This window comes from Acomys russatus, chromosome 12 (genome assembly GCF_903995435.1).
Source record: "Acomys russatus chromosome 12, mAcoRus1.1, whole genome shotgun sequence".
Lineage (NCBI taxonomy): Eukaryota > Metazoa > Chordata > Mammalia > Rodentia > Muridae > Acomys > Acomys russatus.
Window position 1 is genome coordinate 44,211,540 of NC_067148.1, and position 288,358 is coordinate 44,499,897.

Here is a 288,358-nt window from a genome sequence, read left to right on the forward strand (position 1 = left end):
GCCTTCCCCTTCCTGCCCACTTGAACAATAACCCTGCTCCCACCTACCTCCTTCCTGGAGCACAGGTCACAAGCTGACATGGAGACCCCATAGAACTCCCTAAGTGACTGTGCTTTTCCTTGCTGGGAGAGCCTGGGGTCCTGGAAGTAGGTCTTCCAGCAAAGACAGATAGCCCTAAAGGGCACTGTCTGTCCTCTATGGCCCAAATAGCCTTCCTTTATAGGTGAAGGAAGGAAGAAGCAGGTCTGTGTGGCAACCTCATAGTGTGGCGTTGCTTTACACAGAGTGAAAGTACTCAGGGCTTGGCACTTGCTGGATGAATGAATGGGTGGGTGGGTAAGTGGATGGATGGATGCTACACTAGGCTCCTAGATACTCCATTCAGTGGCTGACTCTTTCCTGGAGCTAGTGTCCCATGATATGGAGATCCTCACAGGCCCACACTAGGACAATGCTGTCTGGCCCTAGCAGAACCCTTGCCCACTCCAATGAGCCAGTAAAACAGGCTTGCTGCAGGCTCTGTCACAGGGTCAGGGCTGGCTCTAACTGGTGTCCTCTCTAACCACCCCATGCTCTGGCTACCCTGGCCTCGGTGTGGCTCAGGAGTGAGATGCTGCGGAGGCGAGCCCAGGAAGAAGACAGTGTGGTGCTGATCGACATGGCCTCCCCCGAAGCAGGGAATGGGTGCTCTTATGGAAGCACAGCCCAAGCCTCAGAGGTACCCTCAACCCTAGGGATGGTTGGTGGTCAGCATGGTAAAATTCCCATCTTCCTCCCCACTGGACTGTGGCTCATGAGGCTCCTATGTGCTGTGTGATTTGGGAAGTCTCCCATCCGAGTCAGGGCCTGTATCCTCGCTCTTGACTTAGAGCCCTTGAAAAAGGGGGTACAGCATCTAGATGCAAGCCCCCCAAGCCCTGGATGGCAGGGGAACAGATGCCTCCTTGACACACTATCAGGTCACCACTCACCTCCCTCAAACTTGGAGGGACAAGCTGAGATCCTATTAGACAGGAGGCTCAGGGGAAGAGAGAGAAGACAAAGTTAGGACCAAGGTCCAGGCTTTGGTCCCTCTCTGTCAGAACCCCTGTGAAAGGAGGAAACCAGGGATGTGAGAAATGGAGAGTATGAGAGAGTCACCCATGAGTTCTGTTGCACACAAGAGCCGCAAATACCAGAAGGCAGGTAGCAGATGCACAGGGTGGCCACACCCAGGATGTTTCGCTGTTTCTACACTTTCTCTGGAAGTGGAAAGGTGCTTGTGACCAGTCTCTGCTCTGCATCTAACCATTCGTCAGAAAGGGGCTTCTTTATCACTAAGGCATAGGCGCTGGTCTCCTGAACAAAACGGAAAAGACAGCCCTTAGCACCTAGGGAGGACAGAGCCCCTCTAGGTGCCATTTTCTGCCCTTGTTACCCTAGCTTATTTTACGACTTCTCCTGTTGGAAAGGCCACTGACACCCCAAATATGCTTGGAATACTGTGGGTCCCAGTCTTTGATGTCACACAGGAGCCCCTGGTCCTTCCCTGCAGCTGCCCCAGTATCTAAGGGTAACCATCAGTACCCCTTTCTACTGTCCCTCTGTACCATGAAACGATGCCCCTGGGAAGAGAACACAGAGCCTTGCTCTCCAGAAGGAGAAAGAATGTAAGGAAAACAAAAAGGATTCTACCCTCCGGTTGCTCTGACTTGTCCTCAAGGCCACACTGGGAGGAGGGTGGCTTCCCTTCCGGTTGTGAAGCCAGAGAAGTGCTTTCAGCGCAGGCCTGACCATAGTTTTTTGCCGATTTGATCCTTGCCACAGCACTCAAAGCCCAGTGGAGGCTGGTGGCGAAGATAAGGACGGTGCAGGCTGGACACTAGCCTCCCATCCCTGCTGTGCCTGTCAGCAGCCCTTCAGCCCAGCAGCTCCCAACTTTTCTCTCCATGCTTCTCCATTTGCAGAGTGGTCTGGGGCAGGGCCAGAGCAGGACTAGGAGGCAGGGATGAAGGGAAAGGCTGAGGAGGAAATGGCGAAGGGGAAGGAAGCAATGAGAAACAGGGTAGGGAGAACTAGGGGAGGGGAGAGAGGACCATGGAAGGAGGGACAAGGGGCAGCCAGGGAGGGGCGGGGTGGGAGTGAGTCATCCAGGATGCTGAAGGTCTTCTTCTCTCCAGGCAGGTAAACAGCAGCTGGCCCCCAGCAGAGTTGGGAGCTCTGCCAAACCCCCAATTGGTAAGCCATCTGTACTCTGTTAGTCCTGGGGTGGGGTCACAAATGGGGTGCCTCGGCTGGCGTCAGGAAGCCAACCGGCTTGGATCAGCTCAATAACCAGCTCTTCCCTGATAACCTCTGTGTGCTGGGGACAACTGTCGTGCTGCCTGCTGAGCAAGCCAGTAGACAGGGAGACACCAGGAAAGGAAGGTCCCCCTGACAAGGGGCCTTAAAGGGGAAAACCCATTGTACCCACTCCAGCCTTAGGACAAACTGTCCCTTCCTCCTAGTTTTTAGCCACAATTTCTGGTCATCTCAGACTCTTTTTCTTTTGCACTCCCATCTTTCTGCCTTTCAATGTTCTCAGGTCCACTTCTAACACCATCTCTGTAGCCCATGGCTCCCACCTGCCCAAAGCCACCTTCATTTCCTGGTGGGACCTGCACCAGTTCCTCCCTGGGGTCCGGGGCCCACACTCCCCGTCAGCTCTCCAAAGGGACCATAGACAACTCTAACCTCACGTTCCTTAGCATGACTATTATGAAAATGCAATACAGAAAGTAGCACGTTCAGCCAAAGGTCTGTGGGAATTAAAACACACGCATTGCTAGAGGGATGTAGAAGACACAGACAACACTGAAAGTTCCGCAGACAAGGAGCACTCTCCTGGGACTCAGCACTTCTCTCTGCACGTGGTCAAGGGAGGCAAATGTTGATGCTGTTGAGATTTTTTGTTGTTGTTGTTTGTTTTGTTTTGTTATTTTAGGCAGTTTTTGTGGTGGTGGTGGTAGTGGTGGTGTGCTGTTTTGTTTTTCCAGACAGGGTTTCTCTGTGTAGCCCTAGCTGCCCTGGACTTGCTTTATAGGCCAGTCTGGCCTTGAATCACAGAGCTCTGCCTGCCTCTGCCTCCCTGAGTGTTAGTGTTAGGATCTTTGCCCATTTTAAAATTGTTTGTTCTCTCTCTCTCTCTCTCTCTCTCTCTCTCTCTCTCTCTCTCACTCTGTGTGTGTGTGTGTATATGTGTATGTGTGTGTCTTATGTTGTAAGAACTCTTTTAATTCTGGATACAAGTCCCTTATTAGAAACATGTTATGCAAATATTTTTTCCTTTTCTCTGGGATGCCTTCACCCTTTGGATTGCATCCTCTGATGAAATTTGCTTACTGCTTTTTGTTTTATTGTTGTGTTTTGTTGTTGTTGTTTGTTTGTTTGTTTGTTTTTAATCCAAGAAATCACATCTAACCAGGTTTCTTTAGGAGTTTGGGTCTGTGGGAACCAAGCTGCAGAAAAGATCCCAGGAGGACACGCCCAGTCCCTCCCAGCCTCAATTCCTAATCTGCATTTCACTCAGGCACCTGTTCTCCAGTCCTAACTACAAGCAAGGAGAGAGCTGGGCAGGAGCCAGGGAGAAGCCCATGGCTCTCACTTCCTATCTCACCCCCTGTGCCCCAGTTGAGACCCCAGCAACCGTGCCCTGGGCCTGCATCCCATTAGCCTGAGCTCTCTGTCTCTGTCCCCATTGATCCTTACAGATTTTGTTCTTGTTTGGGAAGAAGACAGGAGGAACCAAGAGAGCCCCACCCAGGACAAGTCAGACACACATGAGGTCTGGCGGGAGACCTTTCTGGAAAACCTTCGCATGGCTGGCCTGAATATAGATCAGGTACGTGGTGGTCAGAAGAGGAGATTCTGTATTTTCTCATGACCTGACTTGATTCTGCAAGCCTGAGGGCTTACCACCCAAAGATATGAAGCAAGGCAGGCCCCAGGGGTCCCATTGGATACTCACCCTTTAGGGAGCTCCGTGTAGCTAGGGAACCACTGACCCCAGGCCAGCCAGAATGTGGATCTACCGTGCTCACTCACAAAGGCTAAAGCCTTCAGGGGAGTGGATAAAACTGTCTCCATGTTAGCCACCCATTACTTATCTCCAGCTTTTGTCAGCATGTCTCATTTCCTTTTCTTACTTTCTTTCTTTTTGTTTTTGGGGTTTTTGTTGTTGTCATTGTGTTGGGTTTTGTTGTTGTTGTTGTTGTTTTGTTTTTCAAGATAGGGTTTCTCTGTGTAACCTTGGCTGTCTCAGACTCCTTTGTAGACCAGGCTGGCCTCGAACTCACAGAGATCTACCTGCCTCTGCCTCCCAAATGCTGAATTTAAAGGTGTGCACCACCACTGCCCATGTGTCATTTTTAAAAAAGATTTACTTATTTATTATGTATACAGTACTCAAGAAAGCATTAGGTCTCATATAGATGGTTGTGAGCCACCATGAGGTTTCTGGGAATTGAACTCAGGACTTCTGGAAGGGTAGACAGTGTTCTTAACCCCTGAGCCATCTCTCCAGCCCCCATGTGTCATTTCTAATCGCTGTTGGTGTTACAGGATTTAGAAGATACAAAGGTCCCTGTAGGGGGGTGTTTTTTGAGTTTGGTTTTTTTGTTTGTTTTCTTGGTTTTTGTTTTTGTTTTTTATTTTTTTGAGACAGGGTTTCTCTGTGTAGCCTTGGCTGCTTTGTGGACCAGACTGGCTTGGAACTCACAGAGATTCACTTGGCTCTGCCTCCTGAGTGCTGGGATTATAAGTGTACGCAATCCCACCTGGCTTCATTGCCAGGCCCTCCTTTTTTTTTTTTTTAAGATTTTTTTATTTAATGTATATAAGTGGTCTACCGTATATGCCAGAAGAGGGCATCAGATCCCATTATAGATGGTTGTGAACCACCATGTGGGTGCTGGGAATTGAACTCAGAACCTCTTCCAGAGTTCTTAACTGCTATTAACAGTGCTCTTAGCTGCTGAGCCATCTCTCCAGCCCATTTTGGCCGGTCTTTATATCCGTATTCTTCATCCTCTGCCTCCTCAGCCACCTTCTTCTGTCTCCAGAAGGACTGCTACCATCATGGTCTCCCACCATAAGATTCAGTTAATCATTTCCTTCAGCATGTCAGCTCGGCCTCTGTGGTCTATGACTGGGGCCACACCCTTTTCTCAAAGGGTGGCCCAATTTACACTGCCATCTTGGGGGTGAGCCAGCACCTCTTTGCTCTCAATATTCTCAACACAAGTCAGTGTTAGGGTTTTCCATTTTCTTTTATATATATATTGTATATAATATATGTGTATATAATGTATATAATATATAATATGTATATTATCTATTTATATATAATAATGTAATATATAAAATATATAATATATATATTGTGTTTTGCCTATGTGCATACATGCATGTCTGTGTGCCACATGTCCAGGGCTCACTGAAATTGGAAGAAGGTGTCAAATTTTCTGGAACTGGAGTTACAGATGGCTGTGAGCTGCCATGTGGGTGCTGGGAACTGAACCCAGTCCTCTGCAAGAGCAGCCAGTACTCTAAATGCTGCGCCATCTCTCTAGCACTGACTTTCCATGTCCAGCAGTCAGTTGAAACACACCAGTATCTCTCACCCTAGTTTTCTTTTTCTCTCTCTAGTTTCTAAAGAGGTTGTGCATTTTTATACATCTATGAACCATGTGTATGCCCATTAACCTTCTCTTGACCTAAGATGAGGGGACCTGCTCCCAGACATAACCCAGTTGAAGCCAGTAGCTAGACCTGGGTAGAATTTAAAATGCACCAAATACATGTATCTTACCAAACACCCCATCTTAGCCTCCCAGTACACTGTACAGGGCAACAGCTCCCTTGGGAGCACAGGATAGACCAGAAGCTTTGCTCACAGTTGCTTCCCAGCATCATCAGAGAGGGTAGGAGCACACACTGCTGGGCAGGAAAAGACCAGCACCCTGTCCTAAAATAGGAAGAAATCCAGAATAGAGCCATCTTAAGTCTGGGAGCAACTATAAAGCCAACCGCCTGTTCGTGACATCTGTTCTTTTCTGTTGGGTCATTTGCCTGTTTCTGCTCAGTTGTGTAGGAAGTCCTTGTTTGTTCTGGACATGTAGATTGCTGGCCACATGTGTCATTGCTGATACAAGTTTTGTTTGTTTAACTGTGGACAGAGCTACTTTTGCCTCTGTCTTAGTCACTGTTCTATTGCTGTGAAAAGACACCATGACCAAGGCCACTCAAACAAAGCATTTAATTGGGGGTGGAGGGGGGATGCTGGCTTACAGTTTCAGATAGTAAGTTCATTGTCATCACGGCAGAGGAGCATGGTGGCATGCATGGTGCTAGAGCAGTAGCTGGGAGCTACATCCTGATCTGAAGGCAGAGACAGACAGACAGACAGACAGACAGACAGACAGACAGACACTGGGCTTGGAATTGACTTTTGGTACCTAAAAGCTCACACTCCCAGTGCCGCATCCAACAATGCCACACCTGCTAATTCTTCTAATCCTTTCAAAAACCTCCACTCCCAGGTGACTAAGCATTCAAATAATGAGCCTTTGAGGGCCATTTTTATTCAAACCACCTGTGTTCTCCATAGCTTTCACACATACACGCACCATCCATCTATTCCTCACCCATTATCTGTCTCCCCAACCACCACCTCCCCCAAAACATTCCCCAAATACCCTCAGCCTTGAGATTTAGCTCTCAGCATGTCACAAGCATGCAGGAGTGCCCCAAATGATCAGGTTCGGGGCTGCCCCCGTGCGCAGGATGTAGTTTTCTACGTGGGCAGCATAGAAACTCAGTGTTGCAGGATTTAGGGGGAAGATGTAAAATTAACATGTGTCTCTAAACTAGGACAGCAGCGACAGCCCAAAACTGGCTCAGACTAGTTCATCTTGATAAGTAAACGAGTGTGTTGGATTATATAGGCAGTGAGGATGAACTATAGAGCACTGGCCATAACCAAATCACCACCTACCTACCAAGCTGCTATTCTTTTTTTTTTCTTTTTGGTTTTTCGAGACAGGGTTTCTCTGTGTAGCCTTGGCCATCCTGGACTCACTTTGTAGACCAGGCTGGCCTCGAACTCACAGCGATCCACCTGCCTCTGCCTCCCGAGTGCTGGGATTAAAGGCGTGCGCTACCACGCCCGGCTATTCTTTTTTTTTTTTCTTTTTTCTTTTTTCTGTTTTGGTTTTTCAAGACAGGGTTTCTCTGTGTATCCTTGGCTGTCCTGGACTCACTTTGTAGACCAGGCTGGCCTCGAACTCACAGAGATCTGCCTGCCTCTGCCTCCCCAGTGCTGGGATTAGAAGCATGTGTCACCGCGCCCAGCCCCAAGCTCTTATTCTAAATCACATTCAGTCTAGAGCAGGATTAACATAACTCTGGGTTTACAGCACTCCCTAGTGCTAATGCAGCAGTGACTACAAGCTCCAACAGCATAAGGCCCAAACAAAGCCAGGCTCTGATGTGCAAGTTGTCCTCACCTTTGTCTGGGATTCTGCTGGTAAACAGTATCTGGCCGTGAGGATGGCTTGTTTTGTTGTAGCATAGTAGAGAATTGTAGTGCCCACTGTCTGTGCCCACAGGGTGTACACGTTTCTTAGGCATGTGAGGAACGGTGTGAATTCCCAAAGATTTGTAAAATGCTGAAGCAGCCACTAAGCATTGCTAGGCAAAGCTGAGTTTTCTTCTCCACTCTGGCCCCCCTTAACCAGAAGATGGTTTAGGTCAGTACGGTCTCTGAGAAGCCACAAATGGGTCCCCAGATTTTGGGAGAAGGGTTGCTTTGGTTGTCATTGTCACAGAAGAGAACGCAGGTGGCCCAGGCCCCAGGCATAAGCTCTCTGAGGAGGGGGTGCTGCCACCACAAGCTTTCTGACAGTGTGCAGGCATTGGCTGTCCTCAGCACCAGTGTGCAGGCATTGGCTGTCCATCAGCACCAGGGTACTACATTGTTATCCCTCTCCTGAGCATGCATCGACACAGGGCACATAGCAACAGCCTCAGGCCCTCACAGAAGTCCCTGGTGCTGCAGCACGATGTCCAGGACGAGGCCACTGCAGTCCACTACATCCTCCTCAGTGCACCCTGGGCTGTACTCTGCTACTATGCCGAAGACCTGCGCCTGAAGCTGCCTCTGCAGGTATTGGGGGAACATAAGGGCAGAGGGAGAGGATGGGGATCCCCACTCAGGTGTAGATTGTTTCCTACGGACTGGGCTTAGCTGCCAAAACCATCGCTCCTTGGAGGTGGTCCCAGCTGGGGACCTTTATCCTATCCACTGTCACAGGGAGCCTCAAATCACCCATTAGATGAACAGGAAATAACACCCACCCCACATGACAGGCTCAGGGATCAGAGAGATGCTGGCAGTACCTAGGGTCGCCGAGGCTGTAAGCTGGCTGAGTTCCTTCCCTACAGGCTCAGACCCCATGGGGCCATCTGCTGAGGTAGTCCAGCCTTGTGTGCTCAGGATGAAGGTGTCTTGGGGGGTACCCTCAGGGTGACTTGCCTGGACTGTTCACAGTGGGTTTTACCAACATCGTGTGAGGGTGGACAGAAACATACTGTTTACTCTCTTTATTCCCTAGTGGCATGAGCTGCATCTCTGGTCCTCAATTTAACAGGCCAAGTTGCTCTCAGAGCCTGAGGCCCCACAGAGGGGAAAGGTCTACAGCAGAGATGCCAAGGGGGGGAGGGAAGGATCTGTGGCACAGTCAATCAGTAAGAGATGCTATTTCTGGAGGCTGCACCCTTTGCTGGAATCCTGTTTGCAGATTTGGGCAGTCTCCTCCCCAGCTGTGAAGATCTCCCTCTGAACAATTTTCTTTCCAGGAGTTACCCAACCAGGCCTCTAACTGGTCAGCCACTCTTCTGGAATGGCTGGGCATCCCCAATATCCTGCTGGAGGAAGTGCCTGATACCCCCCCAGAGTACTACTCCTGCCAGTTCAAAGCAAGCAAGCTGCAATGGTATGGTACTGCAGTCCTGTTGAGTCCAGCAGGGCAGCCTCCTGTGGGACCAGCCCTGGATAAGAGCTGGAATGTGTGTGTGTGAACAAGGCCACGAATGGATTAACTAAACATCACACTTTCTCCCAAATGCTCTCCTCACCTGGGATTTTCAGAGAATACCATCTAAATCCCAGGTGAACAAGCCTACTCAACAGTTGTGTGTTTGTTGGTAAGTCACGTGCATTAATCAGGACAGGGTGACAAACATGCTCCAAATCCTAGGAATGGACATAGAAGGCCCATGTCACAAATCATTTCTGTTACTATAACAAAATACCCAAAGATTGGATTGATAACGCTGTTGAGAAAGGAAGTTTGGGGGCAGGGGAAATGGTTCAACAGGTCAAAAACACTTGTCATGCAAGCCTGAATTCAATCCCCGGAACCTGACAGAAAAAAGCCAGATGTGATAGTCATATCTGTAATCCCAAAACTCCTATGTGAGGTGGAGGAAAAGACAGAATTGCCCTGAGGCTCATGGGCCAGCTAGCCTGGAGTACAATGTACAGCAGAAACCAGAGACGCCCTGACTCAACAAGGTCTCTTGGTGCAGGGACGTATACACATGCGCTGTGGAATGCGCACACATGTCATATAAACACAACATATATGCACACACAAAGAAAAAAAACAGGAAATGGGTCTGATATGCAGTAATTACTGCCAGCCCATTCTTCCCTCCTACCGTACAAAATGAACTATTCATTTGGGCTCATTCAGCATGTAAGTTAGGAGGCTGACAGGCCAGGATTGGTGGCCTCCCCTGGCTGGCTAGCCTCTGCCTAGAGACAGCAGCTGTAGCTCCACGAGGCAGAGATAGCTAGTTCCAGAAGGGCAAATGGAGTTGTCTCCCTTCCTTCCAATAACTGAATCTCTCCTGAGACCAGAATTAATTCCCTCTAAGAGTAGAAGCCACATGACTTCATGCCTTTGTACTGTCCCCAACCCCGCTTAGAATCTGAGTCTCACTGTGTACTCACTGTCCTGGAACTCACTACGTAGACCAGGCTGGCCTTGAACTCACAAAGATCCTGCCTACCTCTGCTGCCCAAGTGCCGGGATTAAAGATGCATAGCACCATGCCAGGCTTGGCCCCACTCTTAAAGGTTCTGCCACATTGATACTTCACAGCATATAAACTTTCATGAGACACACTTAGACCATGCCAGTCCATTTCTTGCTCTGCTCCTGTGTTCTGGACCAGTGAACTTTGTCATTATACCTTTCCTGACTGGTGAGGGAGACAGCATGTTTGTGGACAGCCCTCCCTCGGCTGAGTCCAGGAGCTTCCTCACATCCATTACCAAAGAGAGCAAGTGTGTGACATGCACAGCCTGCAGACCTAGCCTCGATCATTGTTGCTTCCACTAATGAAACACTGAGGACTTTTGTGCCGCTCTTCCCCTCTCCTCCTGTGCCTTTAGTCCTTGTGCAAACTTCAGGGCAGGCACTCTAGGGTTTCTTAGTGGGTCTAATGATCTGCTCAGGGCCTTGGCCTCTATAGGAACTGTCTGCTTTTCCCTTGCCTTACGTGGATGGTGGGTGGTGTCTGTTGTGGCCTTCTGTCTAAGGAAAAGAAAAAGCACAATGGCTGTCTTCCCGAGCCCCCGGGTTCTGGTTCTCTGTGCAGGCTCTGTGTGGACACACTCTTCTCCATTATGTCTGCTCCTGTGTCTTCACTTCTTTTTTTTTTTTTTTTTTTTTTTTTTTTTTTTTGTGTGTGTGTGTGTGTGTGTGTGTGTGTGTGTCTTCACTTCTATGCAGCCAAAACCCCAATACTCTCAAATCTCTAAGCTTCTCTCACCTCTGCAGGTTCCTTGGGAGTGACAACCAGGACACATTCTTCACCAGCACCAAAAGGCACCAGATTGTGAGTGGAGTGTTGTCTACTGCAGACCCTAATCTGACCAGGCTCAGAAAAGCTGGCGTATCCTAATCAGCAACCATAAGGCTCCCTGTAACCAGAGGGTCAAAGCCTTAGAGAGTAGAGTGTCCCTGATCTTGCAGGATAGAGTGAGGATATGGCCAGGCTGCAGGACAGTGGGGGCAGGGCATGTCCAGGCTGCACTGGACCAAGTGAAAGTCAGATCCGTATCCAGCACCCCTCTGTAATCCTGGAGCCCAGAACAATATATATTTATGGACCTCTGGGACAAACTACCAAGGAGCCAGGCCTAGGTGAGGTAATCCTGTTAGCTGGCCAGAACAGACAAGGAAGAGGTCCTGGTATACCGTAAGCTAATATGTCAAAACCAGGCTACATGGGCAGGTCTGAGGCATACGGCAGTGGTTCTCAGCCTGTAGGTTGCAACCTCTTTGTGGGCTGAACAACCCTTTCGTGGGGGTTGCATAAGACCATCAGAAACCGTAGATATTTGCACTATGCCTCATAACAGTAGTAGCAAAACCGCAGTTACAAAGTAGCAACAAAAATAATTTTATGGGTTGGGGGTCACCACAACATGAGGAACTGTGTGAAAATTTGCAGCAGCTGGGCATGGTAGCCCATGCTTTTGTTTTGTTTTGTTTGTTTTTTGAGACAGGGTTTCTCTGTGTAGCCTTGGATGTCCTAGGCTCACTTTGTAGATCAGGCTGGCCTCGAACTCACAGTGATCCACCTGCCTCTGCCTCCCGAATGCTGGGATTAAAGGCATGCACCCGGCAGCCCGTGCCTTTAATCCTAGCACTTGAGAAGCTGAGACAGGTGGATCGCTGTGAGTTCGAAGCCAGCCTCATCTACAAAATGAGTCCAGGACAGCCAGGAGTACACAGAGGAACCCTGTCTCTGAAAAACAAAACAAACAAAAACAAACAAACAAACAAAAAACCCAAAAAGATTGTAGCATTAGAAAGACGAGAACCACTGCACTAGGAGGCCTGCTCCAACAGCATGTGGCCAGGAAGGGTCTAGACAGGCCTACCCCATACACTTAATGATCACCAAAAGGCACTGCTACAGTAGCCTCCAAGCCAGAGGTTTCCCCATCCCAGACAAGTATCCTAGCAGAGCTGACCCTGCTAGAACAGGGGTCCATGAAAGTCATGTATCACTGGGCCCAGGTTCCAACCCAGGCTGGACTCTAAAAAAGCTGTTTGACTGAGGTTAAAGCTTCTGAGTTGGTAAGACAGGAGAATAACAGACTATTATCTCTACCAATGTGGTCATGAATGTGTGGTTAGGATATAGGACCTGGGTTTTAAGACCTTGGGGACACTCCATCAATATCATTATCTGTCACTGGGGACCGTAAGATGTCATACAAGGTTTCAGCATCAAGTTGGGTCTCCCTGCTATGCCATCACATGACCAGTGATGGGTGCCATCCTTCACCCACAGCTGTTTGAAATCCTGGCCAAGACTCGATATGGCCACAAGAAGAAAGGCTTGTTTGGGATTGACCAGCTGCTGACAGAAGGTGTCTTCAGTGCAGCTTTCCCCCTGCATGATGTGAGTCTCTGGGCTGGGGCGTTGAGCCAGGGTAGACCGTGAGTTGACCCAGTGTTATTGCACCCCTTAATCATAGGAAGCAAAGTAAGCGTACCCTCTATGACAGGCCACCCCGGGGTCAGGAATATCAAATGCATAGCCTTGTAAATTGAAGAGGCAATGTTGGAGGCTGAAGGGTCATCTTGGTCTCCTGCCCTTTCTAGGGGTCCCCAGCAAACATACCAGGCCCCCACCCCGGGTACTAAGGCTGGGTTCCTCAAGCAGGGTATCTCACTAAGGAAGACTGTGAGATAGGGAGGACAGAGAAAACACCCTTCTTCCTACCCAGAAGCTGGGCAATCTCGGACAGTGGCAGAGAGGCATTCACTACCACAGCTGCCTGTTGCTGCCCTGATAGCCATACTATCATCCTTGATGTAGCCCACATGTAGGTCAGGATGATATTCATGCTCCAGCTTTTCTGCAGCCTTCTGCCACACAGGAGAGGCCTGGAGAGCAATCTCAAAAGGTCTTGAGGCATACAGGCATGTGAGGGCATGGGGGACAGTCCAGTCCTGCTTGATATCATGTGGATAAATGAAGTGGGTGTAGAAATGTGAGGCACCCCCCTGTCCCCTCCCCCCACGGCATCACTCTTGCTGTCAGCTGAGCTGAGGTGCATGGGGAGTGGCTCATAGCTTTGCGTACCAAACAGCATATGTGCCAGGCCTTCAAGACCCCACAGAGCTGTTGGTTAACCTGCACCCCAGCCACTGTCCTGGCCAGCTCTTTCAAGATTTATCCCCTTCTCTGGACAGTTCAACCTACATTTCCCTTAAGACCCTTCTTGGCCCGTCCCTCAAGTGTGATTGTGGTTTTCCTCCTTACAACATCATCCCTTGGGGTCTTCACCATTTGCCTGCACTGGAGGATGGAATTGTGTGTCTGGGTCAGCACTGAACTTCCCATACCTACAAGTGTGTCCTGTGCAATGACCTGTGGGCAGAGCTAAGATTATCAAGGGGAAACACAGCCCAGTGGTTTCTTATTCCCAGGGCCCATTCTCTGCAGTCCCAGAGAGCTCACAGGCCCTGGGTCTCACCCAGCGCCAAGTCTTATTCCAGCACTGGGCTCGCTGGGGCAAATGGAGCAAGTACCAGCCACTGGACCATGTGCGTAGGTACTTCGGGGAGAAGGTGGCTCTCTACTTCGCCTGGCTTGGTGAGTCCTGTCTTGATACTTGGTCCTTGGTTTATAACAATCTGCCCTTCAGGATAGTTCTCCTATCAGGCCTTACCCACACGCCCCACTCCCAGCCCTGGATAATATAATGGGCACTAGGCACTGGACTGGCAGCAGCTTAGTTTGTGGGGTTCCTCTTGACTGCAGCTAGTTTCCATAGACCCAAACTCTGCTCTTTTCAGTCAAGCTGTTACCTTCAGAGACTAGCTGCCTTCCCTGGGCTCTGCCTTTTGACCTTCCATCTCCATCCTGGGACTGCCTTTCCTCATGTCCAGTGTGGCCATGCTGGAGGACTTCAGGGAGGGTGGGGGAGGAAGGTCTCTTCATCTAGGCTCCAGACTGAGAACATTTTATAGGTGTTTTCCTGGCCTCACAGGGTCCGTAGGGATCAGGACACCAGCTGGGGTCTGGGATGGCCCCACAGGACGCAGGCAGATGCCTCAGGGTACCTGGGTGTGGTCCATCGAGATGGTGGCCTAGTGGGGTGTGGAGGTGAGGGTGGGTCCACACCTTCATTGAGCCTTGAACTGCAATGAATTTTATACCTCTCAGAAAGACACCAGTGAGCAGTAGGTTGGTAGTGGGCAAATGCTAGGGGATAATATCATGAGATAAATGGCCCAGTGTGATGGAGTCAGGGGCACGGGCACTTAGGTGACATGGTGAGAGTCCAGAGTGGAGGGCAGATGCTCAGAGTCAAGGGCAAGTGGCCAGGGAGATGCCTGAGTCTCTCTGTATCCTTCCGGAGGCTCTTGTTCCCACTGGGCTAAGCCTGGGTCTCAGAAAGCAAATACATCCCCAGCGCATATCCAATTTCCAACAGCTGCACTCTCGGCATCCCCCCTCTGCAGGGTTTTACACGGGTTGGCTCCTGCCTGCAGCACTGGTGGGCACAGTGGTGTTCCTGGTGGGCTGTTTTCTGGTATTCTCAGACATACCAACGTAAGTGCTCCCTTACCTCAGCTTCCAAGCTGTCCTGTGCCTCATGAGGGTCGGGGTGCCTATGGGATTCCCAAGCACTGGGCCCTGTGTTAGAGCTGGGGTGGAGATGTGTGGTAAGCACAACCTGCTCTCCTGAGGACACGCTAGAAGGTGGATTGGACAGAGATGCCCAGGTAAACAAGATGCCCCAGTCCGGTACTGACACTCACCTTTTGTCCTTAGAATAATATATATAGACTTTTCCTATAATGACTGACTGACTTTTGTGTTTTAATTAATTGTGTATCTGAAAGTCCAAATAGTTACCTTTCATCATTATTGCTGCCTATATTTAAAACAACAACAACAACTGCTTTTTAAAGAAGTGCTGGTGGGGTTGGAGATGTAGCTCAGTTGAGAGAGTGCTTCCCTAGCGTGTAGGAGGCCTTAGCTTTGGTCCCCAGCACCTCGTAAGCCAGATGTGGTGTCGCACACCTATAATCCCAGCACTTAGGAGGTGGAGACAGGAGAATCAGAAACTCAAAGAATTCTCAGCTACATAGCAAGTTCAAGGCCAGCCTGAGATATGTGAGACCCTGTCTCAAAACAGAACAGTAACCAGAAGAAGTTCTAGGGCCAGAAGAACGGTGGCGGTGCAAAGGTGAGGGGGCAGGACTGACTTGGAAGGGGGTGCAGCCCTTCAGCTCCTGGAACTGCATCCATGTCCCACAGGCAGGAGCTATGCCACAGCTCGGATGGCTTCGACATGTGCCCACTCTGTCCTGACTGTTCTTTCTGGCTGCTCTCCAGCGCCTGCACCCTGGCCCAGGTATGGTATGAGAGCTGGGGTCAGAGCACTGAGGGATGGCAGTCCCTGTAGGACTGGCCTTGTGAAGACAGAAGCGTTCTTTTTTTTTTTTTTTTTTTTTTTTTTTTGGTTTTTCGAGACAGGGTCTCTCTGTGTAGCCTTGGCCATCCTGGACTCACTTTGTAGACCAGGGCTGGCCTCGAACTCACAGCGATCCGCCTGCCTCTGCCTCCCGAGTGCTGGGATTAAAGGCGTGCGCCACCACGCCCGGCTGACAGAAGCATTCAGTGAGCTCTGTCAGCTCTGTCACCCCCTCACTTGGCCTTCAGGTTGTACGTCTCACAAATGACAGTCAAAAGAGCACCACAAAGTAGCTCTCACTGCTGTTAGCATTGGATATGACTGTCTTGGTTTGCTTCCTGTTGTTGTCATAAAACAGTGACCAAAAACAGCTTGGGGAGGAAAGGGTTTATTTGGTTTACATGTCATGGTCGCAGCCCATAATAAAGGGAAGTCAGGACCAGAACTGAAGAAGTGCTGCTGGTTCACAGGCTCATCCTCAGCCTGCTCCCCCTCCCTCCTCTCCCCCTCCCCCTTCTCTCTCCCCCACTGTTTTTCAAGACAGGGTTTCTCTGTGTAGCTCTGGCTGCTCTAGCACTTACTCTGTAGACCAGGCTGGCCTTGAACTGAGAGATCTGCCCGCCTCTGCCTCCCCAGTGCTGAGATTAAAAGGTGTGTGCCATCATTTCCTGGTTAAATCTGCTTTCTAAAACCTCCCAGGACCACCTGTCCAGGGTTGGCACTGCCCACAGGACCTTCTCATATCAATCATTAATCAAGAAAACTCCTCACAGACTTCCCTGTAGGCCACTCTGATGGAGATACTTTTTTCAATTGAAGTTTTTCTTCCCAGATAACCTTGTGTCAAGTTGACAACAACAAATAGACAAGCAAAAACTAACCAGCATAAATGACTGAGCAAGTGGTAAACTGGAAACCTGCCCCCAGGTCTTTTAGCTATGGCATCCCCTGAAGCTCTTAGACACTCGCAGGACTAAGAATGTGGACTTCTGAGCAGGAGACCTGGCCACAGGCTCTGTGCAGCTGGCTAGTGGCTCCGCCAGCATGGTCCTGGGCATGCTTCTTTCTTGACGCAGAGCTCATGTCCTTGGTGCCCAGAATGAAGTCACAATCCCTTTGCCTCTGTCCCAGAACTCCTCCTGGGTCTGTCTTAAGTGGACACTTAAGAGGTAGAGCACTGAGGCTGGAGAAATGTCTCAGAGGTTAAGAGCCCTGACTGAGCCAGGTGTGGTGGTGCAAGCCTTTAATTCCCGCACTCAGCAGGCAGAGGCAGGTGGATCTCTGTGAGTTTGAGGCCAGCCTGATCTACAAAGTGAGTTCTAGGACAGCCAAGGTTACACAGAGAAACCCTGTCTCCAACTCTGCGCCCCCAAAAGATTAAATCAAAGAGTTCTAGGGACATAACTTCTGAGAGTCACAACCCAGTTCACTACAGCCTTCCCACAAGCCTCCAAACTTCCTGTCCACCTTGTGCCCCACATTCCTCAGTTTTACTAACTCTAAAAAAAAACTAAATTAAAAAACAAACTCTCCTCCCACTGTGCTCAGCTCAGACGAATGCAAGCTGGGAACAAGTGAAGCCAGGTGAGTGAGAAGGCACAAGGGGCTGACATGTGGCTTAATTGGTAAACTTCTTACCTAGTATCCAAGAGACCCTGGGTTTGACTCTCTGCACCACATAAACAAAGGCGGTAGTTTACACTTGAGATCCCAGAGTTTATTTTTTATTTTATTATTTTGGTTTTTCGAGACGGGGTTTCTCTGTGTAGCCTTGGCTGTCCTGGATTGCCTTTGTAGACCAAGCTGGCCTTGAATTCATAGAGATCCAACTGCCTCTGCTCTGCCAAGTGCTGGGATTAGAGGCATGTGCCACCACACCTGGCTTGACAGTCTTCTTCTTCTTCTTCTTCTTCTTCTTCTTCTTCTTCTTCTTCTTCTTCTTCTTCTTCTTCATAAAAAGATAAATAAATAAATAAATCCCAGAGACTGGGTGAAATCCCCCTCCCTGTAGACCTGGCTCGCGAAGGGACCATCAGTCCCTGGGAAGACCCAGAGTCCCCTTCTCCCCTCCAGGCTGGGCGGCTCTTTGACCATGGTGGCACCGTCTTCTTCAGCTTGTTCATGGCCCTGTGGGCAGTGTTGCTTCTGGAGTACTGGAAGCGGAAAAATGCCACATTGGCCTACCGCTGGGACTGCTCTGACTATGAAGACATTGAGGTGAGTGGGCAGGGCTGGGTGGCTTCTGGCAAGGGTCACACCCTACTGACCATAGCTCCATTTCAGGAGAGGCCTCGGCCCCAGTTCGCTGCAACGGCCCCAATGACAGCCCTGAACCCCATCACTGGGGAAGATGAGCCCTACTTTCCTGAGAAGTGCCGTGTTCGCCGCATGCTGGCTGGTTCTGTGGTGCTCCTGATGATGGTGCGGGGCTCCTGCCACCTTGCCTTTGTCCTTTGCCTATCTTCCTGAGCCACAGGGGTCATTCCAATCTCCTCCAAAGACCCTCACTGCCTTCCAGAAAGGCCCTGACCCTGGGGCCAAGCTATGGATTCTCAGAAGGGGTGTGTATGAGTGTGTACCATGAGGGGTTCCGGATGTGTGTGGCCTGGGCCACCCATTTACAAGGGAATGCCAAAATGAACTCGGGGCCCACTAATCTCTTAGGTACCTTCTAGCCAAAGACTGCTTAAAAAGACCTCAGTAACCATCTGGTATCCTGACCTCCCTCCCAGACCTAACCTGTCCCACCTCTGGAGAACCTGTGGAGCTGCTGTGGGCCCAGCGGCCTGTGTAGGCCTATGGCCTGAGGCTGTGGGTGCTGAAGCTACAGCCAGAGGCTCAGGACCTCCTTGTTTCTGCAGGTGGCTGTGGTGATTATGTGCCTTGTGTCAATCATCCTATACAGGGCTGTCATGGCTATAATTGTGTCCAAGTCAGACAACACCTTCCTCTCAGCCTGGGTGAGTCTTTGCTGGCCTCCTCACCCCCACCACCCATTGTCCTGTACCTGCTCTGATCACCCGTTTCCCCATCAGGCTCCACGAATTGCCAGCCTCACAGGATCAGTGGTGAACCTTGTCTTCATCCTCATCCTCTCCAAGGTCTATGTGATCCTGGCTCAGGTCCTGACAAGATGGGGTGAGCACTGACCACACCAGATGCAAATATGCATGGACCAACATGAATCCCTATTCCCAAATGAGGTGTCTGGGTTTTCCACCAGAGAGCTCCTTAAAATGTTGTGGGCAGAGCCTTAGGGAGAGGAAGGCCACGGACACTCAGTCAGGGGGTCCCTGTTTCTCCAACCTTCCTCCCCAGGTCCCTTAAGCTTGTGAAGTCCTCAGGGTGAGACCAGACCCTCTAGAAAAGACTCAGACCTCCATCAGGTAGACTAGGGGATGGGTGCTTAGCTGTGATGACCACCCCAAATGTTTACCAAGTGTCTGCATGGCTTCTCTGCCTGTCCCCAGGAGCAAGATGCTTCTCCTCTCTCACCGTTTCTCCACTTCCATTTCTGTTTCTGTCTTTGGCGTCCCTCAAGAGCAAATGCCAAGAGGCCTAACCACTTATTCCCCCAGGCCTTGGCTGAGGCCTACCGCAGGGTCCAAGGGTCATGGATGGAAAAGGAATAAAGTACTAAGGGAGCTCTCCAGGTAGGTGCCAGGGGAGTTCTCCCTGGGAAGGGAGCACAGGCAGCAGTGTTCAGGGAGAATATATAGGGGAGCTAGAGGTGTCCCCATAACTGTAGGGCTTTTGGTCCCCTTCCTTCTAACTGATCTGTTTGTTTGTTGTTGTTGTTGTTTTGTTTTTCTTTTTTTGTTTTTTGTTTTTCTGAGACAGGGTCTCTTTGTGTAGTTTTGGCCATCCTGGACTCGCTTTGCAGACCAGGCTGGCCTCAAACTCACAGCAATCTGCCTGCCTCTGCCTCCGGAGTGCTAGGATTAAAGACACGTGCCACCACTACCCAGCTTTGTTGTTTTGTTTTTCAAGACAAGGTTTCTCTGTTACACAGAGCCCTGGCTGTCCTGGACCCTCTTTGTAGACCAGGCTGGCCTTGAATTTACAGAGATCCACTTGCTTCTGCCTCCCAAGCACTGGGATTACAGGCATACACCACCACGCCAGGCTCCCAACTGATCTTTTATGTTCCCACATTGGCCTTGGCAATTTTTTTTTTTTCACTGTAGTTAAGCCCTTTCTCAGCCTTGACCAGGAAACTGCTTTGTCCCTGGAACATCTCCCAATATCCCAACTTATTTGCACACACTCTAAAAGTTGTTTATTTAATGTGTGTACATGTGTGCTCATGTGCATGGTTCGTGTGTGCTATGGCATGTGTGGAAGTCAGAGGACACTTTGTGAGGGTCACTTCTCTCCTTCCTGTGAGCTCTGGGGATGGAACTCGGGCATCAGGCTTGGCGGCAAGCTCCTTTACTCACTGAGTCATCTTATTTGCTCTGCATAGAGTGTTTTAATGAGGGTGCAAATGTTTGTTTGTTTTTTTGTCAACTATTCCAGGTATTCCTAATTGTATTAGTTAACTTTATTTTATTTATTTATTTGCCACACCTGTGCCCCAAATACCAGACAAAATGACTTAAGGGAGGAATTATTTATTCCTGATCACAGTTTCAGAGGTGCCAGTCCTTCATGGCAGGTAGGGTGTGGCGTCCAGGAGGCGAGGAGGAGACTATAGGAAAGGGCCAGGTGAGACACAGTCCCAAGGACACCTGTGTTTCCATGTAGGCCCCAATTTCCACCAACTCCCAATAATATCATCAGCATGTCATCAGTCTGTCAAGAGACTGACCCATCGATAAGGTCAGAGTCCTCATGAGCTAATAACTCTGTGGAAGCACCATCATGGGCAGACAAAAAGATATGCTAGGATGCTATCCTAGACATCTTCCAGGCTAGTCAAGTAGACAGTCAAGACTTGTCCCCACCCTAACCAACACGTTTTAGGATAATTTTGAATGTAGAAATTTAGGACTGCTCTCTGTTGACCCCTCCTTTAATGAATTTCTTTAAAATATCTGGACAACATGGCTTCTTCCTCACCCTGAGTGGCGGGGTGGTCTCATGGGAAGGGGCAGTGCACTGGACACTGGCCAACATCCCCGGGGACTGAGTGGAAGCCCCATACGTACAGAGATGCATCGGACGCAGACCTCATTCGAGGATGCCTTCACCCTCAAGGTGTTTATCTTCCAGTTTGTCAACTTCTATGCCTCACCTGTATATATCGCCTTCTTCAAGGGCAGGTAGGTGGTCACCTTCCTGACATGTCATCTCTCCCTGGCAGCTACTGATTGGTCTGGGGTTCTCAGCAGCAGGTGGAGATAGGTGGGCGGGGCAAAGAATGATTTCCACTGTGCTCAGAGGGGAAAAGGGGCAAGTGTGTGCTCCTCCCAGCTGGGGCTTCAGGGGTGGGAGCACGGGTAGGGGGGTCGGGGGTGGGGGGGAGGGAAGGAGAGATGGGGGAAGGGAAGTGGGGGAGCAGGGGGTGAGACAACCAGAACCTAGTCCTTCACAGCCTCACAACTTGGATCCTGTCAGGTTTGTGGGATACCCGGGCCACTACCACACCTTGTTTGGAGTCCGAAATGAGGAGGTGAGTGTGCTGAGGGTACAGCCAGCCAGGGAACAGGGGCTAGGCTCCATCTGTACCCACTGAGGCCTTAATTTGCTACCGTTCTTCCCGCCCCACCTTCCACCATTTTCTAAGCCAGAGACAAAGCTCATAGCTGCTTCCCAGGACTCCAGGTCTCTTGACCACATTGGGCCCAGGTCCTGATTCAGAACTGATATCTTGAGAATACACACACCATGGAACTTTAGTTCTTTTTTCTTTTCTTTTCTTTCTTTCTTTTTTCTTTGTTGTTGTTGTTGTTGTTGTTGTTTGTTTTTAGAGACAGGGTTTCTCTGTGTAGCCCTGGCTGTCCTGGACTCATTTTGTAGATCGGACTGGCCTTGAACTCACAGCAATTCAGCCTGCCTCTGCCTCCCAAGTGCTGGGATTAAAGGCGTGTGCCACCATGCCCAGCCAGGGCTTAGTTCTTTACCTTAACTTGATTCTCACTCAAGAGGCGGCTGAGCCCTTAGGATGCCCCCTGTGAGCCATGTCACTGTTAAGGTCTGTGCTGGCTATGAGGACACTGAAGCCAGGGCCTTACAGCCTCACTGTCTGGGGTTCTCCCATGGCTGCTCTCTTCCACTAGTCCCATTGTGCTCTGCTTGTCTTTGGGACCTGGGGATTGGAAGAACCTGACTTCTCAGATGTGCAATGGCCTTTGCCGAGGATGGCATGTGGGTTCCCATGGGGGCAACAGACCTTCAAGACACCAAAGCATAAATACCAAGAAGGAGTAAGGAGTAGACCCTATGTTGCCCAGACCCCCAAGAATTGTCTCTTCACTTCTGGCCTTGCCAGGTGAGGGCCAAGCAGGATTAATCAGGAGTGCGGGCAGTATGGCAGCCATAACTGGAGCTGTTCACTGGGCTGGACTTGGGGAACACAGGGTCCAGCAGCCCTCGCTGAACACCAAGTCTCTCTCTCTCTCTCTCTCTCTCTCTCTCTCTCTCTCTCTCTGTTTCTCTGTGTAGCTTTGAATGTCCTAGACTTGCTTTGTAGACCAGCCTGGCCTCGAACTCATAGAGATCCGTCTGCCTCTGCCTCCCAACTGCTTGGATTAAAGGTGTGCGCCACCACACTTGGCTAGACCCTTCTCTTTTAAGAGGAAGAGGACAGAAATCTTCCCAGGGCCTGGGCCATTACCTCATCTTCCTGCAAGATGGCTTACCTCCTTAAGGGAAGCTGTCCACTTTTCCACCAAGGGAAAGAAATCGTGTGGGGAGAGGCAGCACCAGGGAATAGTACAACTGGGCTTCTACCTCAGGAACACGGCTGTGGCTATTGTGCCATAGTAGGTGGCTCTCAGCTCTTAGTGAGATATCCAACTGAGACCAGCTTAGGTGAGAAAAGGGCTGCCACTTATTCATGTATTGAAATCACTTAGGACTCTGTGGAGTCAAAAATGGCTGGATTCCTCTATGCTGGCTGGATTCTCAAGGTTTTCCCCCACCTAGTGAGGATGATGGCCCACAGTATGGTTGAGGTTCCCTTGCATGCCCGGAAACTCCCTGGGTCTGCCTCTCTACTGACTTCGGTCTTCTCTGGAGTCCGTGCCTATAGTCAGCTGAGGGCCTATAGGGCACAAACTACAGCTGCCCAGTGAAGGGGTGCAGAGAGGGCAGATCACAGTAATTCTCAAGGGATTCCAGGCAGGCATGTCCAATGGGGCGGTGGCAACAGAGACGCCACCTTTGAGGCAAAGAGAAAGCTAGGAGTGTGTGCCTGGTCCCTTCCCCCAACTAACCTAGGCTTGTGCTGCTGCAGTGTCCCGCTGGAGGCTGCCTCATTGAATTGGCGCAGGAGCTCCTGGTCATCATGGTGGGCAAACAGGTCATCAACAACGTGCAGGAGGTCCTTGTCCCGTGAGTCACCCCAACCACGCCCTGGAAGCTTCTAGAGACCAGGGTTTCCTTAGAGTGGTGGGAAAATAAAGGGGAGGCAGGATCTGCCAACCCCCTGGACTTGGATCTCCACCATACGCTCCTCTCCTGGCTGTTGTTGTGCCTGGAGTGTTGGGAAACCTGTCGCCAGCCACACATAGGCAAGCACATACTCCCTACCAACATAAGAAAGAGAAGCAAGGGGCACCCTTGACCCCTAGATTCATGTGTACTTCAGGTTTCCTTGTTAGGGACCAGCTCTCCATCCCTGTCCCACTAGCTGGACCTGTGCCCCACCCCTCACAGGCTGGAGTGAGTCCTCCAAAGAGTCTGCCCCAGGAATAGTATCCTACCTGAGGCCACACAAACCCAGAGTGCCCACTATCATCCCTGAAAGACAGCATTGGCTCTGATGCCGCGACCATAGCAGTCCTTTTCTGGAGGTATGCTGACTTCTCCAGCATTCAGAGGGACCAGCTCAGTGTCTAGCAGGTAGTGTAAGGAAGCCAAAAGACACCTGTGCCCACATGCAATCTGATACATGACACATGTGCTTTGTCCATGAGACCTCACAACCTCTGTCAAAGCTACATACACACAGGACTGATACATGCCTCCTAGGTGTGGTGTGGCCATGATATGGTTCCATTCTCCAAAGGCTCCAGGGAGCAGGGTTGACTTTCTTGAAGACACAGCAGGGAACCATAGAAGAGGCCCAGGGCCTCGGATGAGTCTGACCTGCAAGAACTACCTTGCCTGGCCCAACCTGGCCCCAGAGAACAACAGCCCATCCAGGATGCATGTCCTCTCAGACAAACTCAGCCATCAGCTGGATGTGGGAGCATCTATGTCGTTTTCCACTCTTTTTTATTTATTTATTTATTTTTTTTTCTTTTCTTTCTTTCTTTCTTTTTTTTTTTTTTTTCTGAGACAGGGTTTCTCTGTGTAGCCCTGGCTGTCCTGGACTTGCTTTGTATACCGGTCTGGCCTCGAACTCACAGCAATCCATCTGCCTCTGCCTCCCAAGTGCTGGGATTAAAGGCATGCACCACCACCAGCCAGCTGCTTCTCCTCCTCCTCCTCCTCCTCCTTCTTCTTCTTCTTCTTCTTCTTCTTCTTCTAATGCACAACAAGCGCACACTTTAAAAAAAAAAAAAAGATTTTTTTGTTTATTATGTACACCTGCATGCCAGAAGAGGGCACCAGATCTCATAGATGGTTGTGAGCCACTACGTAGTTGCTGGGAATTAAACTCCAGACCTTTGGAAGAGCAGCAACAGGTGCTTTTAGCCTCTGAGCCATCTCTCTCCAACCCCTGTTTTCCACCTTCTACCTGCAGAAAGCTGAAAGGCTGCTGGCAGAAGTTGTGCTCCAGGAGAAAGAGGGCTGGCATGGGGACCCACCCAGCACCCTGGGAGGCTGACTATGAGTTGCTGCCTTGTGAGGGGCTGTTTCATGAATACCTTGAAATGGGTAAGATCCATATTGCAGCCATTCTGCCTCTGGCCTACCCTGAAACACAATGTGCCTTTGGGGTGTGTGTGTGGGGTGGGGGTGGGGATGGGAGTTAGGCCTGCAAATATCCAGAGAAGAAATGGGGTAGCAGCTGAATCAGAGTGGGTAAGAATTTGAGAGGAGGCCTGGCAGCTGAGGCTGTCTGTTAGGGAAAGCAGGTCCAGGGGTAGAGCATGTGAGGGAAGGCCCACCTGGGCCATGTCAGCCTGGAGAACGGATTTTCTCTAGCACTTTCCTCAGTGGTGAGAAACTGCCTAGTGGTAGGCGATTCTCATGGCTTGAAGGGTGTGATAGTTTTGTGTTTTGTTGTTTTGTTTTTAAGATTTTATTTTTTTATTATTTACACAGTATTCTGCCCACCCCCCATGTGTGCCTGCAGGCCAGAAGAGGGCACCAGATCTCATATAGATGGTTGTGAGCCACTATGTGGTTTCTGGGAAGTGAACTCAGGACTTTGGGAAGAACAGACCGTGCTCTTAAACTCTGAGCCATCTCTCCAGCCCCAGGGTGTGATAGTTTTGAGGGCAGGGTTTTGTCTCACACAAGGGAGATCTGGCACAGTAATAACTTAGCGCAGAACATTTGACTGAGCTGCCTGCCAAGCAAAGCATAACCAGTGATCGTTACAGGATGGTTCCATGGATTTAAAAAAACAAAAACAAAAAAACAAAAACAGTGCAGGTTACAAGGAGCAGATTGATATTATGTATCCGCACGGCTGCACAACGGCAACGGAAAACCTCCTAGCAATTTTACTGGAGACCCATGCTACCCCTGGAGAAAAATGATAGTTCTAAAGCCAGAAGCAGGCTTTGCTCTCCTTCCTGCCATTAGGAGTCCCTGACTTCAGGTGTACTGGGTGGCCAAGGCCATACAGGAACACCAAGATCAGAGAAGTGCACATCAGGGTTCCCGAGCCCAGGGGCCAATCAAGGAGATGGGCAGCAGCCTTTGGACTGAGTACAATACCAGGGGCAAATGGAGTGAAATCAGCTAACTGCCCGGTGCCCTGGTGGGCAAGCTGGTCATCTCTTCCCCATCCCCGCCACGGGTCTGTCTGAGAAGCTTACCAGGTTTCACCCTACAGTGCTGCAGTTTGGATTCGTCACCATCTTCGTGGCAGCTTGCCCGCTGGCGCCGCTTTTTGCTCTGCTCAACAACTGGGTAGAGATCCGCCTGGATGCCCGCAAGTTTGTGTGTGAGTACCGGCGCCCGGTGGCCGAGCGAGCCCAGGACATTGGCATCTGGTTCCACATCCTAGCAGGCCTCACACATCTTGCAGTCATCAGCAACGTGAGCGCCCAGTCTGCCTGCTGGATGGTGGGGTGGCGGGGTGGTTTGTTATTGTGGTGCTGACGCCGTGGTGACTTGGCGCCCGCAGGCCTTCCTGCTGGCCTTCTCCTCCGACTTCCTGCCGCGTGCTTACTACCGCTGGACACGCGCCCCTGACCTGCACGGCTTCCTCAATTTCACGCTGGCACACGCGCCGCCTGCCTTCGCTGCTGCGCACAACCGCACTTGCAGGTGGGCCCGCGCTCGCTCTCTCGCTCTCTCTCTCCCTCCCTTCCCTCCTCCCCCCTCTGTGTGTGTGTGTGTGTACGTGCGCGCGCGCACACGCGCGCGCGCTATTGACTCTTTCCTCCCCTGACCCAGGCCAGAGATCTAGGTTTTTGTTGTTTGGTTTTTCAAAGAGCATATTTGGTCTCTCAAATATGTAGAGCAGAAAAGAGATGGAGAAGAGGAAATGGATAGGTTGATTCTAGGTGGACTACTTGCCAGCTAGAGCACAACCCAAGGGAGCTAGCCCGAGTCTTGTGTCTCCTGTAGGTACCGGGCTTTCCGGGATGATGAGGGACACTATTCTCCGACTTATTGGACTCTCCTGGCCATCCGCCTGGCCTTTGTCATCGTGTTTGAGGTATCCATGGCATCTGAAAGCTCTTCCAATGACTCCTATCCCCTTGACGGCCCCTGTGCTTAATTAAGATGCTCTTGACTTGCATTGCCTAACCTAAGCTGGTGGCATGGGAGAAGTTAGTACGACCAAAACTCCCATTCTTTTTGACAGAGACATCAAAATTCTATGCCTCTTACTTTCCCTTGCTGGCTTCTGTCCCTGACTCATGGCCTAGCCACTGAATGCTTTGCGGATTGCAAGGTGCTATGGGGAACTGTGAAAGGCTGGTTTCTTTCTGGTCTAGGCCTCTGCTCCTCCCACAGTTTCCTCTCCTGTAACTCTAGTTCCACTCACATAGGCGGCCTACTCTCCCTTCCCGTCCCCGCTCCACCCCCAAAGCTAGTCTGGCCTTTTGTTTTACCAAGAGTTGGGGGTGGGGCTTCTATCCCCAGCATGTGGTCTTCTCCATTGGCCGTTTTCTGGATCTCCTGGTTCCTGACATCCCAGAGTCTGTGGAGATGAAGGTGAAGCGGGAATACTACTTAGCTAAACAGGCACTGGCTGAGAACGAGGTGAGCACCCAAACCCAACCTGTTGGCCTCACAGCCATGTCCCTCACACTCAGGTCACAGGACTAAGCGTGGGCCTTAATTTCTACCTAGTCAGTCCTAGCAGCACATCTACCAAATGGGTGAAGGGTTTTGTAGTCACTTCTGTAGTCAATGTGATGACTCACTTTCTTCAAAACAGGCTCTCCTTGGAACAACAGAAGTGAAGGATGCCCCATCTCTAAGCTCAGAGCAGTCTGGGCCTTCCAGCCTAAGGTCTTAGGGCTGGTGACCTCTTCTCCTTCTCTGATGTCACACTAAGGGTTACTGGAGGCTGTCCCACTTGCCTGGAAGACTGTTGAAGATGCACTAGGTGACAGTTCATTGTGTGTCCTTGGAGACTATGGCTGTGCTCCTGGCCCCAGCTAAACTCATCCTCCACCCTTTGTTTAGAATAACCATGGCCGTTGGCTGCCACAGTCCTCTGCTCACACATTCTGCTTGGTCACTATCCTTGCTAGATCATTAAGACCAACACCTGGAGCAGCAGTGCTTAGAGAGGCATCTGGTGGCCTTAGGGGACTATCCCCAACTGTCATTCCCAAGTCCCATGAGCCAACTACTTGTCTCCCTGTATTTCAAGGCAAAGGGGCTGTCTGAAATGCTGGCTTCTGTGGCTCTCATTTTTGTTGACCATTGTACTTAGAGAGCATCTGTCCTTCCCTTGTCTCAGCCATGACTTTTCTGTCCCTAAACCAAAGGCTGAGTGTCCTCTGTATGTTGTATTCTTCAATCTTAGTGATGAGGAAGTGTCTTCACTGTCTACATATGCCGCCCTGACTCCATCCCAAAACATAACTTCTCTGCCAATTGAGGTTAGACTCTGGGGTCCCTGCCTTCTCTGGGGTCTGCTCAGTTCCTTTGCATCATTCTTTGTGGTAGTGTAGGGTCAGGTCACCCCTCCAGAGCCACCCTCTACTTAGCTTTCCTCACTTGGTCATCGCCAGGCACACCTGGCTCTCAGACCACAGCAGGAAGCCTGCTTACCTCTTCCTTTCATACCTAATTACCCAGGGCCTGCGTTCTCTCCTATCTTGGCCTCTTTATGATGACAGATGAAGGGCCGCTGCAGTATTCCCTTTGTTTCCTGTGTGCCTTCCAGTGTTGAGCCAGAGACTCAGCACACAGCAAGCACTGAAGGGGGAAGGCTGTGGAAGCAGCCTCATAGTGGAGGCAAAAAAGAGGGATTTCTGTGAAACCAGCTGGGCCTTTTTTTTTTTTTTCCCCTGTGTTTACACACTATTGCTTCTCAAACTGGGTACAATTTGGGCCTTTTCTTGGCACTTTGTCTTCTGTTTAGCTGGGTTAACTGGTGGCTAATTTGCCAGCTATTTCCTTCCTAACTTAGCTGCCCACACATGATGGGATAGGGGCCTTTCCTCCATTTCCGCCATCCAACCACACTGGAATAAAGGTCTGAAAGTGGCTGCTTATCTCTGTAGGGTAGTTAGGACCGGCGACAAGAGGGACACACAGTTTTTGGAAGAGCTGTGAAGCATGCACACTCCCTTTGAAAACCATTTTCCAAGCCCTGCCCTCACCCACCCACCTGCTGCATAACTCTGCCAACTCCTGGCCTCTGATAAGGATGTGTGCACTCTGGCATCTGACATGGACTGAGGCTCCACACTGAAGTTGTTGCGTGGCCACTGGGCAACCTAGCCAGTTCAGTGACTGCATTTGCCAGGTAAAGACTTTATTATAGGACCATGTACATGTATGCTAAGCTGTTCTTGTTATTGTAATCTTTAAATTACTTTGTATGGACAAATATGGGGATGTGTGCCTCAGCTTATGTGGAACTCAAGGAACAACTTTGCAGAGCCAGTTCTTCCAACTGTGGGCTCCAAGGGACTCAGTTCAGGTCAGTTTGTGCAGTGGTTCAAATGAGAGGTGTCCCCCATAGGCTTTGGCATTTGAATACTTCATCTCCATTTGCTGATGCCACTTGGGGAAGTTTAGGTGGCATAGCCTGCAGTAAGTTTTAACTGACCTTTGAGGGGAAAAAAGCCTGTGAAGCATTCCAGTTGGTGCTCTCTGCTTCATCTTTACGGTAGACATGTGAGCTTTCATCCTCCGGCTGTTAGCCCGCCTCCACTATTACAGACTCTAACTCTCTGGAACCACAAGCTAAAATAAACTTTCTTCTGTTAAGTTGCACCTTGTTTTATCACAGCAACAGGAAGTTAAGGACCACACACGGCAAGCACTTTTGCCTGCTAATCCCAACACAGAAAAAATACTTGCTTTTACCCCAAAGAATTTCATGTAAACACACTGCTGAAACCAACACAGGGTGGCCCATACTTATATATGCCTTAACCACGTAGGACAACTAAGCCAGGAGTGAGCTACAGACTCCCAGTGACTTTCACCACATGGCAGGGTCTTATGCACAATATAGGATTGTATTGGCTGCTGGGACATGAAGGTAGACCTCTTGTGGAGAACTGCTTTTGTTTGGAACCACTGTGTAGGTATGTGCCTTGCTGCAGGCTGCATATCCTGGGATAGAGATGTTGGGTACCAGCCTTCTCATGTTAACCCCCTGCTTCTTCTTTTCTTTCTTTCTTTCTTTCTTTTTTTTTTAAGATTTATTTATTAAGTATACAGTGTTTTGCCTGCATGTACGCCTTCAGAAGAGGGCACCAGATCTCATCATAGATGGCTGTGAGCCATGATGTGGTTGCTGGGAATTGAACTCAGGACCTTTGGGAGAGCAGTCAGTGCTCTTAACCTCTGAGCCATCTCTCCAGCCCAATCCCTTGCTTCTTTAGCCCCTCTAACAGGATCTTCTACCACACAAGGACTGCAGTAGCTTTTCCTACTTAATTACCCTTGCTCTGCCTCCACCTCCTTCCTTCTCAGCTCACCATAGGCCACAATCAGGCCCCAGACCCAACCTCAGCTTGGGTGCTGGGAACCTGTCATAGGAATGTCAATAGATATCTCACAAAACTGCAAATTTTGTAAAGATCATGCTGCTCCCCAGAGCTGTCTCAGTAACAGCTGAGAATTACTAGTGAATCACAACACGCATCAGGGAACTATCCAGAAACACTGTTACCACTCAGTCACGAGGAGGAAGTATACACTTGATAAAATGAGTCCCATCACACTGCATCTGGTTTTGGGTTTTATTTTAGAATTTATAAAATTCCAGTGTCATCCATATTCATGAGCCTTTACACATGTTTGCATATAATCTCCAAATTCCAAAGTTAAGGCCAAGGGATGGATGTAGCTATGGAAACATAGAACATGGAAGACATTCAACAAGGAGGAAAAGACACTCCCCACCCCTGCCTAGGCCCCTCAACAGCTTGGAGGCTGCAGAGAGGTGACCTGGCCACAGTCAATTTCATAGTCCTTATTAACAATTAGAGAAAAGGAGTGAGACCCTGAAGAGCTTAGGGTAGGGTAGGGCTTACATCTACAGCACTTAGCAATAAATGGAGATGTGCAAAATTCTGTGGTGGTATTTAAACTTCACCTTCCGGGGAGGAAGAGACTGGATGTTGTAGGATGACAATGAAGATGAGGGGGCCGGAAGGGCAGGAGGGAAGCAAGGTGTCCCCAATCTCATGCAGATGGGAGAAGAGACAGCTCCAGGGAAAGGCAGGGAAGCCCTCTTCCTGTCTCACCCCCCAGCTGCAGCCTACTGAGGTGTTCTTTCCCATCTCAGTATCCTTCCTATAAACGGGTACACGTGGGACCGCTTCATCTACAGGGAGCTGAAGTTAGACCTGGGAAAGCAATTCTGGATCCACTTAGGAGTTATGAGTCTACAGGTAGCCAAGCCTGAGTTATTAAATGGAGAGTGAAAGACTTGGGGAAAGGTGTCGCAGTAGCAGTGACAGTTCCCAGGGAAGGCCATGAGATGGGCACAGGTTGGCTTTTCTAGGAACCCTTGTATCTGTGACAGGGCATGTATTAGTTGATCAGATGACCTGGAGATAAAAGACCTGTCCTCAGTCTCCACAACATGACAGGGACACTTCTGCTTGGGAACACTTTTCTTGGTGAGGGTTGGCCTGCAGCCAAGCTAGCTGGAGGCCAGTGGTCCAAAATTTGCATCTTGCACCAGAGGAAAAGTCCTTCCTCAGCAGTGCTCCCTGCACCTGGTCTTTTGTTTTCACTCTACCTTCCCTTTGGATCCAGGCTAAATGACAACCTCTACTGGTGATACCTGGCCCTAAAGCCTGCTCCTCAGGACTGCATAAAGCATCCGGATTACATTTGCCAGAGCTTACATGGTCAGGTTGGCTGGGAATGAGCACCCTGCTCTGGACCACCCCAATTCATGTCAGCTGAGGGAAAGCACTAGCCTCCACCTTCCTCAACTTAATGGCAAGCCCAGAATCACCAGAAATGTCTAACTCAAGAAGAAGAGCCTTGGGGGTGGCACTAACCCACACATGAGAGTACTACCACACTGGCTGAGGTAGAAAGAAGGCAACTGAACACAAGGTGTCTGGGCGAGGCAGGCAAAGAGGCCAAAGATTGTAGGAAAGTTGAACTGTCACTTAGGGTCAGCCCCCTCCCGATCACCAAAGAGAAGCCAGTCTCTACCTTCCCTTGCCCCCAAAGTCTCAAGCCACCCTAGTCCACTGAGACAGCCACAGGGAACCCAGGTGGCATACATACAGCTGTGCCTCTAGGATACATGTACCAGATCAGGAGACTGGGCTGCAATAGAAGCCTCTGCTGCTTTTCAGAACCCAAGGTGGACACTGTCAGTGCTGAGGACCCAGGCCACTTTCTTCCTCTAGGCCCACTCTATCACCAGGACATCTGACCTCTTGCTGTCCAAAACCATGCCTTCCTCCTATCCTGAAGCCTGTGCTAAGCCGAGTTTGACAGCTATAGGAAGCTGACTGCTTTCCACAAAGAGGAAGGTCTGGGCCACAGGTGGCGGGCAGGAGGGAGGTGGGAAAGGAAGAGGGCAAACGTTTTGGCTTTTATAAAGTCAAGGAAATTTATTTCCTGAGGTCATGACACAGGAAGTCAACTCCTAGCCGCTGTGGAGCTCTGGTGTGAAGGTCAGAGTGCTGACTACATGCTGGGTGGACCAGGAAGCTGGAGTCTGTGATCACGAAATGCTCGATTACCTTGCTTAGTGTTTCACACAGTGGCGTGCCTGTCCCAGAGTACAGCATCAGGAGCAGACCCTGAGCCTGCTGGGTGCTGACCAGGCCTGGAGGAGCAGCCACACAAGGCCAGCCCACCAGGCTTTGCTGCGAGACCTCGGGGAGGGGGAAGAGCATCAACAATTTACGAGGGTCCAGCTGCTGGATCAGATTGAGACAAACCATTGTGTGGTTGGGTTTGGGCAGCAGGCTGGAAAGGTTTCTTTTTGATCATTATCGTTTAGGGCCCCAAGGAAGGGTCTTGGGGGCCACCTGAGCCCCAAAGCTGGGAAATTCTTCAGAGCTGCTCATATCAGGAGCCTGTGGGGAGGAAGAACACAACTTTTGTACAGGGTGGCTCTTACTGACGGTTTCCAAAGTAACTCCAGCCCAAACCCCACTGCCCACCCACCAGCTTGGCCCATGGAGAACAGGCAGGACAGAAGTGCCATCTGACCTTCTCACTGCTACTGGAGGTCCAGGGAGCATCTCGCACCACAAAGCCTTTGGATGGTGCCTTGGACTCTTCGTGTGCTGGTGGCTTCATGTAAACCTGCAGTGCCTCACTGTCCACCACGTCAGCCAGCTGCATAGCACAGGGGAGGTGATGCTGCTCAGCCTACAGCTGCCAGTGGACAGCCACCTAGAGTCACCCACCCACCTGCTTGCCCCTGCATTTGGCCTATTTTGATGGCAATATGGTTTACTTGGTTGTCACCTCAGGAATATGGCTGGGCCTTGGGCCTCCAAAGACCCTGCCCGCTCAGGACTCACATATTCCTCCTCTAGGTTGAGGATATGGTCGATAGCTTCCTCTACATTCTCTGGGAGTCCTGTCACAGTGACACAGTTGGGGTCTGGAGCTCCACTCTGTGGGAAACGAATGTCCACCTGGAAGAAGCAGTGTGAAAGGGCATTAAAATGAGGACTCTAGACCCAAGTACCACCACTACATCTTTATTTCTAGGGAGCTATTTCCCTCCGAGATTAAGACATTTTAAAGCATGGTTTTAGAGTTCTTCACATGAGGAAGTCACCTACATTATCCAGTGGCCCTTTCTGTGGCAATGTCAAGAGTGCAGCGCTGCCCTCTAACCTGCAGGGTCCTCTTCCCCTCCTGGCTTCATGTGGTCAGAGGTGTGGGAGGAGCCGCAGGTGCCAGTGCCCAGCAAAGAGTGGCGCTCTCACCCTTGTGCTTCAGCTGCCTTTGCGGACTCACCTTGAACTCATCCATTATTTTCCGGATGGCTTTGCCTCGGGCACCAATGATTCGGGCGTGCACACGATGGTCCAGTGGGACATCCTCAGAAACCATCTGCTCAAGCTCGCCCACAATTTTCAGGATAGCATCACGGGCAGCCTCAGTGTTCTTTTCATACCCTGTGATGGTGATTTGGTCCTGGGGCTTAAAAAGGAGAATGCAGTCAAGAGGGTGGCTCCTCTGGGCTGTCCCAGGGTAAACAATGTGACGCCTCAGCAAGCTGGTTTGCGGGGATGACAAAGTACACCTGTGTGGATGATGGTGAGATGGCTGAATGCGCCAGACCTCACCCGAGAAGAGATTTTCATCCTCTGAGAAGAAGGTAGAAAACTATCAGGTGGCTGATGTAAAAACAGAGGTTAGAGGGTTGGAAGGATGGCCTAGCAGTTAAGAGTAGCTGCTACACTTGCAAAAGACCAGAGTTCCTAGGGCTCATGTCAAACAACTCACAACTGCCCATGACTCTGAACTCCGGAGGGCTGATGGCCTATTTTGGTGTCTGTGGATACCTGCACTCATGAGCTCACACCCACAGACACACAGAAATACACATAACTAAAATTAAAAATGAACTCTTGGGGCTGGAGAGATGGCTCAGTAGTTAAGAAAGCTTACTGATCTCACAGGATCTGGGTTTGGTTCCCAGCTCCCACACAGCGGCTCACCACTACCCGTTACTCCAGATCTAATGATCTCTTCAGGCTTCCTTGGGCACTACCCACACGTGTGCACACACATATATGTAGTAGCCATACACTCAAAAATTAATATTTTCTTCTTTTTTCCGAGACAGGGTTTCTCTGTGTAACCTTGGCTGTCCTGGACTTGCTTTGTAGATCAGGCTGGCCTCGAACTCACAGCGATCCACCTGCCTCTGCTGGAATTAAAGGCATGCACCACCACGCCCAGCTTTTGTTTTGTTTTGATACAGAGTTTCCCTGTGTAAATGCCCTGCCTATCCTGGAATCCAATCTACTCTGTAGACAGGCTGGTCTCAAACACAGAGATCTGCCTGTCTCTATCTGCAGAATGCTGGGATTAAAAGGTGTGTGCCACCACTCCCAGCTAAAAATAATTATCTTTTAAAACTAAAACCATAAACAAAACCACACAGAGTTAACACCCAATAAGCACTCCTCCCCAAACCTCATAAAAGATAGAAAGGAGGAGCAGGTGATATGGCATAATCAGTAAAGGCACTTGCTGCCAAATCTGACAACCTGAGTTTGATCTCCAGAACTGAGATGTTGGAAAAACAAAGCCACTAAAACCCACTCCCTCAAATGGCTCTCTCATCTTCAAAGGTCATATTCATATCCCCCCCTTCTCTCTCTTTCTCTCTCTCTCTCTCTCTCTCTCTCTCACACACACACACACACAGATTGACTGGGGGGTGGGGGTGGGGGCACAAGAGGCAGGGAGGAAGGAGGAGGAGAGAGGTTGGTTTAGAAAAATAAAGGACAAGACTAGAGAGACTAGGGAGGATACAGGATCATAAAACTGGAGGAAGAACTAGTAAGTAGGGGCTTCAAGGAAAGCAGGCACAAGGCTGGGACTACTGTGAGGTAATGGTCTCAGCCCACTAGCCTCCTGCTTCTTTAGAAGCATCCAGGACCTTCACAGAGCTCTCTGTTCACTCAGACCCATCAGCTCAGGCCTCCTGGTACCACGTGAGTACTAGCAGACTCAAGACAGTTAGCAACAGACAAGTCAGGGAATATGGAAGGGCACGTGGGAACACAAGAGCAGCAATGTTTTAATCTCCAGGATAGTAGTAGGTCCAAATTAAAGGGTCAGAACACATAGAGTACAAAGTAACAAATACCTGGAGGCAACATTAGAAAGCAGAAAGATCCAGCCTGGGAGAGAAGCAAGAGATCTAGGAACTAGGAGAGATGCAGTGGACTAAGAACGTCCTGTCCAGGCTAAGGGGAAGGCCAGGCAGCAGATGCTAGCACCCAGGGCCATGGTCAGCACACTGCATAGAATCAGTTCTGCAAGAGGAAGTGAAACTCACACGAGAAAGATTTAAAGAGACTGGGGCTGGCAAGATGGCTCAGTAGGTAAAAAAGGCATTTGTTGCCAAACCCAGTGAGTTCAATCTTTGGAACCTACATGGTTGAAGAAGTAAACAAACGGACTCCTCCAAGTTCTCTTGACTTCTACACACATGCTATGACATATGTGTGCCCCTAGACACACATACATAAAACAATGTGCCTGTTTTACCCAACCTGGCTCACAGATTAGCTAAGTAGTCAAAATAGTAAACAACTCCTTAAAAAAAAAAAAAATAGTAACTATAGGGAAACTAGGAGATAAAGCATAGTGAATATATATTTTAATATATAATAGTTTTTTGCCCTCCCCCGCCACACACACAAAAGGGAAGGAATCTCAGCCTATGGGATCTCATCCTATTGTTATTACAGCAGCCACGGTCATAGAGCTGGCCCATACCTAAAGGCCAGTGGCGTCAGTAGGAGAGCCAGAGCTCCCCTCATTAGGGCCACTTGAGAGGTAAAATCTAAGGGAAGGAAGAACCAAATACACAGATGAAGGCAGATTTTGAGATGAGATTGGATGGGACTTGTCCTGCCCACTACAGTGGGACCAAGTGAGGAGGTAGGTTACCTTTACATTGTTTTACCTGTAGTAGAGGCTGTGCGGAGCTCATAGGGACCATGGCAAATGGAATGGGGGATGCAGAGAATTCAGACCCGGCTGGCCCTTGTCTATCTGCTTCTAATAGCTTATTGGAGCCTGGTCACAAAGTCTTGGGCACTGGCAGACATAGCGTGCACATGCATAGGCATGACGGCTCAAGAAGGGACCATTTGGAGACACAGCTGGCAAGCCCTGGCCTATAACTTGAGCTCATGTCAGATTCTCTGATTTAGCCACTTGTTTCATACTTGAAAAATCACAGAAGGAGCCCAAGTATAGTTCCCAAGTCAAGCCAGGCACGGTGGTGGGTGACTTTAATCTGGACACTTGGGAAGCAGAGGTAGGTAGAGCTCTGTGACTTCAAGGCCAGTCTGTTTTACAAGCTTAGTTTCAGGACAGCCATGTCTCAAAAATAACATTATCAACACCATCAATCCCAAACAAACAAACAAACAAACAAACAATAAAACAACCCAGGTCAAGGCAAGGGCCAACACAGTGCGTCTGTAAGCGGGACACCCCAGGTGGTCATCTTACCTGATTCCCATCATCCTTATCAGGAAACTGGATGTTCACGTCATGTTCCAAGCGGATCTGGGTAATCACTGCCCCCTTTCTCCCAATAATTTTGGGATGGTATTTGGGGTCTACAGTGACACTCAGCTTAAAACTCCTTAAAGCCTACAATACAGTGAGAATGAAGTAGAGAGAGGAGGGGAGAAGCTCATGAGAACGAACACTTGTATTTAAAGATAAGCCACCTGTACCCAGGCCCCATTTCCAGCCTGATTTAAAACACAAGCCAGAAATACTCTAATGCTTGCTACCAGGAGGCCTTTAAGCCTGGTGGACCAGAAGAGTTAGGCATTGCTTCACTGTTGTGAGCAGCAGAGGTCTTACTCGGCCCTATCTACTGCTGTTTTTGGAACAGGCTGCTGTCAGTTCTATTCCTGCTTCCTGAACTTATGAGCCAGGGATCTGATGACCAGCCTGAATAAAACAGGACGGCCGGTCCCAGGACCCCCACAGCCTACAGCTAAGCTGCATCAAGGCAGTCACAATGTGAACAAGCTTCTGAGCAGTCCTGTCACTCAAACCAGACCAAACCAAGGAACAAACAAACAAAACCACTAAAACCAGACCCAACAACCCTCCCCTACAAATAACAACATTCTCCTTATGAAAGGTCAGCTGGCCAGTTCCCCAGAGTGACCACCCCATCCCCAGGCTGCCCTCATTCACGAGCAGCAGCACTGTCAGTGGCGTAGGACTGAGCTGCTGCTTGTCCCTTCTCTTGACTTGGCTCATGAGAGATCTTCTGTACAGACACCAGACTCTGACAGCACAGCACCACCACCTGGCGTTGCCTCCTGCACTAGTGTCTGTAATATGCTCGGAACAGACTGTTTCCAAGCCCAGGCACACAGCCTTGCTCTTGCTTACCCGATCTTCCTGCTCAGCCTGCAGCTCCTTTACTCGATCCAGGAGCCCCGCCTTAGCCCTGTCCAAATTTGCTGCAAGGCCAGTGATGGCGATGATGTCTGACTGCAGCTCGGGAGCTGGTACATGTATATTCACCTGTCATGAGAGAGGCAACGTAGATTCTAGAGGACCAAGATGGAAAGGACTGAAGCTTACTTGCCATAGGCCCAGGAGGAAGGTCAGTGGTTGACTGAAGGAAACAAAAGGAGGCAGAGCCAATATGGGTTGATAAAGGACACTGGCACTCAGAGAGCCTTGGTTTTCTCTAGATAATGGTCCCCACATAGGACAGGCTCCAGTGAACATGGTCTACCTCAAACTCATCCATCATCTTGCGGATTCCACTTCCTTTCTGTCCAATGATGTAGCGGTGAAGATCAAAGGGTACCTCTACCTCGATGGTGACCGGAACCAGTGCCTACAAGGACAATGGTAGAGATCAGGCTAAGAGTTGAAGGCAAAACAGCCCCACAAGCTCAAGGCCAACAGCCCGAGGACAGTGTACATTTGAGAACCTGCTCTCAATGTGACCAGCCAACAGACTACATGGATGTCAATAAACAACGAACAGGACAGGACAGGGAGTCCAGGGTAAGGTAAAGCAGGCAGGATTACTCCTGCACCTCACTCTACTTTTGCACTGTAGCAGGCCAAGGCTCACTGGGAAGACACAGCACACAGAGGCCCAACTCTTAGAATGTCTCTGTGGTTGTAACAACTTTGCCAAAGCCTGTGTGGGTTCCAAGGCAGCCTCTTGGACAGGTGGCACAGCTACCTGCACTCAAGTCCCACCATATATTGCCCATCACCCATTCTTCTCAGCCTTTGCTCTTGCATGGCATCTACTATCAATCGTCAATGCCGGCATTGTTTGTAACTGTGGTGCCATGGTGCTTACAACAGGACTCAGGGTTGCAGCAAACCTGAGGTAGACTATCTCTACTTCTAGTGAATGGATAGACAGTAGGTGGACCAGAGGCTAGGTCAGGGAATAAGCTGTAGAACCCTAAGCCCTGGTGAAAAGAAAGGGCCTCTTGGGGCTGTGTGACCAGCCAAGAAAGGCAGAGAGCAAAGACGCTTCTACTTTCAGGACTGAAATGATAGGATCTACTGTCTGCTGCCACCTGGGCAGGGTATGAACCCTCAAGGAAGATAAAGAGTGAGGCAAACGCACCTCCAGGGCTTCCTTGGCAGCCTCGCATTTCTCTTTCCGGCCAGAGATGATTATGATGTCACACCTCCTGGGAGAGCCAGGGTCGGTCTCCTTGGCCTCTTTGCCCTCTCCAGCCTCATCTCCATTCTCCTGGATGGAAGGCTCTATACTGTGAACTAGGAATAAAGGGGAAAGCCTAGTTGACAACTGCAGAGGTATACATCATATATACTAGTGAGCCACAGGCATACAATAGTCCTAAAGTTTGGGGAGACAGGTATGTAGAGCTCAGTCCAAGTGACCTAGCTCTGGACAGGTAATGGTATAGGGTTTCAGAAATCTGAAAAGATAAGAGGGCCAAGGTAGGCCCATGACAGTTCTTCATGCCAGAAAGCAAAGAAAACCCCCCAATAGAGGGGCATATCATTAGACTATAAGCTAGCTGGAGTGGGGCTCTATCTTGCAATCACCCAGATACTATTAACCCATAGATCAAAGTGAGTTAATAAGAGAATAAATAAATAACAGGAGAACCACAATCTGGGATTAAACTAGGCAAGGGTGGCTCTGAAAGAGCTCTTGAACTCTAGCAAGCTAAAATATACACTATAAACTGCATAATAAAACTATATAATAATACTAGCTATGATCTTGATGAACATACCACATTTAAATAAAAAGTTGTTTTGTTTTGTTTTTGAGAAGAGTTTCTCTGTGTAGCCCTGGTTGTCCTCAAACTCATTGATCTGTCTACTTACACACCCAACTATAGTATTAAAGATGTGTGCCACTATCGCCTGGCAAAGTCAAAGGCTCTTAGGAAATACCCACTACTGATCAAAATGCACACTCAAAGTCAGAGAAAAAATGTCTCAGTAGCAGGGGAACAGGCTAAGAAAACACACTGCAACTCTTCATACTGTTCCATGTGGCTTTTTCCTTTGCGTTTCAATACTAAAGTGCTGAGGAGAACAGACTACTCAGGTGTGAGATCCATACAGGAGTATGGCTAAGATTCTAACAAATGGCCTGCATCCTCAGGAAAATGGACTGGAATAACTGTGTGACAAGTACCACGGACACCAAGCCAATGACACTAAATGTTTACAGCAAGCTACAAGGTCTTTCTGGACTTAACAATAGCAAAAGCTCACACCCTGTGTTTCATACATGCAAAACAGTCAGAAAGGTTCATACATGACACTTAAGGCCATTCTGGAAGAGCTGTGAGGTACCTCAATGGATGCCCCCTGGGCAGAAGTAAGATGCTTGGAGAGGACATATCTGCAGTATGTACATGGATGTGTCCAGGGTTCTTTTTTTTTTTTTTTTGTGTCCAGGGTTCTTTATGGGGCTGAGCAGACACCCCACCATTGTGTAAAAAGTGTCCTGGGAAAAAGTGCAACTAGACTCTCAGCAATTTCCCAGGTAAGACACAGGAAGCTCCTGGCTCCCTTTATGGGACCTTATCCTAGCTTTAGAGACCAGGAGGATGGATTTGAAGTCCATGGCTAGCATCCAAGCACTATTCCAGTGCCAAAACAAGAGGCAAGAAAGAACCAAAAGGACCGACTCATTCTGCAGCACAGGGGCAGTGATGGTCACCACTGCCATGATCACCACAGAGCTAAGCTTAAGCAGACCCACCTGGGTTCTCCTCTCTGTCTGGGAACTTAATTTGAACATTGTAGTCCCGGGTGATCTGCTGGATTCTTGAACCTTTTGGGCCCATGACAGATCGATGGAACTTCTGGGGTATAGCACATTCCACTGTCACTTGAGCTTCCTGAAAGTGTATTAAAAAACAAGCAAAGGTCAAATTCTATAAGTCAATGTATACCATTCTCCCTATCATTTTTCTCACTAGTTCCACACCCCCTTTTTATGAAGTGAACCTAAAGACCCCAGCATTGAGTGCGTGGAGGGAGTATGCAGGGTAGAGGGGCAGACCTCCTGCAGTGGCTTCTAAAGATACCCACAACCTACAGCACAGTTTTCACTACATACAGTGCTGCCTCACTGCAGCAAGCTGCCCATGAGACATTGTCTACTGGTGGGCAGCCACATTAGACAGCTAAGGCCTTTGTTGTCATAGCCATTAGCACAAGTGGCAAAAGGGAGATCATGAGGGACGTGGAGCAGGGAAACACTTGTTGCCTTGGTGATTCATGCAAGGTGCTTTTATGTGGCTGCTCTGTGGATTCATTCTGACATACAATGCCGACCAGAGCCCAGTCAGACAGAGGCTCTTGGCACCTACCAGATCCTCAATGATTTCCTGAATGCGCTTCTTGGCTGCCTCCACACAGTCCTTGGCACCCTTGAGGGTGACTTTGTCGCTCTGTGTGCCGGAGCGTGGGAAGCTGACCATCACCCCACCATATTCTTCAGCAATCTCTCGCAAAACCTGTCCTCTTCGGATAACAAAATGGCGGTGGTGCTTGGGGTCCACCAGCATGTAGTCTTCAACCACATTATCCTGTGTGTGGAAAGAAGGAACTGAAGACCTGCTCTCCTAGGAGCATGAGCAGTGCTGACATCTATAACTTGCTACCTACCAGGTTTTGTATCAACGCTTCCAACTCCTTCTGGGCCTCTCGGACAGCATCCTCCTTTCCTATGATTGTAATTAGGTCCTGGTCCTTATCCTCAGCAGCTGGGAAGATGATGCGGGCTCCAGTGCTGTCACGGACCTTGCGGATTTTACCTCCCCCTTTGCCAATGAGGAATTTGTGGTACTCTGGCTTGGCTCGGATGTCCACAGTAAAACTCTTGGTTTGCTGCAGAAACAAATTTCATGTATGTTTGTCCCACAGAGGCTGCCTAAACTACAGTGTATGAATAAGAGTGGTGAGAAGTAGGTGTGCTCTTTATGTACCTGAAGTGTCCTATAAATGCCCTATGGAATCATTACACCTTATACCTCGACAAAACAGAAAACAGCGAGACAAGACTGTCATTTTTTCCCCCAAAGCCACCAGAAAGATGCAGATGTAACTCTGATCCTGATACTTATCAGCAATGACTAAACTTCTCCAAGCAATTTGTTACAGCTAGAGGCTTGCCACTGTGTGGTAGCAAACTGGCAGACTGCATGCGCTGAGGAGACCAGTGTCTACTGCATGCGCTGAGGAGACCAGTGTCTACTGCATGCCCTGAGGAGACCAGTGTCTACTGCATGCGCTGAGGAGACCAGTGTCTACTGCATGCGCTGAGGAGACCAGTGTCTACTGCATGCCCTGAGGAGACCAGTGTCTACTGCATGCCCTGAGGAGACCAGTGTCTACTGCATGCGCTGAGGAGACCAGTGTCTACTGCATGCGCTGAGGAGACCAGTGTCTACTGCATGCGCTGAGGAGACCAGTGTCTACTGCATGCCCTGAGGAGACCAGTGTCTACTGCATGCCCTGAGGAGACCAGTGTCTACTGCATGCGCTGAGGAGACCAGTGTCTACTGGGCCGTGGCTCTCTCACTTTTTCACATATTCCCAGAGCAAACATACATTAAGTATCCCACAGGCCAGCCCCGTTCCTCCCATATAGAACAACCAGTGCACAGAGAACTCACCAGCTCAAGCTTGGAGTGCCACCAGCCATATGGCCAAAGCTGAGATGGCCCTCACTCATGATAGCACAAATGCCAGTTTCACACCAAGAAAGCAAGGTACAACAAAGGCTTCCATGTGTGTGTCTAGCAGACTCATTAGAGAAAACACAAGGGCCCAAAGGACTACCTTTGGACTGGTCACCTGGCTACCAGCACAGAAGAAGAAAAGACTAAGTAGTGTGCACACTCAATTTTTATTTATTTTTCATTTTTTCGTTTTTCGAGACAGGGTTTCTTTGTGTAGCCTTGGCTGTCTTGGACTCACTTTGCAGACCAGGCTGGCCTCAAACTCACAGTGATCCACCTGCCTCTGCCTCCCAAGTGCTGGGATTAAAGGCATGCGCCACCATGCCGCCCGGCTAACAATTTAAAGAACTTATTTTTTAATTTTTTGGTAAAATTTTAAAGATTAATTTATGTATTTATATTTTATATATACAGTGCCCTGCCTGTTATGTACACACCTGCAGGCCATAGATTATATTATAGATGGTACTTAACCAAACTATTTCTACTCTGCCCTTCACCCCAATTAAAACAAACAAACAAAAAAACCAAAGAGACCAAACATGAAAGAGTCCCCATCAGCTGACGTGCAAACTTCCTGTTGGGATGACCACCCCAAACCTGTGGTGCTGTCAAGCACAAGGGTCTATATTCAGACCTGCAAGATTAGTATTTTTGAGACAGCTCTCACTATGTATCCCTTACTGGCCTGGAATTCAAAGATATGCCTGGCTCTGCCTCCAGAGCGTTGGGAGTAAAGGCATATACCACCATACCAGACCCTGGGGGTTGACAGAAGGACCAAGGAAATTCAATGGAAAGTCTCTGGAAAAAGACGGTGGTCAATCAATTTTGATGGTAGTGGAAGTCAGCGGACCGTCTTTACCAAAACCCAGAACTACACCCAAAGAATTTTGAGTTTTACAGTAAATCCTATTTTAACCCATTCTAAAACCCTTAGCTGCTTCCCTGAAGCCCCGACCTCATCAAGTCAAAGTCTCTATGTTCTAATATCGTGTATGTGGGCATTTGTACTCATAGGATATTTGGTGACAGCAAAACCAAGACACAAAAGTGTCTATATAAAGCCATCTTTGACCCACCACAAAGGAAGAGCTTCTACACCAAGAAAAGCGAGTGTTAGCAGTGACTCACCTTCTCCTCAGCCAGGTGCAGGAGCTGCTTCTTGGCCTTCTCTACATCCGAGGAAGGGCCCCTGATGACAACGGTGTCACTTCCAGAACCTTCCACAGGAAAGTGAATGTGGACACCACCACATTCTTCCATGATAGAGCGGATCAAACGGCCCTTTGTGCCAATAAGAGAGTTGTGCAGTTTGGCAGGGATTGAGACTTCTACCTCAGCTATGTTGGCCTGAAATCAAAACACCAAGAAGAAATTACAGTTGTGTGGTGAGAAAAGGCCACAAGAAAAGAATGTGGCTTTGAAGAAACTTTCTAAGGCATGCTGGGTGGAGGTCGGCAGTAAGGCATATACAGCACACTAGGACAGCCATGACTTTGGAGTATGCAATGTGAAGTCACACAACAGGATGATTTCATGGGTGTAAAAATCTCAAGAATATCGAACTACACAATGAAAACATGTAAACAGCTTATTGCATGTTAATTTTTTAAAAGTTAAAATTAAGTAGGTACAGAAGCAAGAATTTGCTTTCCTTTTACAAATCGTTTTGTGTATGGATGATGTGTCTGCGTGCAGACACACACGGAGGTCAGAGGACAATCTTGGGTGTTCATCCTCATCTTCCACCTTGTTTGTGGCAGGGCCCTCTTTTTATCCACTACGTATGCTAGGCTGGCTGGTCTGTAAGATTCTGGGCATGCTCTTGTCTGTAATTCCCATCTTGATGTATGTACACACAGTACAATTACAGATGTGTGCTACTGCACCTGGCTTCATGTGATTTCTGAGGTTCTGAAATCATGTCAAGTTTGCTCAGCAAGAGTTTTATCCACTGAGCTATCTCTCTAGTCCCAGAAATGATTTTCAAGTGTTATAAAAATTAACAAAAAGAAAATGCCTACTAAACTAGCACTGGTTCAAACAGAAAGGACAAGTCTCATCTGTGCTGTAGTGCCAAGAAAGTAAGAACCGAGGGAGACAAGTTGAGAGCTGTTGAACACTTGATTAACACTCCCCAGATTTAGCCAGGCATGGTGGTGCACGCCTTCAATTCCAGCAGTCAGGAAGGCAGAGACAGGCAGATCACTGTGAGTTTGAGGCCAGCTTGGTCTACAAAGTGAGTCCAGAACAGCCAAGACTACTCAGAGAAACCCTCTCTTGAAAACAGAAACCAACCATTTGTAACAAAAAAGCACCCTCCAGGTTTAAAGTTCAAGTCTTTAAATGAGCTCGACACAGGCCTGGAAGATTATGCTAGGAACTTTACAAGAAAAATAAGGCTCTACCAAGAAACATATCCCATTACCAGGTCCTTCTGGATAGACAGAATCCGGCTTCGGGCAGCTTCACAGTTGGCTCGCTTGCCAGTGATGACAATGGTCTCAGAGTTGCTGTTCTCTGCAGGAAGGTCAATCTTGGTGTTGCTTTCTTCTCGAATCTAAGGGAGAGGTACATAAGATCAATAACTTTCCTATGGTAGACACAACAAGGCTGGGCAGGAAGGTCAGCCCCTCCTTGTAACCCATAAAGGCTTTAGGGTTGGGCAAGATGACTTGATCACCTTTTTAATGTTTGCGCCTCCTTTCCCAATGATATTCTTGTGAAACTGTTTGAAGATCGGTACAGAAATTGAATAGCTATTTTCCACCTTAAAGACAAGAGGATGGCACAATTAACTATTCATGTCAGAGAGTGCAATCTCCCTTTTACCCAGAAAGCTAGATGACCTCAAGCACCTACCACTGGCGAACACACTCACCCTGCCTCTCTCCCCACCTGCTTGACTCCCATCAGGGAGATGAGTTGACCACCATCTCATTAATTTGGCATATCAACTTATGCAAAGTCCCTTTCTAAAAAGTGGTAGCCCAAAGAATCTGGAGCTCTTCACGATACCCCAAACAAGCCTTTCCACACAGCCTCAAACAACAATGTGCTGAGGGAGGGGCTCAGAAATCGATGTCAAGGCTTGTAGCTGCTGGTACCCTACAAAGCCCCAGCATGCAGGAGCTTCATGGCAATAATTCTGTGGTGCCTCTCAGGAGAGGCAGAAACTACAAAGAAACCCCGGCCCCCCTGCCCTGTGACCATGAACACATGGTGATCTGTGTTTTTTCCATCAATTTCTTTTTTCACTTTCCAAACCGTTCATAGCTTTTTTCTTTCTTTTTTAAAAAAACAATAGTTTTTCGTTTTTGTTTTTTATTTTTCCTCTTTCTCTCTTTGAGTCAGATTCTTCCTGTAAGCCCAGGATGGCCTTGAATTCAGGTTCCTCCTGCGTCTGCAGGCCAGGGTTACAGACACGTGCAATTACACCTCCCTTCCCACTTCAATTTTTGAGGAAAACAGTCAATTTAATAAATTACTTTCTCTTCCTGCGTTCCCCCTCTTTCCTTACCAAATGAGGCAGGTTCTCTACCTCTGTATTTGAAGATCCTCTCAATAAAGGGAGTGGAAAACCAGAAGCTCCTACTTGAATTCTACCATGTACAAGTTCACAATTAGGACAGTGTAAACAAAACATCAAGGCACTGAGAGAGGTGCTATCACCTCTTTGTTCCAAGCCCCTGAGACAGTGGGTCATAGGTCACCCTTCGGGCAGAGCATCTATAGGTACTCTGAAGTCCTGTGGGAGTTCCTGCTCCCCAACCCCAGAGGGTGGATAAAGTCACCTACCAGGTCTGCAACCATCTTCTGCATGTACTTAGTACATTTTTCCACCTCATTCTTGGGGCCTCTGAGTTGCACAATATCACTTTTTTGTGCTGGGTCTGGAAAGTTGATGATAACCTAAAACACATCACCAGAAGACAGTGCACAATTATTCTAATACTGAACACTGGGGCAGCAAGATGGATCAGTGGGTATGGGAGGCTGATGCCCTGATTTGAGGACTCACACAGCAGAAGAGAACTCCTCACAGTTGTCCTGAGGCCACAATCCATATACCTGCTATGCTATGTGTGCCTATGAGCATGTGTGTTTTTTGCTTTTTTTGTTTTTGTTCAAGACAGGAGTTTTCTGTGTAGCCTGGCTATCCTGGACTGATTTGTAGACCAATCAGGCTGGCCTTGAACTCACAGAGATCTGCCTGCCTGTCTTCCTAGGTGCTGCCATTACAGGCCTATGCCACCTTGTCTGGTTCAAGTATGTATGTTTTTAAAAGTGAAATACTGAAAACTCCTTAAGTGAAGATTTTACATCCCTCTAAATTAGAGAATGCTTTTGGGGTTGGTCGTGTAGCTCAGAGGCAGGGCACTTACTGGCAAGGCCCTCGGGGGTTTGACTTCCAGGACCAAGAAAAACAAACAAATGGAAGGAAGGAAGAATGAAAGAAAGGACAGAAGGAAGGACGGAATGGGGAATGCTGGACAGATGGGGAATGCTGTACCTCCGGGAATTTGTCACGAATTTCTCGAATCCGTTCACCTTTCTGCCCAATGATTGTGCGATGAAATCTTTGCTCAATGATTAGATCCTTGGTACGCTCATTTTCCTAAAACAGAATTGAAGTGGATGACGCCATTCATCACAAGAAAGGCTACTATACTAACTTCCCCTCACCAGGCAACATGTGAGGTGGTGCTCAGCTAGTTCTCTGCAACAGCCTCTGCAACAACATGCCATTGGGAGTGCCTATTCCAGGAAACCTGCTAAACCTTGTTATGCTGTTTTGTACTGGTAGCGAGCTATTTTCCTGAACATAGTACGATAGAAGAATGGATTGCAGGTCTCCTCAGCCACTAAGCATAGGCACAGTAGAATTAACCACTCAAACGAGCAAGAAACACTTGTTTCCACCAAAACTACCAGGACTTCAACATCCTACACAGCAGGGAAACACTCCTTGAGTACAGTGATGGGCTTGGACATTCCCTACTTGGATAATTAGGAAAGAATGGCTCCTCAGAGGGCACTGAACCCACCCCAGCATCATGTCCTCTATTGTCCCCATTGAACTGTTAGAAGAAAGAACAATAGGCAGAGATGGGATCCAGAAGAACACCATTAGCCTATAAAACATTGTCAAGAATTCTGGTGGATCAGACAGCGATAGGCGGAAGATACTCCAGGGCATGGTACACAAGGCAAGAGGCCAATGATGATAACAGGAGTCCCTGGCCTGGGGACTAACTCAGGGACAGTGAGAGGACAGCTGAAGGCTGGACCTCACCTTGGATTACAGTGAAAACAAAAACAAAAGATAAAAAATCATTTCTTATAAAGTATTTCTTCTGGGGGCTAGAGAGATGGCTCAGTGGTTAAGAGCACTAACTGCTCTTCCAGAGGATCGTGGTTCAATTCCTGGCACCCACATGGCAGCTCACAACTGCCTATAACTCCAAGATCTGACACCAACAGACATACATGCAGGCAAAACCATCAATGCACATAAAAAAATAAATTAAAAAAAAAAATATATATATTTCTTCTGATGTGAGGTTCCTAGCATGGGAACAAGGGTAAGAATATGAACCGGGACTAATACAACTATCAGGTCCTAGTCAGCTTTTCTAAACTCCTTTTTTTTTTTTTTCACTTTAGCTGTCCTGGACTCACTTTGTAGACCAGGAAGGCCTAGAACTTACAGCGATCTGCCTGCCTCTGCCTCCAAGTGCTGGAATTAAAGGCAGGTGCCACCACACCCGGTTCATCCTTTCCTGGACTCTTAAAGGTGTCAGTGACTGTCACGTGGGCCAGTCAGGATCCCTGAAGCATGATGGCTGCATTTGACTAGAAGAGGAGTAAGGTTTGGCTCAGTGAAGCGTGAATCTCATTACCAGGCATCCCAGGCTCACAGGGAGTGAGACTGCTATGATTCTCAAGTCACTGGGGCCCTTTTAAATTCTAGAAACGATAGCTCATCTGAGAGGCTGCAGCCAGGGACAGGGGACCTCTGCTCTCTAGCACTTGGGAGGCAAGCACAACAAGACTTTCTGTTGATCTGGGGAGGACAGCAGAAGAAGCATGGCTCCAGGTGGTCAATTAGATGTGCTCTGGAGAATTCCATGTCTCAGCACCACACACTCCAACAGCATTCTCCCTCAGAAGCAGCCAACAGGCCCAAGCTGGTACCTCTTGGGCAGGGCCCGAGTGCTTGGCTTACCATGCGAGAAGCGAGCTCCAGCAGCTCCCGCTTGGCCTGCTGCACACCCTGTGGGTCTCCCTCAATTCGAATCAGGTTACTCTTTTCACTGTCAGGGGGGATGCGCACGGACACTTTGTACTGGTCTTTGATTCTGTTGACTTAGGACAAAAAGAAATACATCTTGAACAAAAAAGGAATGGTGGTCAACTAATGACTAACAGTCAAGAGGTGAGGGTCAAGCTTCAATACGCTAATCAGTCATTCCCATTAATCAAAACAAAACCATGCAGTGTCAAACAGTCAACCTGGCTGTGCTCTTCACCAGACTGCCCAGTTTCTAGGGCATTGGTCTTCCAGCTATGACTGCCTTGAGAGCTTCAAATGAGTGGTGACTAGTGTCCATCAGTACAAAACATCGCTGGTCTTGCGTATACGGATGGCCCCAGAATATCTAACATATACCAGATACTACTAATATGCAAGTAAATTTGGAAACTATAATTCAGATAGTAAATTACATGCATTAAATAAGGACATGGCCACCCCATGGATGTGATTCACCCTGATAAATCCAGGGTCAATAGCCCTGGCTGGCTTTCAACTTAAAGATCTGCCTGCCTCTGCCTCCTGAGTGGTGGTGTGCACCACCACACTAGGGCCATTTAAAGTGCTTTGGGAGGCCCCATGCTCAAGGGATCATGGCTTTGGGAGTAGTAATACTAGAAGACTGCTGCTGTTCAGTAACTAAAGGGTTTAAGTGCTAACCCAGACTGAATGCTGCAACGCCTTCTGCAAAATCTCCTCCCATCACTTTCTCTGGACATAAGATGATGACCTCATTCTAGACCTGCCCACTGTACAGTCAGGAAAAGTGAAGCCCAAGCTAGGCTCCACAGGCCAGGCGGTGGTGCACACGCCTTTAATCCCAGCATTTAGGACAGGAGACAGAGGCAGGCAGATCTCTCTGAGTTCGAGGCCAGCCTGGTCTACAGGTTGATTCCAGGAGAGCTAGGGCTATACATAGGGAGTAACCAAACCAACCAACCAAACAAAACAAATAAAACTAACCTCCCTTCTCCCCCCAAAAAGATGGGCTTCATAAACAGAAGAAGTAATCTAGTAGGGACAGATGCAAAAGTAAGAGGTAGGGGTGGATTGGGGGAATAAGCAGATTTCAGATTAGGGAAGAAAAGGAGGGTTTGTAACTGGTAGAACAGTTCTTTGGCCATGCTACAGTTCTATGATTCCTAGTGAGCAGAAATTATTTTCAGAATTGTATGACAGTTCTTCTGTATCTATTAAGTAAACTCTACAGGTAACTAAAACAAAAAGCAAAACCATAACAGCAAGTTCATGGGATGTATACACAAGAGTCAAGCTGCATGTGAAGTAAGTGCCAACTGAGGTCACTCTGAGAGGACATTACCACCATCATGAAAATGGTACAGAATATAACTACTACCACAGGGAATGGATCATTCACAGCAAACTGTGGAGCCAACAGGATTACACTTACAAGCAACAAAAACAAAATAGATGGGCTCAGGTCATTAGAAAATGCAAGTGTGTCCATACGAGTATAGCCATACAGGAGAGGGGATTAAAAAAGGACCTCAGTGGTAACATACACTGTGACCCCAGCTCTCAGGACCCCGAGACAGGAAGATCACCAACTCAACTATCTGGAGGCGCCTGGCTTTAATTTCCAGCACTCTATATTGGGGTAGGGGGATGGTTGGTTCAGTTTAACATATTACTGAAGTCAGTGCATTTTTGTGCTGTTCCTACAATCTAAACTAACAAATTAAAGTTGAGCTTGAGACAGTACATGACTATTCACTTAACAGCATTCCTCTCTGAGTTGATGACCGAGCACAAGCCTGGAAGTTACTGTAAGAGTCCCACAAATACTGATGGGCTAAGCACAGCAGGAGGGATGAAAGTAAAGAGAATTTTCAGCTAGGGGTGGCTGATTGCCAAAAGGGGAAAGGAAGGTGGAGGAAGCAACATAAATTTCTGTAGCAGCAAGACCTTGCCTGGCCTATCTACCCAGCATTCTGGAGTCTGAAGCAGGACAATCATGCAGGTCCTCAGAGAGGCCTTTCTTCTCAGGCTTAGGGGACTGGGCCCTGCCACCATCCGCCAGCCTTACTCACTGTTAGCTCCACTCTTTCCAATGAGGTGTCTGTGGAACTTATGGTCGATGTTGATCTCTACATAGTCCATCCGATTAATCTACAAGGGAAGCACAAAGGCAATCGATGAATGCTTCTGGCTCCAAGATACACTCAGTCATTTAGAAATCCACAAGACAGGGTTTCTCCATGTAGCCATGGCTATCCTCGAACTTGCTCTGTAGACCAGGCTGGCCTCAAACTCCGAGATCCACCTGCCCTACCTTCCAAGTGCTGGGATTTAAGGTGTGCACCACACACCGAGTAGAACTTGCCCTTTCTATCTCAACAACCAGGAATTGCTGCAAGATTGTCCCTGTCACCCTCCAAAGTCTCAACCTCAAAATGGTTTCCTTTTCCCAGAACTCTGGGACTTCAGGCATCTGTTTCACAAACTATTGCACACTGAACAAGGCTACTCTTCTGTGTCCACGACCACCCACCTAAGTCCCAAATGACAAGCATTCTACCTCTCTCTACCCTATCGGAGCCTCCCCTTAACCAGTAAATGTACCGCTTACAGGGGCACTTACCAGGTCTTTGACCATTCCTTCAATCTGTTCTTGGGCTACATTCACATCTTCAGTGGGGCCCTCCAGGGTGATCTTGTCCTCACCTTCTGTGAACTCGATGTGAACCTACCAGACCAAAACGAGGGAAGGAATGGCGAAGGCCAAATAACACAGCTGCTATGTAACTGTACAGGTAGTGAGGGTCTCATCCACCACCAACAACACAAAGAGCTGAAAGGAAGGGTTGAAGGATGGCACTAAATATCATGGTCTGATGCCTAATACACCTTTTTGCTGAGACTAGGAGCTAGGAAGTTCTTCACACTGTGCTTCCCTTTGATGTGTACAGACATCACCACTTTTCATGTTCTCAGGCACTGATTTCCCTTTTGTAAGGTGGACTTCACTTTGATTGTATAAAGAGTAAAGACAGATGACAAAGACAATGTGTTTTCTTTCTTTTTTTCCCATTTTTTGTGTGCAAATCCATGTGTGTATCATCTGAGGTAGATGTCAAGATAATTTGTTTGCTTTATTCAAGAGGCAGGATCTCCCAATCAAACCCAGAGCTTGCTCTGAGGATCCTGTTTCTACCTTCTGAGATTAGAATTATAGCAATGCTGCCATGACCACATGGTATAGATACGAGTTCTAAGGATCCAAAGTCTAGTCTTCATACTTTCTCAGCAAATACTTTAGTGGCTAAGCTATTTACTCAGCCTAAGGACAAAAATTTAAGAACAAAGTGATAGAGGAAAACTCACTGTTCACATGAGCAGGCCAGTGTCTTGCTTATGCTGTTAGAAAGTTGCAAAGGGAGAGCAGTTTGCCTACATCTAAGTAAATCATCGGTAATTCTAAGGCTAGAAAGACTACAATGACAAGCTAGACTACACTAATATCAACAAAATAGGAGTGAGAGTGGGCTCTGCTTCCTCCTAGTAAGGACAACACAGATATGAGAAGATTGATTACAAACCCTTTAGTCCCTTTCCCAGTTGCTCTTCAAATTATTATGAAGCCATTATACTTTACTAAGTTTATTTATTTATTTATTACATATACAGTGCTCTGCCTGCAGGCCAGAGGAGGGCATCAGATCACATTATAGAAGGTTGTGAGCCACAATGTGGTTGCTGAGAACTGAATTCAGGACTTCTGGAAGAGCAGTCAGTGCTCTTAACTGCTGAGCCATTTCTCCAGCCCATTAAATTCATTGTTAAGACATATATTTAACCTGTTAATGAAAGCCTTCTCTAGTTATAAAGACCAACAAACAAACAAACAAACAAACAAACAAAAAAAAAACCAACAAAAAAACAAAAAAATAAATGGTGCATATGCTTAAAATTTATGTGCTTCTATGGTTATTAGGGTGGCTGGGACTTGATAGGGTTTCATAGTCTTCAAAGCATCCATACAACAAATAGCAAAACCAAAACCATGTCAGGCAATCTTAAAATACCAGATTGAAAACAGTTCCCTACCTTTGGCATTTGCTGAGTGATTTTGGCCAGGTTCTGCCCTTTCTTACCAATGATGAAACGGTGAAGCCAAGAAGGGGCAGAGACTGAGGAGACTGTAAAACTGTTGGCCTAAGGAAAAAACAGGGAACAGACTTGAAGGTTTGTAGAGTTCAAGTTTTTGAGAAAACAAAGGTCAAACCAGGTGTGATGGTACATTCCTTTAACCCCAGCACCAACAATGCTGAGGCATGGTGAGCTCTTAAGAGTCTGAGGACAACCTGGTCTAACATATAGAGCCAGATCTTATTTATTACATCAAAAGTCAGACTGCTCATATTTGTAAGTGTAAGCCGGGCGCAGTGGCACACGCCTTTAATCCCAGCACTCGGGAGGCAGAGGCATGAGGATCACTGTGAGTTCGAGGCCAGGCTGGTCTACAAAGTGAGTCCAGGATGGCCAAGGCTATACAGAGAAACTCTGTCTCAAAAAACAAAAAACAAAACAAAAAGTAAGTGTATAGAGGTGCGGCTGGGGACACAGCTCAGCCAATAGAGCATGTGCTGTGCAAGCTCAGGGAGTGGAGTTTGATCCGCACAGATGGATGTGCTAATGCATGTTTGTAATTTCATGACTGGAGAGACGGAAGTAATGAGACTGTGTCTCAAAAACACAGTGTGGTCAGGGTCTCCTGAATGGCGCCCAAGGTTGTCTTCTGGATTCTACATATACCAACATACATGCAATAGCACACACCACCACCCCCATGCTTGCACATAAACATACACAATTGGGTATACCAACAAGGAGCTAGTCCACAATACGCCCCCAGAAATTATCAGAGCACACTTTAATCTTAGAGAAAGCTACCTTGGCATAGACTTCAGTCAACGCCTGTCCCAACTTTTCAGGCTCGCCTCGAAGTATCACAGTCTCAGATATGCTGTCTGAGGGTGGAATCTCAACAGACACTCCAGTTCTTTCCAGGATCTCTTGCAGTGAGTTGCCCTTTGGCCCGATCACGTACTTGTGCTGAGATTTCTTCACTTCCACTGCAATGGTCGTAGTCTTCTTCTTCTAAGGAAGAGAAGCATAAGGCAGTCAGCAGGGAAGATGTGGGGCATGGGCAGTGTGGGCAGAACATCTAAAACAAGTCCCAGAAGGATCCAGATGTGGGTCTCCCACAGTGGAGTGAAAGTGGCCTCCCACCAACCTCCCCAGAAATTCTACTCCGGTCACTGCCTGCAGGTTTCAAAGTCTGAATAAGCTTTTTTTTTTTTTTTTTTAAATCACCTCTATAAAGTATGTGCCAACTCTATGGCAGTAACTTACCAGTGAGGTCACAGACCCGAAAAAGGACACACACATTAAAATACAAAAACAAAGAGGACACCACCCTACAATGCACCCAGTAAGCCAGAGGGAAATGTGGCTACCAAGCACTGAACAGATACTGTACCTTTTCCTCATAAATCTTCTTAATACGAGCTACAGCCTGAGCCAGCTGCTCCTTCTCTCCAGTGAAGACGATTTCTGTCCGGTTAACGCTGGGTGGAGGGATGTTGATTCGCGTCCCTGTCTCCTGCATGATCTCACCCACAAGTCTATTGTAGGGCCCAGCGATGAAGGGGTGGAAGGCCTTCTCCACCTCTAGCCTCTCTACAGCACGCTTGTCCTGGAAGGGACAGAACGAACTGATGAGAATCCCTCGGAAGAGACAGGCTTTGCCAGGCACAGCCAAGGCCTGATACACACGGTGCCTCTAGGTAGCTTTGAAAGTGGCAGCTCACTAGGAGCAAGCCAGTGCTGGGCAAGGGGCAGAGTGCAGGGACAGAAGCCACTCAGAGGCCTCACCTGCTCAGCAGAGATGAGGAGGACCTCATGGCGAGCTTTCTCAATGCCTTCTTTGGTGCCAGTGATTTTGATCTGATTACTGGGGTCATCTGGGCGTGGGATCTGGATTTTGGTTGCCGTTTTTAGTTCTAGGTCTTGCAGTTTCTCTCCATTTTTGCCAATAACAAAGCGGTGGTGCTCTTTAGGAATGGCAACAGTTGCTGAGGCCTGTAACCAGAGTCCAACCAAAAACCCCATTCATGGTTCTGATACAGTAACACTGTTCTATAGTATTCTCTAGCTAGAATGATCACCAGGGCTCAAACACCACACCATGGCCACAGGAGCCTCCCTGGCCCTCACTAGGGCCATTTCAAGTGTACCTGTACTACTGCTCAGACTTCTCCATTATAGGAAAAAAAAAATCTGACTGCATAGAGAAATTACTAGTTCATTAAAATCATTTATAACAAGAAGGAAAAATACTCTAGAAATCAGCAACCTTCACTTTAACAACTGCGAGTCAGAAGGTATAACGCTAGGGTGTAGATTAGTGGTGGTATAGGGCTTGACAGGTATGTATAGTCCCTGGCTTTGATCCTCACCAGGGAAGCGAGAAATGTACATTACAAGCTAACATCATTACATACAAACTACGAAAGAAGGCTTAAATCACAAATATATCAATTCTTGTAATTAATTTTTTTTTTACTGGAGTCCCCACCCCCTCCCCCTGTTCTCGAAACAGAGTTTTTCTGTGTACCCCCGGACTCACTTTGTAGACCAGGCTGGCTTCGAACTCACAGAGATACACCTGCCTCTGCCTCCCAAGTGCTGGGATTAAAGGCGTGAGAATAAAGTTGATTATAAAACTTCCATGGGCTTGGCACTGGGAGGTGAAGACAGGATCCTAGAGTTTGCTGGCAATCAGTCTAGACAATCAGTGAAATGCTAGGTGTAGTGAGATATCCCATTTCAAAAAGAGATGAAAGAATTTTGAAAAACTGAAAATAAACTCAAACAAGTGGTAGGAAAACCCAGAAAAGAAAATTATATTTTAAAATACCGCCTTTTCCCCCCCCCATTTTAAGCAAAAATAGCTTGAACTCATGATATCGCTTTCTCAAAAATGTCTTTTTGTCAGCCCTGCCCTCTGAGAAGATTCAGGAACCTGACCACTCTATGTAGCAACTGCAGCGAACCTGGCACTTCTCCACTGCATCCGCACTCTCCAAAACCCAAGGGAAACATCCCAAGTCCTTGGAAGCCTACAGCTAAGATTAACCTGAGATAGGTTTCTACATTAAAAGTTAAGAAATTCAGATTACTGGGTGGCACAGAAAGCTGCCTGCCAGGAGCATCCGTGAGGGGCTCCTCCAGCCAATGATGAGGGAGGCAGCTTCTGTATCAATGAGTCCAAGCTCACAATGTCACCACCACCAGCAACTCCTTTGTACCTGAAAAATTCTTATATTCCAGGTATACAAGTAAAATATTTAAGATAATAAATTTATTCTTTGGCATACATATAAGTTCGTATTTATTAATAACAAAATCAAATCTACATAATAAGGAGATGGATATGCATTTATTTTTTACATAGAAAATTAATTGTGGTTGGAAATTTGATACGATAGGACACACAGCATCTTTTTAAAAATTAAACTCAATTCAACCTCTCAAATATTCCTATACAATACAATCCAAAGATAAACTGAAGTTTGACAGTTATCTTGTTGGCCAGCTGTTGTGGCACATGCCTTTAATCCCAGCACTCAGGAGGCAGAGGCAGGCAGATCTTTGAGTTTGAGGCCAGCCTAGTATACAAAGAGAGTTCCAGGACAGCCAAGGCTATTACACAGAGAATACTCTGTCTTGAAAAACAACCAAAATGGGGGGGGGGGGGGGGACGGACAAACAAAACCCACCCCCAAAATAACACATACACATAAAAAACAAAAAACAAAAACAGCAAAAGACAATTACCCACTGAAGAGTGACTGCAGAAAAATAGTAAAAGGGAAAATGATTTACTTATTTATTCTAGGAAGCAATCTAAGGACTTGTACATGTTAAAAAGCACTTTATCAGCCCAGGGATGGCGGTGCACACACTATTAATCCTAGCACTTGGGAGGCAGAGGCAGTTGGATCTTTGTGAGTTTGAGGTCAGCCTGGTCCCCAGAGTGAGCTCCAGGACAGCCAGGGATACACAATAAGACTTTGTCTCAAAAACAACCCCCCAAATACAAGAAATAAAGTAACCAAGCACCAAATACCAGTCCATAAGAAACCATGAAGGAAAGCAGAGCACTGTTAAGGAGTCATGTGATGCCACAATCAAATGAACATTGATTTAAACAAACCAACTTGAAAGTCATCTGAGACAGAAGACTAAACAAAGTAAACAGATGTTTCAGAGCCAGTATAATACCAGTCACATGCTACCCCATCACAAGCAACAATTTTACCTTTGTGAAATTTAATTGTGTAATTCTACCTTAACAACTTGTGTGGTTGTCAGTGGCAGAGCAGGAGCATATGCCCCTCCCCCAGCTTGTCTAAAGGCCCAGCAGCAAGTCAGAGTAGGCCCTACCTCTGAACAAACCCACACAGCATAGTAGCTGTCATGTGACACTTTAGTAAGATTTTTCTGCCTTTTTCTTGGCCTTTAGGAGAAATGCACTGCAGATTTGCTTTTATTCTAATGGTCATCAGACTGTTACGAAAGGAGAAAAATAAATCTAATCTTTTACTTCCCAAGTATGAGGCCTGGAAACTGATGATATACTGCCTAGCAAGCTCATTGGTTTTTTTTAAGTTCTCAAACTCTGAAACTCTTAAATTTCAGGACATTTAATTCAATGGCTGATCTGATAGGTACCATGGTTCTATCACTGATTGGGGGTGGGAGGTGTTTCACTAAAAATCACAAAGGGCTCTAAACTTTCCTGTTCTAACTACAAACTCCTGAGCTAGAAAGAATACAGAAAAGCTCTGGCCTACACCAGAACCAGCCAAGTAATAGTCATTTGGGACGCCAGGCCTAGGGATACCCACCTGGGTCTGTAGTCTAGCAACAATGTCTTTCCGGGCTTTCATGACCGCATCTAGCTTCCCTGAGACCATGATGGAGAGGCCTTGGTCTTTGGCCAGAGAGAGCTCTAGGTGAGCACCAGTCCTCTGCATGATCTCAAGGCAGATTTTTGCTTGTTCACCTTCGCCAAATTGGTTCATGTCCTTATATTTTCTCTCCTCCAGGGGTACATGAAACACCTGTTCAGAAAAGACCAAAGACAAAGTTAAACTTTCAAAGAAGAGAAGAAAGAATGACTATATACAAAAAGTACTTATTAATCAGCCATTCACTAAGCAGCACCCTAGGACAAGGCAGTTAGGTAAATAAGAGAAATCACCCAAGTCAGGAGTGGCCGCCATTGTGGTGCAGAGAACTATGCCCATGACACAAACGGAAGAACATCAGAAACAAGAGCCTGTGAAGGATTTAAAGGGAAGTGAGTGACTAGATGAAAAAAAAAAACACTAAGGGTACAATGGAGAGACCTTTCTGAAGAGACAAAGCAACATCCATGATAGGAAACAGCAGAAGCAGCAGGCAGAAGAGCAGACCAGGAGGCAACATCCAGAGCTCTAAGCATAACAAATGCTGCTTATAATCAGGAACTTTGTAGGAAAGCAGGGGAGGAAGCAAGAGGGATCCCTTACCCCATTGAGGTCTGAACCATTCAAGAGATCCATTTAGCAAGAGCTATGATAGCACAAGGCCACAAACAAATCAAGATGTAGTTGCTTATGTACCCAAAGGCAAAGAGTTATGGTTACATTGGTGGGAATTCTGTCACTAGGCATCAGTTCTAATATCCAGAGCCAGTGAAATCAAAGGAAACCAGGAAGTAGCTGCTTACAGACAGACTAGCTTTTTCTTTTTTTAAAAAACAGGGTCTCACTCTGTTGCTCTGGCTGGCTTCTGACTCGGGAGATCAGCCTGTATCTGGCACTTGGTGCTGAAATTAAAGATGAGGGCCACCAAGCCCAGCAACAGACTAGTTCTTGACCATCATATGGATATGAAAGGCAGACTTGGGAAACAGGGACTACACTGAACCCATGAATCTGACAGATATGGCCTATCTCAAACTGTGTGCCATCCCAGCGTGCTTGGAAGGCAGGGTGGGATGACCAAGGCAAAAGGTGTGCTCTACAGAGAAGGAAGGAGAGCTGTTTAATCATTTAGACACCCCTGCCCCCTTAACATACACCAAGTGCTCTCATCATCGCATAGTCAAAAACATTCTATCAAGTCCTACTACTTGATAGAACAGATAACACAAAAAGAAATGGTGTTTCTACCTGAGTGATGACAGAGGCCTTGATGGGCCGGATCTTGTTACTCCAGGCTCCAGCAGGTTCTTGGGTACTTTCCAAGCAAGCTGCTTTCTCAGGAAGTGGAGGGAAGGCATCCTTGTAGGTTGGAGGGTCACTTTCCTCTTCGGAATTTAAAGTGGCAACTAGACCAGAGAACACAGAGTAGGAGGAAAATACTACAATTCAACATTATATGAGCAAAAACAGTTGGAAGGGGTTTTAGCAGGAACCCTCCACTAAAACAATGCTACTATCACACTCCTCGTTCACAGCTCTGGGAAGGCCCTCAGGTAGCCATGAGGCCCAGCACCCTGAGTGTGTCAATTGGATGGGGCTCGAGTATCCCAATCCCAGGAATGAACATTTTTTGCCCTCTACGTGGCCTACTATGAAAAGTCAAGACAGTATAAGCTTCATTTTAGCACTGAGATGTATAAAATCCTTGAAGGCAAGCTTATGACAGATTTTTCGGCCCTCATATTTTCTAACAGCACAAAAGCACATCGTGACTATAAATGTTTGGCCCTGCGTAGAAGTATGACCACTGCTTTTAAGAATGTTCAGGTGTCATTTGCAATGTACGATAGTTAAATTAACTCACACAGAACTGTCTCTGATGTCCTCTCAAGCCAAGACTTGGAGAAATCAGGGCCTGACTATTAGTCATGCTCATGGCCCATGAGGCTCACGTTGTTCATACTTTTGTCTGGTTAACCACAATCTCCGCAAAATCAAGTGTATGACTCTTTAGACAATTCCAAGTCCCTAAGGCTGAACAGTATCTACCAGTAGCAGGAGCCAATAAAAACACAATGGAACATGTAAACATAGAGGGAGGAGATGACCTTTGGAATTAGACAGGCCTGTAGCCCAGGCTCCTGCTTCTTAGCCTGATGGTGCTGGTATGAGCGTGATCTCTTGCAGTTCCACTTTCCCTCTTAAGAAAGGAGACCCTACAGATAGCTGCATTTAGGCCCCAGATATTGAGACCCAGACAACCAGTAGTCTTAGGAATGACCAACAGTGATCACTAGGAATGAGTGGGTCAAGTGTGGTTAAGAAATGAATTTTTTAAAGTGTAATTAATTAAAAAAAAAATTTTTTTTTTCAGAGACAGGGTTTCTCTGTGTAGCCTTAGCGGTCCTGGACCCGCTTTATAGACCAGGCTAACCTTGAACTCACAGAGATCCCCCTGTCTCTGCCTCCCTGAGTACTAGGAGCAAATTCATTTAAGAACTAATATTCAATTCCATTATGGGAAAACTTCTTAGAGGAGTCAGTTCTTTCATTCAACTGTGTAGATGCTGGGATCAAATCCAGGTCATCAGGCTTGGCAGTCGGCATCATTACCTACCGAGCTGTCTTGTCAGCTCAGATCAAAGACTTTTGTATATAAACAGTATTCAAATCAAAATGCCCTGTACTTATAAATATATACTAAAATTTAAAGAAAAATAACAAAAATAGCCAGACTTAAGATTTTTTAAATTGAGATACCGCAATAAAAATATTTTACATACATTGGGGTAAATATATTAATTGTACATGCCTATAATCCCAGAAGCAGAAGGATGAAGAGTTTGAGGTCAGCCTGGTCTAAGCAGCAAAACTTTTGTCTGAAAATATTTCGGGAAAAATTTTTTCACCCCATCTCTTTTATTTAACCTGGGCCAGCATTCTATTCTACCGGACAGTGCTGGTCTTGATCTGGGCCAGTGGCCTTCAAGAGCAAAGAAGTCAGACCTCACCTTCATCCTCAAAGAGCCCCAGCAATGTTTGGGATGCTTCATAGCCAGTGTTTTTGTACCTCATAACTGGAACAGCAATTGTGACAAGGATCCCATTAATAGCCACTTGCTAAGTTAACTGGATTTCCAGGAAACTGCCCACATCTACACTTACTGTTTCTGGAGTCACTCCTCAAGCCTGTCCAGTCTCACTCACAACCAACCAGTGCAGATTAGCACAGAAGCCCAGTCTCAGAAGTTAACAAGGATTTGTAAAGAGGTCTGTTACCTTTGATCTGTTGTGGAACCAGTCCACTTCGATGTTCAGCAAAACTCTCTTGGGTCAAAACTGCAACAGAGCTCATGGTTGATCTCACGTCCACACACAATCCTAGTAAGACACTGTATCAAGAGACAGGTAATCAGAGAAGAGACTAACTCACAGTGGTTTATAGGACTGTTATTTTAATTGCTTCAGTCAGGGTTTTTTGTTTTGTTTTGTTTTTCCAGACAGGGTTTCTCTATGTAAGAGCCTTGGCTGTGCCAGACTCGCTTTGTAGACCAGGCTGGCCTCAAACTCAAGAGATCCACCACCACACCCTGCTCAGTCACTATTTATTTCCTCACAAGGTTGGATGTAAACTATTCTTCAAGCTTTCAACTGAAGGGTGAACATGGAAAATGAAAATAAAGTAGAGTCCTAGCCCACTTGATTAACTGTTTTCTCAGAACTGTGTGGCATACAGTAGACAAGATTTGGCTAAGCGACCTAGTGCTAGGTCTGTGCCACCTAATCACTATAGGAGTCATAGAGAGATGGCTTCAGTAATAACTTCTTACCCTCCCCCACGACCACGGGCATCCGGGACTAACGGAGCCTGGCACCAGTCAATTCCAGAATCACTCTAATAGCTATCTCAATTTTATTTTTAGTTGTTCAAGATATGCCTCCTGATGCTTATAAAAAGTATAAAAATGACAACTACTACAACAAGGATGTACAAGGTGCTTATCCAGAGGCCAAAAGAACCATTTCGAACGTTTTTGAACACCTCACGAATGAGGGAGCTGTGGACCTCACAGCACTACATTGGGACAGTGTAACAGGTCCAAATACTGTGCTAAATGCTTCAACTTGCTGTCTTCTGACACTCTTGCCCAGGTGTGGGAGGAGATTCACTCTCCAGAGGAAACTGGGTCAAGGCACAAAATTCCTTACTCTAGGACAGCTATGGTTATTGGCTCTGAAGGTCTCTTTATTTGGAAAGGCTGGTGCAATTCAGTGTTCTTAGACACAGGGTTGGCTTCTCTGCTTTTCTGTAATTCTTAAGAGGCTTCAGAGAACCAGTGTGAGGAAGAAGCTATTTTCTTTATACTATTATGCACCAGTTGTCTTACATGTTCCACATCTTGGCAAAATGCAAGTACTTTAATATACTAAGCATCTGAGTGTGGTGGCATACACCGCTGACTCCAGCATTCAGGAGGCAGATGCAGGTGGATCTCTGTGGCTAGCCTCAGAATGAGTTCCAGAACAGCCAGGGCTTTGTAGAGAAACCTTGTATCAAAAATAAAACACAAAAAACAAAAACCAAACCAACCAAACAAAAAAACCCCCAAATCTTAGTTCATTATAGTAAAGTAAGACCTCTTCCCAAGTTTAGAAAATTTAACTCAGCATTCCTAAAGCATATTAAGACCCAAATCCTGAAAAAACATAATTGACTTGTAAGAAGAATTAGAAACAGACACAAGGCAGAGGCCACAGCTGAAGAGCAGACAAAGAAAGCCAGGGAAATGCCTCTCATGGCACAAAAGACGAAACCTAACGAAAAGAGATACAGGCTAGAACTAACTCAACACATCTTGCGTTCCAGGCACATCAAGTCTTCAGGAAGGGCATTCAAACTTACCAGCGAAATGGTCGGTAGCCAGAAAGTCCGTCCCGAGGTTGCCTCTGTCAGCCTGCCAGCTTTTACTGGTATACGGTAGGAAGAGAGCGAGAAAACAAACAAAACATAAAGGTTACTTATCCATGCTTTATAACTTAGATCCTTTATTCTCAAGAAAGAAAGGGCTGAATGCTTTTTTCTTTTAAAAAATTATTTATTTACTCACTTTACACCTTTTTTTTTAAAGGGCTGAATATTCTTTAGATTTGACTTCCTGTAATAACAACAGGCAAATTTCTTGGGAAAGAACAGCACAAAGGCTCTAGTCTTAGGCATTAACTTTGAACAAGACACATTACTGCAAAACTCAGTCATCTCAAACTTAGATGATTTTAGAAGTGATGTGTACAATGGATCCTTGTGAGTTCTGCAGGCTGGCTCTGCTGTAAAGCTAACTGTGGCATATATAGCAGGATGAAGATTTCATGTTGACGCTTACAGGATGACCAAGGTTTCCTCGACTCTTTAAAGAATTCTTGGAGCCAGGCATGGTGGTGCAGGTCTTTGAACCCAACACTTGGGAGGCAAAGGCAGGTAGATCTCAGTGAGTTCCAGGCCAGCCAGGGTTCAAAGTGGAGACCTGTCTCAAAAACAACAACAAAATTAAAAAAGAATGCTTAGTAACTCACAGTTCCTTTATTCTTGCTGCTGTCCTGTAAAAGTCCTTCAGTCCTTTCTAATGCACAGAGACTTAAAAATCAGGCCATAAAATTGCAAGAGTCAGAGGCCACCTGAGGAGGCAAAAAAAATAAAAACAAAACAAAAAAAAATACCTACTCTATAAAGGCGTCCTTTTTTTAGTTTTGAGACAAGGTCTCTATGTAGATCACGAGGCCTTGAACTCAGAAACCTACCTGCTTCTGCCTGAGTTTCGGGATTAAAGGTGTGCACCACCATGCCAAACTCTGCTATCGCTTCTTAAACCCAGAAGCTCATCCCACTTTGCCAAGCCAGGTTCAACCACATGACCTCAACTATATGTCTTTGTCTCTGTGCTGCCATGACCAGTGTCACTGCTTTTTCCAGCTCAAGGTCAAGTCTTGAGTACAGAGTAATAGCTAACAAGCCTACACAATATACTGCCTTGAAAAGACACAGGGCTCTGTAAAGGGTATCTCTTTTAGGCACTCTCCTACAACTAGACATCCCTTTCCAGGAGAAGCTACTGAAAGTATCTCATGTCTGTGTCTACTGTCATTGCCTAAGAAGAAATGAGCACAGCTTCCAAAACTCCTGATAAGTACAAATATCCTCTGGCAGCCAGGGAGAGCAGAGTGGACCTCTAGAAGACTCACTGGGGCCTAGCAAAGTTTGTCAGAGCTTGGGGCAAACAGACCACAATTAGAGACACACTGAATAGAGGGTTCAGGTATTGTCTGGTAAGGTTTGTTTGTTTGTTTTTCGAGACAGGGCTTCTCTGTGTAATAGCCCTGGCTGTCCTGGAATTTTCTTTCTAGACCAGGCAGGCCTTAAACTCAGAGATCCATCTGCCTCTGCCTTCTGAGTGCTAGGATTAAAGGCATGGGCTACCACGCCCAGCTAAGGTTTGTTTTTGTTTTTAAATGACTTAAAACTCTGTCAAATACTCAATTTAAACCACATACCTGATGCTCATATGTAAATACAGAGCTCATCTCCACTGGAGACTCTGTAGTAAGTAGCTTTATCAGAGGCTTTCTATGTCCTCTATAATGCCCTGCTCAAGCATCCACCTGCATCTGGTTTAACACAGCAGAAGCCATGCAATGTTCCTTCCACCTTTACACCCACCTGCACCCACTGCTTCCCGTTTTACCTCTACTGACAATACTCAGAGGCCTAACATGCTGCACCTGGATGCTCACCTTGCAGAGCAACCACCACAGCTGAGCATGCACCCTCTGTCCTGAATGCACACTGGCTAAACTCTCAGAATAGGCCAGAAGCCCAAGATTTGGTATCTCAGATTTTTGCTAGATTGAATCACACAGAAGTTACTGAATATTACTCTAATCTGACTTTCAAATACCACCAGAGAAAAGAGTGCACAGCATGCCTGGGAGTCCAGTTCCCCTGCTTCCCTGTAAAGGCTGTTAAGTTACAATTTTTTCCTTTATTTTTTCCTTTTCTGGTCTCTATGTGTCTCCAGTGGGTACAGCCCCTAAGCTTGGACATTACAAACTGCTTCCTAGAGCACATTAAATGAACGTGGCAGAAAAAGGTCAGCTAACACAGAACTAGAACTAAAGCAAGAGAGGTAGAAGCCAGGGAGCGAATGGGACTTGTGCAAAAAGAGACCAGTGAAGCTGTGGTACCTCGAAACCTGTTGTCAATGCAGAAAACAGAAAAAGCTGTATGTGAAGAATTCTACTTTTTTGCTTCTGAACAAGGAAGTATTTAAATTGATTGCCCTGTGCAAACTGTGCCAACTACTTATGTAAGGGGCAATAGTATGCAACTCCAGAAAGAATGTATCTACCTCAGCTAGAGGGATTTAAGTTCTTTACACTGTGGGCCAGTCTGCATGGACAGCACCGAAAACCTCCAGCTGAGATTCAGGCTTCTCTTGCAAAGTTGAAAATGTTTACTTTTATGTCCTCAGATTTCTTGCAAAGGTATCCCCCACTCGCCAATACTCAAGAGTACAGGCTTCAAAATTAAAAACAAAGCCTAGGTATACTGAGATCACAAACTAAGTCGGTGACCACCAAGGCCGGCCTAGTGCTTTACCCAGCTCTGGAAGTCAAGAGACCCAGCCTGGGAGGAACTTTCGCAGATGCCACCTCAGCACGGCCCTCCCACCGGCCAAGAGCGCCCGCGGGCGGGGACAGGCTTAAAGGGACAGTATCCTGTTCGGCTTCCCTGCCTTTCATCCAAATTCGGTATTTTTCCGTAATGTATTTTTCACCCATGGACCCTGGGGCGCATCCAAGTAGCACTTGGGCCGGGAGTCCTCCCGTGACCACGTAGCTAGACGCCGCAGGTGAAGGTGCTGCGAGGCACCGTGCAGGACCTAAGGGCCCCGGGTGAAGATCCCAGCCTGCGCGAACTACGGCACTACTGACCTAGGTCGGGTCCACGGCAGGGCCGAGCTGGGGGGAAGGGGTGCGGGGGAGGGGCCGGCTCCAGTGACCACGTCACCAACCTGGCCAGGTCGCTCCCCTCCCCCACCGCGGCGGCCCGCCCGGTGAGCTAGTAGTCCAGGCGGCCCCGGCCCGCAAGCCGACCGGCGGCGCGTGGCGGACTTGGGAAAGTTTCTGCGCTCCAGAGCGGCCATGCGTAGAGTGACACGTAGCGGCCCCCGCCCGTCGCGGTAGCGGGAGACTAGGCACTAGAACAGCCGGGGAGCTGGGAAACCGACCCCGGAGGCGCCCAGCCGTGAGCCCCCCGCCGCCCCGCCTCCGGCACCCCCGCCCACCAGCTCGCCCGATCCTCACTAGTGAGTGTGACGCCCGAGAGTCTGTCCGTCTGCCGCCGCGCGGGAGAAGCCGGGACGCTCCGAGGCGCGGCGCCCGGGCCGCCGCTGCTATATAGGGCGGCGGCTCCAATCCCGCCGAGACACGTCAGACCGGCCGCCCGCCCCGCCCGCTGCGGGGTCCCCAGAGCGCCGGCAGCCGACCAACTCCTTAAGAGTTCTGCGGCCTGACAGGGGCCAAGGAGTTGGGAAGTTAATTACCTATGGAGAACAGACAGGCCCCAGAGCCAAGGGTGCAAGAGCAGAGACCCCCAGAAACTGTCACCAAAAGAGAAAAAGAAAGCCAGGAGAACCATTTTACAATGCCCTAGAGTACTCCCTGGTGGAGCACATCTCATTCTCTGGGGGTTCTGTTCCTCCAGCTCCCACCTCCACTACAAATCCCTGCTCCATTCCTCAAGGACCAACATAACAAACTCCAAAACTGTAAAGCCCTCTTCACAGTATTATTCAGGGTTCCGCCTGTACAGATCAGCCTGCAGTGCGTTGCTCCCTCTCCCACACCGAGTTGGATAGCAGAACCTCTGCTCTCAGGGTGCTTCCTCCTTTGAGAAGCGGGTTAGTTTCTGCCTTGTTGTGTTTAGTGACAACTACTTTAATAATTTGTAGTCATGTATCATTTTGGACCTCTACTGAGGTGACATAAACACACTTCTGAACAACACAAAGTAAACTGGTCAGTGAGATCCATATCAGCACAGGATGCGACCACAAGATGGGTGTTACTAAAGGCTAGTAACCACAGGAGAGGGCACAACCAGGTCTCCTCCTGCCCCTTCCGCCCTTGACAAAGTTCCACGGTGTAGAACTAGTTTCTTTTGTCTCAGCTTCCCTCTATAGTGCTTGGATTACAGGTGTGAGCCACCAGGTCTGGATATATGCCTTCCCACGTGCACCTTTAGTGGGGCACTGATATGTGACAAAAGGTAGAAGAAGGCCTCCTGTAGTTTTCAGCCTAAGGCCCATAAGGATTTGCAGCAGTGGACAAAATAAGCAGTCAGACCTGACACATGCTTAGAAGGTAACAGCACCGTGATGGGCATTATGAAAAGCCCAGCAGTTCTTGGCTGAGGGAATGGGAAGAGCTGCCCTAGTGGAAACTGCAGGCTAACTAACTCAATAGGAAACTATATGCAAGCTGAGTGTCAAGAGTCCAGAAGCCCAGGAGCCAGTAATACAGCAAGCAGGAACATCACAGCCCTTCATAAAGCACTGAAGGCAGAGAATGTACACTGCTTGGAAGACCCAAGGGCATCTCCAAGCTGCCAGCATAGCTACTGAGTGATACAGCTTCCTAAAGCCTCTGTAGGCACCAAGGTGTATACTCCTGTGGTCTGCAGGGTGTCCTTCCCTGGAGATTAACCATCCGGCAACTAGAACAAATGTTTTTGTTGTTGTTGTTCTTTTGTTACTGAGGTCTCGGGGCTGTGGAAGAGGAGATGAGGATGGTAAGTATCCACAAGTCAGTACGTTTGCTGTAAGGGATCTCCAGCGCAGTTAGGAAGTGCACACAAGTACAAGCTGGCACAGTGCCTGCTGTACAGGAGACCTCCATGTAGTTAGCTGGGTGTGGTGGTATCCTGTAATCCCACTACACAGGAGGCTGAGGCAGAGAGTATTGGGAGTTCAAGGTCACAGTGGGCTACAAAGTAATATGATGTCTAAAAAATAAAACAAAGCATGGGTTTAGTGGAGATATTAAACAAAGGAAGGTGTGGTGACATTAGTTTGTCATCTTGGAGAGCCACAGGGATTAGGGATTAGACCAAACTGGCTAACCTGAGACCTTATCTCAAAGGATACAAAGCAAAATGTTAACCGTGTACCACCAACCATTCCAGATGATCCTGCAGTGCTGCTTCCGTGTGAGATCCAGCTGTCTCAAAAAGTGAACACTGCTCTGCAATATTTTGGTTTTCATTCCTCAAGGAACAGGGAATAAGCTTCCAGATTGCTTAAGGTGAGATGTTAGAATATAGACAAACACTTCAATTCCTCAAATCATGAGTCCCTACAGGAGCCATGCCCTAAACAGAAAGCAGGCCTTAAGGGGAAAGGGGAAGGCCAGCAACATAGCCACAACTAGATGCTTTCTGACTGGCCTGGGCTGGGAGACAGAAGCGTCTCTAGGGAGTGCTCAGAGACATGGGACTTGAACATCTTTAAATCCCTATTACCCTCTAAAAAAATTAACAAACAGAAGGCACATTTAAGAAAGAATACATTGCTGGGCGTGGTAGCACATGCCTTTAGTGGGGGCAGATGTAGGCGGATTGCTTTGAGTTCGAGGCCAGCCTGATCTACAAAGCAAGTCCAGGACAGCCAAGATAACATAGAGAAACCCTGTCTTGAACAAATAAACAAAAAACCCCCAAACAAACAAACAAAAATGAGTACATTTCATACCAGAATAAAAAGATACTGACAGGTCAATTACAGTATAGAAGCTGAAAGTCCAAAGTTCAGGGAGTAAGATGCAGGGGGGTTGAAGAGATGGTTCAGCAGTTAAGAAGAGCACTTGCTTTGCAATCATGAGGACTGGAATTTGGATCCCAGCAGCCATATAACAAACTGGGCATCCCTGTAAAACAAACAAACAAACAAACAAACAAAAAACAAAAACAAAACACACACACCCCTTAAAAAAAAAAAAAAAAAAAAAGACTTAAGTGTGTATCCCAGTTAGAGCCCATACTAGCTCCCTAATGCCACAAAAATTTGTAAAACTACCATTGAAAAAATTAAAAAATTTTAAACTAGGATTAGACACAAGAACTTGAGATGAAATAACTATTAAAAACATGAAACAATTAAAAGTAACTCATAAACATGATATTAAATAAAAGAAACGCAGAATGAACAACAGAAAGATGGTTAAGATTCATGGAATAGAACTTCAGAGCTGGAAATGTAGCTCAGTAGTAGATCACTTGCCTAACATGTGCACGCTCCTAGGTTTGATTCCTAGTCCAGCAAAATAACTTAAAAAAAAAAAAAAAATCACGGTGCAAGGTAGGAGGGTCTAACATATTCTAATAGGATTCATAAGGCAAGAGAACAAAATAGAAATGGACCTGGAAAAAGTGAGACTACTCTAGGAATTAAGGACACATGCCCCCTGTTGGGATATGATCCAAGAATGGAGTCCTGTGAGGAGAGCTCGGAGTGCCTGTGAGAATAGTCCAAGAAGACAAGTGTTTTCTGTCCTCAGTTTCTACAAAATGCAGAATGTGTTTTCATGCTCCTCCAAAGTGTAGGATGAGGGTGAGTTTACTTCAGATTACTCATCATTGCCTGCTGCTGTTATTCAATTAAGTGCTTAAACTGTCCTTTATATGCCGCTATGGAAAAACATGCTTTTGCCATGTGTGGCTTGTCTTTGAGATTGTACTCTTGGTTTTTCTTTTCTTTTTTCTTTTCAAGACGGGGCCTCTCTGTGTAGCCTTGGCTATCCTGGGCTTGCTTTGTAGACCAGGCTGGCCTCGAACTCACAGCGATCCACCACCACCACCCCCAGCCCCTGCTCTCATGGCTTTGAGATTATACTCTTTGCTCATGTGATTCTTCTTACCTTCACGACAAATTGTCTAATGCTCTGAATAAAGTTAGCTATTGCACAAGACTTTAATCTCTCTCATTTATGAGCTCCATTCTCTTCAGGTCCCCTGTCTCTAGAGCGGTAACACTCTCTACCTAAAAAAATTACAGAATAACCTAAATTGATCTATACCAGACATGCTACATTAGTCAGTGACAAGGGACAGCTATAATAGATCACTCATATTGAGACTGGTGACCAGGTCAGGACAAAAAAATGTTTTCATCTTCTTGACAGCTAAAAATCTGTAAATACATGTAGCTCAGATTATACTTCTATTAATGTAAATTTCTTCTATGTCTGTTTAAGTAAACCTGCAGGAATATTCTAATAATGAATGTATCAAAATTGACTTTTCTTTCACTGGTGTTTATTATCACACATACAGCTCAGCAGCCTAAGATAAAACAGTACAGCTTCAAGAGAGAAACTTTATATAATAAACAAGTAGCTGTCTTTAGTCATGGTTTCCTTAACATTGCCTTTTTTTTTTTTAAGTAAATGCTCAACATTTTTTTCCTTAAAAAAATATTACACTTATTTACTATGTGTGTGGTGGGATGCATGTATGTCATAGCTTGCATGGCAGTCAGAAGGCAACTTCTGGGAGTCAGTTCTCTTTCTATCATATGAGTTCCAAAGTCTAATAGAACTCAGGTCATTAGAACTGGGGCAAGCACCTTTACCCACAATGAGACATCTTGCCAGTATTTTTGCCTCATTAAAAAGCAATTATTCCTGGTGGTGGTGGCAGCAGTGCACGCTTTTAACCTCAGCACTGGGGAGGTAGAGACAGGAGGATCTCTGTGAGTTCGAGGCCAGGCTAGTTTACAGAGTGAGTTTTGGGACAGCCAGGGCTTCAGAGAAACCCTGTTGTGAAACAAAACCAGGACTTTATTTTATTGATGGTGTGTGTATATATGCTGAGTTAGGGCATGCATATGCCACACAGTAGGTGTGGAAGTCAGAGGACAACTTGAAGGATTTGGTTCTTACTTTATACCTTGTTGAGGTAGCATCTTGTTTCATCAACCTTTTTTTTTTTTTTTAAATCCACAGAGGCATCTCAGCCACAATTATCTTGCTTTTTTCTGCCCTAAGGTGACAGAAAGGGTATCAATGTTTTCTTCAATGGCCAATATTCTGCTTATTTCTTAGTAATATGAAAACACATACTTGTATTTTAGTTCAGCATTGCCAAGTACCAACCAAGTGAACAGACTGCATAAAGAACATCAAATGTGCTGTCATATTCCTGGGCTTAGAATCTTGCTCAGATATGATTCAAGTTACCTTGGCTAAGTTGTTATGAATTCAACTTTTACCTGCCATCTGTGTAGATATGGGTGGGGTAGGTGGGGTTTCTCTAAGTTGTGATGACATCTACAGCTACTTAGCCTAGGGTGGGCGCTAGCAATAAATGAGCACAATCCACTAAATGAACACATTTAAAATTTAGTGAAACTCTATACTAATTTAATAAATATTGAAATAATCAGCACATATGCATTCAGCTAATAAAATAAAGAATACATTTTTAAAAAATGAAGCAGACCATTCTTCAGACCCAGCAGAGCAAACCTCCACTGCAGTGAAGTCTGATGACGTCAGGTCCTGCTAACAGTCTGCTTTCTGACTGCCCTGAGTTATGGTTCCCACTAGGGATGTTGTACTTTGGAGAGATTCCACTTGGCCCAGTCTTACCTGGTTGTTATAATGTAACCACGTATAAAAATAGTGCAAATAATGAAGAGTGAAATGCTTCTAAAACATTAAGCTTACTATAATGAAATTCACAGGAAAGATAAATAGCTTTAAAAAGTATGTCAATAAGGGAAACCTATCTTTAAAATCCCAAACTACATTCTATTTGCTCTTAAGTTTCTTGAGTTCTTGATCTACTTAAAAAAAAAAAAAAAAAAATTCTAGAAGCTATACATAAGTCTGACTTACCTAAGAAAGCAAGTGGAACCTAAACAGCAGACCTATTTGGAGTGGGAGGGCCACGGTCTCAGCATTACCCAACACTCAGTAAGTGGCAGACATTAGAGCTTTGACTGCAGTCTGGTAAGAGGACCTCAACCTTACATCCAGTGCTACCAAACAGAAAAAGACAACTCATGTTTTAGAAAGACAGGTTTATATATATGTAATATCTTATTGGATTTACACTAAGTCATAGGATAGAAAAAAAGGATAGAAAGGGCGTAGACAAATCCTGAGTAACACGAATGCCAGTAACTGGTACAAGACAAAGAAAATGAAGTTGGGAGGGCAGCACATGAAAAGCAGTACATACACCACTCAACCAAAGGCCAGTTGTTTGTTTGTTTATTTTGGTTTTTTGAGACAAGGTTTCTCTGTGTAGCCTTGGCTGTCCTAGACTCACTTTGTAGACCAGGCTGGCCTCGAACTCACAGCAATCTGCCTGTCTCTGCCTGAGTACTGGGATTAAAGGCATGCACCACAACCTGGCCAAAGGTCATTTTTAATGGGCATACAACTGTGGTGACCTTTATTTTCTTTCAATGGAGAACCTTCCACTTGGAGGAGGAAAAATGGTAGAACTGGCTACTGTTCCAGCAAGGAGGTTCAATTCCTAGCAACACACACACACACACACACACACACACACACACACACACACACACACACACAAACCTGTGGGCATTGGGGAAAGAATATAAAGTTGCTTTGAGACGGTAAGTAAGTTCTGTCAAACTACAGCACCTTAACCTGACAAGGACATAGTTCACCTGTGCCCCCTCCGCCCAATAAATAAACCAGCAGGCGTTGAAAGTGAACACGCTTTCCTGCATCTTTACCCATGAAAATCACTTGACTTGCACAGTTCCTTAAGAGCTTCTTTTTCTTTCTTCTTTTCCTTCAAGACAGGGTCAACTATGTAGCTCCAGAGTTCTGTCTGGAACTCACTCTGTAGACCAAACTGGCCTCAAACTCCATTCAAAGTACACCCCCCCCCCCCCCCCGCCGCCAAACTGGCCTCAAACTCCATTCAAAGTACCCCCCCCCCAACCTCAGAGATCCCAAGCCCAGGAACCTAAGCCTCACCTGCCTATCTCTTTTCTGCCCTGTCACAGGCTTCAGCATCTTTATTAATCAATCAAGGATGGTTGGGGAATATCGCTTACATCTGTTGGACACAGCACAGGTCAAGGAAGTGTGCCATGAGGACAGCCTGATAGAAGCCACCAGGAGTAATCAGATTGGCAAGTGACAGGCTTTGATGTGGGTTTTAAGGGTAGTAGGATTAGAATAGCTCAAAACCTGCCCAGCATAGTACCTACAGCTTAATAATAAGTCATAGTCTCTCTGTGTTAGTCATTGGAGAACTAGCTGATTAAAAGAAAACTGCTGCTATATTATATTAATTTTCAGTATCAAATTTACAGAATAATTAATTTCTTCTATAAGTACAAGAAATGAAATAGTTAATAAAGAACAGTTTTCCTCTCACTCACTACTTTTAATATTCTCACTATAAATCCTACTGGACTACAAGAAACAAAGTACTTTGCCAACTGACCAGAGGGAGCAATTTATAATTTGAGGATTTTATTTGAATTAAAAAAAAAACAAAAAACCCCCCAAAAAAACCAACTTTCTTCTTATAAAGTTCCACAAGATAGATTAAGCTTAATTTATAAAAAGCTTTGTTATGGATACAAAGCTAGGTAAAGGAATGGATGCAAATACTTAAGAATTTGAAACATAAGGACATTCAAGGATACTTTCAGCTATATAAAGAATTCTAGGCTATCCTGGGATATGAGGGATTGTCTTAAAAAAAAAAAAGCAAGAAAAAGAGAAGAAAAGGGGGGGGGGCAAGATTACACTTCAGACCAGTTCTATCCAAATAGCAATGAATTTTCTACAAAAGAAACAAACACCAGAAAACTTAGGTGGGTTCTCTACTTTTTCAAAGAATAGAGCCCCACAGCACTCAGGGTGCCACCTGCTTGGTGACATTAGACATTTCTCCCCTTCATTTGGCTGTTTCAAATGAGCTGATGGAACTGCCTGCTTTTTCCAGTACTATCTTTCTATGTTATCAACTCTTAGGAATTAAATCTTACCTTTTGACTTAAAGACTTCCTCTTGTCTGTGCAAAGAATTAATTAAACATTAATCTGCATTCATACAAATATTATGTCTGTATAAGAGCAAAGTAATTTTCCTCTATTCTGACTTTGATAGCTAAAACACTGATGTTAAGGTTAGGATTCCACAAAAAGAGGCTCAGGAAAAAAAAAAAACCATCAAAACAAAACAAACAAAAATCACCCCACATTTCACCTCTGAAAGTTGCTAGTTCTAATAAGTTTCAACCCTGATAAAGACATCATCTAGTCTCTTTTCTTTATTGCTTTCAAGACAAGCAAAACATCACAGGAATATCTGTATAAAAATTACCACCAATAAAGCCAGAGAGATAGCTCAGTGGATAAAGGTGCCTGCTGCCAAGCCTGAGGACCTGAGTTTGATCTCTGGGCTTCACTTGGTGGAAATGAGAGAACAGAATCCTGTGGGTTTCTGATCTCCACATGTACACTATAGCATGTGCATGAATTCACACACACACTAAATAAAATGTAAGAAAATAAAATGAAATTGGAAAAGCCTTTATCCAAGCCCTAATTCCTGGAACCTATTACTCTAAAAGATGAATTAAGCATTCCGAGACAAAAGGGTCTCTTAGTTCAAGGGCAGCTTGGGCACCATAGTAAGAGCCCGTTTCAGGGTTGGATCAATAGCTTAATAATAAAGAGTTCTTGGTTCTCTAGCAAAAGACGGAAATTTAGCTCCTAGCACCTACATCTTGGTGGCTCAAAAGCACCTGTAACTCCAGTTTCGGGTCATATGAGGCTCTCCATGAGCACTTGCCCTTACATGGACATAAACCCCACCACACCACAAAACAAACACATAAATAAGTTTTATTTTAATCCCCTGGAATTACAGATGTTTATGAACCACCATGTGGGTGCTGGGAATTGAACCAACATCCCCAACAAGGGTAAGTGTTCTTAGCCACTGAGCGTTCTCTCTAGCCACAAGCTCAGGTCTGTTTCCTAGCTTCTAGGTAGAACTAGATATGGTAGCAACTCCTGTCATCTTAACACTTGGTTCAGAAGTTTACGGTCCTCCCACATTTCAGAGGCCAGCTAGGTGATATGAGACGCCATGCTTCAAAACCAACAGGCCAAACAAAAAGACCAAAGGTGTTGGGGATAGAGTGGTAGAGTGCATAGAACCCATGGGGGGTATTTTGTATCTATTTATCTATTATCTGAAGGTATACCTGTAAGAGGAAGGGGGCTACAAGCTAAATAATGGCTTTTACCAAGGAAAAAGGCAAGGGAGCCCTAGGAGCCTCCATAAAGAGCCATCCAATGACCCTGACTAGCTCAGCAAGAGCACTTCAGTTACAACCTGGTAATTTGAACAGCTGCAACAGGAAACCAATACTCCAATCAAACAATGGGTTCAAGCAACAAGCAAAATGACTGTTAAGCCTATTAGATAACTGGTTGACAAAGAACTTCAGAAATCATCCCGATGTCACTGTCTGTATCCACTGACCTATCCTATGTCAGACATCATGCCTCCTGATCAATTACAATAAACATTCAGCGATGTCTACAAATTTTTTTTTATAAAAAAGTATTTGTTTCATTCTTAATTATGTGTACTTGTATGTGCCTGTGTGTGTGCTTTGACAGAGGTCAAAAGCATCTAGTCCTCCTGGAAAAAAGTTAGAGGCAGTTGTGAGGCTCCTGATGTGGGTACAAGGAAAGAAGTCCTCTGGGGAATCAGTACTTACTCTGAACCACTGAACGATCTCTCCAGCCCCATGAAATACTCTTGATTACTGGAAGGAGGGGAGTGGGAATAACTGAAATCAAGTACATTATTTAACCTGGGTTCCAGCTTCCAATTTACAGAAAATGTAAGGATGACAAAATCATGTTGAAGAAGACAAGATGCAGTGAACCAAATACAAAATGTTTACACCCCACAGCCCAGATGCCCTACACTTTCATAAATGAACTGTTTATAAAAGAGCATTTTATAAAAAGGAAATGTATTTTTACAGATTGTCTAAGGGTCAGCTTAAGCCAAATAGAAAGGTAGGGAGGGCCTCTAGACTTGATTTATATAAGCCAAGTATAAAAATACTTTTTATGATAGCTGATAAACTGAATACATGATACATATTGGATGATATTAATAACATATGACATAACATGACAATGGTAAAGTGGCTATGATTTAAGGCTCCTATCTACTAAAGGTAATAAACTAAAATATTAAGAAAAGATATAAAGTGATTTGCTTTAAAATATTAAAAGCAAAAACCAACCCATAGAGACAAGAAGAGATGAAACTGCAATATGTTGACAACCATTAAAAGTTGGACAGCAGTATTTGAAATATTCTGGGTTTTTTTTCCTGTTTGTCTGTTTTTGTATATTTCAAGGGGGCGGGGGGAGGGGAGAGGAGACAAAAAACAAAAACCAAAAAACCTAAGTGTCAATTTCTCTGAAAAAGATCAATAACTCTAGTTTGACAAAGATAAAGAACACAGAGAGAGAGAGAGAGACAGAGACAGAGAGACAGAGAGAGAGAGAGAGAGAGAGAGAGAGAGAGAGAGAGAGAGAGAGAGAGAGAAAGGCAAAGGCAGAAACAGAGAAACAGAGACAGACGGTATTACCTTATGCCTGGTTCTGAAACAAGAAGTGTTACAAACAGCAGTAATTATATCATCTGGTATCTCCTAAGGAAATGAGAGCTTCCTTCCCTCATGGGGGCTTCACTAATTATTTTGGTATCTCACTGGCAGTAATTGGGTTCTGAGCCCATTAAGGGACCAATAACTGTAGTGAAGGGGCCACAGCAAACCAGCCAGCATCTACCTACACAGCTGAGCCATTCTATCCAAAACACATGGTTTCTACCTGGTGGAAAGGAGGGTTTCCCAGAGGAAAATAGGATACACAGGGTTCTGCCTCTCCCTACCCCAAACAAGGAGTCAGTGCTGCAAAGAGACTTATCAATTCAGACCACATATAAACATGGAAAACTTTAAGTATAACACTAGCCTACCAAACCAACTACAAAATTTAAAGATTTACAAATGTAGAAACAATTTAATTCCAATAAATTTGTATTTATAGCTTAAAGGAGTATAAACACCAATAGACTAACAAAGGATCATTTATTTAAAAAGAAAAGAAAATCTAGAGACCGAGGACATTTCACATTGATTTCTTGCTCTCTACAGTTTTCTCAGGAAATTCCTACATGAACAATATTTCCCAGAAGTAACATATATTATATTTAGTGAAAAGTTACAATCATACTAGAACGAGCAACACAATTACAAGCTGTTATCATCTAAGACTGGCCAACATGCAACCTAAAGAGATCCATCTAAGTAACAAGACAAATAGCACTACTGCATATGACATGTCTAGGAGAACTTCTTTTGTTGTACTGAAGTCCTAGGAGAACTGAAAGGCTGAGTTCTGATTGCTGGCAAAACTGAAGTTTTATGCATATGCAATGGAGTGTGTATATATGTTGTCAGGAAAACCTAGATAAAGAAGATGACGTCAAATCTTAGCCCAGAAGATTTTATCACAAAGGATGCTTGCACTTCTCCAAGTTCCCTATATGTGTCTTTTTAAGAGAGGCAGAAATGGGATGACCAGGTACCCACTAAGAAGAGGCAATGTACAGTCTTCTCTAAAGCAGAGGGGAGGGTAGTAGCCCTGCTAGGTTTTAGAATAGTCTCCACATACATGTAATATATGTATGTGGTTGTATTTGTGTTCGTTCTCTCCCTCCCCCCCCCACTCACACACACACACCTAAAACTCTTTTTTAAAAAGATGTAATGATACTCAAGCCTTTTACTCATTTTGTCAAAAGTCCTCAAAGCAGAGGAGGAAAAGGAGGAGGAGGAGATTAGATAGCATTAAGCAGAAGCAGACAGGAGCAGTGCTCCAGAAGACTGTCACCAGTGCTATGGACCCAAATACAGGCTGTCCTGAAGGACAGCAAGATGAAAACCTCAAAAACTGCCTATAGACTGGTAAGCACATGACATATATAACAGCCAAGGACTAAGGTTAGGGAGCAACCAACCATCAACACGCGATGGCTAAAAGAGGAAAACACAGACATCCATGCTCCTTCGCAAGAGCATCACTACCAAACCAGGATGTGGGACTTAGTGAACGAAGGCAAGTAAAGCTACACATTGGAATAAAAACATCTCACAGACTTATAAATGAATGATAACATTTCAATATGCCTAAGCAACCTTCAACAGAGTACAGTCAAGCAAAATTTATTATTGGAGCTAATCAGTGAGATTTGATGGAGGAAAAACCCTTCCATTATCACATCAATGCTGCACAGCCACGGCCTGCATAAAGATCTGGCTGTAAAATTAAGAGCATACCTTGAAAAGACTTTCATTAGGAAGAACACAGTCCCTTCCTCTCTTCCTCTCATTCAGGGCTCCTTCCTCGCTTAATTAAGCTCCCCAATTATAGCTAACTGAAGACAGGAAGGTAAGGACAGCCACAGCAGCACCTACACTCTGAAAACATGGCTCCAAAACAAAGCATCTTTCATGTTTCACAGGGTCAAAGGAGACTATGCCAGCGTCTGTTGATTTTCTTTAGTATCACCATCTTTTCAACCCCCTTGCACTTACCAATCTCAAAGAGGTATGATGACAACCATTTCTGGAATCTGTGTAAATTAAGGAGGCTACTGACTGAGTTTTCTGGTTCTTACTATAATGCTCCCAAACTGCCAGAGAAAGGCCAGGAAAGCTAAGAGTCCTGTGTGAGGCCACCCTACAATCCCATAGGGCTCACTGTGCAGGCAACAGAGGTAATGGGGAACTTTCGTCCTCTGGGGCTGGCATGTCAGCTCCCAGCAGAAGCAAATGTATCAAAATAGAAGCCTTGTTTCAAAAGAAAAGAGGTGTTCTTCAAATTGCTGTCTCACATAAGATTTAAGGCAAGGCTATAACACCATTATTCTTTAAATTACCCTTTAAAAAATTTTAAAACCTGAGAGGCAAACACAATCCACAATTCCATTTGCATATTATAGGTATTATATTTCATGTGTATAGGTGTTTGCAAGTATGTATGTATACCATATACATACCTGGTGCCCAAGTCCAGAAAAAGGTATTGGATACCCTAGAAGTGTAGTTACAGATGGTTGTGAGCTGCCATGTAGATGCTAAGACTCAAACCCAGGTCTTCTGGAAGAATAGCCAGTACTTAATCACTGAGCCATCCCTCCAACCCTGAAATACTTATAAATATTTGACTGTTTATCACATAAGCACAAAATTTGCAGTTAAACATGCATTCACAAGGACAATGCAGCACATGTGACTTCATTCACAGTAGCTAGAAATGTCCTTGAGAGCCGGGTGTGGTGGCGCACGCCTTTAATCCCAGTACTCAGGGAGGCAGAGGTGGCGGATCTCTGTGAGTTCAAGGTCAGCCTGGTCTACAAAGGGAGTCTAGGCCAGCCAAGACCAAACAGAGAAACCCTGTCTAAAAAAATAAACAAAACAAAACAAAACAAAACACACACACACACACACAAACTAAACAAATCAAAAAACAAAAGTAAAAAAGGTTGGTGTGATGGCTATTCTTGATTGTCATTTTTTAAAAAATAATTTATTTTTATTTTATGTGCATTGGTGTTTTGTCTGCATGTGTATCTGTGTGTGGGTGTCAGATCTTGGAGTTACAGTTGTCAGCTGCCATGTGGGTGCTAGGAATTAAACCCTCGGTCCTCTGGAAGAGTAGTCAGTGCTCTTAGCCACTGAGCCCTCTCTCCAGCCCCTTGATTGTCATCTTAACTACATGTGGAATTAACTAAACTCCCCAAAATGGAGGGCAAGCTGTGAGGGATTTTTGCTTAAATTGAAATGGAAAGATCCACTTCTAATCTGGATCACTGAGGTGGGAAGACACACCTTGAATCCAGATCATTTGAGCTGGGAAAGCCCACCTCTAAACTGGGCCATGCCTTCTGCTAGAAGCCTATATAAATACAAGGAAAAAGGAAGTTCTTTGCTCTTTGCCTGCTTGCTCTTGCCAGTCCATTCCTTCACTGGCACTAGAGCCTAAGTCTTCAGACCAGCTGAGACATCCAGCCTAGTGGACTGAGAAACTGCTGGATTCTTAAGACATTCACAGTCAAATGTTGTTGGATTAGCTGGACCATGGCCTGTAAAACCTATAAGTCATTCTATATTTGTTATATAAGATATACAGTACATAATTATATGTAATACACATAAGTTTATTATATGTATGTGCGTATATATACACACATAGAAAGAGTAGAGTAACCCTGACTAATACAGTTGGGCATATAGGTAAATGCTAGGTGCTTGCCTTGCATGCTTGACGTCTCAGGTATGGATTCCCAGAACCACAAAACAACCAAGAAAAAACCCAAACCTACAAATGATTCTGTTTCTGCTCACACATATTCTATCAAGTCTGAAACATTATCAAGTAAAGTAGGGATTTAGAACCACACACTTTACACAGGAAAGGGATCCCTGAGAGACATATCTGCAAGTCAGTCATCTCTACCTTAACTTCAAAAACAGCCAAACCAACCAAACCTGTTTGAAAACTTTCTGCTAGTGCTCCTTTGGTACGATTGTTTCTCCTTCCCTCCTTTCTTCTGCCTGTTGGTGGGTCAGAGTCCTTTCTTCTGCAGCTACCTCCCCAAGGTCTCTGCATGGCAACCACTGTAGTAGCTGCCTCCCTCCAGGCTTCAACTCTCCACTGGCTGGGCTGCTCTGCAGGTCATGCTGCCAAGGAATCCACAGAGGGCCACTTTCCCTCCCTCCAGGAGCCCAGACATGTGTCCTTATCTGCTTGACTCCAGGTGAGAGTCAAGAACACCCCCAATCTCCACTAACTCAACCCAGCTGTGGGGATCAAGTGCCTGTTCTCCTCTCTTGTACCTTTTAGAGTCGCTGTGAAGACTGAGCACACACACCCATCCCCGGCCCAGGTAAGCAGTACAGGTTTTTCTATTACCATCCCTAAGAACATCTGTACTGCAGACAGCACAGCACCAAATCATCCCTGCTATAGGCTTTACTCCACCAGGCTCTACTCCTTGCAACTGAAAAATAGGGCTGGTGACCACAACATTTTACAAACTGAGCCTCTGTAGGATTGGACTTCATAACCAAAGCTCTGCTGGTAAGCTGAACCAGACAATTTTTGTGAGGCTGTCCTGTGCACTGACCAGCTCTAGTTTCCATCACTAGATGTGAGTCCAAGACAGCCAAGACTGTCTTGAAAAACCAAGCAAACAAAAACAAAACAAACAAACCCCCAAAACCCAACAACAAACAAAAACAAAAAAGTGAACCAAAAAAACAAAACAAAACAAAACAAAACACCAACCTTAAAAATAAATAAATGTCCCCAGAGACACGTTTAAGCTGGAAAGGCAAGTTCTGGGGAGATGTTTCATTCATAAGCTCAAGAACCTTTGTGTGAATCCCCTAAAAGCCAGACACAGCACCCACAGTAAGAGCACTTGGATTTGGAATAGGGAGACAGGCTGATCCCAGGAGTTACACGGCCAGCCGGCTTAGCAAATCTTTGAGATCCAGCTTCAGAGAGTGAGCCTATCTCAAGCAGAAGCTAGGCATGGTAGTGTACTTTTAGTCTTAGCAATTTTGAGGTAGAGCAGGAGGATCTCTGAGTTCAAGGCTAGCCTGGTCTACATAAAAGCTCCAGGCCAGCCAAGAATACACAGTGAAACACTGTCTTTAAAAAAAAAAAAAAAAAAAAAAAGGTGCTGGGCATGGTGGCGCACGCCTTTAATCCCAGCCTTCGGGAGGCAGAGGCAGGCGGATCACTGTGAGTTCGAGGCCAGCCTGGTCTACAAAGCGAGTCCAGGACAGCTAAGGGTACACAGAGAAACCCTGTCTCAAAAAACCAAGGGAAAAAAAAAAAAAAAAAAAAAAAAAGGCAAACCCCACCAAATCTAAGCACTGTGACCCTCACTTGTAATCTCAGCAATGGGCGGTGCTTTGCTGAGTCAGGAGAGCAACCCTAGTCTGAACTAATAGTTCAAGGCTAGCAAGACCCTTTCTCAAAACTAAGAGAATGTGCTGGGCATGGTGGCGCGCACCTTTAATCCCAGCACTCGGGACGCAGAGGCAGGCGAATCGTGAATTTGAGGCCAGCCTGGTCTACAAAGTGTCCAGGACAGCCAAGACTACACAGAGAAACCCTGTCTCCTCGAAACCCTGCCCCCTCCAAAAAAACCTAACAGAATGTAACAGGCCCAAAGCTAAAAGCAGGTCTTCCAGGGACTACACCTCAAATTTCCATGTAGTCAGGGCCAGTAGCCTGAAGTAAGATAGAGAACACTGTTGCATGCTTTCAGCATTTTAAGAGGCTTTAAGAATGACACATGGGGGGGGGGGGAGAAAAAAAAAGAAAAGAATGACACACGGGGATAAAGGGCAAATCTGAGAGTATTTTCAGAAACTCAGTGATTGCTCATAGCCACTTACACACATTTGCTTTCTGCATCAGCAACTTCCTACCTTTCGTTGCTCCAGATGTAGCCTGCTGTCACAGCAAAGTGTCTCTACCTATTCTGGGAGTCTTCTGCCCACAGCAGGGCCTGGCATGGGATAGGAGGGGCTACATTAATACTGGTGTGGTCAACATTGGTAGAATTAACACAATGGTATTGATGTGTAGCTGTTAGAGAAACAGTCTAGCAAGGAATGTAATTTTTATCATTAAGCAATACAATTCAGCAGAATCATGTAAAAACTGACACTCTCCCAGATTTTCTTTCTTTCTTTCTTCTTTCTGAGATAGGGCCTCCCTATGTAGCCCTGGCTGTCTTAGAACTCACTATGTAGACCAGTCTGGCCTCAAACTCACAGAGAGAAAGAAACATATCATTATTCTGTCTTTTCCAGATGTTTTCTGTAAATACATTAATACATGGCTTAAATAACAACAAGGCCTCACTACATACACCTACTATTTGCCACACCTATTTCTATAGATGAAAAGGTCTTAGCTGTCTTCCTACGACTTGTACAACTCTTAACTCATTTCTCAACAACTGCATGTTAAGTGGAGTAAACAGAATGATAAATCCCCCACTGATGAACCCTGAGTAGCTTGTACTTTTTTCTGTAGACAAGAATCCCACTATGCAGCTCTGGTTAGCCTCTGCCTCTCAAGTGTTGGGATTAAAGGTGTGCACCATCACATCTAGCTAGCTTGTATTTTTGTTTTTTGTATGTCTTGTTAATTACCAAAAATGCTAAGAAAAATTATTTGACTGGCTGTAAGGGTTCATATCTTTAATTTCAGCATTTCAGAGACTAAAGCAGGAAGATCAACAACTTGAGGGGGAAAAGTGAAGGAGTGAAAGAGAAGAAAGGAAGGAAGGACTCTCTGTTTCAGTTGGGCCAGCACCTCCTTAGATCAAATTCCTGAAAAACACATCATTTTTTCAGGCAATGCATCAATTTGTACTGCCCTTCTAATGAGCTCAACTGTCCAGTTACAACCTGTGAACCATCCTGGTCACCCTTGACAACAACTAAGATGATCATGTCTAGTTTTTGCAGTCTGATGTGGGGCAATACAAGCTTAAGGCAATTCTTTCACTGTTAGATTGAAATTTCACTTAGCTTAACTGCCATCTGAATTTTTATTTATTTTTATTAAAAAATTATTTTTGTTATTTTAATTATGGGCATGTATTTGTATGTAGGTATGCATACATAAACGCAGGTGCCCACAGAGGCCAGAGGAGTTGGATCTTCCAAGAGCTAGAATTCTAAGCAGCTGGGAGCTGCCAGACATGGTTGCTGAAAACTGAACTCTGGTCCTGTAGAAGAGCAGCACACGGCGCTCTTAACCTCTAAGGCATCACTCCAGCTCAATCTGAATTTCTGGACCATAAAGGCTGCACTATTCATAACCTCTCTGCAGCTTTCCATTATAGTGAGGCAGCACACATTTCTTAAGACACTCTAATACCCATAGTTAGGCAACAGAACAGGAATGGTCAGAGGAATGATGATCTGAAGTGAAATTCGAGCTGTAAGTTTAAAATAGCATTATTGAAGGCTACCAAAGCAAAACCTATGAGAAAATACCATTGAAAAAACACATCCTTTTCAACTAGTCACAAAGTAGCCTAGTCTGATCATCTGAGAAACCTAAACCTAGCGGAGCTCTATTGCATTTATAAACACCAACTTATCCTATTTAAAGAAAGGACATCTTTCCAAAAAGGTAATTTTAGTTGCAAGGGAAGTCACAAGTGTGTGCTAAGTTATGGAGGATACATAGCCTTCTGGGAGGTGGAAGAATGTCAGACAGTCCCAGGTTAGGCAGAGCAAGAAATAAAAGGCAAAAATCCAGACCATACTTTGTCCCTCACCAACTGCATTCACCCTCGAGCCTCCCTCAGAATGAGAGAGCAAAGAATGGAGTCCTAGGCTGACGGGAAAGCTATCACCCCCACCAATGGTTAGTCTGCTAAAGGTCTCCAAAGGCAGTTAATAGCAAGGACCTGAAGGTCTGCTTGCCCCTTCCTTGATCCCCAGCTCTCTAGCCACACACCCGGCTGTGCTCTACACCACCTTCTAGGATCTGGTGTCCCATATTTCTCCAGCACACCAACCACACTGCCACCCCATGCTTTTGTACTTCCTATTCATCAAACTTAGAAACTTCTCAGATGGCTGTTCACTGCTTATTCACTCACTTGAGGCTCGAAGCGGGAGCCACTCCATCAGCAATGCTTCCCTAAGCAGTTTATGTCCAGGGGCCACTGTCTCCTGCTGTTCTACCCTCTTGATACTATTATTTCCTTCTCCGTTCTAGGATGTAACTGATATGCCTGTCTCCTCACACTAAGATGTGACCTCCATGAAAACACAAGAGAACTGTTTTCTTAGATATCCCATCTCCGATAGCTGTTGCATATGGTAGGAGTACATTTTCCTGTCCTCTTTTCTGAAGTACTACTAAAATGATAAATAAGGTGGGGTTTTTTGTTTTGTTTTTAAAGACATAAAACACCAAGCATAAGTAGAAATAAATACAAGGGGCTAGAAATGGAAACTTAATCAGAAAGAGCTTTCACAATGCAGAAGACAACACAACCTAACTGAAGTAGCAGAAACCTGGATTAGAAATAGAATTAAGAACTTCAGCAGAGCCGAGTGTGGTGGTGCACGCCTTTAATCCCAGTACTCGGGATGCAGGAGCAGGCGAATCACAGTGAATTTGAGGCCAGCCTGGTCTATAAAGCAAGTCCAGGACAGCCAAGGCTAACACAGAGAGATCCTGTCTCAAAAAACCTTAAAAAAAAAAAAAAAAAAAAACTTCAGCAGGACCTCTTGAGTCACATGAACTTTGTAGAACTAGACAGCTGTCCCTTTCCTGCCCTCCCCAGAGGCCACTCACTCTTCTCTCCAGTAAGAGAACTAACTACATCTTTGAACAAGGGTCACCAACTGTTAGAATGCTCTAAGGAGACAGTCCTGCCAAACGCCTCTACAGTGAATGCTGCCCTAGACAAGGCAGGCTCACAGGTTCTCTGACACGCCAGGAGGCACAAAAGCAAGACTGGATAAGCCCAGAAAAGGCTCTGGAAACGGTAAAGGAAGGGGTGGGGGTGGGGGGAAAAGGCAGCCTAAAGCAAACAGTGTTTTGGGGGTAAAGAAACCTTAGATAGCTATAGGATATATACAGACATGGCACTTAGGAAACAACAATATAGGAAGTTCTAAAACAGAAATACAAAGTAAGAAAAAGCATTTAAAAGGGCAAAAGAATTAGGAGATAAATCTGAGAACATCTTCCAGAAAGAATGTGAAGGCTGAAGATACAAAGTATCAATAAGGATTGTATAGTGTTATCAATTCTGTAAATAATGTATCATATATTCTAACTCGATGTATTGGATGCTAACTAGCCGTATTCTATTACTGCACATTGTATGCACCAACCATAACATCACTGTGTGCCCTTACACCTGTAATTCTGATCTGCCACACATACACTGTGGAGTGGACACATGCATGTATACACACATACTCACCTGAATAAATAAAAGGATACCCCTGCAAATGTATAAATGGATATAAGGAAAGTGACAACATATTAAAACAAAGTAGCAAGGTGAGTAGCTATGGTCCATGTAATGTTATTCAATTAACAATCAGAATCAAGATAAGCTCTGCAAGGTCAAGATGCCCAACTTGTCTCAGAAGTGTCTTGTTCACCTCTACTACACAGAAAAGTTCAACATGTCTGGAATAACAATCCAATAAAGACCCCATCATTAAAATATTTATCATTCTTAGAAATCAGGGGGAAAACCCCTCTACTTTAGCCCAAAATAACATGAAATCATTTCCTAAAATGTTATATACATGAAAGGGTTTCATTTTCTTCGTTTCCAAATGTAGACTGCTCTGCTTACAATTTAAGGGATACATTATACTGTTTGGGCTTCTCCAGCTGTTCTTATTACTTGATCAAGTCTTTCCATTTATCTTGGACTTTGTGTTACTATCACTTAGCAACTAAGAAATCAGAGGTATGATAGACTTCTTACAGAGTTCGTTGTAGCTTAACTGAAAAGGTAAATGCTTTCCAATGACTACTTCACAGTGGGATGCATGCACATTCAAGGAACCATCACAAACATATACTTCAAAAATTTATGCTCCCACATTTTGGTTGCTGGATATAACGTAATTAAGCTGGAAATTATTTGAAAACTTCCTGATGACTAGCTTTCATAGTACTAGAATGTGCTGCCCAGGCTATTGAGGGTGTGCATCAATGGTATCCCCGCACCTAACCCTGCATGCTATAATAGCAGCAGCAGGGACATATAGGTGATAGAGATAAACAATTGCTTCTGGATTCAACTGAGGTCTGTTCCAAGGAAAAAATTCAGTAAACCTGGTCAAGACCTGACGATCACAGGCTCTAGGGAGGAACTTAACTACTATTGGTTTGCTAAAACTACTAATCCCAGCACTCAGGAGGCAGAGCCAGGCAGATCTCTTGAGTTTGAGGCCAGCCCAATCTACAGAGACAGTTCCAGGACAGTCAAGGCTACACAGAGAAACCCTGTCTGGAAAAACCAAACAAAAATAAAAACCAAAAAGCTCCAAAAAACAATGTGTTGTTAAATTGATCTTTAACTATTTGAATTCACAGATTAGTGCTGCCCTCACCACTGGCTAGAGAAGTTTTCTCTGCAGTAATAAGCAGTTAATGAAAAGACTCATAACTAGTCAAAGTTCTGAGATCTTCTATTGAGTGCTCAGGCCTAAATGGGACATCTACACCAGCCCCACCCCACCCACAATAGCTCAGGGAACATCACAAAAAGAGGCAGAAAGAAGGTAAGACCTGGAGATGGGGAGGGGTACTATGAAATGTTGTCAGGGCATGGCATGTCCATTATACCCATGAGTTTGCTTCAGCTATGATTACCTGCACAAGATCAAATGAATAAGATCAATCAACATTCTAGCAGGCCATACTAACTGGACTTAGTGGGTTATTAACAAACAAAATAACAACAACGAAAGGAAAGGACTCAAAGTAGGGAGGGAGAAAGTGCTAGGAGCGCCTGGATGAAGCAGAAGGGTGGAGCTGAGGATGCATCATGATCAAGATGCATTGTTTACATGTATGAAATCGTCCAAGAATAAATACAAGTATTCTACTTAAAAATATCAAAGGAGAGCTAAATGGCTTAGTGGTCAAGAGAGCTAACTGTTCTTTCAGAGGACCCAGGTTCTGTTCCCAGCACCCATATGGTGGTTCACAACTGTCTGTAAGTTCAGCACTAGGGGATCTGATGCCTTCTGGTTTCTGTTGGCACTGCACATGGGTGGTGCACAGACATACATGCAAGCAAACCACCCATTATATTTAACTACAACTAAAGCATACAAACACCAAGACAAAAGACGGGTCAGTAGCGAAGAGTGCATGCTGCTTTTGTACCCACACTGGGTGGCATACAATTGCCTCCAACTGGAGCTCTAAGGGATTCACTGCTGATGAGCCATTCCAGCGCCCTGCACTCACGTGCACATGGTCTCTCATCATATTCATAATTTAAAATAATAACATCTTTTTTAAAAGCCCAAAACAAAAACCAAATATGGAAGAATCACTATACAATCATCTAATACAGGCTTTATAAGAAGAAATTGTCATGCTGGGCGTGATGGTGCATATCTGTAATCCCAGCACACTGGGAGACAGAGGCAGGCCGATCCTGTGAGTTCAAGGCCAGCCTGGTCTACAAAGTGAGTGCAGGAAAGCCAAGGCTACACGGAGAAACCCTGTCGAAAAGAAAAAAGAAAAGAAAAAGAAAAAGAAATTGTCTTTAAGTTTTTCATGGGTGCTATAGAAACATTATGTGTGTGTATATGCACTCAAATACACACATACATTTAACAATCCATACATATGTATGCATATATATTTGTGCACATTTATATATTCATACAAATCTGTGGTGAGTAATCAGATATGCTTTCTTGTTGGGAGTGTGCATATGTGTGTGTGCAGGAGTGTGTATGTATGTGTTTGAGACAAGAGTCTCTTGAGTACTGAGATTACAGGTGTACCACCATGTTCTTATCTCTATTTTATTTTCTACCTAATTATTTTTACATATAAGAAATTTAAAGCCCAGTGTAGTGGTGCACACCTTTAATCCCAGCACTCCAGAGGCAGAGGCATGCCAGTCTAGCCTACATGCAGAGTTCCAAGACAGCTAGAGGTACATGCACAGTGTCCAAAAAAGAAAAATAAAGAAAAGTAAAGAAATAAATCTAGATTTACAGATATCTATGCTTAGAGATTGTTTTATTTACTGGAGCATTATTTTTAACTTTTCTGAGACCCTCTTATGTTGTCCAAGCTTCCTTGAACTTAACATGTAACTCAGAATAACCAAGCCTGAACTCTTGATCCTCCTGCCTTAACCGCCCAAGTGCTGGGATTACAGCTTTTTATCCTGCGCTTACGTACACATGTATACAAATGTACCCTGGGTGGATTGAGTATGTGGAGATGGCCTATGTCAGCAAATACAGCCATGGACCAGAGACACCAAAAGACTTCAGAAGGGCAAAAATTATTGTTTGCCAGCCCACGTTGGATACACAGGAGTCTCTCAATTTAGCAGAAATGATTCAAAACATTTCTGAATTTGCCACATGCAAGCTTTCATCATTGTGAGACACAGAAAGGAGATCCAACTACAGCCTATTATGAGCCACCAACAGACTATCACTAAAAAGCCTGAGAGCCATGGGGGGAAAAAAAGGACATAGGAAACAGCCAAGAGATTAGACCTTACCAATGCCAAAACACCTCCACCATCTGGAAGTGCCTGGGACAAGAACTTGACTAAGTGTGGCTACAATCCATCAAGAATTTGCATCTCTTTCTGTCCATTCAAACAGAGCGTCTACAATCAAGTCAGTATGAGAAGGCACAGCCATGTTCTGCAGCCTAGGCTAGCCTTGAATCTCTCAGCTACCTGCATCAGCATCCAGGTATTAGACTTAGACCTGTACTTCCCACCATTCCTGGTTTGTAGCTGTTTCTATTTAAAGATTTTTTATTTTATTTTATGTGAATGAGATTTGCCCGAATCTATGTATTGACTCCATGTTTCTGCCTGGCACCCTAAGAGCCAGAGAGGATGTCGGGTTCCTTGAAACTGTAGTTTCAGACAGATGTGAATGGCCACCTGGTGCTGGGACGCAACCCAGGGCCTCTGTAAAAGTAGTAAGTACTCTTAACCACTGAGCGATCTACCCAGGACCTGTAGTTGTTTTCTAAATCTAAGATAATGATATGTAATGCTGGGTGCAGCGAGAAGAATGGACTCTCTTTACCTTCCCGAAGGCAGGCTTTTTCTGAGAACCTTAGTTCATTTAAGCCAAATGACGATAAATGCACACTGTGCCTGTTTTTATATTCTTTTTTACATTTTCATTATTCCCTGGTTTTAAAATATTACTCTTGAAAGAGTGAGTTTCTTAAGGATTTAGTTGAATAAAAGTTTTAAAACAGACCCCAAATAGTATTTACTTGCATGACTAAAAATGAGAGGCCTCTCAATCTTTGCTGTCTTCATGATGAACACTTTATTAAAGCATAGTCATCAATGATTCTAAAGGACAGTCTCTTCTTTGTTATTCTAAGACAATAGAGTTTTAAAATCCAAAATGAGAAGAGATGTTAAAAAACTTGCTCCTTTTGAGTGTTCAGCCCTAAATTAGGTCTCTATATCAACACCTTTCCCAGTGAGACTCAGGGAACACTGTAAAGGGGGTTAAAAAAATAGCATAAGAGTCAGAGGATAGCATACTGCCTGCTGGACAGGACATGGCATTACAATCACCTGCACAAAATTAAGCCAGTCAATGTCAGTGTGGATGGGATGGAGGGCCATAAAACACCACAGCCGCTAAGTAGTTACAGGCAAGAGATGGCTGTTGAGGGGTCATGGTGGTGTCACTTTTCTTCCTGGTTGTGCTGGTAGGTTCTCCATGCTCATGCAGAAAGCACTATTTGAACTAGGTGGGTTATTTTTAGAAAGAGGGGGGTTGTCCATGGAGAATGGAAGGGGGAAGAGTTTTGGGTCGACATGATCAAGATACATAATACATATGTGTGAAATTGTCAAAGAACTAAAAACAACAACAACAAAGCTTGTTCTCTGCTCAAGACTGTACAGTAAATACTTTTCAGTTGGGAGACACTAATGAAGAATCTTCAGGTCATCCCAGTAGTCACAAGACTGGGAAAGTCCTAAAGACAGTCTTCAGTCTTCCCTTTCCTACTCTTCCTGCTTACAACACTCCATCCTGCCAACTCCACCTGGAATACTTGAGTCATTCCTTAAACCCCAATTCAAAGAACCATAATCTCTGTGTGTGTGTGTGTCTCATGTAGACCATACAGACCTTGAACTCACTATGTAGAAGAGGCTGAACCTGACCTCCTTAGCTTTCTGCCTCCACAATCCAAAGTGCTGGATTACGGGTATACTGATTTCCATCACATTCTTTATGAAGGAGCCTACTTCCTTTATCTTTTATATATTTCCATTATGGGTTTCCAACACGTAATCATAGTCTATGTCTTATCTCTTTCATATATTCCCATTATGGCACTCATCAGACCGTAAAATAAGCTTTCTTTCACAAGTGTATCTTCTACACTAAGCCATAAAGTTAGAAAAATGAAAAAAAAAAAAAAAAAAAAAAAAAAGGATGTAACAAGAATAAATTAATAAAAAATTAAAAAAAAATCTTTTCAATCTCTGCACCCCCAGAATCCCTAATTTTTTTAGTGCTAAAGGAGTGAGTTTATTAGGCCGACATTAGAAAACGAGAAAACCAAAACGAAACTAAAAGCAATGTACTTGAAAGTCTATTTGGCCACTGATTAGTCCGGCTGCCCACAAGAGAGGGGAAGGGCCTGCCTGGGTGTGTTCTGGGCTGGCTGCCTCTTCCAGGTGTTCCTAAGATGAAGCAAGCCTCTAAGCAGTGCAGGACTCTCAACTAAAGCTATTAACAAAGTTTGGCTACCGTTCGAAATTGCTTACCTGGTTTTCAAATATAGTCCCTAAGACTGGAGAAGATATACCCTGTTTTCTCTAAGTTTAAAACTGTCCTAACAGGTTAAAGGGTGTTTTAAATCCCTGAAGTAGTAATAAACTTTTCTTTATTTATTTTTGGTTTTTCAAGACAGGGTTTCTCTGTGTAGCCTTGGCTGTCCTAGGCTCGCTTTGTAGACCAGGCTGGCCTCGAACTCACAGTGATCCGCCTGCCTCTGACAGGTGCGCCACCATGTTCCGCCACTTTTATTTTTTAAAACCGAAGTCCCCTTCAAGCTACTGTAAAGCACTGCTTTGAAGTTTCCCAGTGTCTAACATAATTAACAAGTTTAGCCTATGGGTACTTTAAATGCTCAAAACATAAGCCTAAGCAGTGAGTTTCACCCAATGTTTCTGTATTCAAGTTTGCTTCCATAATAAAATTTAGTTTGTGGAGTGTGGCTACTACTAGCCCCAAACAAAATTCTGTGACTGACTTAATGGGTTTCTGAAGTTAACCTGCCAAGAATGTGACCATCTTTAAACTGGACACCAACAAATATGTGAAGTCATTGCTAATGGTGACTATGCAGCGAACCCCAAAGCTGAAGGGCAATTCAGGTTGTAAGTGAAGAGTATAATCCTTCAGTTTCCCCCCACACTTTTGCATTGTCTGTAAACACTATAATAAAACACAAGTCACTCTTCTTTGGTTTACAGTTGTATCATAGGAAAACACCATGCCCAGTCTGACCCTTCGGTCTTCCAACACAAGACAGGATACACAGCAGGCAGCTTCGAGCACAGGGATACTTTGCAAAGTAGATACGCACAAAACCCACCACCTCACAACAGGCATGTGTCAAAACAGCTTGGGGGGGACGGATACTGTGCGCATCACCCATTAGGGTCGCACGATTACTGTTTCCTCTCAGGAGAAGTACTCTAGGGTGTTTTTCTATACGAAGGCCTTGGTGCAAGGCCTAGGAGGGAGTTTACAACCGCTGCCCAGCCAGAGGACCTCCTGGGACAGAGGAAAGGACAACGGAGCCAGGCCGCAGCCCAGTACTGCACCTTCCCAGTTTCGAGCCGGTCACAGCGAGCGGGCGAGCAGGGCATGCCGCAGATCTCACCCCGCACCCTAGACCAAAAGAGGGTAGGGGCCGTGCAGGCTCCGCCCTCCCCCGCGGGGCATGGGCTCACGACCGCACAGGAAGGCCACGTCCCCAGGGACAGGCACCACTCTATGGTTTGCGGGGGAGGGGTGGGGGACAAACCCACGTGACTAGCACGTAGCCAATCGCTGGACGGCGACCCGCCATCGAGACGGCCGCGGAGGTGGCTAGAGATGCCCGCCGGCAAGTCACAGGCGCCTGTCCATCCTGGCTCCGTGCTCCTAGCTCGGTGCTGCCGCCATCTTCCTGGAGGAAAGGGCAGAGGCAAAGGGCCCCCTCCCCTTCATCACTCCGCACTCACGCCGCCACCTGCCCGCCCCCGGTCGTCTCTCACTATCAGTGGACACCGCATTCCTTCCTAATAAATATCCTTTCCCAATCTCTAGTTTCCCACAGAGCGAAGAATCTCATTACCTGTTCCTCTCTCACTAGCGCGAGGAATCCAAGCTCATAAGGTAGGAACTGTGGCGAAACAGGAACAAGACGCCATCTTGGTAAAGGAGAAGAGGCTACGCTTGACCTCCCCCCCGCCCCCTGCCTCTATATGGCCAACCGCCGTGGGAGGGGCACGGCGCCTGCGCAGAGGCCGACGACAGGGCCGCGTCTACGCTTGCGCTTTGCTGGCGACCGCGGGGGAGGGGACGGACTCCAGGCCCAGGAAGGAGCTGGCAAGGGGCGGGACGGCGCGATGACGCAATCTCTTCGCGCGCGGCGGGGCGGGGCGAGGCGGGGCGGGGCGGGGCGGGGCAGGGCAGGTCCGTGCTGGAGTCGGCTGAGCGTTCTCCGGCGTGTTAGCGGGTAAGCGTGATGGCAGTGTGTCCCCCCCCCCCCACACACACACACAGTCGCGCGGGCTCGAGTCGGGCTGGCCGTCCTGAGGAAGTGCGAGAGAGTTCGCCTCTCGCTTCGGACGCGGGGTAACGGGTGCGGAAGGGGGAGCAGCGCGTGGGGGAGGGGCGGCCGCGCCCTTAGTTTGTGGCTCCAGCGATGGACGCGGGGGCTCGGCGTCGTTCCTTGGAGGACAACTAGACTGGCGGCCCCCATCTGGGGTACTCCTACTGGCCAGGTCCAAGGCGGTGGGGCGGGCGTGGCAAGGTCCCGGTGAGATTACGGCGCACAGTCCGTATGTCGTGTGGTGGCGCGTCAGGCGTTTTAAGAGGAGTTGGGCGAGGTAGCTTTAGATTCCTAGCTACGAAGTACTTCTGGTTGCGTGGCCATCTTCTCGGTTAACGGCGCTATTTGGTCCTGGGGATGAGAAGGACTAGTCGCCCTGAGATGTTTAAGGAAATTCCCTAATTGGAGACAGTGGCTAGTGGTCGTTCCCCCGGGGTAGTGCGACGCCAGACAAAAGGTAGAGCTATGTGAATGACAGGAAAAAGAAAGCATGGAGCGGAGGGAGGCCTCCGACTGAGAGAAGCGGTGAAGTCTTAACTCCGAAGCCCGACCCTAGGCCCAGACCACGCCTGGCCCTTTTGTATCTTCTGGCCTCATTTGTTAAGTGCCGCCCTGCCATGTGTCCTGTGTACTTCCCAGACTCTTAACACGTCTAACTTCTGGTTCAAACCACTGAGGTCACTGTCGTTGTCCTTAACCCAATTTACTCCTCGTGTGTGGAGCGCAGTTGCCTCCCACGTTCTCTGTCTTCTGCTTATCTGCCGTTTAGTTCCTGCTCGCTGTTTGTTACTCAGGACTCGCACCAGATGAGATATGCTTTAGACGGATTAGGTGTACCCCTGGCGTCAAGTATTGGGGTACCTACTGCCTAGCAAAGGGTGCAAGTCATAGTTCTCAGATATTTCCTTAGTAGCTGAAATTATTTTAGTATTTAAGATACGTTATTAAATTAGTCATGCTAACATAAGAAAAAATAGGGTTTTGTAGGGGTCGTGAAAGCTGTTCCTTCAGGATGCTTCTAATTTGAGACTCCTTATTTTCAGTTTTTTGTTTTGTTTTTGATTTTGGTAGTTGCCATTCAGGGATTCTTTGCAGTACCCAGCATCCACACTGTCAGTGTGTGTTGCTGTATCTAATTTTGGTGGTGATTTTCTTAGTTGTAAAGCTTGTCCCGACCCTTTTTTCATTTTTTTTTTTTTTTTCACCTTGAAGATTTTCTCTTTACAGCGCACCACAGCTCTATAAAGAACAAGAGCTTTTAAATGAGATCAGATTCTCATTCAGGTTTAGCTGGGTAACCTAGGGGAAGGAGGTGGGGCCTCCGTCTATTATCATTCATGAGTGTAATTCAGCTCCCTTTGATTGTGGCTTGCTGCCCTAAGCTCCATTAAGAGTGTTAGTGTTGTCTTGCATAATGTACTTGTACAGTCCTTAAATCTAAGAAATCTAAATGGCAAGACAGTCCAGGCACTTTGGATGAAAGCTCTCCAGGAACCTACACTGAGAAGTCTTTAGGGATTAGGGGTAATGTATACAAATAGAACAGTTTGTGTACATGAATGATGGGTCCTATTTATGAGTATTCCATTGCTTTAAATGCCACTTGCAAAACAAGTTTCTAATGTCAGAAATACACTTTTGTTTATCTGTTGATCTTTTGTATCTTAATTGGGGTGATAGTATTACTCTCTGGAATAAAGAAGCTGTGGTTTGAGGATAAAGAACTTATTAATAACTTCTGACATCTGAAATATGCAGTGTGAAAGAATAAATTTTTAGTTTGACACCCCGCCCCCTTTGGATCATCTTAGATGAGGGGGATCTAATTGATCTGCATTCTGTACTTAGCAAACCAAGTGCTTCTGAAATTCAGTGTTCCTTTCTCAGCTCTTCTTTTGGCATTACTAGGGATAGATAGTTCACTTGGTAGAGTGCTTGCCCCCAAATGCAAGATTTCTGGGTCCTTATTACACCCCCACACAAAGCCAAAACCCCTTTTTGTTTTGTTTAATAAATTGTCAGAAAACCATGGTGGATCCAAGCTATGTTTGGGTGTAAGGTAAAGAATTCATAGCCTGGCATTCTCCATGTTGAAGGATCATAGTGTGTATTCACCACTTCTGTACTATACCATCAGGATACTTACTGAAAGAAAAGAAACTGATAATGAAAATTACCCTTCTTTCGTCTGAACTGACCCAGGACCTCAAAATGGCTGGGGACTAGGGTCAGTAAAACTAAGGAGATTCAGGGATGTAGAAAAGGTACCCATGACATTTCCTGTATCTTGTGGTGGTTTGAAATAAAACACGTACAATAATAGTGAAGGCAAGCATCGACATTTCTACTCTTCAGGTATTTATCCTTCCATGTAAACAAAGGTTATTTTCCCCAATGCTTAAAAAAAGAAGTCATACGGATTCCAGTTTAGAATTGAATTAATTATACCAATTTGTGGAAACACAATGACTTAGTATTTTTAGGTCTTGGTTTTTTCTAATCCTAAATCTGCTTATAGTCAAGTAGAGCATTGTATCCCTGCAGCCCCAGCACTGGGGAAGCTGAAACAGGATCGTTAGGTTAGTGTGAGCCTTGATTACAAAGACTTTGCTTCAAAACCAAACAAGACAAAGAACCTAAAATGTATCCTGGTGTATTTGAGTGTTCTGTTGTGTTTTGAGACGTGGTTTCTTTGTTGCCTAGACTATTGGAGAACTCACTGTATAGTCCAAGTTGGCTTCAAATTTGTAATCTTTCTGCCTCTGCCTCCAGTGGTATGCTAGCATACCTGGTTTGATTTTTTTTTTTTTTTTTTTTTTTAAGATTTATTTATTACATATACAGTGTTGTGCTTGCATGTACATCTGCACACCAGAAGATGGCACCAGATCTCATGATAGATGGTTGTGAGCCACCATGTGGTTGCTGGGAAGAACAGACAGTGCTGTTAACCTCTGAGCCATCTCTCCAGCCTCCCCCCCACCCCCCGTTTGATTTTTATTATTTTATCCTTGTTAAGTATTTTCCTGTCTTCATTCCCAAATATTTACTGCTGCATAGAAAAACAATTGAATGCTGGCATGCAGCTCATTGGTAGAACACTGTCTAGCACATATAAAACTAGGGGTTTACTTCTCATTACCACACACAATCACAATCACAGTTCAGAAAGAAACTTTTTCATTTTTTGAGACATGGTCTCCCTGTGTAGTCTACTCTGGCCTCCAGTTTGCAATTATCCTGTCCTTTGAGTGGTAAAATTAAGTGGCACACCCCTACAGCCAGCTAGAAAGAAACTTCGAACTTAACATCTATCTTTTTTAGTACCTTACAAAATAAATTATCTCATTCTGAAAATCTTTGGTGGTGGTGAGACAGGGGTTCTCTGTGTAGCTCTGTGTAGTCCTGGCTGTCCTGGAACTAAAGTTTTTTTGTTCCAGCCTTACCTGGAATATCTCTTCTTGTGAGAGTCACTCAGATACCTGACATTGTAGGCCTATACCTCTTAGCCTACTTTACTGTTGGGCTTTTTTTGTTGTTTTAAGATCTAGTCTCTATTGTGTAGCTGTCCTGGAATTCACTATGTAGACCAGGCTGGCCTCGTACTCACAGAGCTCCACCTGCCTCTGCCTCCCAAGTGCTAGATCAAAGATGTGAGTTACCAAGCCTGGACACCGTTGTTTTCATTTGTTTGATAACTCAAATACTGTGTTTTTTGCATATTTAGTCCTGTCAGCAAAGTAGTTTTATTTCATGATTTTTCTTGATGCACTAATCTCAATAGAGTAGTCTTAGATAATTGTGGCAAACTTGCAATATCTAGGTCCTACTTGCATTTCGAATCTAATAAAAAAATGAGGCAGTTGGGTTATGTTAAACAACTATAATTAATTTTTCCTAGAAATAATAGATCACCATTTTTAGGAGCCTTGTGCATACTAAGCCATAAACAAAGTGTTCTAGGATTTGCTTCACTTTAATCCAGGCAAGTTGGAAATAAACTAATATTGGGCTTGAGTTGCTAATTACTGAAAATGAATAAAGAGTGGTACCTGGGAATTTCTTTTGTTATGATGCTTTTTGTGTTGCTTGAAGTTTTTCATTAGTGTTTTAAAGTAATTATGAGAGTAATGAACATTTTTATCTAATATTGATAATATTTCAAATGGGTTTAGTATCCCTTTTTAAAAACACTGTATTTTATGTATATGAGTGTTTTGTCTGTATGTACATCTGCATATTACAATGTCTGGTGCCCCGGGAGGTTAAAAGTCCCCTCGAACTAGAGTTAACAGACGATATAAGCTGCATGTGGTTGCTGAGAATTGAACCTGGGCCCTCTGAAAGAGCAGCAAGTGCTGTTCACCTGGGAACCGTCTCTTCAGCTCCTAGTTTAAGGAATCCCAGTGTTTAAAGAGTAGCATTTGCTGTTATTTTGGAAAATAACCCTGAATTATATATAAGCAGTTTTCTTAGTATTGTCATGCAGCTTGATTGCTGAATTTAATTCTATATCTCATCAACATATTTATACATGGGTTTCCCTTGCTTTGTTATTGATACATTACTAGAACCTAATTGTTGGCAAATACTTAAAAATTTTTGTATTTGTATTCATGAATGAGGTTGATTTGATGTTTGCTGGTCTTTCCTCACTGAAGGGCCCTTCCTTCTAACTTCCTTTCCCATCTGGATTTGTTGTTGAAATTAAGCTGACTTCACAAGTAAGTTGGAGCACTTTCCTTTCCTCTTCAGTGGCTTGGAATGGTTAACAGTGTTGTTATTGTCTCTATAGGCTTCCATGCTATTCTGCTTTAACTCCATCTTGAGTTGGGCCCTTTGCATTTCTAGGTTGGGTGCATATGTGTTTGTTCTGTTTTCTTTGTTTCTAGATCTTTCTTTCTTCCTTTTTGCATTTATGTATGTATGGGGGGAATGGGCCACATGCTACCTGTGTGTGCTGAGATAAATGGACAACTTGCTGGAGCCTATTTGCTTCCCTTACCATGAGAATTCCCCAGATCTAACTCTCGGTATTGAGGGAGGCTTGAAGGCAAGTATTTTTACCTCATTAGCTGCCTAACTGGCCCTATTGCTGGATTTTAATGGGCTACTTAATGGCACTGGTTCTAGTTTTTGCTCTTTTTTGGTAATTTATAGTGCCACGGATGGTATTCTTTTCTCTTATTTTCAATTTGTGTCCTTTTTTTGTAGTCTGTATCTGTGATTGTGCCTTCTTTTATGTCTGCTCTCATTTCTTTCTTTTCTTTCTCTCTTTTTTTAGGTTTTTCAAGACAGGGTTTCTCTGTGTATTCTTGGCTGTCCTGGAGTCGCTTTGTAGGCCAGGCTGGACTCAAAACTCACAGAGATCCGCCTGCCTCCACCTCCTGAGTGTTGGGATTAAAGGCATGCGCCACTATGCCCATCTCCTGCTCTCATTTCTTTAATTGGATTTGCATGAAGAATTTGTTTCTGCCAGGCATGGTGGCACATGCACTGGAAGACAGGGGCTGGTAGATCTCTGTGAGTAAGAGGCCAGCCTAGTCTACAAAGTGAGCTCCAGAACAGCCAGAGAGAGCTATATAGTGTGGCGCTGCCTCAAAAACAAACAAGATTCTTTTTTTTCAAAGATCTAGTCTTTGATTTTACTTGTCCTATTTTTACCATAATTTCATTTTTTATCTTTATTAATTTCCTTAGAAAATTTTTGTCATTTATGGATATTTTTAGGGACAAAATTAATCTTTCATTTATTCTGATGTTTTACATCCAGATTGCAGTTTCCCCCTTTCCTCTCTCCTCTCAGGGCCTCCCCTCTCTCCCAATCCACTCCGCCTCCATTTCCTTCCAGAAAAGAGCAGACCTCTCAGGGATATCAAGCAAACACAGCATGTCAAGTTGCTGCTGGACAAGACAACCCAATAGGCACAGCTCCCTCCTTCTTTTATAAGCTAGTTGGGTTGCATAATAAAGTTTAATTGCTAAGAAACAGAGTCAACATCCCTACTTATTGGTTGAATGTGCTTTGGTTAAAGGGCAAATGTGCACATTTGTCAAACAGCCTTAAGGAAATATATATCAGTCCACCCTTTTTGGTATAGTTAGAGTTTCCTTTTATGTCCTGTGATCAAGGCCAGTTTTTTTTTCCTCCCAAAATATTTAATTAAAAACGATAGAATATTGGTGAAAGAATCCTTGATGAGCGGATAGAGAAGAGATATTCTGATACAGAAATCTCAGATAACAGAACCAAGCTCAGTTGTAACGTTAAAAACAAAACCAAACAAAACCAAACAAAAACCTGAAGAAGAATATGTTGAATACAAAGATGATCTCATTTTAGAATATCAGCCAGAAAATCCAATTAAAGCATTGGATTTCAACGTCAGTGGAAATAAGCCATAAATAGAAGAATTGCTTCCACTTGATCATGGTGTTGCTATTTCAGACTGAAGAAGTACTTTTAAGGCATACTTGGCCCCAGTACGTTTGCCCTAAACAAATAAAAATGGTTCTTGCCAATTTCTATGAGACTAAGAAAATAGCCAGTGTCACCTACAATATCTATGCCTGTAGCATACACTGTAAGGATAAACACCTTCTTGCGTGACTGTGAGAATGATGGAAATTTTGAACATGAAGACTGTCATGGTGGTAGTATCCACTGGTGTGGAGGGATTCTGCTAGGATCAGATCATTGCAACACATCAACAACTGTGCTAGAAATACACTAGTGGAGAACTCCACAAGTTTGGGAAAGAAAAGGTGAAAAAGTTAGGAATGAGCTGTATGAAAGACTTAAGACAAATATCAGCCCAGTGGCTCACATTTTTAGTCCCAGAACTCAGAGACAGCCACAGTTGGATCCCTGTGAGCTAGGGATACATAACAGAGATTACAAAACAAAACTCATAAAACTAAGACAGATACATAGAGGTGGCCTTGAGTTTAGTGACCTCTTGCTCAGCCTTCCCATGTTGGGGCTACAGGTATGGACCAGCATATATATCCTTATATCCCCCCAGCCCACACCATTGGTGGGTACCTTTCCTATTATTTCCTAAAGGTACTATTCCTACAGTCAGGGTATAGCTCTGACAAACCTATATTCCATCTGGCCCGCTTCTCACTCCTTTAGGTCTTCTTTAGTTTTTCTCCTAACCTTAACTTTTCAATTTTGCTGAGATAGTTTAATATTTTTAGTTGTCTATTGATAACATTTTTCATGGATGTCCTCTTTATTTAAGGGACCTTAATTTACTCTCCTATTACACAGTTCCAGATAGCTGGTTAATGTATAGACTCTGGTATTTGTGGGTTTTTATTTTGTTGGTTTTTCGAGACAAGGTTGTCTGTACAGCTCTGGCTGTCCTGACCTCACTTTGTAGAAGAGGCTGGCCTTGAACTTTCTTTTGGTAGGTTTTCTAATTTTTTCAACCGCAAGGCTTATAAAAGCCACTGGGAAAGGAGAACCTAGACTATAGCCTTGGTTTCCCATGAGAGGTCATATTCCTCAATTAAAGGCCCATGGATTCTCTTGCATGCATGCCTTAGTTTACCTGCCCATGAAATATAGGAACCTCATTTTGTCTTGGGCGCTTGGAAACATTTCCATTGGAGAGAGAAACTTGGGGTCTGCAGTGCTCACTTACGTTAGGGTTTGGAAAATACCAAAGCAGCTTTCTGCTAATTTCTGAGTTTCAACCAAAGTCGACACACTCCCTGTGTCCCAGAGCTTCGGGGTTGTTAAGTGTGTGTAAAAATCCACCCCTCTGGTGCTAGAGAGATGGTCTTGGTGGTTAAAAGCAGTAACTACTCTTTCGGACCTGGACTTGGTTCCTAGCATCTACATGGTGGCTCAAAGTCATCCATAATTTCCACTCCAGAAGATCTGACACCTTCTTACCTCAGGTCACCCTCAGGTCACCAGGTAGGCACATATGTATTTAAAAAGTCAATCTGTCCTCTTTTTCTGCTTTATATTGTACCTTGTGCCCCAATTTCAAAATTTAGTTCCCAAGTTATTGTAGGGATCTTTCAGTAAGAGATGACACATATATTCAGAGTGCAGCACTCCAGGCACAGCGGTATCCTTCCCTCCTTGAAAGGCTTCAGTTAATTAGAGGTATGAGGAGGTTATCTTTTTCTTCCATCTCATCTCTGATGTCTAGGATGTAATCAGTACTGAAAGAAAAAATAATAATATACTTGTAAATGTAGAAATGAATATACAGTTGCTTTTATCAACTTATCTAATTTTGTCTTTATATTGAGTAACGGTTGTTGCATCATTTCTAGGGCAATGTTTGATGTTATTGAGAAGCTAAAGAAACAAGCTGATGTCACACATCTTTCTTCATGGGTCAGCTCATACTCTTAAATGTATGTATACAAATTCAGACATCTGTCTTTTTTTTTTTTTTTACAGATAGACTGAAAATCAAGAAAGATGTCTAAGGTAAGGTCATACATAGTTCATGTATTTATGGTATAAAGAGAAATTGTTTTAAATTTTCAGATAGTTAAAAAGTAGGATTTCTATTGATAAGTTTTCCAATTTCTGGTGGTTATTCTTAAGTTTTTGTTGTTTTGGGCTTTTTTTTTTTTTTAAATTGACACAGGGCTTCTCTGCATAGCCTTGATTGTCCTGGACTCATATTGTGCTTTTCCGAATTTGTTAATCTAATAGGTTAATATGAATCCTCTTAACCAGCTAAGATTTTTCTCATAGCAATTAAAAATTCCAATAATTCATAAAATTAAATTAATGGGGCTTTTAGACATGCTACATTGGTTTAGATCAGCCCTTATAAATTGATCCAGAGCCCTGATATAAATTAGTTTTAAAAGGCAGAAGCCAAGAAAGAGGAACTTGTAGTTAAAACTGCAAGGTTATCATTTTTATTCACCCATTATTTTTGAGTCAGTGGTATTTGTTGCTATTCAGTGAAAAGTTATAACGTCATTTTTTGCTTTTTATACAAATAATATGGAACAGATGAATAAAAAAGCCATTATTCTACTACCCAGAAATAATCACTGTGAAGGTTTTAGTTATATTTTTATCTGTGTGTACATGTGAATGGACAATTATAAAATGTAATCCTAAAAAAAATTTTTTTAAAGGCTGTTTTTTTCATTTAGTTCAGATAATGTATTAACTTTTTTTCATTTTCAGTATACCACTACATAAATTGTATGTGTATGTATGTGTGTTTGTGTTCACGTGCATGCGAGTGTGTGTGTGTAGAAGCAGAGTTCAACCTTGGGTGTCATTCCTTGCTGTCCACCATTGTTTTGTTTGTTGGTTTGTTTCTTTCTTCTCTCTCCTCTCTTTTTATGTGTATCAGTGGGAAGAGGGAGATAGACAGACAGATCTCTCACTGGTCTGGAGCCTAAACTGTGTACCTGTCTTCACTTGTCAAGGGCTGAGATTACAAAGGCTTAGGAGCATGCCCAGGTTTTTGTTTTATGTTTTTGAGTTCTAGTGATTGACTTCAGGCTTGCAAGACAGGTACTCTATCTCCCCATCTCCTAGATTGTGGTTTTACTGTTCTTGATTTATCACATCATCAATTATCTTTAGTTTTACCATGCATTCTTTCAACAAGAAATATTGACGTGGGCATGTGCCTATAATCCCCGCACTTGGAATGCCAAAGCAGGAAGAGTGCAAGCCCCAGACTAGTCAGCTGTGGGCTCCCCCCCCCCCCATCTGATGGTTTTTGAAAGTGAAATCTCAACATTCCATTCCTAGATTCCCTGCCCTCTCTACATAAAGTTCTGTGCCATTAGAGGAAGGAAAGCAAGAAATGTCTTTCTTCTCAAATGTTTTCATAGACCAGTCATGCCTGATAGCTGGTTGGAGGCTATTCTTGAGCTACTTGTTGAATGAAAGGAGTCAGTTTTTTAAATTCTCTTTATCTTAAGACTTAATTTAACTTACTGCACTGAGGTAAATTAATCTTACATATTTTGCATAGTTAAATTGCTAAATAGAATGTTGCCTAATAAAATATTAATTACGAGTGAGCATATAGGTAAAAAGTTGGATTGGCTCTCTTTTAAAAATATGATTTAGTTATGTTTATTTTATGTGTGTTGGTATTTGGCCTGCATATATGTCTGTGTTAAGAGTATTGAATCCCCTGGATCCCATCGCAGACAGCTGTAAGTTGCTGTGTGGGTGCTGAGAATTGACATGGATCCTCTGGAAGAGCAGCCAATGCTCTTAACCACTGAGCCATTTCTCCAGGCCCGGGGAAAGGGTGGGGGGAGGAGTGTGTGAGTGTGTGAGTGTGTGTGTTTTAGTACTATTCTAATAAAAGTATAAGTTTTGAAAGTGATGATTTGTGGAGTTTCTTTGTTGATTTGTGAGAACTCCTGATTACTTACATTTATCACATGTCTGATAGTGTCATAAAAGCAATCAATAAGGTGTTTATTAGCTCTTTTTTATTTTTTAAATCTTATTTTAGCAACAACCAACTCAGTTTATAAATCCAGAAACTCCTGGCTATGTTGGATTTGCAAATCTTCCCAATCAAGTTCACCGAAAATCAGTGAAAAAGGGGTTTGAGTTCACACTGATGGTTGTTGGTAAGAAGTTATCTTACTAAATATCCCCCTTTCCCAACCTGTGAAATGCTCTGGCTCAACCTATAATGTGAAATTTTCTTTCCTGGAAAAATCAACTCTGGAACTTAAAAATATGTATCTTTACTTGATCAAGATTTCATATATATGCAAACATTCAGGAAATTTTGCTCAAGAGGAAAATGTGGTTTTTATGTTGGTTCTTTGTTTATATACAGTGAAAGGGGTTTTTGGTGATAATTTCAAAATACTTACCAGTGATACTTGCCTCCTAGTATTCACAACTGTTACCAGGATTTGTTTGGGTTTTTTGTTGTTCTTTTTTTAAAAAAATCTTATTTGTGTGTGCATGTGTTTAATGTGCTCAGAGGCACACTTGTGTGAGGTGTTTCTTTCCGTCTTTATATGGGTTTTAAGGATAGAATTTAGATCATCAAGCTTGAGCAACAAGTACCTACTTTCTGAGTCATCTTCCCCTACCCCCCAAGTGCCCCCCCACCCCTGAGTTTATAGTTGGAGATGGATGTTTAGAAATGCTGTGATTTCTAAGACTAGGAAATAAAAGATAACATGGCTCCTACCTTGTCCTCACTTGAATCCCTCACTCTAGAGGAAGCTAGCTGTCATGACTTTAAAAGGAAGGCAAGGCAGGTAACTGAGGCTGCCAGTAGCCTTACAGGTGAGCACTTCCAAAGCATCCTCCAGTCCCAGTTGGGCTTTCTGTGCATGTCTGCCACTCCTGCTGACATTGGCCACTATCTTACAAGAGACACCAAACCAGAAAGGTCTTAAAGACACTGTTGAAGGCCAGGCATGTGGTGCATACCTTTAATCCCAGCACTTTTGAGGCAGAGGCAAGAAGATCTCAGGGAGTTCAAAGGCAGTCTGTTGTACATAGCAAGCTCTGGGACAGGCAGAACTACATAGCCCTGACTCAAAAAGCAAAACAACAACAAAAATAGACACCGTCAAATTTTGTTGGGCTGGTTCGAATGAGGACTGTCCCCCGTAGGCTAGCTGTAGACCAAGAACACTTGGTCCCAGTCTGGTGGTGCAATTAAGGAGGTTATGGTCCTTGAAGAGGTGGAGCCTTCTGGAGGAAGTACACCATTGATGTAGGGCTTGATGGTTTTTGCTTTACCCCACTTAAAATTTGCATGCATTTTCTACCCTCTTCCCCCAACGCCATCTCTGCGTAGAGGTGCTTGTGGGCAGCCTAACAACCCAAGTTTGACCTCTGTAATCCCAGAAGAGGCAGGGGAGAACTAAATACCAAGAGTTATCCTTCGCCTTTCACATAGGAACCATAGAACCATAGATTTATACAGAAACACAAGCAGACAACAATTTTTAAATTCAAAGTTAGATTCAGGTGAAGAACAGCCTAAGCTCAGATAAAAACATAAGAGAAGGAAATAAGTTATACACAAAATGGAACCAAAAACTAGATTGGTAAAGTTAATATGCTTCTTATAATTTTGGTTGTGAGTCTAGCTTTTAACAGCTGAGCCATCTCTCCGGCTCTATAAGCTTCTTTTGATGGAGCAGATAAAAGTAGGCACAAAGCACTAACAGCAAGCTTTAAAAGGCTATCACTACAGCCCTACCATCCTTGAACAGATGACAGGGGATGGTGTGAAGAGCTTTGGCTGATGAACAAGATAGCTAATTCTCTAGATGCACTAAACCATAGCGGCCAATTAAGGTAGAAATTTAAAAATCACATGTAAACTTTAGACAAATGGAAAATACTACCCCCAACTTTTAGATTTTGAGACCCAGTTTCATGTAGCTCAGGCTAACCCCAAACTGGCTCTAATCTTAAACTCTGATTGTTCTGCCTTTATCACATAAGTACTAGCTAGCACAGTGCCTAGCTCCCATACTCATTTCACTAGGTAAGCTTTATTCCATTATAAATCACAAGGCTCATATTTATGAACAAGATTTTAGCAAGATCAGCAATGCACTGAGTTGTTTCTGTAGTATGATTTATGTGTTGCTGATTTCTTTTTTTTTAAATCATGATATGTAGAACCATGTGACAAAAATCTATAAGGCTTATGCAGAAAATAGTACATAACTTAAAATCTTCACCACTGATATGTTAAAAAAGACCTTAGAGAGAAGGCTCTGCAGAACATTTACTGCTCTTCCAGAGGACCTGAGTTTAGTTCACATGGAATTCGTGGCCACCCATAACTCCAGTTCCAGAGGGTATCCAGTCTTGTTCTGGTCTCCTCAGGCACTGTATGTGCGTGGTGCACTTACATGCAGGCAAAATACATCATATACATGAAATAATTTTTTTAAAGTCTGCAGGAACATCATGTTATCTTAGATCATTTTATGTGGTCGGAATACCATAGAGTGTGTAATCTTTGAATAAAACAGTTCTGGGAACTATAAGTCCAGTATGACAAAGGACCCTGTCTCCAGGCGTCCTTGCTGTGCTGTAAGGTAATTGAGGGCATCATGTGGTAAGGGAGGATAGAGCCCCTATGACCCTTAAAGACTCTACCAATACAGTGATAGCTGAACTTCAAGAGTTTGGGAAGCAATTTTTTTTCTCCACTTTTTCCTTTTTTTTTTTTTTTAAGATTTATTTATTTATTATGTATCCAGTGCTCTGTGCATGTATGCCTGCATGCTAGAAGATGGCACCAGATCTCATTATAGATCGTTGTGAGCCACCATATGATTGCTGGGAATTGAACTCAGGAACTTTGGAAAAACAGCAAGTGCTCTTAACCTCTGAGCCATCTCTCCAGCCCTTGGAAGGAACTTTTAAACCTGCACTAATGGTTAAAATAGAAATAATCAGATAAGCTATTATTACTGACTTGATTAGGTCTTGACATTTGTCTCTGAAATTGCCCACACAGAGGCTTTCAGCTGTGAGTTGCTGGGAAGTTGTGGGAGAGAACTGTCAATGATAGCATTAGCATAGTGAGTGTGGCTCCGGACGGCTGATGATGTGACCTCATTGGTAGGTGTTTGGTGTGTGTCCTTTTGGAGGTAGTTTTTTGTGTCTGGTTTCTACCAGTGAACATTGCATAAATGTCAGCAAATGTGAAGCTTGTATCAGACTGACGTGGTTCCCCAACGGTAATTACTTGGCAACAGATTCCTAATTTCAAGCATGTTAGTGATAGGAGAGCTGTAGAACACGGTTTAACACTGTTGTCTACTGTGCTATGAAATGTACCAGCAAATGATTTTAAAACAAGCTTTATAAAGGTAGAACCAGGGAGTGAAGAGATGAGTCAGTGGTTAAGAGCACTTTCTGCTTTTGTAAAGGTCCCAGGTTCAATTCCCAGCTAACAAATGGTAGCTTACAATTGAAACTCGAGTTCCAGAGTATCTAATGCATTTTTCTGGCCTCTGTGGGTACACATGTGGTAAACTTAAATACATGCAAACAAAACACTTAACATACATGAATTATAAATAAACAATTTTAAAGACAGAACCAAGCCAGGTGATGCACACCTATAATAATCCCAGCACTCAGGAGGAGGAGCATTAAGAGATCAAGGCTACCCTAAGCTACTTAGGGAGTTTGAGGCCAGCCTCAGCCACATGCGATCATCTCCAAAAAGAATCAAAACAAGATGGAGGAGGAGAAAAGGAGATACAAAACCTTAGCGACACTGTTATTGAATATAAAAGCATAGTATTTAGTGATAACTATAGAAAAATATGCATGAGAACTATGCATTGAAAATAAATATGATGCATCTTTGTTGTTTTGTTTTGGTGGAGACAAGGTTTTTCTGTGTAGCCTTGGCTGTCCTGAACTTGCTTCATACACCAGGGTGTCCTTGAACTCACAGAGCTCTGCCTGCCTCTGCCTCTCTGAGTGCTGGGATTATAGGTGTGTGCCACCACGCCTGGCAATATGAAGCTTAAGTGATAAAAGTCTCTTACTCTGTAGAAGAGCACAAACAAAAAGTATATTCTATATATCTGTTAATAGATTAATTTGTTGGTGATTGTGCCACTAACAAATGTGCAATCCCATAGATATTGCTCACTTTCCTTGAGTATCCACGTCCCTTTTGTGAAGAACATGTGTTAAACACTCCAGGGTTAATAGTCATGTGTGGAGGGTCATGACAATGATTTTATTTTCGCTTTAGGTGAATCTGGTCTAGGAAAATCAACTCTCATAAACAGCTTATTCTTGACTGATCTCTACCCGGAAAGGATTATACCTGGAGCTGCAGGTAAACATTTCTACATTACTGTTAGTATAATTTTACCTGAACATTGCTAGAATATATAATTGAAATCTGAAGCTGCAGCTGTGTGTTTTTTCAGTGACTTTGTAAACTGTCACTTAAGTTGGGAAAGTGTACTGAATCTGAGGTCTTCAGATCTTGGTTGTAGACTTTATTCTGCACTTCCCTGTGTAACCTTTATTTCAGTTATCTATTAAATGTCGTAGTTTTCTATCCATATTGTACACGAGATGAAAAGCTCAACTGAAAGAATTTTATGTCTTTAAAAAGTTATATGTGGGCTGGAGAGATGGCTCAGAGGTTAAGGACATTGACTGCTCTTCCAAAGGTCTTGAGTTCAATGCCTAGAATCCACATGGTGGCTCACAACCATCTATTATGAGATCTGGTGCCCTCTTCTGGCATACAGGCACACATGCAGGCGGAAGACTACTTAATAAATAAATTTTTTTTTTAAGTTATATGCAAGAGGGGGAATGTAGTTCAGTGTTGGAGCCCTTCCCAGCATACATGATGCTATAGATTCAGTCCTCATTATTATCTTTAAAGTATAATTTAAAATGTTATGTACATAGCCAGGCGGTGGTGGTGCACGCCTTTAATTCCAGCACTCAGGAGGCGGAGGCAGGCGGATCCCTGTGAGTTCGAGGCCAGCCTGGTCTACAGTGCGAGTCCAGGACAGCCTAGGCTACACAGAGAAACCCTGTCTCAAAAAACCAAAATAAATAAGTAAATAAATAAATAAAAGTTATATACATAGGAAATTATTATAGGAATATATGTCTTAATTTGTCTGTTTTCTGACTATCCATCTCAGCATGGAACACTGGCATTCTTAAATATGTTTGTTTGCTTTACAATACTGAGAATTGAACCTAGGGCCTTTTATATGTTATTCAAATGCTCTACCACTGGGCTACATTTCCAGTCTCTTAAATACTTGTTGATAAGAATAGATTAAGCTTATAAAAGATATACAACCTTTTCACCAATACTTTTATGTTCTGTTTTTAAATCAACTCAGATTATTTTCTTTGTCTCAGAAACTTAAGATTTAAAACTTTTTTTCTTTGTGTGTGTGTGTGTGTGTCTGTGTGTACATGTGAGCACGTGTGTGTGTGTGTGTGTGTGTGTGTACGTACATGTGAGCACTTGTGTGTGTGTGTGTGTGTGCATTCATGTATGCATGCATAGAAGGAAGTCAGGAGACAACTTTCAGGAGTTGGTTCTCTACTTCTGCCATTTGGCCTCCAGGAATTGAACTCAGATCATCAGGCTTGGCAGCTGGCATTTGTGCTTCATGAGCCATTTCGCTAGTCCCAGTATTGTTATTTTAAGATTCTTTTGTTTGTTTGTTTTTTGTTTTTTAATTTGGACGAGTGTTTTGCCTGAATATCTGTATGTGTAGCACATATTTGCCTGGTGCTCTTGGGGTTGGATCCCCTGAACTAGAGTTCCAGATGGTTGGGAAGCATCATGTGGATGTTACAGACTGGACCTCAGTTTTCTGCAAGAGCAATCAGTATTCCTAACTGCTGATCCATCGCTCCAGCTCCTCGCTGTTGGTAGTTTTTATGATCCCAAGAAAAGAATTAATTTTTGCACCAGAATTCCCCTTCTCCAGATCTTTTTTTAAAAAGTAAGTCCTTACGTTCTGAGAACTTCCAAGTCATTTTTTATAAGAGCATAGGTAATGGATAATCTTTCCTTTAGCGTGCTGCCTTGATTTTAAAGCACATTTTCTATTAAGTTTGTTTCTTTTTTAGAGAAAATTGAAAGAACTGTCCAGATTGAGGCCTCAACTGTTGAGATTGAAGAGCGGGGCGTCAAGCTTCGGCTTACAGTAGTGGACACACCTGGCTATGGGGATGCCATCAACTGCAGGGATTGGTATGAACCCACAGAGGGTGCAGGGCCCCCAAAAGTGCCAAGCACTATGCATTTGTTTTCATTTACTTACTTTAAAAAATAATTTACTTAATTTTATTTTGTGTGCATTGGTGTGAGAGTGTCAGAGCCATTGGAACTGGAGTTACAGACAGTTGTGAGCACTATGTGGGTGCTGGGAACTGAACCTGGGTCCTTCAGAAGAGCAGACAGTGCTCTTAAACCACTGAGCCACCGCTCCAGCCCCTCCTTTACTTACTTCAATGTATTTATATTTATAGACAATCTTAATAATACTTCTTATTGTTGCTGGGTCCAATCTTTTAAAGTTTAAATATGGCTGTTTTGAAACAGGGTCACACTATATAACCCAAGCTTGCTTTAAACTCAAAATTCTCCTGCCTTGCCTTCCTAAAGTATTTTGATGACAAGTATGAGCCACTATGTCCAGCTTGAGAATTAGTTTTTTTCTAAGAGCACTCTAAAGTTAGCCACCTATAAACGGCTAACGTAAACAAAACACTGTGATGTGAACTGCAGCAGTGGACAAGTCACTGTCCAATGTCCGGATGCTCCTTCCATATGGTAGGAAGCAAGACTTGAGGTATAGGTACCTATAAATGACTGCTCTTCGCCATCTTTTTCACAAATAAGGAGATTAAAAAGGTAGAGCAGCCTGTTGCCTTAATTGTGCAGAAAATCCTACTTTTGTACCCACTTCCTCCTTCTCCTACACGTGCCAAAATGAAACATCAACATTGCGGCACTAAGTGAGGAAAGGAAGGAAGGGAATTGGTGCTCCTTTGCCCTTGTTCTGCACGGAGAAATCTCCTCCTCATCATCCTGTGACCTAGCTGTCCTGTTTGGCAGCTTACATAATCCTGCCTGGACTGCATGGTTTCTTGGCCCCTTGAAGCAGTTGTGTGTCCTCAGAGGGCTGGCAGCCTTCAGTTCCACAGGCCACCTGTCAGGTACTTGTAACCTGTTGTTGCCTCCCATTGCTTCACTAAAACTGTTTAATACTTGTCACAGTTTAAAAACAAAACATGCACACCTTTTTCTTTTTCTTTTTTTTTTTTTTTTTTTTGGTTTTTCGAGACAGGGTTTCTCTGTGTAGCCTTGGCTATCCTGGACTCACTTTGTAGACCAGGCTGGCCTCGAACGCAAAGCGATCCGCCTGCCTCTGCCTCCCAAGTGCTGGGATTAAAGGCGTGCGCCACCACGCCCGGCCCCGTGCACACCTTCATTTTGCTAAAGTTTGACAGGGTCAATCTTCTGTTTTGAATTGTTGTACATACTAAATGGGAAAGGGGCAAGAAACCTGTTTTTCCTTTGAAGTCAGGAACTGCCTGTCTCTGTGCCTCATGATTACTGTTGAAATTTATGTTTCAGTTTCAAGACAATTATCTCCTACATTGATGAACAGTTTGAACGCTATTTACATGATGAGAGTGGACTGAACAGACGGCACATTATTGATAACAGGGTACATTGTTGCTTCTACTTCATCTCACCTTTTGGACATGGGTGAGTCTGTTGTTTACGACAGAAACCTCCTGCATGTTGTAATATAAAAATGAGATGATTTTTTTGGGGGAAAAAAAGAGTCTGTTATATTCCTGTGCTTCCCGTAAATGTGTGACATTTGAACATTGTTTTTAGACTGAAGCCCTTGGATGTTGCATTTATGAAAGCAATACACAATAAGGTGAATATTGTGCCTGTCATCGCGAAAGCTGACACTCTAACTCTGAAGGAGCGTGAGCGGCTAAAGAAAAGGGTGAGTGAGAGCCAGCCTCTCGTGCCTCCTCAGCACAGCCACCTGCCCTGCAAGCAGGAGAAAGGAAGATTGAACTGAACTGCAGAATCCATTTCTCATTGTGTATTGAAATTCAAAAATTACTATTTGTAGGGTTTTTGTTTCTTTTGCTCTTTACTTTTCATTCTGATGGAAGAATCAAATTTGTATAGTTTACATTCTACTTAGATAAAAATAGCCTCATCAAGTAGGAAGTGGCTGATTATAAGGAGCCCCTACAAACATTAAGTGGCTTATGCTACAAGGAAAGGTGCTTTCTCCAGGAGGGTTTGTTGTCTTAGCTCGAATGCTTCACTGCCGAGATATACTGTGTCTAAGTAGAATTGTTTGCTGTGCTTAGGTTTTGGAAATGTTGTGTTGCAGATGTCTTTGCCACCTGATGCATCTCACCTCTCAGATAGTACAACACTGGCCAGTCTCTGTGGTCTCCTGTTTGGTTGTTTAATTAATTGTTAGCTATTATGGTTTGTTTGGGGTTTTATTTTGTTTTTGAGACAGGATTTCTCTGTGTAGCCCTGGCTGTCCTGGAACTCACTCTGTAGACCAGGCTGGCCTTGAACTCACAGAGATCCACCTGCCTAGTGCTGGGATTAAAAGTATGCACCACTATGCCCAGCTATACTGGGTTTTTGTTGTTGTTGGCCTGGTTATTTTGGGTTTTTGTTTTTGTTATTTTGTTATTTTGGTTTTGTTTTTGAGATAGGTACTAAAGGCATGTGCCACTGTGCCCAGCTCAAGATCAGTCAGTCAATCAATTTACTGTTTTTGACATTTTTTGAGAGAGACTCATTGAGTAGCCTTGGCTGGCCTGGAACTCATATGTAGACCAAGGTTGCATTGAACTCAGAAATGTACCAGTCTCTGCTGCCAGATGTTGGGATTTCTCTCCATAGTTGTTCTTGCCTGCTTGATGCACTCCTCCTCCCTTGCTGTGACTGTGGACCAGGAATTTAGGTGCTTATGGTGTCTGTCTCTGTGTCTTAGTAGTGGTCATAGGAGTATTTTCAGTTTAGCTGTTGTCTGTGGGCTGTTACTAGGATTCCTACTGCTTTGTATGTTGAAAGTGATGCCATATGATCCTGACTACTACTGTTATTCCTAAAGGCATAGAAGCTCTCAAAATTTACATAACCTTTCTAGCAGTTCCTAAAATTACTCGAAAATAACATCAGTTTTTTGATCATTGACAAATAAATAATTTACATGTTTGTTAGTGGATTTTGTTTTGGGTTGTTTTTTGCTTGTTTTTTTGTTTGTCTTGATTTTTTTTTTTTAAAGGTGATATTACTATGTACTTCTGACTAATCTGGAACTTGCTATGTACACTAAACTGGCCTTTAAACTTATTGAGGTCTGCCTGTCTTTGCTTCCTGAGCATAATTCTTGTGAATTTCTAATATGAGTTACCTAAAATAATACACAGTTAACAAAAGTTGATTCTAATTTTGTTACTGTTCCAGATTTTGGATGAAATTGAAGAGCATAACATCAAAATCTATCACTTACCTGATGCAGAATCAGATGAGGATGAAGATTTTAAAGAGCAGACTAGACTCCTTAAGGTAAGGTCTGTCTCCCAGTGTTCCTTGTTTTCTTGTGTAAATTTTTTTTAAAGGATTTATGTATGTGTGTATGAGTGCTCTAATTGCAAGTACTCCTACATGCCAGAAGAGTGGATCATGTGGTTGCAGGGAATTGAACTCGGGACCTTTGGAAGAGCAGACAGTGCTCTTAACCACTGAGCCATCTCTCCAACCCCTTGTGTACATATTTAAAAGACACATTTGGCCAAGAAAACTTCACTGACAGAAGATTGGGAAAGTCCTATTACAGTAATATGTTTTGGTTTCGGTATATTTATGAAACTTTTACTTAAGGCTTGAAAATGTCATTGCAGACTTTGTTTAGACTTTGTTCCATGTGGAAAAGAACTGACATTTCTAAGTAAAATGTTTGTGTATTTAGTGCTCAATCAGATGTAGTTAAGACCAGGCATACTGTCACACCCATTTAATACCAGCACTGGGGAGGCTGGGAAAAGCAAAGACAGGATAGTCACTGTGAGTGAGAAGTCAGTCAGGTCTACATAGCCAATTCCAGGCCATCCATAGCTATGTATTGAGACCCTGTCTCAAAACGTTAGTACAAAAAAAAAAGCAACTTGGTAATAATAGCAGCAGGGAGCCATTTCTCTGTCCATTCTTGGTTTACGGTGAACATTGATATTTCCTACTATCTTGTGTCTCTTTCTAGGCCAGTATCCCATTCTCTGTGGTTGGCTCCAATCAGTTGATTGAAGCCAAAGGCAAGAAGGTCAGAGGTCGACTCTACCCATGGGGTGTTGTGGAGGTGGAGAACCCAGAACACAATGACTTCCTGAAGCTGAGAACAATGCTTATGTAAGACATTTGGTGTAGTCACTATGACAGAACTTAAGATAAAGACGTTCAGACATTGAGTATACCTCTATTTCAGACAAATACGCAATTTGAGACTGAGGTTCTCTTTGGTGGGGGGTGTTGAGACAGAGTTTCTCTGGGTAGCCTTGGCTGTCCTGCACTCCCTTTGTAGACCAGGCTGGCCTCCAACTCAAAGAGATCTCCTGCCTCTGCCTCCCTGAGTACTGGAATTATGGGCATGCACCACTGCACCTGGTTGGAACTGAAGTTCTTTATTTGGGCTGTGAATCTCTGTTGAGTTAACCTCTTTCTCCTAGGACTTGTAGTAATTGTTCTTCTTGCTCTCTCATCTCAACAAATCACTGAGCTAAACTTTAACCCTGACCCAAGAGAGGGTCTAAAAGGAGGGCAGTCTCTTGCAGTGTCCCAGGCCAGCTCTAACACGTGGTTATTGATCCTCCTTGTTAGCCTGAAGATCTCACATTAGATGGTCCCAATTAGCCTTAAGGTTTCTGTTTATTTTTAGCAACTGATAAAGTTCTTTTCTTTACAGTTGAGTTTCACATAGTAATAAAGATACAGGTTGGCTTCAAATTTGCTGTGTATTCAAAGATGACTTTGAACTTCTGGTTCTCCTTCCTCTACCTCCCTAGTGCTAGTATTCTAGCCATGTGCCACCACACCTAGTTTATACAGTGCTGCGAAGTGAACCTAGGGACCTGTCATGCTAGATAAGCACTTCACTAATTAATTAAACCACATCCCCAGCCTCATTGTTGCTATTAAGAGGGTAAAGTATAGATGTTACTTTTCTATTGCTTGGATAAAACACTATAACAAGGCAACTTGTAAAAGGAGATATTTGGGCTTACTTTTCCAGAGAGATGAGACTCTGTGGTGGCAGGGAAGCAGTAGTTAGTAACAAGCTGTGAGCTCCTGTGGACTGAAGGCAGGAAGCAACAAGAGCGCACTAAAAATGGCAGTATAGATTCAGGCAGAGCACTGTGTACACGCTAAGTAAATAAATCTCAAAATACACTTGGAGAGCGACTAGGGAGATGACTCAGCAGTAAAATGCTTGCTGCTCAAGTTTAAGGACCTGAGTTTGGATCCTCAGCATCCACAACGTACACTGGTGTAGGATTAATTCTAACACTGGGGAGGTGGAGACAGGTAGATTGATGAGGTTCACTGGCCTGTCTACCTAGCCAAATCAGTAAGTTCTAAATTCATTGTTAGATCATCTCTCAAATATAAGGTAGAGGGGGCCAGTGAAATGCGTAGGTCCATGGCAGTAATGCTGCAAAGCCTCTACACATGGGCTATGGTGAGAGCACTCAACACAGAAATATATATATATATATATATATATATATATATATATATTTTTTTTTTTTTTTTTTTTTTTTTTTAAAGAAGATAGAACCAGGTGTGGTGGTACACACCTGTAATCCCAGCACCGGGGAGGCAGAGGCAGGCGGATTTCTGTGTGTTCCAGGCTAGCCTGGTCTATAAAGGGAGTCCAGGACAGCCAAAGCTATTCAGAGAAATACTATCTCAAAAATACTTGCTGTTCTTGTAAAGGACCTGCGTTTGTTTCCTAACACCTATATCAGGTGGCTCAAAATTGCCTGTAACTCCACCTTCAGGGAATCCAACACTTCTTTTTCCTTTTATTCTCATTTCTTCCTCTTTATTTATTTCCCTTTTTACTCTCTAGTTAGAACCTCCCCCGTTTTATTTTTTCCCTAAACAAACAAAAAAGTAGTGAATGAAGAACCCCAATATTGGTATTTGGCCTCTGCAAGTGCATGCGTGCGCATGTGCGTGCATGTATACACACACACGTGATAATGAATATATAGACCGGTGAATGAAAATAAATATATAGAGACCAGTGAGTTGCCTCAGCCAATAAACATGTGTGCTATCATACTTGACAACCTGAATTTATCTGCAGGATCCGTATGGTGGAAGATGATAACTGATTCCTGCAAGTTGTCCTCTGACCTTCGTGCAAGCCATGGCACAAGTGCCTTCCCATAAATAAGTGGAAACTTAAAAAAAAGAAAAAAATTAGCCAGGCAGTTGTGGCTCATGCCTTTAGTCCCAGCACTTGGGAGCCAGAGGCAGGCAGATCTCTGATTTCTAGGCCAGCCAGGGCTACACAGAGAAACCCTGTCTCAGGGAAAAAAAAGAAAAGAAAAAAGACAGGATTAAAACCAATACACCCCTTTTCTTTTTGAAGTATGCCTTCTCCTCACCATTGATTGTAAATAGTTCATAATTAAAGGTAATAACTTTGAATAACAGTGTGGAAAAAAAAAGAATAAAGTCTATGGAACTATAAATTTTAAGAGAAAAAAAAAAAAAAGGACCTGGAGAGATGGATCAGCAGTTAAAAGTGCTTTCTGCTATTAGACCCATGTCTGGCATCTAGCAACCACCTATAACTACAGCTTCAGGTGACTTACACCCCCTTCTGGCTGGTCTCACCAGTAGCAGGCTTGCTACTAGAGCAAATCAGGTCCCATAGTGTCCTGGCTACTGCCCAGCAAACAAAGCAAGGGCCCCAGAGCCTGTTAATGTTTCAGGCTGTAAATCAGTACCTCTGCTTCAGCATTAGCCTAGGAAATGCTGTAAATGTTATGGGTATGAAATTAGCATAAGACTGTCATGGTGTATTTCCCATTGTTGTAAATTTTAAATATGGAAGCTTACTTGTCTCTTCCTGGAAAATAGACTGTTGGCATCTGGTTAGGGTCTTCTTGCTATGTTAAAATGAGGATATTATATAACGAGACAACAGATAACCTATTTTATTTTTATTACCATGTGAGTGTACATATTTTGGGATATAGTCTTAATACCCATATAGTGTATATACTGAACATTTTCCTTCTCGCTATCACCTCTTCATGGAGCATCCAAACTTTCCTCTTGTAGATAGATCTCCATAAAATATACTACTTTAATAAAAAAAGTTCAAAGAGAAATAATCTGAGTAAACTAATACTTTGATTAGTTAAAGTTGCTACTTACTAGCAGTGTTTATTGAATGAAACCAGTAAGACATTACCGTCTAAGTTAGTATAAGTGTCGCGTAATGGTTTTGAGAGCAGTTAAGACATACTTGTTCTGCGGTTCCCAAGCCTGTGGGTTCTAGCCCTCATCAATCAGGGAGTGTTAGTGTTGCACAATGGGTGTAGTATTCCTCCGTTATGCCAGTGTGGTTTCTCAGAATGAAGAAGATCCAACTACCCTTTTATCCACAGTCGTACTGTTTCCCAAAATCTTGAGTAAACAGAAATGTATTGTAATGTTCTATACACATTTTAAAAATCTGTAATATTTGAAAAAAAGCTAGACAGAGACCTAAGATTTGTATATTTTTCATAAGATGTTTTAGAAAAATAAAGCTTTACTCAGGTATCATTTACCCAAAAGTCTTCTAAAACCTCTTGTGTGTCGACATCTTTCCAGTGGTAGTGGCTTTGCACTGTCTTGTTCCTGTGGAGAAAATGTCCTCTCCAGACCTTTATATTGTTACTTATTATGGTTACAAGGGAGCTTACTTCACAGAGACTCTCAGTACTGGCATTTTTTTTCTGTGTTCTCAAATAGTGTGTTGTTCCCCATGAGACTGGTATATGCTTAAGCCTTTGTTGTATTCTCTTTCTTTTTTTCAGCACCCACATGCAGGACCTACAGGAAGTAACCCAAGACCTTCACTATGAAAACTTCCGTTCTGAGAGGCTGAAGAGAGGTGGCAGGTTGTCACATTGTCTTCCCTGTATCATGTTCTGAGTCACTTTCCCCTGTCTTTTGTGTGCATAGCTCAGACTTCTTGATCATAAAACAACATGTGCTTCCTATTCAAAAATTGCTAAAAGGATATTGCTTGTTAAGCCAAGCGGTGTGGGGAAGAAACATTCATAATGTGCACATCAAGAACAGCTTTGGAGGCTAGAGAGATGGCTCTGCAGTTAAGAACACTTGCTTCTCTTGCAGAAGACCTGGATTCACTTCCCAGCACCCGCACGGCAACTCCCAACTGTCTATAACTCCAATTGCAGAGTATTGATGCCTTCCTCTGGCATCTTGGCACCAAGTATGCATGTGGTACATGGGCATACATGGCAGGCAAAACACAGAGGTGAAGTAATAATAATAAAAAACATTTATTTTAAACAAACATCTTTAGATGGAAAAGCCAGAGGCTTGTATTGGTACTTCTATAGAGATATTGTCTATATAAAGACACAGCACAGAGTGCTATGGAGGATAAGCTCACCACTGGTGTCACTGGAGTAACAGCTCTGTTCTCTACAGTGTGGCCACATCTATTCACCTTTTCTTTTTTGCCATCCTAGTGTATTTGTATAAGAAGTGTACTTTGTGACCCAGTTGCATCTGATAAGCCATATCTCTATTTAAAACAGAGCTAAATGAATGTGTGCTGTATATTAGTTACTCAAAGATTTTTTGCCAGAAGAGAGAGACATCGCAGCAATTAAGAGTGCATATTAGTCTTTGAAAGTATTCAAATTCTAGTTTCTAGGATGCTTACAAATGCCTGTAACTACAGCTTCAAGAGATCCAACACCTCTGGCCTCTGGGACACCAGCACTCATGAGGAGCACATGTCCATATATAAACACATACATAATTAAGAATAAAATAGTTCGTGAAGTCTTATGATGTTAATTTGGAAACCAGACATCAAGAAAGGCTTTTAGAAGCAGGAAGTACAAGAATCCCTACCTGCATATGCTGTTGGGGTTGTCAGTGCTTAGAGGTACTTTCCTCAGTCCTGTCTGCCAGGTTCTATTCATTCAGCTCCTTCTGGCCCCTTCAAGTGTAATAGCTTTATTCACAGTACAGTCACATTGGGGAACTTACTCAAATCAAGACTCTTCTTTTTGTTAGACTTGCTACTTTTTGACTGTAAAACAAAGGCAAATCATCTTTCTAGCTTAGAGAAGCAAATCGTCTGAATTTCCAGTTTCTTGGTCAGTGTTTCCAGTTTTCATAGAGAGATCCTTTATTAATCAGGGAAAAAAAAAGGTAAAAGTGTCTGCTGTCTGACTCAGGCAGAAAAACAAAGCAAATGACCTTGAAGGAGTAGTTTTTATGAGACGAAAAGGGGAGGACTGTGTTAGAATGGGCTGGGATGCAATGGGATAGCCTGACTGGGTAAGTTAATTAGATGAAGCAGAAGGGCGTTTGATTGCTAGATTTCAAAACTTTGCTAGCTCGACCTTTGTAGTTGGGCTCAGGAATGACTCTGGCCTAAGAAAGTGTCCAAATAAGGGAATAGACCTTGATGGCTAGCTTTAGGGATATAATCTATGGTTAACAAGGGAGTGGGGAGGGGCAGAAGGCATGGCCTGCCAGAGCCATCCATGCTTGCCACTTGAGCTGCCCAGAGTCCCTTTAGTAAGCATGTGACTATAAAGTGTTATTCTTAAGAATTCTAAAGTTTTCTTTGGTCATCTCTGTTCAGAACTACATTACAGTTGTGATTTTCTTTCTTTCTTTCTTTCTTTCTTTCTTTCTTTTTTTTTTTTTTTTTTTTTGGTACCCTTAGGAAAGTAGAGAACGAGGACATGAATAAAGACCAAATCTTGCTTGAAAAGGAGGCTGAGGTAAAGTAGAATATTCATATTCTGGCATCAGTACTATCCAAAAATAATTGTAATTAGTTTATTACAGTTTTCCCTTCTTACCTTTTTGAAGCATTATACACAAATCTTTAAGAGATATATATATATATTATACATTCAATCTGCAGTAGCAATTAAACTAATAATAAAAAGTAATATGACTGATTTTTTTTTTTTAAATAATATGTTCAAAGGTCTTATTCCCTATACATAGACAATAACCAGTCAGGAAGCACAGTGAAGCTGCCATTGCGTTCATTACCAAAAATAGGGTAGAAAATGTATAGGACTTACATGGAGGAAGAATTTAGAAAATGCTTCTAATAGGTTGTGAAAGTTAGAATAGACAGTGTTGTAGATAGGATGGGTCAGTATTAGAACTCAGTCTTCTAAGCCTCTATCTAAATTTAGAACCATCTAAAAAAACACTGTAGCAAAATGGTATTTGTGTTTTTCCTTTCCTAGGGGGTATTTGGTAAAGTAATTCTAATGTTTGAAGGAATAAGCAAGCAAGCATATGACACACACTGGGAGCTCAAAATTGGACTAATGAGAAGAGCTTTGCTCTCTTGGTTACAGAAACATTCTAGAGAAGAGTTGATAACCAAATAACCAGGTGGAAATCATCAGGGCTGTAGAACCAGGTGGATTCAGACCTGGGAAAGTTGTGGGGTGCAGATTATTTAGTGATGTGTTCACAAGGGACAGCCTTTTGTAAACAAAAGGAAATATCTTTGGCCAAATCAATTCTGTGAGGATAAGGTGCTTATAACCACAAAGCTACCTGAAGAAACTGTGAGGAAATAATTTAGAGCCTTTCTGATGCCTTTCTGAACATAGACAACCATCAGTGACTGTGATTGGTAAGGAGCCACGGGGTGCAGTTCAGTTGGTAGAGTGCTTATCTAGCATACAGGAACCCCTGGGTTCAGTCTCAGCAAGGCATAGGCTAGGCATGATGGCTCTTACCTGTAATTCCAGCATTTGGGAAGTAGACACAGGAAGATGAGCAGTTCAGAGTCATTATGAGCTACATGGGAAGTTTGAGTCTGTCCAGGGCTACATTATAATGTGTCTCAAAAATAACAAAAAAAATTGATAAAGGTAGCAGTGGCTAAGTATTATTTTCATAGCTAGGGCCTTGTTGCCCAGCAGAAAAGATGAATTATCTCCACTCTGCCTTCCTTTATGTTCCTCGGAGGCTGATAGCAGTCTTCTTTCTTGCCCCATTGTCTTATTCTTTAATGATTGCTTCTGTTTATTGATAATTTCTGTCTTGCCTGAATTAATTATTTTGTCATTTATATGAATTTTGGAGCTGAATTGTTGATCTTTTACATGGGTTTATGAGTGTTTTTATTTGAATGTAATGTGTTTGGGAAAAAGCAACAAAAACTAAATATTATGAATCATAACACCAATATTGTATCTTACATATACTGTTCATAGCTCCGCCGCATGCAGGAGATGATCGCAAGGATGCAAGCGCAGATGCAGATGCAGATGCAGGGTGGTGACAGTGACAGCGGGACACTCGGGCACCATGTGTGAGGTGGCGTTTTATATTAGTAAGTTGAGGGGGTAGGGTGATCTCATTATCACCTCAACTTTGATATGATGGGCTCCTCTGTCCTAGCCTTACTAATTTTTGCATTTTGAAATCTGCCATTAGCTGTATCACTAGCCTTTGTTTGTGAAGCAGAAACCATTCTTTGCTGCCACCTACTGGCTAGTAAAGACATTCCTATTTTCTAATGTTACGAACATCGTTTATGATAAAGAAAAAATGCGAAACTTTCATTACTCATAATGTTAGAAATTCCTTAATATTGGAAACGGGAAAGGTGCCAAAAAGAGGATGCAATGCCAGTTAGATGAGGGTCACCTTGCTGCAGACCACGATAGGCAACTATGCTGTCACCATTGGAAATTGGCTTATCACTTAGATTTGTGGTCTGGTGTAATTCTGAACACTTTAGTTTTACAGAATCTGGCAGTTTCTGACAGCCTCCTAAGTAGCATCTTGACTTGACTGCCCAGCTTATGCCCCTTGTTATTATATAGAGGGAGTATTGTCAGGGATCAAAATGACAACAAACGCATTGCTTCCATTTAAAATGTTTTGTTTTTACTTTCCAGGAAACACTCTTAGATAAAAAGAAAGTCTTCCTAATAAGTGCTACAGCATCAAGTTTCTTCACACCTGTCAAAGTGTGCCCATCCACATTTGAGACCTGCGTCTGAAGATTTCAGTTTTCTTGTTTTGTTTTGTTTTTTAATTGGTTTTGATGTTTTGCTTTAATTTTTAAATTTTTCTTAGTCTTTTGGTATGAAGTACTTTTAACATTTATATTTCATTGCTATATTTTATGTTTTATAAGGTATCCCTGATTTTCTTCCTCCTTAACCACAAGTGTTAGAATTTATTTCTAAGGCTCAGTCAACATGTATACTCTTACTAGTGAATTTCTTTGATTTAGCTGGCCTGACTAATCATTGACAAGTACTGATTTATATCAAGATATTTTTATTTGCTCAGAATGTTCCTGTGCAATGGACATGGTGTACATGTGACAGAGGTGGCTGTGCATACTTGGTGGCAGGATATTTGCTGATTAGAATGAAGTCACATTGTTTATTTGTGTAGACCACCTAAAACTAATTTTGCTGCTGCAGTTAATACGGTTAATCCATCTGCACATTTACCTGTTAACCAGGTAGAACAAAGGGGAGTTACCTAATGAGATACACGTTTATACTTAGCTTTTAAAAAGCAGGATTTCAGGGTTGAATTTTAAGAGCTTTGGATTCTAGTGCCAGATTGTTTTCAACCCTCTTTGGAGAACTCACTACAAGGACTTTATACTGTGGATGCTGATTGTGCTGTGCTGTGGAGAAAACCAAAGCAGCTCTGAGCTCCAGCTTCATATTGTAACAAGACTCTTTATACAGTAAGAGTCAATAAACTTTTTACTCAACTAAAAAGACAATAATTTTTTTAAGAAACCAAAATGTGTATATTTTATACTGCACTTTAATGTACTTTCTATAACTAGGTGCAAAAGCTCTGCCACGGCAGTGTAAATCATAGTCCTTCGCTGGCATGGATCCAGATCCAGGCTTGTGATTGGGTGGTGCTCTTGTACAGAAAAGCCACTTGAAGCCCAAATGCCTGCCAGGTTTTCCTCTAACTCTTCCCTTTTACAGCTATTTTCTATCAAAAGGAAAATAACAGTGCTGATTTTTTTTTTTTTTTTTTTTTATGTGCAGACTCTGTCATCTGTTTTCAGTCACTGTCATCTTTCTTCAGTTTGTGTAGCAGAAATGTCTTCTGACCTGAAAGGCGCGTTTCAGATCTGTGTCGCCAGCAGGTGATCAGAGCCATGCCTAGTTTCTATTCTGGCGGCTGGCCTTCCCTCTCCTATCATGTCTTCTGATATCAGTTACTGGCCTTGGGGCAAATTAAGGGGGCAGCGGTGTAGAGGAAGCAAAACAGATGCTAGTCTAGTGCTTTCATTTTGCTGCAGAAGTACTTGGTTGATGATGGGGGGTATGCATGTTTAATTCAGGCCAAAAATCAATAGTACTAATAAAATGAAACTTCAAAATTGTTAGTTATAAATTACAGAAAACAAGACATTTGCTCACTTTGCTCCTTCACTATTACATCGCTGTGGATGGTCAGGGGGGTTTATTGTGTGAAGTTCCTACCAAGAAAAGTATCAGTGACTTTGGAGTGTACCCATGCAATCTTTTATTTGGGTTACTTTGACATTAATTTTGTTGAAGAAAGATGTTTTAGAAAACAAAAGCATTTCCAAGCATTCAGTATGAGCCCCGTCTTTGTGAGTTAAGGGTGCCAGTTAGGACCAGCTGTTGTCTAAGGATGGCAGTGTGTTCTGTGAGATCTTGCAGCCACAACTTTATTGCCCTTCAAATTTCTGCCCAAATCTAAACATACACTTTTACTAACGAATACTTGCTCTTTCACCAAGAAGTAACCTGTACCTATAGAAATGTATTTTGAAAACATTTTACACTTCAACTTTATATCCATTTAAACTAACCCTTTTTCAATAAAGCACTATTGTTTAGATATTAAGTGAGTAGTCTTCTTTTTATTTGAGTAAGATGTGAGGTCCACTGGGAAAATTCAGGACCACAATGACCACTGTATATCAAAGCAGGAAGTTACTTGTATTAATATCATGAGTACTGCAAATGTTTTCATCAGCGATAACCCAGATACTCCAGAAGAAATGGTACAGCTGGGACAAAACTATGTATAGTTTATCAGATGGTCTTTAGATTATTTAGTTAAGATGGACACCTAGACTTCACAGGTAAGTTTACTAATCATACAATGAAGCAACAACTGTTAAACATGGTGGAAAGTAAAGGTGATCCAAATATATTTTTCATTCTCCATATTTGTAAGAAGAGATAAGTTAGGAAAACAGCTTCAAAGTTCATTATACAACTCCATTTATTTGTTGGCTTGGTTTGTTTGTCTCACTTCGTACCACCTGGCCGGCCCGGGACACTGTGTGGAGCGTGTTGATCTCCAGCTCAGAGACCCACCTGCCCACCTCCAGAGCGCTCAGATTAGAGGTGTGAGCCACCACTGGCAGGTTTTTAAGTATTTTATGTTTTTATTTTATATATATGTGAATGTTTTGCCTGCATGCATATCTCTATCCCATGTGCATGCCTGGTGCTCAAGGAGTCTGGAAGAGAAGGTCAGATCCCCCCTGGATCTGAAGTTAAGGACAGTTTTGAGCAGCTATGTGGGTGCCAGGAATCGATTTTGGGTGTGCTGGAAGAGCAGCCAGTGCTTTTAATCACTAAACCATTCTCCAGCCCAGGAAAACAACTTTAAAAACCTGAATTTGGACTGGTGAGATGCTTCAGTTGCTAATACTACTTGCCACCCAACGGGATCAAACCAGAGTTTGATTCTGGGACTCGTAAGGGGGAAGGAGAAGACTTAACACATACACAGAAGAAATGTTTAAAACAAACCTAAACCGTATCCTAATCTGCATGGATTATCAATCGGGTCAACCTCTTCTTGACCTCGTGCCCACTTGCAGTACCAGCGGAGTCCCTCTCTCTTGCTTTCTCTGCAGCAGAGTTGCTGAGACCTCCTGCTCTCTGAGTCATTAAGTTGCTCACGTCTAACCTCAGTCCTGACCTGTCCAGCTCCTTAGGATTGATTGACAGCACTCTGAGTGACAGTGGCTGGTTAGAGGAAAGGACTAGGGTGGCGGAGGAAGTTGGGAGGCCTCCCCACATTGCTGAGCCCACTCTGTACTCCTAGGTTGCCTGGGGGACGCAGAGGCCCCTCTGTTGGCTTCTCAAGGATTTCTCTCCAAAGGCCAGTAGTACTCTGTATGAATCTCTTGGGGCTGTGCAGAAATCGTTCTTGGATTTCTAGGTGAACTGTGGTTGAGAGGGCTAGCTCCCGGCTGGGCCGGTCAATTAACCAATGTAAGAAGAAAGCCAGTGTGCTGCAAGTCACTGGAGTGGAGGGCCCAGAATCTGCTCTCACCGTTTTGATTCCAACGAAGAGCCTCAAATCCAGAACAAAACAAGGGCTCTTCCTTGGCCAAGGCCTGCCTCCACCAGAGCATCTCTAAAGCAACCCACATCTGGTACCGACAGAACACGGTTCCACTATTGCCAGGTTGGGCACGGTGGATGGGAGGCAGGGAGCTGACCAAGGGTATAAATGCCAGGGTTGTCCTGCGAGCTGGCAGTCCCAGGCCCCACACAGAACCCCGGGCGGCTCCACTTGCCAAAGCCAGGCTGTAGGCTGAGACCCGCCCACGTTCCAGAGTGCAGCCCTGGGGTGAGTCCTCTGGTTCCGAAGCCGCATCCAAAACCGAATCCTGGCTGCTAAAGCGAAGACTTACGACCGAGAACTCTGGGCTCTCCTAAATCCCTCCCAGCGCAGAGTTTTCGGGTCCTAAAGCCCCTCCTAGGACCGAGGACCCGCCCAGCCTGCAGAAGCACCGTTCCTCCCGCAGAGGAGCTTAACAACTTTGCCTTTGACATTATGGTTCTCTCGCCCCGCCCTTTACCCATGTGACCACCAATCAGAGCTAAGTGCTGCGCTCGCAGACGCCCGTCGGGAGGACCCGCCCGCAGGCCAATCGGTGGTGCGTCCGCGGGGGGGCGGGGCTGCGGCGGACGCGCGGCGGGGGCGGGGAAGCAGTTAGCTGTCGGGCTCGGGTGGCGCGGGCGCAGGACGTTGAGGAGGCCTGGCTGGCGGCGGCGCAGACCGGTGTGGCAAGGTGAGGACGCGGCGGCCGGGGGCGGGGGTGGCGGGCGAGTCGCGCAGGGGCGGTAGGTCGGGCTTGGGCCTCCTCCGTTGGCCGGACCTCCGCGGAACCCGAGCCGGACCAGGCCTGAGTGAGGCTGGCCGTCCACCAGAGAAAGTCCACGCCCGGCTCTGAGGCCTTCGTGAGGCGCGCCAGCTCCTCACCGAGTGCCCGCTTGACAACGCGCTCCGTGGACGGCCTGGCCTGTCCGTGCAGGGCGAAGGGAAGAGAGTGTTGCTGGTGTGAATGGGCAGTCTGGGGAGGGCTGAGAGCGTGGAACCTGGTTGTCAGCAGAGTACTAAGGACAGGAACGTCACACGTGGAGACCAGCTGTCGAGGCAGGGCCGTGATCAGAGTCTGAGCGAAACTTGTGGACACCTTGTGTCCCGTGGGGAGTTACACGGGCCACCAAAATGCCCTGCTGAAGACACCCCTCCCCCCTCCCCCAGGCTAGTGCTCAACAAAGCAGAAGTCTTCAGAAGCACCACCAGGAGCCATAAATGAAAGCCCAGAAGGGCACTGGCCACTCCCTGTTTTTTCTTCTCAGCCTTTCCTTCAAAACTGAGAATCAGGTGTTAATGTTCTTACTTTACTAGGATCTAGAAATAGTACTGGCTCCTTGCATTTTACTCATCCTAATTATAAACACCTTTGCCATTTACACACGTGGCAGTGATTTCTTAACATCTTTCATGTCTCAGTAATGGTGGCAAAAACTTAAATTAAAACAAGGCATTCATGAAGGAAATAATGTCTGTACAATGGAAAGGCTTAGAATTCCGGGCAGAATCTTTAAAGGGTGGCTTTTCTCTCTAGCTTTGTTCTGTTTCCATGGGGTGTTTTTTGACTGTGCCACTGTGACAATGTTTGCTAATTAGTGGGTAGCACCGAATTTGAGTCGGTCTTGTGGAGACAGTATTATAATCAGCACCACAGATTCTCCCAATGTTGGAAAGATGGCTGAGGTCATTTAAAATGGGGAGTTACAAAGAAATCTGTCCTTGTTTGGCTAAGTAAAATTTTTGTGGGTTTCTAGACATGGAAAGTCATTTGTGAGGCACTTTGTGGCTGTTATTTTGTCAGTTCTAAAGTCTTCAAAGGAGACATGTCCAAGTTGCACAGCCTCCTCAACCCCACCGTCTCTGTGGAGACTGTCTCCATAGCCAGGGCTGGCCTCCAACTCACACCACCCTCCTCCTTCTGAGAGCTGAGAGTACAGATATGCACAACCCCGTGTTAAAGCGCGGGAAGACTCTGACTGGGTGGGCTTAGGATGATGCTCTGGGATCTGTGCAAAGCCGCTCATCGCCCTTGCTGGGCCACGTCATTTGAATTCTAATAATGACTTAGGCTTCTTCCTACACATCCCTTTACTAAAGAAGAAGCCCTCGTTTAGGTTCCTGACCCATAGAGTGGGTTTAGAATGTGCTTACCTCAGATAGCTGCTGTGATGACTAAGAATTAATTAGATTTTAAAAGCTGCTAAGATGACCTGCACCCAGTAGGTGCTTAATGAACTTCAGTAATGGCTGCTGTTAAGTGAAAGAGTGCCCTGAGTTTTGCAGACAGTGGTTCCAGCTATCCCTCTTGGAGAGAAGGATATGAACTGGACTGCCTAAGCAGATAGTCATCCATGGGTAAATCCATAAGGCACCATTTAAGTCTGTCTGTCAGTTTCCTCCTTCCCAAACATCCCTGCTTCGAGTCACATGAATTCCTTCTGTATTTGGACGTTAACAAATTTCCCTAAATTCTGCCTGCCGCTTCTGTTACAGTCATAGTTTGATTCTCCCTTCGTGACCTTTGTACACGTCCTGGTGTGATAGGTGTGTGGCCAGAGCACATTGACAAGCTGGGTGACTCTGTTCTCTACGGCCAGTATGTATAGACTCCTTTGGCTCTATGTGTCTATCTGTTGAGGTGAGGGCTTTACTTTACCAATGAAAGTGAAAAAGCTGAGACTCTCATAGAACTTCGTATGGTAAAGCCCAGTGTCATAAGTTTCTCCCGGGAGTATCAATGTTGGCGATGATTGGGCTCTACTATTTTTGGAAAGCAACTACCAGTATGTGACTTATTTTTATTTATTTATTTATTTATTTTATATTTTGGTTTCTTGAGACAGGGTTTCTCTGTGTAGCCTTGGCCATCCTGCACTCACTTTGTAGACCAGGCTGGCCTCGAACTCACAGAGATCCACCTCCTCTGCTTCACAAGTGCTGGGATTAAAGGTGTGTGCCACCACATCTGGCTAGTATGTGGTATTTTGATTTTTTAAGTCCAACTTTTTCAAATTAATTTTTGTTTTTATTTCATGTGCATTAGTGTTTTGCTTGATATATGTCTGTGTGAGGGTGTTGGATCCCCTGGAGCAGGAGTTATAGACAGTTGTGACCCACCATGTGGGTGCTGGGAACTGAATCCCAGTCCTCTGGAAGAGCAGCCAGTGGTCTTAGCCACTGAGCCATGTCTCCAGCCCCCTGAAATCCCACCTTTTAAAAATAACATGATAAGCAAACCTTGTATCAATCAGGTAGTTAAGTAAGTACACTTGGCCAGGAAACATTCTTTGGCAAGCTTATTCCTGTCCCTCCTCAAAGTATAATTTGAACCATTTTGATCCCAGGAAATATGCTTTCAATATTTCTTTAGCCTTAGAAATGAAATGGTGTGCATACAAAAATGAAAGTGTAAAACATATGTATGAGGACATGGACAGAATCAAGAGGGCAGTATGATCTAAGTGATTTTGTTTTAGACTTATCAGATTATTTCCCACTAAGCCTGGTGTTTTAGTTTATTGCTACCTTTAAAATCCTGAGAATGCTTAGACACTTGCCACCAAGCCTGGTGATATGCATTGGATCCAGGGACACATTTGGTAGGATAGAAACTATTCCAAAACTCTGCTTTGACCCCTTTATGTGAACAGTGTCAAACATGTATGCGTGCGCGCACACACACACACACACACACACACACACACACACACACACACACACGTAATTTAAAGCATGCGAAAAGGCACTATAATGCAACAGGATACAGTGATGAGACCTGCTTTGGCTCATCTCTCCACCCCGGCCCATCCTGATCACATCCCAAAATAAATGTGGCAGTGCCCCACACCAGGTTGCATGGACTTCATCTAATTGAACTACTAGAGCCCTGACAGCCCAGTCTCAGGCAGCTTCCTCTTCTCTCCTCTGCTGTCTTGAGCTGGTTGTACTCTGCTTTTCCCCTACCTCCGTTCACACGCAGGTAATGTGGCCACCTAACCTGATTGAGACAGGCTCTACCCATGTAGCCTTGCCTGACCTGGAACTTGCTATGTACACCATGTAGATCAGGCTGGCCCTAAACTCTTAGAAATAAATCCAGAGTGGGGATTAAAGGTCTTGCCGCTCCTCTCCTCCTGATTGCTTGCTTCCTATGAGAACCCACCCCACTGAACCTGAGAGGCCGATGCAGTGATTTTTATTTTTCCTCTTTGTGACTTCAGTGGTCAAGTGGTCTGGTGTGCTTGCTTACATAATTTCTTTTTTTTTTGGCGGGGGCGGGGGAGGGTTGATTTTTCGAGACAGGGTTTCTCTATGTAACCTTCACTGTCCAGGACTCGCTTTGTAGACCAGGTTGGCCTTGAACTCACAGCAACCGCCTGCATCTGCCTCCAAAGTGCTGGGATTAAAGGCGTGTGCCACCATGCCCGGCTGGTTTCCCTTTCTTGATTAAGCTCTTTTGTGTGTACGCCACAGAATCAGGGTGGAGTTGAGGCCATCTACAGAGGTGAGGAACTGCCCAGTCATTCACCTCTATGAGCTGGGGTTCCTTGAGCTGTAGTGTGGGAACACTGCCACCTTTTACCAGTAAGTTGTGAGCCATAAATGACACAGTGTAAAGCAAAGGGCTTGGTCCAGGGTTCCTGGTAGTGATGGTCACTGGGGACATGGTAGCCTACCACCATCTAACATTCCCACCATAGTGTAGGGATTTTTCTCCCTTAGGAGGTCCTATATCCTTAAGCATTTAGAGTTTCTATATTATCAGAGTAAGTGATCAGTAAATGTTTGAATACAATAATAAAGTTTTGTGTGGGGCAAAGTCTGATGCCAGGCTTTGTGGGACCCGAAGCATGTATAATTAGAAAAGGGAGGGTGGCACACAACAGCCTATAATTCCATCTCCAGACAGATCAGACGCCTTTGGTCTCTATGGGCACCTGCACTCAAAATGCACATAGCTACACAGACACACAATTTAAAATAATAAATACAAATCTTTTAAAAGAAATTAGGTTACAAATAAAGTTAATTCATTAGATAAATGTAAGTTTGATATGATGTAGCTGAGTGGATAATGAGTGAATGCTTTCCTATAATACACAGAGCTCTAAATTTGATCTTCAGTGCCACAGAGACCAGGCATAGTGGTACACACACACTCAGCACAGGGCGGTAGAGACAGGAAAAGCACAAGGCAGGGTGATCAAAGACAGCAGTGGTACATGAGACCCTGTTAGGAAAGAAGGAAGGAAGCATTAATTACCTGACATAGAGTCCTTTTTCTCTTAGCTATGTATTTTTAATTTCTTCTTCTTGACAATGAGAAAATAAAATTCATTCCTCTAGAACAGCTAATAAATTTATACTGGTAGGGTGCATAATGTATGATTTCACATATAAGCATATTTTCTAATGGTGCACAAACCACTTTGTGTCCCCAGAGTAGGGAAGGAATTGGCAGATTTTTATTCTGTTTTACATGATTTCATTTAATAAGAAGAAAAGTATACCTCTAAAGTTGCAGCTCTACAGCATTGCCTGCTTTTCTGATGGGTAAGGACTTGTACTTTGTCTTCTGAGAACTGAACTCAGCCTAGAGTTTAACAAATCTATTGGAAATTTTTCTCAGAAAGAGCTTCTGCCTTCTTGTATTTCAGTCTTGTTTCTTTTCCTTTGCCCATGCACCTTCCATGCCAGATACCACTAGACTCATTTGTACTGCCTTCAGACCCTGTCACATAGCCCTCAGGCCACAGAGTGTGAACAGTATTCTAGGAGCTTATCTCATTTGAATGTATACAAAACTAACTACAGGAAACTCAGGTGTACTTTTTTAGCTGGCTCCCAGAAATGCCAACTGCTCCTCCATCCTCCCTTCTCCAAAGGGAGAATGGCACAGGCAGGGTTACATTGGAAAGATCCAACAATCATAATTGATTAAAATCGAGTAACTTTTTGGTAAATTTTATAGAAACTTATGACCATAGGAACACTTTGCTTGGGGCCTCACCAGTACCTTGGAAGAGGCCCATGTGAGAGACCTAGGAACCTTAGCCAGACTAGTTTTTTATCAACATGTTATTTTGATTGGGGCAGTTTTCCACCTCATGCATGCTTCATACCCAACACTTGATGGCTGTCTTAAGTGCGTTTTCATAGGCTAGTGGGAGTTTGGTTGGAAAGGCAGAAGTGATGTTGGAAATGAACTTACAAGGCTTTGCTATAAATATTTTGTCTATTTTTATTAAAGTCACAATTTCTTCAGTGGTAGTTACTATGAAAAGCATTGGAGAACAGACCACAATATATGAATAATAAATCAATCGCAGTGTAAAAGATATTTATTTATTTTTGGTTTTTGTTTTGTTGTTTTCCGAGACAGGGTTTCTCTGTGTAGCCTTGGCTGTCCTGGACTCCCTTTGTATGCCAGGCTGGCCCCTAACTCATAGCAATCCACCTGCCTCTGCCTCCGGAGTGCTGGGATTAAAGACGCACACCACTACACTTGGCTATTTTTGGTGTTTTGAGACAGGGTTTCTCTGTGTAGCCCTGGCTGTCCTGGAACTCACTCTATAGCCCAGACTGGACTCAAACCCAAAGATCCACCTGACTCTGCCCTCCCAAGGGCTGAGATTAAAGGCATGCACTGCCACACCCAACTAAAACTATTTATTTATTGAACTGTTATAGAAAAACAAAATAAAAGCAACTGTAACTCTTAGATAAGAGGCAATAGTTATTCTTTCTTTCTCTGGAAGGTTGACAGTTATCAGTAAAAACTTGAAGCAAGCCATTATAGGTGTTTTCAGGACGCTGTGTAAGTTAAAGGTAATATACATTTATTACTGTAAACAGTTGGTAAAGAATTTTACATTGGAAAGATGAGTATAAATTAGTCATTTACCCTCTCTTAGAGCCACCATAAACATGTTTGGAGTTGTTTTTAAGGGAGGACCAGTTTGTTTTGGTTTATTTGGTTCATGGTTTAAAATATGTGATGGTGGGGCCGGGTGGTGATGCACGCCTTTAATCCTAGCACTCATGAGGTAGAGGCAGGCAGATCGCTGTGAGTTTGAGGCCAGCCCAATCTACAAAGTTAGTCCAGGACAGCCAAGGCTACAAAGAGAAACCCTGTCTCAAAAAACCAAACAATAAAAACTAAAAAAAATTAAAATGTGATGGTGGAACTTACTTTCTTGGATTTGTGGATGCACAATCCATCCGGCCCTCTCATTGGCTGAAAGAGATGTGCACATGATGCAGCTGTGGAAGACTCTGAAAGCAAACAGTAATGGTCAGTGGAGATGAAAGCCAGTGTTTGGAGCACCACTACATCAACAGAGCCTCCTGCATTCCCTCCACTGTCCCCTGGCCTATTAGAACATTCAGAGTCTGGAGCTGGGTTCCAGGTAGGGATAGGGAGAACTACAGAGGAAAATGGGAAAACTCTGCCATTTTTCCTCTTTGCCTCTCAGTCATTTCTATATCGGTTGCTTTATTCCTGTCTTCCCTCTTGGAGCACTATCCCAGGCAAAATAGAATATAAGAAATTTGAAGAGACTTGATACCCTATGAGCATATACAGGGGGAGGAAATCCCCCTCAGGAACAGTCATAGGGGAGGGGAATAAAGGGAAAATGGGAGGAAGGGAAGAATGGGAGGATACAAGGGATGAGATAACCATTGAGATGTAACAAGAATAAATTAATAAAAAATTAAATAAAAAAAGAATATAAGAAATTCATGGACAAACAGGGCAGCTAAAGCCCCAGAGTTCTAGCTAAAGGACTGAGAAGAGCATCTTATGAACAGGGAAGTATACCAAAGAGATCATAGAGAGAAAGCTTGAGAAACTTGCCCTTTAAAGTTTTATGGACTTAGAAGCTCAATACTGAGCGTGTGCAAGTCAAAAACTGAGAACCCAGGACTTGGAGAGATGGTTCATCAGATAAGGGCACTGGCTGCAATTCCAGAGGACCTGGGTTCATTTCCCAAAACCCACATGGCAGCTCAGAGCCATCTATAACTCCAGTTCCAAGGGATCCAGTGCTTTCTTCTGACATCTACACTAGCATCAGGGTAAGTGGACACCTGTAGGGTTTTTCTGAGGAATATCCGGGCCTCTGAAGTGAAGTTAGCCCTGAGGCAGTATTCCACAGAATACTGAAAGGGACTTCAAGAAAGAGATGCAGAAAGACAGCAATGCAGACGATGCAGAAAGTACCCCCCGCCCCCCGCCCCAGCGTGGAGACAGCTCAACAGACCAACTGAAGAGGGACAGATAGTTCCTCAGACTGACAGACTGGAAAACCTTGATGCTGAAATGAACTGTTGCTGAAGGACAGATGATCAGGACTACAATTATGAAGGATCATTGCATCAATGGCTGAGTGGATCTTCATAAGGGCATTTGGACTGTTAAGTTGGGATTGATAATTGTTCCTATTGTAAAAGTTAAACAGTTACTTTTTTTTTTAAAGCTTAAACAGAAAGGAGGAAGTTGTAGAGGAATTTTAATTTAGAACATGGCTGATCTAGCAAGAGATCACATTCAAAGACATTCTAGGTCTGTGTGATCTGGCTGGAATACAAACATGCCTTGAAGCCACAAACATGCCTTAAATCCAGGAGACAGGGGCAAGCAGATCTGAGTTCAAGGCTAGCCTAGTATAGTGCAAGTTTCAGGTAAAAAGAATTTTAGATTTAGGTGTAGTGGAATATGTCGTTAATCCCAAACAATGAAGGTAAAATTAGTTTGTGGAAGGAAGCACCTATATTTGAAAGTGATGTCTAATTGAGTGGCAGAAAAAGAAAGGGATGAATAGAGAAGATTGACAGACTAGGACACGCCCAACTCATGAGAAGAGAGGAAGCTACTTAAGGGGCAATGCAGAGAAAAGGAGGGAGAAGGGGGAGAAGCGAGGCAATTTTTACTGGGAAAGTAATAAACAGGTTGCAGAGAGAGAACTCAGGTGAGGAGCCAGAAGATCAAAGCCGATTGCTGGAGTTAGTTTGAGGCCAAGCAAAGCAATTTAGAGTCCAAGAAAGAAGCCAGGTTGAATAAATCAGCTGGGAGAGGAGTTTGAGCCAGAACAGCTGAGTTGAACCAGTCAACCTAGAGCTCAGAACAAGAAAGGTTGAGCTTATTAAGTAGTAAGTCTCAGAGGCTGAAACATTCTAGGCCTAGGTTAGATTGTATGGCGGCTAGAAGCTTCCAGAATTCAGCCTAGGTTAGTAGACAGAGGCAATAATCCTCTGAGACAATTGAAACAGGTGAATAAAAGTTCTTTTTACAGGGACTGGCAGCCTGAATCTAGCCAGGCTCATCAGAAATGCCAGTATGCTCCACAGGACTTAAATAAGACGCAAACTCCAACAGCACATCACAGTGTTTTTAAAGTCTAAGGTATAATCCAAAGATATTCTGATATGAAAACCCAGGGAAATGCTCACAAGCAAAAGACAGGCTAAAGTTGAAGTGATGCAAATATTGAACTGATCTGAGAATTTTGTGATTGTCAGTGTGCTGGTCAGTCTTATGTCAATTTGACACAAAAACTACAGTTATCTGAAAAGAGGGATCTCAGTTGAGAAAACAAGATCTGGCTGTAAGACATTTTCTTAATTAGTTCTTGATGAGGAAGGACCAAGCCCATTGTGGGTGGTGCCATCCCTAGGCTAGTGGCCCTGGCTGTGTTCTATAAGAAAGCAGGCTGAGCAAGCCAGTAAGCCACAGCCCTCCATGGCCTCTGCATCAGCTCCTGCCTCCAGGTTCCTGCCCTATTTGAGTTCCTGTCCTGATTTCCTTTAAGGATGAACAGTACTGTTGGAAGTGTAAGTAGAATAAACCCTTTTCTCCCTAACTTGCATTTTGGTCATGGTGTTTCATTGCCACAATAGAAATCCTAACACAGTCAGGATTGTGGCCTCTGTGGCCATTAACTGTTAGTATTCATCCTGGAAATGTGTTACATAGCAAAGACACTTTGCAGAGGTAATTATGAGTATTAATAAGCTAACACTGAAATAGTGAGGCCAGCCTGGATTATTTAGGTGGCCCACACGTATGATTAGCATTCTGCAGGGATCTTTCTCCAGCTAATACCAGAAGAGAGAGGTAGAGAGGTTAGAAACAAGTTTTTTCAATGTATTCTTCCTGTTTTAAAAGGGACCGGGAGCCAAAAATGCAAGTGGCTTATTGGTATAGCTGGGGGGTTAAACCTGGGCCTATGGTACTTGCCTAGTGCTTATGAGGCCCACCACAAAAAAGATTTTCTTTTTTAGCTATAGAATTTTTTTTTTTTTTTACAAAAAATTAGAACATCTAGCAATTATCAAAAGCACCAAGTGAAGGAAATGATAAATCTATTTAATGTCCAGATACTTAAACAACTAGGGAGTGAAAGTAAAGCTGTAAGGTTGATAAGTATCAGTTATGTCCAAAGAAGTATCTTTAGATGGTTGTCTTGTTTTTCTGTGGTGTTTGTCTGAAGGTAGTCTACCTTTCTGTAGCTCCTGCCGGACATGCCCAGGTAGGAAGACTTTGATCACAAAACTTTACGAAGCTTGCTTTATTTTTGGCTGATAAATACTATAAATTAGTTGGCTTCAAAAGCACCTGAATGTTCAGTTCTTTTTCAGTTTAGCTGCTCATAATAGTTGTGGTCTGTAACAGACCAAGACTGGAGCCTGGTGATGGTTCTAAAATTTTCCACCAGGCATCTGCTCTTCTCATTCCAACAAATACCTGTCTCACTCTTACTTTTGTTTGTATGGTGTATGTGCATACCATGGGTATGCACACACGAGTGTGGATATATGTTGACTTCAGGTGTCTTCAATCACTTTCCACCTTATTTTTGGAAACAACATCTCTTACTAAATGTGGTGGTTTGAATGAGAATGGCCCCAAAACTTGTATATTTAAATACTTAGTCCCCAGTTAGTAGACTGTTTGAAAAGGATTAGGAGGAATATGTGGACTTTTTGGAAGAGGTGTGTCACTTAGGGTACGTTTAAGGTTTCAAAAAACTCTTGCCATACCCAGTGTTTCTTGCTCTTTCTGCATCCAGGTTAAGACATGCTCTTAGCTGTCCTTGTCCCAGTGCCTTTGTTCTGCCTTTATGGACTCTAACCCTCTGAAAATGAAAGCCTCAGATTCTTTTAGCTGGGCTCAGTGGGCACATGCCTGTAATCCCAGCACTCAGGAGGCAGAGGCAAGCAGATCTATGTGAGCTAGAGACAGCCAGGGCTATACCAGGAAACCATCTCAAAAAGCCAAAAATTAAAAATTAAAAAAAGTTGCCTTGGGCCAGGCATGGTGGCACACGCCCATAGTCCCAGCACTCTGGGAGGCAGAGGCAGGTGGATCTCTGTGAGTTCAAGGCCAGCCTGGTCTATGAAGTGAGTCCAGGACAGCCAAGGCTACACAGAGAAACTCTGTCTCAAAAAAAAAAAAAAAAGTATTAAAAAATGTTGCTTTGAGCATGGTGTTTTATCACAGCAGTAGAAAAGGGACTAAGATACCAAACTTAGAACTCACAAATTAAGTGAGACTGGTAAACCAGCGAACTCCACGGATCTGCCTGTCTCAGCCTCCCCAGCACTGGGATCATAGGCACACCTGGTTTATGTGGGCTATGAGGATCCAAGTTCAAGTCCTCGGGCTTGTACAGCAAGTACTCTTTCAATAGGGCCATTTCTTCAGCTCTTCTATGGCCTTTTAAAGTCCCAGTGTTCTACCAGCATCAGAAGTTCTTGACCAGTGTCCATGAGGTTTGAGAAGCCAGTGTTTGCTGGTAGGTTCTCTTTGTCAGCATTTGTGCAGGGCATGACTCCAGGTCAGGGCATGACTGTAGGTGTGGTTTCTGTGATGTTGAGGCCACGTCAGCTTCTATCTGGCAGTGCAACTGTTTCTAGAGAGGAGGTGTATAGGAAGGGTGTGGATGTTCCCACCTGCCTGTCTGCCTAGCTAGCTGCCTCTCGGTAGATCTTTGAACCTTGCCCTGTAATATAAAACCCGACATTGTTTTTCAGCTTCCGCATATTGATTATGCTTGCTTAGTTACTTTTTTTTAAAGAACTGGTTGTGCCTGGAGAATTAGGGACCTGTCTCTTGCTGTACTGTAGTAGTATAGCCTAAGGATGAGAGACTGGGTAGGAGTCCATTTATCATCAGCTTTGAAAAATGATTCTGGTGAGATGGCTCAACCCATAAAGGCACTTGCTGCCAAAACTAACAACCTGACTTTCATCCTTGCAACTCACATAGAAGAATGAGAGCACCTACTCTCACCTACTCTTATGACCTCCACACACATCTATGGCACAGGTGTGTACACACACACACAAACAAATTTTTTGCTTGGTTTTATTTGTTTGTTTGGTTGGTTGGTTAGTTGGTTTTTTTGTTTAGTTTGTTTTGGGTTTTTTTTTTTTTTTTTTGCTATTTTTGAGACAGTATTTCTCTGTGTAGCTTTTACTGTCCCAGACTAGCTTTGTAGACTATCTGGCCTCAAATACCCTGCCTCTGCTTCGCCAAGTGCTAGGATTACAGGGGTGTGCCACCACGCCCAGATACGTAAATGTTTTGTTTTTGTTTTTTTAAGTTCATAGCATTTGAGTAGATTTGAGGCCTGTTGGACAGATTTCATGAGCATTATAAGTATCATATCCTGTCCTGTTTGGTTAGTAAGTAGAGAAGTTTGCTTCTTAATTCTCTCATTAGGACCCAGGGCTTCAAGAAAGGCAGATGTTCACTGCCCAACAGCATTTTAGTCATCTCCTTACTGTGAACAGTAGACTGTGCCTTTGTTCAGGGAGAGCAAGAATCTTGGTATCCAGATCAAGGATCAAAATTGACTCTGTTGCTTCTGGCTTAGGTGTTCCTCAGAAGCCCCTTTTATTTGTTTTTTAGGGCAGTTTTAGTGCAGTGCTTTCCCATACACATTCCATCTTATGCAGGCCCCCACCATCAGCAGTCCTTACCAGAGTAGGCAGCTGCTGCATCACCACCACCCCCAAAGCCTTTGCCAACTCTTAAGCTGAATTTTCCAACTTTAGGAAAGAACATGTCATAGGGTTTTAAAATTATTATTTTTAAATGGGAACATAACCAAAACAACCAAATTTGTAGTGAATAGTACAAAATGATGGAAATTGTATCCAGCTACCAGAGATATTTTTAGAAATGCAGACTATAAAGCATTCCATTCACATGGAAAAAAGAAAGTGAGAAACTTGCTTGAGTCCCCTATAGGTTGCTGGTTCTTAGCACTGCCTTTCTGTGGATTTCTGTGGTGCCCCAGCAGGTACCCAGACATGACAGAAGCTGACCAGAGATAGGCTCCCATGTGGCCATGCTGTGTTTCTGTCTTAGCCTTCTTAATATTTATTTATAAGGACACAAGGCAAAATAAAGTTCATTCCTGTTAGATCGTATATCACATAAAGCAGATTCAGAGCATACTCTGTCTCCCATTTTCCTCGTGTCAAATGAAAGCATATGATACTGAGTGAAGCAGCCTGCAGTTCTGCAGCAAGAGCCCAGCTGTTTGCTGCCTCTGAAGCAGGTGAGAGATCAGAGATGAGGGTTAACCAGTGTTCACAACAATGCAATTGTCTATCAGTTTTCTACTAGGTTCTTTATTTTTAATCTCTCCTAAACTTAGTAATACACCAAGCCTTAAAGTCTTACCCTTAAGTGTGCCCCAAACTTGCTCTTGAAGCTAAGTACTTGTTAAGTAGGTAGTTCATGCCTCATTACTATTGCCAAGAGCAGACAGATTTGTCTTTGAAACTGCAGCAGAGTGCCTCTAGGTCATGGCTTATCCAAACCAGTGTGAATAGGAGTGTCTTAAGACTCTGGATTTCAGCTGCAGCTCTATGAATGACTTACTTTGAAAAGAAACACAAAGGTCAGAGCTCAGAAGGTGTGTAAGTTTGCAGAGGTATCGCTAGTGAGGCACATAGTTCAGTAGAGCTTTGATATCCTTTGAGGTATTTGTGTCTTTTGTCTCATGGCAGATAAGCTCATTAATGTTAAATGTAAAGTTACAGCTAGGGATAGAGTTAAGCTGTCTTAAATATCTTTTTATTGAATAAGTATTCATATGTAACATGAACTTATGGCTTAATTTTGCAGGGTTTTCTAAAGGCTTGTTTTATATGTTTGTACACATGCTCATGGAAGTGAGACCAAAAGAGGCCATCAGATTCCCTGAAACTAGAGTTACAGACGGTTGTAAGCCTCCTGGTGTGAGTGCTGGTCACTGAGCCCAGGTTCTGTGCAAGAACAGCAAACCCTCTTAACCACTGAACCATCTCTCCAGCTCCATTCATTTTGTTTTTGAGATAGTGTTAAGAGCATTTGTTCCTGCAGAGGACCTGGGTTTGATTTCCAGCACCCACACCGCAGCTCACAATTGTCCTTAACTTGTTTCAAGAATCCAGTGCTCTCCTCTGACTTCCTCAGGAACCAGGCATGCATATGGCACACAGACATACATGCAAGCAAAAACACTCATATGCCAAATAAACAGGTCTTTAAAAAGAAAGGAAGGAAGGCAAGCTTGCTGCTCTTGCAAGAGGACCCAGGTTCTGTGCCAGAACCTTATGGTTCACAGCCACCTGTAACTTCAGTACCAGATGATCCAGTTTTTTCTTTTGACCTCCGTAGGCTCCTACAGACATGTGGCGCATGCGTGCACGCACGCACACACACACACACACACACACACACACACACACACACAATAAATAAATACTTTTTTTTTTTTTTTTTCGAAAAAGGACCCATGTTCAGTTCCCAAACACCCATATGGTGGCTCTTGACTGTCTATTATTCAAGGTCCAGGAGATCTGATGCCCTTTTATGACTACCTCAGGCACTGCATGCACATGGTGCTCAGATGTACATTGCAGGCAAAGTACCTACACACACACACACACACACACAGTAAAAAGGGGCTGGGCTAGAGAGATGGCTCAGTGGTTAGGAGCACTTGTTAAGCGACAGGGCATCACTGGGTAGCCCACACTGGTCTTGTGACCACCTACCTCACCCTCCTAGAGGCATTGCATGTGTATACCACACTTGTGTCACTTAATGTTGTACAACGTGAATACTGTCTGCCCTAGAGTACTTACCCTGAACACTGTTTAAGTGAGGGAGGGACTCTTTTTTTTTTTTTTTTTTACTTTTATTTTTTATAATTCATTCAGATTACATCTCAATAGTTACCCCATCCCTTGTATCCTCCCTCCCTCCTGCTTTTCCCCTACTCCCCTCCCCTACGACTGTGACTGAGGGGGACCTCTTCCCCCTGTATATGCTCATAGGGTATCAAGTCTCTTCTTGGTAGCCTGCTCCTTCCTCTGAGTGCCCCCAGGCCTCCCCATTAAGGGGGCATTGTCAAATATGGGGCACCAGAGGAGGGAGGGACTCTTATCCTGATTGAGCTAGTAATAGTTTTATTTGCATTGTCTTTTTGCATTTTCCCATCTTAGTTTGTACTTGTTCATTTTCTTAGAACTGCATGGTTAGATGCAGTTGTTTTATTTTAAAAATACTATAGAAAACCTGAAGAATTTTCCCTCTAAACATATTTAGAAGCTGAGCCTGGTATTGTGTCCCCATTGCCCAACACATGGGAAGCTGAGGCAAGAGGATCGATTGAGCCATGAGCCAAGGAACATAACAGTATCCTGTCCCTAAATAAATACATGTAAGAATATACATGAAAATTATGCAGTGAAATAAGTTAGATGACTAGCCTCTAAAGTGTATTTTGACTCTGTATTTTCAGAGTTGTAGCCTTACTTAAGGGAAAGTCAGCTGGGATGAGCAGAGTAAAGCACAAACTTTATTTCAGAAGAACTGACTTTCCATCAGTTTCCCATCACTGTAACTACCTGAGAAAACAACTCAGGGAAGCTGCCTTTATCCTAGATCATTCTCAGGCTTTGGTCCGTAGTCACCTCCTTTTTAATACAGATCTTCATTTGTGGTGACCCCCAACCATAAAATTATTTTTGTTGCTACCTCATAGCTATAATTTTGCTACTAGTAAGAGTCATAATGTAAATATCTGTGATTTCTGATGGTCTTCTGTGACCATTTTTCACCCCACAGGTTGAACGACTGCCCTAACCATTATTGCCACCCAATTATGAACCTGCCATCAAGTTAATCCACTATGGGGTTAGAGCCCTCATAATTCAACCATTTCTCAAAAGTCCATCAGATGGTAGCCAGGCCTTTAACACTGGGACCTTTGGGAACCGTTCACACTCAAACTTCAACAGAACACTTGGGGATTCAGTATTTGGTAAATGTAAACTAATGAACATAGAGGCCACTGTTTGTAGACGTCTCCATTTACGTTCTCTTTTGTATTGATAGTTTGTGAAAGTGAAATGAAAAAGCTCATGTCTGTAGTTCACAGAGCTTCAAAGACTCATGCTAATGTTAACAGTGGGGGAACTTACTCTCTTAAGTATTAGTCTGCTGTGGTCAGTCTTCAGTCTTATATACTGTAGTGTATACAGTATACAGCTTGATGAGACAGTAAAGAGTCTTTAAATGCCACTGATACTAAGTAACTACTTAGCTGGCCGACTCAGTGAGGTCTCGTCTGCCCTCAGGGAGCATACAGACAAGATAGCTTCCAAAAAGTGGTAGGCCGTAGCAACCTGAGCTTCACATGGAAGTAGCTGGTCTGTTCATTGATTTGAGTTGGCTTTACCCAGGAGTTGAGATGAGAATTTAACTTAGTACAATTATGAACCACTTCATCATTTTGCTCCTTCTCACATTATACTTTGTTTTTTAAATATTTATTTTGTGTGCATATGTGTGGTGCACATGTACCATGGCACACTTGTGGAAGTCAGAAAACGGCCTTCTGGGGTCAGTTCTATCTATGCACCAGTTGAGTCCTGGCATGGAGCTGAGGTCATCAGGCTTGGCAAAGTGCCTTTACTTGCTGAGCCTTCTCACTGGCCCTCATGTTTTACTTTGCCAAAAGATTTTAGCCTCCTTTGATAAACTGGGTGCATAGAGCACTTCTCAACCAAGATCCTGTGGGATGTGGCTTTAAGAAGGATTTCATTGGCAGTGAGTCATGAAGAAGCTTTTCAAATGCAATTCAGAGGCTACAAGATCCTTTGTTTGGTTTGTCTTGATAATAAGGCATGCATAAAGACATGAAAGGACCCTCAGCAATGGTTGGCATATGAGAGAATAGATTGGGAACTGAGTGAATTTAGTGTTGTTTTCTTATTGCTGAGGATTTAACCCAGACCCTTGTGTCTCGCTGGGCGAAGCCCAAGTGACATAAATTCTTTAAAAAGATTGCTACAGTTAGCAGAAGACATTTGCAGAGTGATTTAAGAGACATTAAGTTTTGCAGACTACATTCTTGATTGATTAAACATCTGATGTTTGTGTCTCACTTCCACCACTTGGGCCTGTATCTTTTGTTACATTGTGTTTTACTGTTAGATATTTTTCTTGTTTTTTTTTTTTTTTTTTTTTTTTTTATAAATCAAGGTTTATTTATTCACTGTTTATACAGTATTCTGCCTGTACATAAGAAGAGGGTGCTGGGTCTCATCATAGGTGGTTGTGAGCTACCATGTGGTTGTTGGGAATTGAACTCAGGCCCTTCGGAAGAACAGTCAGTGTTCTTAGCCTCTGAACCATCTCTCCAGCCCCTCTGAACCATCTCTCCAGCCCCTTTTTCTTGTTTTTTTAAGGCAAGTTCTCACTCTATAGACCAGGCTGGCTTCAAACTCAGTGTCTCTTGCCTCTGCCTCCTGAGTTCCAACACACCCAGCTTGTTTAGTTTTGGTTTTTGTTTGTTTGTTTTTGTTGTTTTAGAGAAGGTCCCATGTAGACCAAGCTGGTCTAGAACTCACTATGTAGCATTGTAGCCAAGGATGACTTAGACCCATGCTCCTGCCCTAGTTCCTGAGTGCTGGGGTCAGGTGTGTATTACCACCTGGCTTGTGTGATGCTGGTACTCAGGACTTTATTCACACTGGGCATGCACTGTAGTAACAGCCACATCCCATCCCTTAATTTTCTTTAATTTGATTTTCAAACATAAATAATGTACTTAAGAAGGGAAATTTCCATAAATAGTAAGTACAAGGAAAAACAATATGAGATGCTAACTGATGCTTAGCTTGTTCTTTGTTAAAAGCAGTGAGGAAATTACCTCTTACACTTAACAGCTTAAAAACACTTTCCTTTAGTGAAACAAGGAGGATTGAAAATGACCTTGACCCTCTGGAATTTTTAGTGTCATTTGTTAGATGGTCTTGCATAGTAATAGTGTTGTGGGTTTGAGGTGGCACACAATTTGAGAATAGTCTGGGGTAGGTGTCTGTAGTCACCAAGTCCTTGTCTGACCTATCATTTGGTGCCATACCACAGATTTCCTCCCAAATGACCAGTGGCAACTGCTCTACCCTAGAAAATACAAGAAGTGCAGTGCTGGCAAAGACAAGTCTGGATATTTTCATGTACTTTAGCCTCATCCCTAATGGCACTCTTTGCACACTGAGCAATGTAGAAGCAGGTCCATGGCTGCTTCAGATTACTGAGAAGATGCCAGATACATCCTGATGCTCTCCTGTTACTTTCACTAGAAAGAGCACTGTCTAGCACTTGCACCAGATTGTTAGCACACATGACTGGGCTGAAGGAGGGAGATGTGCTGGGCATTCAGCAGAGCTGGGAAGGGAGACAGCCATGGGTTTTCTCCTTCTTCCAGGTGAGTGGTAAAGATGTCACTCATAAATGGCTTCTTGGAGGTTCAGTGAGATAATCTACACTCTTGGCTCAGAGCACCTTGGAAATATGATTAGGGGTTTTATTCATTTTGTGCTACAACTATATGTATAGGAGAAAAACTTTTTGTTTGTTTGTTTGTGACAGGATTTCTCTGTGTAACCTTGGTTGTCCTAGAATCACTTTGTAGATCAGGCTGGGCTCCAACTCACAGAAGATCTGCCTTCCTCTACTTTTTCTGTAATCCTTCCCGAGTGTTGGGATTACCGGCATGCGCCACTGCTGAGAAAAACCTTTTTAAAAAAGATTTACTTATTATTTATATAGTATTCTGCCTGGATGTGAGCCAGTAGGCCAGAAAGGGGTGCCAGATCTCATTATAGATGGTTTTGACCCACCATGTGGTTGCTGGGAATTGAACTCAGGACCTTTGGAAGAACAGCCAGTGATCTCTGAGACAACTCTCCAGCCCAAGAAAAACTTTTTTATGTTCCTTATTTTAGTATAATTTAAGGCTCACAGAAGTTAAATATAAGATATTATGGGTTTCTATGAATCCACTTATTTTTTTTACTATCTAAAAATTAATTTAATATCTAAATAATGTAGTTCTTTGGTGTGTTTTTTTGCTTTAGTGTTTACTCCACTTTCAACTAATGAAGAATGGGGGAGATAGAAGGGACATACAGAGCTTTACCAACTTCAGGGACGCGCTTGGGTGGCCAGACCCCCGTTGGAGTAAGCACCCTGGAACCAGAGCAGACTCTGTCACCTGGGATGCAGGAAAAGCAGCTGCACATAAGAGTGAAGCTGCTGGACAGCACTGTGGAGGTGTTTGACATTGAGGTAAGAGGCTCTCCTTCTATGCTCTAACGTCAGGTGGTCCTGTTCCAAGTTCCTGTAAGAGTGTGTGTTGTCTGTGTATCCGTGTAACCAGGAGTTGCAGCAGAGTCTTTGGAAATAGTGAATCTAAGTTAACTTTCAGCTAAAATTCTGATAGGATCCACCATTTCCACTACTTTTGTTTTGGTTTGGGTTATGTTTTTCTTTTTTTTATAACTAAAAATATTCCATTTGCCAGTCTATATCATTTGTCTGTAAGTAGTGCTTTTTATCAATTATTCACATAAAAGGGTTTTTGTGAGCATATGTATGTTTTAAGTTCTTTGGCAATGGATCAGGAAACCAAATTGCAGCATGATCTGGTAACTCCATGAGTCGTTTGAAGACTCATCAATCTGTTTCCAAAGCCATGGTACTACTTTCTCATTGCCATCAGCAGTGTTAAAAAAAAAGTTCTGATCTCTCCATATTCTTTTTTGAACATGTTAATTCCAGCCACCCTAGTAGGTGTGGCATTTAGGAAGTCACTCCTGAGACAGATTGTAAGGACAAAGTAAGTCAGTCAAGGTGAGCACTGTCTCTCACCTCCGTCAGCACAAGCAGAGTGAGTCAGTGGTGCAAGGGTATGGGGAGCTGGGAAAGACCAAAAACAAAACAGAGTGCTGCCTCTGGCCTGTCAGACCCTGAAGAGGTGGCGCTTGACGAGAACAAACTTATTTGTATGATTTTAAAGCATCTTAGTTTCATCTAGAGATGTTATGCAGGTTTGTAAGAGTTGACCCCAGTGATCTTGTCAGTCTGTCTGTCTGGTTTTGATTTGGTTTTGAGACAGTGTTATACTATAGCCCAAATTTGGATAGAACTCACTGTGTGTATAATCCAGGCTGACCTCAAGCTAGCTATAATATTAAAACTGATTTAAATAAATTAGGAGATATGGTGGTATCTCAGCACTCAGGAGGCTGAAGTAAGAGGAGTGCCACAAATTAGAGACCAGCCTGAGCTGCAGAATGAGACTGTTTTCAAAAAAAGATATTCCTCCACTATAGCCACTCCTACTCTTTGGAGTTCTTCCTTGCTGTTTTTTATTTGTTTGTTTGTTCGTTTTTCTAATAAATTGACATTTTGTGTTCTTACTTCTAGTCCAAATTTCTATATGCTTCTTAGGCCTGAGAAAGTGAGCTCAGAAACCACTCCTCAGGGAGACTTTGGTGGCTGTTGAATATCTAGGACCACAGAACCCTGACTGAAGCTCACCAAGAACCATGAAAGATTCTCAAAATACCCAACTTACTTGGAAGTCCCTATAAGATTAAATACAGTAAACCAAGGTATCTCTGGGGACCTACAACACCTGTACTTAAATATTCTCAGAGAAAACCCACAAACAAGCAAGCAAACAAAAGTAGGTATAGTGATATACTTCTGTAACCTCAGTACTTGGGGGCCTGAGGCAGGGGGCTCTATAAATCTGAGGTTAGCCTGAACTATATCCTGAATACCAGATTGGCCAAGGCCACAGAGTGAGATTCTGTCTCAAAACAAAACAAAACAAAACAAAAACAAAGCCTGGCAGTGGTGACACACACCTTTAATCCCAACACTTGGGAGGCAGAGGCAGGCAGATCTGTGAGTTCCAAATGAACCAGGGCTAGACCCATAGAAAGACACTGGGAAGTCTCTGGAAAGATGGCTCAGCGTTGACGAGCACTCACTGACAGCACTTCCCAAGGACCAAGGCTTAATTCCTAGCACCTACATGGTGTCTCACAACCACCTAGTTCTAGTTCCAGAGACTCCGACGTGCTCTTCTGGCCTCTGCAGGCATCAGGCATGGACGTGGTACACAAACACTCAGTCACAGAAAATAAATAATAAAGTAAGGAAACATCTAAAAAAGGAAGACTCTGTCTCAAAAAAGAAGGAAGGGAGGGGAGGGGGTCTAGGAAGTAGGATACAGATAGAATGGGTGTCTTATACTTTCACTGAGGAATGAGGATCAGGTTCTGATGAGCAGTCAGATATTTTTGTTACTACAGCATTTTCTCTTTTCAGTATACTTTAGTGTATGCAAAACTTGAGGGTAGGCTTTCATTTTTTCTTTTCTTTTCTTTTCTGGTTTTTAGAGACAGGGGTTCTCTGTGTAGCCTTGGCTGTCCTGGACTCGATTTGTGGACCAGCCTGGCCTCGAACTCACAGTGATCTGCCTGCCTCTGCCTCCCCAGTGCTGGGATTTAGGTGTGTGCCACCATGCCTGGATTGGCTTTCATTTACTTTGTTTAAGGAATATAAGTTGTCAGATGTGAACCTCACCCCTCAAGCAGAGGCAGCTAGCCAAAGCTACATAGTGAGGCGCTATCATTAAAAGAGAAGAAAAGTACAGAAGTGGACTGGGAATGTAGCTGCGTTGAGCATGCTTGTCTGTCACACATAAGTAGTGTATGGTGTGCACATGTAGGCACTACCCGTCATCTCAGCACTCAGCATGGTCAGGAGTTCAAGGCCATCTTCAGCTGCACAGTGATGTCAAGGCCAGCATATACAAGAGACCCTTATCAAAACAAGCACAAAATGAATTGCATAAGCATTAGTTTAACTATGTGACAGAGAAAAACTCTCAGTCATGAAGTTCCGTGCTTGAATACAGATTTTGTGTTCCAGTAAAACTTAATGCTTTCATTCTGACCAGGAAAAAATAGTCAGAATTCCAGAAAGTATTGTAGACAGATGTTTGCCATTTCTCCCACATGAGCATCCTAAATATGGCAAATAATCAGTCTTAGAATTCATTTTGGTCTGACCTCAGAAGAAAAAGCTAGTAATTTAGCATCTTAAGTTTGGGGATAATGTTGGTGTTTTTGCAAGAGCTCTTAGAAGATTCTACGATACATAGCTGTTACATGACTCTGCCCTAAATCTTGAAACCTGTGATTTTGTCATGGAAAATTGAATCTTTTTTTAAATCCTAATGCTAGGAATGTGGTTGGGTGGTTCATGGCAGAAACATGGACACTCTTACTCTTAGCTATTCAGACTGGTATTGGAACTCTCTGTTCCAGCTCTCCCTATCCAACACCAGCAAACACCCAGGGTCAGACTGCCTGATGAAGTTAGGCTATAAAATGGAGAGTGGGGAAATGTTACCTTGCTTATCCTGGTACCCTTGAAAATCCTTTAACCACAGTTTTATAAAAAATACTGCAGTGATTCACGATTTCAGCAGAGGGTATTGAAATGAAATGTGTTGGTTTGAACCCAGCTTATTTAGCTGTGGGTCATAATACCATATGGGGTCATATAACTTAATGTGCAGATTGTAAAAAAACTGGCAACAGTGAAAGACTTCTTAATGCACAGTGACCAAAAAAATAATTGAAAACTGAATATGCATAATGAGTGCATGCTCACCCATGGTGTATTGCAGGACTTCATTGTTGCCTTGGTTCTAAACATGACATGCGTACTTCACTGCCTATGCCTCAGCATGCAAGGCCAGTGAACACCACCTCAGCTTAGATTCAAGGCTGCTGTGTGGTATAAATACGGTGCTTTCATTATACCTGCAAAGTTTTTGCATCTAGAGAAATATAATGGCTTAATTATAGAAAACATATTTTTTAGTACTTTGCTACCATAGTTTTTCAGCAGGTATTAGATTAGTAGTCTTTGGATTGCATTGTGTTAAAATGTTTGTGTTGATGATTTGAATTTCATTTAAAAATTATTAAATGAACTTTGTAGAATTAGGTTAGAATTTTCAACAGTTTCTGAAATGGTTGTAAACATACTTTCATTTTGTCCTGTAATTGATGCAAATTATCATTCTCACTGTTGATGACTATAAAATCAAAGTATCATTCAACTCTGAAAAAAATTGAAGATGCTCTTTGTCCTGCAGTATCAAATATTCAATCAAGATATAATTTTTTATGTAAAAAGTAAGTATGTACCAGGTATAGTAGTGTACACTTTTTTAATCCCAGCACTCAGAAGGCAGAGGCAGGCAGATCTCTTAAGAGTTTGAGGTCAGCCTGGTCTACAGAGTAAGTTCTAGGACAGCAGGCCTAAACAGAGAAACCCTATCTCAAAACCATACATATGTACATTCATAAGTACATACACAAACATGCACATTTATTTCTTTGTACTTAAATTTGCTTTTGCCCTTAATAAATGGTGAAATTATTTGTATACAAAAGAACTTTATTACCTACCCAACGGGACAGGAGTTCTCCCAAGTGGCAAACAAGACAGCTGTTCCATCTGAGCTATAAGCCCCAATCAGAACCTCTGAGCTTTCCTTTTACTTTGAATTCTCACTATTTTTCTGGCTTTCACATCTCCTTTTGATATTCAAGCACCAACATTCTTGGCCCAACTCCTCACAGATGGGTCTCCCTGGCTAATTTTATGCCAACTTGACATAAGCTAAAGTCATCTGAGAGGAAGGAGCTCAAATTGAAAGGAAAAAAAAAAGCCTTCATACAATCTAGCCTTAGGCAGGCAAACCTGTTAAGCATTTTCTTCTTCCTTCTTCCTTCCCTTCCTCCCTCCCTCCCTTCTTCCCCCACCTCTTTTCATTTTCATTTATTTATTTATTTAATCACTTTACAGCTTAATCTCAGCCCCATCCCTCCTTTCCTGCCAGTCTCACCCTCACTCCCCACTTCACCCATTTCCCCTCTCCTTCTTCTCAGAGAAGAGGAGGCCCTCAAGGGTTACAACCCACCCTGGCACCTTAAGTCACAGCAGGACTAAGTGCATCCTTTCCCACAGGCTAAACAAGATAGCCCAGCTCTGGGAAAGGGAGCCAAAGACAGCTAACAAAGTCAGAAATAGCCCCTACTCCCATTGTTAGGGGACCAACATGAAGTAAGCTGTACATCTGCTGCTCCATATGTATAGGGGGCCTAGGTCCCACCGGTGCATGCTGTTTGGTTAGTGGTTTAGTCTGTCGTCTCTATGAGCCCCCATTGGCCCAAGTTAGTTTACTCTGTAGGTCTTCTTGTAGTGTCCTTGACCCCTCCTCCTATTCCCTCTCCCCTTCCTCCTCACTCTTCCACAAAACTTCTCAAGCTTGGCCTATTGTTTAGCTGTGGGTCTCTGCATCTGTTTCCATTGTCTGCTGGGTGGAGCCTCTCAGAGGACAGTTATGCCAGGCTCCTGTCTGCAAGCATAGCAGAGTGCCATGGGGTGAGTCTCAAGTTGGGCCGGTCATTAGTTGGATTCCCTCAATCTCTGCGTCATCTTTATCCCTATGCTTCTTGTAGGCAAGACAAATTTTGGTTTGAAGGTTTTATGGGTGGGTAGGTGTTCCCCTCCCTCCAGTGGAAGTCACACTTTGCTACAGGAAGTGGTGCAGGCTCCATATCCCTTCTGCTAGGAAACTCAGATAGGGTCACCCCCACAGACTCCTGGTGAGCCTCCCTTGTCTCAGAGATGCCCATTGCCACTGATTTCTGTTCTGAGATTATTGGGCAGTCAGGGAACTAGGGCCAAACCACTGTGTGTGGTGCCCCAGTGCTGGTAGTCTTTCTGTACGAAAGCAGGCTGAGCAAGCTATGAGGAGCAAACCAGTAAGGAGCAGTCTTTGTTGGCTTCTGTATCATCTCCTGCCTCCAGGATCCTTCCTCCACTTTTTGCCTTGGCTTCCCTCAATGGACTGTAAAGTGAGCCAAATAAACCTTTTCCTCCCCAAGTCGCTATTGGTGGTGGTAGTTTCATCACACCAGTAGTAACCCAAACTAGGCGGAATCGGCACCAAGAATGGAATATTGTTGTGACAGAATTGCCATGTTTGGAAGCTAATACTGAAAACTGTGCAGATGATGGTGACCTGGCTTAGTGAAGTTCAGAGGAAAGTTTAAAGACTCTATCAGGGTTGTTTGCTATTTTGATTTAATAATCTGTGGTTCTGGTCAGATAGGGATGAAGAATCAGCCATAATTCAGGCTAACAAGAGATTCACATCGTTGAAGTAAAACCTTGCTTTATTGGGACAACCCTGAAAGACACTGGCAAGTAGATATCCTCACAGTAGACCGAACATTTTTTGGTACATTTTGGGGGGACGGAGAAATGGCTAGATGTGCGATTGTTCACTGACTTGTGGCCTATAGCCATTGGATTGGTTGTAGGGCCAGGGACTTGGAAAGAACATGATTGGAAATTTGGTAAGAAATACATCTGGGAAAGAAGTAAGTGATAGAATTCTCCAAAAAGACAGAGGGTGTAAAGATTCTTGCATCCCATGTAAATGCTCAACAAAAAGTGACTTCAACAGAGGAGGAATCCAATAATCTAGTTGATAGGATGACCAGTCTGAGGTCAGTCAGCCTCCTTCTCCAGCCATCTCTGTCAGTGCCCAATGAGACCATGAGCACAGTGGTCATGACAACAGAGATGGAGGTTAGACACAGGCTCAGTAATGTGAACTTCTGTTCTTCAAGGCTGACAGCTGCTGCTAAATGCCAGATCTGTGAACAACAGAAACCAACACTGAGTTTTGGCATGGCATCATTCTCCAGGGTGGCCAGCCAGCAACCTGGTAGCAAGCTAGAAACATTGAACTACTTCCTTCGTGGAAAGGACACTATTTAGTCCTTACTGGAGTAGATGCTTATTCTGGTTATAGATTGGCCTTTCTGTATGTAATGCTTCTTTCAAAACTACCATCCATTGACTTACAGAATACCTTATCCACTGCCATGGTATTCCACACTGTATTGCTTCTAACTAAGGAATTCACTTCATGTCCAGAAAAGTATGGCAATGGGACCATATTCATGGAATCCACCCATGTTATCATATACCTCACCACCCTGAAGCAGATAGAATGGCACTTTGAAGACACAGTTACAACACCAGTCGAGTGTCAGTAGCCTGAAGGACTGGACAGGCGTCTCCAGAAGGCACTGTACACTTACAGTTTCTCCCGCACCCAGGATTCGTGGATCCAGGAGCCAAAAGCTAGAAATGGGAATGGCTCTACTCACTATCACCCCTAGTGATGCATTGAAGAACTTTTTTCTTCCTGTTCCCCCTACTCTAAGTTATTCTGGCCTGGAGGTATTGGTTCCAGGAGAGGGGGCCACTCCTGCCAGCACATGGATCATGCACTGGAGTAGGAGGAAGGTAGCTTATGCCACCAGGCATGTCTGCTGTTATTTCAAGTCTGCAATGTCCATGTCCTCATTCCGTTTTGCATTAAGTTTCATCTCTGGAACTGGTTAGGACCAAGTTTTACAGACAGCCTTTAGCCATCTGCATCTCTGCCAGTTCACAAATCTGGGGGAGAGACTTGGTAGAACAGCGTGGCCAGGTGTCACATCTAGGCATGCAGATACAAGGACGGAAAGTCACTAGCACTAGCCTTCTGAGGCACGGAGATTGTAGGCCAGCTTGTTTCCAGAAGTCAAGGGGCTCCTAGGTCACTACAGGCTTTCCCTCAACTGCCCAGAACACACACTGTAGGGTGCACAGTATTTTCAGAAGTATCTGGTTTCCTTAGCCATTCTGATTACACAGGGGGAAAAATGGGTACATCTAGCTGTTTTGTTGCCTCCTAAGAGGTGCAAGTAATGAGGCTGTTTCTAGAGCTCAGCTATACCTAGCAGACTTGCCACACATACTCTTTTCTGTCTTCATGTGCACATTTGCGCTTCTCAGTTGGGGGTTACCTGTCTTTAATTCCTGCCGAGGTGTTGCAGGATTGCTCTGGAGAGTTAAGCTGTTTTATAGTATCCTGACTCCATTGGAGTGTTCCCAAATTTGGCCCCCTTTCCCTCATATTCTGCTGCAGTCTGCTGTTTTGTTTCATTTTGTTTTTTTTCCTTTCCCAGCTTTCCCAAAGCCTTACTATGCTGCTAGCTCCTACTATCCACCACTGGCCTACTGTGGGACCTGTAACCAAGTTACTTCAGGCCTGCCCTGGCCACTGCCTCAGCCATGTAGACTTCAAGGTCGCTTCCCTCAAGTACTCCACCTCAGTGGCCTTCAAAGCCCAGTGGCAAGCAGGTGGATGTCATGTTGTTGAGACTGAACAGCGGGCTATGACTATGAGGAGAGTAGGACTGTTGAATCACAAGTTGCCATAGCCTGTCACCCATGGTCAAGAACTTTCTACTGAAGCCATTCTTTTCTAAGCCACACTCATTTTGCCATTCACTCATGGGCAGAAGCCTCTCTCTTCTTCATGCATATTTCACCTCAGCTGTGGACCTTTCTAGGTCACATCAGCCCTGCTTACATTTAGTCCTTTTTAACATCTAACTCTGAGTTAGGCATAGTGGTGCACACCTGCAGTCCTAGCACATAGGATACTAGGACAAAAAGATGGAGAGTTTAAAACTAGCCTGAGTTACATGGTGAGATTGTATCCTTAATAAAATTGCTTTATTCTGCTATCCATCACTTTTAGGTAACTAGGAAGATAAACAAGATTTTCCCAGAAAGTAAAGGGTACATATATAGTCATCTCTTTTTCCAGTGACAGCACTCTATCATATGGAATGTATATACATTTAAGTGTTTGTAATGACAATTCTGGAATTTTGGTTTCTTTAAAAAACAGAAATATTATAATAATAGGTTTCCACCTTTATACCAAGTATGAGGATATGGGTTTGCTTTGGACTGCCCACAGCAGCTGACTATGATTTGTCTCTCATATTGTAGCAGAGGCTGCAGAAAGCTTCTGCAATTGTGTGATGTTTGGAATTCTGGGAAGTTTTCAGATGATATATAAATGCTAGGGCCCCAAAAGGTAGTGTGAGATATTGGTCATTCAGGGGATGTTCATTGCAGTTTGTTAGTAGTCATGCTCAAAGAAGAAACAAAAAGAAAAAAAATTAGATTCAAGGATCTCTCTCTCTCTCCCTTTCTCTCTTCTCTAGTGACAGGGGCTGAAACCAGGGATGGGGTGGATAAAGGTGGGGGGAAAGGCCAGCTACAAATGCTGCAAGCAGTGCTTCCCCATTTGGGTTATGCTTGCACTGCAAGTCCTTGGCTTTCTGAAATGTTCTGTCCCTGGGAAAGCCTCAGAAGGGCTTTCTGTACAGTCGTCACATCTGTATGCTGCTTGCTGCTAACATAGTGACTTAGGACTGCTCTACCTTAAGATTTGCGGAGGGTTCATCTAAAAAATTAATTGTTTCAGCTGAGCATAGTGGCACACACATTGAATACCAGTACTTGTGAAACAGACGCAAGCATGTTTCTCTTGAGTTTGAGACCAGCCTGGTCTACATAGCAAGCCCCAGGACAGACAGGATGACATAGAGCCTGTCTCAAAAAACAAACAAAAACCAAAAGAATTATTCCCATTATCAAATAATATTTATTCACTGTAGAAACCTAGAAACTCTCCATGGTCACACCACAAGTGTTGAAGTGGACAGCTGTCCAGGTTTCTAGGGAGCCTTCTAGCCTTTTACATCAGCACATAATGGGAATTAAATGAAACTGGGAATTGTCTTATGCACAGTTTCTATTGCTGTGATAAAACACAATGCCAAAAGTGACTTACTTGGGGATTGCCCTTCATAGTTTGCTTGCCCTGCTTTCTTATAGCACCCAGGACCATCAGCCCAGGGGTGGCACTGTCCACAGTGAGTTGGGGCCTCCTACATCAATCATCAATCAAGAAAATACACCAAGTCTGGAGAGATGGCTCAGAGGTTAAGAGCACTTCTGCTGGCTGTTCTTTCAGAGGTCCTGAGTTCAATTTCCAGCAACCACGTAGTGGCTCATAACCATCTATAATGAGATCTGGTGCCTCTTCTGGCATGTAAGCAGAATCCTGTATACATAATAGATAAATAAATCTTTAAAAAACAAATAAATGAATGAAAATATACCACAGGCTTTTCCACAAGCCAATCTGGTGGGCTTACTTTCTCAGTTGAGGCCAGAAGAGGCTGTCGACTCCCCTGGGAGGAATTCAAATTCTCAACCTTAATGTCAGGGCTGGGAATCAAATATACTACTACTAACCCATCTCTCCAGCCTCCATAGCAAATGAAGCAAATGTCCATTTCCTTTTAGGGCCAGTGAGCTATCTTAGCAGGTAAGGATGTGTGCTGCCAGTAATGGCAACCTTGAGTTCAGTCACTAGGGCCCACATGGTGGAAGGAGACAACTGAACTCTCTTGAGTTGTCTTTTGACTTACACACGCACTCTGTGGCACCTGTGTGTGTGTGTGTGTACACAAAGTAAATAAATTAATTAACTTAATTAGTTAGTTAAAAAGTTTTCTTGGGGTGGTGGCTCATTTCTTAAATCCCAGCACTCGGAAGGGCAAAAACAGGTGGATCTCTATGAGTTTGAGGCCAGCATGGTCTACAGAGCAAGTTCTAGGACAGTCAATGCTAGCCTGGTCTACAGAGTTCTAGAAAAGCCAAGGCTACACAGAGAAACCCTGTGTCAAAAACCAAAAAAAAAAAAAAAAGAAGAAGAAGAAAGAAAGTATTCTTGGTTTTATAACTGTCTTAAGGGTTTTATTGCTGTGAAGAGACACCATGACCATGGCAATAAAGGACTTAATTGGAGCTGGCTTACAGTTTCAGAGATTTAGTCCATTATCATCATAGTGAGAAGTATGGCAACTTGGTGCTAGAGATGGAGCTGAGTGTTCTACAACCTGGTCTGTAGGCAGCAAGGAGACTGTGTGCACACACTGGATGTGGCTTGAGCATGGGAGACCTCATAGCCCACCCTCACAGCAACACACTTCCTCCAAAAAGGCCATATGTCCTACTGGTGCCACTCCCTATGGGCCGGGCATTTAAACACATGAGTCTATGGGGGCCATTCCTATTCAAACCACTCCAATAACATTATTAGTGTCAGGGCTGTGCTCTCTCTCATGGCATACCACTCAAGTTGGGCCAGTCATTGATCGGCTGGGTCAAAGGTTTTGTATGTGGGTTGGTGTCCACCTCCCGCCACTGAAAGTCTCACCTGGCTACAGGAGGTGGCCACTTCAGGCTCCATATCCCCAACTGCTAGGCGTCTCAATCTTATTTTTTTTTTTTACATAAAATAGTAGAAATTCCTTAAGTATAATTATGTATGTAAATTTTAAGCAAAAGATTGCTGTTATATGTAAATCTTAACCTATAAAGTTGAACTTGTAATTGTCTTTTGTAACTTGTAATTTAAAAAGGCCTGGCAGTAGTGGTGGATGCCTTTAATCCCAGCACTCTGGAGGCAGAGGCAGGTGTAGTTCAAGACCAGCCTGGTCTACAGAACAAGTTTCAGGACAGCTAAGGCTACACAGAGAAACCCTGCCTCGAAAACCCAAAAATAAATAAATAAATATAATCTTAGGAACTTTATATTATAAAGTCTTGCTTAGAACATAGTATCTTAAAATAAACTTTATTTCTTATCTACTTAAAGAATTCACATTTAGAGATAGTTAGGACTGTCATCATAATGGCTTATCATGGTTGTCAACTTGACTACCTTTGGAAGCAACTAAAACCCTAGTAGCCAGGCATGAAGGATTTTCTTGCACTCTAAATCTGAATTGTTTGAAGTCAAAAAACCCACCTTGAGTCTGGGCCATACCCTCTGATGGCAGACTACAAAAAAGGACATGGGAGAGGGAAGCATTTTCTTTTTGCCTGCTTGCCCTCACTCTTGCTGACTTGCTGCTGAGGCATTTCCTTCACTGTTACTAGAACCTACTTCTTCAGGATTCCAACACAGACTAATGACCAGCTGAGACATCCAGTACAAACAGCCTTTTGTACTGAATAAATAATTAACTGGATTCTTGGCCTTTCCATCTGGAGATAGCCACTGTTGGGCTAGCTGGATCACAGTTTGTAAGCTGCTCTTAGTAGATCCCCGTCCCCCTATGTGTGTGTGTTCATCTTATCAGTTCTGTTACTCTAAAGAAACTTAATACAGGACTATTTGTAGGAACATTGGTGGGAGTTTGTTTACAAAGCATGTGGTACATAACTGAAGAAAATGTCTCTCTAATCTTCAATTTATTGGCAAAAAGTCCTCAGAGAGGAATGGAGCCACACAAGTCCATCCTCTTTGCCTCATAGGATGTTGACAGGCCCAGTCTTAGGGAGATCTTGCACAGACAGTCACATCTGTTGCGAGTACAACTACTATGTCGTGCCTGAAAGTCAGCATTCCACACTGTTCCTATTTCCCCATTTCCTCTGCCCCTTACATTCTTTCCATTCCTTCTCCCTTGATTTTCCTTCAGTCTTGGATAGGTGTTATAAATATCCCATTTATGGATGGCATTCAGCAGTTATTTAACTCATATACTTTGACCAGTTTTGAATCTCTACAGTTATTTCTGACCATTGCAAAAAGGAGCTTCTCTCACCAACTTGATGACAGCAACACTATTCTGTGGGCATAAGCATGGTTACTTAGAAGGCTATTTGACAAGCACAAAATTCCTAGTTAGGAAAACAACAGCAGTGGCCTCTGCACTAGTTTCTATGACCTCCCTAGCCACTGGCTTTTGACTAGATTTAAAATACTAAGTGTGAGTTTCCTCCTGTGGAGTGGGCAGAAAATCCAGTTAGAAACTAGCTGGAGCCAGGCAGTGGTGGCGCATGCTTTTAATCCCAAAACTTGGGAGGCAGAGGCAGGTAGATTTCTGTGACTTTGAAACCAGCCTGGTCGACAGAGTGAGTTCCAGGACAGCCAAAACTACACAGAGAAACCCTGTCTCAAAAACCCGAAAAGGAGGGGAAGGAGTTGGTTGTACTCCTAACAGTTTGCCATTATTGTACCGCTGGATTCCTCTTGCCTGGCCAGTTTATATTGCCTAACATACTATTGACAGCTGAGTAAAACTTCATCCTTCATAGCACTTTCCAGGGCTAGGAGAATTGGCCAGGCCAGTTCTAGCTTGACTTCTCTATGGTATGAGATCAAGGCCTATAGGATCTTCAGTAGAAGATCTTACCAACTAGTTCTAGTAGACAACCATGAGCCGTGACAATTGGAGGCCTTAGGGGTCTCCCTAGCCACCAAATTAGAGGGAAGTAGCCAGTTCCTGGCACCAGAGTACTCATTTAATGATCTGTCTTCTGTGAGCAGCTTTATCCACCCACACAGGATATCTCTGTCCAAACTATTTTTAAAACTTTGCTTTTGATTAGCTTACTGAATAAAATAACTCTTATGTTATACAGTGAACATGTGTGTCCTCTAAAAATAATGTTGACACTGTTATTGAAGATGGGGACTTACGAGGTAATCAGAACGCCAAGGTGGAACTGCATAGAGAGAATCCATGCCTGTGTAAGAAGAGACACAGAAGAGGTTGCCTCCCCTCTCTGCTCCTTAGGTGAGGCTACAAAAAGACATCCATCTTTGAGCCAGGAAGGAAGGCGTTCCCCTCATACAGTATGTCTACTTCAGCCTTGGCGTTACATTTTCAGCCTCCAGAACCACGAGGCAAATTAGATGTTACACAGCTTGTGTGATAGATTTGTCACAACCTGAGCTAAGCCATCTTTCCACTCAGTTTTTAAAGATAATTAACCTAGCCTCCACATTTTTGTTTTGTTTTTGGTTTTTTTGGTTTTTGAAGACAGAATTTCTCTGTGTAACAGCTCTGGCTGTCCTGAAACTAGCTTTGTACACCAGGCTGGCTTATGAACTCACAGATATTGTCTCCATTGGGATTAAAGGCATGTACCACTACCGACAGGCTTCCTAGCTTGTACTCTTATCCAAGATTGCACAGCTAATATGCAGAAATAAAGATTTCTTATCCAAATATCCCTCTTTTGTGACTCTCTCCCTTTCTAGATCTCTTGTCCAACCCTGTGCTGATTTTATGGTAGCAAATGCTTCAGTTATATTTTTTATTATTTTTAATCTAGGTTTTTTTTGTTTGTTGGGGTGGTGGTGGTGGTGGTGTTTTTGAGACAGGGTTTCTCTATTTAGCCTTGGCTGTCCGGGACTTGCTGTGTAGACCAGGCTGCAATGAAACTAACGGAGACCCATCTGCCTTTGCCTCTGCCTCCCCATAGTACTGAGATTACAGGCATGTGCCACCACACCCAGCTTTTTGTGAATATCTGTGTATCATTGTTTGTGTTGAGTATCTGAGTACCTGCAGTGTTTCTCTTCAAAGCAAAGGACCGTTCAAGGGTTGTCTGTTTTATAGGAGGTTCTTACATTGGAATAAGCTGATTGTAACTTGGTTGAAATTTAGAACATGCTGTATGCATGGAGGCTGGTGTATGGACATCTATGGCTTGCATCTGCTGTTCCCTGCCCGGTCATCTCTGCGTCACCAAGCCAACCTTGGCCATGTTTAGGCTTTGCTTTCATGCTCTCCTAACCTTATCTGACGAGCAAGGCTTGGGTTTCAAGCCCAAGGTTATGCACCTTGCCGTCAGCACGTGTTATTCAAGGATTCTACTGAAAATGCACTTGCCTTCTGGCCTCCCATCCTGTAGGTAGCCATACCACCTGCTTTAACTGACTACAGGCTATTGCTGCGGTTTAGATTTAGTTTTCTTATTTTACTCAAAAACACTCCCCCTTTTCTTTATATTATTAAAATACTGAGTTTATTTCACATGTATGTTTTTGTCTTCCCACCACTTACATGTCTAACCATCACTATGACCATGTCCAATCATAATATCCCATATATACTTAAAATCAATTCTGGAAATTTGAGTGAGAATGGCCCCCATAAGCTTATGTATTTAAATATTTGGTTCCCAGTTGGTGGAACTGTTTGGGCAGGATTAGAAGATAGGGCTTTGTTGGAGGAGGTGTCTCACTGAGGGCAGGTTTTGAGCATTCAAAAGACTCTTGGCATTCCAAGTCTCCCTCTGTCTCATAATATATATATACACACACACACACACACACACATACACATATGTATGTATGTGTGTCTGTGCGTGTGCACACACATATATATGTGTGTGTGTGTGTATATATATATATATGCAAAAGACTCATGCATACAAAATAAAAAATAGATCTTAAAAGAATAAAATAATTTAAAAGTAATTTTTCTCTTTATTGTGCCACATAATACTCTTTTTATTAAAGGTGATTTTCTGTTTTTCAGGAAATCATTGATAGTTTAAGAATTTGATAGGAGTATTAGGTTACTCTTAACTTTATCTGTGTGGTTTGAAATGGGTGCCCATGCTGCAGTGAGTGGTAGAAATGAGCAGGGCCCTAGCAGGGTGAGGTGGTAGAGTACACCAATGGAAAGGGTCTGTTTCCATGTACCATGTGCTCATAAGTCAGGACCCACTTCTATTAATAAAGAAGTAATAAGGGAATTGCATAATGCCAGTTTCCTTTAGAGAGTATTATGCAAACCAAACTGCCTTTGCTTTTTCTCTGGGTAGAAATATAAGAAATAAAGGAAAGTCCTATGTTAATTGTCCAGATACTAAATATCAATTAGTAGGTTGTTTTTCTGTTTTCCTGTGTGTGATATATGCTGTATGCACATGTGCTGAGAAAGCAAGGTTGTAGTAAAACTGATGGGTAAATCCTTCTTGATGTGCCCTTATTCTTGCTCAGGGGAGAGATTTTAGCAATTTCTTTTACTATTGGGATAGTAGTTCACTATCTGCACTTCTATTCATGCCCCAAACTCTACAAGTCCACTGGTTTCTCCACCAAGAAGCTTATCTCAGGTTCTGTGCCTTAGGCCTGTTGCTTCACTTGTGAGAGCCACTGACAGGCAAGTTTTTGTTGTGCTAAGCTTGGGAGTGCGAGTCAGTACCCAGAGACCCTCTACAAAGCTGCTCTCACACACTGTACACACTCCTGGTTGTACAGAGCTTCTACTCCTGTTACATTGCTATAGTTGTGCTAGTAACGACTTGGAACTTGCAGGAGTGCCACAGGGCTTTGCTTTTTCTGCCTCATATTTGGGCCCTCTTTTCAAGCTAAAAATGTTAAGGCTGCCTAGTTTAAGGGTAGTTAATAATGGTCTAATTAGGAGAAAGACACTATACTACTAGGACCTTAAACTAGGATATGTAACAGAAATAACCATTAACTAGTTATAACATTAGCTCAAAGCCAGAGAGGAGGGGCAAGTGCTAAGAAATAGAGGAACAGGGGTGGTACTGAGCAGCTGCCCCTTAGAGCTGGAGCAAAGAAAACTCAGTGAAGTAACAAACTTGGAAAGGCTTCCTTCCCTGAAGCTGAGGGTCAGACCGCTGGACGATGATGAAGTTCACTGCTGTCAGTGATGGAGTCCAGTGAAGTTCATGGGACAGTGGATGTTCACTGGCCACCCTGAGCACAGCAGGCAGTTCTCGAAGTCTTCTCCTCACTGCCCTACCCCAACACCACAAAGTATGGCCGAGGAACATGGATCTGGGGTTGAGAGGCAGTAAAGAAATAATTGTCTCACTGATGTTAATAGGTTTTGATTGGAGTCTTCAGTTACACTGTTTCCTTGAGTGCTTTAGGATAAATATTGGGTCCATGTACCATGACGAAGAGTAATTTGTGTCTATGGATTTCTTTAACTTTGATGTCTCTTTGTTTGCTTGGTTGTTTTTGTCAAATTGGGTCTCCTAATTTAACCTAGGCTGGCCTGAAACATCTGAGTCCTCCTGTCCTGTTTCCTGAGTGCTGAGATTATAGGTATGCACCAGTACCTCTGTCTTAAGTCCATCTCTTTTCTTTTAAGAATGTAGAAGCCATGGAGTCAGCCTGTTTTCTCAGTGATGCAGATGCTTTCAGCAGAGTCAGCAGCACCCATCCACATCCTCCAGGGATGTATGAGGACCTAAGACTTGGAGTTGTAAGCTGTGAACTGAAGACCGCTGTCCACAATGCTGATGACCTTTCAGTGAATCTAGAATGAATAAAACTACATTGCCTGTCAGCACTCAAGCTTATTTCAGTTGTGCCATATAACATGTTATAAAAGGCAATTTGAGGATGTCCTAAATCTGAGACAAGAAACAAGTACTAAGTAATGAAGCTAATAGTACAGATACAGATTTTGTCACAGGAGCAACTTGGCTTGAACTGTAAATGGGTGCATGAGGCAAACAGGCTAGAGGACAAAACAAGCTGTTTGCAGAAGAATTTTCCCACAGATCTGAGACAAAGGATAAAGAAGTACTTTGTTAGCTGAGCTTTTGTGACCATTTCTATCTAGACAGCATCTTTAATGGCACTTTTGTAGATGTAGACTTTAAACAATATACTTTATGTCTAAGCTTGGAGAAGGGCCTTACTTGAATGCCATGGCCAGCTAAAATGATGAAACATTGAGCAAAGTACTTGGTTTTACCCTGCAGTTCTCATGTTGTATTCTGATTTGGGTGGCAGTATTGTCGAGTGGGATGACGTTGTGACACCAGGTTTCTCTTCCGTCTGTCTGTGGAGAACATCAGTTCTTCTGTCAGTGGGTGGACAGCCTTCTCATGTTATCTCATGGAGAGTCTTGTTTTACCTGATCATTGCTTTGGGGACAGGCAGTTGCTCTGTAACTAAAATTGAATTTATTCATTTTTAAGAACAGAAAGTAAATTTTTTCTTTGTGTGTGTGTGTGTGGGGGGTTGTTTTGGTTTGGTTTGTTTCAGTTTGGTTTTGGTTTTTCGAGACAGGGTTTCTCTGTGTAGCCCTGACTGTCCTGGAACTCTCTTTGTAGACCAGGCTGCCCTTCAACTCACAGAATTCCACTTGCCTCTGTCTCCCAGAGTACTGGAATTAAAGGCATGTGCCACCACACCCGACTAGAAATTAAGTTTCTAATATAGAATATGTGAGAGGTTAAAAATGGGGGCTGAAGAGATGGCCCATTGGATGTAAAAGTACTTGCCATGTGGATCATAATCATGTATAATTTCAGTTCCAGACATTCTGGCGTTCTCTTTCTAACTCCCATCAGTACCAGGTACACACATGTTGCATACACATGCTAAAAGAAATCTAATAACCACTTATATACATAAAAAATTTTAATTAATATAAAACACATTATGATAAAGATAATTTTTTATGTTTTATATTTTTTCCTAATGCTGAAGTAATCCAGGGCCTTGCACATAGTAGGCAAGCATTCTATCACCAAAACATATCTCCAGCAACTACTGTGCATACATGTAGGCAGGAGGAAGAAATTATTAAGTGTTTTTTTGAGTAAATGCAGCCATTATAAATCAAGGGAATCTCAATCCCTTCTGTTGTCTTATCCTCACTGAAAAGACAGGTGCATCCTTGAGGACCTGTCCCATGTGCATTATTATTACCCCAGGAAGGGTTTACATCCTTAGTGTGTGTGTTAATACATGTTTTCTGGCCATGACCCATGCTGTTGTCTGTGTGAAATTGGTATACATTGGTTTTTGGCTTGGAAACCTGTTGCTTGCATGGTACAGAGCCTATTTCCTGTTATTTCATTAAATGTCCACAAAATCCTTTAGGCTGTCTTAGTGAGGATTTCTATGGCAGTGATAAAAGGCCATGACTAAAAGTAATTTGGGGAAGAAAGGGTTTATTTTTATTTTTCTTACACATTCACATCACAGTCCATCACTGAAGGAAGTTAGGACAGGAACTCAAGGTAGGAACCTGGAAGCAGAAACTGAAGCAGAGGCCATGGCTTGCTCCCCATGGCTCGCACTTATACAACTCAGGATCACCTCTCCATGTCAGTTGTTAATGATTAATCAAGAAAATGTTCCAAGCTTACACACAGATCTTCCCAAATGGCTCTAACTCGTGTCAAGTTGACAGAAAACTAACCAGCAACAGGATAAGAATAGCATGTAGCTGAGTGGTAGTGGCACATGCCTTTAATCCCAGCCCTCTGGACACAGAGGCAGGTGGATCTCTGTGAGTTTGAGGCCATCCTGGTCTACAGAGTGAGCTCCAGGACAACCATAGCTAAACAGAGAAACCCAGTTTCAAAAAACAAAACAAAAAGCATTTAATCATCAAACAAAGAAAACCAAGGCTTAAAGTAACCATCCAGCAGGCACCAGGAATCTAGCCTCAAAGCCTGTATCATGAGTAGACAGTGAAACTTGCCCTTGCTGCTAAACACAGGGGCCAGACAGTGCCTGGGGAGCACCCTGGGATCAGAGTTTACAAGCTCTCAGGAAGGGCAGTTGCTGGTACAATTTGGAGATGACCGGCAGCAGCACACCCATGAGTCAAAGGACTAGAGATTCTACTTCATTTGTTTCTAATTGTATCTGAACCAAAACATGTATTAATGACTGAGTATCTCCCAAAAGGCTAATTTGTTGAAGGCTTGGTCCTCAGCTGATGGCAGTACAGAAAGGTGATTTGATTATGAGAGTCCCTATTTCTCAGTGGACTAATCACAGATTAGTTCATAACTTTTTGTGTTACTTGGAAATGGAACCTGGTTGTAGGAAGTTGGGTGGCTAGGGGCATATCTTTGAAGGGTATATCTTGTTCCTATGCCTTCCTTTATCATTTTCTGTCTCCTGTGAGCCACTTTGGTCCACCATGTGCTTTCCATCAGATGTTCTACCTCACCATGCACAGACCCAGAAACAACAGTGGCAAATGACCATCTCTAAAACCTCTGAAAATCTGAGCCCAGAGTAAATCGTGTTTTTTTTTTTTTCTCTAACATTGTATTCTGGAGAGACTTCCATATGTATGCAGAGTGGCCTTGGTCTTTTTACTGTGCCAGCACATCTGGGATGAATGTTCAGGTGTTGTCAGCCAGTCCTCTGCTGACTGATGTTTAAAGTTGATATTAGAAATAGTTTATAACTAACACTGCTTTCATCATGATTTTGTACTTGTAAAGTGTGTCTAAGGAGTGGACATTTTAAGTAATGGTGCAGATGCTTGCATTTGTTGGATAGTACCAACCTGAGCCCCACTAGTGGTTGATGTTACTCCTAGCAGCATCCCATGAGCTCTGTGTTTATTTTAAAGAGTTTTGTTTTGTTTTTGTGGGGTCGGAGCAATTGTGAGTCAGAGTCTCACTATGAACCGTTCGCTGGCCTGAAACTCACTCTAAACCATGCTAGTCTTGAACTTGTGGTAATCATCTTGCCTCTACCTCCTACATACCAGTTTTAAAAGTGTGTACCTGTGGTGCCTCACATTTGACCATGTCCCCTGGAGGGGGAGACCTGGTGGCACTCAGAGGAAGGACAGCAGGTTACCAAGAAGAGACTTGATACCCTATGAGAATATATAGGGGGAGGTAATCCCCCCCAGGAACAGTCATAGGGGAGGAGAATAATGGGAAAATGGGGGGGGGAGGAATGGGAGGATACAAGGGATGAGATAAACATTGAGATGTAACAAGAATAAATTAATAAAAAAAAAAAAAGGAAAAAAAAAGTGTGTACCTGGCACCACCCTGTGCCTTGATTCTAGAAGTTTTATGGTTTTAAGTCAGATGTGTGATGTTAGGTAAGGGCCCCGTGTCTTTCTTCAGCGTGTGGTTATTCAGTTTTCCCAGTAACATTTATTAAAGAGTTTATTATTTTCTGTTGTGTCTCCTTGAAAAAAGTTAGTTGAAGCTGGGCATGGTGGCACACGCCTGTAATCCAGCACTCATGGAGGCAGAAGCAGGTGGATCACTGTCAGTTTGAGGCCTCCAAACCCTGTCTCGAAAAAAAAATCAAAAAAAGAAAAAGAAAAAGTTAGTTGACTTAGTTGCTTGTTTTTACTCTGGGCTCTCTGTACATCACTGGTTTTGTTTATAGCTTAATGTCCATACCATAGTGCTTTGATCGATATGGCTTTATAATGCATTTAAAACCAAGAAATATGGTATACCTAACTTTGTTTTTATTTGCAAGATTATTTGGGTAATATGAGATGTTTTATGTTTAGACACAAATTTTGGGGTTTTTTTTTTTCTATTTATATGATAGAATCCATTAGGTATTAGGTTGACTCTGTAAGGCCCAGTTATATGTTGACCACAAGAAATGTGCCATTTAGATTCAGAGGTGCTTACAAGTTGAAGTGTGGCATGCCATGAAAATGTTTAGAAGAAACAAAAGAGGCTATACTTATCAGACAAAGCCGACTGTCCATAGACACAAAGGAAGTCATTTATGATGCTGGGGGAGGGGAGGTCAGTTCAATCTGAAAGTGTAACTACATATACATGTACCCAATGTGAGAGCACCTGCCTCCAAAGCATGAGAAAGGAGGAAGCTGAGAACAGAACTACAGTTGGAGACTTCTAGACCCTATCTCCAAGAGTAGAGAGAGAATCGGTCAAGAAGCAGCAGACATGAACAGCGTTATAGAGTCAGCGAACTTGTTCTAAGATAGCTCACTTTTTTGTTTTTGAAAATGTAGTTGTTTCTTCCAGTCTGTTCTCAAATTATAGTCAATTGTATAAGAATATTGGCTTTTGTGTAATAATTTCCCCCTGGTCATATAACTGAATTCAACTTTTTTTTTTTTAAAAGACAAGGTTTTTCTGTGTCAGTACTTATCTGGGTTCCATTTGACCTGAAGGTGTATTTCCTGTAGCTTACAAGAATTCTTTTAAGTTCATAAAGGGCGATAAAAGTTTAGACATGTTAGCATCACCATTGTTTACAATCTGCAGTGAAGTACACATTGTGGAAAAGGCAGTAGACATAGCATAGCAGAGGCTTGGGGGAAAATATGTTAAAAGCATGACTACTCTTTGAGGTGAGCTTAGGAAGACAGAAGACTTGTGGGTGTTTCTGACATACGTGGAGCAGTGCCTTGGGGACAGAGACCTCCTGTAAAGCAGAAGGCAAAAGCCCCTTTAGCATCAGTACGCGTCGTGAAAGATGTCTGTCAGAAGACTGGATGTATATAAATCCAGCACCATGAGAAATATTTTAAGTAAAGGACAAACCCAAGGAAATTTAAAATCTTAAGCTTGGAAATATGATAGAGAATCATATAATGGAATGTTTTACCATAGATTAATAAATCATAGCTCCATTGATTAGTGTCAAAGCTATGAACAGTCTCAGTGTGGGCACCACACAGCCGAATTTACCGATTCAGGGCACCACTGCTGCCCGTTGGCCGTATAGCTGCACTTCTACATGCAGAGACCATTGAGCACTCATAAGCTCTGCTCACCTGTGGCACCACCAGCAGTCACCACCACCGTCGTGCCAGCAGTCAGCAGGATGGGAAGGGTAGTCCCGCTGTGCCATGCCTTCTCCACCCTTCTACAACCTGCTCCTCACTGAGCAAAGTCTGACTGCCAAGTAACTTGTCACCACCACTGCTTCTGTGCCTCAATTCTCTTGTTGGCTCCCATGTCCGGAACTTTTGGCCTGGAATTTCTGCCTAAATCTGGATTTTGTGCTCCACCTTGGTATGCTAGATATAGTGGGGCTTTCTCCAATCTGCCAGCAGTACAAATAATGACATGGAGACTTTATATAATTTAAAGCTTAGTCCTTTAGTTGGGACATATTCTCAGTTATTGTTTAAACTTGACCCAACTATTCCTGCCTACCACTTGCCACATGGCTATCTCCGCTCTGCTTTGGACCATGTCTGTTCCCCTCTGTGTCTGGTCTTGAATCTCCCGTGTTTGCCTTATTCTCCCATTGTCCCTCCCTATCTCGGAAGTTCCGCTATCCACTTCTGTAGGAGGCTAATTAACAATTCAACAGTTTTTCCTAACCCCTCTAGCTTCCAGTATAATTGACACAGAAAATCTATGATTTTATTTTACAAGCTTAAAGCATTGGAGTTGGGCAGATTTTAACCCTTTAAGCTATTTAGCTATCTCTCAAGTACATAACCCATAAGTCATCCTTTCTGAGCTGGATCTGCTCCATCAGGCCTGGGAACCTCAAACTCCTCCTCCTCTTCTGTTAAATTCCCAGCTTTGGCATTTTTTTAATTAAAAAAAATCAACTTTAAATTGGGCGAAGTAAGGTTTACACAACAGGGGCAGGTGTACTTGAGAAAGTGCTTGTCAAGGCAGCAACCAGATAGCACTAGTCCAACCCCCAACACACTTCCTGCTCCAGCTCTTGTCTGGCAGCTCTTTATTACAGCCAGTCAGTGGGAAGCTGCCTGACCTCTAAGTATCTGAGCAGTGTTTACGAATGTAAGGCCATAGAAACGTCAATACAAAATCCTGCCAGCACTTAGCTCTCTGACAGTACAGAATTAACAATTGAAAATTGTTAATTGAACATTTGAACAATTGAACATACAGAGGCACGCCTTCATGCAATGTAAAGGAAAGTTACTCCAACACCTGGATCTCTAGTTTTAAAGCCATACTGGTTCACGTGGCAAGTTCCAGGCCAGCCAAGGCTACATAACGAGACCTTGTCTTCAAAAGACAAGAACAGAATGGAGTCAGGTGGGGTGGCACACACCTTTAATCCCAGAACCCAAGATGCACAGACATAGAGGTCTCTGTGAGTTTGAGGCCTGGCAGGTCTATATAGAGCAACATAGTGAGCTCTTGCTGCCCTTCCCTGCGACGGATATTTATAAATCTACTCTGCAACCTTTGTCTTTGAAGGTATCTGATGTACTTTCCCCCCCCCCCCATGTGCTTTCTTTGTGTGTGTGTGTGTGTGTGTGTGTGTGTGTGTGTGTGTGCGTGCGCTTTCTTGCTTTTAGAAATTTCAGGGGTTTTTTTTCCTTCAAAGAATTTTTCTCATAAGAGCGTACCACTGTGGTTACACAGAGATTTTGCTAGGCAGACTTTAAGGAGTAAGGTGGCTTTGGAACACTGAAGACTTGCCTTCCCCTACTTGCATGTTTTTATGAAGAAAAGATTGTTCATGCCACTTGATCCAGCATCACAAGAATAAAGAAATAAATAAAGCCTTGCTTCTTTTCTTCCTCTATCTAGTGCAGTAATGATAATTTTCTTAAATATTTGGTGTGCTGCCTTCAAATTTATTATCTATCAGTTTATAAATGGGATCTGTATTATAAGACAGAATCATATTACATGGGCTGTGTAAACATAGAGACCTTTTATTTTCCTCTTACCTAATCTTTATCGTTTGGACTTTATTCCATAGTATATAAAGAGTTCTTTATGGTTATATTGTTACGTATTTTTGAGTTGTTTGTTTGAGCCAAGCTGTCTAGAGCCCAGGCTTAGCTAGGAACTCCGCTTGTATGCCAGGCTAGCCTCAGACTCAACAGTTTTTCTGGCTCAGCCTCTCCAGGTGCTAAGATAATGGCCATGAGCCATCACACCTTGCTTCTGTTTCTCATTTGGCCAGTCCTATCCTGAATATATTCTTGTGTAATTAGCTTTGTGCAGTTTATAAAAATGTCTGTGGAAAGTTCTAGAAGTGGCTTGTTAGAATAGATAAACATATATTAAACTTGGAAAATTATGTTCAAATTTCCTCCTCAAGGATCACACACAGGAATTTAAAACATTAAAGATGGGTTTTGTTGTTTGTTTGCTTGTTTCTGAGGCTTACTGTATACTCCTGTCTTGCTTGGAACTTACTGTGTTGAACAGGTTGCCTCCAACTCATAGAAGTCTGGCTGCCTCTGTCTCCTGAGTACTGGGACACCCATGCTCCCCACACCCCCAGATTTTTTAAAAATAGGGCCAGCAAGTTAGCCTTGAGTCTGTCGGCTCCACAGAGTTGTCCTCTGACATCTGTATGCAGCAACGCCATGATATATGCAACATCTCTCCCCCTCAAAACTAATTTTTAAACCCCTACCCAGATCTAGCCGATGGACAGGACATCCTCCACAGTTGAGTGGAGAGTGGGGTCTGACTTTCACACGTACTCTGGTGCCGCATATTTGACCATGTCCCCTGGAGGGGGAGACCTTGTGGCACTCAGAGGAAGGATAGCAGGCTACCAAGAAGAGACTTGATATCCTATGAGCATACAGGGGGAGGAAATCCCCCTCAGGAGCAGTCATAGGGGAGGGGAAAATGGGAGGACACAAGGGATGGGATAACCATTGAGATGTAACAAGAATAAATTAATTTAAAAAAAGAAATAAAAAAATAATTTTTTAAAGAAAATTACAGTCTCCTCAGTACTAGGTGGAAGTGTCTCACACACATTTCTTCCTGTCCTCTATGATAGATGAAATATCAGTTTCAGTTTATCCTGGCACTAATTTATTAACCACTAAGCACCATTTGTTCTTCTTTCTCAACTTATGCCTGGGTAGAAGATAAATTATATTAATTATGACTCTACAACATTATAATTTGTTCAACATCTCTCTATTCAAAAGGTTTTCAGGCAGGCAGTGGTGGCACACGCCTTTCATCTCAGCATCAGGGAGGCAGGCGGATCTCTGGGCTTCTCAGCCCAGAGTGAGTTCTAAAGAGTGGTCTACAGAGGAAGTTCCAGGATAGCCAGGGCTACACAACATGTAGACATACTGTCAAATAGTATGTCTCAATTACTCAATAGAACCCTATAGAAATAGATTTTGGAACTCTGCTTCTTATTGATAAATTATTTGATAAAATGTTAACAGAAACTAGAAATGGTTGCTGTGATCTACAATTACAAAGAAATATGACTAAACACACTAAGAATATAATATAGAGCTTTTGTATATTTATTATGTTATTAGTTTCTAAGCACAAGATCTGTTTATTTGCTATGTCATAGTTTGTGAATCTTATACACATGAAAGCAAAATGAAGCAAAAAATTCAATAGAACAATAAAACTTTACATGAAACATAACTTTATGCCAGTTTTGAGAAACCTTTGTTGTTCTCAATACAGTCAGTGAGCTTTTTCTCACCTGTCTCCTTGCAGCCTAAGAGTGATGGACAGGTCTTACTGAGGCAAGTATGGAAGCATTTAAATCTGATTGAATGTGACTACTTTGGTCTGGAGTTTAAGAACGTCCAATCCTATTGGGTATGTGCTTTTTATTCGCTTTTGAAAACTAGGTCTTACTGTGGTGTAGAGTAATTATGGTGTCAACAGTATACAGAAAGCCTTTTAGGTCACGCTATAATGTTGTAGACAAGATGTTTGATCACACCTTATTCTTAGCAAAACTGTGCTATTAAAGTACTTGATTTTCACTTTTGGGCAGCATACATGCCTTTAAGCCTAAATACATATCCTTCCTAAACTCATTCCACCCATTAGTAGCTATGCCAAGGAAACATTCAGAGTTCCCATGGCAACCACTGATGACCCCTGCTAGATCTGAATCATGTTGCACGTCGATTTTGAGCAAAGTGGACTGACTTTGCATCCTTTTACCTATTAAAAAAACTGTTTTAAAAAGTATGGCTTTTATTATTTATAGATGTGAATGTTTTAAAAACTAAAAACTACATCAGCCCTTTAGATCAGAAAGTGTGTCATTGCTCTGTTATAACAGCAGACATCTTCCACTCAGCAGCATCTCATGATTCGTTGTATGCTGGTTCTGTTAGAGACTGTAGCATTATACAGATTAATGTAGCATTATATAGATTACAGTGAACTTCCTGTCCAGCTTATTATGATATAGTACGTGTAAAAGGACGATAGAATAAAATCTCTCTTAATTATTTTTATTTTGTAGCATACTTACTAAATAAAGTATTTAATAGTTTTATTTTCCCTCTTTAGATTTGGCTTGAACCTATGAAGCCCATCATTAGGCAAGTACAAAGTAAGTACCTTACTAACTTTTTAAAAACCTTACTCATTCAAGGTGCCTTGTTCTGGAATCTTAAATTGTAGGTGTGTTCTCAGTCATTGTCACTGCTCTGTATAGATGTAATAGTCACAGTGGATAAACTTGAAGTTACTTGGCTAGTTGGTTTTAAACTATAATAAACATGCATAAGATTACTAGATTTAATTCAAATCGCCCTAAGTAACTTGCCTTAAATGTGAAAGTCATAGGATTTGTTGCTTGGTATCTAAATTTTGGGTCAATATGTTGGGGGGGGGGCAGATGGAAGAAGTTTCTCTCTAGGTTATGAGAAGAAGTTATGCCTCTTTTTTTTTTTTTTTTTTTTTTTTTTTTTTTTTTTTTTTTTTTTTTTTTTTTTTCAAGACAGGGTCTTGGCTTTTTGGAGGGTTTTGGTGGGTGTCTTTTTTTCAAGACAGGGTTTCTCTGTGTAGCTTTGGCTGCCTTGGCCTCACTTTGTAGACAAGGCTGGTCTCCAACTCACAGTAATACGCCTACCTCTGCCTCCCAAGTGCTGGGATTAAAGGCGTGTGCCAGCACCGCCTGGCTCTTTTTTTAAAATTATTTTTATTTTATGTGAGTTGGTGTTTTGCTTATATGTATGTCTGTGAGAAAATGTTGGATCCCCTAGAACTAGAGTTGCAGACAGTTGTGAGCTGTCATGTGGGTGCTGGGAATTGAACCCTGGATCTTTGGAAGAGCAGTCCATGCTCTTAAGCCATCTCTCCAGCCCCCACAATGCCTTAAGCCATCTCTCCAGCCCCCACAATGCCTTAAGCCATCTCTCCAGCCCCCACAATGCCTCTTTCAAGAAAAAATTTTGGCGATCTAGAGAAATGGCTTTTGCAGGACCTAGGTTTGGTTTCTAGTGCCCTGTTGGCAGTTTATAACTGCCTGCAACGCCAGTGCCAGGAGACCTGACACTGTTTCCTGGCCTCCAGGGGCACCAGGTAGGCATATTGGGTACATACATACACACAGGCAAGCACTTCTACACTTGACAAAACAAAACTTATTGGTTTGGTGATTTTTGTTGTTGTTGTTGTCTTTTGGTTAGGGAGAGGGAGCAGGTTCCTTCCACGTATTCCAGGCTGCCCTGTACTCATGATCCTCCTGCATCAGCCTCCCCCCCACGTGACGTGAGTACAAGCTTGTACTGTCATGCACAACATTGACTACTCCTTCTGTTAGAAATTACATTAAGGGAAAAAGGATACATGGAAATGACTATTGTCACTTGCTTCTTGTCCTGTAAAAACTATACAGCATGGTGTTACATTTCACTGGCACAGACATCAGGTCTGAGGTGCTCCTGCCTTTGTAGGAGTCAGCTTGTTCTAATTCAGTGAGTGCTGATGACATTTCTCTCTCTAGTGTGTGTGTGTGTGTGTGTGTGTATAGTATATCTACAGAATGAGTAATTACTACAGTATAATGGTATAAAGCATCTTAATGCAATTTATTCTAAAATTTAAACAGGTCCCCTTTGTAGCTCAAACTAGTCTTGAACTCATGGTGCTTCTGCTTTAGCTTCCTAAGTGCTGGGATGCCCACCACTCCTGCCCTGCATTCATTGTTGACATTGCTTTTGTTTTGGGGGACAGAGTCTTATTCCGTTGCCCAGACCAACCTCAGACTTACTGTGTAGCCTAGGATTGCTTCAAATGCACAGCAACCCTACAGCCTCTGCCTCCCCAGTGCTGGGATTACATCCATGAGCTGCCACGCCTGGCTATAATTTTATTTTATTTTTTGAGAAAGATCTCATGTAGTCCAGGCTGGCCTCAGGTTTGCTGTGTATCCAAGGATGACCTTAACTCCTGGTCCTTCTGCCTCTACTTTTTTAGTGCTGGGATTACAGGCATGTGCACCACACCTGGTTTTTCTGGTCTTGGGGATGGAACCCAGTGCCTAAACACACACTACCAACTCACTATATCCTCCCCCCCCCCTTTTTTTTTGAGGTAGGAGCTTACTATGTAACTCTAGAACTTGATTTGTAGACCAGGATGGCCTTGAACTAACAGAGATCACCATGCCTGGCATTAATTTAAAAGTTTTAATGTGTAATTTTCCACCTGCTAAAGAATGCTCCTGAATAATTTCTGTTTAAAGCAAAGTACTGGAATTCCTGAGCCAGGCGTGGTAGCACAAGCCTTTAATCCCAGCACTCAGGAGGCAGAGGCAGGCGGATCGCTGTGAGTTCAAGGCCAGTCTGGTCTACAGAGCAAATCTAGGACAACCAAGGCTACGCAGAGAAACCCTATCTCTGAGAAGCAAAGGGGGGGGGGGGGAGATTCCCCAGTACATGTTATTGATAGTTAAGAACTCATAAATTTGTAAATAGAAGTTTCTTTACTATTTTATTATAGAAAAAATATGGAGATTGACCTTATCTGTGAAATTTTATTTATTTTATTTTTACAGAGCCAAAGAATGCAGTGCTTCGCCTGGCAGTAAAATTTTTCCCACCTGACCCTGGTCAGTTGCAAGAGGAGTACACAAGGTAAAGCAGCCCCACTAATCAGGGACGTTTGTCATTCATCTGCCATGAGTGACTAGGAAAGAATGAGGCTGCAGTCCTACTTAGTTGTCACTGAGTGTGGCTGAACTGTATTTTTACTACATTTTAAATTTTATGTATTTATTTATTTATTGTGAAAAATACTATGCTACGCTACTTTAGTGATATAATTTTTTGACCCCACCCCTAGTGATATATGAAATTTATGAATACTTATGAAAACATTTCTTGCATTTAAGGAGATTGAACTTTTGTTGGACCTTACATGATACACCTTGAGATCACATAAGGTTTAACTTTGTTTTAGTTAGGATTTTTATTGCTGTGGCAAAACATCATGACCAAAAGCAATTTGGGGAGGAAAGTGTTCATTTCATCTTACAACTCTCAGGTCACAATCCATCACTGAGGGAAGTCAGGGTAGCAACTCAGGGCAGAAACGTGTAGGCAGGAACTGAAGTGGAGGACTGCTGCTTACTGGTGTGCTTCTCATGGCTTGCTCAACCTGCTTTGCAACCCCTTGCCCTTTGGATGGTCCCACCTACATTAATCATTAATCATGAAAGTGCACCACAGGCTTGTTCACAGTTCATTTTGGTGGGGGCATTTTCTCAGTTGAGGTTCCCTCTTCCCAAATGACTCTAGTCTGTGTCAGATTGCTAAACCCAACCAACCAACCAACCAACCACAGCTGACATGACATATCCTATTCCTACTGCGTATTCATAAGTTTAACCTGCCTTAAAGAGGACATCATAACAACAAACCTTACCTTGGATTTCCCATGCAATCAGCTTTTACAACCTAAGCTAATTAATGGCTTCAGTTTTAAGTTATGTACTCTCCTGTGCCCCTGACTCAGAATAATTTGTGTGTTGTGGTAACTATTGCTAAAAGCATCCAACAGGTCAGAAGCAGCCTTATGAAATGAGTATTCACCAAAAATGTTGGCAACAGGAGATGGATATTGTTGTCTGAGTGAGCTGGGGTTGGTAAAATGACTCCCTTTGTAGAACTCCATTAAAGATTTCTGTAAGGAATCCCTTGTATCTTTCCTGTGCTGTGCTTTTGTGACTCAGCCCACGGGGTCTTCAATGGGTACCTGTGAGGGGGCAGACAAGTGGGGGACAGGAGACATAAAGAAATGAGGGCAAGTCTGGATTCTGATCAAGCCTTGTTTATTGAAATTTTTCACAGTTTTTATAGGCACGGAGGCAGGGAAGCATATTGCTATGGCAACCCAGCTGCAGGCTATCTCAAGATGAGAGGAATTCGAAGCAGGTCACAACGTTCTGCCACACCGAATATTTTGCTATCTTTATCTAATCTAACTGCTAAACTACAACAGGGTGGCTCCATCTAAATCTTATCTTTAGTCTAACTGCCAAACCACGACAGGGTCAGCTGGTTTTTGGTAAATGACAGACTGCTGGAGAAATAGGAACCTAGGCTCTGACAAGATGGCTGAACATTGGCCATATGGCCTACCATCCCCAACACTTTTGTGTAGTACAATAATTCAAAGCCAAGTTCTTTGTTAGTGGACAGACAGACCAACATAAGGGACAGTCAGACATTAAACAGCATCCAAGCAGGCACAAATATATACAAGAACAGATCACTACAGATAGGCCAGCAACCACAAGTACGACAGATAGGAGACACAAGGGAAAAGGGGTTAGCCTTGGTCAAATTAATACAAAACGAAGTGCTTTGTTTCATTCCTTAAGGTAGCATTGACACATTTTGTTGCCTCTGAGGTTATCTTTAGTGCAGTAACCACGCCCCCCCCCACACAAATGAATGAATGAGACAGTTGGGATAACTCAGTGTGGGTAAAGGTCCTGCTGCCAAGCCTGCTGATCTGAATTCAATCCCTAGAGTCCACATGGTGGATGAAGAGAAGCAATTTCCAGAAGTTGTCCTCTACCTTTCACATGCATGTTGTATGCCTCATTCCCAAATAAATAAATGAGCTAGGATATGAATAAATACTCATGAATATGTTTAGAAGAAGCATCTCAGCAGATGATTCTTACACAGACACAAATATGAAGTAGAACTTAGAGAAAAACTTATGCTAGACTAGAAAAATAAGACTTGGAATGTTAGAAGAATCTGTCTCTATCTCTCTCTTTCTGAGACAAGGTCTCTGTGTAGCTCTGGCCATCCTGGAACTATCTCTGTAGACCAGGCTGGCCTTGAACTCAGAGAACACCTTCCTCTGCCTCCTGAGTGCTGGGATTAAAGGTGTGCACCATCACCAGGCTTAGAACAATTTCAAACCAGTATTCTCTGGGTATCTCAGATTTAATGCATATGAATAAAACTTGCCAAAACTCTACTCATATAAATATGTATCAACAAAAACCTACATAAGTGGGAGGTGTACACCATGTGATAGTCCTTGTGAATAGTGGAATGGAATTAGCAGGTAGTGAGGACATTTCCATTGCTTCTCTAGCTACAGGTTGCTTTTCTGCAGAAATCACTGGCAGAATGTTAATAGTAGTTCTTTAGATAGTAAAGGTTAGGAAATTTCTTTGCTTTTAATGCTTATGTGTATTGATTTTTATAATGAGAAATAAAGCAGCTGGGCACCGTGGCACATACCTGTAATGCCAGCAATCAGGGAGGCAGAGGCAGACATCTCTGAGTTCAAGGCCAGCCTGGTCTACAGAGTGAGTTCTAGGACAGCTCAGGCTACACAGAGAAACCCTGTCTTGAAAAAACTGATGATGGTGGTGGTGGTGATGATGATGATGCAGCAACTTTAAAATTAGGTTCAAGCCAGGCATAATGGCTCATACCTTTAATCCTAACAGAGACAAATAGGTCCCTGAGTTTAAGGCCAATGCTTTGGTGTACAAAGCAAGTTCCAGGGCAGCCAGGTCTATACAGAGAAACCTGTCTGGAAAAACCAAAGTAAGATAAAAATAAAATAGGTTCAAAACTCTGGCTCGGACGCAGATGAAAGAGAATAGGATACTATCATTGTGCCCAAAATAACTTGTAAGTCCTGACTGGACCAGATTCATGAAAGAATCACAGCAAACCCCTCTTAAAGGATCTGTAGTTCATGGGACAGCCAGAAACTCATAGAGTGTCAGGTGCAAAGTAGGAGACTGGTACGAACTCAGCTTCTTGCTCTTAGGTTGATGAAGAGACTGAACTAGAGAGCAAAGCACTGGTACTGTGAGTGAACAGGAAACACAACTTGGTAATTTCTGGAGCTCTAAGAAACACCATGGGAAGCCGGGCGTGGTGGCGCACGCCTTTAATCCCAGCACTCGGGAGGCAGAGGCAGGCGGATCACTGTGAGTTCAAGGCCAGCCTGGTCTACAAAGTGAGTCCAGGATGGCCAAGGCTACACAGAGAAACCCTGTCTCGAAAAAACCAAAAAAAAAAAAAAAAAAAAAAAAAAGAAAAAGAAACACCATGGGGCCTCTTTTTGAAGGGGAATAACTTTTAAATCATATTCTCCCAAATTAAACAAAATATTCTCCAATTTAGGATCATGGATCTAAGTATTAGGGGTGAAGTTGGTTTGGGGCAGTCTGTTTTATTTTTGTGTTATGGTTGTGGGAAGAGGTTCTTATGGTTACGGCTGACCTTTATTTAGCTCACTGTGTAGCTGAGGATGGCCCTGGTTTCCTCATCCTCTGCTTCCACTTTGGCCACACAGCCTGTTTGTATGTTGCTAGAGACGGAACCCAGGGCTTCATGTACTTGGTAAGCACTCTACCAACACCTCAGCCCTAGGAAGTCAATTATTTCCCTCTTATTTTCATTCAGGGGGTCTTTTCCCCCCTTTGATTTATTAAAACTATATCTGTGGCAAAAGAGAAAATTCAAATAAAGTTATGTAAAATGAAAAATACAGTTCTTAGCCGGGCAGTGGTGGCACACACCTTTAATCCCAGCACTCGGGAGGCAGAGGCAGGCGGATCGCTGTGAGTTCAAGGCCAGCCTGGTCTACAAAGCGAGTCCAGGACAGCCAAGGCTACACAGAGAAGCCTTGTCTTGAAAAATAAAAAGAAAAAAAAAAAAAAAGAAAAAGAAAAATCTACCTACTCCCTAGGTAAGCATGAACACTGCAGAAGTGTTTCCAGGAGTTGAAGCCTTTCAGTGAGCACAGCACAGAGCCTTCAGGAAATCATGCTGCAGAGCAGTATCAAGAGATGCGCCTGACGCTTCCCCATTACAGCAGTCCACAGCCTCTTAACACTGTGTAGACTGGCACACTCAACTTAGTCATTCACATCTTAGTGCATTTGGGGCTTATTCCCAGTTTTTCTCTTAAAACATCACAAAGAAATGTCATTGTTGACAAGCCTTTGTGACCTCTGGGAATACTGCTGTGGAAAAGCCGTTAACGTGGAACTGCCTAGTTAAAGCACACATCTTAAATTCTAAGAGAGTCCAGGTGTTTCTTTTAGCTATGAGTGGAGTGTACTAACATTGGAAGAATTCAGAGATTAGCATGGCATCTGCATGAGGATGATAGTTCACAAAGCGTTCCAGTTCTTAAAAAAAAAAAAAAAAAAAAAAAAAAAGTACTCTAATCACTGAGCCATCTCTCCATTCCCAAATCTAGTAAAATTTTAATAGTTTGTACCAGAGTATAAATTTCTGTGAAGATGGAGTTTGTGTTATTTGCCAAGTGTAGCCATACCTTTTATTGTCTCATAATTGGTTTCAAATTACCTTCTCTATTTACAGTTTCACTAGTGGTATTTTAAAATACTTGTGTCTTAGATCCTAACCAAGACTAAATATTATAAGTCTGCTTAAACGTTTCACAGGTACATTTGAAGTTGTCTTAATTGTGTGTTTCTGTTCTTTCATCCAAAATCATGAGTGCAGTTTTATAATATGAAATTATGAACTTCCTTGCTGAAGGTATTACTTCAGAGAGTGTGATGATGTGGGTCAGTAGTATGCCTGAAAGGGCTAATTTTTCTATCCTGTTGTCAGACAGAAGCTCCTCTGTGTGCTGAGCACTTGTGTGTGCTCTGACGTGCATGGCTCAGTCTACTGAGGAGGTTTGTGATCTGACCTTTGGTGTCTGCTTGTTATGTGAAAGGGCTTTTGTGACTGGGCCGCTCTTGGAGAGCCCCGCCACTCCCCAGAGCTTGTGTGGCTCTTGTAGAGGATGTCTGCATTATGTCCAGACAACTTTGGAGTTGATCTTCTCTTGCTTTACACTCCTTTCTAGGTACCTGTTTGCCTTGCAACTCAAGAGAGACCTCCTAGAAGAACGCCTGACCTGCTCTGCCAGCACTGCAGCCCTTCTCATATCCCACTTTCTGCAGTGTGAGTATCCTCACCATGGAGAGAAGCTCGGACAGACCTGGGCCTGGGCCCAGGCACCACAGAGCTGATATTAATTGCTGGTGCTCATGTGTAATTGATAAGCCAGGTTTTTAAAAACTGGGCATCTTTAGAAATATTCTTGATAGGATGTACAGTAGATCTGCAGATAGACTCAAGCAAAAGCCCGTAGTTATAGTCATTCTTTGGAGTTGTCTCTCCTTTATGTCTTTATGCTTTCTCTTTTCCCTTCTCAGTGCTGGGAAAGAACACAGAGCTTTGCACATTCTAGGCAAACATGCTGCTATTGAACCACAGAACCAGCCCTTGGATATTCTGTTGTTTTTATATATCCTTTTAAACAACTCAGCCTGGCATTGAATTCACTGTGTCCCCCAGACTGGCCTCTGCCTCTCTGTCCCATGTACCTTTATCCAGTTTAATGGCATTCAGTCCAAGTGCAGGCTGGGAATCAGATTCTCAGCACACCCACAGAGGGCCTCCGAGTCACTGTCTACACATTAGCACTAAGGGGAAGAGAGCACATTCCTTTAGTATCGTGTATGCAACAAAGATGATGAGGAAGGATATAAAACAGAAGTAAACTGTGGGAAGTACAGTGAGAGGTTCTAGGCACATGAGTGTGTGCTGTACAGGACACAAGAATAGAAAGGGAGGGACTCACATGGTTTCCAGCCTAATGGTGAGGCCTTATCATGGTGCATTTACTATGTGCAGGCAAAACATTCATATACATAAAACAAAAACAAATCTTGAAAATTCATAAAATTAGGAAATTTTTGAAAAATTGAGACATCCTGAAGGGGAAAAAAGATTTAGCATGTGTTTTTCCAAAGCAAAATAATTACTGTGATCACAGTTTCCATGAGGCAATTTATGTGTAAATTTATTTTTAAAGCTAATAAGCTGGGACTGGAGAGATGACTCAGAGATTAAGAAGACTTCTTGCTCATGCAGAGGCCTCAGGTTCTGTTCCCAGCACTCACATGGTGGCTCATAACTATCTGCAACTCCAGTTTTAGGAATACAATGCTTGCTTCTGGCTTCCTCAAGCTCTGTATGTTCATGGTACTTCACATGCAGGCAAAACTCTCATATACATAAAATGTTTAAAAATCATTTAATAAGTGAAACAAAATTAGTAAGTAATTATTCTCAGGGTCCATTATAAACTCATATCAGAATTTTTGGTCTTCAGGAGTTAGAGGGAAAAATCCCAAACCTTTTCTTGTGTTTACCTTTGGGCAGCATAATATTGGGGGAAAATAAAGTACAAAACATTTGCATGCACAAATGTTTATCATTTATTTCAAAATCCAAGTGGCTAATTTTCATTGTCTCATCTCAGCGGAAATAGGGGATTATGATGAAACCTTGGATCGAGAACACCTCAAAGCCAACAAGTACTTGCCCAAGCAGGAGCAGTCTCTGGAAAAGATACTAGACTTCCATCAGAGGCACATGTAAGTTGGTCAGGAGTGGGCTAACGTCACCACAGCTGCATTAAGGATGTTTAACCAGGAGCTGCTGTTCAGGCTTCCAAAGAAACTGATCTGAAGTAACAGTGATTGTTCTCCATCTCAAGAACATACAGCAGTCCCGTATGGCTCTAACACAGTAAAGAGGGAAGATCTCACGTTCAGGGTTCAGGCACCGGGCCTGGGAGCCTTCCTTGGCTCCAGATGTGACTTCATGAGAGCAAAACTTTCCGGGCCACACTTCTATTTTCTGGTGATATAAGCTGGGCTATGGACTGCATAGCCTGTTACATGCTAAGAGACCTTCGAGTGGATAAATCCAGCTGTTTTGCAATCATAATAAAGACACCAATATTTATGATGCTTTGTCTAACTCACTATTTGGTAGCTAGGTGTGTTGTTTGCATAAAAGGTCAGGTAAGTTGTAAAACTGATCATTTAGTGAATTTGAATGAAATGTTCTACCCTTTACAAGTAGATTAAATGAGAAACTAGAAGACTAGCCACGAAGGAGCCTGTTTTCTTGGCCTGTGTATACTGATGCTTTTTTGTAGTGAGTAAATGCATAGACGTGAGCCACCTGCCCTCTTAAAAACAAAACCTTCCACTTGGATTTGCTGGCTGGCTTTATCTGACTTTTCCTGACCCACTTTCGAATAGGCTTCGACATTTTTAGAAGGCAAGTGTTTCAATACATTAAAATGTCCTTCATTACAGGGGCCAGACACCTGCAGAGTCCGATTTCCAGGTGCTGGAGATCGCAAGAAAGTTGGAAATGTATGGCATCAGGTTTCACACAGCTTCAGACAGAGAAGGGACCAAGATTAATCTGGCAGTTTCTCACATGGGGGTCCTCGTATTCCAGGTAGGTGGAAGAGCAGGGAGGGGCCAGAGCAGGCCATCCTGCTGCACAGTGCACTGGTTGCTGTCGCTGTATTGGTTGTGATGAGTGAGTGATGTGTGTGGAAGAGAAGCATTGCACATCATCTGCTCTGACCTCTTACAGTGAAGAAGCTGCCTTCTTGTCCTTGTCACAGCCCCTACTACCACCACAGCCACCCACTGACCAAGCCATCTATTCCCTTCTCAGTGTTCATTCTAATATTGAATCAAAGTCACCCCGTAGGATCTTAACCTGGGGCTCAGGATCTTGTCTTAGGGGGGAAGGTGTGGACACAATAAGGGTAAGAACTCTGCTGGGCATTGAGAGCTTTTGATGGCAGGGAACTCAGAGTTAGACACAGGGGCCTGAGAACAGGAATCCTGGTTTGTCTGTATGAAGTACAATTGCAGCCCACCTGGCAGACACAGAGAATACAGTCCCTGTGCTAAGGCACGACAGGGTCTCCCCTCCGTCGTATGTGTCAGAGGGAGGAAACAAGGGAGCTTGCTGAGAATGTACACTCAGTTCCTCCATGTGTCATCCCCCAGGAGTGCTGGCCAGATCAGCAGGAAAGTGACTGTAGGTGCTGAGGTCAGTATCTGTGTGGGAGCTGAGTATTAGGGCAGCACAGAGAACCCTATTTGTTCCTACCTGGATCCACCTTTGTCAACACGTGGGTGCACTCAGTCCCTGCCTCTGCCACACACTTGAGCCTACAGATACATATTCCTTTACATAAACACAGACCTACATAAACACACACCTCAGACCTACAGATACATATTCCTTTACATAAACACAGTCCACTCATCACTGACACTGCTAATACAGTAATCCTAACTGTCAGAGAGCTGAGTCAGGGGATCAGTTCAAGGCCAGCCCGGGCAACAAAGAAAGCCTGGGGTTGGGGATAGCATGGCAGCATGATTGCTCATTGTGTAAGCTGCTTGCTGTAAAACCTGACGACCTGAGTTTGATCCTTAAAACCCACATGGAGGGAGGAGAGAACTGACTTCTGCAGCTTGTCCTCTGACCTCAACACATGTGTCATGGCATGTATGCACCCATGTGTGTGTAGGGGGGTCCATCTTATTACTAAAATGCCAATTGTTCTGATGTCAAGCCCAGTGGTGATCTCCTTTTACAGCTTTGTGCCTCCAGGACAGAATCTAGTCTAAGGCCAGATGTATCATTTACCTGTCACATCTTCAGTATCAGTCTCAAGTCTGCATCACTTATTATGACCTTTCCTTTTTCATTGTGTTTAATGACATTGACATTATTGGAGAGTGTCTCTCTTACTTCTAATAACCCAGTCCTCACTGTGGCTTGCTGGATGTTTTCTGTGACTAGGTTCAGTTAACATGTTCCCAGCTGGGCCCCTAGGAAATATCAGAACCTTCAGGGCTTCACACCCAGAGGCACAGACAGCCATCTGTCCTCGATAAGTGGATTAAACCTGTGTATGCTCAGATACTCTTTACTACAGAGTTAGTAGTTACAGCCACACAGTCATCCATACCTCTTCAGATTTCCTCTTGATTTAGCATTGATGACTGTCACTGAGTCCTCACCTATAAAGTCACAGTCCTGGCACTTGTAAATACGTGCATGTAAGCAAAGAGTCACAGGCACTGAGAAGTCTGCCCCAAAGTACAGGTACTAAGTTTGTATGCATACATATACACATGCAACCACACATACACGTACACATGCGCGAGCACACGCACACACACAGCCATACAAACTAAATTGGTGATTTTACAGGTATTGCAAAGGGTAATTGCAGCTGCCAGGCTATCAGTCAAGAATGAGAGGGAAGTTTTACGTGGACTCAAGCTGTTACTTCATGCTTTGAGCCTTGTTAGTCTGTTATTAGTATAGAGAAGACATCAATCCCTAAAAACAAATCAGATGTGCTTGGGAAAAACAAAAGTAGAACAACAGTTACAAACTTAGAAAAGGCTTAGCTCTGCAAGTGGCTCAGCTGATAAAGGCTCCTGCTACCAAGCCTAATGATCCTAGTTCAATCCTCAGAATCCACCTGATGGGAGGAGAGAGCCAACACACATAAATTGTTCTCTGACAGAGAGAGAGAGAGAGAGAGAGAGAGAGAGAGAGAGAGAGAGAGAGAGAGAGAGAGAGAATATGAATATTACGTGTAATTTAAAGTCCAAAGATACCCCAAAGCGTTCCAGGCCAGCCTGGGCTACACAATGAAACTCTCAGGAAAAAAAAAAAAAAGTTATGGAGCTAGAAAGATTGCCTACTGCTTAGGAGTGCTACTGGGGGCTACAGCCATGGCTAAGGAGGTGGAAAGAGGGTTCAGTGGTTAAGGGCACTTACTATTCTTACAAAGGTCCTGAGTTCGATACCAGTAGTCACATTGAATGTCTCACAGCTACCTGTAACTCCAGCTCCATGGGGGATCAGAGACCTCTGGCCTCTGTGGATGCTTGCAGTCATGCACATGCGCACACACACACACTTAATTAAATAAAAATATAGTTTTAAAGAGTGTATACTGTTCTTGCAGAGGAACCAAATTTGTAATAAAATTGATCAAAGAAACTTCAATCACTAGTGCAGTAGTTTATTTGATTGGCATTTAGATTCAGAGCTGTTCCAGGTGAAATGGTGACATGTCACTTGAATTGCTGGGTTGCTTATCAAAGATGTAACTTTGGCAGACTCTGCTGTGTGAGAAAATGTGTGTACTTACATTACAGATGTATGTCTGTCTCTGATATTTCAGGGTACCACCAAAATCAATACTTTCAACTGGTCCAAGGTCCGTAAACTAAGTTTCAGAAGGAAAAGGTTTCTTATCAAACTCCACCCCGAGGTCCATGTAAGTATTATTTTGGAATGCTTAATATTGTTAGGCAACTTAATCTGACAAAATGTTAAGAGCATTTTTTAAAAGCATTTGATATAAAGTTGGGACACACATCTGGAATCTCAGCACGCTGAATGCAGAGGCAGGAAGATCTTCGCCCGCTGGAGGAGCTCATCAGGTTGTACCCTGAGGGTTTCCAACTCCGCACGCGTGGGCTGGGCCTGGGAAGGTGCTGTTGAGAGTGGTCTGAGCCTCCAGCAATGTGGAGTGAACACTTCTGCCCAGACAGAGTTAAGGGGCCTTCCCATTCTTCCCAGGTGCTGTTAAATTAAAAAATAATCTCTGGGGGCTGGAGAGATGGCACTGTGGTTAAGAGCACTTAGTGCCCTTGCAGAGGACCTGGCTCAATTCCCAGAACCTGCATAGTGGCTTACTACTGTCTGTACCTCCAGTTTCAGGGGTTCCAACCCCTCTTCTGACCTTCTTCACAGGCTCCTGGATCACATGGTGCATACCCATACATGCAGGCACACACAGAGAAATATTTAAAACAAAACAAAACAAAACCTTGACCCTGGCTAGATCTGGTTGAAGAATCGTTGATTATTAAGTAATAATAAGAACTCATTTTTAGTCCCAACATTCAGGAGGTATAGAAGGAGAGTTATGAAATGTGAAACCAGACTAATTTATATTAACAAGATCCAGTCTAAACAAAAGGAAACAAAACATCCTCTTTACCACCCCCCTCAGAGATTTCAACCAGCAACTACTGACAAGCTAATAACTACCATTTCATTAAATGATTAGAAATAGAAAAAGTAGCTCTGTGTGGTATGATCATTGGGAAAGTCAAATTGTGTTTTCTTTGTTCAAAGAAGTTAGGAGACAGTAGATCGGCTAAGCCATGGGAAGGCTGGAGCTTGAGGTGCCACCCGGGTGGGCTTGAGGATACTTCCAGTCCCAGGAAAGGCTAAGCCCGTGGACCAGCCAGAAGAATGCCTCTGTCATAGCCTCTAAGAGCACCTGTCTTATCCCATGTTGATGTGCAGCATGGGTCAGTATTGACTTAGTAGAGACTTGAAAGCATGTGTCTGTCCACTTGTCGGCATGTGTCTGTGTGTTTGCGTGGCTGGTGGGTTGGCTGGTTTTTTTGTTCCTTGGCCTGGTTTTGAGTTTTATGAGATAGTGTCATGCAGACAGTGCTCTGACTCTTGATTCTCCTGCCTCAGACTCCCAAGTGCTGTGGTTATAACCCCATGCCAACAGGCCCCATCACAGAAAGGGTGACCTGATCTAAATAGTTCTCTACTCTCTCTGGATGAAAAGATGCAAATCAAAGGCTTCCTTTTTCTCTGCGAGTAAAAAGATTAAGTAAAGAATCAAAGTGATTTGGTAATATACACCAGAAGGTTCAAAATGTATATGATCTTAGAGCTCAGAATTTCAATCCTAGGACAGCAGTGGCTTCCTCATGTTGATATCTGTGAACTTGAAAGCTGTAGTTATCTAAGGCGTACAACGGCGTGCCCGGCTCTAATTTTTTATTTTGAAACTGCCTGTTATATGATCTGCTTCCTCTTCTCCAGCACTTTATTGTTGCATTTGCTTCATGAACTTTTGTATTTTTTTCCTAGGGACCCTACCAGGACATCTTGGAGTTCTTGTTGGGTAGCAGAGATGAAAGTAAGAACTTCTGGAAGATATGTGTGGAGCACCACACCTTTTTCAGACTCTCTGACCAGCCTAAGCCAAAGGCAAAAGCTGTCTTCTTCAGCAGAGGTTCCTCCTTCAGATACAGGTAGGGCTGCCCTCAGCAGTGACGGACTGCAGGCTCGGGAGAGGGGAGAGCGAGACGGGGAGAGAGGTGCCCTAGGCTGGGCAGACAATTGTATTCAGAAGTAGTTCTTGTGAAGAACAAAACAGAGGGAAAAAACATTAAAAGTATGAGAAAATAGGCTTAACAAAAACTTCCTAGAAAGTTGGCTATACTTATTACAAAATGTAGCTGAGTTGTTTACATGTTTCTGGGAGAGGATGGGCAGTCTTCTGTTCTTAACACTAACGGCAATGCTGTGACTTCCTGCTTTGTTTTAACTGCGCCTTTATTTGTAGTGGAAGAACTCAGAAACAACTAGTAGATTATGTCAAAGATGGTGGGATGAAGAGAATTCCATATGAAAGGTAAACTCTGCTGTGTTGATATAAAGTGTGTGCCTTTAAATTTTCTATTTTATTAAAAAAATGTTATGTGTATGGGTGTTTTGTCTGCATTCATGACTATATATGACATGCATGCAGCACCACCGCCTGGTGTGTTTTTGTTTTAAACAAATGGGTTTGCAATGTCACCGTGGAGATAATTGTATTCATACTCCTGTTTCGGCACGTAGTTCCTAAGCTGTAAAGCTCATTTTGAATGTGGTGGTCTTACATGGTACCTTAGTTTCCTCTGCTGCTGTGACAAGACACCTAACAAAATCAACTGGAGAAAGGGAGGGGCTTGTTCTGGTTCACATTTCCTGTTGCCGCCGATCATAGTGGGGCACATCAAAGCAGCAGGCACTAGCAGCATGTGATTGCCTGGCATCCACAGTCAGGAAACAGCATGATGGATGCCTGTACTCAGCTCACTTTCCTTCTAAAGTTTAGGGTCCTCTCCCACATAATGGCTCCATTTACAGTGGAAGGTTAGCATAAGCAGCATATTTCTCACAAACATGCCCAGAAGCTAAATAGTCCCTCACAGGCTTGTCCACCTAAGTGACTCCAACCTCTAAATTCATGTGGAGTTTTTCTATTGGTATGCATATATAATTTTATCACTTTTGGGCTTCTTTTTATTTTAATTACTGAGTCCCTTTATTCTGTCCACTTCTAGCTTGCCACCCTGTCATAGTCATATTTTTATGTGAGCTTTTCTTCATGGATTCAATACAAACTTGAGGTTCTAGGAACAGATGTCATGAGTGGGATGCTGGCAGAGAGGACGGTGACAGGTTTAAGCCTCAGAGCATATCCTCTGTTTTGCAGACGACACAGTAAGACTCGGACATCTCTTCATGCTCTGACTGTAGATCCGCCTAAACAGGTTAGTCTTTTCTGGTGGAAACTATAACCAGTACTCAACACCAGGGTGTGTTCTTCTAGAGAGTCCTCTACCGTGCTGTAAGAAGGCTCACATGACTTAACATACACTCTGACTTCGCAGTGAAAGCCTAGGTAACGAAACACCATTGCGCTCTTCACTGTGAACCATGATGTGTTCATTCTGTTAGAGAACCAGCTGTGTAGGTGACCTCTACCTAAATACACTGTAGCCTCTCCAGGTGGACTGGTGTCCCACTCTTCAAGGAGACACAGCATCATCCTTGCTATTAAAAGTAAAGCGGGAAACAGCTGTACGGCTGATGTGTTTGGCCGGATTATAACATAGATGTGCACAGACTCCCTCATGTTGTCCCCAGTGAGATATCACTGCTCCAAGCCCCTTTGCTGAGCCACAAATGATTACTCTGTTACGGGTCTGCCTCATAACAGTCATTTACCACTTTGTGTTTGCGTAATAGCTCCCACATTCAAGCGTGAGCCCTGCTTTCAGGCCCCTCTATGTACTTGTGTCCTTGTGTTGCTCTAGTTCATGCTTATAGCGCATGCTGGGCAGTTTTGCCTTAATGATATTAAATCTCTTAACACTCACAAGCCAGGACTATAAACATGTACTTGTCTCCTGGTGTCAGCACTGTAGGGGAGGGCCCTTCTAGCTGAATAGAGATGTGACTATCCAGACATATCTGTTTGTGGACTTAGGATGACTAGGACAACCACAAAAACCTTACCTGCATGTCATCTAGTTCTCTATGGTAGCTTCTCTTCTTTACCATGACATCTGATGCCACAAGAGTGGGGGAAGAATTATAAGGTGTTAATAAGTAGAAAGCAAGATCAGGTTGTTATCTCAGGTGAGGTTTTAACACTGTACATTTCTAAGCCAGGCATTGTGGCACACATCTACAATCCCAGAGTCTAAGACTAGCCAAAACCACAGTGAGACAATCTCAAACCAAAATCCTCACTTGACAAGGGGAAAATCTACCCAGGTGCCCCTTCCAAGAAAAGCTGTAAGCATATATTAGAAGTATCTATACTTCCCAAAAGGCTTTACAGTTTGTAATAGTGTTTTATAATTTTATATGTTCCTGTTTTCTTCTCTTAATTTTGACCCCCAGAGCATCTCATTCACCGATGGCTTGAGAACTTCTGCCTCCCTGTCTTCAGCAAATGCCTCCTTTTATCCACTCCCCACTTCTTCTTTGTCCCCTCCTGGCCCGCCCAGTTTGAAGGACAGCAGCAGCTCCTTTGTGGATCCCCAGTCTCCCCACATCAAGAGCACAGCAGCAGAGAGGAGCAGCAGAGCTTCGTCATCTGAAGGCCCCAGCACACAGTCGGCCCACCTCCCTGGACCCCCTGTGCTCCAGCCTGGTCCAGGTGCCGGGTTTTGTGGTGTTGTGAACAGCCATGGTTCTGCCTGCCCCAGAGGACAGAGTCTCAATGCTTTAGACCTAAGCAAAGGGAGGGTCAGTAGGGGACTCACAGCTCTTTGTAGAAATGACAGTAGTGAGGATGAGTTTTCTGCAAGCTCCTTCTTGCCCAGTGGGGAGCACCAGGGTGGCCGGCAGTGCCTCAGAGGGGTCCCTGTTTTCACATTGACAAATGCACAGCTGCAGGTGTCTGAAGAGTTCATAGATGATGACCCAGCAGACATCTCTTTCTTTGCTGGAGGTTCTGAGGCGTTTTCTTTCCCATACAGTTCTTTAGTCCTTCAGGAGTCCTTGTTACCTATCCAGTCCCCTGGGTCCCCTCCCTTGTGTGGTCCAGATTCCTTCCAGCATCCAGAGTCTGCCCAGTCCAGCCCAGACAGATACTCTACTGAAGCAGTGGACATGAGTGTAGAAGATGATTTTGAATTTGGGGAGGGAAGTGACTTCAACGGCAATGTACATCCCTCAGACACCTCAGAGCTCTTTGAGGTGAAGGCCCAAGCTAGCCTGATACAGAGCCTGTTGAGTCCTTCTGAAACTAGCTCACTTAGGAACAACCAGTCTGATAACAGCTCCCTCAATAACATGCCACTGCATGGCGGACTTTGTCTGCACACACCCAGCTCAGCCAATCAGTCTGAGGCCAGCTCCATGGTCAACTTTCCAGCCTACTCGGTCCGCTCTGAGTCCAGCTCAGCCTTCCAGTTCTCTGACATCATTGACCAGTTAGAGCAGCTCAGCTGCCCACCCACAACAGCAGAGGACTCGAGCAGCAACGACTCAGACTCATGGAACTCTGAGGCCGAGGCTCCCCTGGACATGAGCCTCTTCTTCAGCAACCCTTTTGCACAGTCGAGTGGGGAGAGAGTCCCATTCAGTTTTCAGCCCAATTTAAAGAGTTCTACTTCAGGAAAACAGACAGATAAAAACCCATCTTGACCCCTCTACAGCCCTTTATAAAGAAACCCTTACCTGCACTGGTATAGTTAGAGATCAGAATCCTTTCCTCCACACATAGAAAGTGAATAACTTCATGCTAGATAGTTGGGGGCAGGGGTTCTAATTACTGGTAGATTATACTGTTTTTGAGTTTTGGAGGGTTTTTTTGTTTTTGTTTTTGTATTTTCAAGACAGGGTTTCTCTGTAGCCTTGACTGTCCTGGACTTGCTTTGTAGACCAGGCTGGCCTTGAACTCACAGAGATCCACCTGCCTCTGCCTCCCTGAGTACTGGGATCACAGACATGTGCCACTGTGCCCAGATCAATTATACTGTTTTGAATGTCAAGGAATTAGAGCTCTCATCTGGAGTGATGTTAAGACTCTAAAGCAGCAGAACATTTCCAGCCATTCCCTGTAGTGACTGATTAATTGGCCTCTGCAGCATTGGCTTTTTTGACACCTGCTTTGAATTCAAGTAAAACCTGGTGCTATACATTTTGAATATTACATGGTTCAGATTCCTATTCATCTGTAGTAGACTGTGTATTGTGCCCTTTAATGCTGCTTTTTGAATGACCCATGCTTCCTGTGATCAGTTAGCGTGTAGGTTTGTTAGTTTGTACATCCAGCACAGTGTATGAAATCTCTGCGGAATGCTTTGATAGCATCCTAACCCCAGGAAGACTGGTGACGGTGTCCTTCTGCATGCAGAGGTAGCCCTGGAACTTTGCTGGTGCCAGAGGCCTTTCCCTGTCGCTGACTTGAGACCAAGGTCGTGCTTTGTTTAGAGTGGGCTTGCAGGGGCGTTGGTGTACAAGCCACTGTAGAAGTGTGAGGTGCTTTGCTTCCTTCTGTTCGTCTTAATTCTGGTGCAGCAGGTAATGTGGTTATAGCCAAGCAAAGTCAGATCCACAAGTGAGCTTTGAAGGTGATTGATATAAGCTGCTGCAGGAGCATCATTTCTTTTGCTGACATAGCAAGTTGTTTGTTCAAAATGATAAGAACACAAGAAATGCCTCAGAATGTAGGAGAGTTTTCATCTTCTCTCTAAGAGTGATGTTAGGTTGCATCAGGTGGTCTATAATAGACAATTCTAACTTTCCAGTATATGCTGTTGCAGACATGGCTCTGCCCTAGAGCAATGAGAGGGCCCAGTGAGCATTTGATAAGGTAGTCCTGATTGCTGCCATATGGAGGACTACGTGTTGTTCTCTGAAGGTCAGGGCTGATGTTCATGGTTACAGACAGGATAAGCCACTTACATGAGACCCAACATCTCACAAGTCATGGGTGAAGCCAGCCCTGGCCCACTTGGCTGTATTTGCCTGGTCCATAGGTTGGGTGACTACGGATATTGTTTGTTTGGTTTGGTGGTTGTGGTCCTTTTTTATCTTACCTAGCAGTGCGGTAAGCATTGAACATTTCATTTTCTTCTCAAACTGTCCTGTGGAAATATTTTTTCTGGTGTAATTCTAGGTCTTTGAACATGCTGTGCAAATGCTTTGCCATGAGATATACCCCCAGCCTCCTTTGGAAACATTAACCATTCATTTGTGAGATTTATGGCTCTGTATTGGGATGGAGTAACTGCTGGTCGGTCATTGAGGCACTGTGGACATCCATCTCTTGTTGTTGTACTGGTTAGAGTCTAGCAAGGCTGTGGGTAAATGTATCCTGATTTTTTTTCCTTTTGGTTTTTGTGACAAGGTCTTACTGTGTGTCCCAGGCTGACCTGAAACTCAGATAACTCAAGCTAGCCTTGAACTCCTGGCAATCCTCCTGTCTCAACCTCCAAAATACTGGGATTACAAACTATGCCTAGTAGTAATTTCATTTTTGTAGCTTCCTTAGACTTGCAAACTACAGACTCTTCCTTTTATTAGTCCAGCAAATCAGTACTTGTTATGTGTTTTGTTATTGCTTATTCTGTCCCCATTTTCTTAGAGGCAGGATGCTACTTTCCATGCATACACTGTGACAGTGCTTATGACAGTTGGTTTTCTCCCAGGGTATCATTCCCAATGTAAGCCTTGGATTCGTATTATGGAGAATAACCAATATGAATCACCTTTAAAAGATTGTTCTTGAACCTCAGTATTCATGTGGTTGCTGAAGACGACCCTGCTCTTCATTCTCACGTAACTAGTGACAATGCTGTGAGGCAACAAAGTTGTTCTTGGTTTTTGTGTGGTTGGTTTGGCCTTTGAGGCCCTTGTGTCCCAGGCTGTCTAGCCAAGGATGTCTTGATCGTCTCTGTCTACCTGTCAGAGTGCTGGGGTTGCAGGCCTGCATGCTACATCACATCCAGTTCATGAGGTGCTGGGCATTGAATCCAGGGCTCGCTTGCTGTTAAGTCAAGCCCACCCTAGTTCTGGGCAGGGTTGAGCCCACTCTACTAGGCTGGGGTGACTGTCATGGTAAAGCTAGTGCTGAAGGAAAGGTGGTATTCCTTCTCCAAGTCAGAGTTTATCACATCCTCCCCTTGGAAATTCTCAATGAATTTTGTTGTCAACTGTCTTCTGGTATGCCTCTTATAAAATGGGTTTTGCTGTTTATATTTCTGCTAATGGGACCTCACTTTCTGTAGATAATTCTTTCATTGGGGGCATTCTAAATACACAAAATCAAGAAAAGAGGTACAGTAAGCCGCTATTCTGTCCCATTCAGTCAGGCTCCATCAACATTGCAGGCATTTGCCACACGCATTCTGTCTCTTCTTTGTTTGCAGCACTAGCTCTTTGCAGGTCAGGCAAGCACTCTGCTTGACACCAAGCTCTATACCAGGCTTCTTTTTACTGTTTGTTTTGAGGCAAGTTCTAACCAAGCTTCCCAGGCAGACCTTGGCCTCCAGAGTGTTGAGATTATAGGTATTTACTACCTCTCTCGCCTTTGCTGATTGAGAGCAGTAGCATTTTAAAGAAGCCCCTGGTGTGCTTATTATACCTTTCCTCAGAATTCTGAACATGTCTCTGAAACACAAGATACTGTCTTACATAAGCCTACACATTTATTATCGTATAAAATGATAGTTCCCTGCTATCACCTAACACTGAGAACATACTTAAGTTACCCAGTTATCTTCAAAATGCTTGGGCATAGTGGCACACTTACAGTCCCTGCACTTTGGAAGCAGATGAAAGAGGATCATGAGTTTAAGGCCAACCTGGGCTACATAGTGAGATTCTTGCCTCAAAACAAACAGCCCCAAGCTGCTGAGTGCTTGCTCTATTCAAGTCAGGACACAGACATGATCAGGTTCCTATGTCTGCCTGTTATGTTTCAGTCAGACTGTCCCACGCCCTAGTTTCAGTCTGTGCCTTGTAGGGAAAGCCAGGCCAGTGATAGATACTGCCTCAGGTTCCAAAGCCTGGACTGGACCCAGGAGGCCAGCCAGGTATCTGGTGTCTGTCCCTTATTCCAGTTTCCGTAGCCCCACATGCCATCCAGGGGGAAAAGGGGCAAACAGCTTTGGGATGATCCCAGGATCCCAGATACTCTACGGATAACACTAGTGAAGAGCCACCCAAATTACTGGTATAATTTGGAGACATTTTAAACATGTTATAGAATGTTGGTAACTCATCAGCTGTGCCTTCCTCTGGCTTCCTGCGCACACTGTGCTGGCCTTCCCCTTCCCAGTAGGTCACAGTGTGCAGGTGCTGGAGCCGAATACCATAGGGTACCACATCCTGTCACAAATTACACCTCTCCTTTCTGATCTTGAGCTACCATGTTACTCTCACTTTAGAAAAGGGTCCAGAATGACCACTGAGACTTTTTTTTTTTTTTTCTTGGTTCACCTGCCAGTGTTGGCCAATAGCTCCAGCCTGGAGTGTGGCCCACATCAGCAGTCACTCAGAAAGATGCTTAGGTTGAAGGGGGTGAACTCATAGCTTTGAGCACGTGCCATAGTCTTGAGCAGCTCCTCAATGTGAGTAGATGAAAGTGCTACCCAGTGCTGCGAGCTCTCTCAGTCTGTTAGTCTCCTTAGTTATATCCAGAACTTTCTTAAAGGGAATAGTTATCCCACCCCAGATAGGCGTCCTGGAGGGTTTTAGGAGGGGTAGAAAGGGGACTCATGTAGAGAGCTGCCATAGCCAGTGTGTCCATGCAGAAAGGTAACAGTGGTCGGGTCTGTCCATATAGATAATAGCAGCCTGGATGTCGATGTTGATAGGGGACAAGACCCTGCAGCTGTCCCCTGTAGTACAAGGCCACCATCAAGAAGTACCTGTCCTAACCAGTAAGTCCACTCCCGACAGTGTTCTCTGCTTTAGATACATCTTTATTGTTCCGAGTCTATTTTTATATTTAAGTTCCCAGTCTCAGTATTTTATATAAGCCACTATGAATATTTGAAGACTAACAGCACAGTTACATGGTAGCAAGATGGTCTGTACTGTGTAATCTTTTGACCCATCAGGTAATGTTATGTGCCTTTTTATTTGACAGAGGTATTGTCTGAGTCTGGCATTAGCTTAGGATGCCCTTCCTCCTCAGGACTTGTGTTTTATTTAGTGAAAATGACCAAGAGATGGGCACTAGCACATCCAGGAATGTGACCTGAACATTTCTAGACCTGTTAGTTGCATCATTCCACTGTTGCCATGCCCAGTGGTTCCCTCCTTTCTGATAGCGTTAGTGCACAGGTGCATTTTTCATCTTTAATGCAATTTCCCCTGTTCTACCTGAGTAATGATTATACTGTGTTACCTACCCCATGCTTATGACAACACGGCCATGTGCACATACATATTCTTATGTGTTCATGTGTTAGTCAGTCAGTGTTGATAGGTACTGTCTATCTTCAAGGTACACTTCCTCCCTCCAGCTCACAGAATATCAGAAAGTCCATTACTAGGACAGTTACTTCATAGTCAGTGTTGGTCGTCAGTAGTTAATGTTCGTTCTTAAGTCCGTGGAATTGCATCTGCTGTGATCTCACTGTGGCTCGTGTCTCAGGGCCAATTTACAAAAGACGCTGTCACAGGTGGCAGACATTGATATCTCCTTCCACACAGCATCCAATGCCACAGTACGCACTGGTGCATAAAGCTGTGTCTTTGGGTGACAGCATATGCATTCGTTCTTGTAGGAAATGAAGAGAAGTGGAGCTGGAATTTCTTTATGCATTTGAACTTATTGTCTCTTTAAAGAGCTATTTCTATTGTCTGGTTTGTGGTACTTATAAAATTTGTTTTCCATTGAAATTACCATTTATAAACTTGCAGATATGTACTGACAATTTTTAATTCAATAAAATAAGGAAATATTTACTATGAATTTTAAGTGGGCTTTTTAGCTTTCTTTCTCCCTACTTAAGAATTTTGAATTATATAGGTTACAGATTATTTCACATATTAAATTAGTCCTTGAAATAAGTGCATATTTATACAACCCTTGACTGATGTTTCTTTCATTGGCTCCTGAGCAGCAAACAGGCACCATGGTAGTTACAGAGCTTGCCTCCCTGTAGGTGTATGGTAATGCTGGTAATGGCATCATATTGAAGGCCAGTGGTTGGAGGTGGGTGGGTATCTTGCTTTTTCTCTGTCTTTGTACACTTTTAATGTCTTTCTGTTGTGGTTAACATGCCAGTGTGGCAGAGATGGGTAGAGGAGCCTGTGGAGTGTGCTCAGCCTGCATGGCACACTTCAAGGTGCAAGCCTTACACTCCATCATCAATGTTGTGTCAACCCCATGGAGGCATGCTTCCCCTGCACAGAAAATGCTACCGAGTCTTAATGCTGGACACGTGAACACAGGTATCAATTTGTTCCCATGGGCTAGCACCTCCCTGTGGTAACACAGAAGAGGCCTGTCCTGGAGTGCAGTACTTACTCCCCAGAGCTCCACAGTCTTAGGGAGCTTCCCACTCATCCAACAGGTCTTCTGCTGCTAGCCTGGAGGTGTCCATACTTCCATAGCCTCTTGGATCCCCTGGGAGTACAGGACAGCAATGGCCAGAAACACTTTGAGGACCTTAACTCTTTGAGGTACTGGGAGCAGAGCACCGAGCCACAGCTCCAGGCACCAGGGCATAGGGTAGGAGGCACACAGCTCCTTTTAGAGCCCAGCAACTGCTTTCCATGGGGCAGAGGCCTGTGGCAGCAGAACTTCCAGGAGTGCCCGTGGGTGGCAGTCACTTCCCACGTAGAAGAGACTAGTCATAAGCACTCTCTTCTATTGTCCAGGCTACTTCCTGCTGCCACCCTGACCTTCCAGCACCTGCTGCACATGAATGGATTGATGGCTAGTGTGTGGTCTCCATGGAGAACACTGATCAGAAGTGAGCTTCTGGGCTCTGGCTCGGCTTTGTGTGTCGTCTGACCTGAGCCAACTCTATCTAATGGAAATGGTAAAGCCAGGAAGGTCCTTACGTGTTTAACTACGCCACTTCTGATACGTGGTTCTCTAATGAGGCCCACTCTGTAGGCTCGTTGCATTTAGCTTGTTACAGCTTGTTTCTAAAGGTTTTAGAGAAAAGTATGATTTGGGTTTGGAGGGTATTTATTCAAATGGTCCTGGGGCTCGAACTCAGGACTTAATCATGCATGTTAGGTAAATGCTCTGCCACTAAGCTAACCCCCTAACCCCCAAGAAATCAGTTTTATCAAAACAAAAATACCAAACTCCTATCCCACCTGTCCACGAACAAAGAGTAAACCACATAACCTGGAAAGTATCCTGCCACTCCTCCCTTCCCTCTCCTCCTCCTTCCCCTCCCCTACTTCTCCCCCTCCCTCTGTCCCTCACTTTTCCCTCCTTTCTGAAAGTAAAGAACTTAAGTTGGTGTTTTGTGCAATGTTAGTTAGGCCCAAATAAGCCTGACGCCAGCTACAGAGGAGTCAGCCTCAGACTCCGTTCCTACTGCTGTCCCGTGGGTGCACTTGCCAGGATGTTCAGCCATGCCACACTGAGAACTCTGACCTTATATAAGTTGATTGTATGATCACTAGTTCTTTCCTGGAATTTACTTGCTCATACTGAAGTCACACAAAAGGGGTTGTCTTTTTCCGTGGCCAGTTTGCACAGCTCCAGTAATACTCTCTTTCTAAGACCCTCTTTCTCAAGTGGAATGCACCTTCAGCCCACTCTCAGGTGCTTCAGTCAGATTTCTTGACGGCCTCAAGGAAGACACAGCTACCTCAATGGTTTTGCAGCTTTTTATCAGTTTCTCTTAGGTTTCCTCCCCTTGTAAGATCCTGCTGAGCAGAGTGTTTAGTAAAGTTCGGAGCCACACACTGTCACAGTCACAGCAATAAAACACTAAGAGGTTGACCCTGGACTGTGGCAGTCCAGGTGGATCTGGCAGTTGGTGGTGGCTCCCGCCTACATAGGGAGAAGGAGCAGTCTTGGGTGCCTTCTAGGGAAGCTGCTGGAGCAGCGGGCATGCCTGAGGGTGCTGTGAGGAAGAGCCGAATGGCTGCTGGCTCTGAGTGGTCAGCCTGGGGTGCTGAAGCTCTAGTGCTCTCTCAACACTGTAAAGCCACAGTGACCACCAGGGAAGCACGTCTTCATCTTCCTTGCTTCCTTATCAAGGTGAGCGGTGAGTTAGTCACCATTTCTCCACCTTCTGCTTGTCTTTAAACCAGATTCTGTATGTAAAAGTGAACCATGGACTAGTCCAGTGGTGACTCATCAGACGCCTGCACATGTACCTGTTTGCATATGCAGTCAGTTCTGTGGGGTGTTTTTCTTTCTGATATTAACATTCTACTGTTCAAGCCATAGTTTCTCTTCCTTTTGTCTCTTACTCTCAGCCTTCAACTTGACCTTCAGTTTTGCTGGATAGGATCTGAGACGTTCCTCTACTGTTAGGCAAATGTGTTCGAGATTGTTTTATTAAAGAATTTTTAAAAAGAGAACTTAAAGATATGAAATAAAATTACCTTGTCTTTTCCTTCTCAACGTGAAGTTCTTTTTCATCATCTTTCAACTCTAGTTAGACGAACAAAAACAGTGTCTTGAAGCAATAAGTGAAGGTAAGCACAGAAGTGTAACACGGTATTTTAAATGACATTTCAAAAATTATCAGACGAATTTTGAGAAGTTTTAAGAAATAAACTACCTGCCAGAAATGCTCACTGTTGACAGTTTGAAGTGTTAAGTGCCCTGTGAAGGTAAGGTTGTATCTTGCAGTTCTGAAAATGTGTTAAATCACACACACACACACACACACACACACACACACACACACACACACACACACACACTGTGCAGCAGTGAGTGGACAGCTGGACCTGCCTGCAGACATATAGGGTTCAGAGAACCATACCTATTCTTCATGCCTCTCCATTTCAAGGAACTCAGTTTTGGAACTGAAGAATCCCTTGTCCATTGCTTTAAAAAAAAAAAAGTCAATTCTTGATGATGCAGTGGGAGAGTCGAATGTTTTCTGAGTGTAGGCATATACATCAAGAGCAGGGGATGAGTGAGTTTTACTATAGGGACTCCTGTGGCTCCGGGCAAGGCTGGTTCACTCTCACTCAGATATGCCCTTTACACCTGTAATTTCAGTACTGAGGAAATGGAAGCAGGAAAAGCAGAGTTCTGAGGGCACCTGAGCTGCATCTCCAGCCTGTCTACAAAATATGTCCTAGTAATGTTGAGGGGATTTTTAAAGGAAGACCTGCTAGACTAGTTGTCTTTTAGATCAAGGAACACTGAGTCACAGAACCTGAGTGACATTGTCTGGAAAGCACCCTGACTAGCTACCCCTCAACACACACACGTGCGCGCGCGCGCACACACACACACACACACACACACACACACACACACACACACACACACACACGTGCACACACTATGCTGTATGCAGTGATGGCTCCAGATGCAGGTGTGCTCCAGGGACAGAACCCTGCTGTGCTAATAGAGCTTAGAGCACACACTACAGGCACATTTCAGAAGAGTTACACATTTATTGCCAGTTACTTGATAAACTATCTCCCCATACTTTTTGGTAGAGTGGTGGTGGTGGCAGTGGTGTGTGTTGAGTGTGTGCAAGCATGTGTGTGTTTGCCGGGGGTCACATTGAGGACCTTGCAAGTGCTGGATAAGTATTTTTCACTAATTTCAAGAATGATTCAGAAAATTTTCTCTTAACAGGTTTAACTGTAAAAAAAAATGTTTAATGGCATTTTGTACATTTGATATTATTTTCTAAATTTGATCTTTTTTATAAAATAGAAAATATTTACAGTGATAATATCAAGTGGTGATTTTTAACCTCCACAGAACTGAAAGTGGTTTACACTAAACCTAACCCCTCCCAAAGTAGAGTCTTCCTCCTTTACAGGGCACTTACTAAGGGCTGTTTGTTAGCAGTTGCATCTCCTGCTTTAATGGCTGTTTGCCTTATGCAGGCTGTTCACTGATTACCAACTCTAAGGGTATCCTGGAAGTACATTGTTTGATGGTGCCTGAAGTACACATTTCTGCATATTCTGCCCCTCCTGCTACTAAAATTTACTGTCCAATTTTGTGGCAACCCCCCCCCCTTTTTTTTTTTTTTGGTTTTGTTTGTTTGTTTTTTTTTTTTTTTTTTTTTTTTTTGAGACAGGGTTTCTCTGTGTAGCCTTGGCTGTCCTGGACTCACTTTGTAGACCAGGCTGGCCTCGAACTCACAGCGATCCACCTGCCTCTGCCTCCTGAGTGCTAGCATTAAAGGCGTGTGCCACCACGCCCGGCAGTGGCAACCTGTTTTTAAAAGTTTATTTTTATTTTACGTTTATGATCATTTTGCCTGCATGTATATATGTACTATGTGCATGCTTGTTGCCCACAGAGGTTGGAAGAGGACATCAGACTCCCTAGAACTAGTGTCACAAGTGGTTGTGAGCCACCATGTGGGTGCTGGGAACCAAACCTTGGTCCTCTCGAAGAGCAGCAAATACTCTTAACCACTGAAGCACCCTTCCAGCCTCTGTGGTAACCTTTTTTGTTTTCTCTGGTTTGGTTTGGTTTGGTTTGAATTCGCTTTCTTTGGGGCTGGGGAGTGCTGTATTGTTTTGCTTTTTTCGAGACAGGACCTTGCTGTATAGTGCAGCTGGCTTACAAAGTGGTAAGATTTTTGGCTGCCCCATCTCTGTATATTCTTTTGTATTCCAGAAACTTTTTTGGTAACTGTCCACTAGAACTTGCATTGGACCTCATATCTTCAAATGTGATGCTGTGAGGAACACTAGGGACATGGGTAAAGTGGTGTTTTTTGACATATTTTTATAAATGAATGTAAAATGTCACGGCTATTATATTTTTAAACAGTATAGTTGTGAAGTGTAAGTTATTCATAGCTTCTAGATTTTCTCTGAATTTTAATTTCCTAAAATGACCTCATTATGCAATTCTGACTTACCAGTGACAAAGACTTTGGAGCATAAACCTTAAATAGAACATCTTTGGGATGTAGTCAACACAGAAAATACCCCGCCCTTCAGGGCAGCACGGAAAGGTAGGCTCCGCTTTGACTTCCACAAAAGAGACAAAGATCAAACATTCAGAGAGGCAGGTTTAATTTTATATCATCTACGTTGTCTAGCATGTTTCAACTGAATGTGTAATAAAGCAAATTTTAATAAGCTGGTTGTTAAACTTTCACATAGCAACATTGTCTAGGTTTTCTGTTAACAAATGTTTTCTCCTGCCTTGAATATGACTTATGAAGAATTCCACAGCAGAGTTCTATCAGAATGCTGTCAGAACATCAGCAGGTGAGGTCCTTGCAGATCTCTGACTTTGTCAATGTGAAAATAAGGACCTCCTGCTCCAGCTTGCCACACTGGAGGCCGCCTGCCCGGGGGCTTGTGCCGGTCCAGGGAGTAGGGGCTCCATGCTGCCTGTTCTCATGTAGGAGCTGTCAGTTAAGTAACCGAGGTTTGGTCATGGGTGGAGTGGGGTGTCCTGGTGGTGGGGCATCCTTGCAAATGCGTCTAGAACTCAGGCACTTAATGATCATAGCTAGAACTAGTGGTAATTCCAGTGTTAAAATACTTTCCACCTGGAAATGTAAACTTCTACCTTCAGTAGTTTCTAAATAGCATTTCAATTTCTCCCGTAAAACACCATTTAGAGCACACTGCTGTCTACCTGTGATCCAGGCATTAGGATGTGGAGATAGTAGGATGTGGAGCTACATAGGGAGTTTGAGGCCAGCCTGGACTGAGACCCTGTCACAAACAAAAATGCTATTTTAAAATGTATCTTTAAAGTTTGGCATTTAAGCCAGGTGTGCTGGTGCACGCCTTTAATCCCAGCACTCGGGAGGCAGAGGCAAGTGGACCACTGTAAGTTTAGGATCAGCATAGTCTAAAAAGGAGTCCAGGACAGCCAAGGCTATACAGAGAAACCCTGTCTTGAAAAACAAAACAAATTTTAAAAATTGCATTGAATAATGGTTGATTTCCCATAGAAAAATATAAGAATCCTTTGACAAGAAGTTATGGAATCTTTCTTTCCTTTTTTAAAATTTGTGACAGAATTTTACTTTGTAGCCCAGGCTTGTCTTAAATTCATGAGCCTCCTGCCTGAGCCTCCTAAGGAAATTTTATTATTATAAATTTCCAGATGAATTGTGCCTTATCATTAGCCTCCTAGGAAGTAGGCTAAAAATTCTAATCTATTCTAAAACAAATGCTATTTTAGTAAGGAAAGGAGTTAAATAGTAGTTACTTATTCCAGTATGAAAACCCAACAGTAAAGAATTAGTGACAGGTCAGCAGCTAGAAAACAATTGTGAAATGAATTGCTTTATGTAACCTAGCTTTTTAATAAACTATTAGCAACATGGGCCTAAAATTAGGTGTCCCTTTCAGGTAGGCAGCTTGGTGATGGCCCGGGTCTCTGACATCCGTCCACAGAGCCTTCTGCTTCCCCATCCTGTGTGGCTTTGTTTCCCTTGTAGCTATTCCTCCTCTGGAGCAGAAAGAAGCCCCTAGAAATACAACCCAGGCCATGAGGAGCAACACTGTCTCTTGGTCTCTGATTCAGTTCAGATTAGCCGTCACTGTTTTCTTTGGTGGTGCCTAGGACTGCATGTGACAAACACACACACACACACGCACACGTGCACACACAGTTCCCACAAAAGCTAGTTACAGCAAGAGCTTTACCGTCAGAGCAGGGGAGGCTGGGCTCACAGCTGTTCTCATGTTTGCTCCACCCCACTTCATTCATTTCTAGGTATTTCTGTGGATAGTCCTCAGCCTTCTCCCTGCAGCCTGAAGAGCCAACTGAGCCTAAGCCCTGAGCTTCAGGCCTCTCTGAGCACAGCTGAGCAGGGCTCACCCCCTGTTCTAAGCCCTGTCCTCAGTGGTGCTGGCACAGCCAGGATGGACAACCAAGAAGAGCAGAAACACAAGGTGGGCCTCTCTCGAGACTGACAGTGCTGTTGGGGAGCCCCAGGGTGGCCAGGAAAACCCTCTGCTCACACCTCATAAGCCTGGTACAGATCATCAGCAAAATCCCTCTTAGAGCTCAAGGTCCCATTACACACGCGCGCGCGCGCACACACACACACACACACGCACACACGCTTGTTTGTGCAGGAGACGGTTTTGGCACCCATGGGTTCCAAGCATTAGGCTGGATCCTGAAGATAGGTGGGAAAGGGACAGGCCATTCCCTGCAGAGCCTCACCCCCACCTCCCCTTCTGGCTTCCCCCTCTACCCGTTCATTCTCTCTCCTTGCTTACACCTGAGTAACTTGGAGATATGGTTGCAAAAGGAAGGATGGGGCTCAGGAGGATCTCAGGTGGGATTTCAGAGGTGAGAAGGGGACCTGGCCAAGGTTAGAGACAGTAGAGCCTGAAATGGGAGGTCCTGGGCTTTGTGGCAGGACATGGGGATTATGGCAGAAGGTTGTCAGTGTTCTGTAGGTCTCTGTGGTGAGGACACACCTTGAATATGCCGTAGACAATGACCAAGCAGAAGAGCCTACTTACTTAAAGATACTGGGGACAGCCTGTTTGCCTTAAGACCACCAACCTGGGGTTACAGCTTTGCAGGCAATGAAACAAGAAAGGTTTGGGGAGAGAATAGACTCCATTGTTAAAAATAGAAATATTTATAGAAATAGAAAGCCATTATTGTGATCCCTTAGGAGATGTCTTACAGCAGGATGGAGTAGGCATTTTTGAGCATGAGCCAGGTGGGTAATAGGGGCCGGGTAGGTGGAGACTATTCAGGTACGAACACAGAAAGGGGCTGTTTTTTGTTTTGTTTTGCGAGACAGAGTTTCTCTGTAGCTCTGGCTGTCCTGAATTCCCTCTGTAGACCAGGCTGGCCTTGAACTCACAGAGATCAACCTGCCTCTGCTTCCTGAGTGCTGGGATTAGAGGTATGTGCCACCACTGCTTGGCTCTGAAAAGTGTGTTTTGTTTTTTGTTTTTTGAGACAGGGTTTCTCTGTGTAGCCCTGGCTGTCCTGGTGAATCTGTGATGGCCACTTTGTGTTTGGCATGGACACAGTTGTCATATGGTCACTTTGATTTATTTTGAAGATAATTGACTCTCTTTATTTCACCATTTCCTTAGTGCAAAAGGAATTCTGTTCTTAACATTAACTTTAATGTTTCTACAATACAAAAACAAAACTCGCAGGTGATTCTTTGCCTCAGATGGTGTAGCTCACAGTGTATATATAGCCTTAAGAAATGTCTGGTCTTCCTGATCAACCAGAAAACAACTTCCTAGGCTCTCTGGGGAAAGGTTACCCCTAGCCTTCACAAAGATGCTCTCCAGGAGGCGGAAGCTGCTTCACCACAGAGGGAGAGCTTACAAAGCAGCTCTTTGAGTTTTAACTCTGGTCTGGCCTGTCTAGCCACCTCTCCTCTGGACCACTGGACACTCCTGCATATTTAAGTCTAACTAATAAATCCAGAATCAAGCATGGATAAGCTGGGCAACACAGACAATCCAGTCCATCACAGTCCCGCTGGGTCACTGAGCAAAGTCAGATTTTGAGTCAAAAATAGCTGTGGTCTGACGGAAAGGTAGCCTTCCTCCAGAATCTCCAGGTCTGACACTGTAGACCAAAGCCACTGATGACTCTCCGGGAGGATCTGGGCAAGGCCTGTTCCATTTGGTTGCAGATGTGGGCATGAGTTAGAGATGCAATACCCATCCATGCCCCAGCCTGCTCAAGCCTTTATTCAGCAGCTCAGCTGTGTAGAAGAATAAGGACTGGACGGCCCTCCAGGCCTGCTGGTGTCAGCAGGGGCCAGCCTGTTTGTTTCCCTTGCTTCCACTGTCTTCTACTTGATGTAATATTTTTACTGCATTTTATGTATATAAGTGTTTTGTATGTATGTGTACCACATGTGTGCAGTGACCACAGAGGCAAGAAAAGAGCATCAGATCCCCTGGAAATGGAATACAGTGGTTGTGAACCACCATGTTGGTGCTGGGAATTGAACTCTATTCCTCTGAAATAACAGTAATAATAAATTACTCACTGAGCCTTTTTGCCAGCCCCACTTCGTGCGGCCTTATTATTCCTTTCTAGTGGAGGTTGGTGAAGATGAAGAACATTCAGAAGGTAGGATTGCCAAAAGATGGCAGACGCAGTTTTCTTTGTGCTTGTATGGGTCTGAGAGGTAGTGATATCCTAAGGGGACAGGTGGCAAAGATGGGCAAGTGTTGCTGTCCTCCCTAGGCTGCCCACCTTGCCATCCATCTATCCCTGCAAGTCTGTTTGCTTGGGTTTGGTTTGGTCACTCTGCAAGGGCAGAGCAGTTGGTGGCTTGTCACCACCAGTGGCACCTGGGAAGACAGTTGTCACTTGATGCTCTTGGGACAGAAAACTATGGCACGTTTTCTGTCACATGGGTGAGGAGCTGGTCTGGGACTCTGGAGACCTGTTTCTATAGCACATAGAGAATTAAGATGTGCTTTTGGGCCTGTCTTCCCTGACCTGGCCTTTTTCCCAGGCCAAGGCCAGTAGTGTGCAAAGTGAACCTCCAGAACCTCTGTCCTGTGGGGAAGCCTGGGATCACCCTGACCACAGAAGTAAGCTCTGTCCTGTGGGGAAGCCTGGGATCACCCTGACCACAGATGTAAGCTCTGTTGGCCAGATCTCACTGCTGAAAGTTTATGACACTGTGTCAAGCCAGGGGGAGATAAAACTTTTTTTTTTTTTTTTAAAGATGCCATTAGATTTGAGTTTTTAAGAAAAGTTTTATGGCCTTTAATCCCAGCACTCGGGAGGCAGAGGCAGGCGGATCACTGTGAGTTCGAGGCCAGCCTGATCTACAAAGTGAGTCTAGGACAGCCAAGGCTACAAAAAGAAATCCTGTCTCAGGGGGTGGGGATGGGGGCACAGAATAAAATAAAATGTGGAAGGTTAGGGGCTAGAGAGATGGCTCAGTGGTTAAGAGCACCACCTGCTGTTTCAGAAGTCCTGAGTTCAATTCCCAGCAACCACATGATGGCTCAAAAACCATCTATAATGTGATCTGATGCCCTCTTCTGCAGATAAAGCACTCATATACAATAAATAAATAAATAAACCTTTAAAAAATGTGGAAGGTTAGAAAATAAAGCGAGCTGCTCTTCTAGGGAAGAGAGCCACACTCCACACTCCAGGGACAACGTGAAGATAACAAAGGGTGGAAGCTGGGACCATTGCTGTCACATCACTACCAATGATTTGAGAAGAGCCAATAGGAGATGTGTACATGGCTTCTGGGGAGAGGATGGCAGCACTTGACTCTGGGGGATGTTGCCAGGATGGATTACAGTGGCGCCTCTCTCTGAGGGATAGAAGGCACTATACCCTTGTAGGCACTATTCCGTGGGCACTTAAGAGGAACACACCTCATTGCTCCTTTAATTCTGGAGACTATGAGACACTATTGCAGCCTGTCTTGAACTGAATCAGGAGCACAGAAGAGAAGATACAGTCCCCAAACATGGGCCTCCAGTGGGATCTCCTTGGCCACTTTCTTCTCCTTATGTGGCCATGAGGCATATGCAACTGAGTTTGTGTATTGTGGTCCAAACCCAGCCAGTCACTCTTCCTCCTCCTAGAACTGCCTCAGCCTTCCCCCGTCTCATGACAACAGCTGATCTTTCCCCCTGGCTTAGGCCAGAATTTGTTGTAGTCACTTTTGCTGCCTCTTTCAGTAACATATCACATTCACAGTGGCACCATCTTGTTGGACTTGTAAAGAGGCCTCTTGAGACTCCTGCCTGTCCCTCCAGGTGTGCTTGCATCCTGCATACAAGCATGTCACAATGCATTCCCATTGACCCCAAACACTCCAGAGCACCAGAGGGCAGATGGCTTTCTTTCACCCCCTTTTACTAGCTCACGTCACTTTCTGTTCCTTCACATTCACCCTTTTCGCTGGCCCACTCTGTCCACTCCAAGTGAGTTTGTATCCTGATCACATTCTTCCAGGCCTTCAGCCCTTCGCACTTTGTACTCTCTGTGACTGTGTTCTGCCATGATTTGGAGCCTCTCGTTGACTTTTGAGTGTTGCATTTGCACAGTAGACAGACACCCTGATGGAGATTGATGACCTTCTTAGGCAGGTGCATCTTAGGCCCTATACCAGCAAACATAAGGGAAGCTGCTGAACACCAAGCCTGAAGTTGAATTGGGGTCTGTTTCCACACTCAGGAAGTATAACAGCTAGCTCTGCACTCTGCCATAAGCACACTCAGAATATATATTGATAGGGTTTTTTTGTTTTGTTTCTTTTTGTTGTTGTTGTTACTTTTATGAGGTTATTTTTTTTTTCATTTTTTATTATTTTTTTATACTGAGCCATATCTCTAGCCCAAGTTTAATTATTTTAATCATATGCATATGTGTTTTTATTTATTTCTACTTTGTTGACGGGCACTTATCTGCTTTATCTGCATGTATATATGTGTACCATGTGCATGCAGTGCCCACAGAAGCTATCAGATTCTCCTAGGACTAGAGTCATATCATGTGGGTGCTGGGGTTTGGGCCTGAGTCCTCTGGAAGAGCAGCCAGGACTCTTAACCACTGAGCCACCTCTCCAGCTCTCAATCACATACATGCGTGTTTAAACATACACTCAAAGTTTTGTATCTTTTAACCAGCTTCATCAATGGCAGTGATAGAGGAACATAATTTCATTACAAAACTAGTACGTCTCAGTTCTGTTTACATACATTAATACTTAAATAGCAATTATTTTCTCCAAAGAATAACATATAATGAGGGGGAAATACTGAGAAAAGTAAATCTCCAGACTAGAGAAACAGCAATGTAGCTAAGAGCATTTGCTGTTCTTGCAAGGGGACGTAGATTCCGTTCCCAGCATCTCAGGGTTCATAGCCACTTGTAACTGAAACCCAGTGACCTCTTCTGGCCCCTGCAGGCACTTTCACCCATGCAGTACACAAACATACATTCAGACATACCGTATACAAACACAATGAATCTTTCTTTCACAGCAAATCCCCTTAGGAATTACGGCAGAATGTGTCACAAACCTCAGACTTCTTGAGTGTGACAGGGTAGCATGTCCCCAGAAGTTCACTCACAGCTCTCTCTGCCTCTTGCAGCAAATGCCAGAAGACGAGGCCTATTTCATAGCCAAGGAGATGCTCGCTACAGAACGAACGTATCTGAAGGACTTAGAAGTTATTACTGTGGTATGCAACCTTAGTCCTTGCCCGTTTATTTTCTTAATATGTTTTAGGTATAAGGATGGATGCTCCATCCTGAGAAATGACTTTGACAATCTTGAGACCTATGTATGAAAATCCTGTTGAATGTATTTGCTTTACATCATGATGCCTAATTTTGATAGGTGGTGGCGCACGCCTTTAATCCCAGCACTCAGCAAGCAGAAGCAGGCAGATCTCTGAGTTCAAGGCCAGCTTGGTCTACAGAGAGAGTTCCAGAATAGCCAGGGCTACACAGAGAAACCCTGTCTCAAAAAACCAAATAAAATATAAATAAATAAATAAAAAAGATTGTTGCTGTCTTAGCTTTTCATGAAGCTGTAAAGCTTAGAATATATCATCTGAGAGCTCTGAGCTAGAATTGCCTTGTTTATATTTGAAAACAAACAGTTAACAAAAAGTGCATGGACCAGTGATTTAAGGTATCTTTATAAACTGGAGGAACCTTGCTTAGAGTCATGAGGTCACAAGCCCTCATGGGCCCAGCCTTTCAGTGCCTAGCTGGGCCTCTCTCATCATGCCGAACTCCTCCCATAGTGGTTCCGAAGTGTGGTGATCAAAGAGGATGCCATGCCTGCAGCCCTGATGACCCTGCTCTTCTCCAACATCGATCCAGTCTACGAGTTCCACAGAGGCTTCCTGCATGAGGTGGAGCAGAGGCTGGCACTCTGGTAACAATGCTGTACACCCGGTGGTACTGTTTGCTTGGCTGCCGCCACAGGGGAGTCTCACCTCGTGGCATTTCCATGTGGCTGGCTCCCATATCCTAGGCCTGAGCTGCACACTCTGGTGGCACCTTGGGCTGCGTGCCCTGGCACAGCCTCTGAGTCCTGAGCTCTCTTTGGATAGTACCATCCTTCGCACCATCACATGCTTCAGGAAATCCTCATCTTCAGAAACTAATTCAGAACAACCATTATCTCATTGGAGTGTATTTCGAAACTATATTGGGCCAGATTGAATAAAGTTTAATAACAATAAATTTTATTTATCCTATTCCAGAAATGAGAATAGGAGTAATTAAAAAAAAAAGCAATCAATTTTAACCTGGCCACCATTATACTTAAGTGTTGCTGTAGTTTAAACTCTTTCCACCTCAGAACTCCTCCTCATTCACGGCTAGGTGTAATGACATACCTGTAATCCTAGTGCCAAGGAGACAGAGATAGGAGAACTGCGCGTGGGCCCAACTTCAGCTACATAGTCAAACCCTGTCTCAAAAAAATGGACTCTGACTACAGCAACTTTTAACCATCAAATCATGGTGTTTTCCATAAGCTGTCATGGGATTTCTAAAACTTGTTCCTCTAAATCCAGGGAAGGGCCCTCCAGTGCCCACTCAAAAGGTGAGCACCAACGAATTGGGGACATCCTCCTCAGGAACATGCGTCAGTTAAAGGTAAGAAAGGCTATCTCCAGGCCTCGCATAAAGCTTGAGTGAGAGCACGTCTGTGCTGTTCTCAGAGCAATGTGCCCATCATGGCAGCATTCCCAAGGACAAGTTCCTCTTCCCCATCTCCATAGCCAGGCTCCCCTCAAAAGTTTTTCCAGCACAGCATGTGCCTCAACTCTCCCCTCAGCACAGGACTCTGAAGAATAAAACTGTCCCTCAAACAAGGTTCTATATTTAATCGTAGTGTTGTCTCAACAGTGTGCTCCTCAAATCAGTGTTCTTCAAAACAGTACCCCAATAAACACACAGCCCATCTTGGAGGTTCCTGAAAGGAAGGATTCTCATACCAGGGTTTCCCTAAGAGACTAATATTCACAAGAGAGTCTCTTCATAATAGGCATTCTTAGAGGAAGTTCCCTCAGAGCTGCCTCTCCCTCACAGTGCAATTCCTAGCAAGGTTTCTCTCAAAACATCAGATCCCAGGACAAGATGTCACCTAAAATAAAGGCCTCTCAGAAAAAAAGACAATGTTTTCTTCAAAAGAGTCGCTCTTCTCAGAGCATTGGTTCCTCAGAAAGTGTTTTCAGGAGGGGCTTTGCCCTATAGAACAGTTTTCCTTTCAAAAATAACACTCCTTAGACAGGTTCCCCTCAGAAAACCTTTCCCTGGAGCATCCTCAACACCTCAGAACAGCGTTCCACAGAAGGACAAACTGCTAAGCACGTGTCCTGTCAGCACGGTGCTCTCCAGAATTAAGGTTCCCTGCTGGTACAGCCTTCCTCTCTGTAGTGTTCTCAGAACAGCATTGCCAGGCTGGAAGACAGCTCAGCAGTTAAAGCACGTGTCGTTATTGCAGAGGGCCTGGGTTGGTTTCCAGGCAGACACAGTGTGTATTAGAACCGTCTGTGACACCACTTCCAGGGGATCTGGTGCCAACTTCTGAGAGGGCATGGTGATCTACACACTTTTTTTTTTAAAGACAGGGTTTCTCTGTGTAGCCTTGGCTATCCTAGAACTGTCTTGTAGACCAGGCTAGCCTCAAACTCACAGAAGTTCGCCTGCCTCTGCCTCCCAAGTGCTGGGATTAAAGGAGTACACCGCCACCCCTCTGCAGTATTTGAGAGGTAGAGGCAGGCAGATCCAGGGCTATGTAGGAAAACCCTGGCTCAGCTGGGTGTAGTGGTGCATTCCTATAATCCTAGCACTCAGGGAGACAGAGGCAGGCAGGTCTCTGAGTTCGAGGCCAGCCTGGTCTACCAAGCAAGTCCAGGATAGCCAAGGCTACATAGAGAAACGCTGTCTCAAAAAACATTTTTTAAAAAGAAAAGAAAAACTCTGTCTCAAAATAACAATAATAATAATTCAGGGCTATCCTGAGCTACACACTGAGTTTGAGGTCAGCCTAAGCTACATGACACCTTGTATATTGGGTTTTGTGTTTTGTTTTGTTTTGTTTTGTTTTGTTTGGTGGCTGGAGAGACAGCCGTGGGTGCTGGGAACCGAACTCTTATATTTATGGTTGTGAGCCTAGCCTTTAATGGCTGAGCCATCTCTCTAGTCCTATTGTTTTTTAAGAAGGAAAGAGAGAAGGCTTTCCTCAAGAAATGGGTCTCCCCAGAATAGCATTCCTTCAATAGATTACCTTTCTTCCCTCCCTCAGCATTATTTCTCAGAAATGAGTTCCCCTCAGAATAGGGTTTCTTGTTCACAGCGTTTCTTTCTGAATGGAGTTCCTCACAGCAGGTTTCCCTTCAGAATACCTTTCCCCAGAGCGGCATTTCTCTCAATATAATTTCTTAAAACACTTATGAGCAGGTTCCATTCAGAATGTCATTCTCCCAAAACATTCACCTAAAGAGCTTGCCCACCAAACAGCGTCCCTTGGAATCAGGGTTTATTCCAAATATCTTTCTCTAGCATACTTACCCTGGCACAGGCTCCTCTAAACAGGATCCCATCGAAGCAATCCCCCTCAGAGCAACACTCCTCAGAACACATTTCCAGCGTAGCATTACCTTCAGACAAGATTGTCCTCAAATCATGCTTTTATCCAGTGCAGAATTCTCCTCAGAACCCAGTGCCTGAAACAGAACTCTCCTCCAGCATTGGTACCCCTCAGCACAGGGATCCCCTCAGAGTCAGCACTGCACGTGGGCAGAGCTCAAATGCGGGTTAGTTCTTGCCCAGAGCTCAGTGTGCCTCCTAAGGTGAGCCCGAGCTCTCCTAGCCTCTGAGGTCCGTCCTTTATCCATAAATGAAGGAAAGGCTCATGGTTTTCCAGCACATGAGGTTACAAGGAGGGACCAGTCAGCAGTGGTTGTGTGTGGACCAGCTATGGAGGAGCCCTGGCCCCTGGGAATGGCCTGAGGGCCATTTACACCCCAGGGTAAAGTCTATTACAGGGAAAGATGGGCTTCTATGGAAACAGATGCTCTGGCTTGTTCGTACCACACTATCCGTCCCTGCTATGCCCTGTCAGCTTTTCCAGCTGCTAGGTGAAGTCCCACGCTGGGGATTCTGCCCAGGCAGACAAGCTGCTTCCCACTGACACTCCACCCTGTTGCCACCATGTCTCTTTACCTAAACATTAACCTTTTGTCCTCAACAGGACTTTACCAGCTACTTCCAGAGACACGATGAGGTCCTAACAGAACTGGAAAAGGCCACGAAACACTGTAAAAAGCTGGAGGCTGTCTACAAGGAGTTTGAGCTCCAGAAGGTCTGCTACCTGCCTCTCAACACGTTCCTGCTGAAGCCCGTCCAGAGGCTGGTGCACTACCGTCTGCTGCTGAGCCGGCTGTGCAGTCACTATGCACCTGCGCACCGTGACTACGCTGACTGCCACGGTGAGAGGGCACTGGGCTTGGAGGGGCACGTAGCGGGAAAGTAGGAGCGGGAAGAGTAGACTACACTGGCTCTTCCTGAGGAGGGCTGACAACCCCAGCGGTCAGAACTGGCTCCTGGCCTTCCCCTCTTCTCAGCTGCTTCAGGGAAGTGGGTTCCAGGCTGTGCTGGTGCAGGGCCCGCCTTTCTATTCCCCAGGCAGTGGGGTACTATGACCAAGGTGGTCTCCTGTTGTCAGGATCACTTCAGCTGACAAGAGGGCCCTGGGGCATCGGGAGTACCCTAGAATGACCTGTTTTCTGTGGGTGTTTCTGTCCTGGAAGCCTTGACTCTAAAACTTACCAAACATTTGAGCCAAATGGCCTACTAGAAGTTTCTGACATATATGCACTATCTGGGTGTTGTTGTTGTTGTTGTTGTTAAAGGAACAGGAATAAAATCTAACTCTTGTTCATTTACAAATAGAACGTTTAGTTATAGTATAAGTTCAATACAGGAGGTTTCTGTCTATAAATCATTGAAAATATAATTAGCAGCTGGGCATGGTAGTGCACACCTTTAGTCCCAGCATTCAGGAGGCAGAGGCAGGTGGTCTACGAAGTAAGTACAGGACAGCCAGGCCTACACAGAGAAAAACGTATATGTACTGGGAGTGGTAGCCAATGGATGTAGTCCTAGCTAGCTACTTGGAAGGTTGAGGCAGGAGAACCATTAGAACCCCTTGGTGCTGGGGTTTCAGTTGGTTGTGAGCTAGAAATTGAACCTGGGTCCTCTGTAGGAGTGAGTGCTCCCAAGCCGGCTAGCAGAGGCACAGCCAACGCAGACTGTAGCTACCGTGACTCATAGTCATACTGTGATAATACTGCCAGGTTCTTCCTGATGTTTCAGTGTTGTGTACGTACCATTTGTAGAAGAAATGTGTTTGTGGTTTGTCAAGGATGATGGTTTCTCTGCGTGTGCTCCTCTTAATTTGCTTTTGCCTCTGAAAGCTACAAGCACCCTGTAGGAACAGTGCTATCCTGGGACTCCATGAACACTGTCAGGGTGGGGCTGAGAATAAGGGGGCGTTAGTCAGGTTGGGGACTTTGTCAAGCTGCTCGTGGAGGGGGTCTGGATAAAAGGAGGAACTGGGATCTAGAGAGATGACTCAGTGCTTAAGAATACTTGCTCCTGTTGCAGAGGACCGAAGTTTGGCTCCCAGAATCCACATTCAGATGGCTTACAATCTCCTTTACCCAGATCCAGGGAATCCAGTGCCCTGGTCTACACTTAGATATGACCATAATCTCTCTCTCTCTCTCTCTCACACACACACACACACACACACACACACACAATTGAAAATAAAGCTTCTGCCGGGAGTGATGGCGCACGCCTTTAATCCCAGCACTCGGGAGGCAGAGGCAGGTGGATTGCTGTGAGTTTGAGGCCAGCCTGGTCTACAAAGGGAATCTAGGACAGCCAAGGCTACACAGAAAAATCTTGCCTCAAAAACAAAAAAAAAAAACAAAAAAACCCCAAAAAGAGCTAATAGTGTTTTGCATTATTCACAAAACCTGCTCTCTTTCCACCATGGTGCCGCTGGTAGAGCACTTGCTTCAACGAAGCCAAAGCTTCCAGGGTGTCTGCAGGGTTAATGCTGGAGCAGGGGCTTATGCCAGTGGCCAGAGCCCTGCACGGACTCTGAAGGGCCTCAGACTAAAGCCACCTATAAAATACTGGCTCTCTCACAAGGCAGAGTGTCGGGGTGGGAGTGGGTTCTTGTTCAGAGGTCAAGACTGAGGGACCTTTCCACACAGAGGCACTAAAGGCCATCACTGAAGTGACCACTGAGCTTCAGCACAGCCTTACCCGGCTGGAAAACCTACAGAAGCTGACAGAGCTGCAGCGGGATCTGGCTGGTGTAGAAAACCTCATTGCCCCTGGAAGGGTAAGTGCCTATACTCAGGGAGGATTTTATGCTTCCTGTCTTGGATCGAATTTTATTAATGTAGCCCAAAACACCCTTTTAAAGCATGGGAGCCAGTGATTTTTTTGTGTACTCACAAAGTTATGTAGTCATCATCACTAAAAAGAAACTCCAGCCGGGTGTGGTGGCATGCGCCTTTAATCCCAGCACTCGGGAGGCAGAGGCAGGCAGATCACTGTGAGTTCAAGGCCAGCCTGGTCTACAAAGCAAGTCTAGGATAGCCAAGGCTACACAGAAAAAAAAAAAAAAAAAAGGAAAGCCAGGCATGGTGGTACGTGCCTTTAATCCCAGCACTCGGAAGGCAGAGGAGGGCGGACTGCTGTGAGTTCGAGGCCAGCCTGGTCTACAAAGTGAGTCTAGGACAGCCAAGGCTACACAGTGAAACTCTGTCTTGAAAAACCAAAAAAAAAAAAAAAAAAAGAAAAGAAAGAAAGAAAGCTGGGCATGGTGGCACATGCCTGTAATCCCAGCACTCAGGGAGGCAGAGGCAGGCGGATTGCTGTGAGTTCGAAGCCAGCCTGGTCTACAAAGTGAGTCCAGGACAGCCAAGGCTAACACAGAGAAACCCTGTCTCAAAAAACCAACAAAAAAAAGAAAAAAGAAAAAGAAAAAAAGAACCCCCCAAAAGAAACCCCATCACTCTAAAAAAAAGCCCCAAGACCCAGTAATAGTTGGTGCTCATTCTGGTAATATGCAGTGTGGAAGAGCCACTTCACAAGGTGCTGGAAGACTAAAGAAAATACAAGCACCATAGCAAGGAATGGTGGCTCACATCTGTAATCCCAGCACGCACGCTGAGGCAGCAAGGCCTTTAGGGTGAAGCCAGTTTAGGCTGCATCATGGGACTCCCTCTTAGAATCTGGACTGGAAAGCAACAAAATAATGCTTGTAATATTTTATCCCCTCTCTGAGTTGTCTTTTTATAGTTTATAATATGAAAACTTTTCATCATAGTGACATTCAAGTTATCTTTAGTTGCTTGCACCTTAGATGTCATATACTAGAAAGTATTTCCTAACCTGAGTAAAAGTGCCTATTTGTTTTTCTTCTAATCGTTTTTCTTTTTTCCCTCTGGCAGGGTCTTATATAACCCAGGCTGACTTCAAATTCACTATTTAAAGATGACCTTGAACTTAGTCTTTCTATCCTCCTGTCTCCACCTTCTGAGTGAGGGACTACAGGTGTGCACCACGCCATCTGGTTCATGCAGTGCCAGGGATAAAGCATGGGACTTTGTGCATAATGGCAAGCACCCAGTGAGCCACACACCCAGCCTTGTCCCAGTTAGTTCACTTTTACTCCTTTGCACATGGATATCAGGCTGTCCTGGCACATTTGTAGAATTGTCTTATAAAAGTTCTGTTCCGAGGGTTGGTGTGTCTCCTGGCTGTGCACTGTCACCAGATCCTTTTGCTCTTGACTCAGTACTGTTGACATAAGGGCTGGAGTAAGATGGCTTAGTAAGTGGCCCTGTCAACTACTAACTACTTCAGAGGCTCACGTGCAGGCTGGTAGGCCTTCCTGTACCCTGCGGAAAGAGCCCTCTAGGAGCTGTTTCTTTGTCTTATGTCAAAAGCATGCAAAGTCCCCCTTCCTGTGCCTTACTTGGTATATGGAGCACTGCACTCACCCAGGCTTCAGTCATTTTGTCTTTTATTGTTTTTAACTTTTTTATATTATCAATATGTCTGGCTAGCAATCAATTAAGATACAGACATTTGTTATATTTTAAAATAGCCTTAGTTAACTGAGAGCAGGGCAGATATTAATCCTCTAAACCACTTTCCATAGTGGGGCAGCAGGTATGGGATCCCTGCCCCAATCCCATGCCATCTGCTTCTAATAATTTCTATCAAGCTACTTCCCATCCATAATCCCAAATACTTGCTAATGTTCTTCATCTGGGCCAAATCCTCCATCCACATTGGCCATGTCCTTTTCCTCCAGCTAACCCATGGCAGCCTTCCTCTCTTCCCTTCAGGTCTCTCCTTTCTCCTTGTGGCTGTCTTTTTTTCTTCCCAGAATCCCTCTCTCTCTCTCTCTAGCCCCATCTATCTCCTGCCCTGCCCAGGTGGGATGGCTTTTTATTAAGCAAAAGGAGGGTCACAGAGACAGTAAACACCATCCCCCAACAGCCTTTCCTTTGACTCTTTTTGTTTTATTTTGAGACAGGGTCTCACTATATAGCCTTGGCTGGCCTAGAACTCACTGTGTAGATCAGGCTGGCCATGAACTCATAGAAATCTGCATGCCTCTGGCTCCTTGACTTTCTAAGCCTTGTGGCATTAGGTTATTATACTTTATTCAACACTCAGTGCATGGCAGCCAGCTCTAACCACCCAATAATGTTTATGGGGCTTTTCCCCCTTCCTGTACCTACTTCTGCCTTTCCCACGGCAGAACCCAGATGGAGTCTTCATGACTTAGTCTCCCAGTGTCTCTCTTCTAGAGTGTACTCACTTGGTATCCTTGTCTCAGAGCAGGTGGATGACTGGGGATAGATTTGGTACCAGGGGAGCTAGGTGTACTATTGAGGAGTGGGATGACTCTCCCTGAGGGCTATCCCCTAAAAGACTTAAAGAAGCCAGAGAGGCTGCCAAGGTAGCTTAGCAAGGAGAGGTACTTGTGTGTAGGACTGACACCCTGGTTTGATCCTCAGATCCCACAACATATCAGGAGAGAACCAGACCTGATAGATGTTTTCTGACCTCACGCATATGCTATGGCATGTGGACACAAGCATGCAATTGGCCAGCATGACCTTTGGCCTTACAGGCATGTGTGTGTCGCAGTCTTATTCACTGGCTCCCTGGCTGTCTTTCAGGAGTTTATCCGAGAGGGCTGCCTTCACAAGCTCACCAAGAAGGGTCTGCAGCAGAGGATGTTTTTCCTGGTATGTTTTCCCACTGTACCCCAAACTGCACCTCCAATCTGGGAGGGAATCTGGGTATACTTTTTCCAGGAACCTTGGCCTTCTGCCCTCTAGCTCAACCCCAGGAAGTTTCCTAGCAGGTGGCAGCTCACAGTCACATGGGAACTCAGGAAGGCTCTTAAGAGTGAGCAATAGGAAGCAGCCGCTTTGCCTACTATGGGGCTGGGGAGCTGTGCAGTGAGGGAACCAGCCTGGACAAGAGTGAGGTCGAGGCATGTCCAAACCCTGAAAAATCTCATCTTGAGACTGACAGGAGGAGGGCCTTTCCTGCCGAGGGCCTATATGTCAGTACACAGATCCCTACGGCCACCACCTCTGCCACCCTTGATGTGGCACACAGCCTGGTGACCAGGTTAAACGTCCTCTCTCCTTATAAGGTCAAGTCCAGCAAGGACCTGGTATTCCTCTTCATGCAAATGAGGCATTCCCAGCACCATGGCCCTGCCAGTAATGTACTCTCACCCCAAAAGCCTCTACCCACTCCCCAAAGGAGGTTTAAATAGCTGTTGTTCCCCTTGGTTGTTAATGAAGCTGTCTCCAGAGAAGGCCGTTTCTCATGCACTCACTGCCAGTCCAGATCCTGCATTGCACCCCCCATCTTGGTTATGCTTCCCTCCCCCAGCCCAGCTCAGCGAGCAACCAGCCTGAATACCCCAGGGGAAAAGCAGAAATAGCAGGGGGCATTTGTTCCTATCCTGCATTCTGGGAGGATAAGCAGAGCCAGCCTAGAGTTGTCCGTGTGGCTATAGAAATGTGCTGGTGGCCCAGTGACAGCCAGGGAGTCTCAGTGTTGCCCTGGGAACATGGACACAGGACCTGACCTGGTAAGCCTTATTTTACCAGGCTTCCTTTCCTTGAGCCACGCAGGCGAGGACTGGCTGACACCAGCAGAGCTCCTGGCTGTGTCTATTAGCTAGGCCAGATTAGAGGCACTGGGGGCTGGCTCATGGGGCTACTACATAATCTGGTCAAAGAGGATCGAAAGAGTGATTTTTTTCCCCGTAGCAGTCTCCAGTAACTTGCATAGATCTGGGAAACACACATAACGGCCATCTATATAGTTCATCAGAGTCTAACTACACTTACATTGAAACTTTGCCCCTTGTTTGTACAATTCATTTATCTAAAAGGCTTTTCCTTCCTCAGTTCTCAGATATATTGCTGTATACAAGCAAAAGTGTCACAGGGGCCAGTCATTTCCGGATCCGTGGCTTCCTTCCACTCCGCGGCATGCTGGTGAGTGGCATTAGGCTTACCTGCCACACCTCCCTCACAAAATGGCAAGTTGGAGGGTCTTCTCAGTAGTGAACAAACCACATAGCAAGAGAATCTGTTGGATTTTTCTTGTTTGCCTCAACTCCTCATGGCTCTTCCTCTTCCTGACCCCTAGACGGCATGATATTCAACCAATGGGCAGTTTTCTGGTCAGCCTAGACCCTTTAGATTCTAACTATGGTCCCTTCCGCACCTCACAGTATGTGCCTACTTTTCCCACAACGTGTGGGTTTGGTAGTCAGCTAAGTTCAAGATAACCATTCGGAAACATCTGTCTCACGGACAGACACAAGACCTGTGTTCAGTGAACCATGCTTGATTCAGAGCTGGGCTTGAGCCATTGATGTTGCTGCTGGGAGCCTTCTGAATACCCTGCATATGTGCCCACAAGGATGCTTGAAATGGGATAACCACTGACTTTAGTGTAATACAGCTTATCAACTTTGCCTTTGGGAGTTAATAAAACCCCTGATTAAGGGCTGTAGAAATAGCTCAGTGTTTAGGGGTACTTACTGCCCCTCCAGAGGACACAAGTTCAGTTCCCAGCACCCATGTCAGGCAGCTCACAACTGCCTGTAACTCAGGTACTAAGGGACTCAATGCCATCTATGGGCACACACACACACACACACACACACTAATAATAATAATAATAACAATAATAATAATAATAATAATGTTTATTATTATTATTATTATTTTAAAAATAAAGAAGGGCTAGAGAGGGCTCATCACTTGATTCTCAGCATACATATGGCAGCTAATAACCATCTGTAACTCTAGTTCCAGGAGATCAGTGCTCTCTTCTTTTCTCCATGGGCACTATATGCATGTGCTGCAGAGATATACATGCAGGGGAAACACCTATATACATAAAATAAAAACACCTGGTTCAGTGATGCATGCCTGTTATCTCAGCACTCAGGGAGGCAAGGGTAGGCTGATCTCAGTGAGTTCAAGGCCAGCCTGGTTTATAAACTGAGTCCAGGACAACCAAGGCTACACAGAGAAACCCTATCTCAGAAAAACAAAACAGCACCCACCTCACCCAAAACAAACAAACAAACAAACAAAAAAAACCCAAAATCTCAAAACAAACTTTGGAAACAAAATTTAAAATGCTGTTTAAAGTTGCAGAGAGTCAGCCAGGTGTGGTGGCGCACGCCTTTAATCCCAGCATTGGGGAGGCAGAGGCAGGCAGATAGATCGCGGTCAGTTCAAGACCAGCCTGGTCTACAAAGCGAGTCCAGACAGACAAGGCTACACAGAGAAACCCTGTCTCGAAAAACAAACAAACAAAAGTTTCAGAGAGTCAGGAAACTGTCTTTCCTTCATGTAGACCCTGGAACCTGGCCTGAAACTTTCCTGGAGACAAGGCCAATGCAATATACATTCCCATGGTCCAGGACATTTCAGTACAGTGGTCATCGCCTCTCCCTTCACGCTGCCCATTTTGGTGTCCCTTCCTGCTGCAGCAGCATGCTGGGGTCTTCCTGACCCTGTGACCCCACTCTGCTGAGCTTAGCAGGTGCCACCTCTGGAAGCCAACCCCGCTGTTTGATGGTTTACTTTTTTTTCTTGGTTTTTCAAGACAGGGTTTCTCTGTGTAGGCTTGGCCTCCCGAGTGCTGGGATACAGGTGTGCCTCGCAGTGGTCCCACTGTGCAATGCTGGGATACAGGTGTGTCTCGAAGTGGTGCAAACGTGTTGCTTTGAGAGACTACCAGTCAGCTGCTCACAATGAGTTCTAAGTGTGTATGTCTATGGGGGTATGCACGAATGTGGAGGCCCAGGGTTAACATCAGGTATCTTTTGGGTAGCTTTCCACCTTATTTTTTGAGACAGTCTCTTACTGAACCTAGAACTCACTAAGTCTAGCTAGTGGCTAGCCAGTGGGCTCCGGGGAGTTGCCTGTCTCCGTCTCCAGTCTGGGATTACAGATGTTCATCGTCACATCCAGCTTTTTACATGGAAGCTGAGGATCTGCACGGCCCCAGGTCACAAATGCTTTTATTAAGTGGTAAATACCTTTTTTACTTTCTCCACATTCAGTGGAACTTAAAACTCCATCCTGTAGAGGAGTCTTAATTTGGAATGGCCTGACATATGGAAGGTGGCGCTAAGCATTTGTTGAAGGAATGTTTTAGACATACTGCTGTGGTTGGCTCTTCCCACCTTTTCCTTAAGGGCTTTATTTAGCCCTGTTAGGCTAAACATAAGATTGTATTAGCCTTTATTTTAACTTTGGTGTTTTGACAGGGCTTTCTATGTAGCCCCAGTTTTCCTGGAACTCTGTAGACCAGGCTGGCCTCAAATTCACAGAGATCCACCTGCCTCTGCCTCTGTCTCCCCAAGTGCTAGAATTACAGGCGTGTACCACCACGCTTGGCTTTAAGGTTTATTTTTATTTGTGTGCTTCATGTGTTGGTATGTGTATATATGTACTAGTGTCCTTGAATGCTAGAAGAGGGTATTGGGTACCTTGGACCCAGAGTTACAGACAATTGTGAGCTGTCCAAGTATGTGCTAGAAACAAAACTTTGGTCCTGTAAAGGAACAGCAAGCACTCTTAACCTGCTGAGCCATCTCATCAGCCCCCTAGGCTCTCATTTTGCAGTTGTCTAGAATTTACTAGATGTAACCAGTTAAGGATGTAGCATTTTTCTTTCACATAGGCATTTTCCCCATCATTTGTTGAATCCTTCATGTTACGTGACAACCTTCAATTTCCACTCTCCTTATAGCAGCATCTTCCACTCTGGAGATAGTTAATACATCCTACCTCATCCTTCCCCCACCCCCTTTTTAAATTCTGTTTGCAGGGCCAGCAAGATAGCTCTGCAGATAAGTACGTGACAGTGCAAGCTTGACAACTCAATTTGGGTCTCCTGGAACCCATGTAAAAGTTCAAGGCAATAACTTCCACACATCATATACATAATGATAATACAATTTTTAAAACGCACTTAAGAGCCGGCCATGGTGGTGCATGCCTTTAATCCCAGCACTCAGGAGGCAGAGGCAGGCAGATTGCTGTGAGTTCGAGTGAGTCTAGGACAGCCAAGGCTACACAGAGAAACCCTGTCTCGAAAAACAAACAAACAAGTTAAAAATGCATTTAAGTATTCAAAGTAAACTCTGGAGTCATTTAGACAAATTCCATTCCAAAGCACCATCGGCATTTCAACTGAAATGACATGAATTATTAACTTGGGGGAAGACTGGCAGACCACATTCTGACAAATGTCTGGCAGGATGTCAGATCTTTTCTGGCGAGAAATGAACTTGGTGGCTTTTGTGCTACGCGCTTGGTGTGGGGAACTGTCCATTCTTTGGGTCATCTGTACCTGGCAGTCTTAGGGCTACATATGTAAACTATTCAGAGAAAAAGAAAGTGAGTAGCTCCTGACTTGAGAGGAGCCTGATCATGTTAGAGCGGTTTCCTTCTGTCACAGAGAGCCTGTCAGAGCTATTCGAAATGTTGGCTTTCAGCAGAGTTGTTCCCAGAATGTAAAGAAATGATCACTTTTGCTGACTTCAGATAATTCTGTTATTAAGCTTTCTAGTATCAACCCATCCTCGCATCTTTAAATCCACCTTGCTTGGTGCTAGGACACATCTGTATTTGGTTTTAGGCTTGATTTGGTGATGTTTTATCTTGGAATTGTTTCATCAAATCATCAATCTGATTTGGCTGAGATCAGAATGCAATGGCTTTCCTTTGCATTTGATAAGAATTTTGGTGCCAGGTGATAGATGACCTTTTTAACTCCTAGTACTGAAATGCTCAACATCTTCTTTGCTTGATTTTCAGCTAATAGTGCTGGACCCGCCGGTGAGTATTTCAGTGTCTCTAGACAAGACCTCAGTCACTTGGTGGCAGCTGCCATGATGTAGGGCTACAAGTGTGCCTCCTGTATTACCCTCGTAGTTATATAAACTGACTTGAATTGTATAAGCCTTCCAAGCACCTAGCATTATTTGCAGTCATTTTGTTATTGTCTCAAGTTTGGGCTAAACTAGCATTTTCCTAGCCCATCGGATGTCACCTCCTCTCTCACCTACAGGTAGAAGAAAGTGAAAATGAATGGTCTGTTCCGCATTGCTTCACCATCTATGCAGCTCAGAAGACAATTGTTGTAGCAGCCAGGTAAGGGCTGTGATTCAGTCGGAGCAGGGTCTGCCTCAGGGGTGAGGACTTTAGTACCGAGCTCTGGAGCCTCATGGGACTCAGGTTATAGGGGTATCTTTCCCCTAGTAGGCAGGGAAGGAGTGTTGACATTTGTGTTTTTCAAGAGACCAACCAGGGTGCTTCTGAGAAGATGCCTGTACTCGAGTTCATGGCAGTTGGCTTCTTAAGGTCACCAGCACTCTAGGCCTCAACCAAGGGCAAATATTTATGATCACAAGGAAAGCCAACTTGGGGGTCACAGCCCAAGAGCAAATTGAGGCTTAATCCTTTCCAGATCAGCAAGTTCTTCAGGAAAATATCTGGCCTGGTCCTCCTCCACCAGGAAATGCCACCTTAATCATGAACCAAATCCAACCTTGTGTTTCTGCACCAGGTTTTGGTAATAAGCTCACTTGATCCAGCACTGAGGCCTGCCCTGCTTCCCCAGCTCATCCCAGGAACAGGCTGGCATGTTTCTGGCAATCTGTAGGACCCAGGGGATGGAGAAGGTGGTCAAACCAGACCTACCACAAAGGACAGGACTCCAGGTCAGGAAGATCTTTCCTGAGGCGGCAACTAATTTGACTTTCTCGTTTACAGCACTCGGCTAGAAAAGGAAAAGTGGATGCAGGACCTAAATGCCGCAATCCAGGCAGCAAAGAGTACTGGTGACACATCCCCAGTGCTGCTGGGAGGCCCCTTGTATACTCGTACCCCCAGTGAGTTTTGACTCAAGACACCCAAGGAAATTTCCTCTGTAGCTCCGAAAGCTTTTCACAAATGGCTTTACTGACCCTGGCCCTCCTGCCAGGTCCCATGAGCTTCCTCCTATACAGGAGAGCTGGTGGCTATGTCCACATGGGCGAGTTCTTGGGTTATCCTAGCACCATGATTTTGTCTGGCTGCTGACTTGGGTACCAAGGGCCTATTTCCCAGATCCTGAAGAAGCCTCATGGGCGGGTGGTGCCAGATGCTGCTCACTCTCCCTAGGATCTTCTGATGAGATCTCTCTGGAGGAATCGCAAGATATTCGAGGAGCCCGGGGCTCTCTGGAGGGGAACAGCCAGCACCGGGCCAACACCACAATGCACGTGTGCTGGTACCGGAACACAAGTGTGTCCAGAGCAGATCACAGTGCAGCCGTTGAGGTATGGCTGTCATGAGCATACATGTGAGCTCTCCCTCCCCTCAAGTTTCACCCGCTGGTGTGCTGGCTAATGTGGAGGGGCCCAATCAGACAGCTCTCTCCTGCCCCTTCCCCTATGGGCAGAAACTAGTTTAGGTCTCACTTATCCAACCTCTTTGAAAAGGTACTTCACATCAAATGTCATCTGGTGTCTTGTAAGGACAGTCAAGGCAGAGAAAGCAGCTCATCTATGCTGGGATTAAAGGCCCATTTGCTGCCAGAGGACAGTACTCTCCCTGATCTGTTCACACCCCATTCTAGGCTCATGCTTACTCCTACTCTACTGGGCTAGGCTCCTGATTCTGGGGTGGGGTTAGGGGTGTCAGAACATAGCAAGTCCCTAGTGAGGCCTGAATACATACATACAAAGTAGAGAACTGTTGGGAAACTAGGCAGGACATATTACACACAGGCCCTGCAGACAGGAGAGGTCAGTGGGCTCGCTGGTACCTTCCAGACTCGATTCAATGTATTATCACTACCCACATCTTGCTCTCTTATAGCAAGTAAATGGTGTCTTTTGTCAGAAATTTTTACTATACATTATGAAAAGTATCCTACTTGAGTATTTGGGACATTGGTTCCCAGACAAACATCCAGCTTTCAGGTCTTAATTATGCCCAACCATGTTGATTTTGTGTGTGTGTATGTATATATATATGTGTGTGTGTGTGTGTGTGTGTATGTGTATACACACACACACACACACATATATGTATATTTGAGTTTGAGGCCAGCCTGGTCTACAAAGCAAGTCCAGGGCAGCCAAGATAGCACAGAGAAACCCTGTCTTGAAGAAAAAAGAAAAAAGGAAAAAGAAAAGAAAAGGTGAGCATCAGCCAGGTGTGTTGGCACATTGCTCTAATCCTTGCCCCTGGGAAGCAGAGCCAGGCAGATCTCTGAGTTTGAGACCAGCCTGATCTACAGGCCAGGGCTACACAGAGAAACCCTGTCTTGGGGAAGAAAAGAAAAAAAGATGCTGCTGAGTATAGCAGAGACCTGTGTGTGGATATTCTAGCTAGGTGGCAGGATCATGGAACTGGTGGCAGCTGCTGAGCCAGTCCCAGGATTAAGGTGAAGGCAAAGTGCTTTTGCCCTTTTCTACTTACAGAACCAGCTTTCAGGATATCTACTGAGAAAGTTCAAGAACAGCAATGGCTGGCAGAAGCTCTGGGTGGTTTTTACCAACTTCTGCTTGTTCTTCTATAAAACTCACCAGGTATGTTGGGCTTAAGGAGTCCAGGCACAGAGTACAAAACACATACGTATCTCCTTATCTACTTCAGTGTGATGCTGATTCCACCATCACGGCACCTTCTCTATGAAAGTAGAATTAGTACAGGGTCCTCTGTACAAACTACCATTTCTTGGGAGAGCCAGTGGTTATCAAGTGAATAGCTTGGGAGGGACACAGATTAATGGGCCCCTCTCCAGTGTGCACCCCAGCCCTCAGTGACCCTGTTCCTTGTGCTGACTTCCAGGATGACTACCCCCTGGCCAGCCTCCCACTACTGGGTTACAGTGTGAGCCTTCCCAGGGAGGCTGACAGTATCCACAAAGACTACGTTTTCAAGCTCCAATTCAAATCTCACATCTACTTCTTCCGGGCTGAGAGCAAGTACACATTTGAAAGGTGATTCTGCCATGCTTCTTTTGTTTGTTGCTATTCATAGAGCAAGAGGCAAATTTCCCAGATCCTAAAAACCAAGGGTCAAGAAATGCTTTCATGGTTTTGTTTTCAGTGTATGCTGTTTGTATGTGAACAACCAGTGTACATAGACATATGCACATACATACTGTGACCAAAGGAAAACTTCAGAAGCCATCCTTCCCCGCCCCCACCCCCAACATATACTAAACTTTTTACTGTGGGGAAGGCACATGTGCCACTAATGTGTGGAGGTCAGAGGACAACTTTGTAGTTAGTTTCTGCCATGTAGCTTTGTGTAGGTTCTGGGGCTTGAACTCAAGATGCCAGGCTTGCAGGGCAAGTGCTGTTACCTGGTGAGGCACAGCACTGAGCCAGTCCACCTTGTTTTTTAAAGACAAGCGTCTCACTTGGAGCTTACTGATTAGGTGAGCGGGCCCGCTGAGCAGTGACTCCATTTCCACCTCCTCAGTGATGGAATTACAAGTGCATCCACATCACGCCTGGCTTTTTACTCAGGGGATAGGGCTGAAACTCAGTTCCTCATGCTTGCACAGCAGGGACTTCACTGACTAGCTATGTTTTTAATCATTCTTGGGAAGGCTGAGTATCTGCCCACTGGTTTGACCCTTTCTACAGGTGGATGGAAGTCATTGAAAGGGCCAGCAGCTCATCAGGAAGACCCTCAAGTTTTGCTCAGGACTGCTCATATCTCCAGGACTGGAGGCAGAGGTCAGAAGAAAGGAATGTCCTTCACCCTGCATAGACAAGAACCTCTGACAGAGGCTGGCATGGAGTGTAGGCACCATCCCTGGAGCTGAACAGCCAGAGCCATCTTCCCACCAGGTGACAGGTGGCGTTGATCCTAGAATGGGCTTCTCAAAACCTCTAGGAGGGGCTCTGCCCTTCCCTCAACCTCCAGGAACAGTGAAGACTCATGATGGCTGGGGTACATGTGGGAGATCCATAAAAAGGAAATGGGGGTGTCATGAGCATGGCCCTGCTAAAGACTGGCCCCAGACACAAGATGGGTCATTTCAACTTCTACCTGTAGCACCAATAGCCTCAGACAAGCATTATATACTCAGGCTTGTGTGATGCACTCATGTTGCTCTAAGGGTTAGCGTCTAGATCATAGCAAAACAAGAGTATAGCAAAAGTGACTCTGGCTCCTATCCCACATACCCTCTAGACCAGTGAAAACCAAAGACCACCCACCCAAGGCCTAGGAGGGTAGGCCTCTCATTAGTTCCCAGAATTTTTTATCAACTGACTCCTGTTCACCCATGTGACTTAAAATAAAAGGCCATCTCCTCACTCACCAGCATCCCCCCTCTGCCTTAACTTTGTTCTCCAGAAGGCCACCAGAAACTGCCAGGTTATATGACAACATTTAGAAGGGACACTGTTCAAAGGCTACAGAAACCCCATCTGGCCTGGCTCTGTACATCAGAATGTCTCCAATCCAGGTCTTTATTGAAATGGTAGGGCTTTCACTGCTCTATGAAAACTAACACTGTCAGAATACTTAGCAAGTTCAGATTTTCTTTTTAAAAAAAAAAAAAAAAGCCCAAAATATTCTGGACGATTCGAGTACTCATGAGAACACACAGTACCTGAACTGACACCACAAGGCAAATTATGACCATCTTGGACCCTTATGAGCCCTGAAGACAATGTCCCTGGTGTAGAGGAAGAGCCAGAGCTGCCCAGTAGTTGCTTTGCTCCTTGGTCTAGCAGCTGCAGGGGCCCAGGAGTCTAAAAGGTCACACCAAATTGCTGCCCAGTCATCCAAGGTCTCTGGGCTACCTATCATAGCTTCAGTCAACCCAGGAGGTGAGCACAGTTGAGTGGCTGCTGTGCAGGGCAGAAGGAAGGTAACCTGGCTTGTGAAGCCTACAGGCTGGCCAGTCTTTGCAGCTGCAACACAGCACAAGAGGGCTTCCAAGTCAGTGTTTTCGAGCTCAAAACAAAAAGCATTCTTCCCCCTCTCTGTGAAAAGCAGTGCATTCAGATGGTTGCTCAGCGGGTAGATGTCAGGTGGTTCCTGCTGTGTGAGAACCTGTAAGTGAAAGGTACCATTACCACTCCTGGACTTTGCTTCCTGGACATGCACTTTAGCAACACCTCACAGCATTAGTTAGCAGCAGCATCTCACAGGATGGAAGATGTCCTCAGTGTTTCAGGATCAGTGCCAACTAGACCAAACCCTGCTGCTCCTAAGAACCATTACGCTGGGTCTCTCAGTGTGCAAGAGGATAAGGGAGGAGGAACTGGTACATCTGCCTGTAACCAGGCTGGGAACTTGAGCCTATGGGGCTACCAAGGAAAGCTCAGTATTTGTCCTGCCTGTCCCTTCACAGGCATGAGTCAGCTCAGAGCTCCCCATCAGAAGCAGACAAGCCGTCGGCTTACAAATCATCTACGCTGTTCCTGGGATACAGAACCTCTAGGAAGCCACCAAGTAGAAAGGTCAGGAGTCAGCTACACACAATACTCTTGTCACTGAGCCATTTTGTCACTGGAACTCTGTCCAGACACTGCCTGAAACTGAGTCCAACCTTCATGCATAGCTCAAAGCCACAAGAGGCCCACTTGCCTCTCTAACTCCAGAGGCAAAAATGACAAAGAGCATGCTAACCCTGACAAAAGAGGACTGAACCAGCTGCTCCCAAGAACAAGCTCCAGGCTTCATTTTCTGTTCAGTTCCCCCACGAAGGTATCTTTGCCAGGTTGGGGCACTGTGCTCACCTCTGCACACGCTCCACGAGATGCACCATCAGCTTGTCTGAGATGCCAGGACAGGATTCCTCAGCCAGGCTGAAGGCATTCTCTAGCTCCTCCAGGGCACCCACGCTCCCGCCGCTCTGCTTGTGCTTCTCTTTGAGCTGCAGAAGAGATCATGTACCTAACTGGCATCATGTACCTAACTGACATCTTACCTTAGACCCACACAAAGCAAGAAGGCAGCATTCATAGGCAGTGCTCCCTGCCCTGTTGATGGGGGCTCTGGTGGCCCTCCCACCTCAAGGATCCTCCCACCCCGACCTGGGTTCTTAAGAAGTCAGAGCTGTATTGTTTCTTACAGACTGAAGGTCAGCAAAGAACAAGTGGATCCGGTCTGATTTAGAAATTAGCACAGTAACTCTTGAGTATACAAGGACTTTGACAGACATCCCAGATCAGACTACAAAGTTCCAGTAACCATTCCTGGGAGTTCAGCTCCTGAATGTACTCTTACCTAAGGAGTCATCTTCTCAGCCCTGAGCAACACTGCGTGCTACCTACAGCACAGCCCTAAGTGGCTGCTCCTACTGTGGCTAAGGTTACTACCAAATCTTACTCTACTCACTCTGCTGTTCCCATTCACGTATATCCTGTCCTCCCTCCCTGGTCTCCAGTGGCTGGTGTCATCCACTGAGTGACAACTTACTGCCTGAGCTTCAAAACCATATGTGAGCATTCATTTCTGGCTATACTCTATTTCTGAGGACGGCTTTGACATAAGGCATAAGGTCATGTGGCCACCAAGATTCACCTCCCTGGCCTAGGACAGACCCAACAACAATTCTTTGTCTTCCTTCACAGAAGAATCATGTGTTGGTTGGACATTACCAACCAACCAACCAACACAGTAGTACTGTAATGCCAAAGGACCTTAGCAGGGAATACAAAAGGGTGGCTCTTCCCAGTGGTTTATGGTATGGTCCTTCTACTCAGGAAGCTGGACCCACAAGCCTGTGCATAACCAGCTGCAGTAGACCCAGAAATCAAATGCATAAAGCCCAGGCTCAGGGCCCACTAGAACATCACACCACAGCTCTACAGGGAGCACCTGTAGAACAGCACACGCTGCCCCCCACGACCCTGTGGCATGCTGCCAACCCTACTCTCACCTCTCCAAAGACAGGCCGGACTAGCGTGGACAAGCACTGGGACCTTGGCTGTCTCTTGATAGGCTCAGCAGGCTGCAAGAGGGAAAGCAAGGCACTGGGTACATGGAGATAAGAGAGGCTCCATCTCCTCTTCTCAATCTTTAGCTTGAGCAGGCTAACAGCACATACCAGGAGTCAACTCCCAAACTACAAGGCAGTCCAAGCCATCAGTTCACATCAGATCTGCACCAAAGCACCAGCAGACCCAGGCTTCAGCATGACTCCTAGATAGCGCAATGCCACTCTGCACTTAGAAGCTACCTGCTCTACCCTGTCCTTCCCAAGCTCTTTGCCCAGACCCCAGATAACTGTTTAATATAGCCCTAGCTGACCTCCTCAAAGCCCAGTCTACATCTGCTGCCCCATGAAGCTGAGGCAGGGCTGGTACATACAGGGCAGTGCTCTGGCCCAGGGCATGAACAGACCTTCTGTGAGCTGTGCAGAGCAGTCCCCTTGTGCAGCTTGCTATGTGGACTTGGCCGGATGGTTGGGGGAAACGTCCAGATGGGACCCTGCTCCCCATCCTCAGCCTCGCCATCACTAAAGAAGATAAAGAATCAGAAGAGCTGGTGGAGACAGGGCTGGGAATAACCATGGTACCAAGATACATCTTATTTCTTTGAGGCAGCCTCTTGGCCTAGGCCCTAGACAGTGGGCAGAACGGTGTCCAGGCTGCAGCATTTAGGTGATAGCCAAAAGGTCCTCTCCTTCAGCCTGAAGGTTCCATGCCCATTATCAGCCCCCACTCTAGCAACTAGCTCCAAGCCCTGCCTCTGGAGAGAAGAATCCTGCTCCAGCCCCCCCAGCCCCACCCCCATTTCACCCCCACTGGCACCAAAGCACCCAGGGAACTCTTGAGGACAAAAAAAAAGGCCCTACATGTCAGATTCCTCAGAACTGGACTCCTCGCCATGCCCCTCAGACTTCCAGCGCTTGTAACGGTCAATGAGTTCAGTGAGAAAAGAGGTCTTCTTGGTGTAGCGTGTGATGAATTTGTGCTTCAGGAGCTCCTTGGCAGTGGGTCTCTGCCAGGGAGACAGATACAGTCAGAGCTGAGTTCACCCTCACAACAGACACAAGGAAGAACAGGCAGGGATGTGAAGACTGGGCCCTGTCCCACCCCAAGTTAACATCTTCTCTTCATACACTTCCCCAAGACCCTCATCTGCCTGGGGTGGCACAAGTGGGAATAGGCCTTACGAATCGTGGGTCCTTATTGAGGCAGGCCTCTACAAACTCCTTGAATGGTTTGCTGTGGTGGCCCTCCAACGTGGGTGGGTTGTTCTTGGGAATCAGGAACAGGACACGCATAGGGTGGAGGTCAGAGTTTGGTGGCTCCCCCTTGGCCAGCTCAATGGCTGTGATGCCCAGGGACCAGATGTCAGCCTAGACGGGGTATATCACACAGGACAGTTGCTACATGCAACATTTGAGCTGGTAGCAGTGTACTCCTACCTCCCACCCAGAACTCACCTTGAAGTCATAGGCCGACTGCTTGATAACCTCAGGTGCCATCCAGAAAGGAGTACCCACAAATGTGTTCCTCTTGATTTGTGTGTCTGTGAGCTGCCCAGCCACTCCGAAGTCTGCCAGCTTCACATCACCCTGCTCTGAGAGCAGCACGTTGGCAGCTGCTCAATACAGGACAGGTGGGCATCATCCTTGGCTCCACAGCGCCCCCGATGTAACCCTGCATGCAACTCCCTGACCAGTGATGAGGTGGTATCCCCTGCCCCCTGGGGACAGCAGCAGAAACATCTTGGGACCTCAGTTTTCCTTGCCAGTGGCCACTGCTGGCAGAAGCAGGCAAGCTGGGGGACCTACAAGAGCATTCCTGGCCTTGCTCCAGGGCCTGCCATGTTTGTGTTTTCTAACAACCCCCCAAAACAGTGACCCTAACTGACATGGCCAGTCAAGAAGTCCATCACTGCCTACAGCACCCCTCACTGTGACATAAGGCTTAGCTGTCCTCACGAAGTCATTCGTGGTGGGCTGGCTCACACAATGGTATCACATAGATTCCCACCTGCGCCAAGTCAAGGCTCCTGCCATATACTAGTACACAGACGGCTTCCTTCTCATATGTGAAGACCAAGGTGGCATGAGAGAGACTAGGAAGGTTTTGCTAGGCTGGAGAAGTAGCTCAGTAGCACAATGTTTGCTTAATGTGCACAATCCACCCACAGTGTGGCCACTTAAAAAAAAGTAAAAAGCAAGACAGACACCTCCTCCCCCAGTTTCCAGGTGGCAGAAGAGCTCCCCAAATCCCATGCCTTAAGGAACCACAATCTACTGGCTCCACAAGCCTGTCTCTTTCTAGGTCAAGGGCAGAACTGCAGCCATGCCCACCCCGCAGGACCTTTGATGTCTCGATGGATCTTGCGCTCTGAGTGCAGATAATCCAAGCCCTTCAGGATCTCCCGCAAGATGGTGGCAATATAGGTCTCCTCCAGTGGACCAGGTTTCAGCTGAAGGAAGACATCAGGGAAGAACCTCAGTGCAGCTGCCACACCCATACCACCACGGCACCTGAGCTCCACCACCCACCAACACCTGAGTCCTTGCAGAAGTCTGAGGCCTTTGGGTTCCTTAGTTCCTATTGGTTCAGCTGTCAACGATAAAGGGGGAAGTAAGGCGACATGGGGTGACAGGCTGTTTTCAGAAAACCTAAGAGCTACTTTAAACTTTTCTGTGACTGTAAAGATAAGAACAGATTCTTGCCGGGTGTGGTGGCATACGCCTTTAATCCCAGCACTCAGGAGGCAGAGGCAGGTGGATCACTGAGAGTTCAAGGCCAGCCTGGTCGACAAAGTGAGTCCAGGACAGCCAAGGCTACACAGAGAAAACCTGTCTCGGGGAAGAAAACAAAAGCAAAAAAAAAAAACAACAACAACAAAAAGCCCACGTTCTTAACCATTGCCCTCTTATTCGTCTAGGGCTTTAACTGTGCCTATGCCCCTAGCCCAGCAGAGGCTCAGGTCTCTTTGAGCATAAAGCAGGGCAAGATAAACAGTGACTTGTTTTGGGAATTGACAACTCCTGATTAACATAAAGCACTATGACCATGGACAGGTAGCCTGAGAAAGCCCAGCAACCTAAAAGTTTGCAGGGCAGTGGCTCCTGGGACACTGAAAGACCACCCACCCCGTCACCCCCACAGCAAGCTGCTCATTGCTAAAGCCTGAACTTACCAGGTCCAGTGCAGAGCCACCACCCAGGTACTCCATGATAATCCATAGCTTGGTGCTCTGGGAGCAGAGAAACCTGTCAGTGCCTGGGCAGCAAATGAAGGGGAAATACCCAAGTGTGGAGTCCACAGGCCACTCCCCTCTAACTCTACTGAAAGTAGTGAGCTAGGGGCTCGGCTACACAGCAACTATCCCAGGCTAATCCCTGGCAGGAACCCCAAATAGGAGTGTGCTCTAGCCAGTCACGGTAGTGAATACTATTATCCCAACACTTGGAAGGGTCAGAACTTCAAAGACAGATTGGGCTACATGAGACCTTGTGCTTATAAAAGGGGGAAGAAGGGCTAGAGAGAGGGCTTAAAGGTTAAGAGCACTTGCTGCTCTTTCAGAAGACCCAAGGTCAACTCTCAACACCCACATCAGGTAGCTCACAAAGGCCTGTAACTCCAGTATCAGGAGGATCCAACACCCTCTCTGGCCTCCTCAGATACACACACATAAACTCATGTGCACATACCCTTACCCAACACATACTGGTAAAAAAAATTAATTAAAAAAAAAATTTTTTTAAAGGAGGTCCAAGCCAGGCATTTTGATGCATGCTTTTAATCTAGGGAGAAAGGAGCAGGTGGATATCTGAGTTTAAGGCCAACCTAGTCCACAAAGTGAATTACACAGTGAGACCCTATCTCAACAAAAACTCACCAAAAAGAAAACAAAAAAGGAGGGCTAGAACGGTTGACATACATTTGGGGGGGGGGCAGGGTTGACATACATTTTAATCCCAGCACTTGGAGACAGGGGCAGGCAGATCGCTTGTGAGTTCAAGGCCAGCCTGGTCTACATAAGCCCTGTCTAGGGGGAAGAGCAAGAAAAAAGGCCTCACTGACCACCCAGCTACCATACCTCTGGTACAGGCACCTGGGAGACAGACCAAGTGCTCAGAGCAGTAGTTCAGTCTATTACAATAGTCCAAGTGCCCTACAGGCAGTCCTGAAAAGTATTTACTGCTTGCAGGGACCCCTCAGACTGTGCCTAGGAGTACCCACACATAGAGAGCTAGGTCATATGACCACTTTAGAGCCAACTGACCCTTGTAGATTGGCAATTCTCAAGAAAGTAGGCTTTTTTGTGAAGCTGAGCTATCAGGGAGGGCCCCTCTGTCGTTCCAGAGGAATTCCCATGTGAACTCCTTCAGTGATCTCCCCTATCCTTGAGCAGTATTAATCCCTCTGGAAACAGAAGAAAACCTGACACAGAACCTTCAAAATCCCTCCCCGCCCCCTTGTAGGCACCTTCAGGTAGGAGCCGAAGTAGCGGGTGATGTAAGGACTATCACACTGGCTAAGCACAGTGATCTCCTGTTGGATGTCCTCAATCTCATCCTCAGCCTCTTCCAGGTCAATGATCTTGATGGCCACCACCTCCTTGGTGTGGTTGTCGATGCCCTTGTACACCTCCCCAAACGAGCCCTTGCCAATTCGGTCAAGCTTGGTGAAGAGTTCCTCTGGGTCCACACGAGAATGCTATAATAGAAGCCAATAAGGACAGAAGGTTGGGACAGCATGGGCAACACCCACTAGAGAAAATACTAGACAGGAAAAGGCTGCCCTGATGACTAAGGGCAAGGCTCATTGCAAGGAGCTGAAGAGAACACACTTTGATTCTTTTCTGGCTTCTTTATCCTTTGTTCAGAAAACCTAAACATAGCTTTCCACTCTGCAAGTGACCCTACAGTCAATGGATTTGACAGTGAATCCGGATGGAGACTCTGAGCCTTAAGTAATAGTGCATCTCAAGGTGCCCTCGGCAGCTGTCTAATACGGAGCCAGGCCAAGACCTAACAGGAATAACAGAAGTATGTGTGTGTAAGAGGGTATTTTAAAACTCACTTTACTATAAGTCTAAAGCCATTCTTTAAAAAACCCAAATGATTAAAAATAATGTGAGTTGGAAAGGTGGCTTGGTGGCTAAGAGCACATACTGTTCTTGCAGAGGACAAGGGTTCAATTTTCAAAATTGCCTGTTAACTTCAGCTCCAGGGAATCCTATACTCTCACATGGGCATACCCCACATAGACACATACATAATTTTAAAACAAATAAAAGTAAAATTTTGCTGGGTATGGTGGTGAACACCTGTAGTGCCACCTTTAGAGGCAGAGATAGGTAGATTTTTGAGTTTGAGGCTAGCCTGTTTCTATAAAGTGAGTTCTAAGACAGCTAGGGCTAAACAGAGAAACCCTGTCTTGAAAATTTAAAAAAATAAAATGAAGCCAGGCATGGTGACACACACCTGTAATCCCAGCATTCGGGCAGGCAGAGGCAGGTAGCTTTCTGTGAGTTCAAGGCCAGCCTGGTCTACAAAGAGAGCCCAGGACAGCCACAGCTACACAGAGAAACTCTGTCTCCAAAAGAGAAGAAAAGCCAGACATGGTGGCACACACCTTTAATCCCAGCACTTGGGAGTCAGAGGCAGGCAATCTCTGAGTTCAAGGCCAGCCTGGTGTACAAAGCGAGTCCAGGACAGCCAGGGCTGTTACACAGAGAAACCCTGTCTTGAAAAACCAAAAGAAAAAAAAAAAAAAAAGGAAAATTAAAACTTTAAGTTTTCCACACTCCTAAAAGCTACATCCTTCCAGGTGTGGTGACACAGCCCTTTAATCCTAGCACTTCGGAGACAGAGGAAGGCGAATCACTGTGAGTTCAAGGCTAGCCTGGTCTACAAGAGTCTAGGACAGCCAAGGCTACACAGAGAAACTCTGTCTCGAGGGGAAAATAAGCTACACTTACTTAAGTATAGCTCCACTCCCAAATCAGTCCTCTAGACAGCTACACCCTCATACCAGCACTGGGTTGAGCACTTGCTCAGATGCTTGATCTAGATACTCAACACGCAAAGCTGCACTACATGGTTCTCAGCTTACACAAATAAGACCCATCATTGCTGAGCCAAGCACTTTGAAGGACTGTGGTTTAAAGAGCAGTACACTACAAGAGTCAGGATGGCAAAAGTACGTCCTCTGTCCAAACCACTCTAGTTTTGAACCACAGCCGCCTCCGGGAACTGAGATACCCCTCGGCTGCACTGAAAAGGAAAAAGTAGAGAGCTTCTCCCAGGGCCACCACTGAGTGTTCCTATCCCTGCCTGCCTGTGCTACCTGGTACTCTTTTTCTTTTCTTTTTCTTTCTTTTTTTTTTTGGTTTTTCGAGACAGGGTTTCTCTGTGTAGCCTTGACTGTCCTGGACTCACTTTGTAGACCAGGCTAGCCTCGAACTCACAGCGATCCGCCTGCCTCTGCCTCCCGAGTGCGGGGATTAAAGGTGTGCGCCACCACACCCGACCTCTACCTGGTACTCTTGAAAAGGACATATTTATTCTCCATACCACTGACCAAGCTAGCACAAGACCTGGGGATAGGAATACTGAGTCTCATCCAGTTTTTCAGCCCTGTTAGGTTTCATCTCTATTAGGTAATGCTCCCCCAAAAAGCATGTCCCCCAACAGGATTTTGGTGCCAATTAGAAGGAACCAAACAGAGCTGGTGAGATTGTTCATTTAGTAAAGATACTTGCCACCAAGCCCAACAACCTGAGTTTGATTCCCTAGCCCCACGTCATGGAAGAAGAGAACTCACTCCCAGAAAGTTGTCCTGTGACCAACACATACAGGCCATGGTGCACACAGGGTGGGGTGGGGTGGAGATGTAGTTTTTAAAGAACAGCGCTAGAGAAATAACCCAGTGGCAGAGCACTTGCCTACCATGCCCAAGGCCTGGAGTTTAATCCCCAGCATGGAGAAAGATAAGACATGAAAAGGGAAAACCACATTTAGTTACAGCTGTGTAAGTTCTGATGCTGAAATCCCTTTGTGCTTACAGACTAGCGTGTCCTAGATGTTTACTATGTTCCTATGGAGCCTGTCCTCCAAGAATGAACATGGCTGCCCACTTCCCTGAGGCCTAATGCCTCAGCCCCTTCTCCCAGAGCAGAGCAACTAGTCTCGGAGACCTGATTAAACCCAATCTAAGATTTTCCAGAGATATTTCAATCTGAAATTGCCAACTAACTACATTCCTAAGGTTTTGAACCATGAAAGAAGTAATGGAATGACACAGAATGATATTTCCCAGACTCTTTACAGGCCAAGAACTCTGCAGAGCAAGACGAGGTGGAGCAGCAGAGAGTGAAGTTTGAGGAAAAGCTCTAGGAACAAGGGCAGTGTCTTAACACAGAAGTCATCTGATCTTTCCAAGCAAAGCTGCCTTCATGAAGCCTGAGTATGTGCCACTGACCTCCACTGCAGGGCCCAGAGCGGGCATTCTAGCAGACCAGCTGTGGTAATCATACAGACCCTACTTTGGCCAGGGGGCTAGAGAGATGGCTCAGTGGTTAACAGTACTTGCTAGTCTTGCAGAAGACTTGGACTTGCTTCCCAATACCCACATGATCTCAAGTACTGCCCGCATGTGGTGCGCATGCATACATACAGGTTCTCACATACATACACACATACAAGTAAATGAATCTTATTTTTTTATAAAAGGAAGGAAGGAACCGGGCGTGGTGGCACACCCCTTTAATCCCAGCACTCAGGAGGCAGAGGCAGGCAAATCGCTGTCAGTTTGAGGCCAGACTAGTTTACAAAGTGAGTCCAAGACAGCCAAGGCTACACAGAGAAACCTTGTCCCGAAAAACCTAATAAAATAAGAAGAAGAAGGAGGAGGAAGGAAAAGACAAAGAAGATCAAGACCAGAAGATAGCTCAGTGGGTAAAAGCACTTGTCACCAACAAACGATCTGCATTTGATCCCTTGACCCACATGGTAGGTGAGAACCAACTCTCGTAAGTAGTCTCCTAACATCTACCCTGTTGTATGTATACCTCAGTCTCCTGCCACTTCATGTCTCGGCAGTGGCCACTCCTGCTCAAAGCCAGCCCTGAAAGCCAGTGCAGAATAAGGTCCACATTGCAGACCTTTTTGGCACTGCCTGTTTCTACTCCAACAAGCCCCAGAACACTTTCTCACATCCTCCCACCACTTAGCCCCCACTGCCTCCTCAGCTGCTACAGCCCCACCATGTGTGGTTTTGAGACACCTGGAGAGCCATCTCACAGAAATCTCCAGGAGATCTAGCTGGTGCCTTGACATTATACAGTCTTATTACTAATCCAGTCCAGTGCTTGCTAAAGCAGCCTAAGAAAGCCTGGAAGAGTGGAGCCAGAGGCTAACTACATAGTCCAGGACCAGTATTGTACCAATGCTCAGGAGCCCCTTTTCCTACCCCTCAGGCTCAGACAGCATGTCCTTCCACACTGCTCAGCCATATTGAGAATCCTTAACTGTCCTTCTCTGGGGGGACCTCAAGTCAGAACTGGTCTACCACAGCAGCCCAAGAATGGTACCTCAGGTCAGGCGTTCACTCACCACTGCCTCAGAAAAGGAGACAATAGCAGACCCCAAAGCCAGAGTTCTAGGCTTTCTACAATGAAGGTAGGAACCCCAGGCTTCAAGGTCCATGCTTTTTGGATGCCAACAACTGTAGACCAGGCAGCTTTTGCAGACTGTATGATAGGAACCTTCCTGGCATGGTTCTGACTGTGCCTACATTTTCCCAGCAGCCGAGTCCCAGGCCCTGCTGGTCAAAGACAGCTTGGCAGCATCCTGATCTGGGTGGTTCAGATCTCTCTTCTGGACAGGATCCACTATGAACCATCACTCAGGCGTTTAACTGGCTCTGTAGGGTTGAGACCCATCCTCTGCATTCCATCCTAGGGCTGTTATACCTACAGCCTCTTGCCTATATGCCAGCGTGCCTGCTGTGTGTCACCTCTCCAAAACAAAAGGAGCCGCCCAGTACACACCCTCAGCTTCCACCACACAAGTCACCCAGTGCTTGCCCATAACTATCTGGTCCTTCAGATATGGGCAGGAATTGGCCAGGTGAAGGGTAATCTAAGGCAGAAACACAGGCTATGGAGGGAAGTACAAGCCTTATCACACAAAAGAGGCAGGTTCATAGAACACCGTGGCAGCCATCTTGAGAGAAAACAGCCCTACTGAGGTTTTGTGTCACTTTCAGAAGCGAAGTATACCTAGGCTGGATATAGGGCCCTAAAAAGGCAAAAGGGTGCTTTCTCTCTTTGAGAAAGGTCCCCGAGCCGTCATACTTCTGCTCCTTCAATTTGTCATCCTGGGACCTACAGGAGCTAAGCCTAAGCCTTTTAAAAATAAGCTAGAGGCAGATTTGTCTCTCAGTGTGTTATATAATTAGAGGCAAAATGTCAAAAACTTATTTTAAAACGTGTTAGCTTCATTCAGCTTCAGTTTGCAAGCCCAAGATCCCATCTGTGACAGCTGGGCCAAAAACCCTACCCAACAGCTGTGAGGAGACTTCCAGGCTGGTATGGTTTCCTCCGAGGAGCCCTGCCTTCAGTTCCTGCCCACAAGCAGGACGGACGCGCTTCCTGTCTGCACACGGGGGGGGGGGGGGGGGGGGGGGGGGGGGGGGCTGCACTGTCCTTAAGAGCAGACTCCCTCACTGTGCAACTGTCAAGCTAGAGCCTAACCGAACGGAGCCAAAGCTGGGCATGGTGGGGCACACCTTTAACCCCAGCACTCGGGGGTGCGGGGGGGGGGGAGGCAAAGGCAGGCGGATCACTGTGAGTTCGAGGCCAGCCTGGTCAACAAAGCCAGTTCAGGACAGCCAAGACTACAAGAGAAACCCTGTCTCAAAACAGAACAAAACAAAACAAAAGCAAAGGCCACAGCTAAAGGGCTGTCACATCTGTTTTGAAATTGGGGGGTGGGGGGGGAGGGGAGAGAGGTCCAAAGAGAAAATCACCGAGTCCTCTAACCTCATACAGCCCTCATCTTTGTCGCCTGTGTGGTTCCCTGTTAGGATGACATCCCGTTAGCCGAAGAAGGAAAAGTCGATATTCTGGGAAGGCGCTCCAAGCTTGGGTCAGCCAGGTCCTACCCAGGGCGGCCCTGCACCTGTCCGCCACACCAGCTCCTGGGCAGAGCCCCTCCCTCACACAGCAGCGGTCCCCCGTGGGTCTTGTCTTCCGGGGGCGCTGGCTCGGCCGCTTTAGGCCCTCCGAAGACGCGCCCCAAGGTATATGGCCTCCGCCCCTCTCCCGCCTCCTGTGGAGAAATCCCCGCCAACACGAACCCCAGACTCTGGGCACACCGACGCCCACACTCACCTGGTGCGCGAAGCCCCTGAGGTGAGCCATGTCCCCGCCGACGTGACCTGTCCTTCGCAGCCGCTCCGCCCGCTCGCCTCAAGCACCTGCGAGAAACCGCAGGCCGCTTGGTCAAACAGCAACTCGGGGACCAGCTCCGTGGCGTCCCTCCACCCGCGACCTCCGGTCCCGCGCCCAAGGCCCCCGACCCGCCCTCAGGGCGTGCCTGGCCTCCCCAACATTCAGGGGAAGGAGGCCCGCTGGCAGCGCCCACCTCCGGGAGGCTCCATCCCAGACTCCCGGCCCGCTTCGCAGTCCGCACGGTAGCTCACACAGCAGATCGGTCGGCCGGAACGCCCAGGCCTCCCAGCCCGTGAGGTGGAGGCAGCGGCTACGAGCGGGTGTCGTGGCGAGCGCGAGGCTCTGTGGGACTAGGAGTCCCGCAGCCCGCCCGGTACCCCGGGCCCGTGAACTTGAGACTACAAGTCCCAGCAAGCTATGCAGTAGGTTACAGAGTTACATGGTGCCCTGCGGCCCTGAGGGCGTCAGACTACAAGTCCCAGCAGGCCATGGGGGCTGGGCCGTGGAGAGGCACTAGTGCGCCACTGGCTGGATTGGAACCTAGAATTCGCTCCTTGGGGCCACCTCTCCTTTCAGGCCGCGGGGTATGACTGGTGCAGCGCGTGGGTGTGCGCAGTCGCCTTAAGATCTTCCAGGCCTATTCCTTTATTCCTCCCATCACTTTCCCCAAACCTGTTTGCCAAGGCTCTGACACATTTTGTGCACATGAAGTCCAAACCCACATTACCCTCACATCCTGTCCAGCTTTAACCTCAGTGTGACCTTGTCCGCAGTTAGCAACACACATACTCTTAAGACTAGTTGCTCAGCACGGCCCATTCCTTAGGCAACTGCCTCAGTTTCCCTGTCTGTAAAGGGCCCTAGGACATGACTTGGTGCTAGGAAGACTTGTGTGGTCCTAGCAGGGTTTCCCAAGGCTAGAAGATGCCCTCCATCCTATGACGTCATGTGGGATCTGTCAGGAGTGATCAGTCGGCAGTCTCCTAGTGAGCCAAAGGAGGCAGATTTACCTCCAAACTGTCCATTTTCACTCAACGCCTATGACGGCTCAGTGCAAACCACCACAGCGCACCCTCTCTCCCACACAGGAAGGCTTTTGTTTCTGCGCCCTGGTGGATTTTCTTCCTGGGCACCATCCTGGAGCTTTCGCTAGTATTGCATCCAAAACAGCACCATGCATCTGACTCCCTTTCATCCCCAAACTTTACCACATGTGGATTAAGTTTTGTATGTTATGTTTTTCCCCAGAAGAAAGTAGATATGTAGCAAACAGGCCAGCATTGGGGCCTGCAGCACCATGGTCCCCCAGGCATAAATAATGGGGGGAAAGATTTCTATTGCTCCTGAAAAAGACCATCTGTGGGGTAGTCTAAATGGGATGTCTCCATCAAATCCCTCCCCTCAGACCTCATAGAAGGATCCAGAAAAGGAGGCAAAAGGAATGTGGGAGCCAGAGGGCATGGAGGACACCAGAGAATGGACCCCTAAACCAACTGAACAAAGCCCCTATAAACACACACAAGCTGAAGCAGCAAGCACAGGAGCTACACAGATCTGCACCAGGTCCTCTGCATATATATTGTAGCTTTCACTTTAGTATTTTTATGAGACTCCTGAGTATGTGAACATGGGGGTCTCCGACTCTTGAGTCTTCTCTTGGGGTTTTCCTTCTGGTGGTTTGCCTTGTCCAACTTCAGTGTGACGGTTTTTGTTTTAACTTATTATATTTGATTTTGTTTGTAAAAATCTATTTTCAATAAAATGAAAGAAAAAGAAAAAAAACAGAGCACTTGTTGCAAAGGACCATGTTTGATTCCCAGCATCCTCATGGAAGCTCACCACTTCCTCAGGCACAGGCACAGGCATACATGCAGCAAAACACTCGTGTGTGTGTGTGTGTGTGTGTGTGTGTGTGTGTGTGTATGTGTATATGTGTGTAATAAAAAATAAATCTAAAAGTAATTTTTAAAATTCAGCCCCTAGTCTCTTTTAAAATCAAAAGTCTCTCAACTGTGGGCTCCTAGAAAATAAAAATTAAGTTAATGTTTTCTTATTTCAAGAGGGAAGAGCCAGGGCACAGTCACAAGCAGATGAAATCCACTCCAACAACGTAATTCAATTATGTCCAATATCTAGGATTCACTCATGATCTTCCAGACCTTCCGAGGGGCCTGGTCACTTCTCTGGCTCCACCCTCTGCAGCACACATAGCTCGTCTTGCTGGCTCCACCCTCTGCAGCACACATAGCTCCTTGCTGGCCCCACCCTCTGCAGCACACAGGGCTCGTCTTGCTGGCTCCGCCCTCTGCAGCACACATAGCTCATCTTGCTGGCTCCGCCCTCTGCAGCACACATAGCTCGTCTTGCTGGCTCCACCCTCTGCAGCACACATAGCTCGTCTTGCTGGCTCCACAGCTACTGTTCTTCATGATCACGTCATGGTCCTGGCACCTCCAAAATGCTGGGGTCTTCTGCTGCAGCTCGGCTGCATTCTCACCAATGGCCACTGCTGCTCTTCATGACCCCTTTGTGCCTTCAAAACTAGTACCACACGTGACCAAGTTCAGCTACCAGCACACGTTACAACCTTGACCACCTCTGAACACAGCTTGCATGTGCTGACTCTGAGGAAACACTTCCCAAAAGTGTTTTTTGTTTGTTTGTTTTTATTTGTTTTGGTTTTTCGAGACAAGGTTTCTCTGTGTAGCCTTCGCTGTCCTGGACTCCCTTTGTAGACCAGGCTGGCCTTGAACTCACAGCAATTTGCCTGCCTCTGCCTCCTGAGTGCTAGCATTAAAGTTGTGCACCACCACTGCCTGGCTCACAATTCCTTTCTAAAAGGTCAAAGTCCTAACCACCCATTGGCACCTCATTTAGAGTTCGGGTACAACCAAATACTCTATAATCATGTGAAGACTCCATACTCTATGTCTACCCCAAGACTCCATTCAGCCCAGTATACCGGAAGTCAGACAGACCTTTCTGGTGCTTGCCTCCAATACAGAGCCTTGGCTTAGAAAACAGATCTAGACCAAGTCACCGACAGTTTTTGCCCTTGATACATCTTACAAGGGTTTATATTTTTGATACATTGTAAATAAAGACAGCTAGCTTTTCCAAGTTGGAAGGTAGGGGAGAGGGGGAAAGAACACTACCCAGAAACCACTGTGCTCAGAAAAACCCAGGTAACCTCATGGGGAAGCTGCCAAGAGAGGACAATACTTAGCCATCCCAGAGCCGTTCAGCCACCCCACACCTGGTAGTGAGGCCTGCACAGAGCCCTTCAGCCACCCCACGCCTGGTAGGGTGGCCTGCACAGTTTTAAAGTTGGGCTGTGAATGTGCCTCAGTTAATAGACTTGAGGTCCTGGAGTCACTCTCTACCACCTCCTAAACCAAGCATGGTGGTACACGCCTGTAGTCCTTGCACTTAAAAAAAGGAATTCAAAGCTGGGTGTGGTGGCGTATGCCTTTAATCCTAGCACTTGGGAGGCAGAGGCAGGTGGATCTCTGTGAGTTCGAGGACAGCCTGGTATACAAAATGAGTCCAGGACAGCCAAGGATACACAGAGAAACCCTATCTCAGGGGGGAAAAAAAGGAATTCAAAGTCATCTTTGGCTTTGTAGTAGCTCAAAGGATGATCAAGGCTACCTTGTCTCATAAAAGACTAATAAAAGGTAATAAAGAAGGAAGGCAAGGGCTGGAGAGATGGCTCAGAGGTTAATAGCACTGTCTACTCTTCCAGAGGTCCTGAGTTCAATTTCCAGCAACCACATGGTGGCTCACAACCATTTATAATGTAATCTGATGTCCTCTTCTGGCCTGCGGGTGTATGTTCAGACAGAGCACTGTATATATACTAAGATATATGCCCAGCATAAAGTAAATCTTTAAGAAAAGAAAAAGGAGGGCTGGAGAGATGGCTCAGAGGTTAAGAGCACTGACTGCTCTTTCAAAGTTCCTGAGTCCAATTCCCAGCAACCACATGGTGGCTCACAACCATTTATAATGAGATCTGGTGCCCTCTTCTGGCCTGCAGGCAGAATACTGTATACATAATAAATAATTTTTTTTTAAAAAAGAAAGAAAGGAAAAAAGAGCCAGGCACGATGGCACATACCTCTATTCCCAGCACTCAGGGAGGCAGAGGCAGGAGCATCTCTGTGAGTTTGAGGCCAGCCTGGGCTACAAAGCAAGTCCAAGATAACCAAGGCTACACAGAGAAACTCTGTCTCAAAAAAACTAAAAAAGAAAAAGAGAGCGACAAGAAAAAAGAAAAACAGCCAGGCATAATAGCATATGCCTTAGGAGGCAGAGGCAGGCAGATCTCTGAGTTTTAGTCTATCCAGGGCTACACAGTGAGACTCTCTCTCTCTCTCTCTCTCAACACTAAGACAACAGGGTTGGAGAGGTAGCTTAACAGTTAAAAGCATCTACTGCTCTTGCAAAGGACCTGGCCTTGGCTTCCAGCACCAAGTTAGTTTCTGTTAAAAGAAACTAACACAAATGTAACTCCAGCTCTAGGAGACCCAACGGCCATCTTCTGGACTCTACGATTCTTCATCATGCATGTGCAAATAACACACATACACGTGCGGGGGGGGGGGGGGGGGCGGTGCTCAGGCACAGAAGAATTAAAAATGAAAACAAGCCAAGCATGGTGGTGCATGCTTTTAATCCCAGCACTCAAGGAGGAAAAGACGGGTGGATCTCTGTGAATTTATGGCCAGCCTGGTCCACAAAGTGAGTCTAGGAAAGCCAAGGCTACACAGAGAAACCCTGTCATAAAAAACTAAAACAACCCCAGCACTAGGGAGGCAGAGGCAGGTGGATTGCTGTGAGGTCAAGGCCAGCCTGGTCTACAAAGTGAATCCAGGACAGCCAAGGCTACACAGAGAAACCCTGTCTCAAAAAAACAACAACAAAAAATAATTAGTTAACTAATTTAAAATAAGTCCACTTACGGAAGACCAGGTTTGATTCTCATCCACTTGGTGGCTCACAATTATCCTAACTCCAGTTCCACAGGATCTGTTACCCTCTCCTAACCCCCACAGACCCCAGGCACATACATGGTACACACACACACATACACCCAAACACACACATCAAAACACCCACATACATAAAAATTTTTAATGAAATTGGCACTCTGAATGCAGAGGCAGGCAGATCTCCAGACTTCAAAGCCAGCCTCGTCTACATAGAGAATTTTCAGACTACATAGTCACCCCCTGTCTCAATACAACAAAATTAATTAAAATACATTAATTTCACTAAAAATCTAAAAATAGCCGGGCATGGTGGCACACACCTGTAATCCCAGCACTTGGGAGGCAGAGGCAGGCGGATCTCTGAGTTTGAGGCCAGCCTGGTGTACAAAGAGAGTTCCAGAATAGCCAAGGCTACACAGAGAAACCCTGTCTCAAAAAGCAAAAAATAAAAATAAAAAATTAAAGATAATAGAAAAGCACAAACAGTGATTGTCAAGTCAGAGCCAGTTCAGTGAGATGCAAACACTCACATTTCTACTACTTGGGCTAGCAAGAGGCTTGGAAGCAAATGTACCAGTTACACCAGGAGGCAGAGGCAAGTGGGTCTCTGTGAGTTTGAGGCCAGCCTCATCTACATAGTAAGTTCCAGGATAGCCAGGGCTACATAGTGAGACTGTCTCGAAAACAAACGTACAAAAATGTGCCAGTTATCTTCTAAGCCACGATGGCCACTGTTTATTTTGCTTATGAATCTGCAGTTCAGAAGTTCTTAGTGGCCCACGAAGATCTACTTTGAAGATAAATTATCCTGATCTATCCATCCTGGGCATGGAGCTAGGGCTGGGAGCTGAACCTTGGGTCCTTCCACAATACTCAAGCGTCCTCATCATGTGGTGGGGCAGGAGGAATAGGACAACTGCATGTGTCCGCTCGGGCAGTTATAACGACGTACCAAAATGAGAGAAAACGATTTCCTACCGTTCTGGAAGATAGAAGTCTACAATGAAGATGCTAGCTAGTTTGATTCCTGCCCTGGAGGGCTGCATACCGCTGCCTTCTCACTGCACCCTCACAGGACAGAAAGAGAGTGGGGTTCTGGCATCTCTTCCTAGAATGATGCTAACCTTCACATTATGTCTCCACCCTTTGACCTTATTTTAGCATCAGCTCTTGTAGATTCCGTTTCCACCCAGTCTCTTTGAGACTTGGTGTCATAGTTTGGGTTCCTATTGCTGTGATGAGACACCATGACCACAGCAACTCTTAAAAAGGAAAACATTTCACTGAGGCCGGCAGATTGGAAGTTACACCTTATTGTTATAGCAGGAAGCATGGCCACATGCCAGGCAGATATGGTTCTGAGAGTTCTACATCTGGATCTGCAAACAGCAGGAAGAGACAGTGAGACACTGGGCCTCGCTTAAGATTCTGAAACCACAAAGCTGGACCCCAGTGACACCTCCTCCAACAAGACCACACCTCCTCCGGCAAGGACACGCCTCCTCCGGCAAGGACACGCCTCCATGTAGTGACACTCACTAGGAGCCTATTCAAATAAGGGCTTCATCAGATGAGGTGGGAATGAGGCACAGTTCAGGCTAGAGCAAGGTTTCCAAGGACCAGCATTCTTTTGTTTGTTTGTTTGTTTTGTCTTTTCGAGACAGGGTTTCTCTGTCTAGCCTTGGCTGTCCTGGACTCACTTTATAGACCAGGCTGGCCTCGAACTCACAGAGATTCACCTGCCTCTGCTGGGATTAAAGGTGAGCGCCACCACCACCTGGCTAGGACCCACATTCTAATAGAGTAAGGCAGAACATTTTTATTGATCTAGAATTGTCTCTGCAGGCCACCAACGGAATCTGACTCAGTGGAGAAAGCATCAGAATCCTTCCTGATGGCAGCAGTGTGAGCTCCTAGGGGAGAGTCTGCCCAAACCTCAGTCATGTTGTAAGAACAGGAGGGATGGGAGGTTCAGAGTTTATTGCCATGTGGGAGCCTCACGTGATAGGAAAACACCACCACCGCACTACAGCCTCTGTCCTGGAGCTTATTTTGAAAAGTCTCCTCTAGCAAATGTGTTGAGTTTCATTTTATTTATCCCAGTTCAGCAGCAAATAATGTCTTAGCAATAACAATGAAATATTGAATGCTGGTTCTCTTTTCACTCTCTCTCTCTCTCCCTCCCTCCCTTCTTCCTTCCCTCCTTTTGACAGGTCTCACTATGTATCCCTGGAACTCAGAGTGTAGCCCAGCCTCAGACTCATAGCCTTGCATCTGCCTCTGTTCCCTAAATGCTGGGATTAAAGGTATGTGCCAAAAGCCAGGTGTGGTGGTGCACGCCTTTAATCCCAGTACTCGGGAGGCAGAGGCAGGCGAATCTCTGTGAGTTTGAGGCCAGCCTGGTCTACAAAGTGAGTCCAGGACAGCCAAGGCTACATAGAGAAACCCTGTCTCGAAAACCAAACCAAAACAAAACAAAAAAAAAAGGTGTGTGCCAGCACACCAGCTCATGTGTTGATTCTCGACACTGAATTATGTTGTAGATAGACATGAAATATTTAAGTGTGGTTTCAAGACAGAATGTGAAGTTTTTTTTTCCCCAGTCCTAATGGTAAAAGAAATGAAATCCAGTGAGAGGGGGCAGAGCCAGGGAAAGTTTTAGGGTCACAGAATGCCAGGACCCCTTAGTCCTGAACCTCCAAGAGCAAAGACAGTTATGTGGGCCATTGTTGGGGGATGGTCTGATATATTTTGATGCTAATTAATAAAAAGCCATCCCACCTGGGCAGGGCAGATGAGAGAGGTGTGGCTAAGGGTCCAGAGAAAAAGAGAAAGAAATTCTGGGAGGAAGGAGAAAGAAGACGAGGAGAGGGTCCCGAGACGAGAAAGAAGGCCACCATGGGTTAGATGGAAGAGAAACATGTGGCAGGCGTGGGTGGAGATTCAGCCCAGATGAAGAACATTAGCAGGTATTTGGAATTATGGATGGGAGGTAGCTTGATAGAAGTTATTAGAAGCAGATGGCATGGGATTGGGGCAGGGATCCTATACCTGCCCCCCATGGGAGTAGTTTAGAGGATTAATGTCTGCCCTGCCCCAGGTTAACTAAGGCTATCTTAAAATATAACCAGTGTCAGTGTCTTAATTGATAGCTAGCTGGACCTAATAATAATACTGGTAATTTAAAAACAATAGGCCATGCCTCAGACACAGCTGGGGGCTTCAGGGGACATGGACCAGGATATTCTCTTTTGTGGAGAAAGACTTCTTGAGGGTGGGAAGATGACTCAGTTGGCAAAGCGCCTGGCATGTGGACCTGAGTTCAGCTACTCAGCTCCCACATGCAACCCAGGAAAGGGGGAACTGGCACTCCCCAGTGCTGGGGAGATGCCAACTGGTGGGTCCCAGGAGTCTCAGCCTGGCCAGCTGGCCAAACAGGCTCCAGAGTCAGTGGGAGGGACTTACCTCAAAAATTAAAGTAGACAGTGACCAACGAAGACACACAGTGCAAACTCTGCCCTCGGTATGCAAGCACACCCCGACCGCAGAAAGAGAAAGAGAAAGAGCACACGCAGATGTTTTGAGATTCCAGGCAGCCACAGCGCACTTCTTTCTGCCTACATGTCACACCAGATGTGACTCGCAGTTTTCAAAAGCTTATGTATTTATTATTTACACAGCATCCTGCCTGCCATGTACACCTGCAGGGCACCGGATTTCATGATAGATGGTTGTGAGCCACCATGTGGGTTGCTGGGAATTGAACTCAGGACCTTTGGGAGAGCAGACAGTGCCCTTAACCGCTGAGCCATCTCTCCAGCCTGTGATTCCCAGGTTTTATACTATTTGAAAATATACCAGCTAAGACCTTCCAGACTTGAAGATAAGGCGTGAAGACTCATAAAAGTGCCCTCTGGGGGCCAGCAGCATTAACAAAAAGCATCTCCCTTCTGCTGCAGCCCAATGAATTGGCACAGCTCCAGGATAAAGAGATCCAATCATGCAGTGCACCAGCCAGAGAGAAACTGCTATCTACAAAGCAACAAAATAACCTCATCAGAAATAGCAAGAGCAGTCAAGTAGTGCTGAGACAGGACCAGGGCCTTGGGCAAGGCTTGCAAGACTCCATCACTGATGTATAAACCCAGCTATCAATGGTGCCTTGTAAGCGGCTAATCAGGTCCTCTGTCTAGTTCTGTTAGGCTACGTGCAGGTTTTTTTTTTTTTTCTTTTTTTTCTTTTTTGGTTTTTCAAGACAAGGTTTCTCTGTGTAGCCTTGGCTGTCCTGGACTCGCTTTGTAGACCAGGCTGGCCTCGAACTCACAGCGATCTGCCTCTACGTGCAGGTTTTTGCTGTTGTGTGAATGTGTTCTCTTCCTCCCTTCCCCAACTCCTTCCATCCCTCCTCCTCCTTCTCTCCCTCCCTTGCTCCCCCCGCCCCCCACCCCTTTATAGTATATATAGTTTGGATCTATATTCTCCCACTTGATAGCCACAGGCTGCCATTTCTTTCTGATGATAATTCCCCCTGCTATGCATAAACTTCACACACACACGCATGCACGTGTTTTCTGATGTTCCTGCCTCCATCTCCGGAGCATTAGGATCACAAGACCAGCACCACCATGACTACTTCATGCACTGCTGAGAACTTCAGCCAGATCCCATTGTCTGGCTTTGCTTTTAGAATGACATTCAAGAGCCAGGCGTGGTGGCGCACGCCTTTAATCCCAGCACTCGGGAGGCAGAGGCAGGCAGATCGCTGTGAGTTCGAGGCCAGCCTGGTCTACAAAGTGAGTCCAGGATGGCCAAGGCTACACAGAGAAACCCTGTCTCGAAAAACCAAAAAAAAAAAAAAACAATGACATTCAAAGAAATCATTACTGTGACCAATGTCGGGAAGATTTTCCTCTCTACTTCCAGAAGTCTTTTTGTTGTTGTTTTTCAACACAGGATTTCTCTGTGTAACCTTGGCTGTTCTGGACTCACTTTGTAGACCAGGCTGGCCTCTAATTCACAGAGACCTGCCTGCCTCTGCCTCCCTGAGTGCTGGGATTACAGGCATGTGCCACCAAGGCCAGCTGACTTCTAGAAGTCTTACGGTTTCAAGATCAGGGTATAGACCTTTGGTCTATTTGGTGTTGATGTCTCTGTATTGTATTTGGCTTCTTTCACTTACACATGGCCATCGTTTTCTCAGCACTGCTTGTTGAGGGTGATGTCTTCCCCTCTTGTGTTTCCCTGGCAACCAATCCTTGTTGAAGATTGGTTGCCTGTTGCCTGAGTCTGTCTATAGTTGGTTCTATCTCAACCTGTAAGGAAGCTATTTTGTTCTCCCAGATCTAAGGCTGGAAAGGCCAAGATCAAGATGCCGGCATATGGTGAGGGCCTTCCTACTGCACCTTTCCAAGCCCCATGGCTAGCTGTTGCTCTGTTGGCATTAGTCCATTCAAAGGGAGGGATCCTCACAGCCCAACCGCTGCCTGAAGGCCTTGTCCCTTAGCACTATTGCCATGGTAATTAAACTCCAATGTGAGTTTTGAAGGAGATAAACATTCACAGAAATACACAGATAAGGTACACAGAAACTAAGTATTTGTGGTTTTTTTTTTTTAAACAAAGATTTATTTATTATATATATAGTGTTCTGCCTGCATGTATGCCTGCACACCAGAAGAGGGCATGAGATCACATTATAGATGTTTGTGAGTCACCATGTGGGTGCTGGGAATTGAACTCAGGACCTCTGAAAGAGCAGTCAGTGCTCTTAACCACTGAGCCATCTCTCCAGCCCTGTATTTGTAGTTTTTTCTGGGCTTTATTCTGTTCCATTTGTCTGTGTATCTGTTTTAACTTCAATATCTTTATGTTTTGATTACTCTAGCTTTGAATTATGGTTTATAATGATAAAATATGTCTCCAACTTCCACATTTTTAATTTTTCTTTACATTATGTGTGTGATTATTTGGCCTGCATGTATGTCTGTGCACTGTGTGTGTCCAGTGCCCATGGTGGTCAGAAAAGGGTGTCTGGTCCCTGGGAACTGGAGTTATGAGTGGTTGTAAGCCACCAGTGGGGTCTGGGAATTGAACTCAAGTCATTTGAAAAACCAATGAGTGCTTGTAACCACTAAGCTATCTCTCCTGCCCTGTTGAGCTGCTTTGTTTATTACTGTTTTCTATTGTTGTTGGTTTTTTTTTTTTTCCCAGTTCCAAGATAGAATTCAGACTACCACCCCACTTTTTTTGAGACAAGGTCTCCCTATGTGGCCCAGGTTAGCCTTGAGCCCACAACCCTCTTGCCTACTTTTTCTATTCCTGGGACAATGTCCTTGGAGTTTTAGCTAGAGCACCATGGAACTGCAGGCCCCTCAGGAAGCACAGACTGCCTCATTTCCTCCTGAGTGCCTTCACCTTCAGAGGGAGTGACAAGTGAAACTGCCAGGAAACTCAGCCAGGTGGTGGTGGCACACACTTTTAATCCCAGCACTTGGGAGGCAGAGGCAGGCAGATCATTGTGAGTTCGAGGTTAGCCTGGTCTATGTCCAGGACAGTCAAGGCTAGAGAAACCCTGTCTCGAAAAGCCAAAAAAAACAAAAAACAAAACAAAACAAAAAAAACAAACAAACCCAAAACCAAACCAAAAACAACACACACACACAAATGTGACATACATACACACAGACATAGGGGCACATAAATTAAAAGTAAGTCTTTTCTGCTTTTTGAGATAGGATCTCACTGGATGGCCTGGAACTATGTCGACTAGGCTAGCCTCAAACTCACAGAGATCACCCTGTCTCTGTTTCCAGAGTGCTGAGATTAAAGGTATGGGCCACCATGTCTGGGTAAAAGTAAATCTGCAGAGCCACTGCTAGAGGTTCCTCCCCTTTAAAAAAAGGGTCTCTGTATGTAGCCCTGCTTGTCCTGGAAATCAGTGTATAGACCAGGCTGGCTTCAAACTCTCAGAGTCCTGGCTCTTCCAGGACTACATAGCAAGACCCTGTCTCAAAACAAACCAAACAGCCAGGCAGTGGTGGCACATGTTTTTAATCCCAGCACTTGGGGTGGGGGGGGGGGGGGTGCGCAGAGGCAGGTGGATCTTTGTGAGTTCGTAGCTAGCCTGATCTATAAAGCGAGTCCAGGACTGTCAAGGCTACACAGAGAAAGCCTGTCTTGAAAAACCAAAAAATAAATAAATGGATAAATAAACCAAACCAAACAAACAAATAAAAAGCTCCAATCTGGAGGCAAGCCCAGGATCTTATAAACTGAGATGGAGAAACTGATGGAAAGTGGGAACTGCCAGTGTTTCAGAACCCCAAATTCAGGCTGAGTAGACTCAACAAAGGCGGACAGTGCAGACTGCAAGCACACTTGGGCCCACCCGGAAATCAACAGCGCCTGATTTCAGGCCTATCTTGTAATTACTGTGCTGGGCTGTCTGGCAGCCCAGTAGAAGTCGGGCAGCATCCTTGACAGGTTCAACGCTGACCATGAGGTGTGTAGAGGAGTTTGCTAGTGAGTTGTAGGGCATTGTTAAGGCAGCAGAAAAGAAAAGGCAGGTGAAGCACAGGTAGGGTCATAAGCTTAAGCAGAAAGAAAAACGGGAGGACCATGAGCTGTGGAGGCCCCACTGCTCACCTTCAGGACAGTTTGTTCCAGAGCCCGCCACACCAAACAATGGCCCTATGACACTCAAGGGCTTTCTTTTATTTTTCCAGGCAGGTTCAGATTTAAGGTAGACTGGAGTGTTCGCCCCAAACCCTGTGTTTTAGCTGATTGTCCTTCAGCCCTCAATACTAGCTGTATTAGTCAGGGTTCTCTAGAATAACAAAAACTATAGAATGAATATATATATATATATATATGAATGATTTATTAGAATGACTTACAGGATGCAGGGCAGGTAGTCCAACACTGGTTGTCTGTAAACAGAAAGTCCAAGAATCCAGCAGTTGCTCAGTCCACGAGGCTGAATGTCTCTGCTGGTCTTCAGTCTAGTCTGGAATCCTGAAGACGTAGACACCAGTGCCAGTGAAGGAACGGACTTGCTAGTGAGGTGAGAGCAAGCAGCCAAAGAGCAGAACTTCCTTCTTCCACGTCCTTATGTAGGCTTCCTTTATATAGAAGGCGTGGCTCAAACTGCAGGTGAGTTTTCCCCAGCTCAAAAGATCTGGCTTAAAGGTGTGTCTTCCCACTTCAAAATTGAGCAAAACCCCTTCATTTCTGTGCCCTCCATTTTGGGGTTCTGATTAATCCCAGATGTAGTCAAATCGGCAAGCACGAATAGCCATCACACTAGCTCTCGTCTGTTTTGACTCAGAGCCTTACCCTCTCTCCCCATCTCTGTTACTCCCCTGTGAGGCATGAGTATAGAGGCAAAGCCCAGGCACGAGAATTCACATGCCCTCCTTCCTAGAGCCCAGAAGACATGGAGCTCCAGGGCCCACATACTGAAGAAAGCTGGGTAGTGTTTATTTAATTGTCTGTATTACCTGTAGGCCAGGCTAGCTATCAATTAAGACACAGACATTTGTTATATTTTAAAATAGCCTTAGTTAACCTGGGGCAGGGCAGATATCAATCCTCTAAACTACCTCCCATAGTGGGGCAGGCATGTGATCCCTGCCTCAATCCCATGCCATCTGCTTCTAATAACTTCTATCAAGCTACCTCCCATCCATAATCCAAAATACTTACTAATGTTCATCATCTGAGCCGGATTTTCCATCCATGCCGCCAGCCATGTGCTTCTCCTCCATCTAACCCATGGCAGTCTTCCCCTCTTCACCTCAGGTCTCCTTCTCCTCTTGGCCGTCCTTCTTTTTCCCGGAATTCCTCTCTCTCTCTCTCTCTCTCTCTCTCTCTCTCTCTCTCTCTCTCTCTCTCTCTCTCTCCTAGCCCCACCTATCTCCTTGCCCTGCCCAGGTGGGATGACTTTTTATTAAGCAAAAGTTAGGTCACAGAGACAGCAAGCTGTAATTAGCATCAAAATACATCAGACCATCCCCCAACAGCTGGGCACTTGCCATCCCTCCTTTCTCCCGTGTCCCTCCCCCCCCCCCCAGGACTGGGTCACCCATGCAGCATAGGGTTAAAGATTAGCTTACAGGAGAAATGTAAAAACTACAGATGAAATTTCTGTTAAGTGTTGGGTCTCAAAAAGAAGAAAGAAAGAAAGAAGAAAAGAAAAGTAAGAAAGAGAAAAAGAAAAATGAAAGAAAGGAAGAAAAGGCTCATTGACTCTGAAACTGAGTAATTTTCACACCCTTCTTGCCTCATTTTTCTCTCAGAACAGCTGCTATTACCAGTCCCTAGGGCTTTTGAAGAGTCCCAGTTGCACAAAGAAGTGTTCACAAAGGCAGCACAGCATGCACAGAACTCCCCACACACCACCCCTGCCTGACCTTCCCGACAAGAGATAAGCTTCTAAATCTAGGCCAATACCTATGGGTGGAATGTGTTCCAATGATGAACTTGAGGTGTGCCCTGACCTTTGCTGTACCATGCTCCCTGTGATGATGTCACATGAGGGCACAGGAACATTTCCTGTAAGGGAGTCACTGAGTCAGTGGGCGCAAACACCTGGAACGTTAAAAAGGACTTTGCCCTCCATAGAACTCACATTCCTGTTCTCACTCATAGAAGGTGGGGGGGGTCTCTCCTCCCCGAGACAGCGTTTATAACAGTAGAGTTCTCGGGGTTTCTGCATCATGCCTCACCTGGCTCTCCCACATCGGGGAGGAGTTTGTTTTTTAATTTGGTTGGTTAGTTGGTTTTGGGTTTTCGAGACAGGGTTTCTCGCTTTGTAGACCAGGCTGGCCTTGAACTCACAGGGATCCACCTGCCTCTGCCTTCCTAATTACTGGCCTGTGCCACCACGCCTGGCTGGGAGGAGGTTTGCTTACCCTGAACCATGGCAGAAGCTGACCATCCTGTTCAAAGTCTCCTTACAGCCGGAGCCCAGCTGAGTCTGGAGCAGAGAAGTCAGCTGGAGCGACCAGACCACTGCCTAGAGCTGTGAAACTGTTTATTCCTTACTTGGCTGGTGTGTTTTTAAAATTCTGTGACCATACCTCCCCCCCAAAAAAAACCATCCGTGACCGTGGTCTTAAAAACTCATTTAGGGGGCCGGGTGTGGTGGCACATGCCTTTAATCCCAGCACTTGGGAGGCAGAGGCAGGTGGATCGCTGTGAGTTCGAGGCCAGCCTGGTCTACAAAGTGAGTCTAGGACAGCCAAAGCTATCACAGAGAAACCTTGTCTCGAAAAACCAAAAAAAAAAACTCATTTAGGGGCGGGGCGTGGTGGCACACGCCTTTAATCCCAGGACGTGGCAGGCAGAGGCAGGCGGATCACTGTGAGTTCAAGGCCAGCCTGGTCTACAAAGTGAGGCCAGGACAGCCAAGGCTACACAAGGAAACCCTGTCTCGAAAAACCAAAAAACAAACAAACAAACAAACAAAAAACAAAACCAAACTCATTTAGGGCTGGAGAAATGGCTCAGCGGTTAGGAGCACTGACTGCTCTTCCAGAGGTCCTGGGTTCAATTCCCAGCAAACACATGGTGGCTCACAACCATCTATAATGAGATCTGGTGCCCTTTTCTGGCCTGCAGGGGTACATGCAAGCAAAACATTGTATACATAATAAATAAATAAATCTTTTTTTTAAAACAACCTCATTTAGTCCATTGATCTGCACGCATGCTTAAAAGACAAGGAATTCTGAAACAGAGAACGGTGCTATGAGTCCACTACTAACAATGAACAAGCAGTGGCCTCAAGTCCGAGGCCAGCCTGGTGTAAAACGAAAATTCTAGGCCAGGCAGGGCTATATACTGAGACTCTAGCTAAGAACAACAACAAAAAAAACAAAAACAAAACTGAAGTGAGGGCTCCCACTTAGGTACGATGGAGTGGACACGATTCACAGAGCCTTCTTTCCTTACAAAGCTCTTTAGAAGACAGGGTAGGGCTGGTGGGGTGGCTCAGCACGTAAAGCACTTGCTGGTCACACTGACTCTAAACTCAGCCCTCATCCTTCTTTCTCACGCCGCTATGTAGGAATGAAAAGTTTTTTTAAAGATTCATTTTATTTATTATGTATACAGTGCTCCGCTGCATGTCAGAAGAGGACATCTGATTACGTTATAGATGTAATGTGGTTGCTGGGAATTGAACTCAGGACCTCTGGAAGAGAAGTCAGTGCTCTTAACCTCTGAACCATCTCTCTTGCCCAGAAAATGAAATTTTTGAAAAGATTTTTTTTTCTTATTTTTAATTATGGATGTGTGACCAAGGCCAAAAGAGGGTATCAGATCCCCTGGGGTGGTTGTGAGCTACCTGATGTGGGTGCTGGGGACCCAACTCAGGTCCTATGTAAGCGCAGTCAACCTCAAAGTCATTACTCTGGCGCCAGAAGAGAGGACTTTTAATGGGGAAAACATCTGGCTCAATATGGCCCTAAGATTTTTATCTCTTTTAGAGCTGTCTGGTGATTGGCAGATGGCAATAATGCACCCAGGGACACCAGAGGCAGTTCTGTGATAACTTGGGGTGACAGGCATATCTTGACTCTAGGGACCAGCATAGAAAGCTCTGATACAACTTCCCCTAGAAACACAGAAAAGAGGTGGGCCACACCGTGACGTTAGACTGAAAACGGCTGGTGGACTTAAGGGAGCCCAAGATTCTGTTGGCCCAAACAGACCAATAAAAAAAAAAGTTTTCAAGGACTTCATGACTCATGTCACCTGGAAAGAGAACGTTAACTACTTTAGTCACCCATTGCCCTTCCGGGGGAAAGATTAAAGTCCACAGTATAAATCTGCACACAGTCCCCACAGTGGTCCAGGAAGCTGCACTGAGCCACGGCCTCTTCGAAGGAGTTATATTTCCAGAAAAGAACTGTCTATTGGACTTTACTTGGACCTAATGTTTGCTGACTCCTGGCGTGGAAGGAGAATAAAACCAGGCCCTTCTGAGTCTCTCCAGCCTCTAAGCTGAGGTATCTTAACCTACAGACCATTTTAAAAACTTAAACATTAGCTGGGTGTGGTGGTGCATGCCTTTAATCCCAGCACTGGGCTGGGGGTGGGGATGAGGGGCCAGAGACAAGCAGATCTCTGTGAGTTCGAGGCCAGCCTGGTCTACAAAGCGAGCCCAGGACAGCCAAGGCTACACAGAGAAACCCTGTCTTGAAAAACTAAAACAACAACAACAACAAAAATAATATGAAATCACTTTATTCTAATTAGCTCATAAATTAAAACACCACACAGCTAGATCATGGAGCCACTCATTTGCCCGGTCCCAAACTCTACACATTTCAGTCAAGTCCTCCACTCGGAAGCCTCCCCTGGGTTTTACACTTTCCTTGTCAAAAACAGTTCAAACCAACCCAAACTGGTGGGTGCTCTTGAGGCTAATGGAGTCTGGTCAGGAGTTTGGGGTTCTTCAAACTTGTAGCTAAGCAACCCCGTCTTTCTCAGGCCAGGTCCTGGCTGCCCCCATTGGCTGACTGTTGCTAGGGGTGATGGTCAAACATTATCAGAGGTGAGTTGCTGAAAGCACACTCTTGTGGACTTTCTGTTGTTTTGTTTGGTTTGGTTTTTCGAGACAGGGTTTCTCTGTGTAGCTTGTGGGCTTTGTGAAATGAGTTCATGCCCAAGCCACTGTCCCGTAAACGTGGAGTTTCTTCTTCAGAACTGGCGTTACACAGGCCTCAGATGACCAAAAGCGACTTGAGGAGGCAAGAGTCTGTTCCATTTTACCCTTCCAGGTAACAGCCCATCACTGAGGGAAGTCAGGGCATGAATTCAAGCAGCCCTGAATCTGGAGGCAGACTGAGGCAGAAGCCGTGGAGGAACGCTGATTGGCTCGCTCCTCGCGGCTTGCTCGGCCTGCCACCAGGATCACCAATCCAGTCCTGACACCACTCACAGTGCGCTGGGCCCTCCCCCATCAATCACTAATTAAGAAAATGCCTTACAGCTGGATCTTAATAAGGCGGCTTTTTCCTCAACTGAGGATCTATCCTCTTAGATGACCCTACCTTGTGTCATGTTGACACAAAACCAGCCAGCACACAAAACCAAGGAGACAGAATAGAGAACAGCATAAGGCCGGGGTGCTGATGACTCCGTGGACAAAAGTGCCCTCTAAATAAGCGGACTCAAAGACAAATAGTAGGAAGATAGGCACGCCCCCTAGAGGCAGAACGTGGAGTAACAGTTTCCAGGCGCCAAGGACGGAAACGGGAGGTGGGGGTGCGGTGGGGAGGTGGAGTATACCTTCATGCACACAGACATACTGTTCTTTTTGGAATGAGAAAAATGCTCTGGAATAGAGATGATGGTTACACAGTCACTTTGTTTAAGCCACTGAACCGTAGGCCGAAATGATTAAAATGGTATATTTGAAGTCATATCTTTTTTACCAAAAAGAGCGATGATAAAGTGAACCTAAACATTAAAAGCTTTTTTAAAAAAGTATTTTGCCACATGTGATGGCATTTAATCCCAGCACCTGGAAGGCAGAGGCAGGTGGATCTCTGAATTCAAGGCCAGCCTGGTCTACAGAGCAAGTTCCAGGGCAGCCAGTGCTACACAGAGAAACTTTATCAAGAAAAAAAAAAAAAAAAAAGTAAAAAAAAAGTCATTTTTATGTGTATGAATGTTTTTCTGTGTGTATGCAAGTGTGCCAAATATGTGTTATATCTGAAGAATTCATAAGATGGCATTGGACCCCCTGGAACTGGAATTACAGATGTTTGTGAGCTACCTTGTGCCTGCTGGCAACTGAGTCTGGCCCTCTGCAAGGAAGCCAGTGTTCTCAATCACTGAGCCTTCCCTGAGGCCCCAACAGTTAAAGTTTTGATGTTAGAAAGACACTGTTGAGAAAATGGAAGGAAGCCGGGCGTGGTGGCACACGCCTTTAATCCCAGCACTCGGGAGGCAGAGGCAGGCGGATCCCAGTGAGTTCGAGGCCAGCCTGGTCTACAAAGTGAGTCTAGGACAGCCATGGATACTGGATACACACAGAGAAATCCTGTCTTGAAAAACAACAACAACAACAAAACAGAAAAGAAAAAAAAAAAAAAAGGAAAAAAGAAAAGAAAAAAAGATGGAAGGGGCTGGAGTGGTGGCTCAGTGGTTACCAGCTGGCACTGTTCTTGAAGAGGAGCCACATCAGAAGGCTTACAACTGCCTGGAATTCCAGAAGATCCAATGCCCTCTTCTGATCTTTGTGGGCACTGCCCACATGTGATACACATACAGACAAGATGGCACACACATGCAGATAAATAAAATGTTTCAAGATGTATTTATTTTATTTTGTGTATGTGAACACTTTCTGCATACTTGGTTCCCATGGAGGCTGGAAGAGAGTGTGGGATCCCCTGGAACTGGGGTTGCAGGTGGCTGGGACTTAGGTCTTCTGGAAGAGCAACCAGTGCTCCTACCTGCTGAGCCACATCTCCAGCCTCTATGAATAAATATTTTTAATTTTTGAAAAAAGTAAAATTAGAGGAATAGGGTAGGAAGGTGGCTCCGTTGGTACAGAGCTTTCTGTGTGGCATCAGGACCTCAGTGCAGTCCCCAGAACCCTGGCAAAATCCAGAAGGCTGGAGAGACGGCTCCACGGTTTAGAGCACCAGCTGCTCTGCCAGAGGACTAAGGTTCAATTCCCAATGCCCACACCTGTCTGTAACTCCAGTTTCAGAAACTTGGACATGCTCTGCTGGCCTCCATGGGCACCAGGCACACAAACAATGCCCAGACATGCATGTAGGCAAAATACTCATACATGTTAAAAAAAAAAAGTTAAAAGGTCATGTATGGAGATGCGTACATGTAATTCCATCACCAGTTAGGTTGAGATGGGGGATCCCTGGGGTTGCTGACCAGCCAGCCAACTCTAATTAGTTACAGGCTACTCAAAGTTCCAGTCTCAAAAAACAAGGTAGGAGCTAGGCGGTGGTGGCGGCCCCACACCTTTAATCCCAGCTCTTGGGAGGCAGAGGCAGGTGGAGTTCTGTAAATCCAAGACCAGCCTGATCTACAGAATGAGTTCACTGGCAGAGGCCTTTGCTTTTTTGTTTGTTTGTTTGTTTGGTTTTTGGTTTTTTGAGACAGGGTTTTTCTGTGTAGCCTTGACTGTCCTAGACTCACTTTGTAGACCAGGCTGGCCTTGAACTCACAGTGATCCACCTGCCTCTGCTTCCTGAGTGCTGGGATTAAAGGCATGCACCACCACTGCCTAGCTGGAAGGCCTTTGCTAAGTGAGCCTGGTAACAGGAGTTCAGTTCTCACAACTCACAAGAAGGTAGAAAAACTGATTTCACAAAGTTTGCCTCTGATCTCCACACATGTGCCATGGCACAAGGACACACGAGAGAGAGAGAGAGAGAGAGAGAGAGACAGACAGACAGACAGACAGACAGAGAGACTAATTCTTTTTTTTTTTTTTTTTTTGAGACAGGATTTCTCTTGTAGTCCTGGCTCTCCTGGACTTGCTTTGTAGACCAGGCTGCCTCCTGAGTGCTGAGATTAAGAGGTTAATTCTTTTAAAATAATAAAAAAAGAAAATATGGACACTTAAGGAAAGATACCTGGGTTGAACTCCGGTCTCCACATATACACATAAAAATGTTTATGTGTTCATATACTTGCACATATGTGTGCACCCTCTCATGAACAAATACACAAATGCACACATAAATATATACATACACAAAATAAAATAATAAACTAGCGCACGCCTTTAATCCCAGCACTTGGGAGGCAGAAGCAGGCCGATCGCTGTGAGTTTGAGGCCAGCCTGGTCTACAAAGTGAGTCTAGGACAGCCAAGGCTACACAGAGAAACCCTGTCTCGAAAAACCAAAAATAAATAAATAAATAAATAAAAAGAAAAGAAAAAATAATAAAAGACTTGAAACAGAGAAGTTGTGAATAGTAAAAAGGTGCTGAGGGTCAGTAGCCAGGGAGGTGAAAATTAAAGCCATGAGGAAACATGAACTGTGCGTCTGCGCAATCACTGGTAGGAAATAAAACACCAGTAATAATGGCAAGTGTATCTTCTCCAGAGCAGGACCACCAGTGTTAAGTACAGAGTACGTCAGCACAGTAAGATACTGTATTATGCAGGGCGGAGGTGGTGCTTCTTTAATCCTAACACTTTGGAGGCAGAGGCGGGTGGGCCTCTGTGAGCTCGAGGCCAGGCTGGTCTACAGATCGAATTCCAAGACAGCCTGGGCTACACAGAGAAACCCTGTCTTGACACCCCCACTCTTCCCAAAAAGGTACTGTATTACTTACTTTTCTCCTTGTGACAAACATAAGGAAAGGAAGGGAGGGTTTATTTTGACTCACAGTTTGAAGGGATGTAGTCCATCAAAGTGGGAAAATATGGTGTCAGGTTGTCTGTAGTGAGGATTTTGGCTTTTTAAAAAACACATTACTGGGCTGGAGAGATGGCTCAGTGGTTAAGAGCACTGTCTTGCTCTTCCAGAGGTCCTGAGTTCAATTCCCAGCAACCACGGTGGCTCACAACCATATGTAGTGTGATCTGACACCCTCTTCTGGCCTGTGGGTGTACATGCAGGCAGAGCTCTGTATACATAATAACAAATAAATAATTTTTTAAAAACCCACAAAACTATCATAAGAATATGTTTTTATTTTAATCCCAAGTGTGGGAAGCTGACTATGATTTGCCTCCTGCTCTGGCAGGGGTGTGATTTTTCCAGTTGCAGATAGTTTCGGCAAGTGTGTGACGTTTGGAATTCTGGGAACATCTCAGAGGATACTTAAGTACTAAAGCCCCGACATGTGTGGCTGTTTGGTTGCAGTTGTTTGCAGTTTTTGTTGTAGTTTTCATTGCAATTTGTCAAGTAGTTGTTAGCAAAGAAATGAGAAGAAGGAATTACATATCCTGATGTCAAAGTTCGAACTTGCCCCAAGGAACTCGACACCCCTAATCAGCAGAAAATAGTCTAACAATGCCACCACCCCCTTCCCCCTCTATCCTTTTTTCTCTTCTATCTAGTGATGGGGGTTGAAAGAGAAGTAAAGAGGTGGAGAAATGGTGGAAGAGAGAAAGGAACCTACAAAGTAGCAAATAGATGCAGGCTACAGTTGTCACACTGCATCCACAGTCAGGAATCCAGGGTGGGGTGACACAGAGGGAGGAAGGGAAAGAGAGGGAGAGAGAAAAAGAGAGTGGAGGAGATAGGGGGAGAGAGGGGAGGGAAGGGGGAGAGAGAGAGAGAGAGAGAGAGAGAGAGAGAGAGAGAGAGAGAGAGAGAGAGAGAGAGAGAAGCAGAATGCTGGTGTTTATCCGGGATTACAGTAATGGGCTGTCTACATCTATTTTACAGTGTTTATATTTCCTATCTATGGTTTCCCCTGTAAGATTTGAAATACTTTGTTCAGCTCGAGAGCTTGATAGGTCTTCTCTGTCATGATTGTTTCTGCTTTTGTAAGCCTCAGTTAGTTGTAGTAGAAATCAAGCCTCTTGTTTTATGGGTGCCTATGGACTTGCTGCATTCCACACTATGCTGTTCCTCAGACACCACGTCTGAGACTGAATTATTTGAGATGGCATTTGGGTGCCCCAGGCTCCTTTGCTCAATGCCTCTTTTCTTCTCATGCTCAGGTCACATTTGCCAGATTATACCAACACCCAAATATGGGGGCAGGGGACCTGGACAACCAGAAAATGTCAGCATATCTTCCCGGAAAGTTTTGTCCTCAGGTATAAAGATGCTCCCTTCCACTGCAGAAACTGAACCAGATGTCAAGAGATCACAGCTAGAGGGACATCTGGTCTACCTTAGCTCAGAATGAGGTGGCAAACCCTTCTAATGGATCCCTGGGAAATAAGGGAGAGAAACTTAGATGCACTATAAGCACACACCTTCCTCAAAGCAAGGGAAGCCAAGGCCTCGACTTCATTATCTAGCCTATGTGTGACCTGTCCCTCTTATGAACAAAGCCTCCATTGAGGAAACATAGTCTTAGGGTGGGAGCTGCTAGGTCCCTTGGTCTTGGGGACTGAACATTTTGCTGAAAGCCAAATGGCCTCACATTTGAGTCATCCACTCTGTGTTGTTGGAGGTTGGTCTGATGTATTTTGATGTTAGTTACTGTTTGGTGTCTCTGTGACCCACCTTGTCTAAGAGCCTAACCTGTCTGACCAATAAATGGCCGTCACACCTGGGCAGGGCAAATGAGATAGGTGTGGCTAAGATTCCCGGGCTTGGGGAGACAGAGAGAATCTTGGGAAGAAGAGAGACTAGGGGAGAGGAGAGGAAAAAGAAAGGCCACCATAAGTTAGGTGGAAGAAAAACACATGGCCAGCATGAATGAAAGATTTGGCCCAGATAAAAAACATTAACAAGTATACAAGATTATAGATAGAAGGTAACTTAATAAAAATTATTAAAAACCAGATGGTATGGGATTGGGACAGGTATTCCCTACCTGCCCCACTGTGAAGAGTAGTTTAGGGGATTAATATCTGCCCTGTCTCAGGTTAAGCAAGACTATTTTGAAATATAACAGGTGTCTGTGTCTTAATTGATTGCTAGAAGGTTAAAAAATACTGCCATAGTCCGGTGCAGTGGCACACGCTTTTAATCCCAGCACTTGGGAGGCAGAGGCAGGAGGATCACTGTGAGTTCAAGACAAGCCTGGTCTACAAATGGAGTCCAGGACAGCCAAGGCCACACAGAGAAACCCTGACTCAAAACAAACAAACAAATAAACAAAACCCCAAAATACTGCTATAATAATAAGTATAGGCCTGATTATAAACATTATTAGATCATACTGATAAATTAACAACATTGTAGCAGAGCTTGGAGGTGTAATATAGATGAATGGTCTGACCAGGCCTACAGTGCTCTATGGCACCATTCTACCTGACCTGTGCTCAGGGAAACTCGGATGCCCATAGAACATTCATTCATTGGCTCCCTTCACTCCCTAGAGTGAGCTATGCCACTGAAGGGGGTCACTTGAGGCCGTAATGGTAGCACTGAGGGTCACCTAGCCAAAAATGGGAATTGTACTGTAGTGAGAACAGACGCCCCCTCCATGGGCCAGGAGCAGGCCTATGTGTTGGAGGTTGGTCTAGTGCTTTGTGCTGAATTCTCGACCCCAAAATCTGATTGCAGTCCAGACGAGGGCATTGCCCCGTACACTGATCAATACTGTGTAAACTTTGTTCCCCAATTATTTCTGATTGGCTAATAAAGAAGCTGGACAGCCAATTCTCGACAGAGGAGATAGGTAGGAGGGACTTCCGTTCCCATTCTTGGGAGTCTCAGGGACCACAAGGGGAGGGGAGAAGAAGGAAGAAGAGATAGAGGGCATCACCATGAAGACCTGACCTGATAGAGCAGAAACAGCCCAGACAGGACCAATATGACAACGCAGGCCACATGGCCGGGAAATAGCAAGACTAGCATAGAGATTAGTGAATGCAGGTCGGATGTGGTGGTGCATGCCTTTAATCCCAGCACTTAGGAGGCAGAAGCAGGCGGATCCCTATGGGTTCGAGGCCAGCCTGGTCTACAAAGTGAGTCTAGGACAGCCAAGGCTACACAGAGAAACCCTATCTCAAAGAAAAAGGAAAAAAAAGGAAAGATAGAAAATTACTATAAATGCATTATCTGCCCAGTTTTTGAGCCTAAAGCTTATTAATAAATTTATTAAGTCACTGCGCCATTTATTTGAGAGCTAGAACAGGTAGTTAGAAACAGCCCCTCTCCTCGAAATATAAAATATGGTTACACCTATGGGTTCTGACTTCAGGAGTTACTTCCATACTTTTCCCCCAAGGTTGTTCAGACTCTTCCTCAGCTTTAGGACACACATCCATGCCATCAGTCCTGCCTGGAAACAGAGAGAGGCCAGAACCAACTCAGGCATTTCAGTGCCAAGTTTCCTCAGTGCTTAACTGGCATGTTAGCAGCTGCCATTTCCTTGTTTCCATGGGGTTCCATGGCCACCAGACACTACCTCCCACAGCCACCTATCTGCCTCATGGCTTCTTGGGGTCCCTGACTCCCCCCAATGTCCAGATTTCTTTTCTTTCCCCCCCGAGACAGGGTTTCTCTGTGTAGCTTTGGCTGTCCTGGATTTGCTTTGTAGACCAGGCTCAAATATCAGGATTTCAAAAGCTGCTGTGACTCCCGTCTTCAGACCTCACAATGGTATTGCTGGTCTTCTGTGCTGTTTCCTCAGCCCTCAGGAGTCATTTCAACTTGTCAGTCCGCTACACCAGAGCATCTTTGTGGATTCCTCTCCTGTAGCACACCAAAGCCTTCCGGGCATTTTCAGTTTGCTCAGTTTGGAGGCTGAGACAGAACGGTGCTGGGTTGTAGGGAGGGGTAGAGCATGCCCCGGGAGAGGTCCAGGACTCAGCTGTATCACTGAGCCCAGTCTAAAAAGCCATCTGGTAGCATAGTGTGAAAAGGCAATGCTGCCTGCGAGAAAGTGACCTTGCTTTGCAGCCTTGCTAAGCTCAGCTCTGGGATCCGAGGAAGAACTGGGTGAGCCTCCATAGTGAGTCTGCAGGGTAAACTGATGGGCAGGGCCCAGGGCAAGGCAATGCCGGCTAAGACGCTCAGCCCCAATTGGGTCTGAGTATGGGTCTCAGTCAAGTGGCAGACCAAGGCCCCAGAACAGGACCAGGTGAGCCAGTGGCAGGCTAGAGTCAGCTGCTCTCTGTCTCCCCACCCTGTGGCATCTCACTGTGTGTCGCATGTGCTGGGACAAAATTCTTCCAGTAATTCCTGTCCTAGCTGGGGTTTGTAATAAGGGCAGCATGGAGACATATGTGTGTGTGGTTTTGACTACTTCCTGACCATTGTCAGTCCAACTAAAGTGTGTTAGGGCCCTACCTTTGCAGGGCGTGGCTGGCATACCCTCTATCTAGGGGCGGGGCTTCCCCTCTCCTAGAGACCCTTGTTGGTTCCTTTGCCCTTTTTCCTCTTCCTGCTCTCTCTGTCCCTCCCCCTCCCCTCTCTCTTTCCCTCTGTCTCTCTCTGACCCCTACTTGGCTCGCTCCTCCCCCCCACCCCCAGTGCTCGTAAGAAACCTGCATTTATATAACTCCATCTTGGCCATTAGCTCTGTTCCATTTTAATCAATCAAAGTGTTTGAGGATTGGAGAAGCCTGTGCTACCAGGGAGATAATGTGAGTGCTGAGCGGGGAGCTCTGTGAGAACAGCAGGTGAGGGTAGGAGGCACTTCTTCCTTCTGGGCCAGGCAATTTCACTTCTGACCATAAGGGGGGGGGGTCCCAGTAAAAGATTTCCTGAAATATGAGTGTGTGTGTGTGTGTGTGTGTGTGTGTGTGTGTGTGTGTGTGTGTGTGTTTTTGAGAGCCAGCTCCCAGGAGCTCCTGGTTACATAGCCATGGTCCAATTCTGTCAGTGGGTCAAGGGCTCCCTCAGAACAACTGGTAATGGGTGGCTGCTGGCTAGCAGGGAGGGAGGATGCCCCAAATGAGATCCCCCTTCGGTGTAAGGATGTAGCTCTTCTTGGCCTTCTGGGACCACTCCCAGAGCGGAGGTACTGGGTCCTCCTACCAGCCCCACCCTCTGCCTGGCCCCCGGGGGTCTCTGCCATTTACAGAAGGCTTCCCACTTCTCCACGGAGTTACCTGGTGAAGGGCAGTTGTTTCCTCCTCGGCATCTGTTTCTCCTGTCAGGTGGAGAATGTCACGATACACTTTCCTGGGACTGAAAAGGGCAAGGAGGAACCATGGCCCTTCCAAATCACAGGGCAGACAACTCACCTCTCCATCCATGAGGCAGTGTTGCCTTCCACCTTGCTTATCACAACATTAAGGACAAGGTCAGACACTATCTAGGGAGTGTTAGCAAAGGATCCCAGTTGTGCAGTGGGACTTCACGAGGCCTTTAGGAATGTGAGGAAAGGCCAGAGGAACACAATACGCAGGAAGTGTCTAACATTAAGTGTGAAGTCAGGTTTTAGAGCCTTAGGTATTTGACAGAAACATAAACATTCCCTTGAATGGAAAATGCCACAAGAGCCACAAGGGTCCTTATCTTTATAAGCAATCATGGCTTTTAAAATCTTATATGCTTTTCTAACTTCCCAGTGTAGTGTCCCCAGGTTTTATTGTTATAATCAAGGGAGGGGGGTGAGGTAGGGAGTGTTGACTGCTGACCTTGACTTTGAAATCTCAGAACAATACTATTTTAAAATAACATACTTTGTCGGTGGGGGTTGGGGCGGGGGTAGGCTCTCAGATCCCAGAATAAGGAACAAAGTGAAGAAAAGAATGCTTATCCACAAGGAAAAACTAAAGTTCCCACAGGAAGCACGGGCCACCAGTTTCCTGTGGCTCTTGGCATCTAAGAACTCGCTGGAGCAGTGCAGACACTCTGCAAACTGTATCCAGCTTCCTAGGGGGTTGATGAAACCTCGACCTCAGGTTCAACTTCAAAGGGACCTAGTCCTTCTCTGGGACAGCTGGCCACCTGGCAGCACGAGAGGACCCACGGCCACAGAGGTCTTCTTTGTCCCTGACGGCTAGCACATGGCAGGCATGTGGACTCTTCTGATGGTTCTGAGGGTTTGTGGGGAACGGAGGAGCAGCCTCGGCAGTGGAGAAAGAAGACACCCCACACTCCCAAATCCAAGTACACACTCCTCTCTCCGGATTTTAGTAGTCTTAGTCACAAGATCAGGAGCATCAGAAGGGTTTGCTGTAGGGCGGTGCTTTGCTGTAGTGCTTTGGCATAGGATAGATTCTAGTGAGGGGCGGAGCATAATGGAACTTGGCCACTTGTAGGGGTGGATCTTGGTAGAGGCTGAAGACTAAGAGAGGAAAGTAGGCACCCCACCCATGCCCACTCCCTTCCCCACCTGGACCCCCAAGCCTTGGATTTTGTTCAGCAGGTACTCTGGGGGTGGGGTGGGGCGTGGGCGTGGGCGCGGTGAGGAGGGGAATGAGTCACAGGGGCGGAGCCTCAGGCAAGTTGTATTACCTACTGGCATCCAGTTTGCAGATAAGGATGCTTTACCCTGTGAAGCCTGAATCCTGGTCCTGGGAGATTGGTGGGTGGGAGGTGGGAACTGAGGCAGACCTGCAGGAGTCTTTTTTTTTTTTTCCCCCTTTAAGATTTATTTTACTAGCCGGGCGTGGTGGCGCACGCCTTTAATCCCAGGACTCGGGAGGCAGAGGCAGGTGGATCGCTGTGAGTCTGAGGTCAGCCTGGTATACAAAGTGAGTCTAGGATGGCCAAGGCTACACAGAGCCCCGTCTTGAAAAACATAATAATAATTATTATTATTTACTATGTATACAATGTTCTGCCTGCATGTGTACCTGACCTCCAGAAAAGGACACTGGATCTCATTATAGATGGGTGTGAGCCACCATGTAGTTACTTGAAAGGCGGATCGCTGTGAGTTCGAGGCCAGCCTGGTCTACAAAGGGAGTCCAGGACAGCCAAGGCTACACAGAGAAACCCTGTCTCAAAAAACAAAAAACAAACAAACAAAAAAACAAAAAACAAAAAACAAAAAGAAAGAAAGAATAGACAGTGCCTTTTTTTGTTGTTTTTTGTTTTTCGAGACAGGGTTTCTCTGTGTAATAGCCCTGGTTGTCCCGGACTTGCTTTGTAGATCAGGCTGGCCTCAAATTCACAGAGATCCGTCTGCCTCTGCCTCTCAAGTGCTGGGATTAAAGGTATGTGCCACCACGTCCAGCTCAGCCAGTGCTCTTAACCACTGAGCCATCTCTCCAGCCCCTTCCTGCAGGAAGGGGCCAAGAGGTCTTTGTTCCCAGCTCAGCCTGGTGTGCTCTTCTCTACTCTCTCTCTCTCTCTCTTTTTTTTTTTAGCTATCAAAGAAAATTTTATTTGCATTCCTCTGATGGGTAAGGATACTAAACATTGAATATTTCCTCAGCTCTTTTGAGGGCTCCTTGTCATAGGTTTTATTTCATTTTTTTAATTTTTTATTTCTTTTATTAATTTATTCTTGTTACATCTCAATTGTTATCCCATCCCTTGTATCCTCCCCTTCCTCCCTCCCTCCCATTTTCCCCTTACTCCCCTCCCCTATGACTGTGACTGAGGGGGACTTCCTCCCCCTGTATATGCTCATAGGGTATCAAGTCTCTTCTTGGGCTCTTCTCTACTCTTACTCACAGAGATGTGGTTGTGTTTCTGGGGAACAAAAGATAAGGCCCAGTCTGGCTTCAGACTCAAGATTTTCTTGCCTTGCACCTGCAAATGCTGGGAACAGGTTGTGAGCCTCTTTGCCTGGAATTCCATTTATTTATTTGTTTGTTTACTTATTTATTTATTTATTTCTACTAAGTGGCCTGGCCACTTGCCATATACACCAGGTTGTTCTCAAACTTACAGAGACCTGCCTGCCTCTGCCTCTCAAGTGCTGGAATTTTTAATGTCCTCCACCACACCTGGTTCCAGTCTTGTTGGTTTGCTTAGTACTATCTAACTATCATGTCCCCAGCACTTCAAAAAAAAAAAAAACAAACAAACAAACAAACCAAAAAACCCAATATTATGCTTGAATAGTTTACCTCTGAAGAGGGGCACAAGAGCAACCCCCAAAGGGCCCCAGAGCATCCCCTTCCTCCCAACCGAAGCGGGAGACGTGACTGCCGCAGTGATGGGCAACACTTGTGCTCACAGTTAAATCACCACATCCATTTTGTCTTACAGCTATAACAAACGACCACAAACGGACTGGCTTAACACAAGACACCTTTGTTCTCTCATACTCTGGGCATGTGAGCGGACTGACAGCGGAGTGTCATCAGGCCTCCCCGAGGAAGGGCCAGAAAGCACCTATTTCTCCATCTCTCCGTCCCTTCCTCTGTCCACTTACAAAGCCAGTAAGAGCTTCTCTCTCATCTACTTCTGTTGGAGCATCTCCCCTCCTGCTCTCCTGCCCCCTCCTCGCAAAGGCTCTCCCGTGAAGATCCAGGACCATCTCTGGCTCTTGAGCTTAGTGCCATCTGCCCAGCTGCAGAGCCATGTTGAGCATCAGGGGAGTGAGACCAGGGCATCAAGGCCTGTACAGCCAACTCGTCGAAACAAACAGGAAGCACCAGCTAGACGGAAGGGGGAACTCACTCCTACTCCAGCGCCTGGGAAACATGACCAAGAGGGTGACCAGAGGCTGTGGAGCATTATAGAGACCCCAAAAGACCATGGGACATTGTATATATGCAGATATGGATTTTTCACTACCATGCCCAGCTTCTTTTCTTTCTTTTTCTTTTTTCTTTTTCTTTCTTTCTTTTTTTTTTTCTGGGGGGGGGGGGAGAGGGTTTCTCGGTGTATCCCTGGCCATCCTGGAACTCTCTCTGTAGACCAGCCTGGCCTTGAACTCAGCAATCTACCTGCCTCTGTCTCCCGAGTGCTGGGACTAAAGGCATGTGCCACCACCACTGCCTTGACTGGACTTGGATTTTAAATTATGAACTCAAATAAAATAGCATTGTAAGTGAGTTTGTGAGGGGAAGTCGGAGCCCAGAAACCGATTTCTCCAGCATAGAGCCAGAAAGGGATGTCAAAGGAAAGAGACATGGAAGATGGAAATACAGATCTCACTGTCCGTGTATCATGGTCTTGGGTTGGGGCACCAGCCACAGAAAGACACACATATCCCATGCTGACACACAGCAAATATATACCACATGCCACACATACATAGACACATACACTACATACAAACAATATACAATGTACACAGCACATACACACAAAAACATATAACACACTTATAATATGTACAAATCACAGACATGCACATAAAATATACATGCATATACATATAAACACCTATATTGTTTTTAAATTACATGTATTATCAGTATTATCTGTAGGCCTGGCTAGTGATCAATCAAGACACAGACACTCGTTATATATTAAAATAGCCTTAGTTAACCTGGAGCAGGGCAGATATCAATCCTTTACTTTCCATAGTAGGGCCTGAGGCATGGGATCCCTGTCTCAATCCCAAGCCATCTGCTTCTAATAACTTCTATCACGTTACCTCCCATCCATAATCCCAAATACTTGCTCATGTTCTTCATCTGGGCCGGACTCTCCATCCACACCGTGGGCCATGTGCTTCTCCTCCATCTAACCCATGGCGGCCTTCCTCTCTTCTCCTCAGTGGCAGTCCTTCTTCTTCCCAGAATTCCTTCCTCTCTAAGCCCCACTTATCTCCTGCCCTGCCCAGGTGGGACGGCTTTTTATTAAGCAAAAGTTGTGTCACACAGACAGCAAGCAGTAATTAGCATCAAAACACATTAGACCACCCCCCAACACACCTATATACCCCAATACAAAATACATGTACACCACACATGGCTGCACTCACAACACACAAACTACACTCCCTATATTGACAGACAAATTAAACTAGATATACAAAAATACAAATACATGTCATGTATACACACAGGCACACACACACAGAGAAAAATACTCCCAAAACTGATAAAATTGTTAGATTAAAAGTGAAAACCAGGGCCAAGGAGATGACTCAGTGGAAAGGGCACTTCCTGCCAAGCCTGAAGAACTTGGTAGGAGAGAACCGACTCAGTAGGCCTCTGACTTCCACAGGCTTGGTGGCACACGTGTACCCCCACTCACCCACACATACTTAAATAAGATGTAATATAGGCCAAGTGTGGTGGCGCACACCTTTAATCCCAGCACTCAGGAGGCAGAAGTTGGCAGATCACTGTGAGTTCGAGGCCAGTCTGGTCTACAAAAGGAGTCCAGGACAGCCAAGGCTACACAGAGAAACCCTGTCTTGAACAAAAACAAACAAATAAACAAAACAAAATATGTAAAATAGGACAACATATATGCCCTTTCTTTTGCTTTGTGGTTGGTTTTGAGTTTGTTTCTAAGACAGGGTCTCAGCATAGTCTAGGCCAGGCTCTGGCTCTGAGAGCTTTGAATTCTTGAGCCTGCCTCTGCTTTCCCTCCTCAGTGCTGGAATGACTCCGGGATAAAGACAAATCTAAAACTGTGAAAAGGGTGGAGGGGCATGAATTGTGTCCTGCCCCAAAAGGTAACGCTCAAATCCTGACCCTCAGTACCTGAGACTGTGACCTTATTTGGAAACAGCCTTTGCAGATGTGATCAAGCTAAGCTATGGCGGCACTGAGTTAGGGTGGGTCTGAAGACCTGCAATTGGTGTCCTTATAAGGAAAGAAGACTGGGACACAGAGGCAAGGGGAACAGAGAGAGAAAATGCCTAGTGACCAAAGAGAGTACAGTGACACAGACCCTAAGCTAAGGAATGCTAAGGCTGCTGGCCAGCTGCAGAGCTCTACCACACCCAGGCTTGGACCTCTGGCCTCTAGCTCTTACTCAGAGGGGCTAAATGACATGGCTGTATAGTGCCAGGTTTGTGGCAATTTGCTAGGACACTAAGCTAGGAGGGATAGAAAGAGAAGAAAAAAGGTTTGGTAGGGTGTGTGTGTGGCAAAATCAGGCTGATGTGTGAAACTGGAGTGTAAAGAGTGTAGTGCACACCTTTGATCCCAGCGCTGAGGGAGGCAGAGGCAGGCAGATCTGAGTTCGAGGCCAGCCTGGTCTACAAAGTGAGGCCAGGACAGCCAAGGCTACACAGTGAAACCCTGTCTCAAAAGACCAAAAAAAAAAAAAAGAACACTGAGGATGAGACAAAAGTGAATAAATGAGTAAGATTTTTATATCATCGTCATCATCATTTGGCTTTTTGAGACAGGGTTTTTCTGTGTAACAGAGCCCTGGCTGTCCTGGACTTGCTTTGTAGTCCAGGCTAGTCTTGAACTCATAGAGATTCCCCCTGCCTCTGCCTCTTGAGTGCTGAGATTAGAGGAGTGCAGCACCATGCTCAGCCTTTTTATTTTATTATTATTATTAATGTGTGTATATGCTATGTATTGTTCATGCCATAATACAGGTATGAAGATCGGGGACAACTTTGTTGAGTCTTGTTTTTTGGTTGGTTGGGTTTTTTGTTTGTTTATTTTTTGTTTTTGGTGTTTTGAGACAGGGTTTCTCTGTGTAGCTTTGGTTGTGTTAAGTCTGTTTTTTTTCCCCCACCTTTATATGAGTTCTGGGAATCAAACTGAAGCCTCCAGGCTTTTTTTCCCCACTGAATCATCTCCCCAGATCAAATGCGCTATAGAAAATATAAGGGCTATTGGTGTTTACTATTATTAGCCTACGATTATTGCACCTGTTACTATTTTTTTTTTTTTTGCATAAGAATAAGCTTCATGGGGGCTGGGGAGATAGCTCAGTGGTTAAGAGCACTGCCTGCTCTTCCAAAGGACCCGGGTTCAATTCCCAGCACCCACATGGCAGCTCACAACTGTCTGTAACTCTAAGATCTGACACCCTCACACCAATGCACATAAATTTAAAAATAAAATTAAAATATGTAAAAAAGAATAAGCTTCACAGCACAAGAATTGGGCAGTTATTACTCTATTCTGAACACTCTAATTTGGTTTCCTCCCAGCATACAACTGAGAGATACTTGCACTTTGTAGCATTCCTGCTCCAACACCCTTCACCTGATGTCTCTCGGAATACCCTATTTCCTTCTCTAACTCCTCCTTCCCTGGCTGGCAGGAAGTCCAGCGCTATTCTCTCCCATGGTCAACGATTGGCTGGAAGCTGTTTTATTGGCATATCAGGGAACAATTGGGGAACAGTGTTTACACAACATTGAGACAAGGATTACAACCAGATATGGGTGGGTACAGAAATTAGCATTTGAATTACACAATAATCTTATGCCTACAGAGAAGAAATGTATTTTCTTAACTAAATTTAAATACAACCTTCATACATAGATCAGTTGTATTAAAAGTATATCTGGCCAGGCGTGGTGGCACACGCCTTTAATCCCAGCACTCCAGAGGCAGAGGCAGGTGGATAACTGTGAGTCCGAGGCCAGCCTGGTCTACAAAACAAGTTCAGCCAAGATAACACAGAGAAACCCGTCTCCAAAAAATGATGAAAAAAAAAAAAAAGGAGCAAAATAATTAACAATTACTACAAAGCACCAGAGTTTTAGTATTATCTACCACCAACTGGGTCCATAGATGTAGCTGTCAGCAGCAGCAGGTTTAGTGATGTAACAAATAGCCCAGGATATAGTAGATAGACAGCTGAGAAATCTTTCCTGCCTGAGTACTGGGTTCTCTGCACCTCTGTCAAATCCTGTCCTTTCTTTTGCTTGACTCCTAGAGCAAGGTGGAAGGAGCAGCACTCTCTGACATAGCATCAAGGATGTGGCCGGATGGTTTGTGCTCCACAGTGGCCCTCATCACTCTGCACATGAAACATTGATTCAGACAAATCAGGTGGCCTGTTTCCATCCGTGTCAGGGGAGTGTATCCTCTACTAGGTAGAAAGGAGGGATGTTATGAAAATGACTCATTGTAGTAACCCTGAGAACACTTTAGGTGAATCCCCAGACATGGAGCGAACAGTGAGGGTACTAGTTATCCTAAACTATCAGTTCTCGACCTTCCTCATGCTGTGACCCTTTAATATAGTAGCTCATGCTGTGGTGACCCCCAACCATAAATTTATTTTGTTGCTACTTCATAACTGTAATTTTGCTACTGTTATAAATTGTGGTGGCTTTTCTTTCTTCCTTCCTTTCTCTGTGCAGCCTTGGCTGTCCTAGACTCACTTTGTAGACCAGGCTGGCCTCAAACTCACAGAGATCTGCCTGCCTCTGCCTCCCGGGTGCTGGGATTAAAGGCATGTGCCACCATGCCTGGCTCAGCTGTTGCAAATTGTAATATAAATATCTGATATGCAAGAGATCTGACATTTGACCCCTGTGAAAACTTTGTTTGAACCCCACAACAATTGAGACCCACAGATTGAAAATCACTGCCTTGAGGGATCTGGCCCCAATCCTGGCTTATCACCCACAGCTGAGTAGGCAGCCTTCCCACACAGGCAAAACACTGTCAATCAACTCTCTGGGGGAAACTATGTAGCTGGCATTTTACTACTTTGCTACTTTGGAGGTTCCTTGTTCTTTTATCCTTCCTCATCCTTTCAACACCTTAACACTAGATAGAAGAGAAAAAAGAATGTAGGGATGAGGGACAATGTTACCATTAGCCTACTTCCTGCTGATGAGGGTATCAAGTTCCTTGGGGCAAGTTTGATCTTCGTTGTTATCTAATTTCTTCTTGTTGTTTGTTCTTCTTTGTGCACAGCTACTTAACAAACTGCAACCAACACCAAACAACAACTATCACCCACCGACATCCAGCCAACAACCCATCATGCCTCTCTGAGCCGTAGCATTTATATAACCTCTGAGAAGTCCCCAGAATTCCAAACGTCATGCAATTATAGAAACTATCGGCTGCTGGCAAAACCATATCCCCACTAGAGCACAAGGCAAATCATAGTCAGCTGCTGTGGATAATCTGAAGCAGCCCCATATCCTACACCTGGGGCTAAAACAAAAACATACTCATAGTATTTCTGAGTTAAAAAAAAAACTATTTTTGTTTTATATGCATTGGTGTTTAGTCTGTATGTATGTCTGTGTGAGGGTGTCAGCTCTTAGAGTTATGGCCAGTTGTGACCTGCCATGTCGGTGCTGGGAATTGAGCATGGGTCCTCTGGAAGAACAGACAGTACTATTAACCACTGAGGTGTCTCTCCAGCCCGTACTTCTGTGTTCATAAAAGAAACCAAAATTCCAAAATTGTCATCATAGAACTGTATTTGAGTAGTCTAGCTGTAGATGACCCCAGGAATGGTGGCGCCAGAGTGAGGGAAGAGGGCCTACTCTGACAGTGAGCCTATCTATGACCGCCTTTCCAACACTCTGCCTTTGCTGGCCGCCAGCCAAACAGTAGAGCTCTTTTACCCTCTGCCACAAACAGAAACCTCCTCAGAAGAACTCAAAGTGCCCAGGAAGATCTTTCAGGATCCCCAAGAAAGTAGGCCAGCCAATCGCCAGCTCTCCAAGCACACATGCCAGGAGTAGCTGGGCCAGCCAATCCTACTGAAGGAGAAGCCTATACAAGGGGAGTAGCACCCCTGGGAAATCAACAAGGCAAAGTGTATAGGAAATGCCTCACACCCTAAGAGAAGGCACTGTGTATAAAAGAGAATGGGAGCCCGGCATGGTAGCACACGCCTTTAATTCTAGGCAGAATCAGGCAGATCTCTGTGAGTTCTAGGCCAGCCTGGTCTACAGAGTGAGTTCTAGGCCAGCCAAGGCTACATAGTGAGGCTCTGTCACAAAAGAGGTGGTGGTAGGCGGGTGGAGTCAAGCTAACACTCAAATAATAAGAGCATCAAAATAAAAGACAAGATAGTCATTAGTAAAATTCAGAAAAAAAAAAAAAAAGATTAAAGACTTTGAAAACTAAGCCCTCTTCCACAAACTGGAACAGAAAGACCAAGAGATAGAGCAGAGAGCTGGACAGTGGAGACAAAGGAAATACGTAGCCCACTAGCATTGGTTCCCACTTTTTGATATGGTAGACTTCTATAGATCCAGCCAGAAGGCAGAGAGCAGCATTGGGACATACTCTTTGGTGTTCATATGAACAAGTGGCGAGGAGCTCTGGAAGGGTGTATGGCTTTCTGTGGGATGATGGTGAGATGGACAAACAGGAAGTGTAGATCAAGACTCTTATGGGTCTGGAGGGTGTGAAAGTTACACAGCCATATATCTCTGCCTCCTGGCAACCTAAATAAAGGCACGGGGATTTCAGGTACCTTTATGCTGGGAAAATAAAAGGTAGGTTCAGAAGATGAGCAAGTAGATGGAAGTAGACTTAAATCTCAGTTCTTAGACTGTACTATTGGATGTCTTTGATCTGTGTTTTGTGGGGGATTTTTTTTTTTTTTTTTTTTTTTTTTTTTTGGTAGAAAATAAGTACGCAAGAAGCCAGGAACGTATATTAGTCGGTAGAGTGCTTGCCTAATATGCATGAAGTCTTGGGTCCCACCTCAGCACTGCTGGGTGTGGTGGTGCATACCTGTAACCTCAGCCCTCAGGAGGTTGGAGTAGAAAGACCAGGCATCCAAAGTCATCCTCAGCTACACAACAAGTTCCAGACCAGCCCGAGCTACATGAGACCTTGTCTCAAAAAGAGTAGAGGGTCGGGTGGAGGGCTGGGGAGGGAGCTTGGATGGGAAAGTGCTTGCTTTGCAAGTCCTGAGGACTTGTAAAAAAGGGAAGTCAAATAAGTAGGTCCCTGGGGGCTCAAAGGCTAGCCAGTGTAGCCTGTTTGACAAGTTCCACACCAATGAGAGACCCTGTCTCAAAAAATAAGGTGGACCCAAGAAGAGACTTGATACCCTATGAGCATATACAGGGGGAGGAGGTCCCCCTCAGTCACAGTCATAGAGGAGGGGAGTAAGGGGAAAAATGGGAGGGAGGGAGGAATGGGAGGATACAAGGAATGGGATAACCATTGAAATGTAATATGAATAAATTAATAAAATATATATATTTTTAAAAAGGTAGACAGTGCTTGAGGTTGTTGTCTTAGGGTTTCCATTGCTGTGAAGAGACACCATTATAGAGGGACTTTCTTGGACCTACCATGGTATAAATAATGACACAAAGGTTTTTAAATCTCTATCTCCCCTGAATGGGGAGACCTGGTGGCACTCAGAGGAAGGATAACAGGCTCCCAAGAAGAGACTTGATACCCTATGAGCATATACAAGGGGAGGAAGTCCCCCTCAGTCACAGTCGTAGGGGAGGGGAATAAGGGGAAAGAGGGAGGGAGGAATGGGAGGATACAGGGAGGGGATAACTATTGAGATGTAATATGAATAAATTAATAAAATAAAATAAAAAGAAAAAAAAGAAAGGAAAATCTCTCTCTCTCTCTCTCTCTCTCTCTCTGGAGACAGGGTTTCTCTGTGTAGCCTTGGCTGTCCTGGACTTGCTTTGTAGACCAGGCTGGCCTCGAACTCACAGAAATCCGCCTGCCTCTGCCTCCCAAGTGCTGGGATTAAAGATGTGCGCCACCATGCCCAGCCAAGACAGGGTTTCTCCATGTCACCCTGGCTGTTATGGAACTAACTACATAGCCCAGGCTGGCCTTGAACTCACAGAGATCTTCCTGCCTCTGCTCCCAAGCACACGCATGCACACATGAACATACAGAAAAGAGAGAAGGAAAATAATTCTTATGAAGAAAGCTTCAGGACCAGTTAATCGGGACACTGGGAATGGCAGAACTTTGGCAGGTGAGCTAAACAGCAGAGAGCTAACGCTAGAAGGTTACATACAGGAGCTGACTTCCAGGCTGCTTCAGAGAACAAACGTGATCAACCCAATGGAATAGCATGAAGGTATGTCTAAAAACCAAACCAAACCAAACTTGTTAGAGGTAAACTTTTCTTCCTTTCGTTCTGTCTTTTTTTTCCAAGACAGGGTTTCTCTGTAGTCTTGGGTGTCCTGAACTCGCTTTGTAGACCAGGCTGGCCTCTAGCTCACAGTAATCTACCTGCCTCTGCCTCTGGAGTGCTGGGATTAAAGGGGTGCGCCATCACACCTAGTTTAGAGGTAAAACTTTTATCTCGGGCAGATAGTATGATTTTTCACCATTTCACTATTTCAAACTATTTAAATTCTGCCTAAATGAAGGCGGGGGAAGAACCAGGGCCGGAAACAGGAAGGTGCCAGGGGAACCGATTCCTTATCCTTCACAGCGGAAAGCCAACAGCCACTAACTACCTGCAAGAGCACAGTGGGGCAGCATAAGATGAAGAGATGTTGGGTTAGACCCGGGGGTGGGGGGGAGGGGTGACACCATACAGGGCTGAAAAGTAGGGAGCAGCTAATTCTCATGGACAATGTCGGGAAACTCTTAGTCTGCCTGAATCAAGGATATGTAAAGTTTGGGTTAAAATGCACAGGTGCATTCTGCTGAATCATGAGTTCAGATCCCAGCACCCACGTCAGGTACCACACAAACAGTGATAACTCCAGCTCCATGGGTTTAACACCTTTTTCTGGGCTCCGTGGGCACCCCACACACATCTGCACACATATGCTCTTACAGATACACAGACACATAAATAAAAATCTTGGGGCTGGAGAGATGGCTCAGTGGTTAAGGGCACTGTCTGCTCTTCCCGAAGCCCTGAGTTTGATTCCCAGAAACCATCACATGGTGGCTCACAACCATTTATAGAGCATGCAGGTATACATGCGACTAGAGCACTCATATATGTAAAAAATAAATAAATAAATAAATAAATAAATTGGGCTGGAGAGATGGCTCAACGGTTAAGAGCACCGACTGCTCTTCCAGAGGTCCTTAGTTCAATTCCCAGCAACCACATGGTGGCTCACAACCATCTGTAATGTGATCTGATGTGCACGGTATACATGATAAATAAGCAAAAAAAAAAAAAAAATATATATATATATATATATATATATAAATAAATTAATTAAAATCACTGCCGGGCATGGTGGCGCACCCCTTTAATCCTAGCACTCAGGCAGAAGAAGGTGGATCGCTGAGTTTGAGGCCAGCCTGATCTACAAAGTGAGTCCAGGACAGCCAAGGCTACACAGAGAGACCCTGTCCTGAAAAAAAGAATCTTGAGTAACAAATGCACCAGTGCACGGAGAGTGGGGCTTACTCCCTCAGAGTATTCACACCTGTGATAGAGCACCCAGCACTTTGATAAATAGAAATTGGGTCTGCAGATGGCTACATGGGCAGCTTGTTGGTATCTTGAGTTCCAAGTCAATAGGAACTCTCCAGGATCTGCTGGTCCAATTAATAATCCAAATTGAGGAGGGAAAAAAGAAAGCAAAAATCTACCATTCACAAAAATGGATTTTTTTTTTTTTTTTTTTTTTTTTTTTTTTTTTTTTTGTAGAGTTTCTCTGTGTAGCTCTGGCTGTTCTGGAGCACACTCTGTAGACCAGATTGGTTTTGAACTCATAGAGATCCACCTGACTCTGCTTACCAAGTGCTGCGATTAAAGGCGTGCACCACCACACCCAGCAACAAAATTGGATTTAAAAAAATGGATGATTTCCTGACATGTAATACATACCTTTGGCAACCATCCTGTGAAAATACAATTGAGCCAACAGTTAAAAATAAAATAAACACAGAAGTACAGGGCAAAAGTTTGATTACAGATCTGTGATGTTGGGGATGTCTTCCCACACCAATTATTAATTAAAGCGTTGCGCCCACAGGCTTGCTGACATGCCAGTCTTAGGCAGGCATTTTCTCAACTGAGGCGCCCTCCTCTCAGATGACTCTAGCTCCTATCAAGTTAACCAAACAAACAAACAACCCAACCAACACAGCTACACAGTGACTTTGAGGCCACCAGGAGCTGGTCTCAGAACAGCTGACAGTCATAGCAGCCTGAATGCTGAACTCATCTGATCTCGTGCTCGGGCCCGCTTAGTATTGGATGGTAGACCCCTTTGAAATATCAGGTGTTGTAGGCTCAAAGCAAACAAAACAGAGACCAAAACAAACAAACAACGCTACCCCCAAATCCTACAAGATTTTTTTTTTTCAAGACAGGGTTTCTCTGTGTAACCTTAGCTGTCCTGGACTCGCTTTGTAGACCAGGCTGGCCTTAAACTCACAGTGATCCTCCTGCCTCTGCCTCCTGAGTGCTGAGATTAAAGGCGTGCGCCACCATGCTCTGCTCCTACAAGATATTCTTGTGTAGAAGTGGCATTGGTGATGTTCTAAACTCTCGTAATATGAAAGACTGTCAAGGGCACTTCGAGATTGGTGGGAGGCTATCGAGATGAGCCAGTTCAAAGCCAGGAAGACTGTGGTTGACCCAGCTCTTGCAGGACATGAGCCTGTATCAGCCCCCTTCCTCCTCCTATAGCCCACTGTCTCTACACTCACAGCAAGAAACACTGGGCTGGGGGTTGTGTTGATGACTTTGTAAAGTCATTGGAGAGGAAAGAACCTCAGCTGAGAAACCATCTCCACAAGATCCAGCTGTAGATGAGCTTGTAGGGCATTTTCTTAATTAGTGATTGATTTGGGAGAGCCTGGCCCATTGTGGGTGGGGCCACCCCTGGGCTGGTGGTCCTGGGTGGTATAAGAAAAGCAGGTTGAAGGGCTGGAGAGATGGCTCAGAGGTTAAGAGCACTGTCTGTTCTGCTTAAGGTCCTGAGTTCAATTCCCAGCAACCACATGGTGGCTCACAACCATCTACAACGAGATCTGGTGCCCTCTCCTGGTGTGCAGGCTCACATTTGGGCAGACTACTATGTATGTAATACACAAATAAATCTTAAAAAGAAAAGAAAGAAAGAAAGAAAGCAGGTTGAGCAAGCCATAATGAGCAAGCCCGCGTGCATGCCATGGCTTCGGCACTCACCTTTTTCTTCATGTCTTTGATCTGTTTAGGTTCTTGCCCTGACGTCCTTTGATGATGAAGTGTAATCCAAATAAACCGTTTCCTTCCCAAGGAGCTTTTTCTTTCTTTGTTTGTTTTGTTTTTGTTGTTTGTTTGTTTGTTTCAAGACAGGGTTTCTCTATGTAGCCTTAGCCATCTTGGACTTGCTTTGTACACCAGGCTGTCCTCGAACTCACAGCGATCCTCCTGCCTTTGCCTCCCGAGTGCTGGGATTACAGGCGTGCACCACCACGCCGAGGTGCTTTCAATCCTGGTGTTTCATCACAGCAATAGTCACCCTAAGACAAGGACGGAGAGACAGGCCTTTCTGAAGGAATAACAAGGGGAAGAATTCTAAGCTGGGAGGAGACACAAGTGACGATTGAAGCGCAAAAGGCTCTCAGTCTCCAAAGGGAGGATCTCTGAGGAGACTGGTGACAGAGAAAAGAGGCCAAGATGGTGGGAGTGGAGAGAGAACCTTGGCTGTGCATGTTAGGGTCACCTGATCCGTACTCTGAGGAGTTGTATCAGGCATTGGAAAGGTCAGTGCTTTAGGCATGTGGTGGTCTGGAAAGACACAGTGTTGAGCATCAAGGACTGTCCAGATGGAGGGGCTGACGGTAGTCAGCAGTAACAGCACGGGCTTTGGGAAGCTGCCACCTGAGGGCATATTCAGAAAGAAGACTCCAGAAACTGTAGCGAAGGTCTTCCTGCACACAGGGCTCGTTCCCCACTCAGGAGCTGAGGAATAGGTCAGTGAAGCTCTCCCTAGACCCAGACAGAGGCTGTGGAACCAGGGAAGACTAGGCCCAGCCCAGGATGTCACATTCTTGCAAATACCATTTCTCACTTCCCTCGCACGTCCTGTACTGCCGAGGTTTCCTGCCAACCCCCCTGTCCCCTAGCCCTACCCAGCCCCGTCCAGCCCCTCCTAGACCTGTCTACATCTGTCTATATGATGTCTGGTCCATGACGCCTCTGTAAAACCTGCAAGTACAGCGCCTCTCCAGAGCTGTGCTGTGGACCACACAGGCTCCGGAGGTAGCTGAGGTCTGGAGGAGAGAGAGCTGCCCAGGGTGCTATACCTCCTGGGAAGAGTGGGGCCAGCTAGAGACCAGTCTCACCTGAGGGACAGTGTTGTTGCTTTCCTTCCGAAGTGTTTCCCTGGGCCCTTTTCTCCACAGCTACACGACGCATCTCAGTCTACCCTGCTATGGCGGGCACTTCACATGGGGGTCCTGTTAGCCAGTGCGTGAAGATGTTCTCCACATGTAAAAGACAGGAAGCCTGGCTCAATGAAGACCAGGATTTGGGACTTCCAAGTCCAGCCCTGGACTGCTTAGTGTCAACTAGCATCCTGAGGTGACTAGGAGCTATCAAGTTTAGAGTATGTGGTGACACAGGTGACACAGACCACCCAAGGTCCTGCTAGCACAGCTTTCTCCTCTGCCTCAAACTCAAAGAGATCCCCTGCCTCCGCCTTCCGAGTTCTGTGAGTAAGGGTGTGCACCACCATGCCTGGCTTTGCTTTGTTTGTTTTTGCTTTTGTTTTGTTTTTGTTTTTGAGACAGGGCCTTACTGGGTAGCCCATGATAGTTTAGAATTCATCATGTAGCCTCCAGAGTGTTAGGATTAGGGGTATAACCCGCCCCACCCAGGAGCTGCTTGGCTCTGGACTTACTTTCTGCACTCCTGGACTGGGAGACGATCATCAGCTCTGTCCAGTGACTCACCCCTGCTGCAGTGTAGCCAGGAGTGAGGCTTCATTCAACCAGAGACAGGAAGTGGGAGAAACATGCTCTCATGTTATATAGAAGAAAACAGATTGAGCGGGAGTGGAGGGAGGGGCGGGGCCGGGGCCGGAAGGGCCTGAGGCCACACAGGGAAAGGAAGGAAGCAGGTGCGAGAACAGTTTCAGCCTTGCAGGCTTTAGCTCTCCCCTTGGCAGAAGCAAATCCCAAAGGACTTAGAGTCAAGCTCTGAGTTCAGCGGGGCTTACTCCCCTTCCTCATCCGTACTTTGGGTCAGCCTCTTTCCCTTGTTGAACTTCTGTGTTTCTGTCTATACAGAACAGGACCCTCAATCTTGAGCGCGCTTCACCCATTCAAGAGTGTCTTTCCACAGTGCTCACCTCCTCATTCAAGAGTCCACTAAAGGGCTGGAGAGCATTTGCTGCTCTTCCAGTGAGAGCAATCATCAGGATTCAAGTCCCAGCACCCACATGGCGGTGGCTTACAACTGCCTGTAACTCCAGTTCCCAGGGGATCCAATGGTGCTCTTCCTCTCCTGGCCTCCACTGGCAACAGGACTGCATGTCGTGCCCAGATATGCAGGCAGGCAAAACACCCACACACATTAAAAAAAAAAAAAAAAAAAAAAGCTCATTAAGATCCTCCTGCCTCTGCCTTTCAAGTGTTGGGATTAAAGTCATGTGCCGGTACTCCTGGCTCCCAAATTTCTTTTTAAAATGATTTATTTATTTTTAAAGTTGTGTGTGTGTGTGTGTGTGTGTGTGTGTGTGTGTGTGTGTGTGTGTGTGTTTGGTGGGTATGTGCTCATGAGTGCTGGTACCTTGGGAAGCCAGAGGCAATGGATTCGCCTGGAGTTGCAGGCAGCTGCGAGCCGCTCAACTTTGGAGCTCTTGCAAGAACAGCACAAACTCTTAACCACGCCATCGCTGCAGCCTCTTTTCCTGTAAAGAGTTGGACAGGTTTGAATATCAATGTTAGATTGTTTTTACAAAATGATTTGAGAACTATTTCCTCATTAAAATTTTTTGGATAGCTGGGCATGGTGGTGCATGCCTTTAATCCCAGCACTTGGGAGGCAGAGGCTGGCATATCCAGAACAGCCAAGGCTACACAGAGAAACCCTGTCTTGAAAAACTCTCCAAAATTTATTTTTAAAAATCACTGTGAAGTTGTATATACTATTTTCTTCTATCCTTTTTTCTTTTCTTTTCTTTCTTTCTTTTTTCTTATTTATTTATTTATTTATTTTGAGACAGGGTCTCTCTATGTAGCTTTGGCTGTCCTGGAGTAGCTTTGTAGACTAGGCTGGCCTCGAACTCACAACAGTCTGCCTGCCTCTGCCTCTCAAGTGCTGGGATTAAAGGCGTGTGCCACCATGCTCACCTATACTTTTTTTTCTTAATTAAATGTTGTGTGCATGTGTGTGTTGTGTGTGTGTGTGTATATGTTGTGTGTGTGTGCGTGTGTGTGCGTATGTACGTGTATGTGTGTGTGTGCGCACGCGCGTGTGTGTGTGTGTGTGTGATTGCACTTGTTCATCTGACTATTCCAGTCAGGGGAAGACTTCCAGCATCCTTGTCTTGTTGAGAGCTCAGCACAAAGATCCTTGCGCCCATGAATCTCCAGAGAAACCAGGAGTGTTAATTAAGCACACATGGCTGTTTCTCCAGTGGGAAAAATGAAAAACCCCATCTTCCATCCAGCAACTTGGATTTGAATTAGACTTGGAAGTGATTTATAGCCTGGTGATCTGTATTACCTGTTGGGCCAGGCCATATCAAGCTCCCACAACCAGGACTTGAAGTAGCTAATATCCCAAATGGCCTCTGTGCTAGCTGTGTGCCTGAGGCCGGGCCAGAGGCTTCCCTAGGCCCTTGTACTAGCACAGGGAGCTTCTCTCCAGAACTCTTCTTGTTGGAAGAAATGACATGTACCCTGAGTCGAGTTTCGGTGTAATTACTCTTCTTTGTGCACCCGGGATTATATTATTTGAGGAAACTTCCCCCACCCCCAAATTGTACTGTGTTTAAATTTTGTTGGGAATAAACCGCCTGAGATGAGACTCCCCACATTTGATCTGGGTCGATGGAGCCAGTCTGAGGCAGGTTTTCATTCTCAGCTCTTTGAGGTTCACTTCCCTGCCTGGGCACCTGCAGGGTCCCCCTCATTCTCTAAAACTTACCATCTTATTTCCTAAGACAGGATCTCCCAGTGAACCTTGAGCTAGGCTCATGCCCTGCAGGCCGCAGGGACCTCATCTTTTTTGCCCCTGACAGCACTAGGAGTACAGGCATATGCATGATGCTGGGCTTTTACTTGGAATCTGTATATGGCTTTTACGATTGTGTACTTGAAAAACATTTCCATTGTAGGGCTGGAGAGATGGGTCAGTTGTTAAAAGCACTGGCTACTCCAGAGGGTCTGAGTTCAATTCTTAGCACCCACATGGTGGCTCACAACCTCTTGTAACTGTAGTCCTGTGGGATCCAATGCCACCTTCTTGCGTGCAGACCTACATGCAGATAAAACACCCATATGCATAAAACACATAAGTACATCTTTTAAAATACATTGTGATTTATTATTTATTGCTTTATAAGTATGGTGTTTCTTTTCTAAGAATTTGGAGACTTCCAATGGTTTTACGGTAATTTAGCTTAAATTTAATTCAGGAACTAATAATCACTGTATGATTTCAATTCTTTGAAATTTGATGACATTTGCTTATGGTTCCAGGTGCAGTCTATTTTGGTGTGTGTGTGTGTGTGTGTGTGTATGCGCACAGAAGAGAAGGGGGGATGTATGTCATATTTTATAGCTCTAGGTGAAATGCTGCACTTTCATGAATTAGGTCAAGCTGGCAAATCCTGTTGTAACCACTATGCAGAGTCTTGGAAATCTGTGTGGAGAAAGGGTGCCCCGACTCACTACCACAATGTTCACAATATTTGTGATCCATCATAGGTCTAGATATGAACCCTAAAATTACTGAAGCTTCTGAACACGGAGGCAGAGGCAAGGGGATCCCCATTGGACCAGCTGGTCACCACAGAGTTCCAGACCTATTCTCTCTCTCTCTCTCTCTCTCTCTCTCTCTCTCTCTGTCTATCTGCCTGTTTGTCTGTCTTCCTGCCCTGTCCCTCCCTCCTTCCCTCTTTTTCTCTTAAAGGAAAATACCCCAATGAGAGATAACTAACTACAAAAGATTATATATTGGACTTGATATAAATAACACCAGCTCATTAAGAGCAAAGCCAGACTAGAGTGGGCGAGGGTATTTGCAGTATCTTCAGACAAGCGCAAACCCAAGTCTCCACCACACTCCAAAGGCTTCTATTAAGCCAAGAATCCAGAATCTATTTTAAAACATTTATTTATTTTTATTTTTGGTTTGAGTATGAACGTTTGCCTGCACTCATGTCTGTGCACCACATGCATGCCTGGTGCCCTTGGAGGTCAGAAGAGGGCGTCAGCTCTCCTACAACTGCAAGAATGCAGAATCTTTGAGGAGTCTCTATAAGACAATAGGGAAATGATAAGTCAGCCAGTTCTAAAATGGAACTTGGTGCGCTCCAGTGGGTTGGTGTCAGAGCTGGTTGTTCTTCGCGCTGCCTGCCGGGACAGCTCCAGCCTGGCGGCGTTCCCGGGCGCATCCCGAGAACTTGTGTTGGCCTTCCTCAAGCCGGGGAGGCGTTGGGCAGAGCTGGGCTGCGGCTCCGCCCTCGGGGGTTGCCGTTTCCTTAGAAGGCGAAGCCCTAAGCCTGGCCTCTCGCCCACGGGGAGTCCGCGGTACGCCTCCCGCACCCCTTGAGACCAGGACTTGTGCGAGCGCGGGAAGACCGGCGGAGCCTGTGCTTCAGCTCGGGCGTGGACGGGGCGGGCGCCGGGGCGGGGCGCGCGCTCCCGGGTTTGAATGGAAGGGTCTAGACTGGCGGCGACAGCGGCGAGTGGGTCCTGAAGCCCAACTCCATCGTCGCTCGGCGCGCCATGCGTCTGGAGAGGTGAGTCGGGCGGGCGTGGCGTCGGTTCTCTGGATGTAGCACCATGGGAACGGTGACACCGGTGACAAACACCGGCTCTCCGAGGTGCGCGAGTGTGTGGCCTCGGGAGCCTAGAGACCGCCGCGCTATTGGAATCCTTTCTTAGTAGCTGACTCGCTCGCAGGGAGAAGCCTGCGGGGTCCTGCTTGTAGCTTGGCTGCAGCTGGCCAACCCGCATCCTCCGTCACCCCCAAATAGGGCGCTGTGATCATAGAACATATCGCCATTTCCCCGCTGGTTTCTAACCTTTGGCCACCACCAGGAACCGCGTGGTTTAATTTAGAACATAAAAGAACGTGACATTGTTTTAAAAGGCTTGGGGTGCAAAACCAGAGGTTGTCAGAAACCGGCCCTTTTTGAGGGCGGCGCCCAGCCGACCTCCCGTGCGGTTTGGATCGGGGCCGGGCGCGACTGGGGCGCACGCGGTGGGGACCGCTGTGCCTCGTACCGCGCCTCCAGGTCTCCTCGCGTGGCGGGCGTCCCTTCGCCACCTAGCTGGAGGGGATCCGGCTGAGCTCTATCTGTTCGCAGGTGTGGCGCCTTTCGCCTGCGCTTCGGCCATGGAGGTGCTGCGGCGCTCTTCTGTCTTTGCTGCCGAGTTCATGGACGCCTTTGATCGTTCTCCCACAGACAAGGAGCTGGTGGCTCAGGCTAAAGCACTAGGCCGGGAGTACGTGCATGCCCGGCTTTTGCGCGCCGGCCTCTCTTGGAGCGCACCAGAGCGTGCTTCACTTGCCCCAGGAGGACGCCTGGCAGAGGTGTGCACTGTGCTGCTGCGCTTGGGTGAGTGTGGGGCATCAGCAGGTACCATCCCAGGCCACCCCTTTTATAGCTGCTTTAAAGGTTTGTCCCATGTGTTTCGGGGTACCGGGTACAGCTGTTCAGCACTGACATTCCCTTCTCGAAACAAGTTCAGTCTTTCTGCGGCTGTGCCTCACCCTCTGGGGTAAAGAGGGGGCGTGTGTGGGAGCCTGAATCTATCTGGAATGGAGAGCCTGCAAAGATAGGCCACCCAGGTTGGTGCTCCTCTGTTCATCCCCAGGCTTGCCTGCTTGCCGGCTCCTTTGTCAGCATCCCCCCCCCCCGAATCCCCATCCCCCCTCCTGTGT

At 45.0% G+C, this 288,358-nt stretch overlaps 6 protein-coding genes and 1 pseudogene across 10 annotated transcripts in view; 5 read left to right on the top strand and 2 right to left on the bottom strand.

Moving 5' to 3' along the window:
* The first annotated feature begins 598 nt into the window (after positions 1-598).
* Ano7 (anoctamin 7) lies at positions 599-27,282 on the top strand. The gene is given in 24 exon segments (XM_051154385.1): positions 599-718; positions 2,160-2,217; positions 3,729-3,859; positions 8,075-8,182; positions 8,875-9,011; positions 10,866-10,923; positions 12,391-12,501; positions 13,536-13,701; positions 14,574-14,664; positions 15,376-15,472; positions 17,606-17,749; positions 17,816-17,953; positions 18,394-18,492; positions 18,568-18,670; positions 20,685-20,796; positions 21,092-21,146; positions 22,932-23,029; positions 24,387-24,520; positions 25,650-25,855; positions 25,944-26,086; positions 26,390-26,480; positions 26,912-27,031; positions 27,210-27,259; positions 27,261-27,282. Coding segments are annotated over 24 exon segments (2,580 nt in total). The 5' UTR covers positions 599-610.
* Positions 27,283-30,192: 2,910 nt separating this feature from the next.
* Positions 30,193-93,210, bottom strand: Hdlbp (high density lipoprotein binding protein). Of its 4 annotated transcripts, none has more exons than XM_051154382.1 (28): positions 93,048-93,210; positions 62,615-62,679; positions 60,991-61,103; positions 58,960-59,117; positions 57,649-57,864; positions 54,611-54,817; positions 54,216-54,431; positions 53,627-53,833; positions 52,781-52,888; positions 51,315-51,419; positions 50,764-50,842; positions 48,626-48,765; positions 46,910-47,014; positions 46,195-46,308; positions 45,080-45,166; positions 44,825-44,956; positions 43,528-43,746; positions 41,318-41,539; positions 41,020-41,238; positions 40,407-40,545; positions 38,781-38,935; positions 37,920-38,024; positions 37,568-37,702; positions 36,662-36,805; positions 33,416-33,601; positions 32,971-33,087; positions 32,654-32,782; positions 30,193-32,517 (listed from the first exon to the last, which is right to left on the bottom strand). In XM_051154382.1, exons 3-28 carry the CDS (start codon positions 61,064-61,066, stop codon positions 32,431-32,433), a joined length of 3,807 nt encoding a protein of 1,268 aa, XP_051010339.1. In that variant the 5' UTR covers positions 61,067-61,103; positions 62,615-62,679; positions 93,048-93,210; the 3' UTR covers positions 30,193-32,430. The 4 variants fall into 4 exon arrangements, with proteins under 4 accessions (XP_051010339.1, XP_051010340.1, XP_051010341.1 ...); XM_051154383.1 differs by lacking the exon at positions 93,048-93,210 and adding an exon at positions 92,740-92,854; XM_051154384.1 differs by lacking the exon at positions 93,048-93,210 and adding an exon at positions 92,533-92,611.
* A 5,286-nt stretch (positions 93,211-98,496) lies between these two features.
* Positions 98,497-100,518, top strand: LOC127196087 (protein IMPACT-like; annotated as a pseudogene).
* Positions 100,519-101,937: 1,419 nt separating this feature from the next.
* Septin2 (septin 2) lies at positions 101,938-122,382 on the top strand. Its single transcript, XM_051154386.1, has 12 exons — positions 101,938-101,985; positions 104,006-104,126; positions 108,266-108,352; positions 110,134-110,257; positions 111,647-111,781; positions 111,917-112,034; positions 113,534-113,635; positions 114,327-114,472; positions 118,162-118,245; positions 120,063-120,120; positions 121,588-121,706; positions 122,278-122,382. Exons 1-11 carry the CDS (start codon positions 101,977-101,979, stop codon positions 121,687-121,689), a joined length of 1,086 nt encoding a protein of 361 aa, XP_051010343.1. The 5' UTR covers positions 101,938-101,976; the 3' UTR covers positions 121,690-121,706; positions 122,278-122,382.
* Positions 122,383-126,347: 3,965 nt separating this feature from the next.
* Farp2 (FERM, ARH/RhoGEF and pleckstrin domain protein 2) lies at positions 126,348-226,401 on the top strand. Its single transcript, XM_051153675.1, is given in 28 exon segments — positions 126,348-126,434; positions 145,175-145,385; positions 171,120-171,224; positions 171,933-171,975; positions 174,427-174,505; positions 179,742-179,839; positions 181,206-181,320; positions 182,053-182,200; positions 184,974-185,069; positions 186,695-186,858; positions 187,173-187,241; positions 188,091-188,148; positions 189,287-189,545; positions 202,722-202,900; positions 208,082-208,171; positions 208,742-208,875; positions 209,522-209,603; positions 212,206-212,443; positions 214,241-214,371; positions 217,235-217,303; positions 218,489-218,578; positions 222,684-222,766; positions 223,388-223,506; positions 223,778-223,935; positions 225,085-225,192; positions 225,455-225,606; positions 226,261-226,328; positions 226,331-226,401. Coding segments are annotated over 27 exon segments (3,189 nt in total). The 5' UTR covers positions 126,348-126,434; positions 145,175-145,202.
* A 775-nt stretch (positions 226,402-227,176) lies between these two features.
* On the bottom strand, positions 227,177-240,400 carry Stk25 (serine/threonine kinase 25). Its single transcript, XM_051154388.1, has 12 exons — positions 240,207-240,400; positions 239,954-240,039; positions 234,040-234,270; positions 232,748-232,804; positions 231,916-232,024; positions 231,030-231,187; positions 230,757-230,942; positions 230,436-230,581; positions 229,982-230,096; positions 229,518-229,589; positions 228,373-228,509; positions 227,177-227,683 (listed from the first exon to the last, which is right to left on the bottom strand). The coding sequence occupies exons 2-12, from the start codon at positions 239,981-239,983 to the stop codon at positions 227,644-227,646; spliced, it is 1,281 nt and encodes a 426-aa protein (XP_051010345.1). The 5' UTR covers positions 239,984-240,039; positions 240,207-240,400; the 3' UTR covers positions 227,177-227,643.
* Positions 240,401-286,837: 46,437 nt separating this feature from the next.
* Bok (BCL2 family apoptosis regulator BOK) overlaps positions 286,838-288,358 on the top strand; it is an 11,812-nt gene continuing 10,291 nt past the window's right edge. Inside the window, exons 1-2 of one of the 2 annotated variants that reach the window (XM_051154389.1) lie at positions 286,838-287,210; positions 287,781-288,032. In XM_051154389.1, coding sequence (XP_051010346.1) covers positions 287,810-288,032 — 223 coding nt within the window. In that variant the 5' untranslated portion in view covers positions 286,838-287,210; positions 287,781-287,809. Of the gene's footprint in view, positions 287,211-287,658; positions 288,033-288,358 lie in introns of those variants that run through there. The other variant, XM_051154390.1, reaches the window with a different exon arrangement.

Coding starts and splice junctions, on each gene's coding strand:
- Septin2 (XM_051154386.1), top strand. Junction 110,258..111,646: donor GCCATCAACTGCAGGGATTG/GTATGAACCCAC, acceptor TTTATGTTTCAG/TTTCAAGACAATTATCTCCT. Junction 118,246..120,062: donor AGGCTGAAGAGAGGTGGCAG/GTTGTCACATTG, acceptor TGGTACCCTTAG/GAAAGTAGAGAACGAGGACA.
- Hdlbp (XM_051154382.1), bottom strand. CDS start 61,066: ATGAGCTCTGTTGCAGTTTTGACCCAAGAGAGTTTTGCTGAACATCGA. Junction 57,865..58,959: donor AGGCCTCTGTCATCACTCAG/GTAGAAACACCA, acceptor TTTTCTGAACAG/GTGTTTCATGTACCCCTGGA. Junction 47,015..48,625: donor TGGAGCTCGCTTCTCGCATG/GTAAGCCAAGCA, acceptor ATTCTGTTTTAG/GAAAATGAGCGTACCAAGGA.
- Stk25 (XM_051154388.1), bottom strand. CDS start 239,983: ATGGCTCACCTCAGGGGCTTCGCGCACCAG. Junction 230,943..231,029: donor AGTCGGCCTATGACTTCAAG/GTGAGTTCTGGG, acceptor TACCCCGTCTAG/GCTGACATCTGGTCCCTGGG. Junction 228,510..229,517: donor TCCGGCCTGTCTTTGGAGAG/GTGAGAGTAGGG, acceptor TCTCTTCTGCAG/CTCAAAGAGAAGCACAAGCA.